This window comes from Coregonus clupeaformis, unplaced genomic scaffold (assembly GCF_020615455.1).
Source record: "Coregonus clupeaformis isolate EN_2021a unplaced genomic scaffold, ASM2061545v1 scaf0525, whole genome shotgun sequence".
In the NCBI taxonomy this organism is placed as follows: domain Eukaryota; kingdom Metazoa; phylum Chordata; class Actinopteri; order Salmoniformes; family Salmonidae; genus Coregonus; species Coregonus clupeaformis.
The window spans coordinates 4,868-293,225 of NW_025533980.1; the positions used below are offsets into that span (position 1 = coordinate 4,868).

At 43.5% G+C, this 288,358-nt stretch overlaps 2 protein-coding genes and 1 pseudogene across 2 annotated transcripts; 2 read left to right on the forward strand and 1 right to left on the reverse strand.

Annotated features, from left to right (window-relative positions):
- Nucleotides 1–19,169: 19,169 nt before the first annotated feature.
- Nucleotides 19,170–27,481, reverse strand: LOC123484988 (oxysterol-binding protein-related protein 11-like). Its single transcript, XM_045215813.1, is given in 12 exon segments — nucleotides 19,170–19,193; nucleotides 19,389–19,572; nucleotides 19,956–20,112; nucleotides 20,115–20,141; nucleotides 20,432–20,909; nucleotides 21,655–21,784; nucleotides 22,531–22,547; nucleotides 25,819–25,898; nucleotides 26,398–26,466; nucleotides 26,469–26,572; nucleotides 26,864–26,932; nucleotides 27,280–27,481. Coding segments are annotated over 12 exon segments (1,461 nt in total). The 5' UTR covers nucleotides 27,402–27,481.
- A 614-nt stretch (nucleotides 27,482–28,095) lies between these two features.
- LOC123484989 lies at nucleotides 28,096–32,161 on the forward strand (annotated as a pseudogene).
- A 44,967-nt stretch (nucleotides 32,162–77,128) lies between these two features.
- Nucleotides 77,129–222,144, forward strand: LOC121537649 (nck-associated protein 5-like). Its single transcript, XM_045215814.1, is given in 23 exon segments — nucleotides 77,129–77,201; nucleotides 78,421–78,698; nucleotides 114,520–114,585; nucleotides 153,096–153,229; nucleotides 175,403–175,493; nucleotides 179,008–179,184; nucleotides 185,476–185,544; nucleotides 187,946–187,984; nucleotides 188,249–188,368; nucleotides 197,264–197,368; nucleotides 198,457–198,645; nucleotides 199,338–200,116; nucleotides 200,596–201,027; nucleotides 201,267–201,960; nucleotides 201,962–203,004; nucleotides 204,308–204,413; nucleotides 206,506–206,593; nucleotides 212,707–212,828; nucleotides 212,931–213,048; nucleotides 214,852–214,976; nucleotides 215,827–215,950; nucleotides 216,173–216,354; nucleotides 221,752–222,144. Coding segments are annotated over 23 exon segments (5,547 nt in total).
- The last annotated feature ends 66,214 nt before the right edge of the window (nucleotides 222,145–288,358 follow it).

Below are 288,358 nucleotides of genomic sequence, written 5' to 3' on the forward strand. Positions count from 1 at the left end.
GTAATTGCTGCAAAAGGTGGCTCTACAAAGTATTGACTTTGGGGGGTGAATAGTTATGCACGCTCAAGTTTTCTGTTTTTTTGTCCTAGTTCTTGTTTGTTTCACCCAAAAATGTTTTTTGCATCTTCAATGTGGTGGGCATGTTGTGTAAATCAAATGATACAACGCCCCCGAAAATCCATTTTTTATTCCAGGTTGTAAGGCAACAAAATAGGAAAAATGCCAAGGGGGGTGAATACTTTCGCAAGCCACTGTATTTGTCACGTGTGTGTGCGTGTGTTTCTGTTCAACCCCAAAATAATTTCTGGTTTATCAAAGTTTATTGGTCGCATACACAGATTTGCAGATGTTATCGCAGGTTCAGTGAAATGCTTGTGTTTTTAGCTCCAACAGTGCAGTAATACCTGGCACACATAATCCCCCACCCAAAAAAAAGTAAATTAAGAAATATCAGAACGAGCAATGTCAGAGACTGGACAAAAAAAAATATATATATATATACTGTAATGATATAACACGTGTATATACAGTGGGGAAAAAAAGTATTTAGTCAGCCACCAATTGTGCAAGTTCTCCCACTTAAAAAGATGAGAGAGGCCTGTAATTTTCATCATAGGTACATGTCACCTACAAACAAGCAAGATTTCTTGCTCTCACAGACTTGTAACTTCTTCTTTAAGAGGCTCCTCTGTCCTCCACTCGTTACCTGTATTAATGGCACCTGTTTGAACTTGTTATCAGTATAAAAGACACCTGTCCACAACCTCAAACAGTCACACTCCAAACTCCACTATGGCCAAGACCAAAGAGCTGTCAAAGGACACCAGAAACAAAATTGTAGACCTGCACCAGGCTGGGAAGACTGAATCTGCAATAGGTAAGTAGCTTGGTTTGAATAAATCAACTGTGGGAGCAATTATTAGGAAATGGAAGACATACAAGACCACTGATAATCTCCCTCGATCTGGGGCTCCACGCAAGATCTCACCCCGTGGGGTCAAAATGATCACAAGAACGGTGAGCAAAAATCCCAGAACCACACGGGGGGACCTAGTGAATGACCTGCAGAGAGCTGGGACCAAAGTAACAAAGCCTACCATCAGTAACACACTACGCCGCCAGGGACTCAAATCCTGCAGTGCCAGACGTGTCCCCCCTGCTTAAGCCAGTACATGTCCAGGCCCGTCTGAAGTTTGCTAGAGTGCATTTGGATGATCCAGAAGAGGATTGGGAGAATGTCATATGGTCAGATGAAACCAAAATAGAACCTTTTGGTAAAAACTCAACTTGTCGTGTTTGGAGGACAAAGAATGCTGAGTTGCATCCAAAGAACACCATACCTACTGTGAAGCATGGGGGTGGAAACATCATACTTTGGGGCTGTTTTTCTGCAAAGGGACCAGGACGACTGATCCGTGTAAAGGAAAGAATGAATGGGGCCATGTATCGTGAGATTTTGAGTGAAAACCTCCTTCCATCAGCAAGGGCATTGAAGATGAAACGTGGCTGGGTCTTTCAGCATGACAATGATCCCAAACACACTGCCCGGGCAACGAAGGAGTGGCTTCGTAAGAAGCATTTCAAGGTCCTGGAGTGGCCTAGCCAGTCTCCAGATCTCAACCCCATAGAAAATCTTTGGAGGGAGTTGAAAGTCTGTGTTGCCCAGCGACAGCCCCAAAACATCACTGCTCTAGAGGAGATCTGCATGGAGGAATGGGCCAAAATACCAGCAACAGTGTTGAGACTTACAGAAAACGTTTGACCTGTGTCATTGCCAACAAAGGGTATACAGTGGGGAGAACAAGTATTTGATACACTGCGGTTTTGCAGGTTTTCCTACTTACAAAGCATGTAGAGGTCTGTAATTTTTATCATAGGTACACTTCAACTGTGAGAGACGGAATCTAAAACAAAAATCCAGAAAATCACATTGTATGATTTTTAAGTAATTAATTTGCATTTTATTGCATGACATAAGTATTTGATCACCTACCAACCAGTAAGAATTCCGTCTCTCACAGACCTGTTAGTTTTTCTTTAAGAAGCCCTCCTGTTATCCACTCATTACCTGTATTAACTGCACCTGTTTGAACTCGTTACCTGTATAAAATACATCTGTCCACACACTCAATCAAACAGACTCCAACCTCTCCACAATGGCCGAGACCAGAGAGCTGTGTAAGGACATAAGGGATACAATTGTAGACCTGCACAAGGCTGGGATGGGCTACAGGACAATAGGCAAGCAGCTTGGTGAGAAGGCAACAACTGTTGGCGCAATTATTAGAAAATGGAAGAAGTTCAAGATGACGGTCAATCACCCTCGGTCTGAGGCTCCATACAAGATCTCACCTTGTGGGGCATCAATGATCATGAGGAAGGTGAGGGATCAGCCCAGAACTACACGGCAGGACCTGGTCAATGACCTGAAGAGAGCTGGGACCACAGTCTCAAAGAAAACCATTAGTAACACACTATACCGTCATGGATTAAAATCCTGCAGCGCACGCAAGGTCCCCCTGCTCAAGCCAGCGCATGTCCAGGCCCGTCTGAAGTTTGCCAATGACCATCTGGATGATCCAGAGGAGGAATGGAAGAAGGTCATGTGGTCTGATGAGACAAAAATATAGTTTTTTGGTCTAAACTCCACTCGCCGTGTTTAGAGGAAGAAGAAGGATGAGTACAACCCCAAGAACACCATCCCAACCGCGAAGAATGGAGGTGGAAACATCATTCTTTGGAGATGCTTTTCTGCAAAGGGGACAGGACGACTGCACCGTATTGAGGGGAGGATGGATGGGGCCATGTATCGTGAGATCTTGGCCAACAACCTCCTTCCCTCAGTAAGAGCATTGAAGATGGGTCGTAGATGGGTCTTCCAGCATGACAACGACCCGAAACACACAGCCAGGGCAACTAAGGAGTGGCTCCGTAAGAAGCATCTCAAGGACCTGGAGTGGCCTAGCCAGTCTCCAGACCTGAACCCAATAGAAATTCTTTGGAGGGAGCTGAAAGTCCGTATTGACCAGCGACAGCCCCGAAACCTGAAGGATCTGGAGAAGGTCTGTATGGAGGAGTGGGCCAAAAACCCTGCTGCTGTGTGTGCAAACCTGGTCAAGACCTACAGGAAACGTATGATCTCTGTAATTGCAAACAAAGGTTTCTGTACCAAATATTATGTTCTGCTTTTCTGATGTATCAAATACTTATGTCATGCAATAAAATTGAAATTAATTATTAAAAACTCATACAATGTGATTTTCTGGATTTTTGTTTTAGATTCCGTCTCTCACAGTTGAAGTGTACCTATGATAAAAATTACAGACCTATACATGCTTTGTAAGTAGGAAAACCTGCTAAATCTGCAGTTTATCAAATACTTGTTCTCCCCACTGTATAACAAAGTATTGAGAAACTTTTGTTATTGACCAAATACTTATTTTCCATAATTTGCAAATAAATTAATTTAAAAATCCTACAATGTGATTTTCTGGATTTTTTTATCTCATTTTGTCTGTCATAGTTGACGTGTACCTATGATGAAAATTACAGGCCTCTCTCATCTTTTTAAGTGGGAGAACTTGCACAATTGGTGGCTGACTAAATACTTTTTTTCCCCACTGTACACGGAGTATTCAAAACATTAACACCTGCTCTTTCCATGACATACAGTGTCTTCAGAAAGTATCCATACCCCTTAACTCATTCCACATTTTGTGTTAGAGCCTGAATTCAACATTTATTAAATATATTTTTTGAAATCTCATCCATCTACACCCAATATCCCATAATGACAGTCAAAACATGTTTTTAGACATTTTTGCAAATCTATTGAAAATGAAACGCAGAAAGATCTCATTTACATAAGTATTCACACCCCTGAGTCAATACATGTTAGAATTAACTTTGGCAGCGATTATAGCTGTGAGTCTATCTGGTAAAATCTTTGCACACCTGGATTGTGGAACATTTGTCCATTATTCTTTAATAAATTCTTCCAAGCTCTGTCAAATTGGTTGTTGATCATTGCTAGACATCAATTTTCAGGTCTTGCCATAGATTTATTTAAGTCAAAACTGTAACTCGACCACTCAGGAACATTCACAGTCTTCCTGGTAAGCAACTCCAGTGTAGATTTGGCCTTTAGGTTATTGTCCTGCTGAAAGGTGAATCCATCTCCCAGTGTCTGGTGGAAAGCAGACTGAACCAGGATTTTGCCTGTGCTTAGATCCATTCTGTTTCTTGTTTTATCCTGAAAAACTCCCCAGTCCTTAACTATTACAAGCATACCCATAACATGATGCAGCCACCACTGTGCTCGAATAAATGGAGAGTGGTACTCGTAATGTGTTGTATTGTATTTTCCCCAAACATAACACTTTGTATTCAGGACAAAAAGTCAATTGCTTTGCCACATTTCTTGCAGTATTACTTCTTTTCACTCTGTCAATTAGTAGAAAACTCCACAATACTAACCTATCACAGCGATTGAACTCTGTAACTGTTTTAAAGTCACCATTGGCCTCTCCGGCAACTGAGTTAGGAAGGACGCCTGTATCTTTGTAGTGACTGGGTGTATTGATACACCATCCAAAGTGTAATTAATAACTTCACCATGCTCAAACGGATATTCAATGTTTTTTGTTGTTGTTTTTCCCCATATGCCCTTCTTTGCGAAGCATTGGAAAACCACCCTGGTCTTTGTGGTTGAATCTGATGTTTGAAATTCACTGCTCGACTGAGGGACCTTACAAATAGTTGTATGTGTGGGGTACAGAGATGAGGTAGTCATTCAAAAATCATGTTAAACAATGCAACTTATTTGACTTGTTAAGCAGATTTTTACTCCTGAACTTATTTAGGCTTGCCATAACAAAGGGGTTGAATACTTATTGACTACATTTCAGCTTTTCATGTTTAATTCATTTGTAAACATTTCTAAATACATAATTCCACTTTGACATTATGGGGTATTGTGTGTAGGCCAGTGACCAAAAATCTCAATTTAATCCATTTTAAATTCAGGCTGTAACACAACAAAATGTGGAAAAGAAGTCAAGGGGTGTGAATAATTTCTGAGGGCGCTGTAGACTGAACAGGTGAATCCAGGTGAAAGCTATTATCCCTTCAATCAGTTTAGATGAAGGGGAGGAGAAAGGTTAAAGAAGGATTTTTGAGACATGGATTGTGTATGTGTGCCATTCAGAGGGTGAATGGGGTATGGTAGCTGCATGGGGTATGGTAGTAGGTGCCAGGCATACCGGTTTGAGTTGGTCAAGAACTGCAACACTGCTGAGTTTTTCACGCTCAACAGTTTCCTGTGTGTATCAGGAATGGTTCAACATCCAAAGGACATCCAGCCAACTTGACACAACTGTGTTCCACAGGCCAGCATCCCCGTGGAACACTTTTGACACCTTGTAGAGTCCATGCCCCGATTAATTGAGGCTGTTCTGAGGAGGGGGGGTACAACTCAATATTAGGAAGGTGTTCCTAATGTTTGGTATACTCAATGTAAATATATATACATACAATGGTGTGTAAAGACAGTATATGAATAGAAAAGGTGTGTACAGCAGTAGTTATACAGAATGAGCCATGACTAGAATACAGTATATACATATAACGTGGGTAAAACAGTATTTAAACATTTATTAAAGTGACCAGTGTTCAATGACAGCAGTCTCTAAGGTGTAGGGTAGAGTACCGGGTGGTAGCCAGCTAGAACAGTGACTAAGGCTAGTGGTGACTGTTTAACAGTCTGATGACCTGGAGATATTTGCTGTTTCTCAGTCTCTCAGTCCCAGCTTTGATGCACCTGTACTGTCTGTTCCTTCTAGATGGTAACGGGGTGAACAGGCCGTGGCTCGGGTGGCTGAGGTCCTTGATGATCTTGTTGGCCTTCCTGTGACACTGGGTGCTGTAGATGTCCTGGAGGGAAGACAGTGTGCCCCCGGTGATGCATTGGGCTGACCGCACCACCTTCTGGTGAGCCCTGCGTGTTGCAGACAGTGCAATTGCCAAATGTCTTTAGCCTCCTGAGGTTGAGGGGGCGCTGTTGCTCCTTCTTCACCACACTGTCTGTGTGAAGGGACCATTTCAGGTTGTGAGGGATGTGCAAGCCGAGGAACTTGAAGCTTTTGACCCTCTCCACTGCAGCCCTGTCAGTCGTGGATGGGGCGTGCTCTCTCTGCTGTCTCCTGTAGTCCACGATCAGTTCCTTTGTTTTGTTGACATTGAGGGACATTATATTTTCCTGTCACCACTCCGCCATGGCTCTCACCTCATTGTTGTTGGTAATCAGGCCTACCACTGTTGTGTTGTCAGCAAACTTGATGATTGACTTGGACACGTACATGGCCACGCAGTCATGGGTGAAGAGGGAATACAGGAGGGGGCTGAGCATGCAACATTGTGGGGCCCCGTGTTTAGGATCAGCATGGGGGGAGGTGTTGTTGCCTACCTTCACAAGTTGGGGTCGGCCTGTCAGGAAGTCCAGGACCCAATTGCACAGGGAGGGGTTCAGACCCAGGGCCCTGAGCTTAATGATGAGCTTGGAGGGCACTATGGTGTTGAAGGCTGAGCAGTAGTTGATGAACAACATTCTTACATAGGTATTTCTCTTGTCCAGTGTCCAGGTGGGATAGGGCAGTGTGTGTCGTCCGTGGATCTGTTGGCATGATATGCAAATTGTAGTGGGTCTAGGGTGTCGGGTAAGGTGGAGGTGATATGATCCTTAACTAGCCTCTCAAAGCATTTCATGATGATAGAAGTGAGTACTACAGGGCGATAATCATTTAGTTCAGTTACATTCGCTTTCTTGGGTACAGGAACAATGGTGGACATCTTGAAGCAAGTGGGGACAACAGACAGGGATATGGAGAGATTTAATATGTCCATAAACACTCCAGCCAGCTGGTCTGCACATGCTCTGAGGACGTGGCTTGGGATGCCGTGTGGGCCGGCAGCCTTGCGAGGGTTAACACGCTTAAATGACTTACTTACGTCCACAGATGTTTGTTTGGATAAATTCTAATCGTCACAGTGCGAACAAAATCCTCTATGCACTTCCTGATGAACCCTGTCACCCCGTGTATACGTCGATACTATTCTGAGGCAACCCGGATTATTTCCCAATCCGCGTGATCAAAACAATCTTAAAGCATAGATTCCGATTGGTCAGACCAACGTTGAACAGTCCTTACCACAGGAGCTTCCTGTTGAAGTTTCTGCCTATAGGTGGGGTGGAGCAGAATGAAGGCGGGATCTAATTTGCCGAAGGGAGGGCTGGGGAGGGCCTTGTAGCCGTGATCAATGATCCATGGTCCTGTTGCATGTGTAGCACAGGAGATGTGTTAATATACATTTTGTGGAGCATTTACCCGCCAGATTCAGAAGCTCGAAAAACCCATTAAAAAAAAACCTTACCACCATTAGATTTTTGCCCAAAGTTTAGAAGAAAAAAACTAAAACTAAACAGAATTTATGATGGTTTTCATTTTATTTGAGTTCGTTTTGCAGTCAAAGATAATAGTTTCTTTATAGTTTTTGTTTTTCAAATTTTAAGTTTAAGTTTTTTTTTGTTTACTCAATAGTTTTTCCAATTTTTGTTTCAGTTTTCGTTTACTATAATACCATTGGATTGCTGTTTACCTGTCTTTTGAAGGTCCTACTACCCTTACATAAAAAGATTGCAGTTTTGAAACTACAGTAAAAGTGCAATAACTGCAGCTGACTGTGGTATTTTGGACACAGTAATTGCAGAATAACTGCAGTTATACTGCACTGTAACTGCAGTTACAGAGCAAAATTACTGTAGTAAAAAACTTATTTTGGACGCAGTATTTGCAGCATACTGCAGTTAGACTGCAGTTAAACTGCACTCTGACTGCAATCGTTTTTTTCATAGGGGTATCATTTGAATGGACATTGTACATGGCCAGCACACTAATTTCCCTACTGAGTAGATTAAAGGAGCAGTGCAGTCAAAAATGAGCAGCGAGCTCCTCGGGGTGTAAACTGCGGATTTGGAAAGTTGAATGTGCTTCTGGGTAGATTGGACCCACCCCCCTTTTAGCAATGTACAGGCATTTTTGTAAGGCGCAATAAATGATAGTACACACACACAAACCATTTAGGCTTAAAAATAAACAAATCACATATCTTATAGAAATACTTAATTATTCTTTGTATGATAATTAGTATAAAAAAACTTTGCATAATGTGTGAAATCACAATATTATTATTATTATTAGCTAAGAGAAAAAAAGAAACTGTCTAGATAAAGTTAACCACGTTCACATTACAGCTACAACTAAGCTAAACTTAGCTAGCTAGGCTAGTAACGACATAAGATGCATAACATTAGATAGCTAGCTACTAGCTACAACAACAGAGTAATGTTAGCTTGCTTAGTTAAAGGTAGATTCAGCAATATGACGTAGGTGCACAAAGTAAACAGCATAGTGAGTCAATTTCAGCTACAACTAAATATGACCAACTCTAGCTGAGTCCCACTGTACCATTACAGTAAAGACAACACATCCTAATGGAGGTGATTAATGTGGCAATCAGCAGTAGAAACAATAACAAAGTGGCCTCCCCACCCTTGGTTCTGTAAAAAACTGAGGGATGGAGCTGGAGAAATGTAACCTCAAATTCATAGACAGAGCTATGGATGCAAGGGCTGCTCAGCCATGATATTACAGTTTTAACCATGTTTGTTTACATTTAATTTGTTTACTAACGTTGGGAGTAAAACAAGCTTATATTTTGGGTTCTGATGGGGTACGACAGTTGAACTAAGCTCATGAGGCATTTATAAGTTATATACTTCAAGAATAAATGGGAACGAGGCGTCGGTCCCAAGTTGCGCAGCGCTCTAAGGCACTGCATCTCAGTGCTTGAGGCGTCACTACAGACCCCCTGGTTCGATTCCAGGCTGTATCACAACCGGCCATGATTGGGAGTCCCATAGGGCGGCGCACAATTGGCCCAGCATCGTCCGGGTTTGGCCGGTGTAGGCCGTCATTGTAAATAAGAATTTGTTCTTAACTGACTTGCCTAGATAAATAAAGGTCAAATAAAAATTTTAAAACATTTATCGGACCAAAAATGGACGTAGCAACTGCTGATTGCACCTTTAAGATCGAATTCTGAGAAGTAGCAGTACTTTCAGTAGCAGTACACACTCAGCCATAATACCAAAGTGGGCACTAATGATGTGATGGTATCATGTGGTAGATAGCCCTATTTGGTAAAATATCAAGTCCGTATTATGGTAAGAACAGCTCAAATAAGCAAAGAGAAACGACAGTCCATCAATACTAAAGACATGAAGGTCAGTTAATACGGAACATTTCAAGAACTTGGAAAGTTTCTTCAGGTGCAGTCGCAAAAACCATTAAGCGCTATGATGAAACTGGCTTTCATGAGGACTGCCACAGGGAATGGGAAGACCCCAGAGTTACCTCTGCTGCAGAGCATAAGTTCATTAGAGTTACCAGCCTCAGAAATTGCAGCCCAAATAAATGGTTCACAGAGTTCAAGTAACAGACACATCTCAACATCAACTGTTCAGAGGAGACTGTGTGAATCAGGCCATCATGGTCGAATTGCTGCAAAGAAACCACTTGCTTGGGCCAAGAAACACGAGCAATCGACATTAGACCGGTGGAAATGAGTCCAAATTTGAGATTTTTGGTTCCAACCACCGTGTCTTTGTGAGACGCGGTGTGGGTGAATGGATGCATGTGTATTTCCCACCGTAAAGCATGGAGGAGGAGGTGTTACGGTGTGGGGGTGCTTTGCTGGTAATACTGTCTATGATTTATTTAGAATTCAAGGCACACGTAACCAGCATAGCTACCACAGCATTCTGCAGTGATACACCATCCCATCTGGTTTGGGCTTAGTGGGACTATCATATGTTTTTCAACAGGTCAATGACCCAACACACCTCCAGGCTGTGTAAGGGCTATTTTACCAAGAATGAGAGTGATGAAGTGCTGCATCAGATGACCTGGCCTCCACAATCCCCCCGACCTCAACCAAATTGAGATGGTTTGGGATGAGTCGGATCGGTAGAGTGAAGGGAAAAGCAGCCAACAAGCGCTCAGCATATGTGGGAACTCATTCAAGACTGTTGGAAAAGCATTCCAGGTGAAGCTGGTTGAGATAATGCCAAGAGTGTGCAAAGCTGTCATCAAGGGTGGCTATTTGAAGAATCTCAAATATATAATACATTAGATTTGTTTAAAAAAAAATACTGCATGATTCCATGTGTTATTTCATAGTTTTGATGTCTTCACAATTATTCTACAATGTAGAAAATAGTTAAAATAAAATAAAAACTTGAATGAGTAGGTGTTCTACATTTTTTGACCGGTAGTGTAGTTATAGTTAGCTAGCTATATAATACAGATTGTACTTTGTTAGGGTAAGTTACATGTAGCACAAGTCTTTAGCTGGCTATTTGCTAAAATACATAATTCTTTCAGCACTTTGTTGATGGGAAGTCTTCAGTGCCCAAATCCAGCTGCTGCTGCAGGAGGAGATGCATTCATACAATGCAGGCCATCGCCCCAAAAAAGGTACTGTAATATGAGATTCAACTAAACCTAGCCTACATTACCAAATGTTGACTGACAGTAAGGAGCACATTTTAATACGTTTATCCTTTTATATGGATGCTTCATACATAACTGACATAACTCTTACATAAGTACACAACTTAGTGCAATCGCAAGTACAAGTGAATTTCATAAATACACTAACATCTGGGACTTTAGAGTGTTTGATTGTGGAAATGGTCATATCGGGTCCTCTACAAGCCGGACTATAGAATACAATTATATTTGAACTTATTGTACAGGTTATCTGCGTGGTTGGTCCTTCGTTGGGTGGAAATTTGAGAAGTAAATATCCACAGGAAAGTATAATTAAACCAACTTTTCAAAGTGCTGGTAGTGTGTTCAGAATTCAACATAGGCATGTGCACACAATGTAAATACATGCACGCGAGGCATGCATATTTACTGAGCTCGTAAACATGTTTACATGGTTTTGCGCATGCTTCAGGTGATAGATATCTGAATACACTACCAGCGCTTTGAGAAGTTGGTTTAATTATACTTTCCTGGGGATATTCTTTCTGAAATTTCAACCCAACGAAGGATCAACAACGCATGCAACCAGTAGAGTAAGTTCAAATGTAATTGTATTCTATATTCCGGCTTGTAGAGGACCTCAGAGGACCATTTCCAGAATCAAACACTGAAGTCCCAGAGGTTAGATGATTTACAGATAATTTGATTCAGGAGACCTCTAAAACAATGTAACCTTAACACTGAAAGAATAACTGAATGAATAACACACTACATGTACATTCAGTAGCCAGTTTATTAAGTACACCCATCTAGTACCGGGTCTGACACCCTTTGCCTCCAGAACAGCCTGAATTCTTTGGGGCATGGAAACGTTGCTCAATTGGTATCAAGGGAACTAACGTGTGCCAGGAATACATTCCCCACACCATTACACCACCAGCCTGTACCGTTGACACTAATGACACTAGGGCAAGATGGGGCCATGGACTCCCTGACTCTGACATCAGCATGACGCAACAAGAACTGGGATTTGTCAGACCAGGCAATTCTTTTCCACTCCTCAATTGTCCAGTGTTGGTGATCGCGTGCCCACTGGATCTGCTTCTTCCTGTTTTTAGCTGATAGGAGTGGATCCCGGTGTGGTCGTCTGCTCCAATAGCCCATCCATGACAAGGACCGACGAAGTTGTGTGTTCCGAGATGCCGTTTCTGCACACCACTGTGTACTGCGTCATTATTTGCCTGTTAGCTTGCAAGATTATTGCCATTCTCCTTTGACCTCTCACCAACAACCTGTTTTTCACCCACAGGACTGCCGCTGACTGGATGTTTTTTTGTTTGTCGCTACCGTTGTCAGTAAACCCTAGACAATGTTGTGCATGAAAATCCCGGGAGGCCGGCCGTTTCTGAGATACTGGAATTGACGATCATACCATGCTCAAAGTAGCTTAGGCCAATCGTTTTCCCCATTGTAATGTTCAATCAAACAGTAACTTGATGCCTGTCTGCCTGCTTTATAAAGCCACAGCCACGTAACTCAGTCTGTAGGAGCGAACAATTTTCGTGAATGGGGTGGTGTACCTAAAACTGACCACTGAGTGTATATCATCACATGTATCTACAGATTAAGATCTGATCTGCAAGATGCGGTTTCCACTAACACCACAGAGGAGACGGCCACCAAATCACCAGAGGATACCGAAGATGATACCTCAACCAAGGAAACCAGGATCATTGAAATAGGTATGTGCCTCATTTATTGCCACAGATCTTATCTGCACAGGGCCGGCAGGAAATGCAAAAAAAAAAAAAGCAGTCCATAATTTGGTAGCAGTAATCATGATTAGGTTTGAGAGCGTAGGTACCATAAGCTTTTTGACAGAGGTAATGACAACCTGTAAATATTTGTTGGTCTGGTCACTTCATCTTGGGCTCTCCAAAGGTCCAGGGTATGGATTAGCCCAGCCACATAAGAGCAGTAACCTGTGGAGCTAGCATAGAACGGTATGTTTGTTAAAGTCAGTTGGTTGTTAACGTTAGCATAACGGCTAGCTACAGCTGATGTTGTACACAATATAGTATGCACTTGCTTTTTAAATTATTGTGAGACATACCCTGCAGTGCAGGAACATTGTTGCTCCATTTCATTCCCTTCCCCTTTGCCTCGATTGTCAGCTGGTGGGTTTTTTCTCTATTTTACTGGGACCGGTAGGCTTTTGACTCTATCCTAGTCCTCATTTGATTTAATTCAGTCAAAGCCTTTTCATTATTAAAATATAACTGTGTAACCAGCGGTTATGGATGACGACCGTCATAAAAATGTGTGGAAGGAACAGCTGACTGAAGAAGGGACGGCCGGGCATTCGTGCGGTTGAGTCGGTTTCTTTGTTGCTCCTTGCTGAAGCAAGCAAGGTGTTGTAGCAAACAAGTCTTCGGTTGCCTAGGCAACGCCCCCCTCCCTGCAGCAGCAGCAGCAGCACACATAGAAATATAATTAATACAATGGGCTTGGAATCTAACGCTGTCAATTTGACTGGTAAACTCATGGGTACACTCACAATGGCTGACTGGTATTGTGATGCAATAATTTCCATGGTAATGTAGAACATTCATTCAAATGACTTTAACTGATGTGGCTCATGCAACATGTGCTGTCCTCACTAAAGCCTTGCTCCCATTGATCTATTTTTTTGCTATACAGCCAGCTTAAACTCTTCCACTAAATGATTCATAAACCAGGTTGGAGCTGTCTTAAGTCCATTTAAAGACATGCGCCGGCACTTTGGCGACTAGTAAGTATTTTTTAAACCTCCCACTTTTGGCTGGATGTGTAAATGTTTACTTCATACATGCATAATCTGATCAGAATTACTAGCCAATGAGCTTCAGACCCTCGCCATGTGAGTGACAGCTAGCAAGATGCACACACAGCAGAGTGAGAGAGAGCAATGGCGTGGTGCACATATCACTAATCAGATCAGCTCTGAAAAAGATCTGATGTGATTGGTCAAAAAAACTATTAGTGGAAAAAGTATCAGAATTGGCTGCCTGTGTAAACGCAACCATATTGGGGTTCTAAACTAGCATATGGAATTGTTTTAAGATGGTCATACCAAGGATAATTTAGCTATTTGATTTAGAATTTTAGGACCCCTTTAAAGATATATACTTTTTGGGGGGGATGAAACATTGAATTTGGCCTTACTGCCATTAGCCCATAGAAAGGCATTGAATTACAGATTCATACAGTCAAAAAATAAATCAAAAGGAAGTTTGTTTTGAAATGTCTGTCCTATATCTGAGAGATATAAGAAGTATCAGGATTTTATTTTTTTGAACATATTTAACCCCTTTTTTTAGGCACTAAACTACTTACATATATTCTTCCATAAATCTTTTCAAAGTGGTACCGGGCTACCTTCAGACGAGGCTTGTCGGCGTCCTAGAGTGATTGGTCATGCAAAATTCCATGACCGTCACAGCCCTATCGAATACTAATGTCCATTACTTACATATTCCGATATTATTTTTGTTTTGTTAGCTAGCGCTAGTCGGCTGTACCTGTACCAAAACTCTGGAGTTTTTCTCCATCTTCTTTTTAAATATTGAGCTAACATGTTTTCAGCACTTATTTCCATGACTGATCAAAACTCATTTTCATATGCTCTCTCGTCTACAGTATAGAGAGCAATATGTTTGGAACATCGAATCGCAATCAACATAGAATCGTTTGAATCACAGTACATATCGGCACCTAAGTATCATATCGTGAGGTACCTGACAATTCCCAGCCCTAATGCCTACCCAACTAGCAAGCTCCACTGGGCCATTAGCAACCCGCCTCTGCAGAATTCGTAGCCTGAACAGCCGTTAGTGGTCGCTGTTCACCTGTCTGAGAGTCCCACTATCATTTGGAAGGACATTGTACATTGGCCAGCACACTAATATCCCTTTCTCCTTCCCTTCAGATTTTCAGCAGTTCATTGTCTCTGAAGAGGAGTTTTCCCTTGAGCAGCAACACTGTAAGCAGGAGTGGAGCACCAGTCTGGGGCAAGATGACTGGAACATCATACAGATTAAAGAGGAACAGGAGGATTTCAGGATCATCCAGGAGGAGGAAGACTCTGTATTCACTCCTGCCTGGGTGAAAAAGTGACTATGATCAGTACCCAACTCAGTCCTCACAAACCCAAAGTGAAGAATACAAAGACAGAATGTCCTCTACTGAACAGATCAAAACAGAACCTAAGGAAGATGATTCCTCAGAGATCTCTCAGCCCCTGCGCAAATCAAAGAGGACGCAGACACAGAAAAAGCTTATTTATCACCAGGAAAAAATCACCAGTGCAAAGGAGGATTCACACAGAAGATAAATCATCACTGTCAGGATTGTGGCAATCTGAATTTGCACATGAGGATTCACACAAAGGAGAAACCATTTGCTGTAGTGAACGTTTCACTCATATGGGAAAACTGGTTTCTCATAGGCATGATACACTCGGGGACAGAACCGTATCACTGTGATGAATGTGGCAAATGTTTTCCTCAGTGGGTACATCTGGATTCTCATATAAGGACACACGGGGAGAAATCATATCACTGTCAGGATTGTGACAAAGTTTTGCTGGAGCATGGAATCTGAAGTGTCATAGGAAGACTCACACAGGAGAGAAACCGCATCACTGTGGTGAATGTGGCAAATGTTTTTCTGAAGTTGGGTATCTGAATTATCACAAGGATCCACACAGGGGAGAACATAATTGGCTGTAATGATTGTGGCAAATGTTTTCATTTTGGCGCGGGTCTGAAAATTCACACAGTGGAGAAATAATATTGCTGCCAGGTCTGTGGAAAATGTTTTGCTCATAGTGGTAATCCGAGTTCTCACATTAGGATTCACAAAAGGGGAGAAGCCTTATCGCTGTCATTATTGTGGCAAATATTTTCGGCATGGCCATAATCTGACTATGCATATGAGGATTCACACTAGGGAAATCATATTGTCGCTTTAGTAACAGATCTTTGAGCACTGGCGGTCACGAGAGTGCATATGAGGATAATCAAATGAGAGAGAAACAGTTTTGCTGTCAGGATTGTTGTAAATGTTTCACTAATTGTTCCAATCTGAAATTGGCATATGAGGAGACAGACAGGAGACACCACATTCTACCATGACTGTTGCACTTTTTTCACAATTGTCTGTTATTTGACATTGCATATGGAAATTCACAGGATAAATCTTACACGCGTCTTTAAAATGCTTTAGTGCCAGAAGTACATTGAATAGTCAGAATACACACTGAGAAAAAAAAACACATACATCAAATGATTGCAACAAAGCAAAGCCTAAGAGGACACGTGGAAAGAATGCACAGAAACATGACTGTGACCTGTGTGGGGGGAAGGGCATCAAACAAGATTGAGGCACATTTTGTAACTTCCACCTGTGAGTGGAGACGACAGTTCTTGGGTGATTAAGATATGACTGGCTGTTTGTAAGACTACCAATATTGTTTATAGTTGAACTTGATTACGTTATCTTGTATAACCTTCAATGTGAACACCGCCAGACTGGGCTCTTATCAAGTGGGCTCTTATCAAAGTTTCTTGAAATCTGTCCTGTATCAATAAACACATTCACATCTCTTCTCCCCACACTAGCTGTGGTTCATTCTACGATTTACAACAAAGGTATTTGAACGTGTGGTTCTTTTCATAAGGAATATTAAAGAGGGATTAGAACTCATGCCCAACCTAACCTAAACTGTTAGCCATGTTAGGCAAACATGCAAATGTAGAGAAAGAAAGTTAGCTTCTCTGTATTGGTTGTGTGGCTCACTACACACCCATTGTCGGCAAGGACTCCACTTTAGAATATTGAGCAGTTTCATGATGTAAGTAAAACACGGTCGATAAGGAAACTATTGGGTTACCAAATATTACTCTTGTATGACCAGTTATTTTTTGCAAAAAATAGTTGAAACACGATACACAATTGATAGGCAATTTATTTAATCATTCATTACCACACATCATCTTAGTCTACAAGGAGTCATGTTTCCTTCAACGTCAGTGCATTTCACAGGTCAGCAAGACAAATGAGTAATTCAACAACTAAGTCAACACGTGTAACACCATTCAGGGGTCTGTGTTACTAAGCTTAGTCTTTCTTCAAAACAGGAAAGAATGCAACAAATACCCCAAAACGATCAATATTTACATACACTTTCTGCTATTGCATCATTCATAGCAGTGACAGGGGAAACAAACAGGGCTGGATTACCGAACGGCACGCAGGGCATGTGCCCCGGGGTCCCTGACCTGAAGGGGTTGGGGGCCTCCCTTGGAGGTCGGGGGCCCCCAGATAGCATAATGTGTAGAATTGCCAGAAAATTAGCTTTAAAATGGCAAAATGTGTAGAATAGCAGTATGAAACTGCAAATTTTTCTCTGGACCATGGCAAAATGTGTTGAAATGCGGTAGTCCGGCCCTGGGAGGTATGCTATACTCTTGGAATGGAAGACCCACACAGGAAGAGATTGCTTAAGGCACCATGACATGGAGAATAGCTTATCAATACAGAGTTAGAATCACATCCCATGCTTCAAACAGGTCTTCTCTCCGCATTCTACCTATCAAAAGGGGAGTGGGGAACCTTTCCAGGCTGATATTGACTGCATTGGTGTGGATGAGACTCAACCTCTGCTGTGTATTTCACATACATTTGGGGGTGAATGAGAATTTGAGAACCGTAGCTTTTGAAAGGAAACATGAGCAAGTAATCTCATTCAAAATCAACAAATGAAGTGAAGGTTAAGTTATATTCTGCACTCAAAATCAGGACAGATTGAGATATCCAGGAGATTAACATTCTTAACCAGAAAAAATAAGTAAAACATTTGTTTGCATATGAAAACAAATTAATTTGGTTAAAAGCTTTAATAATAAAACATTAACAAATTGTGGAATTCAGACATAGTAAGAGTATAATAATACTTGCAGTAGATTAAAAAAAGACATTACTCATCATGCGTTCCATTTTCCAAAATTCCTCAAGCAAGCAAGGACTGTATCCCTTTGGGACTGCGAAAGGAATGATTGTTACTTTATCATACATCTCATATCAATAAATGCATTCACTTTGGGGGGGGGCTAATCATTAAAATACTATCTGTATCATGCCAAACTAGCCTTGTCAATCATTCTAAACGATGGAATCATCCAAATGGAGATGTCTGTGCAAATCCAAAAGGAGTAATGTCATTCATTTCCTACAGTATGAATTCAGGAACATTGTCCCCATTATAAACTTGTTCAATGTAGTGACAGGTTGTGTGTGTGTGTCTTATCCAAGCTGTGACATGATAATATGTGCAGGGTCATGTTCATTAAGCACCAAACGGGACTGTATGTACTTGTCCAATAACTCATTTTCCGTTGAAATGCGTTTTTAAAACATTCTGTCGCATGCCCTAATGAACATGACCCAGGCCTTGCCAATCATCTCCCAGAGTATGGCTATCCAGTTCACACCGTCGAACGCCAACGGTCGTGTACTTTGAACGATGCATTTAGATTCACAATCTCATGTGCGACGTCACTGTAAAACAAAACTCGCTCTGCTGAATCCTGATTCGTCAACACTTTAAACACAACCCAAAAGAGCGCGTACATCATACGATTGTTAAGGCGGCGTAAATAGAGTACCTTTTATCTGTACAAGAAATGTCCTCATTCAGAGTGGATTATACAAAAAGTGACCATCAGTACAAAAGCCTGTACCTACTACCTTGAGGTGTGAGCTGTACAGCGAGTGTGAGATGAAACTATATAGTCGTCACGTTATAGGGCTTCCCCAATACTTTTGAATCCGTATGCATGTAAGTGGAGGACGCGCTTTACCTCGACCGTTTAGGAAATAACCCCACACTGCGCACACACACACAAACCAAAAAGAGAGCGTCAGTCTCGTGGCTACACCAGTTCTCGATGGATTCTCACTGACCGGTAGGATTAAGATTTCAAAGCGGGTGTTTTCCACAGTGGTTTGTGATACATCCAGCCTTCGCCCTAGCATAGAGAGAAGACCATAGAAAACATTACCAAAAAAAATATGTACAATCTGTGAGATTAAAATGTCTGACAGAAGAGAATCCATTATTAATATTCATATCAAAATCCATTGATTCCTGAAGAATATAAACTGTAAATGCCTCATGAGATGCGTCCATTATCCTTGCATTTTTCCAGCAAAATTGGGTGTCAAAATGCCTGACCGCTAACGAAACACAATAATACTAGAACGTTTCCCAAAGAAAATGGGTGTGCTTGCTTCAGCTGTCCAAAAGCATGTCTGACCCAGGCTCCCAGGTCTTGCTGAAGCAAGCACACTAAATATGAAAAGGGTTTGTCAAGATTATGTTCTACGTACCTCGCTCTCAAAATATCTGGTCCTCCATGGGGTCTCTCTGTCTCAGTGCGGTGTCTCTCCTCAGTTCTCTGTCTCTCCTCCAGGATCCTCTTGTGCTCCGTGGCCTTCTCAATGTCCTTCTGACGCAGCGACTCAGTCACGTGCTGCCACAGGCGCCTAAAACACAGTTATCTAGTGTATCATGTCTATTACTGAGACAATGCACAATATAGTCAACAATACAGAGGTGTAACAGCACCAGAATTAACTAAACATTATTTTCATCTACCAGTCCTTATTTATGCCACAACCTCACCGGAAAGCATAGAAAATACATCGGAGCATATTCATATTTCAACTTTTTTGTCTAACTCGATTCGGTTGGTACTTGCTTGTCGTTGGGCGCGCACTCCGCTTCTTAGTGACGGGCAGCTTGGTGACGTCCACCATGCGCGTGTCGCCGTTCTGGTAGCTGAACTCGAGCACGCCGTTCCACTCGCCCTGCACGCGGCACACCACAACGTTGGTAGCGTTGTGCTTTACCTCCGCCGTCACTCTGCGTGAGGCGCCAGGAGAACAGGACACATGGTCAACGATATCAACCAATCACAGCCTCTCCACGCAAACTATGCAAAACAATTTGAGGTCACTTCAATCCAAAGAGTTGTGGCTTTTATAAATTATTCAAATACTTGTTTATTAACTACATTTCAATGAATCTTTCTTTAGCCAGGATAATCCACTCCTCAACAGCCCCGGTTTTCCAGGGAGTCATAGGATCCATAAAAATCATTTTTAAATCTAAAAACAACATGGAAATAACTATATGATGTAACCGCACAGGGACATAAACCTAACCAAAAGCCAATGCAACAATTTAATGACAGCATTAGAAATTCCTCTGCAGGTGTGTGTGTGCGCTCTGTGAGGGGCACTCACTTGTGCAGTTTGCCGCCGTAGAAGGGCTTGGTCTGGAAGGTGATGACCACGGAGTATCCCGACTTGGTGCAGTTCACATTGACCTTTTCCCCCAGCTCCACCCAGGGCACGGTAAGGATGGAGCGGGCGTAGGCACAGGGCAGCGTGAACGTGTACTCTCGTCATGCTCCAGCAGGTATAGACAGCCTACACACACAGATTACAATATGGTTTATACTTTATATTGTTAGCATTAGACAGATGCATCTTACAGACCACTTTTAGCAGGAGGTTTGAAGTCGAAAGACTCAACAATAAGTACTTCCTGTCAGTAACTAGTATGGAAGAAATGTCCACTCTCCCTTTGACATTGGTCTGAAGGAAGTAGGCCTAATCCCTAGCCGAGTCTCTCGATTTCAAACCGCTCTGGCGCTAGCATGCACCGTGTCACACAGATGGTGCAATAAATCGAGTACCCTGTCTCTGGCCGGCCTTACCTTCCCCGATCATGGACACCCCGATGGACATGCCCATGAACTTGCTCTTGGTCCACACGTGGGTATTGACGCACATCCGCCTCTCGGGGCACTCGGCGTAGAAGCCCGACACGGGCGGGTGGTGGGACACCTGCTCAGCCACGAAGCGCAACTCGTAACTGCCGTCCTCCTCCTCGGTCGTGGGGCTTCCCTGGGGAGGAGAGGGGGGTGAGGGGGCATCCTTAGCAGGTTCCCCTGACCTGGGCACCCTCCAGGAGCAGTGGAAGCTCTCGCCGATTATGGGGTTGTAGGGCTTCTTGGCGATGGCGCCCTTGCGGCCCTCGTGGAAGGAGGTGAGGTAGTACTCGACGAAGCGCACCATGCGCTCCTCGGGCCCTTGGCCGTCTGTGATGGACACGAACAGGTCCGGGTGGGACATGAAGTGGCGACATCTCTCTAGTAAGGAGCGCTTTTCCAGGATGAAGGTGGGTAGCACCACCTGAGGAGACAGAACTATTTATGATCTTTATTGAAGCAGGTGGGTTATTGAGAACCATTCAATAACCTAGTGTGTGGTCGATAATGACATGTAGCTATGAGGTAAACATCATTCAAAACAAAGCTTGAATTGCAATTTGAGGTTATTGAGAACACATTCTCTTTTCATGAATTGATTAACTGACCAACTACCATCCGACACCCATCTGGCTTTGAGCCTACACTTGCAGACTGCTGCTAACCATGGGAAACTGAAATTAGAGCTGGGACGACAATGGAAAATGATCGACACCGACCATACGATCACTTATTGCAGCCGTTTTGTAGCCTATACTAGAGAAATGTGAAGTTTGAAATGAAATAAGTTTGCTAATATGGGTGATTGTTAATGGGACAATTGATGGCTAAAACCATCAAACTAGTAGTATTAGTTTAAAGGATAATACATATAAAAGACTGGTGCACATTAACTTTAAAAGACGTATCGTTCTATTTATTGTTATCGCATCAATTAAGGCAATTTATCGCAATATGGATTTCAGTCCATATCACCCAGCTCTACTATGAAGTCAACAAGAAAAGCAAAACGATAGGCATTTCTTAACTCCAGTACGCAGTCCTTTACATTAGCCAATCAGAGGGAAGGAAAACAAGACACCACTATGGTCTGTCTATCTGGGCCTTGGTCCAGCCCGATGTATGTTTCAGGCTGTGTCCAGGCCACGGCCGGGGGGAACTCGACCTACCCGCGTGAGGTCCATGCCCAGCTTGAGCTGCGAGAGCAGGTGTAGGATGACACTGCGCTCCTCCTCCACCGCCCCCAGTTCCTCCTCCTTTTCCGTGAACGCGTCTCCACCTCGTCCTCTCTCGGTCAATCTCCTCCTGGCAGGAGATACAATATTTACTTTGAGAACAACAAAAGTTGTGGCTTGCATCTTGAAAAACTGTCAAACTGAAGCACCTACAACAAAAAGCCATGAAATAAAAAGGCCTTTATTTAGTTATATTTATTTGACCATCCTCCCCATCTGACCATGGACACATTGTTAGACAAATTGATCATTGGAAACGTTGCTATTTATTTAATCATTAAATTAAAAAAAGTACTGAAGTCAAATTGTCCTGTCCAAAGAGATACGATACATCTTTTCAAATACTTTATTTTACATGTCGCCCTTTCCAGCACAGCTCCAGTAACTATGCTGGATGCGTAACCAGGCCAGGGCCTTTATTCAGAAAGTCTTAGGAGTATGAGTAGTGATTTAGAATCTGTTTTGCCTTATAGTCCTATTCATTATGATCTAAATGGATTCTCCTAGATCTGCACTCTGCTCAGAGATTGATACAGTTTGGCTGTGAAAAGCCCTTTGGGACTATTAATGCTTCTGTGTCCTTACCCCAGAGAAACTGCAGGGGCTCCGTGGCACTCAGCTCCAGGAGGCTGCCCTCCAGCGGCCCTCCCTCTCCCCCGGTGCTGAAGCTGTCCAAGGGCCCGCCGTTCTTCAGGATGTCCGGCAGCTTGGGCTCCAGCCACTCAATGGTAGGTCCTGTAACACGCGACACAGCGGCAGCCACCGCGGTCTTTAGCTCAGAGGTACTCATGCTAGGCTACGCTACGAGACCCTTGAGGACTACCAGACTACCCAACCAAAACAATGAGGTTGTAGCCAGCAACCATTCAAAAAAAGACCCAGGCTGGCTGGATGGGGTGGCTGGCTGGCGTATTCCTGACAGTTCTCCAAGACCACAGGATGGAGACGTTAACCCGATCCCCGTTGAGTATCGAGATACGTTTTATGCCGCGCCAACAGGAAATGTCGCACCGCCTGATTGGTGGGTTAGCATTAGCGCCACATAGGGTATTTCTATGGGTGTTTGGGTGGGAGGCGAGGCCCATTCAAATTAGCACGGCCCACACAATCTTGACACCTTTTCCTGATTGGCTCATCCCCGGGTTCGTCTGTTTGTGGGCCTAATGAAATATGGATGCTAGGTAACAAGATCTCTTACGATCTCCTACGCAAACCGGTAACTTGTGACGGCTTTTCCCCATTTCCCTATTGCACAATGTCTGGTTGGCTCTGTCAAAAGAAATGGCTGAGATAGTAGCAGCCATACATTTTTGGTAAGGTCTCTTGGCTTGTCAGTATGGTGCTGTGTGATCAAAAAGGAAGAAAGGTGGTTAATTGGGGAGAGCTGTTATTACTCAGTTACCAATGAGAGATCTGGTTACCACCTCTAGAGCATGCCGATAAGAATAAGTACCGCTCCTCATCAATTATGGAAAATAATTCCACCGTCGGCTTTCGGAGTACATCTGGACTGGGCGGGTCTACATGTGCAGTTCCATGATTTGTGAGGGGTAGAATTGTGCAAGCACATGATGTGTGTCTAGTACATGTCGCAGACAACTAAACATGACTAAAGTCATTCTTGGAAACAAAACACTTTAATCCATGTAGACTTCCCATGGCTAACTTTGAGAAATGGGTCAAAGAGAAGGTAACTTAACAGTTTCTACCTTGCTCTCTTCAGTGTTAAATTAAACATCATCTAGAAGGCAAATCTGAGAAAGCCTGGCAATAGAGATCTACCCACTGAGAAAACGAACAGTGCATGCACACAGATCCCCTTCTTTTCATTGGAGTTCATAAATGAACACTCATTACTAGTACCAGTAAGGACCTACTCCCCTCCGACCCCAGCGGTCACCTCACCTCCCAGAGAGCTCCCCTGGCGGGCCACCTGCTGTAGCTGCAGGATGTGCAGGCAGTCGTTGAGGCAGTTCATGGTGGCCATGGAGGTGGCCTTGAGCATAAGCAGGTCCTGGTCCAGTGGGGAGAGGGGGCCCGTGGCCGGGGCAGGCCCCCGATGAGTATGGATCAGGTCTCGGTGCTGGCCCTGGGCCTGGGTCATCATCTGGGAGGAAGAAGAGCGGAAGGAACCGAGGAGTAAGTTGATACATTTACATTTTAGTCATTTAGCGGAGACGTCTCATCCAGGAGCGACTTACAGTTAAGTGAGTGCATACATTTTCATACTGGCCCTCCGTGGGAAACGAACCCATAACCCTGGCGTTGAAGGCGGCATGCTCTACCAACTGAGCTACAGGGGTCCCATGATACTGATGTAAAAATGTGCTTGCTATATCCGTCATTAAGATTAAAACAAAGAAGTCCCTGTAACCTAGTCCTAGATGGATGAAAGGTCTTCATAAAATGACACGAAACAAAAAAAGCTGGGTAAGAAGGGTAAAAGACTAAGAAGAGAATACCTCTAAGACAAAATACATTTCAAATAAGGCAGAAGATATATTATTCTCCTCTACCACCGGTCATTCCAGTCGAGACGCAAAAGTTATTACAAAAACACGTAAGATGAAAATAAATCAAAACACTGAGGAAAAGAAACAACACTAAGCTTTGCTAAACCCCACTCTATTTTGGTTCACGAGGAAATGGCTACCGTCCCCATCCCCAGCCTACCTCTCTGGCGTCGAGCAGATGGTCGGCAGCAGGGACCTCTTGGAGGAGTACAGCGAGGAGCCCTTGTGGAGCTGAGTCATGCTGAAGGAGGAGGCGCGTTCTGGTTCTGGAGCTGGCTGGGCCTTCGCTGGGACAGGGGCGAGCTGGCGCTCCTGAGACGCCATGGAGTAACTTTGCGAGACTTGGGCGGAGGGGTTACTCTGGACAAAGACAAGATGGTCAACAAATGTGTCATACAGTGTATCTCATCTGCGATGGTATCTTGGGAAAAATTTTCTTTTCATCATTGGAGCTTGTGGGATGTATGTAAAGTTGCCCCTAGACACTGATATTGGGTCAGTTTAACATTTCCTCTACTAATGGTTACAGCATAGAGATAGAGGACTCATCTTTGTATCTGTACCATTCTAGTGTCTGTGACAGCATGGGCAGCGACAATGAGGCTTAGTCCATTTCCTCCTTCTTCTTCATTGGCTGATTGCTCCCAACTTATAGGAATCCCCACCCAGTTGACTACTTTAAAATGGTGGAAGCCTAAATGGACATTTCCATGTTAAAACGAGTTATATCAATGATGAGTCTGCTATCTCTATGAGTTAGAGTTAGGATTGTGGGAGGGGAAGAGGATCCTTGATCTGTACCTAGGGGAATTTTAACCTATGGAGCCATCTTGTTTATGACTATTTGTGTGACCTTATGGTGTCATGTCAATGTGCTCTGTAAATGTTGATTGTCTTCAACTCAAGTGCTCAAGATGCAAGACGAATTAAGGCCAATGTGAACTGTACTGAATCGGAGTCATTATGGTTACGCCACAATTTATCCAAGAATAGTTTGCATCGTGCTTGTGGTTTGTCACATTCTGTCTTTCAGTATTTCAATAGAAAGTGTACATCTGTTAAGAAGGAAATCCCACCGAGTAATGCTGACTCACTGACTTCAGCCAGGAAAGGAAGGTCAAACTTTAGAAAAATAAGGAAGTGTCACATACCCCAGTTTGTCTGCTATGATGCAGGCAGGGGTGTCTTTCGTGTGTTACAATACTACACTCAAAGGCTGGCATCTAGGATGGTCTTGGCTCATAACTAAGCTAAATGAATAGTAGCTAGAGTTCCCATCAACGTGTTATCATTATCAAGCACAAACACTACTACATCTAATCTAAATACAAGACATCCCCCTCTGCACTTCTGTTATTAAGCTCATGTTACAGGCAACCATGGACACGATCAATGGGATTGCATAACAAAACGAGCTAGCAGAGTGTCTGGATCAAGGGAAAACATTGTGAGTGAGAGAGAGTTAGAGAAAGAGCGTGTGATGTCGAAAGTGCGTGTGCCTGTCTGCGTGTGCATGCAACTGTGTGTCTGCACGCAAGTGTCTGCGAAAGTGGGTGAGTGTCAGATGAAAAGCCCTTGCCCTTACCTTCCCCATGGCCTCAGTATGGTGCTGCGTGCAGATCTGCAGCCGGCTCACCCAGTGCTGTCGCTCTTTGGCGTCCGTGGCTGGGAGACACAACAGGGTCACATTCATTAGTGCATACTGTTGCAAAATGTTTTGCAACTGAAAATTCAAACGAGAATTTCCTATTGGGTATGTTCAGTTAGTGCATCCCTGTTTCAGTCAGTTTTCTTTCGTTTGGTGCCTGAACCGAGTGAGCTCATTACTGTGCAGCCGAGTGAATCTCTCTCTGCATGGATCAATAACGACAACATTATCCCTCTCCGACCGAGGATAATGAGAAAACCTCCCATTATCACGTATTGATTTGCATGTTTTACCAGCTTTCTCCCATTCTGAAGTCTTGGTACAACAGTCTGACAGTGACTATGTGTATCTTGCCTGTCCAACAACTGACTGATGCATTGAGGGATATAATAACATTGTGCTGAAATGCAAACCATACATGTCCAGACTACTCAAACAGCATGACACTCTTGTATGAGTTGTTGAAGCGGTTTTGATTGGTGAGGTGAGAGACACACAATAGTGTGTGTGTTTTACCTCTGAGCTTGTATTGTTCCCCACTGATGGCATTGACCGTGAAGGTGTGAGAGTCCTCGTCGCTGGGGATATGACCGCCCCTGCCAAGGGGAGCGTCCCGCGAGGTTTCTGGGGCCTGGACTGCTCATTGACAAAGTACTCCAACAACCCCGCCTCATTGTTGAGGACAAAGAACCTGCATGAAGGGCAGAACGTTCAATCAAAACATTGACATTTACATTTGAGGAGAAAAATAGGGTTAGGTGCCTTGCTCAAGGGCATAGACAGATTTTTCACCTAGTCGGCTCGGGGATTCGAACCAGTGACCTTTTGGTTACTGGCCCAACGCCCTTGACCTCAAGATGCTTGTTGACAAAGCATTGAATCAATTCAATAGTATGTTTAGTTGATTTGATCATACTGTAAATACTTTTGCTAAATGCACATAGCACCGTTCAATGTTATTCAACCAGGGCTGCCCACTCACCTATATTGCCATCCTGTTACCAAATTGGTGTATTTCATCAGGTAACCATCAATATTTTCCATGTGGTCACTGAATAGAGCAGAGATTGAGAAAATGATTGACAGTTAGCAAAAAAACTAGTTATGCTACAATAACAGCAGTGGGTTGGCAAAAATTCAACTCCAGATGAACCTCTGATTCCTCTGGTTAGCCTGTTAACTAACTAATAGCTAAGTCAGTAAGCTCAGCTAGAAAAGCTAGAAACCATAGCTGGCTAGCCAGCAAACATTTGACCAAAGGCTTGCTAGTTACCAACTGAAGATGTGTGGTGCACTGCCTACTAGCCAAACAAATCACTGCAGCAAACTTAGCTAACTAGGTTAGCCAAATATGGCTAAGCCACATAATTAGCCTAGCTAGCTAGACAGTCAGCATACCTGTACTGCCAGCCTTTCGAACTCCCTCTTCCAGAACTACCAGGCGTCCCTTTCTGGAGAAAGACATCCAGTTTCCCGTCACTGTCCGAGATTCGTATTGCCGTGGCGGTTTCCCCTTGCATAGTCACAGCCAACGTTATAGCTAGCTAACAAGCTACAAACCTTGCCAGAAACGTTAGCTAGCTAACTAGCTTGACAGCTAGCAAAAACAGCAATCTCTAGACCTGATTTGCTAACTTGGAAGGCCTTGCTCACAGACGGATTTCTTCTGTGCATGGCTTAACAAAACACATAGCTATCGTTCATGAAAATCTATCTAAACGACTGATGAAGTAATCCATCACAGTATATTATTATAAAAACAGTGGCGTGTTAGTTCGGTGTTTACATGATCCAAATCGCTTCTAACAGGCTTCACGATGACGCGACACGTTACTGGAATCATGTGATTCCACTCCATGAAAGGACTTCCGCATTGGCAAAAAAATAAATAAGGAAAATTGTAGGCTAAGCAAAGTTTATCGAAATATGTTGCCTTTGTAGCAATAGAACACATCTTCAAATATATCCTGGCACATACCCAATCGAGCTACCGCCGGTATATATTCCAGTCATTTTGCATGACAAACAGTGAGAATTGTGTGTCTCACCCGAGCTCTGCAAATCGAGAAAATTATAGGACTTTCTCCAAGCATAAATGTCTGTCCATACTTGTCATGACAGGTTCGTCGTGGTTGCACACCCAGAAGAACCCTAACCTGTACAAACTTCTCTCTTCTTTTATATACAGGTAAAAAGGGTGGAGTGCTAAAAAACAATGTGCTGCCCACACGACTAGGGCGTATAAGGAAGTTATGGACATGGATATAAACACGGCATTTTACTGATCTGTTAACACTTAAAGGAATCGTGCCTGCTACTCCACCTTAACAATGCCTGCTAAGAAAGTGTGCATCGTTGGATCTGGAAACTGGTATATTTATGGGCTTTCTCTATTTGCATGTGCCTGCATTCGACAACATTGTATCATCATGAATTCCACTGATTGATTCATAATGTAGCCAACTACAAAGTGCTGCTATTTGGCTAAATTGACAACTTGCATGTAGTTTCCACAGAATATCAAATATAGAAGTTTGATCTACATTCATTGAATGTAGGATCTACATTCATTGAATGTAGGCTGGTTATGGTATCCCCATAATTAGCATATTGTTCATTTTGCGAGTGTGATTTTGAAAATATGAATGGCGTTATTCCATTGCCCTCCTATCTAAATCGCTGTTTTCACAATTTCCTAGGGGCTCTGCGATAGCCAAATCGTCGGCCACAATGCAAAGGGATCCAACAGGTTTGACCCCATTGTCAACATGTGGGTGTTTGAAGAGATGATCGATGGCAAAAAGTTAACAGAAATCATCAACACAGAGCATGAGAACGTCAAATACCTACCGGGTCACAAGCTTCCCAAAAATGTGGTTAGTATTGTGTTTTGTTTAATATGGGATTCTTGCCTCAAAATTAAAAATCATTGAGTTGTGCAATAATTCTGGAGTTATCTCCGGACATGTTTTTATGATTGTAAAAGGATACACACAGATAAGATGAGTGAAGTTTGACCTATACAGAGCTAACAACGTGTCTGGTTTGTTCTCAAGAACCCAAAGCATTAACAAGGCATTCTGCCTTATCCCAAGGGTTCTCAGCTATAAGCACCGTTTACCGGTGGGCCCATGTGAACTACAATCCCATCGCTTTGTTTTAACATTTAGAAACGTCAATAATCATCGCTTGCAATGAGGTTTTTGAAACATGGAATTATCTTTCATATCACCGAGAAATAATCTTTCAAATAAAAAAGATACACTTACTGTATCATGTTTGCACAGATCCATATGGCTGTGTGCCTCCAGATGACAAACTACACTTCCTTCCCAGTTATGCTTAGACACAGGTGTTCGAGCAGGCTAGATAGCTAATTACACACAGGTGTTCAAGCATGCTAGATAGCTAATTAGCACAGGTGGTCTTCTCTGCCTTCCATCAGTCTTCCTTAATAAAGCGCTGTAACATGGAGATATGGCCATGTGGGAACACTAACCTTATAAAATAGTGCTGGGGTAAGAAATCTGTACAGTTACATATCAGGATATAATTTTTGACAATATATCATGTAGTTTATATATATTTTTACCCCCTTTTTTCTCCCAAATTTCTATCTTGTCTCATTGCTGCAACTCCCCAACGGGCTCGGGAGGCGAAGGTCAAGTCATGCGTCCTCCGAAACATGACCCCCGTCAAACCGCGCTTCTTAACACCCGCCCGCTTAACCCGGGAAGCCAGCCGCACCAATGTGTCGGAGGAAACACTGTTCAACTGATGATAGAGGTCAGCCTGCAGGCGCCCGGCCCGGCACAAGGAGTCGCTAGAGCGCGATCAGCCAAGTAAAGCCCCCGGCCAAACCCTCCCCAAACCCGGATGACGCTGGGCCAATTGTGCGCCGCCCTATCTGCTCAGCCATTATTATGAGCAGTCCTCCCTTCAGCAGCCTCCACTGCTTGTAATGTAGATTAATGATAAATGCTACTACACAGTAACATCCATCATGAATAGTACAATGTATCATGCTATCTTTTTCCGCTCCAATTTACCAGGTTGCTGTTCCAGAAATCACAGAAGCGGTGAAAGGGGCCAGCATACTGATCTTTGTCATTCCACATCAGTTCATTGGGAGGCTCTGTGATCAGATGAAACCTCATATTACACAGGGAACCATTGGAATATCCCTCATCAAAGTAATGTCATTTACCTATTTTTCACACCAGCTCTCTCTTCGAAAAATCATTGCTAAAATCTATACAATTTATGTCGGACTTTGCTCTGGCTTCATATCGGGCTTCTTATCACTCAGGGAAAGTCTCAGCTGTATGAACTTATCATCATGGCTATGATTTTACACTCATTATGTAACAGTAGCCTAGTCAAAAAAAATGTAGCCACCCAAATGCTGGTAACTAGGGTTATATGTTACAAAATGAGTGATTGAAGGCAGCCTAAGATCTCTTTTCTGCCCTGGTCCTTATTCAGGGCATCGATGAAGGCCCAGAGGGCTTGAAGCTCATCTCTGACATCATCCGCGAGAAACTGGAAATCGAGGTTAGCGTCCTGATGGGGGGCCAACATTGCCAACGAAGTGGCTGATGAGAAGTTCTGTGAGACCACAATTGGTAAGACATTTTTATATAATATCTAGAATATTGCTGTAATGTTTTCTGTCCTCACTTGGGTTGCAACTCCCACTGATGCAGTTATGTTTATCTTGACTTTCTATCACTACCTGGAACAGGAGCTAAGAACGAAGCAAACGGACACATCTTTAAAGAGCTGCTGCAGACTCCCAACTTCAGGATCACCGTGGTGCAGGAGAGTGACACAGTAGAACTCTGTGGGGCTCTCAAGGTACAATTTACAATTCAGTTCAAAGAGAACAACTTTTGCTACATATAGCTACAACGTGAATGTAACTTACACAGAAGGCCTATGTTTCGTTCCACTGTTTTATTTGCTCACATTGTAAATAAATATTTTTCTAAACCATTAATCATATTGCTAAAAAAAAAAAGAGTAGAAGACTGCACATACCACTGGTTCCTTTCCCACTCTCTCCTTCCCAGAACATTGTAGCGGTGGGCGCTGGGTTCTGTGACGGTCTGGGCTTTGGGGACAACACCAAGGCTGCGGTGATCCGGCTGGGGCTGATGGAGATGATTGCCTTCACCAAGCTGTTCTGTAAGGGCCAGGTGTCCTCCGTGACATTCCTGGAGAGCTGTGGGGTCGCCGACCTGATCACCACCTGCTACGGGGGACGCAACCGCAAGGTGGCTGAGGCCTTCGCCAAGACATCCAAGGTGAGATATCTAGACAACTACGACTCAGAGATGTGACTGTGCTGTGACCAGTACAACTTTCACCTGTTTTGTCAGATTGATAACAGTTAAGATATTAATATCCAACACTTCAAGAAACTCATGGTATGTTTGTGTGTGTGTGCGTATACATGCTTTAAGTAAAGTAAGTAACTATGTTGCATACCTTTCCAGTCTATTGAAGAGCTAGAGGCTGAGATGCTCAATGGCCAGAAGCTGCAAGGCCCACAAACCTCCGCTGAGGTGTTCAAAATTCTAAAGAAGAGAGACATGATTAGCAAGTGAGTACAACTCTTTCACCTTAAAGTGAGACTCTGCGATATTATTTTTTCTTGCTCTCACACAGTCACACAGAGGATCTGCGCATGTGCACGGGCCCGCTTCACGCTGCTACAACATGATGTAGTCCCCTGTAGCTCAGTTGGTAGAGCATGGCGCTTGCAACGCCAGGGTTGTGGGTTCGTTTCCCACGGGGCCAGTATGAAAATGTATGCACTCACTAACTGCAAGTTGCTCTGGATAAGAGCGTCTGCTAAATGACTAAAATGTAAATGTAATGATGGCTATGGGATCAAAAGAGTGAAGAAGTTTAGCCTCATGCTTCAACACTCTTGCGGAAATTGCCCCGATATTTCTGTTTACTTCGTGTAATGCTGAGCCTACCTTTTTAATGCATTTAATGACTTGCAAATGTTCCTCCAATGTTCGTTTACTCATTCACTACATTAATTTAAGCAAATTAGCTTCAAATATTAACTGAAGCTCTCCTCAACAAATGGTGATTGCTGCTAATGGAACCACGTCTTGCTGCATTGAGATTTAGTGCAATTTTTTTGTCTTGTAGGTTTCCGTTGTTTGCCTCTGTGTATCAGATCTGCTTTGAGGGCAAAGCTGTGCAGGAGTTTATCACATGTCTGCAGAACCACCTGAACACATGTGATCACTCTGTAACCTGAAGCCACGGAACCTGCAGCTCCTCCAATGGTGTAGAGTGAAGTCGCCCTAGATGCTGATCTTGGGTCAGTTTTCCAGTCCCCCACTTATAGTTAAAGTTGGGACTGGGGAGGGGAAGCTGATCGTAGATCTGTACCTATAGGGAAACTTCACCCCAGAGTCACTTCCAATAGCACCATCATACCATCAGAGGGCAGCAGTGCTGCATAAATATTCATTCATAATACTGTAACTACATAAAAATGTAACTGTAACCACTAAATATTCCTTATCATTTGATACTAAGTCTGAAGAACCACTACTTAACGTGCTTTGTCGCATATTCATATGTTTTGTGTTTTGATTGTGTACAAGCTTATCAACTAAAGCACTTGACAAATGTTTAGTAATTGTTGCTGAATAAAAAATGTTTTCTATTAATTTTGAATTTTTACAATTTGTGGAACAAATATTCTCAAAATAATACTTTTGATTGAAAAATAAATTTGTGTGTTTCTTTTGTTTCACTTCATTTTGGCACGCTTACTCTAGCTGCAAAGAAATTGAGTCATCTGATGTCACTTGCCGTTTTTAAAGTTGAAAGCCTTTCAGAGGATAACCGAGAACAATAGACTTGACATTGTTAAGATGAGAGAGCAATAACAAATATGTTTATTTGATTTGATTGTCTAATATTGTCCTGTTGTCCATGCAAGAAAATGAAATAACATATTTAATATATTTTAATGAGATGTTCCCCTGATGAAAGAAGGATTGCTTACGTTTAACTGTTTAATCAGCTTTACATAACAATTACATTGTATCTAAAGTTCTTGCCTTCACTTCAAAGATGGCGGCCTACTTATCCTAGAGAACACAGATGTAAATGTATTACAGATATTCCACAAACCCATTCCCTGGAGTCTTCTGTGACACAACCATATCAGACCCAGGATTAAAGAACAATTGTAGCCCTTGTCTCTCCATCTCTTCTGGCTATATCACAGTGAGAAGAACAGAGGCTTAGTGGGATAGCGCACAATCAGCTAGGCCTTTGAATGTCCCATCAGATCAGAGGGACCTTGATGCTTCCATCCATCCCTCCACACTGTAGCCACGACTGTGTCCAGCCACGGTTCACTCTTTCCTGGGTAACCCGACGAGGAGGAGGCCTCTCTTCAGGTTGACAGCTCCACAGACAGGCTGCCCCGGATCCCACACATCTCAGGACATCAAAGGGCACAACGGAAGGCAGGGGGGCCACCGGAGATGGCAGAGGCCCAGGTTGAGGCACCCTGTCCGCCCCAGTTTCCCGTGGGACATGGGGCCCCAGGAGAGGACCTGTGTCGGGGCTTCCCCGCAGGTTCCCCTCACCTCCCTTCACTTCCAGCTGAACTGTCATCAGTGTTTTGATGTGAGACAGTGTGAGCCTTGTGGAGGTTGGAGAGACCTTGATCCTCTGTCACAAAGTGAAGAGGTGCTTCTTCAGTCCTGGGCTTGAAAGAGCAGCTTAATCACCTTGGTAACTGCACGTAGGCCAACTAGTCCCTACACAACACTGTCCTGTTGTGATAGAGAGTCTTGGACTCAGGAGGAGAAAGTTAGCAAAAAGAGAGCAGAGTGTGAGGTCTCGGTCCAGATAGTTCATGGTTGAGATATCATGGAGTCTGCATGCTGCTGACACAAATACATCTACTTATCCAATTATAGCAGTACAAGTTGACCGTGTGACTGACTGGGGCTCAAACCCGGCTCTTGCTGGGTGACACGACTGTGTTAGCCGCTGAGCTAAGGCATTAGCTTGAGGAACTAACGCAAAGTTGTCAAGTCTCGGCAACGTTACTCATTTAACCAGGTTCTGAACCAACTCTCTTACAGCATCAACAAATCAAGGCTATCATTATAGTACATGAGGATTAATTCAACACTATGCAATATTGAGTTACAACAAATAGTGTTCTGCTGTGATTTACTGCATGTAATGAGGTGGTGAGTTATTCACAGTTGGTTGATCACACCTGTGTCTCACATGGATGGTTCTGTCAGTTCCTCCTCCAAACGTATCCCCCAGGCCCTGCAGGCTCTGTAGGGGCCAACCCAGGCCCCAACCACCTGGCTCTCACACCCTTAGATTTATGTGTGAAATCCCACACAGACTTTCGCAGAGGTCGATGGTTTTAAGTCCTCCCTGCTCTCAGTCAATAATTTAGAATATCTGTCTGGGTAAGCTATATAACCTGGGTTCAAATAGGATTCATTTTCTTTCAAATACTTGATTGAGTATTTCCCTTGTCCTTGATCGAACACAGTGCGATGGAAGCAAAGGACTAGTGCAAACCAGCACCCTATACGTAAAATCTATGCACGCATTACTACAAGTCACTTTGGATAAAAGCGTCTGCTAAATGGCATACACTTTATATTATTAGATTATTATCTTGCATTTCAGATAGGCTCAATCAAACGCTCAAAGTATTTGGAAGAAAATAAACACTAGTTGAATCCAGGTCTGCTATACCCAGTTTGTCTGTTTTTCAGAATATGATCAGTGATGCTGGATGTCAAAGGGAGGGGAGAGGGGGCGTAATGGTCCATCCTACATCCTCTCTGTACACACACAGCTAATTACAGTGCCTGCTCTCCTCAGCTGTCACTGACACACAGTCTCTTTACATGTCAATGCCAGCCAAATGGGCCCTCATCATCAGAGCTCCTCCCGTCCTAGGGCCCCAGCTGCCAGTCTCACAGGGCAAACATGGCACAATGGCGCAGGGCACTGAGGCTCAGTCGCAGGGCACACACACCCCCTCTCTCCACCCTGCCCTACCCTTCATCTGTACCCACCCTAGCGTACTCCATGCACATTCACAGGGGCATAACGTAGTCTTTCTGGGGCCCCTCCTTTGTGTTGGCCTAGCGCTCTGAGGAGATGATAAAGCACAAGGAGTGGGTGTGTATTTGTGGCGGGAAGTTGTCTGTTTTTTTTGTGTGCCATTTGCCATTTGTGGAAGGGGAGGTAGGGCCTTGGCTAGGAGCCTGGCTGTGGTGTGGTGGTGTTGGCTGCATATAAACATTGGCTGAACACAGGCACATTTGTTTAGGGCCTCCCTCCCCCCCCAGCTCAGGCAGCCTTGGGAGTAACAGTTGACAATGCCTAACCACACTAGAGCCTGGACTGGATACCCATCCACACACTGAGGATAGACAAGGCCAGTTGGGGACAGGAGGAAGAAAGGAAGGTACCTGAAGACTGGATGAAAGAGGCAATCTTTTTTTTAAAAAAGTAAGTTGACTTTTATTGTTGATTTGTTGACTTTGATGTAGTTTCAAAAACAAATGCATGACTTACCACTCCAAATGACAGTGAACTGTCTCTAAAAAAAGCAGGGGAGGGCAGAGTTGTGTAGCTTGGTAATGTTTTTATTCCACATTTTGTGCCTTGGTTCACCAGCATCTGTTCATCTCCTGAGAAGCAAGAATCAGTGAGCTTAACATTTCAAGATGTGGACAATTTATTTATCTATGGATTCCCTTTGTAGCCCACGAATGTTGATGACCATATAAAGTGCCTCTCTTTAAGCTGCTGATGTGAAATGGGACATTGCTTTATTCCCACTGGGACAGCAAATAACATGGCTTGGACATTCCAACATGTCATTGTAGCATGGGGTGATGCATGAATCCATTTAGTGTTCCTCTGAGTAAAAACATTTCAGTAGACACAGAAACTGTGTCCTAAATGGCAGCCTTTTCTCTGTATTGCAGTACTTTTGACCCAGAGGCTTATATATTTCTATATTTATTTATTTGTAGTTCTGTCCTTGAGCTGTTCTTGTCTGTTATTGTTCTGTATTATGTCATGTTTTATGTTTTGTGTGGACCCCAGGAAGAGTGGCTGCTGCTTTCGAGGATGATATCTGGTCAAAAGCAATGCACTATAAAGGGAACAGGGTGGCATTTGGGACACAACAAGAGACTGCCTTGACACTGAGCACGTAGACACAGACTGCCTCTACACCCCCAGTCATCTCGCTATACTGGGAGCTACACTATCTCAGATAGAACCATGCTTTTAGTTCCAGCTAGCATTTTTTGTTGGATTTGTATTGGATAGTAGATTTCCCTTCAATATTACATTCTCCTTTTATTATGTTTTATGATGTTATCAAACCCTTTACCTTTAAATGTATAGGACACACTATAGCATTGAGTTTGCCAAAACCCAAATTTTATCATCTTGTTTGAACATTTCTTCTAATAAGAAACAAAACACATAAGCTTTTACCATTAACCGGATGCCAGAATAATTGAAAGTCAAATCTATCTCAATGTTGGTATGGAAGCTGTAGGACTGACTGCTTTATGACCAAGCAGATTTAACTCCCAGATGCAGCTGGGAATTTCAAAGAGTAGCGTTCTGGTTAAATGGTATAGATGGAAAATGCATCTTAACTAGGGGAATTCTCCTAACAATAACTTTGGCGAGACTTGGCCAACTCTTTATCTTTTATGAATTCCAGACATTAGATTGAATATGATTGTATCAAGATATAGATGTGCCATTCCATTCTGCACTATCACCTAATACGTTATGGCAGAAAGGAGAATGGAAATATATTTCAAACATGAATCTGTCTGAAGGTATTTGAGAAGAGCTTTGGTTGTTTCAGTATGGTGCACTACAGTATGCATTTGCTGCAGAGTAAAATGTAGTAGCCTATAGCTCCCAATGACTAGCGCCAACCTTTAGCTATCCATCAGTGCAAAGAAAACAGGAAAGAATGTCTGGTGAAAGCTGGTCTCACTGAAAACAATTGAAGTGCATATTTCATCATTATGACAATGATGACGTGTAACAATGAGGGTAAGCTAAATGTATGGGTTTCTGACCATAGTAGTCCAACATTGTTCCTCTCCAGTGTCTCAAACTGGTTATAAAATACAATTGTATTTGTCACATGCTTCGTAAACAACAGGTGTAGACTAACAGTGAGATGCTTACTTACCGGCCCCTCCGAACAATGCAGAGAGAGAAATATAGAAAAATAATAACACAAGGAATAAATACACAATGAGTAACGATAACTTGGCTATACACGGGTACCAGTACCGAGTCAATGTCCAGGGGTATGAGGTAATTGAAGTAAATATGTACATATAGGTAGGGATAAAGTGAATAGGCAACAGGACAGATAACTAAGAGTAGAGTCCAAAAGAGTTAGTGCAAAAAGGGTCAATGCAGATAGTCCAGGTAGCTATTTGGTTAACTGTTTAGTAGTCTTGGAGGTAGAAGTTGTTCAGGGTGCTGTTGGTTCACAGATTTGGTGCGTCGGTACCGCTTGCCGTGCGGTAGCTGAGAGAACAGTCTATGACTTTAGATACTGTATGTGAGGTATTGCTCTCTTATTGGAAAGTGGAAAGTGCAGGTGAAAATCACTAGAGCTATTGGCCAGATATAAATGTTCTATCCATTTTTGTTGTATCCTTAGAGAGCAATTACAGCCAAAGTACTGCTAAGTACACTTCCAAAACAATGGGCAATAGCTCCACATTCAGTTGCTAATAACGATAAATCCATAAATAAGTAAAACTGAAATGGCACACTTAACGTTGAGTATTTGGCCCATCTTCTTTTGAGAGTCTCTCTGTACTAGAACCTGCATTCCACGTTCAACTAGGGTTTAGAATGTTCTGGATTTGAAACTGCTGACATTACTCTCACAATAGTCTCTGTAGTCTTTGCAATAGGCTTTTTATGGCTCACAGGACTCGACCTATCTTAGCCAATATGACTCACAGCAAAGACTAGATATGAAAGACCTTGTGAGAAACATTTTGTTTGGAACATTTTTCACCACATAACACTAGTGTATAATTATGTTGTGAGAGATATTATTATTTGTCAAGTGTTGTGTAGTTCCAAAATATGGTGAAGCAGTGGATTTACATTTTCATGGTAATTGATGATCTACCTATCTACCTAGCTTTAATCTGTTCTGATTGGTCAGATGTTGAGAACAGGAAGTACTTGAAGTGACAGTCGGAAGTTTACATACACTTAGGTTGGAGTCATTAAAACTCGTTTTTCAACCACTCCACAAATTTCTTGTTAACAAACTATAGTTTCGGCAAAATCTACTTTGTGCATGACACAAGTAATTTTTCCAACAATTGTTTACAGACAGATTATTTCACACTACTGTATCACAATTCCAGTGGGTCAGAAGTTTACATACACTAAGTTGACAGTGCCTTTAAACAGCTTGGACAATTCCAGAAAATTATGTCATGGCTTTAGCAGCTTCTGATAGGCTAATTGACATCATTTGAGTCAATTGGAGATGTACCTGTGGATGTATTTCAAGGCCTGACATCATGGGAAAATCAAAAGAAGTCAGCCAAGACCTCAGAAAAAAAATTGTAGACCTACACAAGTCTGGTTCATCCTTGGGAGCAATTTCCAAATGCCTGAAGGTATCACGTTCATCTGTACAAACAATAGTACGCAAGTATAAACACCATGGGACCACGCAGCCGTTATACCGCTCAGAAGGAGACGCGTTCTGTCTCCTAGAGGTGAATGTACTTTGGTGTGAAAAGTGCAAATCAATTCCAGAACAACAGCAAAGGACCTTGTGAAGATGCTGGAGGAAACGGGTACAAAGGTATCTATATCCACAGTAAAACGAGTCCTATATCGACATAACATGAAAGGCCGTCAGCAAGGAAGAAGTCACTGCTCCAAAACCGCTATAAAAAAACAGACGGTTTGCAACTGCATATGGGGACAAAGAGCGTACTTTTCGGAGAAATGTCCTCTGGTCTGATGAAACAAAAATAGAACTGTTTGGCCATAATGACCATCGTTGTGTTTGGAGGAAAAAGGGGTGCTTAAAGCCGAAGAACACCATCCCAACTGTGAAGACGGGGGTGGCAGCATAATGCTGTGGGGGTGCTTTTGCTGCAGGGAGAGATTGGTGCACTTCAGAAAATAGATGGCATCATGAGGAAGGAAAATTATGTGGATATATTGAAAGGCAACATCTCTAGACATTAGTCAGAAGTGAAAGCTTAGTCGCTAATGGGTCTTCCAAATGACAACTGACCCCCAAATACATTAGCAGATCGTCGGCATTTAGGCGATTACAAAGTACTTCCAAAGTTGTGCAAAATGGCTCAAGGACAACAAAGTCAAGGTATTGGAGTGGCCATCACAAAGCCCTGACCTCAATCCTATAGAACATTTGTGGGCAGAACTGAAAAAGTGTGCAAGCAAGGAGGCCTACAAACCTGATTCCAGAGTTACACCAGCTCTGTCAGGAGGAATGGGCCAATAAAAATTCACCCAACTTATTGTGGGAAGCTTACGGAAGGCTACCCAAACGTCTGACCCAAGTTAAACAATTTAAAGGGCAATGCTAGCAAATACTAATTGATTGTATGTAAAACTTCTGACCCACTGGGAATGTGATGAAAGAAATAAAGCTGAAATAAGTAATTCATCGCTACTATTATTCTGAGCATTTCACATTCTTAAAATAAAGTGGTGATCCTAACTGACCTAAGACAGGGAATTTTCACTAGGATTAAATGTCAGGAATTGTGAAAAACTGAGCTTAAATGTATTTGGCTAAGGTGTATGTAAACTTTCGAGCTTCAACTGTATTTCTGTGAATGTAGTCCGTTCATGAGTAAAAGAGAAATCAAGAAGTGTAATCTGTCTCCATCTAGTGTTGTCAACATAGAGAGTCATCAATCCACCTTCTAAAGAACCCTCCAAACTACATTAGTACAGCCAAAGAGCAGTAATGGTAAGTCTGGCAGTGGCAACCCATTGTTCAAGTAGTGCAGACATAACAAAAATAGAGTGACTTTGATATAATTTAAAGAAAACACAGGCTATTTGTCAAAAAATTGATCCTCTCGGCTCCTTCCCCTTCATCCGCACTGACTGGAAAAAGACTACACGGCCACGTTCAGCGAGGACACAATAAAAACGTATTATGTAGAACAAACATGCCTCTGGCATGTAGAATAAGGAATCATGAGAGCTCTATTCATGCTATTTCTATGTGCAATGTTCCACAACGCTTGTTTACTGAACATGGCCCAGGTAAAAACTATAGGTTGGAAGCTTGTCATTAGGCTGGTTTTCACCTGGGGCGTATTCATTATGACGTTTCTGTTGCACAAAACGTTCAGTTTTGCAACTGTTTGGACTAATAATTCCATCCCTGGTCAGTTCTTTTAGATCAGTGTATAAAAGGAGAAGAGGAAAGGAGAGGAATGCTTCCTCTTCAGTAGAGGTAGAGAATTCTTACATCCCCTCTACCCCTTCCTCTCCTCCTTGGCAATAATTTCCTCAGTCCCCCTCAAAGGGTCTGACCCTTAACCCCCAACAGTTTAAGGTCTTCCCTCCAATGGATGGGTTCGAGCCACGGGTCAATGCCATATTTTGTGGATGATTACCATGTCAGTAGCCTCTCAGGCCGTGCAGCCAGCCACAGTGAATGGTGTGTAGACATCACGAGGGGAGAGAGATACTCCTTCCACGTTGAAACTGAGAAATGTCAATGCGTTTGATTGCACAAAAATACTTATTTTTTATGAGAGCAGGCTACCACATGTATCCAATGAATTAGAGTAGATTGAATAGAATAGATTGAATTTGCATGTTCAAATGTCCAGTTCGAAGATAATGGAGTGCTCTGTCCCCATAGATAACTTGAAGTGCCTCTTCACAAATGGTTTGTGTACTAGCATTTGAGCCAATTGATTAATACTTCGGTTATTCTGATTAGATTCATCTAAGAAGGCTTATCATAGTCTACTAATGTTTTTGACATTATGTGGCATTTGGAGGCTTTCTAAATAAAAATCTCAAGGAGTAGACTACACCTCTTCTGACCAGCTGTAGACTACACTCTTATCTGACCGACAATGTAGTTGCCTTGAGCTATAAGACCCATTTTAAAGGGGCAATCTGCTGGGATTCAAACAACAACAAAGCGGTCACCATTACCATTTTTGGGGGTAAACAGCTGAGGGATAGGCCTGGAGACTCTCAATCATAGACAGGCATTTCTAAGTTATACTCTTCAAGAATCAATGGTTAGAAATCATTCATTTCCAAAGAGTCAATACCAACGTATGCTGCTTCAACCCAGTCGAACACAACCCAGCCTCGTTCCTTCTCGAGATTTTCTCTCTCTCTCTCTCTTGCCGAACAGCACAGCAATGCAATGAGCTACGAGAGGAGGAAATGCTGAAACAGTTGTGGAATCTTTTTCAAAAAACTATTGCATTTGTGGCCACAGGAATGCAACAGAGGCATTTAGAGAGGCTGAATCGGTGCATTTGTGCTCACCGACTGTGATAACAAACAGTGGGTGACGTGACCGGTCTGATGGTTTCTGTCAGTGTGCCTCTTGTCTACTTTATACTGGGTCTGTGGTGAGGAATGCTTAAAGTGTTAAGAAGGAGAGAAATTCTAGGGGAGCCCCAATGAATAGCAGACCGGGGTCCTTATTTGGAAATACCTATAGTCTTAAGAGTAGGAGTGCTGATCTAGGATCCTCCCCTGTCAAAATTGAAACAGATTAATTTGGATCCAAAAGGCAAAACTGATCATAGATCAGCACTCCTACTCTGAGACACTTAATGAATACGGCTCCAGGGCTTCTATCTAAAGAGTAGGAGTGCTGGATCCCCGGGATCTGTTTTGTCTTTTGGATCATATTGATTAGGTTATATGGACAGGGAGGATCCTGATCATAGATCAGCTCTCCTGACTCTTAGACACTATGATACAGCCTTTGGGGCCCATATTCCAGAAGAGATGTCCATAAATCAAGTAAATCATTACCTAAAAATGCTAGAAGCTAAAAGGCCAAGATCAAGCACTCCCTAAACTGATCCTAGATCAGCACAACTAAGAGTTCTCTTGACTTTGTGAATAATGGCCCAGACCAGTAGTTTCCAATCCCAGCATGGTAGTAGAGAAATCTGGTTGGCAGTAAAGCTGTGAGTCATCGTGTCCCCTTTTAAATGAGAGAGAGAAAAAGAGAGAAATGCTTTGAACCTCCTGAGAGACTGAGAGTCTGTAAGCCCAGATACTTAAGGGAATGCAGCTGGGCTCTATTCCCAGTAATGCTGCTTGCTTGTTTGGTTTTGCCACAGTTAAAGCCTGAGAGAAACTTGTAGTAACACTGGCTGGTCAGACAGACTCCAGTCAGCTAGCTAGCTAGCATAAACAAAAAAACTAACCAGCAGAGCTTTTTGAAGAGTATAGCATTTGCAAACATCAGCTAATGTGTTTGTTTTGTTTGTGTGTTTGCTAAATGCAAGTGTGTGTGTGTGTGTGTGTGTGTGTGTGTGTGTGTGTGTGAGTTGGTTATTCTATCTTTGTGGGGACCTAAAATCCCCCAAAGTCCCCACAAGGATAGTAAAGCCAGGAAAATTCTCCCTCGTGGGGACATTTCCCACGTTCCCCATGAGGACAAAGGCTATTTTTAAGCTTAAGGAGTTAGGTTTAGGTTGGAGTTACAATTAGGGTTAGAATTAGGGTTAGAGGTTAGTGGTTAGGAGTTAGGTTTAGGGTTTGGGTTAGGGTAAGGGTTAGGGTTAGGTTTATGGTTGGTTAGGGGAAAATAGGATTTTGAATGGAAGTTAATTGTAGGTCCCCCACGAGGATAGAAGAACATAAAATGGTTGTGTTATGAGTAGGGTAAATGTGGTTGTTTGTGATATGGGTTAGTCTGTGTGCATTGGTGGGCATTTCCTTCTTAAAAAGCCCCGTGGCACTAATGTGAAGTTCATAGGAGCACATCAAATTTAATTGTCAAGTGGCTTCTGAATCTATATAATTTTTTTATTAAGGCATAAATAAATTAGGCATGAAGGCTTTGCTTTCTGGTCAAAAAAGATGGAACAGGGTTTTTTTAGAAAACATCTAGCAGAAAAAGTCTTATAAGGTATTAGAACTACATCAAAACACAATCATGTTGAAGTAAAGGCCCCTGCCAACTAATATCAACATTTATGTTTGAATTTTGCAGAAATGATTTGCCTTCTGTTTAAGAAATATTGCCTAGTGTCTTGTCATTCTGTTATCAAAAACCCACATATCTTTTAGATATTTTCTAATTTCTCTCCCTCAATGAAAGCTCACATAATTAACAAATAAAGGTAGACCAACCATTAGTTATAGTGTTTTTACCAATAACAATTTGGTTTATGATTGTAATTGGGAATATTTAAGATGAACCAAGTTCATATTCCGTTAGGAGTAATTAACACAATGTTTGGCATATTTAAAATTTCCCTGTCTGCTTAATTTACATGATTTCCAATGTTGTATTTGTGACACTCATTTGTGTCATGGGTTGATGATCATAGACTCATTACAATATTTTACATATTAAACTCATATCTGTTGATAGTGATTGGCGTCAGACTGATACACTGAGCCGAGGGCACACTGACAATTTATCTGTGACATGGTGTGATTCTGTAGCCACTGATGTAGTCTTCCTCACAGCATCTCGGGCTGGTGTTTACAAGACATTTGGTACTGTCTGATTAACATATACAGTGAGGTCCAAAGTATTTGGGCAGTGACACAGTTTTTTGTTGTTTTGGCTCTGTACTTCAACACTTTGGCTCTCGCGTTTGTTTGCGGTGTGTGTGTGTGTGTAGCAGAGACATTTTCTCTGCTTGTGTGCTGAGAGGTGTCTCCCTGTTGCAACTTGTAATTAAACCAAAATGATTTATGATTGACTATATCTGTGACTGTTCTTCTCTTTTGTTCACCTGAAAATCCCACCCTACAATGATTTATTAAGTGATTATACAACGGATGGGTCCCATCCTGAATGTTGATTGGTTAAAAGCGCATTTCCAGCCGGTGTCTATTCCACAAGTTACCACCAGCTAAATCTATGACGTTTAAATGCCTATTTACTCTCTGTTCCATCTGGCACAGCAATCCACTGTCTCATCAACCCAGCCAGGCCAATTATAAACTTGATCTCCACTATAAAAGCATCTAGACATTATCTCACATTTCTTTTAGAATAGCATTTACTTTTCAACAGCGGAAGTTTGTATAAACCTTGCTCTGTCTCTCCGACATTTTTAACTTTGTTTCAATATTCAAATTCGTCTACAGCTGTCCAATAGTAATGAGCATTGTAGGGGTCGGGGAGTCGGGGCCGAGACAGACGAGGCAGGCAGCGTTTCTCAGCCGGTCAGTATGAATCAGCTGGCATCATTTTTATGGATATACAGTGGGGAAAAAGTATTTAGTCAGCCACCAATTGTGCAAGTTCTCCCACTTAAAAAGATGAGAGGCCTGTAATTTTCATCCCTTAGGTACCGTCGCTATGACAGACAGAAATGAGATTTTTTGCAGAATATCACATTGTAGGATTTTTAATGAATTTATTTACCCAAATTATGGTGGAAAATAAGTATTTGGTCAATAACAAAAGTTTCTCAATACTTTGTTATATACCCTTTGACAGCAATGACACAGGTCAGCGTTTTCTGTAAGTCTTCACAAGGTTTTTCACACTGTTGCTGGTATTTTTGGCCCATTCACTCCATGCAGATCTCCTCTAGAAACAGTGATGTTTTGGGGCTGTCGCTGGGCAACACGGACTTTCAACTCCCTCCAAGGTTTTCTATGGGGTTGAAATCTGGAGACTGTCTAGGCCCTCAGGACCTTGAAATGCTTCTTACGAAGCCACTCCTTCGTTGCCAGGCGGTGTTTGAGATCATTGTCATGCTGAAAAGGGCCCAGCCAGATTTCATCTTCAATGCCCTTGCTGATGGAAGGAGGTTTTCTCAAAATCTCACTGATGCATGGCTGATGGAAATTCGCTCCTTTACACTGATCAATCGTCCTGGTACCTTTGCAGAAAAAACAGCCCCAAAGCATGATGTTTCCACCCCATATGAGTAAATTGTGAATTATTTCTTTGGATGCAACTCAGCGTTCTTTGTCCTCCAAACACGACAAATTTGAGTTTTACCAAAAAGTTATATTTTGGTTTCATCTGACCATATGACATTCTCCCAATCCTCTTCTGGATCTCCAAATGCCTCTAGCAAACTTCAGACGGGCCTGGACATGTACTGGCTTAAGCAGAGGAACACATCTGGCACTGCAGGTTTGAGTCCCTGGCGGCGTAGTGTGTTACTGATGGTAGGCTTTGTTACTTTGGTCCCAGCTCTCTGCAGGTCATTCACTAGGTCCCCCACGTGTGGTTCTGGGATTTTGCTCACCGTTCTTGTGATCATTTTGACCCCACGGGGTGAGATCTTGCGTGGAGCCCCAGATCGAGGAGATTATCAGTGGTCTTGTATGTCTTCATTTCCACAATAATTGCTCCCACAGTTGATTTCTTCAAACCAAGCTGCTTACCTATTCAGATTCAGTCTTCCCTGACCTGGTGCAGGTCTACAATTTTGTTTCCTGGTGTCCTTTGACAGCTCTTTGGTCTTGGCCATAGTGGAGTTTGGAGTGTGACTGTTTGAGGTTGTGGACAGGTGTCTTTTATACTGATAACAAGTTCAAACAGGTGCCAAATATCTGGTAATTAGTGGAGGACAGAGGAACTTCTTAAAATTACAGGTCTGTGAGCCAGAAATCTTGCTTGTTTGTGAGTGACCAAATACTGCCCTTTTCCACCATAATTTACCCAAATAAATTCATTAAAATCCTACAGTGTGATTTTCTGGATTTCTTTTCCTCAATTTGTCTGTCATAGTTGACATGTACCTATGATAAAGAAAATTACAGGCCTCTACTCATCTTGCAATTGGTGGCTGACTAAATACTTTTTTCCCCCACTGACAAGAAATGTCCATTGAAAAAAGGTAAAATGAAACCCGAGTGCAGCTAGTTTGCAGTCTTTACAGCTTCAGTGTTTGAAGTGTTTGTGTTAGCTGTGTTGTTGGCTAGGTGCTCTGAATAACAGTGTCTGGGAGAGAGCAAATTTGCTATGCCAGGCCAAATCGCACCTCATTGGCTCATTGTTATGGATGTATTCAAATAAATGTCACTAGAAAACAGCTTAAACAAATGCAAGTTCAGCTACTGTTGTTATTATTTTTTGACGTTTGACGTGACTGTAGAAGTTAGCCGTAGTTGGCTAGCAAGCAAGGGATAAAGAGCGTTTGCCAGCCAGTATGGCAATGGAACATTTAAGAGATGAGCGACTGGGTCGGCTACATAGATACAGAACAAAGGGCTGAGCGACTGGGTGGTCTCTGGCAACTTGAACCAATAGAGCGAGCGACCAGTCGGCAGGTAGCAACCTAGATTTCTGTCGTGACTATATCTTGTGGAAGGATGAAATGGTATGAATAAATTAATCAAAATAAAGTTTGAATGAAAATATATCAATCATTATTTGGACATGTTGGTAACCCGTTGTATAAAAGTGACAATGCCGCGAAGTAGTATTTGGAGGGATATTGGCACGGTTGCCGGCCCTCGACTTTGTCTCGAGCCTAACAACACCCCGTGCCCAATGTATCCCCAAACGCCGGCTTATCGGGCATTATCACATAATTAAAATGCTTCGTTACCTGTTTGCAAATCGGTAACAAGACGGCCAACAAATCTGTAACAAAATGACTGCAACTGAATTGGCTACATTGGGAAATCATGGCAGTCACAAACCACAGATTGATCACCTGCTGCTGTCCTCCCTTCCACTGGCATACTGTTATATTCAGCTCATAGCAATTGTCTTTCTCATTCTGTTGCGTAGTGGTCCAAGTAAAGAAAAGTAGAGTAGAGTATAGGTCAGATAGTAAAGTCAGTACTGTAACCATACTATACAATAGAAAGCACACTAGAGTACAGTATAATTTTATTGTATTGTACTGTATGAACTATGCTCTACTGTGACTGCACTATACTAACTCAACTGTGCACACTGTACTGTGATGTCCAAACTTAGAACACAGTGGCTTGGAAAGTATTAAGCCCCCTTGGCATTTTTCCTATTTTGTTGCCTTACAACCTGGAATTAAAATAGATTTTTTCGGGGGGTTTGTATCATTTGGATTTAACAACATGCCTACCACTTTGAAGATAGTTATTCATATCTCAGAGCCATTTGCATTGATAGTTATAGGCCCCCTGGTTGGTTAGCTACTTGCAGATTCATGCAGGGTAGTAACGTTGTCACGAACAGAAGAGGACCCAAGAGCGCAAGTTAAATTCAGAGTTCTTTATTCAAGGTTACAGGCGGGAAGAGGAGTCCCAGGGGTGTTAGGGGTCTTTCAGGGTCCTCCTGTGGCAGTCGGGGTCACCAAAATGTCCTGGCAGTCCAAGTGCTTAGTGTGTGTGTTCCCCAGTGATGGAGCGGCGCACGGGGCTGAGGGGGTGGTGAAACGCCTGGGCACGCCATCTGGTGGTGGAGACCTGGGGGGAACACACACACAACAGCAATATGAATGGCAGGCAGAAGTACAGATCAGGGCTGGGCAAATATGTGGTGAGAGACACAGAATACAGAAACGAGTTACCGGAGGGGCTGGAAGACTGAGAGAAGTCGTAGGCCCAGGAGGCAGGTTGGGATAGACGGGGCAGTAGAACAAGGAGGCAGTCAAGAAAGGATTGGGTATCAAGCAAACAGGAGTCAGAGCGCAGACAGGCAGGTTACTGGTCCGGGTTTGAAGACGATCTGACAGGGCTGGCTGAAAACCAGGGCTTGATATACTGGGAGAGGTAGTGGGGAAATGCAGTTCAGCTGGCAGAGAGTAATTAGAACAGAGTGAGGCAAGGTGAGGATGGTGGGAGTGGGGAATGCAGTGGAGAAGCACAGGTAACAAGAGCAGAGCAGGCAGGTGGGAGCTTGCTAGGGAGGAGAGGGAGGTGAGCAGAGGGAAGATAATTGAAATGTAATTAATGTTGCTACCAGGGAGAGAGAGGCCTGGTGACAGGACCCTCCAAGGACGGCCCAGAAGTCCCAAGAACAACATCATGCCGGGAGGGTGGAGGGGAGCAGGCGGTGGTAGAATCACCCGAAGCGGTCCGAGTGACCTCCTACTCCCCGTAGAAGGAGCTGGAGGGTCACGGTCGGGAGACAGGACAGGCACTGAGACAGGAGCAGGGGCGGGCCGGACGGGCTAGGAACCTCTCTTGGACGGCTCAGATTGCAGGTGGCTGACCAGATGGGAAAGCCAGTGAGCATGGGTCAAACCACTATCCTCCTGGCCGGGATCCAGGCCTCCTGGACCACATATCCCTCCCAATCAACGAGGTATGAGACCCTACCCCTTCGCCTAGAGCTGAGCAGGCCGCCGGACGGTGAAGACAGGACCGCCATCTACGAGGCGCGGAGGAGGTGGCGCTGGAGCTGCAGGGACCAGGGACTTTCATGGACCGGCTTGACTGGAGACGTGGAAGGTGGGGGTGATCCCGCATGGAAGCGGACCAGGACGACCGATGACTACATTGCGAAAAGGACCAATGGAAGCCGAGGGCCAGTCAGTGGATAAACCCGCAGCTGCAGATCCCGAGCAGACAGCCAGACCTTCTGATTTAACCGGTAAGTAGGTGTGCTAGGTCCTCGTGGTTGGGCACCACGCGCAGCTGGTTCAGACTTCAGGAGCACAGTGCAAGCCTGGGCCCATGCGGCGGCAGCTATGTGGCTACGCAAAGAGCAGACGGACAGGTGGTATCCGGGCCTGGCTGGTAAACAGTGGAGGTTGATACCTCGTAGGATACACGAAAGGGGGAGAGCCGGTGGAGGAACTGGTGAGTGAATTATGGGAAGATTCACCCAGAGCAGGTGTTGAGCCCAGGGGATTTAAAAGCCACACACCTCAGTGCCTTTCTCCAGCTCCTGGTTCATGCCTAGCTCCAGTGTTTGACTGCGGGTGGAATCCAGACGATAGGCTGCTGTGGCCTCAAGGAGATGACAGAACCCCTTCAAAGGTTGCTGAGAAAAACAGGGCCCCGGTCTGACACTATATCCTGGGGTAGGCATGGATACGAAACACATGTTCCAGAATTAGCCTGGGAGGTCTCTTTAGCAGAGTGGTAGTTTGGGAAGGGGCACGGTGGGTATATTATAAAGCGGTAAACAGCTTCTCTGTGGTAAGGTGATGATCAGGTGTCGTCAGGAGGGCGGAAGGCCTGTAACAAAGTCCAGTGAAACGTGGGACCAGGGCCTCTTGGGTGATGAGGAAAACAGAAACCCAGCAGGAGGCTGGTTGGGAGGCCCAGAGTCAAGCTACAAGTGGGACAAGCCTGATGAATTCCTCGGACATCCCTGGTTTCATTCCCCGCCACCAGAACTGGGCTGGCGGACCAGATGAAGGGTGCGAGTGATGCCGGGATGACAGGCCAGACGTGATTCGTGTCCCCACTCGAATCACAGGTGACCTGAGATTTACAATAAACAGACGTTGGGGGCGCTGGTGCGTGGACCTGCTCATCCCGAAGAGCCTGCATGAACTGCTTCTGATCTTCCAGTGAGGGCCACACGTACCAAGTGGCTGGAAGAATGGAGCTGTCATGGCGGTGGTCTCGCCTCTTCTGAAACATCCGGGAAAGAGCATCAGGGTTTGATGTTGCGAGATCCTGGCAAGAGAGGAAATTGAAGGCCGTAAAGAACAGAGACCACCGCTGTTGACGGATTAGCCTCCTGGCTGTTTGGATATACTCCAGGTTCTTGTGGGCTGTCCACACTACGAATGGTTCCTTGACCCCCTAACCAGTGGGGCATTCTTCAAGGGCGAGCTTGACAGCCAACAGCTCAGCGTTCCAATGTCGGAGTTGCATTCGAGGGGTTAGCCGACGGGAGTAGAAGGCACAGGGTGGCCTTGCCATCCTCAGCTGCTCTTGAGAAAGCACTGCACCCACTCCCATAACCAAGCATCTACCTCCACCACAAACTGCCTTGCTGCATTGGCATCTGAGTGGATGGGAGCAGAAGTGAAACATGTCTTGAGGATAATAAGCTGCCTTATCAGCAGCTGATGTCATTGGTGTACGGTTGTTTAGTGCTGGTTGCGCCATGAGGGGTGCAGCCACTGAAGTATAGTTTCCTGATGAATTCTATAAAAGTTGGCAAAGCCCAGGAACTGTTGCAACTTCTCTTCCTGAGACTCAGGAACTGGCCAAAAGGGACAGCCGACACCTTCGTGAGATCCATCTGGAATGCTGCCCTGGTCACCACATACCCCAGGAATGAAACGTGTTTGGCATGGAACTCGTACTCTCTCTGCCTTCACGAAAGAGAGTTTCAGCAGGCGGGACAACCGGACAGGCGCAGAATGGACAGAGCTTCGAGAATATTAAAACATCGCTGGGCACACAACACGAATAACGATGGCAGTCCCCGAGGATATCATTCACTAGGCTTGAAAAACTGCTGGGGCATTGGTGAGGCCAAGGGCATGACGCAGGCGGTGGGCCGGTTGGTGTGTTGAACGTTCTATCTGCCTCCCTCCCTCATCCGCACCAGATGGTAGGCATTGCGGCTGGCCCAGCTTAGTGACACAGTGGCTCCTGCAGTTCAAGAGATAGAAGGGTAAAAACCGGGATAATGCCCAGACCCCGGCAACTATGATGAGAAGAGAACCGCCCTCGTACAAAGAAGAATCCTGGCCTCTGCGGGGAAGACGCACGGCCCACTATCCCGGGAGGCAAGAGAGCTGGCATTAATGTAGTCTTCATGGCCTTTCTTTTCCGCTGACAGTGAATACAGACGACCTTTGGGAGGTGCTGTGCCAGGCAGGGAGATTAACGCGCAGTCACAGGGTCTGGGTGTGGGGTAGAGATGTCGCCTTGGATTTGTTGAACACTCCTTTCAGGCTGTGGTAACAGGCCGGAACATTGGATATGTCGGAGATTTCCCGGTGAACGGGCAGGGTGGCCCCCCTTAAACAGGTTGGTGAAACTCCCTCCCCACTCACGTACTGTTCCTGTTCCCCAAAGCCCATGTGGGGTTGTGCTGACGGAGCCACGTATCAAGAATGAGGCTGGCCAGGTGAGTGTAGGAGGTGAAACTGGATGGACTCCTGGTGGTTTCTGACAGCAGGAATCACAGGGGCGATATGAGTGACAGTGCCAAGATGATGCCCATCCAAGTCAGGCAGGAATGGGTTGTGTCAGTTGATGATGGTTCACGCCCAGTTGCTGTGCAAGCTTCAGGGTCATGATGTTTGATTTGCCCAATCCACAAGCGTACAATGCATGAGTCTTGTCAGAAAAAGCTGAAGTGAGATGAAGCAGGGTTTTGATGGAGGGCACTGAAGGTTTGTTGAGCTCACCCGATCTTCCCTACACCTGGTGAGCTGCGGCTTTTGCCGGACAAAGTGGTGGTGATTCTCGCCACCACAGTAGAGGCAAAGGTTGGAGCTAGGACGCGCCGACGCTCCGGGAGTCAGGAGAGGCACGGGCACCCCATGGGCTCAGGCTGATTGAGTTGGCTATGGGATCACAGGCAGGGGCTGGACAGAAGTTGCATTTCCACTCCAAGACTGATGCAGGTTGACTGAGACGCCCTCCTCCGGGTTGGGCTGGGCGGTCAATGCGAACGCAAGTAATGGCGATCAAGCGTGAGGGGCGGGTATGGGAAACAAGATCAGTCTCTGATATAGTCCGCCAGGCTGGTGGAGGAAGGCTTGCACCAGTGCCTCTGGGTCAAACGAGCTGACTGGCCAGGGTACGAAAGTCAATGGAGAAGTCTGCCACTGTCCGATTGCCCTGACGGATGGTGGGGTGAGCTTGTGACGCTTCGGTTGTTAGCGGAGTTTGTGTTAAAGACCTTTAACATCTCCTCTCAAAGGCACTAAAGAGGCAATAGTCATTTGCCGGACCCCCGCTCCCCACAACCGAAGCCCGACCAGTGAGATGTGTGATGACATAACCCACCTTGGCTCCCTCTTCAAGCTGAGAAAGTCTGGGCTGTAGTGCAAAGATTCGCAGCTGCTCAAGAATGGTTTTACTTGCTGTGGTTGCCATCAAAACGTCTGCCCTGTCGGTTCAGGAGCGTGGGGATTCTGTGTGGTTGCACTGTTGGCCTGTAGCATTGGGACCTCCAGCGAGGGATGAAGGAGTATCGCAGGCCAGGAACAAAAAAGGACTAGGGGGGTATGGGAGTAGCCGGGCTTGAGAGTAGTTGCAGGGCTTGGGCTAGCTGTTGTTGCTGCAGTTGGAACCGTTGTGGTGCTGGCTGAATAGCTGGAGAAGGGAAGCGATGTCGCCAGCCATCCGATTTATGTCTCTCAGAGCTGCCCAGTCACAAGGCAGTGGTTCCTCCATCGCAGTCAGGAGTGGCTTGGGTCATGATGGTAGGATGCTCTGTCACGAACAACAGAAGAGGACCCAAGAGCGCAGTTAAATTAGAGTTTTTATTCAAGGTTACAGGCGGGAAGAGGAGTCCCAGGGGTGTAGGGGTGTTCAGGGTCTCCTGTGGGTACTGTGCTCCGGGGTCACCAAATGTGGGGTGTCAGTCCAGGCAGCAGGGCAGGTTCAGTGATGGAGCGGGCGAGGGCGAGGGTGGTGTAGCTGGGCACGCTTTCATCTGGTGGTCGGAGACCTGGGGGGAACACACACACACAACAGCAATATGAATGGCAGGCAGAAGTACAGATCAGGGCTGGGCAAATATCGTGGTGAGAGACAGAAGGCAGAAATGAAAGTTAATGGAGGGGTTGGAAGATCGAGAGTAGTTTGAGGTCCAGAAGGCAGGTTGGGATAGACGGGGCAGAACAAGGAGGCAGTCACAGGGGGGACACAAACAGGGAGTCAGGAGCGCAGACAGGCAGGTTACTTGGTCCGGGTTTGGAAGACGATCTGACAGGGCTTGGCTGAAAACCAGGGGCTTGATATACTGAGAGGTAGGGGGGAAATGCAGTTCAGCTGGGCAGAGTAATTAGAAATTGAGAGGAGGCAAGGTGAGATGGTGTGAGTGGAAATGCAGTGCAGCTGGCCAGGTAAGTCAAGAGCAGAGCAGGGCAGGTGGAGCTTGGGTTAGGCTGAGTAGAGAGAGGGAGGTGAGCAGAGTGGAAGATAATTGAATGCAATTAATGTTGCTACCAGGAGAGAGAGTGCTCATGACAAACGTTATGAGTTGAATTATGGTTATTGTTTGGTTAGCTAGCTACATGTTTTTTGTGTGTGAAACAAACAGAAATAAGACAAAAAAACAGAAAACTTGAGAGTGCATAACTATTCACCACCCAAAGTCACACTGAGCTAAATCTTTTGCAGCAATTACAGCTGCAAGTCTTTGGGGTATGTCTCTATAAGCTTGGCACATCTAGCCACATTCTTCAAGGCAGAACTGCTCCAGCTCCTTCAAGTTGATGGGTTCCTAGCTCGTGCACACTATATTTAAGTATACACAGAATCTGAGGTTGAGCTTGATAGGCATTTCAAGACATTTAAATGTTTCCCTTAAACCACCGCGAGTGTTGCTTAGCAGTATGCTGAAGGTGAACTCCCAGTCTCAAATTCCTGAAGACTGAAACAGGTTTCTCAAAAATTTCCTATGTATTTAGCGCCATCCATCATTCCGTCAATTTTGACCAGTTTCCCAGTACCTGCCGAAGGGAAAAACATCCCCACACCATGATGCTGCCACCACCATGCGTCACTGTGGGGATGGCGTTCGGGGTGATGGGAGGTGTTAGTTTGCGCCAGACATAGCGTTTTCCTTGATGGCCGAAAAGCCAATAGTTCATCTGGACCAGAGTGCCTTTTCATATGTTTGGGGGAGTTCTACATGCTTTGGCGAACACCAAAACGTGTTGCATTTTTTTTTTAAGCAATAGCTTTTTGGCACTTTTCGTACTCTCTGTGGAGTGTAGTTTGGGGTGATCCTATGGACAGATACTAATCTTCGTTCAAGGGAGCTTTGAGCTCCTTCAGGGTTATCTTTGGTGTTCTTTGTTGCCTCTCTGATTAATGCCCCTTGCCTGGTCCATGAGTTTTGGTGTGCGGCTCCTCTTGGCAGGTTTGTGTGGTGCATTATCTTTCCATTTTTGTAATAAGGATTTAATGGTGTTGTGGGATGTCAAAGTTGATATTTTTTTATAACCAACCCGATCTGTACTTTAAATTCCCTGCCTTTGAGAACAGTGATAAACTGAGATCATGTGACAGATCATGTGACACTTAGATTGCACACATGTGGACTTTATTTAACTAATTATGTGATTTCTGGAAGGTAATTGGTTGCACCCAGATCTTTATTTAGGGTTTTCGTAGCAAAGGGGGTGAATACACATGTACGCATCCACTTTTCCGCCATATTTATTTTGTAGAATTATTTTGAAACAAGTTATTTTTTTTTATTTCACTTCACTAATTTGGATATTTGTGTATGTCATTAATGAAAATCAAAATAAAAATCATTTAAATTACAGGTTGTAATGCAAACAAAATAGGAAAAACGCAAGGTGGATGAATACTTTTGCAAGGCACTGTAGACATTATGATTGGTACAGATTAATTGGTCTTTTTGGGGGAAGGAGTCATTAGAATAATAGCCTGTGTGTAGAATAATACCAAACATGCAAAGGAGGATATTATGGTTCTACAGGATACATCACCATGGAGAGAATGACATTCATAATTATGCATTTTGTATAGTACAGATCAGGGACCCATGATGTATTCTCTAACATCATTCTATTACTGGGTGTTAATCCATTTCACTTACTGTCTAATAACCTAAATAGAATTTTTTCAAACTCATGGTGTAGTATCGAAGTAGTGACATGCCCATTCTTTTCTTAATTCAGAGTAGATATTTAAAAAAATTGGGAGATCTTTACAGTACCCTTTTACCAAACTTTACATACATTTTCGGGGAATTGTTAAAAATAATCCTTGTGCATAGAGTTAAGTAAGCATTTCACTGTTAGTCTACCCCTGTTGTTTAAAAAAATGTGACATAAAATTTGATTTGATTTGAGTTGTATGGTTTTTTTAACTTTGCAATCAATGTTTTTTTTGGCATACTTTTAAAGTGATAAATAAAGCACTCACGTGTAATTACGCTGTCAGTTTTATGTTTGATGTGGGTGTGGAGAGTGTGTCTGTCAGAAGGGTTGGGGTTACATTATGTGATAAGAATGTGTATGTATGTGTGTTGGGGCCTCCACCCACATGCATAATGTGTTGCTGTTGTGGCATGTTTTGTGTTCACATGGGATGTGTATTTGGCGCCACAGGAAGTTGGTGGCACCTTAATGGGGAGAACGGGCTTGTGGTAATGGCAGTAGGAGAATATTTCAAACCCATGGTTTCCAGGTGTTTGATGCCATTCCATTTGCTCAGTTCTGTCACGCCTGGCTTGGGACTCTTATATGTTGAGCAGGGTGTGTAGATTCTATGTGTTTGTGTTTTATGTTAGGATAGTAGTGCTGTCAGGTAGAGTGCTCCAGCACCGGAGCCTAAGCAATCCGCTCCACATGTCAGTCAGCTCCAGACAGCGGGGCAGACCAGACCAGGACGGGGGTTATTAGAGTGGGCGGGGGTACGCCCGGAGGCCGGGATCCGCCTCCGAGGAGGAATGCCCACCCGGCGCCCCCCCTGTTCGGGTTTGTGTTTGGCATGCGGTCGCAGTCCGCGCCTGGGGTACTGTCACGCCCTGGCCCCTGGGACTCTTATATGCTGAGTCAGGTGTGTAGATTATGTGTTTGTGTTATGTTAGGATGAGTTATGGGTATCTATGTTGGTCGGGTGGAGTCTCAATCAGAGGCAACGAGAATCAGCTGTTGCTGTTGTCTCTGGATTGGGAACCATACTTGTGAAGCCTCTGTTTGGACAGTGATGGTGGGATTTGTGTGGTTTGTGTTGTAAGAATATTGTTGTTTTTGGGTGGTGAATATATAATAAAGTATGTGTGATTTCCACGCTGCGCATGGTAATCTTGAAGATGGAAGAAGATTCCACCAATACTGGACCAAGCAGGTGTTTCGGAGCTAACGCCGGGTAAGGAGAGATGGAGAAGGGGCGATGGCCCAGGTGGGCTAATGGTGGTCCTGGGAGGACATGTTCGAGGGCAGAGGACCATGGGCAAAGGTTAAAGCCTTGGGAGAGAGGAGGCATAGGTAACATGGGGCGGACAGAGGGAGAGGGTCCCCACAAATGCTTAGGGGGGCAATGGCATGGATCATGGGCTGCTGGAGGCAGATAAGGGCGAGTTTGTGGATGTATGAGAGAAGAGCACGGGGTTGACGGGAGCTCATTGGTGATTAGAGGGAGGGAAAGTGTAGAGGCATGGCGAGAGGTACTGAAGTGTGTTGCCAGGTCCGGTCCGGCCCAGCTCCTGATCCCCGTATAAGGCCAGTGGTGTGTGTTCCCAGTGCGGTCGGCCTGGTTCCTGTCCCTCGCACCAAGCCTGTGATGCGGGCCACAGCCCGGTCGAACCAGCCTCTGCCCCCCGCACCAAGCCTATGGTGGAAGCGCCAGGCCTCGACCCGCGCTCTGTTCCTGCCCCCCCCGCATTCAAGCCAATGGTGCGCGCCGCCAGCTCCCGCCCGGGCCTGTTCCTGGCCCTCGCACCAAGCCAATGGTGCGCGGTCACAGCCGCCCGGCCTCGCTCCTGCTCCCCGCACCAAGCCAGGGGTGCGGCCGCCAGCCCCGGTGGCCCATTCCTGCTCCCCGCACCAAGTGTGTGGAAGATTCAGCCCGGTCGGCCGCTGCTACGCATCAAGCCTGGGGTGCGTGTGTCGCCAGTCCGGCACAGCCGGTGCTCAGTTCACCGGTGCCTGGTCAGGTACCGGTAGCTGCGACACCGAGTAAGCAACCTCCACCGAGTCCACGTCAGCCCAGATACGGGGCCAGATCAGACCAGGCGGCACTCACGGGGAGGGGGGGGAGCGGGAGCGGATCGCCCGAGGAGGAATGCCACCCGGCCCTCCCCTGCTGGGTTTATGTTTGGCGCGGCGCAGTCGCGCCTTTGGGGGTAGGTCACGCCCTGGCTTGGGAAATGTTGAGCAGGGTGTGTAGATTTATGTGTTTGTGTTTTATGTTAGACGATCTAGTTCATGTGTATCTATGTTGGCTCGGGTGGTTCAATCAGAGGCAAACGAGAATCAGCTGTTGCTTGTTGTCTCTGATTGGGAACCATACTTTAGGCAGCCTGTTGGTACAGTGAGTGGGATTGTTGTGTTGGTTTGTGTTTGTTAAAGGACTTATATGGTGGTGGTGAATATAAATAAAGATGGATTAATGAAAATGTGACAGTTCAGCCATTATTAGGAGCCGTCCTCCTCAGCAGTGCCTCCGGGGTGCGCCGTTTTGTCTCAAGGTGCGCGTGTGTGGTGTGTGTGTGTGTGTGGCAAGCCGGGGTGTGAATCCCGCAGCAACAGATCCCATGGCTCTTGACAGTTAGTTAATAAACGACCGGCCTGTCAACAGCTGCACATGATTGGTAAGTGGAACTTCTTCTCACCCACACCCCCCCCCCCCCCCCCCCCCCCGTAAAAGGGTTTGAGAGCACCAGTGAAGTGAGTGTGTGTAAGTAGTGCTACCCTGCTACCACTACTACTACTACTACTACTCACTGGGAATTTACAATGTGGAGCATGTTTTCAGCCCCCTAAAGGAATTCATGTTAAATGTGGAAGTAGAATTATGAGAGGCAGCTGCCAACCTGTTGAGTGAAGCAGAGGATTTGCCAGGCAAGACGTAAGTTATAGATTTCGTGCTCGTTTTCTGACACACATTGACACAGACACACAGGGCAGGGGTAACTGAGTTGGGTGCAGTTAAACTCTGTTTTTAGAGAGTTGTTGGGGGATAAGGTGCATTTGCTTAGAAGTGAGATTCAGTAAGAATATGGACAGTTCTTTGCATTAAAAACACAAGGCTGTTTCTCTGACTGTCAAATGTGTATCTGTGTGCTCACCTTTCGATATTTAGAGAGAGAGATGCAAACTGGTAGGATCAAACTGCTTACACACATTCCAAATGTGGCCACATACCCAGCAGACATAACTTATGTATTTATTTAGACAAGGCTTGGAAATTCCTGTGCTCTCTCAGCTTGGTGAGATACATGCAGTGTGACTTTAGTGTTTTTCTGTCTCTTTTCCAAACCAGCTGCCATGATGAGAGAGATGCAGAGTGCAGCCCAGTCATGATCCTGCCAGCATGGCAGCTGGGCCAGACTACATATGCTGGACATGTGATTGAATGTCAAGTAGACCGGGTTCAAATCCTAATAAAATATTTGAACACTTGGAGTATTTGAGCTTTTAGCTGCCTGGAGCAGGTAGTGGGTGGGACTTTTCTGCTGCTTCCATTGCATCAGGAAATCTCATCAAGCAATTCCAGCTAAAGTATTTTGAAATGATTCCGAACACTATTTAAACCCAGTGCGGTCTAAGGCAGGAAACCCATCTGATTAGTTTCAGGATGCAATAAGGTCTTCCTAAGGGCCTGTGTTTGGGGTGGGATGAGGAGGGAAGGTGTTGCAGCATTAGAATCCCTGATGAGCTAGATGATGACATTATGCTCATTGTTTTGATAAAAAAGTTTAGAAACCCAAGCAAACCTAATGAACTTGTGTGATGGACAGGACATAACAGTTTTTTCCACAGACAAGCAATGAGGACCATCGTAAGTTTGAAGTCTTGTGTTATGTGAGAAATGAAGGATATTATTAGAATTAATGTAGTTTTAACAGTGTAGTTACAGTACATTGTGTCCTATGTCATGTGGGATACAGTATTGAGTTAATTTATTATTGCACGTGACATGAGCGCAGAGCAAATATGTAATTATTTTGCCAGATGCTCTAGGCTTATTTTCCACAGAGCAAGTATTATTCCATTTTAAATGTGTCACATATGGATGTCTCTGGCTGAGACACTCTAAGCACGAAATCCCCCATATTCAACCTGTTGAAAGGAAACACAACAGGAACAATTCTTCCCCCATACAAATAGGGTTAGACTAGAAGATGTAAATTGAGCCGATATATAGTGTTAAAAAGGATCGGGTGAAGATTGTAATAAAAACAATGATAGAATGGGATCGGGAATGTAAAAATGTCTGTCGTTATCTTTAGGAGTGAGCTAACACATAGCACATCATTTGCCAAATGCCTCACACCCATCTCTGGATCTCACACAGCTGTGTGTGTGTTTGTGTTGGTAATGTGTGTGTGTGAGGTGTGTATGTAGCATATGTATTTAATGGGGGTATGTATAAATCAACACTGTGGAAGCACCTTAATCACATGACAAGTTGTTTGATGACACTTTGTCTTCTCCAGTTAATTTCCCCGCCTACTATCTGTTAATGAAGGTAGCTGCTGTATACATCCTGTTGTTCTCACTAGCCCCTGCGTCGTCTCCTCAGCAGTCTCATTGGCCTGGCTTAGCTCGTTGCTTTTTCCATCTCCAAGCCCTGGCCTTTGTGGACACACACACACACACACACAATACCAAAAACACACACACACACACACACACACACACACACACACACACACACACACAACACAAGAAACAGTATGAAAATGTATGACTACAATGTAAGTGTTAGATAAGAGCGTTGCTAAAATAAAATGTAGAAATAAAAAAGGTGCTGACATAATCCTTTGCCATTTTCATTTAACATCAGCCAGTAGACAATTTCAAAAAAAAAAAAAAAAAGTACTTTTGTAACTTTGATTTAAATTAATTTATTCTTACACCCTACTGAGAAAGACCGTAGCATAACAGTTAAAGCTCAACTCCCCACAACAGCACATCTAACAGTGCAGTGAGACAGAAAGGTAGAAGCAGGGCGTAACACACATTTTATGTCCCAAACTGACACCATTCCATATACAGTATAGTGCACTACTTTGTCCAGGGCCCTTAGGGAAGCAGTGGTTGGCATATTTTGTAGAGCGCAATGACAATGTATTAATAAGTGTTTAATCTTGGAGTTCGCGAACCTTTGTACTATTTTTAATACATGATGGTGTGGGTTGCTCCGTCTGCCTGCCGCATCTGTCGTCGTCCGGTTACCCGTCTGTCTGTCCGCCGTCTGCTCTGTCGGCCCCGTCCGTCTGTCCGTCTGCTCCGTCTGGTCGTCTGCTGTCTGTTGTCTGTGTCCGGTAGTGGGTAAAAGTGCACAAAGCTTAAATGGCATCTATTAGTGTATTACTTTTGACTGGAAAGCCGAGAGGGCCCTGGTCAGTAGTAGTGCACTACCCTGAATAGAGACAGGAGGCTGAGGACTGATATCATACGCCATCTGTGCTGCTAGCCTGCCACACAGATGGACCTCCCTCTCCCCTGCCTCTCTCTCTCTCTCTCTCTCTCTCTATATAATTCACATCATGCTTAAAAGAAAATAATGTTTTGGGAAATAGGGAGCCTAGACATGCTCTCAAATCTCCAAGTATAATTATCCTCCCCATTCATTCTTGCACACTGCCTGAGCAATTGGATGAATCATTCAAAAAACTAGGGCCGGGCTGGGGGGTGGTTCGGTAGCCTGACCCCCTTTCCTTTTTACCCCCATTCAAACACACAGACAATATAAAAGGGTACCTGGGCAATGGGCCAGTGACAATCAATAACTAATCATCCAGGCCTGACCGAACCTCCTGGCATGTATGGTTATTTTTTTGGGAGGTATTGATCAGGCTGTGTCCCAAATGGCACCATATTCCCATATAGTGCATTTGGGACACACAACACACCTAATAGGGTTTTTGTTTAGATTGAGAGCCATTTTCCTCTTGTTTTCACTGGATTAGGTGATAGAAAAGAGTCATTGAAAACTCAAGGGCAACAGAACGCATGTCTGGAATCATTCTCTCTGAGAATTTGCGGATGAGACCAGAGGGTAGTAGTGTAAGAAAATGATGATTATGAACAAAATGTTTAATGGCAACACACAACACAAAATATAGAATTCGTATTAGTTAGAGGGAATGAAATGTAATCATTTGTTTCAAAAGGTTGTGTTAATAGAAATAGCTTGGGAGTAAAAGCAAGCCACAACAACCAATTGATATCCGTGAACATTCCCATAAAGAGTAAACTTTGCTTAGTGGAGAAATGGAATAGGGGAATGTTGAACGATGTAAAAGGGCAGAGTAAATGGAGGAAGGCAGTCCCTGACTCACACTGTAGAGTCATCAGATAGATTATAGGTGAGGACAGTGTAGAGAGTTTATGAGAAGTGTGAATTTCAACTCTGTGATAAAAAATCATTCATAATATGAGTGAGATTCAGTATTGATCCAGAATAATTGAATGACAAAAAGAATCAAAAATAATTTAGTCTTGGATGTATGTGAATTAATTTGAGCAGGTTGATGCAGGTAAAAAATACGTGGTAGTATAAATATTATGTAGATGAAAAATGGCATTATTTGTAGGGGTTGGATACATTCTTCATTAGTGCAAATCAATTCTGACATATTTAAAGTGGAAATAACAAACTTTAGAAGCTCTTTTAAAACTTTGAATAATTTCCTGCTGTGAAAGAAAATGATGCAACATAATAGTGATTAAATTAAGATTAATCTGTAGATTGATCAGTATGTTACAGAAAAAATAATATGTAATATTGCAATTGTATATAATATCAACATTTTAATAAGTGATATAATGGTATTTCCCTTTTCTCATTATCCCACCCAGCCCCCCCCTCCCACCTCTCTAATCCACCCCCTGTGCAACCCCAAATGCGCCCCCAGTCTCCCCCCAGCAGATGTTAAAAGAGAGGTTTCTCCTCCCTCCCTAACCTCTGGCTGCCTCTCACCCCCACCCTGGCAGATCTAATTAGGGGTGTAAGCAAAGACTCCCAGATGTAGGATTGTCATGGACCTTTGATTGTGTCCATTCCACCCAGCTGACTGGCTGGTGGTGGCTGGCTGACTTACTGTTTTATGGTGGGACAGGGTAATATGGCTATAGACGGGTGTGTTTTGTTGTTCTGTGCGTCCCCAACAGAAGACTGGTTTTTACATAGTGGTAATTGGGTTTGGGTGTAAATCATTTGGAGAAAGGAGGGGGTGTGTGTGTGAGGAGATAGTGTGATGAGGATAGGGAGGTCCCTGTGGGATTGTATTTATGATGATAGCGTGGGCCAGAGATCATCACAGACGTACACCCGTTCTATATTCTAGTGGCCTATTTTATGCTGCTGAGTTCCTTGACCAATAAACAGACTAGTGAGACTCTGTCAGCTTTACAGCAAGTGGGATAGATGAGTATCAAACCCAGGTCTCAAAACTGTGTTAGCCCTCTGATAAAGCCTATAACTAAGTTCAGGACATCACAATGTGAATAGGAAAAGGACTATACACAAGGTAGAGAAACTAATAGAATAATATAAAATAATGCCTTTTAGCAGACACTTTATCAAAGCAACTTACAGTCGTAGTGATACATTTTACATATGGGTGGCTACAGATGGAATCGAACAACCCCTTGGCGTTGTAAACTAAATTTATTTAACAGGGAAAGATGGGGACACTTCAACCATCTGGTCTTTTCATGAGTTACGACGGACATTTGAATCTTAAGTCTTTGTAAAATAACAATCATGCATTTACATGTATTAGTATTAGTGGGATGATATAAGACATCACAAACATAGGTCTGGGCTCCTCGTGCATTTGCTCTCCTTTGCTTTTAGCCAGTTGCACATATTTCTTTGCTGTTTATCTAAGATCGAGAGTCATTTGCTTTGTTAACCATTAGTTTGTCATTGTACGTTATCATGTTTTATTTCCCATAATGATAAATGTTGTAAGATAATTATCGACCACCGTTTCTATACAGCCTCTACAGACCTGCTACACTACATTTACATTTTAGTCATTTAGCAGATATCAGAGCGACTTACAGTTAGTGAGTGCATATATATGGTCCCCCGTGGGAAACGAAACAACCGCGTGAAAATGTAAACTGAGCTAATGGGAGTAGAAGGGAACTGCAGAGCGGAAAGCCGATTAATTTAAATGAATACTGGCATAAGAGCAGGGCTCATTAGAGGCTCACTGCTAGCAAAATTTCTGGATTTTCAGACTCCCGTTAGACTTACCCTATTTAAGCAAAGGGATTGCATTTGACTGGTAATTATGAATTTGATATAGGGCAGCAAGTTGGAAACGTTAATCCATTTTAATCATTTGCCTCGATTACCACAATCCAGTGGCCCAGGAAGCGGGCTGCTTTACATCCAATCTAATCTCTAGAGAGAAGCTACACTAACTGAAATGCAATCTAAACATGAATGAGAATTACAGCTGACGTAATGTCCTGGCACACATAGGCATCAGACCTGGGTAAATATATTTGAAATAATTCAGATAATTGGGTAGTTGCTTTAGCCTGCCAGAAGGGGCAGGTTTGTATTTGAAATGATTTAAATAGTATTTAAACCAGGTTTGAGTGACATAAAACATGAATGTAGTATCATTAGGGAGGAAATAACAAGAACAGGAACCAACTGTGGTGGTGGCATAACCAGAGTAAGCCTCTGCATGACCGTTGTGCTGATCAAGCCCCCTTCCCTCAACGCTTAGATGTAAAACACAAAAATGGGCTGATTAACCCGGAAAACTGGTTGAAATGTATATAATGACGTATTTGAACATTGGGTGTAATGATGTAATCAACAGTCATGTGGGGAAGAGAAGAAATGAGAAAGGGTAGATGAACAATTTTTTGTGTGGGTTTGGAATGTATTGGATATTACCAGTATATTGACTGTAAGATGGATATGAGAGATCGACAGTGGATGTAGTATATATTTGATGCTGAGTAGCATACTGACTGCCAAGTGTAGTCAGAGAGCATTGAAGTCTCAGACAGGGTGGAACAGACAAGCCAGAGACAGAGGGCCTTAGGAACAGGGGGGATGTGGTTAGAAGACATTGAGGCAAGTAAAATGGAATATTTAGCCAAAAGAGATGAATTGTAGTAGGAACCAAAGCTATTTACACAGACTCAAGTGTAAGTTGTTATTGAATCAAAAAGAGAAATTGTTCTTAAGGTTTAGAATACGTAACATAACGCAATACACACCCACACACACACACACACTGCCACTATAGATGACATAATACAGCGGTATGACAGAAGGTCTTAATGGGGTACTAAGGCGACCTTTGACGGGGCCTCACTGACGAGGAAGTGTGTTTATGTGGCAGGGCCGAGCGGGAGGACAGAGCCGCTCTTTGTAAAGGAGTAGTATGGTGAAGTGAAGTGTATTTTCCCTTAGCTCATTGGCCAGGTCGTGGTCAGCTCTGTTTGGAGAAGCCTATGAAAACAGTGGAGAAAGGGGGAGGGAGGGGGGAGAGAAACAAAAAGGATGATCATGAGAGAGGCTCTCCCTCTCCTCTCCCCAACACCCGGGCTATCAGGTTAGTAGAGCGAGCAGGCGGGCAGCACAAAACAACAGAGAGAGAGAAGGGGAAGGGAAAAGAGAGAGAGGGAGGAAGCCAGAAAGAGGAGAGATAGAAAGGGAGTAGAGAGAGTGAAGAGAGAGAGAGAGGGAGCGAGGCGGTAACGCCTCTCAGTTCCAAGAGAAAATATAAATGGACTGAGCTTTAATCACTAAGTGATTGCTCTACTAACTTACTACAGCCTCACTATGATGTACTGAGCCACCAACCCGGAGGACAAGATAGTGTTCTCCTGTACAAAGATAGTGATAAGGCTTCTCCCCCTCTCCCCCCTCTCCCCTCTCCCTCCACAGTGGCTCCCAGGGCTGTGGCGGGGGAAAGCTGCAGCGGGAGAGGAGGGACCATGAACATAATCTGGAGAGGAGGGAGCAGCAGAAGAGACTGCGGGACAGCAGCCAGGTGGAAATCAAAGTGCAGAGCTCGTCTGTCTTCTCTGTGGGGGTCCTGTGCCTGTCTCTCTCTGTGTGTCTCTGTCTCTCTCTGTGTCCGGGCCCCCTGTGTGTCTTTTTCTCTCTCTGTGTCTCTGTCCCTCTCTGTGTGTCTCTCTCTGTGTGTCTGTCTCTCTCTGTGTCTCGTCCCTCTGTGGCCTCTCGTGTTTTTCACTGTGTTGCCTCTCTGTGTGTCTCTGTCTCTCTCGTGTCTCTGTCTCTCTGTGTGTGTCCCTCTCGCGTGCCTCTCTGTGTCTCTCCCACTGTGCCTCCGTTTCTCTGGCTCTCTCTGTGTCTCTGCCTTCTTCTGTGTCTCTGTCTATTTTTGCCTCTCGTCTCCGCTCTCTGTGTCCCCGCGGTCCTCTGGCCTCCTCCTGTCTCTCTCTGTGTCTCTGTCTCTCTCTGTGTCCCTTTCTCTTTGTCTCTCTCAGTGGGGTCTCTCGTCTCTTGTGCGCCAATTTAGTGTCTCGCTCTCTCTGTGTTCGCCTCTCTCTGCTCCCTCTCAGTGTCTCTGCCCTTTCTCTCTGTGTCTCCACTCCCCCTGTCTCTCTCTCTCAGTGTCTCCGTTCTCTCTGTCTCTCTCTGTGAGTCATCCTCAGTGGCCTCTCCGCCCCGTCCTCTCCTCCGTCTCCCTCTTCTCTCTCAGTGTCTCTGTCTTTCTTTCTCTGTGGCTCCACTCTCTCTGTGCCCAGTCTCTCTTGTCTCTCTCTGTGCTCTGTCCTCTCAGTGACTCCGCTCTTCGGTGTCTCCATCGTCTCTGTTCTTGTGTCTCTCCCTCGCTCTGTGTCTGTCTTGCGCTCCCTCTGTGTGTCTCTGTCCCTCTGTGTTCTCCGTCTCTCGTTGTGTCTCTCTCTGTCTCTCTCTGTGTCTCTATGTGTCTCTGTTCTCTCTGTGTCTCTATGTGTCCCGCTCTCGTGTCTCTGTCTCCCTCTGTGTCTCTGTCTCTCTCCCCCTCTCTCGGTTCCTGTCTCCGCCTCTCTCTGTGATTCATAGTGAGTTCTGTGCTCTCTCTTTCTCGTATCCTGTCCCTCTGTCTCTTGCTCTCCATCTCTCTCTGTGCCTCTCTCTGTCTCTCTGTGTCACCGTCTCTCTCAGTGTCTCGTCTCTCTCTGTCTCTCTCTGTGTCTCCATCTCTCTCTGTGTCAATGTTTCTCTCTGTGTCTCGTCTCCTGGCCCCACTCCCCTCCCCGTCTTGTATCTGCCTCTTTTCCTCCTTCACTACAACTCACACAGGTTAGAGAAAAGACAAACCAGACCTGGGTAAAGATTGGTTGTTTTCAATTTCAAATACTTTGAGTGAGATGGGAGGATTTGCAGTTGCACTTTGGGGACTACCATTGGTCATTGAGGTAACTAATCAAGTGAGCTAAAGTATTTAAAACAAAACAGCTACTATTTGGTTTGAACCCAGGTCTGATACACTAAACATACGCAGACGGTTTGAGGAAAAGCAGGCTCTGGTGTGTTTGGGTGATTGATAGGCTTATATCCCTCGAGAGGTCTAGAGGAAAAGATGGAGAGTGGAAACTTCAGGAACTCAAGTGAAACCAGTAATAAGTGCTTGAAGGTCAGGTACAAGCAGCGTCTGGGTGGTAGCTCGATATGGGGGATTTTTTAATGTTTTCAGCATGGTTCAGCAACTATGGTGGATGTGTAACCAGGCCAGCACAGTACAACCTGGCTTAGCTTGGCTTGGTTTAGCCCCTAGTGTAGGGGTGTCACCCACTCTGCCCAGAGTGGGTGAAAAAACGCGCATGGTGATGAAATTTGGGTGGGGTCTTCTTTAACATATGTATCATAAACATAATCCAAAAGTGGATTTATAACCGAATACAGTGCTATGAAAAAGTATGTTTTATTTTTGATTATTTGTGATATGAATGTAGCAGATTTCAACCAAAACCTAATATTAGATAAAGGGAAATACATTTTTTGTTGAACTGTTGTTTGAAGTCCTGGCACAACATCTCAAATGGGATTAGGTTGGATTTGATAGGCATTCCAAAACTTCCAATTTGTTGCTTTTTAGCAACTTTTCATGTAGACTTGATTGTAGGTTTTGGATCATTGTTTGCTGCATGAGCAGTGCGCCTCAGCTTCAGCTCACAGACGGATGGTTGAATGTAGAATTCTCTGATACAGAGCAGAATTCATGGTTCTTCTATTAAGGCAAGTTGTCCAGGTCCGAGGGCAGCAAAAGCATCCCCAAACCATCACACCACCACCAACATGCTTGACCTTTGGTATGATGTTTTATGTGGAATGAGTGTTTGGTTTTCAAAAAATGCATTATTTATTGACACCCAACCTAGAGGAATCAGGTTTAGTGTATCAGAAATAGTGAAAAATGATTGGTTTTAATATTTTTCATAAGAGAATCAAATCGAAAAAGTCTCTAATTCACGCCTAAGATGTTGATTAAATGGTGGTAATTAAATTATACTGAAAAGTGTTTATCATTCACATGATATGTATCATATCCTCAAAGCGCTTCAGAGAGACATCATGTGCCTGATTATTGCACCCGCTTATGACACCCTATGTAATAACAGGGGTGAAATTAAGTGAAGATTGTGATATGGGTTTATTGCTTTAATTGGAAACGTGTTGGCCTGGTTCACTGTCCAGGCTGATACTGGGCCATATTAATCATAGCCATAACATTCAACAATATTTGTCCGTTATTTAGTCATGAATGCATTGTCCCCTCCCCCTCCCTCTCTCTCTCCCCCGCCCCCCCTCTCTCTCTCTCTCTCTTAAGGGAAGTTGAACTAGATGTGGCAATTTTATAGTGTGGAGAATATAATTATGATAAGAGTAGACTTAAGGACAACAAGCAAAATAATAATAGTTCTAGACATTTCATAACGTTATATAGCCATGGGTGCAACTTTCACTGGGGGAGGGGGAGGGAGGGGGGGACGGAGGACGAAAGAAATGTTTTCAAAGAAAAGCAAATTTTTTTGTCATTAAAATAACATCAAATTGTTAAGAAATACAGTGGAGACATTGTAATGTTGTAAATGGCATTGTAGATGGAAACGGTGATTTTTAATGGAATATTAATAGGCACAGAGGCCCATTATCAGAACCATAGTCGTTCAATGGCACGTTGTGTTTGCTAATCCAAGTTAATTCATTTTAAAAGGCTAATTGATCATTAGAAAACCCCTTTGTAATTAGTGTTAGCACAGCTGAAAAGTCTTCTTGAGATTAGTTGAGTATGTGGAGCATCAGCAATTGTGGGTTTGATTACAGGATAAAATGGCAGGGTAAAAGGGATCTGGGAAGAAGGAAGGCTATCACTCCATTTTGCAACGCCATGCCATACCCCTGTGGACAGCACTTGATTGGAGCCAATTTCCTCCTACAAGAGGACAATGACCCAAAGCACAGCTCCAAACTATGCAATAACTATTTAGGGAAGAAATTAGCTGGTATTCTGCTCTAGTAATGGAGTGGTAGCACAGGGTCACCAGATCTCAACCCTATTGAGCTGTTGTGGGAGCGGTTGAGGTATGGTACGAAGAAGTGCCACTCAACCAATCCAAAGTGCTTGAGGAAGCATGGGGTGAAATCTCTTCAGATGAACCTCAACAAATTGACAACTAGAATGCCAAAGGTCTGCAAGGCTGTAATTGCTGCAAATGGAGCATCTCTTTGACGTAAAGCAAAGTTTGAAGGACAAAATTATATTTCTATTAAAAATCATTATTAATGTCAATGACTAATTTCAATGCATTTTGCTATATTTTCCTATTCAAACTCATTTCATGTATGTTTTCATGGAAAACAATTACATTTCTAAGTGACCAAACTTGAAGTACTGTATATAGGGACAGAATGAGCATTTTTGCTCCTAGTAGAGAGGCAGATGGAGCCCTGTAGATTGGTAGAGGGTTAGTGTGGCGCTTAGTGGCAGAATGGGAACAGCGGGCTGAGTAAAGGATGGGGGAATGGTGGGATATGTGAAATTATATGAAAAGATATTACATGATATGATCATATCCTCAAAGCACTTCAGACGGACATCTTGTGCCTGATTATTGCCGCCTCTTTTATGACACCCTATGTAATAACAGGAAGTGTGCAATTACCGCTTGAAGATTTGTGATATGGTTTTATTGTTAATTGGATACGTGTTGGTGGTTATGTCAGGCTGATACTGGGCCATATTAATCACACGTATTAATTAAAATATTTGTCTGTTATTTAGTCATGAATGCATTGTTTTCTCTCTCAAGGACAGCTTGAACTAGATGTGGCTGTTTATAGTGACAATGGAGAATGATTATATTATGACCACTAGCCATAGGACAATATAGAACAAAAAAAATAGATATTCCGTAACACTTAATATCCATGGGTGCAACTGGGGAATGGAATGTAATAAAAAGAGGAACGTGTGCTTTAGGAACATGCGGAACGAGGTGGTAAGTGTTTGGAGTATTTATCCCCCAAAAAATATATATATGCCCCACTTAAAAATATTGGGTGCATTATGACTGCATTATAACTCATTGTGAGGGTTTGTAATGGATTATAGATATCGGTGACATAGAAAGTGTTAACAACATTTAATACCAGTGGAGTATATAGGGGAGAATGATGTTATTGCTAGGAGAGGAGCAGAAGGAGCCCTGTAGCATTGGTAGAGGGTTAGGTGGAGCTAGTGGCAGAATGGGGCCAGCGGGCTGGAGTCGTTACGCAGGGACGGGGGCACCTATGGTGGGATATGTCTGGCTCTGGCCTGCCCTGGTGAGGAGGGAATGGATAATAGCCAGGTCCAGAGGCTCGGCTGGCAGAGAAACTCACTAAAGCTTGTAAAACCCTCTGAGAGGATATGAGCCTCCCGATACATTTATTTTAGGCATCTGCGAAAAACAAGAAAACATTGTTGACAGGCTCAGCATTCATGTTCAGTTTCAGCTCGAATCAGAATGTAGTATCTGGTCACTGGTTAGTTAGACAATGGGATATCTATAACTCGGGCCCTAAAGGTTTCAGTGGTGAAATTATAGTTAGTTACAAGTTCATTGAAGCACTTGTTTTTTCACTGTGTTGATTGAGATATGAATAAGATGTAGGCCTTAGCAGCATTATCTTGGGGTTTGCACAAGATACACACATCTGCTGAGGGAGTATAAACTCTAAACCCAGACAAGCACATTTCAAAACCTTCCAGAGTCAAACACAAGTGTAGTTACAGAGTGAGCTGCAGTAAATATTTACATTATTACTGATGGATTACATGACCCCGGCTCACAAAAGAGGATCATCTCTGTTTTGGGTGATTTAGTAGGATATATAGAGAGATGGTAGTGACTGAATATGTTCCTCCACAATGAAGCCTGTGTTTGGGGGAAAAGACAACAGATAATGGGCAATCTCAAAGCGTTTGAAAGGTATAGACTGAATCTTTTACAGTATTAAAATGACATATGTGACATATATGGAGATAAAAAATGGATAGTGTGGGATGTGACTCCGTTGGTAGGAAGATGCACCTACTGTCAAGTGGAATAGTGCCTACTGTGCATAAGGAAAGAAGATATCCAGCTTTTATTGATCAATTAACAATAGACTTTATACAGGACGTATTGGGTTTAACATTTAATAACCCAGCAGGGTTATTCTGTAAAGGAAGGGAGGACTGAGCATAATAGGGACCTTGCATAAAATAAGAGATGTGTTGTGGGGTGGACTCGTGTATATGTATTTTTATCGTTTTAAAGTCTGCCTGCTGCAGATGAGACTGGAGTATGCAATTATGCAGGGATGGAGTATATTGTATAAGATGGGTCGCTGCCTCGCCTGCCCACAGCCCAGCAATTAGCCCAATATATCAGGATCAGCCCCATCAGAGTCACTCTTCTGCTCCCCTCATGCCCTGTTACTTCCTCATTGTACATGTTAGCCATGCATGCACCAGTGGATGGGGCCAGACCTAAAATTATTAAAGGGGAATATTGTAATATTTTTGGACTTAAATATAGATATATAATTGATATAATGTATAAGCATGTTTTGATGAGGTTAGGGGGTGATCAATTGTTGTTGTTTGAACTGAGACTGGCCCTTAAAGCTATGGTGTGGGTTCATTTGTGAAATTATATAGGTTTTTGTCTATTTGAGTTGCAGTAACTTTTTCAAAATTCCCAGACTCTCCCAGAAAACCCTAGTTGGGATGCAAACTGGAAATTTGGGGAAACGTATCAACATTTTGCAACCCTACTGTCGTCTTTCCATCCGAATAGGAAGCGATCAAGATGATCAAGAGAGGAACGGGTGTGTATGAATAGACATGAAAAACAATCATAAGGTAAAGCATCAACACATAACTAGTAGAGTAAGCAGTCAGAAATAGTTTGCAACCCCTATTTTTTGCCAATATTGTATTTTATCGTGAGCGGATCATGGTTAGAGATAATTGACAAAAAAAAGCAAAAGAAATAGAACATTTATAATACAATAATAATAAGTTCCACGTTAATGATTAAACGCTACTGGTTGGTTGTGAATTGAGTTGCTGAATAAACATGCAGCATGTGGGAGTGTTTTGTGTGAACTCTGGCCTATGGAGTTTATATTGGAGGGGTTGTTATTTTCATGTGTTTGGGGTATTTATTTGGTGGTGTTGGGGATGGGTGAGTATTTTTGTTGTGTCAGGTGGTGATTATCGAGACTCTAACGAGGTAACGGAAAGTCAGCTGTCGGCTCGCGAATCTCTGATTGGGAGCCATATATATTCTGTGTGTTTTCTCCTTTGTGTTGTGGGTTATTGTTTCTTTGTTGCTGTTAGGTAGTATTCAGTATAGAACTTCACGGATGCATTTGTTGTTTTTTCGTGGTTGCTTTTTATAAAGTTATCATGTTCATCTCGAACGCTGCGTGCATTGGTCCCCTCAGACGGGGGAAGAATAATAAAAAAGGAGTCCAGGAGCAAGGGTGGAACAGAGTAAAGATTTGGACATGGGAGGAGATTAGGCTGGAAAGGGTCTTGGGCACAACCGGGAGGAACATCATCGCCCCGTGAAGAGCTGGAGGCAGCTGCAGCCGAGAGGAGTGTGGTTGAGGAGGAATATCACCGCCCTGAAGAGAGGAGTGCAGCCGAGAGGAGGTGGTAAGGAAGGAGGGGGAGTGAGGCTGGGAAGCCAGGTTATCAAAAATTTGGGATATGGGGGCGCCCTGGGAGCAGGAGGCTGCCACAGGGAGAAAAGGGAGAGAGGGCTATCGGATTATTATGGAGAGAGGGAGGGAGTGGGACGGCATGAGAATAGGTGAGGTGGTGTGATAGTAAGGCAGTGGTGGGTGTTCTGCACGGTCGGCCTGTTCCTACTCCACGCACCAGGTCACGAGTGCGCCGCCAGCCGGCCTGAACTGCCCGCCTGCCCAACGCCGGCTGAACTGCCCGCCTGCCCAACGCTCGCCTGAACTGCTCCGCTGCCCAATCTGGCGCCTGGAACTGCCCGCTGCCCCACCGCCCGGAACTGCCCGCGTCTGCCTAACGCCGCCGAACTGGCCTGCTAACGGGCGAACCGTCGCCTGCCCACACGCTCGGCCGGAACTGCCCGGCCTGTACTGAGTCTATAAAGCCGCCTCTGCCTGCCATGAGCCTTTCAGGAGCTGTGCTAGACCGAGCCGGGCAGAGTTTCCTCCGCCAGACAGGGATTAGCCAGAGCCTTCCGCTCAGACAGGATCAGCTAGGAGCCTCTTCCGCCAGACAGGATCAGCCAGAGCCTTCCGCCAGACAGGGATCAGCCAGAGCCCTTCCGCCAGACAGGGAGCAGTGCCAGAGCCTTCCGTTGAGACAGGAGCAGCTAGAGCTTTTGGCCAGAGGGATCAGCCAGAGCCTGGGTCATGGTGGTGATCGTAGCTGGGGGGGCCATGAGCAGCCAGATCAACATGGAGCAGCTAGGATCGGTCAGCCAGCCATGAGTAGCCAGGATCGGCGAGCTCGCCGGGATCCGCCAGATCTCATAGCCAGCAGGGATCCGCCAGAGCTGTAGCCAGGATCCGGGCCAGAAAGCCGCAGCAGGATGCAGAGCCGCCCCGCCAGGATCCGCTTCAGAGCCGTCCGGGCCAGGATCAGCCAGGAGCCGCCCGGCCAGGATCGCCAGAGCCAGCCAGCCAGGATCCGCCATCTAGTCAGGTACTGCCCTAGCCCGCTGGTCCCCTTAGTCGGGTGTGGCCCCTGAGTCGGTGTGCCTGAGTCCGGTGCTGCCCCCTGAGCCCGGTGCTGCCCCCTGAGTCCGGTGCTTGCCCCGGAGTCCGGGGGCCCTTAGTCTGCATTGCCCCTTAGTCGGTATTGCCCCGCGAAGTCGGTGCTGCCCCCGTGAGTCCGGGTGCTGTCCCTTAGCCCGTGCTGCCCTTATCCCGGAGGTGCCCCTTAGGCCGATGCTGCCCCTTAGTCCGGGGCTGCCCCTTAGTCAGGTGGGGGTTAGTGGAGGGTGGTTATTGGGAGGCTAACAACAGGATGATGTGGTGGGGTGGGGGATCAGCGACTCAACAGAGCCGCCACCATGGACAGACGCCCACCCAGACCCTCCCCTAGTCTCTGATGTTGGTGCGCCCGAGTTCGCACCTTTAGGGGGTACTGTGTGACACGTTATGAGTTATATTGAGCCAGGGTGTTATTTTCATGTGTTTGGGGGATTTATTGGTGGTGTTGGGATGGGTGAGTTTATTTTGTTTGTGAGGAGGTGATTGAAGTCGTATGATCTAAGGAGGTAACGAGTGTGGTTTGGATATTGATGGGAAAAATGGTTTTTTGTGTTGTGGGTTATTGTTTTTTTGTTGCTGTTAGTAGTATTAGTATAGAACTTCATGGATCGGCTATTTTGTTGTTTTTTCGTGATTGCTTTAAGTTAATAAAGTAATATGTTCACTCGTAACGCTGCGCATTGGTTTCCTCCTTCAGACGGGACATCCGTTGTCTCTGTGTTGTGTTTCAGGGCAGAGCGTGGGTTCACATACATGTATGAGCACCCCCCCTTGGTAGCAACATTAATTGCATTCACCATTACCTCCACCTGCTCACCCCCCTCTCTCTACTCAGCCTAACTAGCTCCACCTGCCCTGCTCTGCTCTTTTTGTTACCTGGGCCAGCTGCACTGCATTTCCCACTCACCATCCTCACCTTGTCACTGTTCTAATTACTCTGCCAGCTGAACTGCATTTCCCCACTACCCCTCCCAGTATATCAAGCCCCGTTTTTCAGCCAAGGCCTGTAGACTGTTCAAACCCGGACAGTAACCTGCCTGTCTGCGCTCTGACTCCCGTTTGTGATACGATCCTTTCTGACTGCCTCCGTTCTATGCCCCGTATCCCAACCTGCCTTTGACCGACCACCTCCGATCCACCCCCCGTAACTTTCTGCCTTCTGTCTCTCACCACGACATTTGCCCAGGCCCCGATCTGTAACTTCTGCCTGCCATTCATATTGCTGTTGTGTGTGTGTGTTACCCCATCTCGACACCAGATGAGGGTGCGAGACGTTTCACCACCCTCAGCCCGAATACGCGCTCCATCACTGGGGAACACACACACTAAGATTGACTGGACACCCCCCGGACATTTGGAGACCCCCGAGCACAGGTACCACAGGAGGACCCTGAAAGACCCCCTGACACCCCTGGGACCCCTTCCCCGCCTGTAACCTTGAAAAAGAACTCTGAATTTGAACATGGGAACCCGTGACAGAAGATCTGAATCATGGAGCCCAGGCACTCCCCGAAGAGGAGGAAGAGCAGAGAGGACTGCCCTACAGGAGGAACGCTCTGAGGGAGACATAAACGGATGGCTGGCGAACATCGCTTCCTCTCCAGCTATTCAACCAGCAGCAACAACAGTTCAACTGCAGCAACAACAGCTAGCCCAAGCCCTGCAACTACTCTCAAGCCCGGCTACTCCACCTGCACCCCCCTGGTCCTTGTTCCTGTACCACCGATATCTTCATCCCCTCCGCTGGAGGTCTAATGCTGCAGGCCCGGCAGTGCCGCCACCAGATCCCCACGCTCCTGAACCAAGGATTGGGAACCCGAACGCGGATGGAACCAGAAGCAAGTAAGACCATTCGAGCAGTGCGAATCCAGTTTGCACTTACAGCCCAGGACTTTCTCAACAGAGGGAGCCAAGGTGGGGATGTATAAATCTCACCGGTCGAGCGTGGGGAAGGAAGAGGCAAACCAGCTGTGCCCCCTTCAGTGCCTTTGAGGAGGAGATGTTAGAGGTTTGACTAGGTGCCAACAGGAAGGCACAAGCCTGCTCACCACGTCAGGGCAATCGGACAGTGGCAGACTTCTCCACTTGACTTTATTCTGGCCAGCTCAAAGCTCGCCCTTAACCCAGAGGCACTGGTGCAAGCCCCTCCATAGCCTGGGGAAACAAGGAGAGCTTGTTTCCCATGACCCGCCTCAACGCTTGATGCCGCCATTGACCTTGCCGCTCGGATTGACCGCCGAACAGACCCGGGAGGAGGGAGAAGGGCCGCCTCAGTCAACCCGCCATCCGTACTCCGATACCGCCTCTGTCCAGCCCCTGCCTGTCAAGTCTAGTAGCCAACTCAATCAGCCTGAGCCCATGGAGATTGGCCGTGCCTCTCTGACTCCCGAGGAGAGCCGGCGCCTGGGCCTAAGCTCCAACCTTTGCCTCTACTGTGGTGGGAGAATCACCGAGTCGCTTATTGTCCGGGAAAGCCGCAGCTCACCAGGTGTAGGGGAGATCGTGAGCTCAACAAGCCTCAGTCTCCCTCCATCCGAAAGACCCTGCTTCATCTCCGCCTTCAGCTTTCTGACAAGACTCATACATTGGCCGGGGGATGGAGCCGAAGCAAACATATGGACCCTGAGCTTGCACAGCAACTGGGCGTGAACCATCATCAACTGACACAACCCATTCCTGCACGAGCCCTGGATGGGCATCATCTTGGAACTGTCACTCATACTCCGCCCTGTGACAATCCGTCAGGAAACCACCAGGATATCCAGTTTCACCCTCCTACACTCACCTGGCCAACCACTCATTTGGATACGCGGGTCCGCTAGCACAACCTCCACATCGAGGGAGACAGGAACAGTGGGAGTGGGGAAGGAGTTGTCACCAGACTGTTTAAGGGGGACCTGCCCGCTCACCGGGAAGATAGCAAACAAAATCGGCCTGTTACACAGCCGAAAGAGGTGTTAATAAATCCAAGGCGACATCTCTACCCCCACACAGACCCTATGACTGCGCGATTGATCTCCTGCCTGGCACAGCACCCCAAGGGTGTCTGTATTCACTGTCAGCCCCGGAAAGAAAGGCATGGAGGACTACATTAATGACTCTTTGCCTCCGGGATAACAGACGTTGCCTTCCGCAGGAGATTCTCTTTGTCGGCAAGAAGGACGGTTTTTCGGCCATGCATAGATTACCGGGTTGAACGAGCATCACGGTTAAGAATCGTACCACTGCCCTTACTTTCCCTGCCTTCGAACTGCTGCAGGGAGCCACTGTATTCACTAAGCTGGACCCTCGCAATGCCTACCATCTGGTGCGGATGAGGGAGGGAGACGAATGGAAGACAGCGCCGCTCAACACACCAACCGGCACTATGAATATGACATGCCCTTCGGCCTCACTCAATGCCCCAGCAGTTTTTAAGCCTAGTGAATGATATCCTCAGGGAATGCAAAATACCGATTTGTGTACCTTGAGATATTTTAATATTCTCAAAGACTGTCAGAACACACCGCACCCACGTCCGGTTGGTCCTGAGCCGCCTGCTGGAGAACTCCTTTTCGTGAAGGCAGAGAAGTGCGAGTTCATGCCAAGACGTTTATCCTGGGGTATGTGGTGACGAGGGAGCATTAGATGGATCTCACGAAGGTGTGGGCTGTCACTTCCTGGCCAGTTCTGAAGTCTGGAAGAAGTTGGAACAGTTCCTGGGCTTTGCCAACTTTTATAGGAGATTATCAGAAACTATAGCACAGTGGCTGCACCCCTCACGGGCTAACCAGCACTAAACAAATAATGGACATCAGCTGCTGATAAGGCCTTCAATATCCTCAAGACATGTTCACTTTGTCCCATCCTCAGATGCCAGATGCAGCAAGGCAGTTTGTGGTGGAGGTAGATGCTGGAGGAGTGGGTGCAGTGCTTTAAAGAAGTGAGGATGGAAGATGACCCGTGTTACCCGTGGAACCCCGCCGAATGCAACTACGACATGGGAACCCGCGAGCCGTTGGGTAAGTGGCTTGAAGAATGGGGCACTGAGTTAGAGGGTAAAGGAACATTGTAGTGTGGACAGACCACAAGAACCTGGAGTAGATCCAAACAGCCAGGAGGCTGAACTCCCGACAACAGCGGTGGTTTGTTCCTTACGGTCAATTTCACGCTCCTACCGCCCCGGGATCTCGCAACATCAAACTGATGCTTTTCCCGGATGTTTCAGAAGGACAGACACCGCCATGAATCATTCTTCAGCCACTTGGTGTAGCGGCCTCACCTGGGAGATCGAGAAGCAGGTCATGGAGGCTCTTGGGACCAGCCAGGTCCAAGCACCAGCGAACCGTTGTAGCAAATCTCAGTCACCTGTGATTCAGTGGGGGCACAATCCGCTTGGCCTGTCATCCGGCATCACTCGCAACCTTCATCTGGTCCGCCAGCGGTTCTGGTGGGGGGGACGAGAATGTCGAGAATTCATCCGAGGCTTGTCCCACTTGTAACCGAAACAAGACTCCCAACCAGCCCCCGCTGGGGTTGTGCAACCCCTATCATACCCAAGAGGCCCGGTCCACGCTTCACTGGACTTTGTTACGGGCCTTCCGCCCCTGACGGACACACAGTCATCCTTACATTGTTGACCGCTTAGTAAGATGACCCACTTCGTGCCCCCCTCCCAAACTACCCCTGCTAAAGAGACCTCCCAGGTGGTCTGGAACATGTGTGTCGGATTCATGGCCTACCCCAGGATATAGTGTCAGACCGCGAACTCAGCAACCTTTTGGAAGGATTTGTATCTCCTTGGGGACGCCAGCCATCGATTCACCCGCAGTAAAAGACTGGAACGCATGAACCAGGAGCTGGAGAAGGCACTGAGGCGTGTGGCTTCCAAAATCCCCGGGCCTGGGCTCAACACCTGCTCTGGGTGGAATATGCCCATAATTCACTCACCAGTTCCTCCACCGGGCTCTCCTTTAGTGTGTTAGGGTATAACCTCCACTGTTTGCCAGCCAGGAGGCGGATGCCACCGTCGCTGCTCTGGGGAGTGTGGCCCGGCCGCTGCCGCCGCACTCTGGGCCCAGGCTCGCACCGTGCTCCTGAAGTCTGGAACGAGCTACGCCGGGGTGTAACGACGGAGGGACCCCCAGCACCTACTTACCGTGGTCAGAAGGTCCGGCCGTCTGCCCGGGATCTGCCGCGTGATAGAAAGGGCCCCCGCCTCATTGGTCCTTTTCTGTGCAGAAAGTATAGTCAACGGGTCGATTCAGCGCCATGGGTCACCCCACCCTTCCAGCCTCCAAGGTAAGGTCATGAAAGTCCCCTGGTCCCTGCAGCCCCGGCGCCACTCCCGCGCCCGTGAGATGGGGTCTGTCTTACACCGTCCGGCGGCTGCTCCGCCTAGGAAGGGGGTAGGGGTTCCAGTACCCTCGGATTGGGAGGGATGGAGAGGAGAGGACGGATCCCAGGAGGATAGGGAGAATATGACTTCCACCGACTACATCCTGATCAGCCTGCAATCCGTAGGGGAAAGAGGGGTTCCTGGCCGCCTCTGCTCCCGTCTCAGTGCCTGTCCTGTCTCCCCGACCGTGACCCCAGCTCCTTCTGAGGATGAGGAGACTCACCGACGCCCGGGAGGAGTTTGACCCGCCGCCCGCCCCCCCACCCTCCCGGCATGATGTTGTTTTGGGACTTTGGGGGCGAGGGGGTCTGTCAAGAGCACTCTCTCTCCCTGGTAGCAACATTAATTGCATCTCAATTATCTTCCACTTGCTCACCTACCTCTCTCACTACCTAACTAGCTCACCTGCCCTGCTCTGCTCTTGTTACCTGGCCAGCTGCACTGCATTTCCCACCTCACCATCCCTCACCTTGCCTCACTCCGTTTAATTACTCTGCCAGCTGAACTGCATTTCCCCACTACCTCTCCCAGTATATCAAGCCCTGTTTTTCAGCCAAGCCCCGTCAGATCGTCTTTCAAACCCGGACCAGTAACCTGCCTGTCTGGCGCTCTGACTCGTTAGTGATACGATCCTTTCTGACTGCTCCTGTTTATGCCCGTTATCAACCTGCCCCTGGACCCGACTACCGATCTTCAGCCCCCGTAACTTTTTGCCTTCTGTCCCTCACAATATTTGCCCAGCCCTGATGTATTCTGCTGCCATTCATATTGTTTGTGTATCTAAAGATGAGGTAGACGCACACAGCCGATACGCGCTCATACTGGGGAACACACACACAAGCACTTGGACGACACCCCCCGGATATTCGGTGACCCCCCAGCACAGGTACCCACAGGAGGACCCGAAAACCGACACCCCCGGACTCCCCTCCCCGCCCTGTAACCTTGAATAAAGAACTCTGAATTTGAACTTGCGCTCTGGTTTCTGTTCGGGACAACTATTTGTTTTCTGTGAAACGCTTGATTGAGCCTTTTGGAGTGCCTATTTGGGCAGGGTTTGCACTTTTGCAATTTTGGTATATTCCATTGGTTCATGTGCACCAGGCAAGCTCAGTAACGAGATTAAGTATTTGAAAGAAAACAAATACCAACTGAAACCACCTGGTTTATGGGTAGTGTCAGGCTCCTGGTTCTGGGTAGCCTTTCCTCAAATAATATATTTTATGTGCTAGAGTTCATTGTTATCCAGTTGAGGCTACAGGGAGTTGTTTCATAGACCTACTCCGCATTGGCTGGAGACAGAGCAATAAAACAAGCCAGAAATGGGAACATATCTCCAAAAGAGACAAATTAGTTTGGTTTATGGAAATTAAGTGCAAATTAATTGGAAGATAAGCCAGTTGGTTGGTAGAGCTTTTTTTTTTTTACATAGCCATATTACATAGGCACCACTGTGCCAAGTAGAGACAAATAAATAAAACATGGAGCTGGGTAGCAACTATGGTATGGGGTTGACATGCTTTAAGGGGATAGGTTTACATTGCCATGCAGTCAATGGGGAGTTTGATATACATCTATGCTCAAACGACGTGTGTAACTGAGAGTTATAACAGTGTAGAAATGCAACTGACCGACCCGCTCTGGTCGGAGGAATTAGCCAGAGTATAACAGCATGATAACTAAAGATGTCACAGTCCACACACTGTTTGAAGTGGTAGAAAAGAGATAAATAATATGATGGAGAGAAGTGATCAGGGTTTAACCTATGACCCATTCCTTTTAGCACCTGGGTGGAGCTTAGGGCCTCAACAGTGATAGGGAGCATGAGATAGTTTTACATAATGGGGATTTGGAGTCCCCACTTCAAGCCCCCATGTGTTTTTAAATGAACTCTCGACAGGGGGCCAACCTCCCAGCCTCTTTCTCATCTCCCACCATGACAGCCTCTGTGGCAGGGACATACGCTCATAGGCGAGACCCACAGGGGTAACTGTGTGGTGTAGGGAACCAGGCAGAATGCGGGGCCACTCTGGCTCTTACTCTGTCTGAGACCTAGTAAGGCGTTTTGAAAGAAGTTTACCACCCCCCCTAGTCTCATGGGAATCTACTTTGGAGGAGTTGGCTCTGTGGTAGAGAGAAATTATTACAACCTTGGATGTGGATCAGATAGGAGTCAACCCCGTGGTATCCCCCCATATTCACCTTTGTCCTGTGGGTAAGGTTAGTGGGGGCCCGGCTTTGCTCATAAAACGGAATCCTACCAAGGTATTTGATGGTGATACTGGCATGCTAGTTTTCCGACCAATGAGATTTGTTAGCCTTAATGAAACTTTCCTCTGTTATTTATGCAATTAGAACTCATATGGATTGTTAGATCACATTCTGTATAATATGTATTAGGTATTTAATACACATATTATATTATATTATATTTGAATGCACCAATTGTAAGTGCTCGACAAGAGCGCCCTGCTAAATGAAAAAATGTAAATGTGTAAAATATTTTACTCACAACATGGTAAACATGGTATAATTAAATTGTTCAAGGGAACGGCACCCTGTAGATTTCAATTTGATTAGCCACGCATAGAGGACATGTGGATACAGTTACTTTAGAGAAAGAATGAGTGGATGCTTTCACTAAAGCATTCCACTTTAACTAATTTGTTAGAGCAACATGTGCCTGTATACTGTAGGTGTGTGGAGAACCCTGGCCTGCTATTTGTTGCTTGCGTCGGTAAATGAACCAAATAAATAGTTAGCAATCATGTGAGTAAAATGGTTTTTGGATTTGCTGTGATAGGATGATGAGGAAAACATTTCAGTTGACCTGTTTATGTTCTGCTAAGCAGGAGAACCCCCTCCCCCTTCTCTGCTGCTTGTCTGATGTGTTTTGATGTTTTTGAAGTCTCCGACCGGGTGTTGTAAGTTATCTGTGTTGGCACATGCCTTAGTAATGATCTGAAAACCAATTATCCGCTTAAATGTAGAGTTCTGTCACTGTGAAACCCTCTTATTTAACATCATGAGGCTATGGTATATGTAGCGAAATCAAAGACAAGACGCATTCAAAGGGACAAAACAGGCCTCTCCGTGTAGGTAACCACTAGAGTTGGGTGGAATTTGGGCCGGTGGAGAAGAGAAGAGTTCATTTTTGTAAAGAGGACACTGAGGTCGGATTGGGGGCTGCAGCATGTGTAATTGGAATAGTTTTTCCGCCCAATAAGATGGCCCCTTGTTGCCCTGTTGAGTCAAGAGGGCCTACAATTAGGGGAAGTTCTTCTTTACCCATCATGCCCTAGATTCAAAGTGGTTGCTGTGGTTGCCGTGGGCTGCATGCATCTTCAACAGACAGACACACACACCCTATTCTCGTGTCCCCCTTCCTGAAAGAGCCAAGAGCCCAGGGGACAGGATAGCAATTAACAGCTATTTGTGTTAAAGGCCGGAGGGACTCAACTATCTTTAGGCTTTAACCACATGAAAGAAACTCTCTATATGATCAATGACAGATTCAGGGCCCATTGTTTGCCCAAGGGACAGTGAAGATGATGACACGGAAAATAACTAAAATAGTAATAGAATGACTAGTAATTATATTTTATGGGTATTTTTCAGAATCTTAGTGCATCACATCAACGTAAAAAAGAATATAACTAACGGTAGAAACAGAAGTTAAGAAACTTGGGAATCCTTCCTGGATTCCCTGTGGTAAAACCCAAACAGGTAGCTGATCATTATCCCACTGGGAAGTGGTCATCCTGTCAGCTTCGACATCGCTGCATGTGTTTTTTATCAGTAGCTGTTAACCACGCCTCACATGGAACTGCGGCAGAGTTGTGTTTTGGGGGTTTATTATTATGATGTGTGGAATTGGATCACTGGATCCAAGATCAGGGCCTATTGGCAGAGTCTGGTAGGGGTCTGGGAGTGAATGAGGCAGAGATTGGCAGAGGGGCAGTAACAGGATTTAACGTGGCGGAATAGAGCCTGGGCCTTGGGGGAGGGTGTAGGGGTGGGAGGAGCACACTGCATCTGTAGGAGGGGGATGCCACCCCTTCACCATGCAGCTGATACTAGCAGGGATCAAGGCGCGAGACTGCCCTGCCCAGGAACACTGGAACTAGGGAAGGGGGAAGAGAGGTAGACTGGCTGGGTGGGTGTGAGGGGGAATGGGTGTGGTGGAGAAAGCCGCATCCATCCTGTCTCCTGTACACACATGGGGCTAGACACACTGCACTGTGATCACATCCTCACTCAGGCTCCAAGCCGAAGTCATGATCTGTAGTCTGTGGTCTGTGAACTCTCTCAGTCCCCAATGTTTGGGATTTATTCACCACACCTTCATCTGGAGATTTGGAGATGGTATTGGTGGATATATGATTGATTTATTGATCGTAGAAGATTTAAAGGTAAGTAGGGAATGAATATATGCACAGAAACACAAATATGTCAAGACTGCCACTTATTGGCCTCCATCCAATATGGGTATGGCCAAGGGAGTGTTCAAATTGGCAGATATAAATGTAGTGTTGATTTTGCATGCAGGAAGTTGCCTGCTGAGCATGCGATGATGTAACTTTTAAATCTATTAAAAATGGATATGTTTCTGAAGCAATTCCCCTTTTGAGGTAATTCCCTTTCCTTCTACAAATCCTAGAGGGTTTAATTTAGAAAGACTACTGTTTAAAGACACCCTGGCTTGGAGCATAGTGCGAAGTTGGAATGATGTATTTTCCCTAAATAATTTCTCAGTCAGGAAATATTTAATTTTCCGACATTAGCGACCACTGAGTAAATAAATGCAAAAGCCACTTGAAAAAACTGAAGAAACCAGTTTTGTGGTTAGTTTGACAGATATGTTTATATATATTGTTAGATAAATTAGGTTTAACTGATGTGGTAGACAGGGGAGAAGAATTTGAGGGGTCATTGTTTGAGTACAGGATATTGTGAAAGCCATTAGGGTGTGAATGGGGAAACAGTGTATATGCCTCCAGCTCTTAGCTAGCTTCTGTCAACATACCTTACTGGTTTGGCTGTAGTGTGAGATGCTTCAGTGTTGCACAGAAGATGAGTAGAACTTCCATGCACCTGGGACCCTTGTCAAGAAAATAAAAAAAAGATAGGTTGGTCATTAAACAATATAGGAATATTTAAAAAAAAAGTATAATTGGTTATTGAGCAATAGGAGTTTTTTTTTTGCATGTATTTTGGGATATTTAAATTTTATTGTACATTTGAATGTACAGTGATATGTTGTCTCATCCTGGTGAGGTACTACCAAGATTACTTTCAAATATTGAAGTATTGTTAGAAACTGAATTGTCAAAGTAAGTAATTATGCAATTGATTGCTTATTTAAAAGGTGACTAAAGCTATGATGCAATCCAACACTGATGAGAAAATGATTAGTCATCTAGATTGGACCATTTACTGATATGACAGGCCCTTTGATTTACAATTACAACAGAGCGCACCCTAACCTGCTCAACAACAGAAGGGACATAAATGCTTCTAAGAGGCTTGGCTCCAGCGGAAGTTTCCTAAGTACAGAGTAGTAAGATCAGTTGCCCTTCCCCGATCCTAACCTTAACCATTTGTGGGGGAAATGCAAAACGGACTCAAGATCAGCATCTAGGGGTAACTTCACTCTATCCAAGTGCTTGCCCAGGTGCCTGATGAGTTCAGTAATCTTTAGTGTGAGCTGTAATGTATTTCCACCTCACTAAATATAGAGGATGGGACCTGGAGGGTAACTCAACTCCCTTGACCTCTGGAAGAAAACGAAAAAAGGTAGTGTTACTAAACATCTTGGTTGCTTTGTTATTTGAAATAGGGTGAAAAATTAAATGTGAATTTTAGAACCGGTTGGGGGGGATTCCCGATCTCCCATGGCATTCCTCCCTAAATACAGAAATCTTCCAACTGGGATTTCTGGAAAATCTGTGAAATTACCTGCATTTTGAAACCAAGAAATCAATGTGGTATGTGAATATGTAAATTATGATGTTGGATATTTAGATGTTAAGATAATGATATATACATTTAAAGAATAGATGTTACTGTGGTGACACTTGAATAACATCACCACAATGCATTATAAGTAGGGCTGGGAGACACAGTATTGTGATACTGTTAGTATCGTGGCAAGGAAACAAAACACAAGGATATAACCTCTTTAAGAAAAACAGCCCTAATGTTGAAAACAAAATATAATAGAGTAATTTATTTTCTAGCTATAGTACACAATATTTTACATACAGCAGGTTTTTAAAGGACCAAAGATTTTGGTGTGCTTCGTGTTTTCATTTATGGCATGGAAAAATATTGCCATACTGGTATCATCTCCGGCCCTAATTATAAGTGTATTTATATGCTTATGAGGATTCATAATGGATGCACATATTCATAGAAAGTTCTACTGTAAATGTCTGTGACTACTGGAATTATCATTGATCGACGAGACTTCCCCTCTACTCTCCCCCAGCGTGCAGTGAGTGTCAGTAGGTTTTCATTTGTACCTTTCCATTTGCACTGCTTAACTGTGAGACTGACGTGGTTCTGACTGACTGGGAGAATATTCCGGAGATCGAACGTAGTGAGCCCTTCATTGGTCGCGGCTCTCTTGCTCTGCCAGTCAGCTCTCCTCACAATGCTAATTTCAACCTCCTGCTGCTGTAAACACACACGAAGCACCCGAGTGGCGCGAGCGGCCAAGGCACTGCATTCAGTGCAGAGGGTCACTATAGACCCCGTTGATCCAGGCTGTATCACAATCCGGCGGGATTGGGAGTCAAAGGGGGGTAAATTGGCAAACAGTCGGTGTAGTTTAATTGCCTAGTTAAATAAATAAATAAAAATACATGCACAAGCAAACACACAAGCTCATGCACAGCTCTGCCCTGCTTGACATTTGCCTACACTGAGGAGCAGAATAAGCCACTGCTCAGTAGACAGATGGAGCGGCTGAGAGATAGGAGGGGACTGGAGAAGGAGGAAAGGGTTTGGGGATTTCAGGATGGCACATGTTGACATGTTTGATGTCCGCGCCACCCTCTCACACACACACCCTAACAAGCATATATGAACGTCTCAGTACCTTTTCAAACGTCCGAAATGATGGCTCTTTTTGTGACCAGCATGAACAAGACACAAGGAAGCAAGCAAGCACACTCACACACACCCGCACACAATGCCATGCTCCCAGGGTGGCGAAAGAAAAAGGGGATCTGAACAGGTGATTTAATCAACCTGACAAACTAGTTAAATATGACAAGCAGCAGAAGAGGATGTGGCTGTGCCTAGGAGAAGGAGAGGAGAGGAGAGGAGAGCTGTGAGCCGAAAAGAAGGACAGAGGGAATAAGGGCTTCCTGAATCTGCATCATCATTTCGGATTCCGCAACATTCGCCACAGGTGTGGCAAGCGGAAGGGAGGACGTAAGAAGACGAAGAGAGAGAGGGACGGAGAGAGAGAAACAGTACAGGGTACACCGAAGGAACAGTATGAGTACTAGGGACATGCGTGTAATGGGGAGATATGCAACATCCCTCTGCTTAGGGGTGGTGAGTTTTGGTAGGGGTTTGAGCAGTAGTAGCATGATGTTATAGTGGAAGTAGACTACCCTCCGGAGCCATGGTGAGAGACTGGGAGACAGGAACTGCCCTGGGCAGATATTACAGTACATGGAGGGGGGAACATATATGTGGTTCACAAAAAAGATGAATGGCCTTCAGAATAGGGTGAATTTAAAAAATATATAATTTAGGGGGTAGATCAGCTTTAATATTGCAGATATATTGTGGCTTCGATCAAGTAATTGTCTGCAAATTTCCAATACCCATTATTGGTTTTTATGTGAATATAGACAGTGCATTCGGAAAGTATTTAGACCCCCCTTGACTTCCCATTTTGTTAGTTAAGTTTTCTCATCAATCTACACACAATACCCTATAATGACGAAGCAAAAACAGGTTTTTAGGAATTTTAGCAAATGTATTAAAAATACAAAACTGAAATATCAGACCCTTTACTCAGTCCTTTGTTGAAGAATGGAGGGATAAGCCTTGAGTCTTCTTGGGTATGACGAGCTTGGCACACCTGTATTTGGAGAGTTTTTCATTTTTCTGCACATCCCTCAAGCTCTGTCAGGTTGGATGGGAGGCGCTGCACAGCATTTTCAGGTCTTCCAGAGATGTTCGATTGATTCAAGTCCGGCTGGCTGGGCCACTCAAGGACATTCAGAGACTTGTCCCAAAGTCACTCCTGCATTGTCTGGGTGTGTTAGGGTAATTGTCCAGTCTAAGGTCGAGCGCTGGAGCAGGTTTATCAAGGATCTCTCTGACTTTGCTCCGCTCATCTTCCGCGTGACCCTGACTAATCTCCCAGTCCCTGCCGCTGAAAAACATCCCCACAGCATGATGCTGCCACCACCATGCTTACCGAAGGGATGGTGCATGGTTTCTCCAGATGTAACGCTTGGCATTATATTTTCTACATTGTAGAATAATAGTGAACACATCAAAACTATTAAATAACACATAAGGAATCAGTATTATCCCAAAAATGAAAATAAAATATATGTTATATTGAGATTCTTCAAAGTAGCACCCTTTGCCTGATGACAGCTTGCACACTCTGGGTATTCTCTCAACCAGCTCATGAGGTAGTACCTGGAATGATTAATTAACAGGTGTGCCTTTAAAAGTTAATTTGTGGAATTTCTTTCCTTCTAACCGCGTTTGAGGCAAATCAGTTGTGTGGACAAGGTAGGGGGTTATACAAAAGATAGCCCTATTTGGTAAAATACCAAGTCATATTATTGCATGAACAGCTCAAATAAGCAAAGAGAAACGACAGTCCATATTACTTTAAGACATGAAAGTAGTAATGGAAAATTCAAAAACGGAATGGAAGACTCCAGAGTTACCTCTGTTGCAGAGGATAAGTTCATTAGAGATACTCAGCCTCAGAAATTGCAGCCCAAATAAATGCTTAAGAGTCAAGTCACAGACACATAACATATGCAGAGGGGACGTGAATCAGGCCTCATGGACGAATGCTGCAAAGAAACCACTACTAAAGGACACCAATAAGAAGAAGAGACCTGCTTGGGCCAAGAAACACGAGCAATGGACATTAGACCGGTGGAAATGTGTACTTTGGTCTGGAGTAAATTGGAGATTTTTGCTTCCAACGCCGTGGCATTGTGAGACGGTGTGGGTGAACGGATGATCTCACATGTGTATTTCCCACTGTAAAGCATGGAAGAGTAGGTGATGGTGGGGGGTGTTTTGCTGTTGACACGTGGATATTTAGAATGTAAGGCACACTTAACCAGCATGGTAGAGCATTCGAGGATACGCCAGCCATCTGGTTTGGGCTTAGTGGGACTGTATTTGTTTTTCAACAGGACAAGACTCAACACACCTCCAGGCTGTGTAAGGGCTATTGTACCAAGAAGGAGAGTGATGGAGTGCTGTATCAGATGACCTGGCCTCAGATGATCGGGACAAGTCTCCCCTGACCCCAACCCAATTGAGATGGTTTGGGATGAGTCAGACGGCAAAGTGAAAGAAAAGCAGCCAACAAGTGCTCAGCATATGTGGGAACTCCTTCAAGACTGTTGGAAAAGCATTCCAGGTGAAGCTGGTTGAGAGTGCCAAGAGGTGCAAAGCTGTCGCCAAGGCAAAGGGTGGCTATTTGAAGAATCTAAATATAAAATATATTTTGATTTGTTTAACCATCCTTTGGTTACTACAATTCCATATGTGTTATTTATAGTTTTGATTATTATTATTTATAATAAAAATAAAGGAAAACCCTTGAATGAGTAGGGGTGTTATTGGAAAAATAATATTATTTTAAATATATATATATATATATATTTGTATATTAATTGTTTTCCCCTAACCCTACCATCCTTCCCCTAATTGGAGTAAACAATGGAAACAACACTTAGGCTTCTACGCTTATAGATAATCTACATTTTACAGACACATTATATTTTACAGTAGTTATTTTTTGTTTGTTTTTTGTCCCATCCTTCAGCTTCCCTCAATAATGTGATTTTTAGTGTTATGTGTTGTAGTATGTAAGTGGTGCGATAGTATTCACCCTTTGGCATTTTTCATATTTGTGCTTACAACCGAATTTAAATGGATTTTGGGGGTTGTATCAATTGATTTTACACAACATAGCTACCACTTTGAAGATGCAAAATATTTTTTTATTGTGAAACAAACAAGAAATAAGACAAAAAAACTGAAAACTTGAGCGGCAAACTATTACCCCCCCAAAGTCAATAATTTGTAGAGCCACCTTTTGCAGCAATTACAACTACAAGTTGGGCTATGTCTTATAACTTGGCACATCTAGCACTGGGATTTTTGCCCATTCTTTAAGGCAAAACGCTCCAGCGCCCTCAAGTGGGGTGGGTTGGCTGGTGTACAGCAATCTTGAAGTCATACCACAGATTCTGAATTGGATTGAGGTTGGTTTTGATAGGCCATCTCCAAGACATTTAAATGTTTCCCCTTAAACCACTCGACTGTAGCTTTAGCAGTATGCTTAGGGTATTGTCCTGCTGGAAGGTGAACCCCAGTCCCAGTCTCAAATCTCTGGAAGACTGAAACAGGTTTGTCAAAATTTCCCCTGTATTTAGCACCATCCATCATTCCTTCAATTCTGACCAGTTTCCCAGTCCCTGCCGATGAAAAAATCCCCACAGCATGATGCTGCCACCACCATGCTTCACTGTGGGGATGGTGTTTGGGGTGATGAGAGGTGTTGGGTTTGCGCCAGACATAGTGTTTTACTTGATGGACAAAAAGCTAATTTTTAGTTCATTGACCAGAGTAGCTTCTTCCATATGTTTGGGGAGAGTCTTCCACATGCCTTTTGGCGAACACCAAAGTGTTTGTTATTTTTTTTTTTTAAGCAATGGTTTTTTCTGGCCACTCTTCCGTAAAGCCCAGCTCTATGGAGTATAGGTTAAGGGAGGAGAGAATAACGCCGAGGAGCTTGCAGCTCTTCAGGGTTATTTTGATCTCTTTGTTGCCTCTCTGATGAATGCCCTCCTTGCCGGTCGCGAGTTTTGGTGGACGGCCGCAGGTTTGTTGTGTTGCATATTTTCAATTTTTTAATAATGGATTTAATGGTGTGGGGATGTTAAATTTCTGATGTTTTTTTATAACAAAGATCTGTAATTCTCCACAACTTTTGTCCCTGACCTGTTTGGAGAGCCCTAGTCCTCATGGTGCCACTTGCTTGGTGGTGCCCCTTGCTTAGTGGTGTTGCAGACTCTGGGGCCTTTCAGAACAGGTGTTTATATATACTGAGGTCGGGTGACACTTAGATTGCACACAGGTGAACTTATTTAACTAATTATGTGACTTCTGAAGGTAATTGGTTGCACCAGATCTTATTTAGGGGCTTCATAGCAAAGGGTGTAAATACATATGCACGCACCACTTTCCGTTATTTATTTTGTAGAATTTTTGAAACAAGTTATTTTTTTCATTTCACTTCATAACTTGGACTATTTTGTGTATGTCATTAATGAAATCAAATCCATTTAAATTACAGGTTGTAATGCAACAAAATAGGAAAAAGCCAAGGGTGAATACTTCTGCAAGGCACTGTAGGTCGCTGACCTGCCAACTGCTGCTAACTGCCAACAACCACTAATTGCCAAGGGGATCGAGCATGCTTGTATGTTATGTTCAGACAATTTGGATTGAGGGATATGTTGCCACATGCACCTCTGTAAGGAAGTGATTCACTTTGGGACGACATGGTGCCACATATCGCAATTTATTCACGCCCCTTTTGTGTTTATGGTTTCCTTGTGTGTATTGTTATGTGTAAGTGGATTTTTCGACGGTGGAGTGGCAAATCTAAAAAAGTTTAAGGAATAGCATGGAGGGAATGGGATTCATATGTGACAGGTCTCTATAGTGAGAAGATTTGGGGATCTCCCCCGGATGGACAGCAGACAGGGATAGAGACTAGATTTGTGTTTCTGTGGAAAACATACACAGCTCTGAGAGTTATAATGGGGGGAGAGAGAGAGAGAGAGAGAGAGAGAGAGAGAGAGAGAGAGAGAGAGAGAGAGAGAGAGAGAGAGAGAGAGAGAGAGAGAGAGAGAGAGAGAGAGAGAGAGAGAGAGAGAGAGAGAGAGAGAGAGAGAGAGGAGAGAAGAGAGAGAGAGAGAGAGAGAGAGAGAGAGAGAGAGAGAGAGAGAGAGAGAGAGAGAGAGAGAGAGAGAGACCTCCATTCTTCAGGGGAGGATTCCTCTTTTCTCTCCCCCCCCCTCTTCTCCTCTGTGGCTTTGTGTTGGGGCCAAGCTCCCAGACACAGCACTCCAACTGAATTATTTACCCAAAAGTGTGCTTATATGGAGCCAAGGGTCTGTGACTGTGACAGGACCCTATTAACCAGACAAATCACTCCATATATCTTTGTCTAATACATTACAGAAGCTGTTTATGATGAATCACCCATAAAGGAGGGAAAAACACTATGAGGTGCTAGAGAGTGTTTTGATGCATGGTTGCACGCCTCCCATCCTATTTCACATGATGTGTGTGTGTGTGTGTGTGTGTGTCGTGCCATTATTGTGCCTTTTGTGGAGGAAAATGCCTTCTGTGTTGATGGAAATACTGTATGTCTCTTGACTCAAAGATAATAACTAACGTTGTTAACTGGTTAAAGGTTTTGAATTAGGTGAGGGATGCTTTGGTTATTGTGTATGTATTTTGTTGGGTTATGGATTTGCTTTTGGTTATGCAGTAGGGGCCAGATTCAGACTTTATTTTTGATTCAGACTTTGATTCAGAATTTAAGCCTTTACTACACCTCCTAACTCTCAGTAGTTGGTATTAGACTTACCTTATACAAGTGATAAGTTTGGAGGGTGGTTCGTGAATATATTTATTCAACCAATGAAAACCTCCCACTTGCTGGCCAACAGATTTTCTTGTGGAGTTATTCAATTGTGTTTTAGTAGATTTATCTAAAGGCATCCCTTTAAAGTTGGTGTACCTTTTAATTTGATTTTTTTTCTTCACTCACTAGAATCACGGAGAGAACGTTAAAAAAATATTAGGGATAATGAAAGAAAGCAATGTAAATATATGCAAATTCTTTAGCACAACGGAATTAAAAATACTTGATATTTAGGAGGAAAGTACCAGACCTTCATTTCTTTGATCTCCACCCCAAACGAATAGGGGGTGAATAGATGCATGCTGATGCTGAAGTTTAAGGTAGAATATGGTAAAGAGAAAAGTGCATAAAAAGGGAATTTCGTCTATTTACACGCGCTTAACTTGGGTGAATTCCTAGCAGAGTTGAGGTGGTTTACAATGTGGTAGATTGTTATGTAGGTTCAGTTATAGGTAATTGAAGATAGCTGGTGGCCGGCTATCCGCGGCTGACATTTTCACGAACCCTACAGTATGTTAAGAGTGGGTTCTATGATTGGCTGCCCTTTGAAATATACTCTCACGCTCTAGTTGGCCCTCCAAGACAAAGTGAAATTGATTTTGTTCATTTCATTTCACAGTGACCAGGTGTGAGCAGGTATCTACATTTCATGTGTTTCCTGGATTCCACTCATTCTCTTTTGTTGTAGGTCATAAAAAAAAATCTGATGTCAGTCACAGTGATGAATAGTGAGAAGGTTATCACCTACATTCCCTTTCATCACATATTTTGTTATCCCACAAATTCTGTCTGGGTTTTTTTGGTATTGAAAAAAAGCAATGTCATTCGTTTTTCTGCTTCCTGTCTCCGCGGAGGAAGTTGCATGCGGAAACTAGCCGTCTGCTTTAAATATACATATGCTAATATCAACCCCGGCTCCAGCTGCAACCTGGAGCAGCCTGCCTCACCCCCAGGACAGCCACGAGGGGAGAGCCATGAAAAGGAAGCAGAGATGATTAATTAACTCTGCCCTCGTTTGATGCTGCCTGCCTTATTGACTTTCAACAGGAGCAGAGTTGTGAGGTTTGCTTTTGCATCCCAAAAAAGAATTAAGGTCAGATTATTATGCAGTGGTGGAAAAGCAAAAGGTTGGAGTGGAAACTGAAAACGGTGTGTGTGGTTAGGATACTGAGGTGTTTTTATAGGTATTTGATGGCTATGTGTAGGGTTGACATTACTCATATAAAGAGTAAGCGGTTGACTGTGTGAGTTGTTGTTTATCTCTCTAGCTTGAAGAAGTTACTGTTTATACAATTTATACTGTATTTCATTCTAAATATGTACTGTTATAGATGGTTGAGAACCAATAGCATTGCAGGCTGGATATTGAATATTAATATCTGATGTTTCACACTCCATTCCACCCCCTAATGATCTACAGTCTGTGCTATCATAGTCCAAGGAAGGATAAAGTATGTACTGTATAGGCCGTTGATAAGCTTACTCATACATAACAAAGTAATGTATTCAAACCCATGCGATTAACCAAACAGCATAGATTAGAGAGGCAAACAGCAGAGTGAATAGTGAAGGTGATCAGTGGGTCCCTGCTCATGTATGTTTTTACATTTATGGCCACATCTGAGAAGAGCTTCAGCCTATAACGAGGCCCTCGCTGCAGAACAACACAATGCAACACTGCTCCTGGGGGAGAGCTCACAGCCTGGGGCTCAGCCCCTCTCCCCCGCCCCCCTCCCGTCTGTTGTCTGTCTGTCTGTCTGTCGGTCTGTCTGTCTGTCTGTCTGTCTGTCTGTCTGTCTGTCTGTCGGTCTGTCTGTCTGTCTGGCTGTCTGTCTGTCTGTCTGTTGTATATCCCTCTCGTCTTTCTCTCCGGCACACAAAGATCACTCTGCCTCCACGCTCTCAGTCCGCGCCAGGACTCGAGGGGGCGTCCCACAGGCCATTGTGAATGTCCCCAAACGCATGTTTCACAGCTCCCATTAGCTGCTATAATGATCCTCTCCGGGGCCATTCACCCACCATGATGTTAGATTAGCCTTCAGTTAATTATTATTATTTTTCACCAAAGCTGGTACTCTCAGTGTGTGTCTGCCTGACTACATCTACTTCATAACAGTCCTGGTGGGGCACTGTTCTGTTTTTAGTCTGGGCTGGGAATGTGTGTGTGCGTGTGTGGGGGGGGGGTGGGGGGTGTTGTTGTCAGTGTGTGTGGGTGGCACGTTATTGTGTATCTATGCGTGTTTGTGTGTATTATGCTGACAAGGTTGTTTGCAATAGCATTTACAATTTCAAAAACAGAAAACCAAAGCAGTGCTGAATCTCTTCTAAAATGGGTATGATTCAACCTGACATTTTATCAACAAATAGTATAGATTTTTTTCTTACAAACAAGGTAATTCAGCTGGATATCTCACCCAAACCATCAGCAGTTGGAATTCTATTTTACCGTATTCATTTCAAAATAAAGTATCGCCACGGATAACAACCCAGGGATCAACCCAGTACCGCGCCGGACTGAACCATCATATTATATTACGGTATTTTCTTTCTGACATAGCTAATGTGGTCTGTCAGAAGCAGTTGCAGCTGAGGAAGCCTTGTTTTCTGCCATTGAATTCTGGGTGAAGAGAAGTGTGGCCACCCTGTGGCCCGCTGACGCTTTACATCAGAGTTTAACCAATGAGGATGCAATGACCCCTATGCCCCACCCACTATTTTGAAGAGTTTGAAGAGTGACACTGGCAGTAGTGGTTGGGTGGGTTGAGTTCATTGAGTCATTTCCTCAAGCCTTAAGACAGTGTCATAGGGAGCAACAGTTTTTCTCCCATAGAACTGGGTGTTGTTTTTCCATAACTCTTGTTTCCTCTCTAATCAAATACTTTTTTTCTTCTTCTGTGTTTGGGAAGTCAAGTGGAGTGCCTGTTCCCATTCAGTAGCAGGAGATAATGCCCATTTTATATTCTCATGGTATAAACAACGTATTTAAACACTGTCATAGTCATATAGTATTCCAAAATAGCATAACAATATAAATGTATTATGAAGTTGAGCATAGAGAAAGCTATCATAATTTTTTTATTAATAGGACTCATCGGAATATGATGATGGAAGAGCAGTATAAGTAGGAAGGATTCACAGTATGATCATATTGCTGACATTGATCAATGATGTTGTATGCAAACCAATTCCCACATAAACCATTTAGGTATTTACTTAATGATCTGACCATACAGAGTATAGGAACAGTACTCACACTACCCTCAGGTTAGGAGATTTGTTTGATAAGCAATCATTGGTGGACCACCACCATCATTCAGCCATTGAGTTTAGTCACTTTCTAAAGAGGCAATATTATTATTATATTATGTGTCCAGTAACTCATGTTTATGGTAATGGTTAGTGGCATCAAGATTTCTCAACCTCCTCATGATGGTGGACATAAATGTAATGGGGGACATTTTTATGAGGGACACCACCACTAAAAGGATCCGCCCTTCAGGTGAATGAGCGCTGTTCGCCGGACCCCCCTTTTGACCCCCAGGGCCGATTTGTCCACAGTGTCAACCGACAATGACTGACCTTTGTGTGTGTGGTCGGCGGCTGCAACAGCAGTGGTCAACAGGGCCTAGGGGCATTGTACAGGGAGATAGATAGATAGATAGATAGGGGTCAGTGGGCTATCAAGCTGTGCTCTAACCCCCATCTGGTGCCAGCAGCTGGTAGAAGAGGTGGTGGTTGTTGGTTGGATGTTGGTTGTAGGAGAACAGAGTATGTAGTAAGCACTAACATAGATACCCGGTAGAATCATGTTGTTGTGGCAGTCAATTAGCTTTGATTCTTATAATCATGCCCGCAGTGTATTTGAAAAAGATTGAAAAGACAATTGTCTTACCGACACTTTATAGCCTACACACAGGGAGGAGGCCTATTCAATTTGAACCTGCATGTAGTGCGTCCTCCAGGCCTTCTGAGGTAGAGCGATTAGTGAGTAATGCAGTGAGTAGGGAGACTCTTGGCTGAGTTGAGTCAGCTGAATAGGCCTCCTGAGACAGCACAGATTAGTGGGAGTCAGGCTGCGTCCCAAATGATACCATCCATATATATATTTGATAGAACCCGATGAGCCTTTGTCAAAAGTAATCACCAAATAGGGATTAGTGTGCCATTTGGAATGCAGCCTCAGAAACAGGGAGACTCTTGGCTGAGTTGAGCCAGCTGAATTAGTGCATTATTATTGATAGTTCCTGTTGTAGACTCCAGACAGAATAAGAGGAGTTGGGAAGCATTAATCAAGTTAGGATAATTTTAAATGAGCCTTTATGTGTGAACGCTCAGGCTAAATCTACTCTGAAATGGCTTTGACAGGTGAACGCTCAGGGCTAAATCTACTCGAAATGGCTTTGACAGTGAAAGTTTGTTATGTGAATGAGTGGGGGATGTCGATGCAGAGGATGAAGAAGTATATGCATCAACTGTATAAGTGCAGAAAAGCAGTTGTGGTTTCCTGAATGTGTTTTCACTGTTCATTAAGCATCTCTATGTGTTCAATCTTAAAAACTATCGATGAAATATCATGCTAACAATAAGTTGAATGCATTTATGAGCGGTCAGGTGTGCACAGTACAGTATTATGTGTTTATAATGGATAAATATGAAAATCTTTAGTTGGTTTAATGTGGTAATAATTTTCCGAATCATTCATAGAAGTAATAATATTCATGTTCAAAGTATGACATGTGATGGATGCCCTACTCAGTTCTATGCAATGAATAGCAAAAGTCAATGCAAAGAAATTGCTGGTCATTGGACTTGTGACTCTGTAAGGGGACAATGAGAATGCTTTGTGCTCTCTGCATTATGTGATGGTGAGTGAATGAATAGCTTTGTAAGGTAATGCTTTCAGTGTAGAGGGCACACCATTGTATACCTTGGAGAGTGAGCGATTTAACCTGAATCACTAGTCGGTCTAAAGAATGGCCCTATGGTAAAGGTTTTCCCTGGGGGGCAACCTAGATAAAGAGGATTATAAGTAAACAAATAATAACGACAGAACTGTGTTTGTTATCGTAGGAGAAAATAGCTGGCCTAGCCGAAGAAGTTCAACCTGCCGCTTGACATTTTCCCACAGTAGCCGAAGATCACCGCTAATCCCGGAGAGCAGAGGCCGAAAGAATGGAAGAACATCTCGAAAAAGAGAAAATAACACAAATAAACTAAATGTGCGATTTAAAGTTGGGTGACAGCTGACAAGATACAGTTACATCACTATGCCAAATGATACATGCTTGTTTTATATCCGATTGACCATTGACTTACTCCTTATTTGAGTGGGATGTTTTAGGGGTTAGCACCCTGGCTTAGCGTAACGCTACCAGGCATTGTGGAATCCTCAAGACGAGAGTTTTCATGTGTGATGATGTACCCCAGTTGAGTCTCAATGAGAACCAGAAGTGATGTCGAATTCTCGGAGTCTGTTCCATCTGGAAGCAATGAAACAAAGATGGCGGGTAAAAATAGAGGCCCACGAGATGATGAAAAACAGAATTATGGCTTACGGTGTAATAAGATACAGTACATCTTCAAATTCCATACCTGACTGTAAAAAGTGAAGGCCTCTTAAAAATAATGGTCAAAATTCGCTTAACCTGGCAGCCCGTTACACTCACTCGGATATGGGTTGAAAATGACAGATTTGGACACTGATAAATGCCTAAATTGGAACACAGTGGCGAGAAACATGCTATACATGACGCCAGACCTCTGGCTCTGCGCTTCACAGCTCTGTATGGGTTTTGATGACAGCCATTCTGAACTTGAGTACCTCGCTACGACAAGAAGTTGCCCCCATCCCCCCCGGAATTGGGGAACGTTGCACATTTTTGGTAGTCTGAGGGAGGGAAATGCTGTAAATTATGAGGATCAATGTACTGAAAGGTGAGCGTGAGGATTATACTGTAACCTCTCACCAGGCTCGAATTTGACTCTCACAAATATATTTAGAATATCTGAACAGCATGGGATTTTAGGTGAGAAGGACATCTCCAATAAGAACTCCCTATTGTAAACTTGCTAGGGTGAAGACAAAAGGGATTAACTTCAGATAGAATGATTATAGACTTGGTTATTATTATAAGGATATGCTTTCCCATGCATTAAATGAAACTGAAACAGTAAATGACTCCACCAATACAACAGACATAAGGTTAATATCTATATTAATCACATTTTCAATGTATCACATCAAAAGAAATAAAAATAATAAACCCCAATGATTTTTCCACAACCCATGTCCAAATTATTTGCAAGCTTGCTTAAACGGCGCGCGTTGGAGCTCAAATAAGGAAGTAAAATAATAAAAATGACGACATACATAAAGTCCCGAAGTCACCCCACATTTGTAGTTACTCACTACTTGTAGATACCCCAGCAAAATATAGTAGTTCGCGCAGGTGTCCTCACAAGATCCACAGCGAACACAGCTATAATGCAGCCAGTACTCCGGAGCAGCAACAGACATCGATGGAAACCCGAACGTGATCACAAGAATTTTCCAAGTTGCACGATGCAAGGCTAACTCCAGGATGTTGAATGTCTCCACAATGCGACGGCAGCTTCAGTTCTACTAGGTCTTTCTTAACGAAATAATAAACACCCTTATAGAAATAAAATCAGGATTTCTTTTAAAAAACTCTGTAGCGATGGTTTTGTTTTCTCTTTATTTGGTCGCTTTTTCCTTCACCAACCCCACTAACCCCCCCCTTCTTTCAACCTTTCCCTCTCTTTTCTTTCCCAGCAACCAGTCCACTCTCCCATTGGCCACAACTAACAAGTTACCTCATTGGTCAAAACTTTAACGAGATACGGGGGAAACTTAAACTTAAAAGTAAACCAACCTATTCAATTGCTTCAAAAGAAAATGCATTAATGACATTACAAATCAGGAGCTATTGATAACCTTAAATTTAATACAATGAATTATAACAAATAAACTATACTTGGTTTTAGCAAGGTATTACAATACTAAATACACTTTGATACAACAGTCATACAACAAGTAAAACCCGTGAATCCAATGTGCTCTCACATTTCCATATCATAAAAACTCATGTAATATACAGTGTAATGTTTATGATCACTATGTTTGATGTACAGTTACAAGGAGACATGGCATTATACCCTGGGTTGTTTGAACAGAATGAGCCTTTTTCTGTATTGTGAAGACAATTTGCCGCGGATAATCTGAATGCACTCATGACTCCTTTCTAAGGCACCAAAATAGATCGCTTCCCCAAAGCCTTACAGTAAGTGTATTTTAAATTTAGCTATATTTGGAATAGAACAAGGATTTAGCCCACCTGACCCAGATTGCGATTAAATGGAATTTTTTGGATTGGCAATAACAACAGTAATTGTGTAAAGGCAGGATGCAGGGCCGGTTCCAAACGAAACAACTACAAGTGTGTTGTTTACTTCCTCAAGACACAGCTAGGAGAGCCAAAAACCTTCATACCACTGGTTTACTTATAGTTGAAGACTCATCTTTGAGTATAAAAGTGCATTGAAATTATTAGGAACTGTGCACACTTTGAGAGGGGTGGACACTTGGAAACACCAGTAAGACCCTCACTCAAACCCTGTATTTTTTTTGTCTTATATTCCACCCACAAATCCAATAAATTCTATCAATGCTTATGAATGTATCAGAGTATTTTTGTGTCAGGTGAACAGTTTTGTCCTCACCTTTAGTTAATCATTTTCCGATAAACTCCAAACTGTTATACATGGGTGTGATATGCTTTATATTTTTCTGTAAGAATTCAATTTAGCCATCGGAAGAATCCCACAAGTGTAAAGGGGGTATTTATGGAGGTTGACTCATTTTGAATACGCTTTGGACTGTATGCTATTATCGGAATAATCATATTTGATTTACCCAAACCTCACTCGCACTTATAACAATTTCCAAATCCTCCACAGAAAAGAAAGAAAATAGGACAATTAATAAAAAACATACTTTATAGTAAGGATAATTAGTGGGATAGGGCCATGCGATAGCTTTTCAGCATTTCGTGAGTCAGAATAGGCTTTTATTAACCTTAATCCCACCAAATCACTTGACTGTCACGTGGCTCAGCAGACACACTTAGTAGTGTGTGCCAAGAAACCTACTAGAAACACATGACATGGATCCCATTAAAGTGGTCGGAGAGAGAGAGTGAGAAAGGCAACCGCCCTTGAGAAGGCCTTGTTGACTGACACATCATTAGGGTTTGGGCTCATTTTGATACATATGGGATGGTTCAAAAAAGACATATAACAAATATCAGACTTTCAAGAACTTCCATGGACGCTGCACATACATTCCAGTAAAAGTTTTGGACTCATATCATTCAAGGGTTTTTAATTTGTACTATTTTCTACATTGTAGAATAATAGTGAAGACATCAAAACTATGAAATAAACACATAGGAATATGAGGTAAGCAAAAAAGGTAAACAAATCAAAATATATTTTTATTTGAGATTCTTCAAATAGCCACCCCTTGCCTGATGACAGCTTTGCACACTATTGGCATTCTCTCAACCAGCTAATTTTACATTTTAGTCATTTAGCAGACGCTCTTATCCAGAGCGACTTACAGTTAGTGAGTGATAGATTATTTTTTTTATAGGTCCCCTGTGGGAAACGAACCACAACCCTGGCATTGCAAACGACATGTCTACCAACTGAGCTACACGGTACTATAGCTTCATGAGGAATGCTTATACATATGCTGAACTTGTTGGTGTTTTCCTTCACTCTCGTCCAACTCATTCCAAACCATTTCAATTGGGTTGAGGTCGGGTGATTGTGGAGGCGGGTATTGATGCAGACTCCATCACCTCCGGTCAAAAGCCCTTACACAGCCGAGGTGTGTTTTGGGTATTGTCTGTGAAAAAAAATGATAGTCACTAAGTGCAAACAGATGGGATGGCGATCGCCGCAGAATGCTGTGGTAAGCATGCTGGGAGTTGCCGAATTCAATGAAATCACAGACAGTGTCACCAGCAAAGTACCCCCCACACCATCACACCTCCTCCCGTGCTTAATGGTGGGATTCACACATGCGGAGATCATCTGTTACATATACCACAAAGACACAGCGGTGGAACCAAAAAATCCAAATTTGGACTCATCAGACCAAAGGACGATTTCACAAGTACATTGCCGTGTTTCTTGGCCCAAGCAAGCCTTTTGGTGTCTTTAGTAGTGGTTTTTTGCAGCAATTCACATGAAGGCCGATTTACGCAGTCCCCTGAACAGTGATGTTGAGATGTGTTGTTATTGAACTCTGTGAAGCATTTATTTGGTGCAATCTGAGGTGAAGTTAACTCTAATGAACGGATCCTCGCAACAAAACCTGGGTTTCATTCCTGTGGCAGTCTCATGAGAGGCCAGTTTCATCATAGCACTTGATGGTTTTTGCGACTGCACTTGAAGAAACGCTCAAAGTTTTGAAATGTTCCGGATGAGATCTTATGTCTTAAAGTAGTGATGGACTGTTGTTTCTCTGCTTATTTGAGGTTTTGCGATAATATTGGACTTGGTTTTTAAAATAGGGATCTTCTGTATACCACTCCTACCTTGTCACAACACAACTGATTGGCTAAACATAAGAAGGAAAGAAATTCCACAAATTAACTTTTTAAGAAGGCACACCTGTTATTTGAAATGCATTCAGGTGACTACCTCATGAATGGTTGAGAGAATGCCAAGAGTGGCAAAGCTGTATCAAGGCAAAGGGTGGCTACTTTGAAGAATCTCAAAGAGAAAATAATTTTGATTTGTTTAACACGATTTTGGCCACTACATGATTCCATATGTGTTATTTCATAGTTTTGATGTTTCACTATTATTCTACAATGTAGAAAATAGTGAAAAATAAAGAAAAACCCTGAAGAGAGGGTGTCAAACATTTGACTGGTATTTATTTTAACGGAGATTGTTTTACTTATCCTCATACAGTGTGTATCTATATCACAAGATTAACAGTAACACAGTATGTTAACGCCGGGTTTGTGTATTTCGCTAATAATATCAATTTGATGTTCGGTTTGGCTGTGTAATGTTGGACATTGCAGTTGAAGGCTGAAGGCTATATGCGTAGGCATAACACTATGTTCAGATACACCATTGCCTCCCTACTGAAAAACAGGAAATCACCCCTTTGCACGTATCTGCATGAAAGCAATTTAAGACCAGAGAGAGGTCAAAAGTTACAACAACCAATCATTGCTCAATTTCTCATTCCTGTTTCGAAAGACCTTTATAAAGGAGATGGCACACACACACACACACACAAAAACACACAAACACACACAACACACACACACACACACACACACACACACACACACACACACACAAACACACACACACACACACACACACATCCCCAATCCCCCTCCAAAATAGGAAACCCATCCTATTCCATCTGTTGTCTGTCACTGTCACTTAAAATGGAAATATGTGTGATAAGCATGAGAGGCGTCAGGTTGAATGACAGGGGTGCAAACAAACAGGGTTCCCGCTGTCACATTACCATTCGTCAGGCTTCACATCCTGCCCTCGGCAACAGGGAATTCCCTGGCGTTCAGGACATTCGGAGGGAGAAGAGATTTGGAAATAGGCAGAAAGATCCCAACCCTTAGCAGCTTCGAGAATTTGCCTGCCTGCCTCGACATCTGCCTAACACATGGGTCAACCCAGAGGCAGCAAGGGTCCCAAATGGCACCCTATTCCCTATAGAGTGCACTACTTTTGACAGATCCCTATGGCACCTATTGCACTACTTTTGACCAGGACCCGTAAAAGGTTGAAAGGGAATAGGGTGCCATTTGAGACGCACCAGAATAAAAATCACCCAGCAGATTAAACAGAGAAAGAATATTGTAATAAAACCTGAAGCTGTGGAGCCTAATACATAATAAAACAAGACAGGTAAATGGTGGAGAAATATATATTTATATGTATGGAGAAAAATATATTAAAAACATACGGTCGGGAGTTTGCATTGACGAGACAAAGCTATATTTCACTGTGCTCATTTGTTATACCGTGAATGTGTTCTCAAGTCTGGCATTCCCATTGTTGCCATAACTTCAGCAGGAAGACTATAATCGCTTGGATTTCCTACCGTTTTATGGTGTAGGGTAGGTGAGGCGGTAAGAAAACATGTATAACCTCATGTGACTGGGGAGGAATTTGAGTTTTTGGGTGGGAAAAAAAATCTCACAAGCGACACGGATAACAAGCCTAGCTGGCTTAGACATTTCTAACACTTTCAGCACCATTCACTGGCCAAAACAGTGAGCTGGAACCACAAACCCCCATGAAAGTGTGAATTTAGCCGATACAAAAAAAGACACAAAGCATATACAGTATGTGCAGCTTAATAAGTGAGAGGTAATATAGAGTGAATGGCTGCTGTTTGAGCAAAGGGAACACTGACTGAAAGTGAGTGTGTTACTGAATGTGCTAATGTGTTAATTTCCCATGAAGCTAAGGGGTAGCTATGCCACTGGATGGGCCGCAATATGTTGGCAGAGCCAACTGAGAATGGCCAGGCAGGTGTGGTGCCTGCCTGTCAAAGCCTGCACAAACAGAAGCTGAGATTTCTCCGGGGATCAACATGGTCTCTCTCCCTCTCACCCTGTACTCACAAACCCCCTATCCTTACTGTGTGCTTTCTTTCTCTCTCTCTCTCCTCTCTCTCTCTCTCTCTCTCCCCTCTCCTCCCCCTCCCGCTCCCCTCCTCTCTGTTCCCTCGGCTGTCCCTCTCCCGTGTCTGTTCTGTATCTGTCTCTCTTTCTCTGTCTCTCTCTCAATTAACAATTTCAATATAATTCAATTTAAGAGGTTATTGGATGGGAAACGATGGTAACATTGCCAAAGCAAGGATAGATAGTAAACAAGAAATAAAAATAAACATAAACAGTAAACATTACATTCAGAAGTTACAAAAAATAAAGACATTTCAAATGTCATATTATGTCTATATACAGTGTTGTAACAATGTGCAAATAGTTAAAGAACAAATGGGAAAATAAATAAACATAAATATGGGTTGTATTTACAATGGTATTGTTTTCACTGGTTGCCCTTTTTTGTGGCAACAGGTCACAAATCTTGCTGCTGTGATGGCACACTGGGTATCACCCAGTAGATAAGGGAGTTATCAAAATTGGGTTTGTCTTCGAATTCTTTTGTGGATATGTGTAATCTGAGGGAAGTATGTGTATCTAATGTGGTCATACATTTGGCAGGAGGTTAGGAAGTGAGCTCAGTTTACCTCATTTTGTGGGCAGTGTGCACATAGCCTGTTTTTTGAGAGGAATGTATGGCAGCATTCTCAACAGCAAGCTAGCTCACTGAGTCTGTACATAGTCAAAGCTTCCTTAAGTGGGTCAATCACAGTGGTAGTATTCTGCCACTGTGTACCTCGTAGGGCCAAATGCCCCCCCTCCTCTCTCCTCTCTGCCCGTCTCTGTCTGGCCTCTCTCTCGCTCGCCTGTCTCTCTCACCTCACACCTCTACCCACTCTCTTACCTCGTCCCCCCGTCTCCCTCCCTCTCTCTCTGGGAGCTGAGAGGGATTATTCTATGCCAAATTGGTGCATTTCATTTCCAAACCACCCCTCCTGTTCTAAACACACCTGGATGGATATTATCTCAGAGGGGAATAACTGTAAAGTGGTACAGATCTGTCACTGACTCCTTTAAATGAATGGCATGGTTTAAACATAATATTGATGAATACAGTGTGTATTTTCATTTTCACTACTGCTTATGAATTGAATTGAAAAAGTATATATAAAAAATTGTATTTTAATAGACACATTCCTTGGGTGCTCTACCTCCACACATGCTTTGAGATACTGTCAAACAGAGGCTCTGGTTGAGTTCCAAATGATACAGTAGTTGCATATGCTTAATCCTACAGAATGGGGGATGGAGGGGCATGTCAGTGGATATTCTATTTTTCAATTTTCTGAGTAAGGACAGTTGGAGTTCCGCCAATATGCACAGGGATGAATGACCCAATTTGACTAGCAACTGAGCGCTGGGAGGAGGAGACAGGGGCTATTTAAGTGTTGAATGTATTTAATGTTTGGAAAGATAATTGACAGATTCGGATTCTGAGGCCGGGAGGTGTTGATGTGGCTGGGGTGTGTGTGTATGGGACGGGCAAGGTGCGTAATAGGACATCAGATAAGGAAAACCACCAGGATGAACAGGTTCTTTGTATAATCAGGTAATATATTCCCAAATCTGGCTCCGCTTGGATGTGGTATGCAAGTGATGAATTTAGCACTGAGGCTTTGGAGTATGTTATCTGGATGAGCTTGTTCAATCTTTTTACACTGATGGTGCTGAAACCACTATGTTTTTTTTTTTTACATATATTATGGAGGTGAATTGTTTGTTGCTGTTTTTTGCTTTTTATTAAATCTTTTTTAAAGGTTGCTCTCAGTGTAAAGAGCTTTGTGATTTACGTCTGGAAATGAAAAGCGCTCTACAAATATCATTCATTATTATTATTGCTCTAGCTCCCTCTGCTGCACTCTGAAGAAAGCATTTCACTTCATACTGAAGATATTGGTTTCTGACGACAAGGCCTACAAACCAGATTACTCAGCTCCATGGCTCTCATTGTAACGATCCCGCAGTCTGAGTCGGGTCCTGTCTGTGGACTAGTTTTTTTCTGCTCGGGATTCCAGTTTCCCGAGGGTTTGGAACGCTCCGGGGAGCTCTCTTGATTTGGACCTGCATCCCATCAGCAATCTGCACACCTGGTCCTGATCATCACCCCTTCTTAGGCTCTGGCCTAACATCCATTCCTGCCGGATCGATAGCCATGAACAGCAGGTTTACAGAGTATAGCGGAGAGCTTTGAGCGTTAGTTTTGTTGTTTTGCACCTTGCTTGGTTTGTTGTTTACTTACCTCCGTTGTCCGATCTGCAGTACGAACCTTCATCCAACCTCTGCCCGGTAGTCGGGGCTGCCGAGCCATGATTGGATCAACCACTGCACCCCCCAACAACAATCAAGCCCGCTGTCCTGGATTATTAGCATCACTCTTGAATTTGTAAATAAACACTCACCTTCGCCTCAACTTATTGTCTGGTCTGGTTTGGGTCCTGGCTCTGTAACTCGTGACAGAAACGATCCGGCCAGTAATGAACCCAGGGACCTGGACTCTGTCTCGCCATGCCATTACCATAGGAGAAGATGGTGGGACATCATAGCACGGAGCTACAGGAGATCGCGACATTGAAACTACCTAGAGGTCCAGAACCAGGAAGTGGGAATCAACCGGCCTCAATCTCGCCTGCCGCGCCTGAAGGGTGTTTCCGTGAGCCAATTGACGGGATAAATATGAGGGGGAGCTGGGAAGATGCGTCCTTATGCAGGTGGGTTAGTGTTCGATCTACAGCCCATTTATGCCACAGACAAGAGATAGTTTGTGATTGAGTTGTGCGTGGTCGAGCGCTGGAGTGGGCTTAGCCGTTGGGGACATACAAGACCCTGCATGGCTTCATACAGGGACGAGATGAGGAAGCTCTGAATCCGAGGGAGGGAAAAGGGCCTCACCAAGGAACCAGGAGATGTAAGACGGGGGGAGAGGGGGGAATGAGGGGGGCTAAGGCGGGAGAGCTCAAGGATGAGGATCTCATCCGAGCCTAGTGAGGAAGTTGGCAGCCTGGTCTATTCGGTGGATAATCGAGTCCGAGGAGAAGGAGGGAGAAGAATGGGGGTCCGGTCCAGTCGATCAGTTTCAGTTCAGTCGGGTGGGGGTGGACAGAACACGCGATCATTCTCCACCACAAAGGATTAGTGGAGAGGTCTTTCCCGATTGAACCCAGTGCAAGTGGGGGGCACGGAACCAAGGAGGAGCGGGTCAACATAGACGTAAGACCAACTGCTGCCTCTACTGTGGTAGCTCGGGACATTACATCTCCACTTGTTCCCGGCGTGTCAAGAACTGCCCGGCTCAAGAAAGGGGAGGATTTAGGAGACAGTTTCAACCTCTCAGTACCCGTAGACCTCCGGCTACGTGAACAGGAATCAGAGAGAAAGACGATTCAGGTGCGACGGAAGCTTTCTTGATGCCGAGTTGATGGAACAGCTGGGGCTTTCCAAGGAGCAATTGCCGGAAGCCATTGAAGACCACTCTGAACGGCAGTAGTCTGGCACGTATGAGATGAGGACTGAACCGGTTAAGATGCTGTTGTCGGGGAATCATTCGGAGATGATTTATTTCATTCTGCCGCCTTCCCATGTCTCGGTCCTTGGATACCCCTGTGAAGGAACACAATCATGATTGGGTGACGGAAAAAGAGCGATGTATGCTAAGTCAAGACTGCGTATTCGGGTCCAGTCAGGTGATTGAGGTAAACCCCCCAGATTTGTCCCTGGTTCCGAGACATATCACGATTTGGGGGAAGTGTTCAGTAAGCAGAAGGCTCTGTCACCTCCCCACCGACCATATGATTGTGCCATCAACCTGTTCCCTGGAGCCGTCTACCCCAAGGGAAGGTTATACAGTATCTCCCGCCCTGAACGGAGGCTTGGGAGACCTAATCAAGGAGTCCCACGGTCGCGCTCGCCATCACCCCCTGGGGGGCAGGATTCTTCTGTGTGGGTAAGAAGGATGGCCTCTTCGAATTGATTATCGGGGTTGAATGAGATCACGGCTCAAGAACAAGTATCCCCTGCCCTTGATGAGTTCTGCGTCGACCCTTACAGGGTGCTACGGGTGTTCACTAAGCTAGACCTACCAATGATCACATGGGGATCAGAGAGGGAGAATGAGGTAATAACCGATGGAAGATCAGGTGATGCCGGAGACCAATGCTCCAGCGGTATTCCAGAGATGGTGAACGACGCCCTGAGAGATATGATCGTCCCTTTGTGTTTGTTTACCTGGATGACATTCTGATCTTTCAAGGAACCTTCCGACCACGTCCCAGCATGTCCGGCAGGTTTGCAGCGATTGTTGGAGAATCGCCGCGGAAGGAGAAGTGGAGTTAGCCCACACACATCGGGTAATATTCAGGGAGAGATTAGGATGGACCAGGAGAAGGTTAGAGGTCTGGAATGGGCCCAGCCCGGACGAGATTGCAGCTCCAGAGATTTTTGGGGTTTGCGAATTTCTACGCAGATTATGGGATTAAGCCGGGTGGCCGCTTCGCCGCTAACTGCCTTGACTTAATAGGAACTCAAGTGGAATCGGAGGCGGATGAGGATGGGATTTGAAGAGGCGATTCACCAACGCACCGATTTCTCTCAACCGAACGGCCCGTCAGTTCGCCGCCGAAGTGGACGGTCTGATGTGGGAGTTGGCGCCATCCTGTCGCAGCGATGCTCCACGGACAGTAAACTCCATCCCTGCGCCTAACCGTGCGCGCGGAGAGGAATTACGATGTGGGAACCGGGAGGGGTGAAACTTGCCTTGGAGGAGTGGGGCCACTGGTTGGAGGGGGGGACAACCGCCATTGTCTGGACTGACCACAAGAATTTGCTTACTGCAATGGAGACGCCTCAACTCCCAGGCAGGGGTGTGTTTTTGGAGATCAATTTTTCCCTGAGCCCGACCGGATCTAAGAACGAGCGGACGCCGGAGTTCAAGAGGAGGAGGGTGGGTCAAGACGAGACAACCTCCCCCGGAACTGGTCGGGGGAGCTGTTAGGTGGAAGATTGAGGAGGAGGTGATGGCGGTGGACGAGCGTCCCGGTAAGGCACCCGGCCGGTTGTTTGTGCTGAGGGCGCTGCGGTCCTCAAATGGTCCACGCCAGAAGAGTACCTGGCGTGGCTCGGACGAGGGTCTTCGCAGACGTTTTGGTGGCTCGCCATGGCCGAGGATACTCGGGTTATTTGTGGTAGTGTGTGCGCAGAATAAGGGTACCAATGCCCAGCTGGAAACCCCCCCTCCTATTCCCGGCGACATGGGATCTGGCCTGGACTTTGTCACTGGGTTGCCCGCTTCTGAGGGGAACACGTCTTGACTAGTGGACAGATTCAGCAAGTTCGCCCACTTTGTGCCACATCGCCAAGCTTCCCCCGCCCGAGACGCGAGATCCTGGTTAGGGAGGTTTTAGGGTCCACGGGTTGCCAGGATCTCGCTCCGACCGTGGCCCTCAGTTTACCTCTGCGGTCTGGAAGTCCTTCTGTTTGGCCATTAGTAAGTATAATTGGTTCACCCCAATCTAATGGTAGGCGGAGAGAGCCAAACAGAAGATGGAATCCACGCTACGCTGCCTGGCCTCTTCCAACCCCACCTCCTGGGTCTCCAGTTGCCTGGGGCTGAGCATGCCCACAAATCTCCCAATCTGCCACTGGGATGTCTCCTCAGTGCCTGTATGGCTACCAACTCCCTTGTTCCTTCTCAGGAGAAGGAGCTCCGGTGCTCGTTAGGCCATATGCCGCGCACCGGACCTGGCATCGGGCAGAAGGGCACTCCAGAGTTTCGGAGTATAGCTCAGGCGAACGCGAGATCCCCGCTCCCACCACACCATCGGAGATAGGGCTGATGGCCACACGGGATCTCCTTTAGGACTGAGCAGGAAGTGTTACAAGTATTGGTGCTTGTGGTGGAGAAGGTGATAACCCGGTGGAGTTGACTCAAACTCCCAGGAGCCAGAGTCATCCCACCTCTCATGTCTCCTGCCTCAAGCCGCTTCTCATGTGCCTCCTCCGCCCCCCCCCCCCCTCCTCGGATGATCGGAGGTGGTTGCCTACACGGTGCGACGCATATGGATTCAGACGGGGGGCGTCAGTATTGTGGACTGGGAGGGGTATGGTCCCGAAGAGAGGAGTTGGATCACGGCGACAGATCCTAGATGCTGACCTCATCTGAGACTTCTAGCCATGGCGCTCCGGACCGCCCGGTGGCGCCTGGGGAGGGGGGGCACTGCAACGATCCCGGCAGTCTGAGTGGGTCCTGTCTGTGGACTAGTTTTTTTGCTCGGGATCTCCAGTTTCCCGAGGGTTTGGAACGCTCCGGGAGCTCTCTGATTTCCGCACCTGCATCCCATCAGCAATCTGCACACCTGGTCCTGATCATCACCCTTCTTAGGCTCTGGCCTAACATCCACTCCCTGACGGATCGATAGCCATGAACAGTAGGTTTACAGAGTATCAGTCTAGAGCTTCTAGCGTTAGTTTTGTTGTTTTGCACTTGTTGGTTTGTTGTTTACTTACCTCCCTTTGTTCCATCTGCAGTCACTGGTCCGGAACCCATCCAACCCTCTGCCTGTGGTCGGCGTAGCCACGATTGGATAACCACTGCACCCCCAACAACAATCAACGTCGCCCGCTCTGCTCCCTGGATTATTCAGCATCACTCTTGAATTTGTAAATAAACACTCACCTTGTTCAACTTACCTCTGGTCGCTTCTGGGTTCTGGCTTTGTAACTCGTGACACTCATGACAAATCGCATGTAGTACCATAGTAACCCCTTGATAAATAGATCATGCCTTCATCAGGCTGTTTATCTAATTATCGCAGTCTTGGGAGATGGGAGGTTGATGTGCTGGATTGATATGGTGACATGAAGCCATTGACCGAATAATGACTCTGAGGGAAAGATCATCAGTGCTGTGCACAGATAAGCCACACTGATAAAATTAATTGATTCAAGCCAGGGCTAAGGACGGATACAACAAGCAGTTTCAATAGCTGTGTAACCACCCGTCCAACTTTGCCTGAGACCAAAGATTGCATGCCCCCCGGGTCAATGCTAGGTTTTAGCTCAGAGGGTACAGTCATGGCAGCAGGTAGTCTTCTCAGTTAGCCATATGAGCTCAATGTTTCGACACCCAGGAAAGTTTGTAATATCATTCATTCCAACTAGCCAAAAGATTCCAGAAAGAAGTCTTACGTCTATAGGCATAACCTTGACTGCCATAAGCCAGTCGGGAATTCCACCTTCCATCTCCCTCGAACGCCCACATAGTTCAGATTTCCAGTTGGCTAAAGTGGGGTCCCTAGGCCACTCTGCCATGTCATCAGGTCTCAGCCTGCCTTACAGCAGAGAGGTGGGGAGGAGGGGGCGGCAGTTGGGGTTGAGATAGGTTGACCTTGGCTTTGACTGGTTTGACAGGTCTCACTTCCAGAGGCCACTGGGCAGCTTCAGGATTTCTTATCTCTCATTCGCCTGCTGCCTGGGTCTCAGATCTACAGCCCTGCCAAGGTGGGGTTGGGAGGAAATCACATTATAGATAGCTAGGACTTTAAAGGAAGACTGGAACACATACTGACCCCATAATGCAACTGGGTCAGGGCTGTATCTGGGTTTGGGTTTTTCTTAGCCAAGTCGTAAAGGAACTCATATGTTGACAGGGATATGATCCCATCCTTTACTGCCTTTCAGTACGTGTGGATCTGTCAGAGAGCGAGAGAGAGAGAGAGAGAGAGAGAGAGAGAGAGAGAGCGGGAGAGCGAGACGCTCACATGGATGAATAATGAATCTAATGCTTTATTACTGAAATTCTTGGACCATTTATTTTAAACACATTGCGTGTGGGTGCACGTGAGCCTGTGTGTCTGGGGTAAAGCAAAGATTTTTTGGCTGAGTTTTCGAGTGCCGCAGCAGTGGGGGACAAAGCTCATTTTAAAATGTTAAAGATTAGGAGGCACATGATCGGTGGAGGCCTGCAGGATAAGGGCCTCACAGCATGCACACTGGGGGAAGCCCTCTCCTCAACAGCTTAGCCTCCTTATCAACCCCTCTCACATACAGAGTAAACAGGAACTGAGGGTCGGCTGCCATAGGCTGCCATAGACCAAAAACATGAACAAACACACAAAGGAAACTACAGTGTGTCAGTGTATGTCTACGCCAGCCAACTCCAGCTCAACAAATCCCAGTGCTCTGTTTCTCCCCTTGACTCCTACATTGAAGTTGAAATTAGATGCAGAATGTGGATGCTGGTTATTTTCATCTTGTGTCATCCTACAAAGAGAAACAGAGGAAAGGATGTATATGGGGAAATAAGCAACATTTGCAGATAATTGCATTGGATAAGACAGGTCACGATCGCTCGATCATCGTTAACATACTTCAAGACATTTTATACCTGTTAGTGAGTCTTATGACTTTTAGTCCTTCTAAACAACTTCATTTGGTTTCTGCCATGTAGGATTTGGTATCATGGGATCCGCAGACACTTGAGCCTCACAAGATTGTTGATTACAGGGTTATGTAGATAGAGAAGGTATAGTTTGGCGCTGTGGGAGGAGTTTGAGGAGTTTGCATGCGCACCGGGCACTTAAACCTCCTCAACTTTTCTGTACAGGTGATATCCGTCCTCATGAGCTTTAGTGCTATTTAGACACTTTAACTACCTCCAGAAATGATTTGTTCTGCATCGCACTCAAGTGTATTTCGCGAAATATGCGTTCGATAAAGTTGAGTAAACCTCCATAATTTTCTCTCTCCCAACTAGGCGGGGCCCGTGGGAACCCTGCAGCTTTTGCACATACAGTAAAAAGCAGGCATAAGCCCCCACCAAAGACGAATGTAATACACGGCAGCGTCCAATAAATCCATCTTTGGTTTAAATACCCTCCATTTGAGATTACGACAGGCCATTGCACATTCTTTGCATGCCTTCATGTAGGGAGGATTACGCCAGTACCCTATCATTAGTAGAGGTTTCGCGATGACAACAGAGACTTAGCTAGCTGCGCTTAACGTTTGATGTGGGGTGGAAATCTTTTTGTGACATGGCACTCTGGTGACGGGTTGATCTCTCGGAGAAACTGTGCAAATCATTATCGGGCTGGATCCTAACTTGAGATCTGCTTAACGTGGACTTTTGCTTAAATCATACAGGGATCTCAAGTTAGGATTTGGATCTATGAGACTATGTGGGTAACTATGTGGCTAACAACATATATTTTTTCCTGACAATTCATCTGTATGACAATTTCTTTCTGTTCTAAGTTGATAGAGCTAGATGCACTATAGTTGATGTTTAGTAACTTTTATTAACTAAACTTACGCTAGCACGTAAAGCTCATGAGGATTTGGATGTACTCAAATCATACCCCCAGTTCACATCCTATCACTGATATTGTAAGCAACCCTGAGTTGCTCCACCAATTAACTCAAGAACAAAGACCTGGCTTGGCATATTTGTGGTGATGAAGTTAATGGTGAATTGAGGTTTGGCAACTTCATTTGGTCCTAATGACACTCAGTGGGTTTAGTGTGACTGGCATCTCTGCTGGGTGTAGTGGCACCCTATGACTTCCAGATGGCCTTGTGGACACCACTGGTAAACAACACCAAGTCAACACCTTGAATTATTGTCAGATAAGAGGACAAGTATGTGCATTTAACCATTTTTCTTAAAGGTCACAAGCAAATGATGAAGAAAGTGAAAATAAAAATATTCATCAGGTTATTTTGATTTCCTTTCTTATGAATGACAAAATAACACATCATCACCTCGCCATCACCATGTTCTTCTGGCCTCTGTCGTGCCCTGGTGATTATTGGTCACCTAGTATGCCCTTGATGGCAACTCGGCCGAAGTCTGGGCTTGTGCCATCTTCAGTTGGCATGGGGGCATATGGAGAGGTGGGTACCTGCAGTGCTAGTCAGGTCTGTCCTGAAGTGTGATAAGCCGGTGCAGCCATAGGTTGCCCTCTGAGAAGAAAGATTTAAGAGCTATGTGAACACATCCCAGCTCCAATGTTGACAATAAGGGTTTCTCTCAATTTTCAGCTTGAGAAAGAAACATGACAGTGTTCCTCAATGTAGGCTATACCATACTGTATACGTTGTACCATGTCTGTACCACACATAGTATTTTTACACTGTTAAGTTGTCTAGCACAAAAAAATATGTCATGGGACGAGTCTAAATAATGCTCAGCTGGGTCATTTCTCAAAGGAATTCCCCATGATTCAATATAGTGAACAGCACATGATGGAAATAAAAAAATCAATGGAGGGCATCTGTGGCCGCGAGATAAGTACCCCAGAGAGCGTTAACAATACCAAAGCTAGCATCTAATTAATTAAAGCTAGCCACAACCACTACCGAAGGCTAAATAAGCCACTACTGGTTGTTCATATTTAGACAACCACTGCTACTGTCACTGTCTGCTTCTCCAAAGAACAGCGGGTGGAATATTATGGTAGGTGGCCTATTTCTTCTAAACCAATGTTTATACTCACTATACAGGCATGGGATAGACGAGCGCATTATTAGGGCAAAGTCAAATAAGCTGAACATCTGTTTTTATACTGTTCCCCGGGTCCCTGCTCATTTGGGCCATGATGTAATCAATAGCACACTTTGGGAGTGTGTGTGTGTGTGGAGTGTGTGTGTGTGAAGGTATTCCCTCTGAACTACACAGCTGGCCGCCTGCACTCAGGGCCAGCCAGGCGAAGTTACCTAGCGAGCTTCTGGAGTTACACTCTTCCGTAACTCCCTGAAACGAACACCCAAAAAAGTATTGACCCTATGAATGAATCACACCTTTTTTTTAAAACACAGTCAGTTTGCCTCAGTGTTCCTACACCTGGAAGAGCAGTGTGTGGAAACAAGGCAACGACTGGACAAATACACAATACACAATGCACAATAGAAAAATACACAATACACAATAGACAATACACAAGACAAAATACACAATAGGCAATAGGCAATACATAATAACAATACACAATATACAATACACAACATGGTTTTGGTCTGGTTTTTTCATACTCCAAGTAGGCTTATGTATTGTTAGTTCTTTTGTTGTGGTATACCACTGCTGCTGATAAACACAAGAGAATCTCCATTAAAATAGATTTTTTAAACTTCAGACTAGGTTAATCTGGGAAGCCGACCCTGAACTTCATAAAAAGAGACAGGTTTGATATTACTGATATTTTTCATCCATGTTTGCACATGGAATATCTTTGACACTCATCTCCATCTGTTGTTTACAGGAGTACATGGACGCCAACAAGTGCATCGAGGAGCTACTCAAACAGCTGGAAGAAGAGCGGAGGAATGTCAGAAGGGAGGATCCTCGATCATGCGTTTGACAGCGCTGCTAATTGCCAATAAATATCAACAGCTGAACGCAATCAATTCCAATGAGAACCTGCCGAACAATGTTGTTAAGTTTGGGAAGCTGAACAATGCTTTGTGTGCAGTCTTGGTGAGAAAATGCTATTGTGAAGTGATGGTGAGGACAAGGGTGCTAAAAGTGGGGAAAGACAAAGACGTACATTCAGTATTTCAGTTTTGGAGTTGGCTGGGGACATTTTATGGAGACAATGGGGATTTGGAGAGGCCAAACTCATGACCCTGGCCTCAAACCATCCTTAGACCCTTGAGTGTCACACCGCCCACAGAAAAGAGAGACAATTTTTCAAACTTCACCCCCATTATCCTATAACTCTCCATGTAATAGAGTTGGTTTCCATCCAGGACCAATTTCCCCCTGAGCGAGCAGGGAGGCCCGGGAGAGGGGCCTCTGAGTGGACCCAGGGTGGATGGTGGGGGTTAGAGGTTGACCGCTGACCAGGGTCTTTGCTATGGCAGGCGGCTTCAATAGAAGGGTAAGGAAGTGGTGTGTAAAGGAATGATTGTTTGTCCCCCAGTCTAACTCACACCACTTTAGAAGAGGAGACCCTTCCTCTTTTGACCAGCAAAGTGACCTAATAACAGGTTAGAGGGGCCGGTTGTTATTGTGTGGACTGGCCCATGGGAGCGGTTGGGGTCTTCTCACTAGGGGCTGTTTGGAAGCCATGAACTTGCTTAGACCTGGAGGGACAGTGGGGAAGGGGGGAAATAGTTAGGGTGGCTGACCCAAGGTTTTAGTGATAATTGTTTCGCTTTTGCTCAGGATTTTTAATTGTGTGTTTGCGTACATTTTCTGTACGAAAAAAATGATATTTAAGTCATAATGATTATTTTATCTATTAACATTTTTTCTTCCAGTAGCTCATATAGATAATCACTTACCTACAAATACTTAAAACCGATCATGCCTAATTAAATATTAAATTATGGTAATAAACCTCCTTGGAATAGACAGCTACGTGACAGACCTGACAGACCAGATCCTAGGGATTGTGTGCTTTTCCTCGGATGTTGCTGATAGTGTTAGTGACAGTGATAAATGACTCCACACATTTTTTGTTGGGTGAAGCAGAAACTCAGGAGATAAAAGACAGGCACGCCTCCTTCCCCTTATTAGGCTGTGTTTACGGCTACATATGAGAGGACTTACATTGTATTCCTCCTTTTTCCTGGGAAATGGAGGAATCAATCCATCAAGAAGATGGAGAGAGAAACGAATTGGATTCCAAATTCAGGGCTTGTTATTTTGTGTATGACCCAATGCAAGCATATATTTATACAGTTATCACATTATAGGGTAGTATTACACAGACGTAGGATATTGTACCTGGTTTCAATATTATGTCTAAGGCGCCATGCCATACTTTATTGTAAATGACCTTTTGTTTGATATTTTTACTGCATTGTTAGGAGCTAGTAACACAAGCATTTCGTGCAGCTCTATAACATCTGCTAAACTGTGTACGCGACCAATAAACTTTGATTTGATGCTTATTTCACTTATCCCTCCACTTATACTGTGTTTTCTAAATACCCGTCCATATACCCCTCAAAATACCCATGAAGAGAGGCATCAAGTCATGTCAAACTGTGTAGAAATTGCAGGAAATGCGTTTTAAAATGGGACTGATAAAAAGTAGAGACTCAGAGCTAGAAAAATGTATATCATACACTACAGTTGAGGAACAATGGGAAAGTAATCTGCTTTGAAAGTTGATAAACCCATCCTTTAAGGATTCACATGTGAGGCTATGTACTAAACAACCAGAGATTTCAAGACTAAAGGCTGGTTTATACAACGGGGTGTCAGGAAATGTAATCTGGAGTGCCAGAGTGAGTGGGCCAGAACTCAGAGCGTTGTCAGATTGGCTGTTCAGGGAAATTCGAGGCTTCGCTCTCAGAGCGCACACTGGACGTTGGCTAGCTTGCTTGCTACAGGGTGCCTTGCAAAAGTATCATCCCTTGGGTTTTCCTATTTTGTTGCATTACAACCTGTAATAAATTGAATTTTTATTTGGATTTCATGTAATGGACGCACACAAAATAGTCCAAATTTGTGAATTGAATTGAAAAAAATAAGTGTTTCAAAAAAATTAAAAAAAATAATAACGGAAAAGTGGTGGTGCATATGTATTACACCCTTTGCATGATGAAATAAATCTGGTGCAACCAATCACTTAAGAATAAAATAGTAAAAATGTACCTGTGGACAATCAAGTGTCACATGATCTGTACAGATCTCAGTATATATAACCTGTTCTGAAAGGCCCCAGAGTCTGCAACACCACTAAGCAAGGGGCACCAACAAGCAAGGGCACATGAAGATCAAGGAGCTTCCAAACAGGTCAGGGACAAAGTTGTGGAGAAGTACAGATCAGGGTTGGGTTATGAGCAAAAATATCAGAAACTTTGAACATCCCACGAGCACCATAAATCCATTATTAAAAAATTGAAAGAATATGGCACCACAACAAACGCAAGAGAGGCCACCAAAACTCATGGACAGGCAAGGAGGGCATTAATCAGAGAGGCAAAAAGAGACCAAAGATAACCCTGAAGGAGCTGCAAAGCACCACAGCGGAGAGTGGAGTATTCCATAGGACCACTTTAAGCCGCACACCCCGAGATGGGGGTTTTACGGAAGAGGGGCCAGAAAAAAAGCCATTGCTTAAAGAAAAAAATAAGCAAACACGTTTGGTGTTCGCTAAAAGGCATGTGGGAGACTCCCCAAACATATGGAAGAAAGACCGGTCAGATGAGACTAAAATTGAGCTTTTGGCCATCAAGGAAAACGTATGTTGGCGCAAACCCAACACCTCTATCACCCCCGAGTACACTATCCCCACAATGAAGCATGGTGGTGGAATATGCTGTGGGGACGTTTCATCATCAGGTACTGGGAAACTGGTCAGAATTGAAGGAATGATGGATGGCGTAAATACAGGGGAAATTCTTGAGGGACACCTGTTTCAGTTCAGAGATTTGAGACTGGGACGGAGGTCACCTTCCAGCAGGACAATGACCCTAAGCATACTGCTAAAACAACACTCGAGTGGTTTAAGGGGAAACATTTAAATGTCTTGGAATGGCTAGTCAAAGCCCAGACCTCAATCCAATTGAGAATCTGTGGTATGACTTAAAGATTGCTGTACACCAGCGGAACCCATCCAACTTGAAGGAGCTGGAGCAGTTTTGCCTTGAAGAATTGGCAAAAATCCCAGTGGCTAGATGTGCCAAGCTTATAGAGACATACCCCAAGAGACTTGCAGCTGTAATTGTGCAAAAGGTGGCTGTACAAAGTATTGACTTTGGGGGGGGTGAAGAGTTATGCACGCTCAAGTTCTGTTTTTTTGTTTATTTTTGTTTATTTTGATTTAAAGTGGTAGGATGTTGTGTAAATCAAATGATACAAACCCCCCAAAAATCCATTTTAATTCAGGTTGTAAGGCAACAAAATAGGAAGTTGACGCAGTGAAATCATAAACACTCTATTGAAATAGTTACTTGTATAGTGGAGTGTTTTGTTTAGACATGTAGCTAGCGTAGCTAAACAATGAACCATAATCCCAACTCATAACTTTACTACCTGCATGAATCTGCAGGTAGCTAACCAACCAGGTTCAATCTTAGTTAGCTAACATTAGGCTATAACTAGAATGCAAATGGCTATGAGATATGAATAATATTACTACACAGATCATACACGTAACGTAGCTAGCTAGCTAGCCAGCTAACGTTAGCTAGCTAGCTAACAGTACACTTTAACTGAAATGAAAACAACTTCTGATTAAATTAGAAATGTGTAATATCTGAAAATGTAGCTAGCTAGACTCTCTTACTCATATACCAGCTCATATTATAGACAGAAGCATGCTACATGCAGACCAACGGACTCATCTCTAGGCATGTCAGCCACTCATTATTCAGCCAATCAGGCTAGGGGAAGGTTGGTTTTATGGCTAAACCAACTAGTCGTAATTTAAAATTGTATTAGCATTTACAGATGGCATACAAGTTTTTTTTATTAAGGCACATGAAAGTTCACATGTTCAGAAGGCATTTATGCCCCAAAACGCATTTTGATTAAAAAAAGTTACGTAAATGGGTTGTGAAGAGTGAGGCGAATACGCAGTTGTCACGCCTGACTCAGGGGACTTGTATTTGTTGAGTAGGGTGTGGATTTTCTGTGTTGGGTTTGGCTATGTTGATTGTCCATGTTAGATTCTAGTATGGGTAGATCTATGTTGGCTGTGTGGTTCCCAATCAGAGACAGCGTTGCTCATTGTCTCTGATTGGGGACCAGGATGGACTTGGGAGGAGATGAGAGAGAGTCTGGAAGAGGGATGGAGGAGATCAGGGGAGAGACAAGCCCAAAACATTTTTAGGGGGGCTCACGCCGTGGAGACGAGGAGCAGGAGGCGGGAGAGCGGTTCAGCGGTTTAGCAGAGGAGGGCCAGATTAAGGGGGTCATTGGTTCAGAGGGAGCAGAAGGAAAGTGTAGAGGCACGGAGAGGAGCTGGTTAGGCAGCAGAAGGAGCGGGGGTTAATGGAAGAACCCAGTCCCGGGCCCGCACCCAACCAAGTGGTGGGTCGCCAGCCCGGTCCGGCCGTTGTCCCGCACCCACCAGTGGTGCGCGACGCCAGCCGGTCCGGCCTGTTCCTGTTCCCCGCATCAAGCCCGTGGGCGCGCCGCCAGTCCGGTACGGCCCGCCCGCTCCCCGCACTAGGCCAGTGGTGCACGCCGCCAGCCCAGCCGCCCGCCTCCTGCTCCCCGCACCAAGCCAGGGGTGCGCGTCATCGCCCAGTCCGGCCCGCGCTGCCCCCCGCACCAAGCCAGTGGTGCGGGGTCAGTCCGGCACGGCCCGCGCGTTCCACCGGGGAGAGGCTCACGGAGCAGAGCAATCCCTCCACCGGGGTAGTTAGCTCCGGTCAGCGGCACTCCAGGTCTCGGGGTCTCCCACACCAGGTCCAGACAGGGGCTTGGTACTTCGGGGAGGAAGGAGAGAGGAAGAGGGCCAAGGTCAGACCAGACCAGGGGTGCAACGGGAGGTGGAGAGAAGGGTGGTCACACCCGAGCGGATCCGCCGAGGCGGAATGCCCACCCGGCCCCTACCCTGTTAGGTTTATGTGGCGCGGTCGGAGTCCGCATGGGGGATGTCACGCCCTGACTCAGGGGACTTGTATTTGTTGAGTCAGGGTGTGGATTTTTGTGTTGGGTTTGGCTATGTTGATTGTCTATGTTAGATTCTAGTATGGGTAGATCTATGTTGGCTCAGGTGGTTCCCAATCAGAGGCAGCTGTTGCTCGCTGTCTCGATTGGGGACCATACTTAGGCAGCGTGGCACATAGTTGGGGGATTTGTTCGCGGAGGATGTTATTTGTCTACCTTGGACGTCACGTCGTTGTTGTTTTGGTTGTGCGTATTTCGGGAAATAAATATGAATGATATCACGCCGCGCCTTGGTCCTTCTCGCTCATGAACGATCGAGACACTAGTTTCCGGAAGCGAGTCACAAATGTAAAGAAATTCGGAGGAGGAGCCCCGGACCCCTTCTACTGTTCAACCCCCCCAAAATATCTATGCCACAATTTCGCCTTTGCTATGTATTGTAATTGCAGGCTAAAAACAGATCACAAATCAAACTCTTTTTTAAAATATAGAAAATGTCTGCCAACGAATACAAGAAAGCTCACTCCAAAAACACAGCTTTTGCCAGCGTTCATCATATGTCAAACCCATCTTATAATATAGTCCTCCTTGTATCCACTCCTCTCCATAACACTCTACATCACACACACACACACACAGACACACACACAGCAACACTGGCCAAGGGAGCACAACAAAACCACAGTGGGGTACTGTCGCGGCATCGCTCATTATTTCATTAACTCTGGTCACGTCCATGACAAACACAAACATAGGCTCCACAGCCCTGTGTCAACATCAGATGGACAACCTCCAAACAAGACGAGGCATGTCATGATGCATCATGTAAGTTTCTTATGGTTGTCTCTGATCTATCAAATCTAGATTGATTGTATGTGGAAATGAATGGCCAAAAGATGGGCAACAATCTCACCAAACAAAATATTATGTCTGTGCCATGTACATTATCCTACATGTGAATAGAGAGAGAAAGTAGTGAACGCGAAGTGAGTGACAGCTCTTTCTCTGTTTAGACAGTGAGCTATTGAATGGGGGCAGGCAGATTTGGACTGGGGACATATGGATGCTTTTAGGACACTAAAAAGCATGACTGGCCGGGTGGAAGGTCACGTGCCCTTTCTGAAAAGTTGCAGTGCTCGAGGGAACAAAAATACATAATATTCCTTCGCTTTGTTCCTTCTGCCAATTCCTCAATTTTGCCTTCATTCCTTCCTTCTTGCACTGGCCCACGCGTCTGCGTGTCGGTTGGGATTGCATGTGGTTTATCTTATGTAATGAAAGTGGTTTTTTCATTGCATACTAAATCTCCATTGACCTTCCTTTTGGGTATCGTGCCAACACTTTATGTAGAACACTGGCCGTTGATCAGCCAAATGGCCAAAGCTGGTCTCACCTGGCTTACCCTTAGCAGATGGTGTGCGTCTTTGTTTTGTCTGTGACCCCTCCACACCTTGGAGGACTCAGGGAGGGCAGGCAGGCAGGGGGCCTGCTCAGGGTAGCAGGGAGGTGGGGTGAGGAGCAGGGGAGAATGGGGACGCTGCTGGAGATCTATGGAGGATAGTCTCTTAGGCTAAGAGGACCGGCAAGGATCTGCAGCCCCTCCTGAATGGACATTAGCAAGGACATCTGCTAATCAATACACTATTTGTCATCTTTAGAGAGGGAATTATCCCTCCACATTTGAGTGAAGGGGGAGGTTGGGCAGTAGGGTTTGTAGATTATGGTATTTTGAAATATCTTTGTTTGGATGATTTGGGTGTAAAAGTAGGGAAAGTAACTCTTTATCCTTCTCTAATGTTCAGCTACTTTCAATAAATGTATACTGTATTCCCATAGCTGCCTCATTTGTCTATGTGTGTCCTTGCCTGACCAGGACATTACCACTACTCACTAGTACTGTATTATGCTTAGATGGTGAATTATAGCCACCAGAGCAGTGTGTTTATTTACCAGTTTAGTTTGCAAATGGGATTTCATCCATTGTAAATTGAATTATTTTCCTTTTGATTTCCCTATAATTTATTTGGGCAATAATCCCTCCCTTATGAAATTGCAGAACCTCAGTGAAGACCCTAAGGCAGCACTATGATCATCAAAAGCAGTTAATAGTTTAGTATATTATTAAATAAACCCTCTTTATCGAAGTACCATTTTGGGCGAGACTGAGGGACACTTTAATTGAAAGAGAGCCTGTGTGTGTGTGTGGCACGGTGTTCATGTTTATGTTCGGGTGTGTCCATCCACTATGATGATGATAGCACGCTAACAGAGGAGGCTTTTCCTCCACTGATGTTAACGGCTTGTGATGTGCTGTGGGCTCACTGATGTTACCACAAGGCATGTCTTGGCCTCAAAGACGTTGTTTTACAACGGGTCGGTAGATGAAAGGCCATGTAATCCTCTGTGGAAGTATGGGCCGCTCTCCCTCGCCCCCTCTCCAGATGATGAGGATAGGGCTGAGCCTTCCCTTGGTATGCCCCGCAATGCAACGGCGCGCCCAAGGCTCTGTTCTGCAGCCGTTGCACTTGGGTGAAGGCCATGCATTTGACAACAGTAATTGGATAAGTTGACCAGTATAATGTTTAATTTGATAACGCTTAAGCCCCCACAGAGACCTAATAGGTAAGGTATTTATGTGCCCTCTGTGAGCGAGAGACTTAGCAATCATGATTAGAGGTCAGTTCACCCACGAAAGTTGGAGATGAATTAATCCATTGGTTTTCGATAGAAATGTTTGCAGAGAGATTTTTTTCCCCCCTTTTTCCCTCAGAAAACCTATCAAATGAATTGTTGTATTTGATGGGATCGGTTAAATATGTTTATTTTAGTAATCAGTGGTTATGTTATTTCAAGCTTTACATGTGTGTCTGATGAAAATAGCGTATTTTTAAGCTACTCAAGAGTTAATTCTAAACAGAGAACTGAACAATGCTTGAGGAAATATGCAGCATGTGCTTTTAGCCTGTATGTTATCTGTTATTAGCATGAAGCTAACTTTATCTTAGTCTAAGCTTAGTTTAGCTTAGCTGCTTAGCTTAGTATTTAATCAGAGTACCGTGGAGAGCTCTGCTCACTGTTGTGCATCTGTTGGTAATACTGCACTGTACTATCATCAATTGAAGACAAACTAATAAATAGACCCGATGATGAAAACATCACCAGTTAGTTAAAGCCTGACACTGTTGTTGACCCATAACACAAGTCAGCCATGACTGCCACAGTACATTATTTGATTCCAACCACTAACATCAACCCATGTCCAGTGCTGTTTATGTTGTGGCTATTTAAGATAGCCTGGTTAAACAAAATGGAATGCTGATTTACCATTGATCACAATGAACACGATTAGTGGTTTAATCAGGTTAACTGTAAGAGCCCTATGGGTCTCCCGAGATTTATCAGTATGGCCAGGCCTGGCTAAAAAACATGCACTCAGTTTTATGGCGCTTATGAGAGGAAGAGGTTAATCGAATGGTTAATGAAGGTTTATTGATACGTCCAGGTAGGCTTCTAACCGCCGCAATATCCCTGTGCTCTGGACAGTGAAGAAGGAAAGCACTTTGGCTAGTGACTGAAATGTTACGCGGTCCTTTTCCCACCATCACCCCACATTCAGTCCACATAGTACCACAGAGTTTGGGCAAGTTTTAGATATACAAGGTCAATCATAAGCCAAGGGCCATCTACAGTAGCGGCCATTTAGAATTTGAAAGCATCCTGTTACTTAAGATGAGTGTTTGTGTGCTTGTGTTCAATTCTTACATGACCGAGGTCAATGGTAGGCTATACAAAGAAGGGCTCTGGAAAATAGTTCTAACCTCAGGGGTTTTCCTGGTTAAATAGGTTGAATAAATAAACAATATTATACAACATTATAATAGAAGGACTTTTGTTGTGCAGTTACAGTACTGTAGGTCATTGAGTGGAGGTATTAGGACTGTTTTGTGGAAAATCAGATCCGGTGAAGAAGAGTGATCACTGTGGCCTTGTGTAATTATAATGAACACTGGTATTTACCAACCAACCCAATGGCTTCCACACCATTAATCTCATGAAGCCTGCCATGCTAAATAAAGCACCATAATTCACACATCACAGAGCTTGAGCCACTATGTTGTCCTATTTTGAGCAAAATGGGTGGCATCTGCAGTTGTGATGTTTTGAGTCTTTAGATGTACAGTATGTTAGGTGATTGATTCTTTCCTGGGATGTTTTGAGTCTGGAGTTCCTTGGTTTATTTCAAGACAATAGTAGTTAAAGGGTGTTTTTGTTTTGTATTATTCACCAAAGCATGCAGTTGTTTTGATGACACGGTCAAGCCACCGTTTGGAGAAACATCCTTGTATTGAGATGTGTGGAGAGATGGAGGAGGGGCAGGTTTGCGAATGTTTGGAAGTACAGTGGTGCATCGTGCTATTACCTCCAGCGAAGTACCAGACTGACTTAGTCAACATGTGTTGAGTTTGGGTGTTATTAATTAATCAAACCATCTGTATCACATCAGTATTGCTTTATATGTATTACTTTATAACATTTTATATGTGTAGGTTTTGTGGTTTTTTAGCAGTTGGTAGAGCATGGTGGAGACAGGGTAGTGGGTTCGACCTCCCGGGACCACCCATATAAAATGTATGCACGATGACGTAAGTCGCTTTGGAGAAAAGTGTAAAAGAATATATTATTAAATGTATTATATATATTATTTTGTCAGCATAGTAATCATTGGCTAGCCTAGGTACATATAGTTGTGCTGTCTGGTCAGTTGGCATGCAATGACCATAGGAATCGGGCTATACAGGAAACTGATCTGGGACCAGACCATCGTCCTCTTTAGAGTAGAAAGAATAGGGATGGTGTAATCCAAACCACATCCCTAGCATAGCTCCGATCATGACTCTCAGCTCCATGACATTACACATGAGTTATTGGATGAAGGAGTTTAGTGTAAGGGGGGAGTTTTGTTAAAAAGCCACGGCGCGGTCTGAACATTAACAAGCATCTAGTACGGTTTTGGAAACATAAGAACCTTATTTTCATATCGACAATAAATAATTTTCAAAAAACAAAAAGGTTAAATTGATACACAGCTTTATAGGGTTAGTATTCCCACACGGCCATATGTTACAGTTGTGTTTAGGAAACCAGACGGAAGACCGAGGGAGCGCTTTAGCCATCTACATCTAGCGTGCGTTGAACACCTGGGAACGGAAGAAGGAGCAGAAATGGGTTGTCACTGAAAAATACTCGCTGCAACTGTGATACAACCGGTTAAAACAGTGTACAGTAAGTGTAGATTTTGTATTTGTGATTTAAAAAAAATGTGATATGAAAGTAAAGGGTTTATGTTTCTAGAACCGGTTGGATTTGAGAATCGATTCACGCCTTGATGGAGTATTTGGATGCCTTCGCTACCTGAGCCAGTCTACCTCTGAAAAAGAACATATAAGGTTTGGAACTTAATGAGTAATGGTAGGCTCCTTAAGAGTACATTTGGGCTAGCTAACCCCATTCCCTTGAGTAGCACAGTCAGGGCTAGGAATGGTGTCACAGACAAACATGCACCCCCCAACATATCACGCCAACCCATTCCCTTGCTTAATGGAACATGACAGAGGCACAATACAGATCCCACTCATCATGTTACACATTCAATCTGGCCCCAAACAAAATGTTAAATGGCTGTCCAGTTTGCGTTCCAAAGTGGACGATCACAGCTAACATGATTTGTATAGTTGACTGTGTCTAGAGCAGTGGTTGAGAGCAGTGTAGCCCGAGCGGGGTAACCTGTGTGTGTGTTGGGTAAATAAACGTCCCTATTACACTATGGCATTACACCGCTCGTCTCAACATGCAAACAGCCCAAGGGGGTAGTCTGTTGACAACTAAGTATGAAAGGTGAAAAATATGCTATAAACAATTTGATGTAGTTTAAAAGGGTATTCAGACATTAGCGTACCTCATTTAGCGCTCAGACATTCAGACATATGAAATGCATGGAAGTTGTGTATGTTGAGCCAATAAGATGTGGTAAATAGTGTTGAGGCCCGAAGATTAGGGGATTTACAAGACACACACACACACACACACACACACAACACACACACACACAACACACACACACACACCATTGCATTTTATCCCATGATTATCTCCCCTGATTAGCGAGTGTTGGGGAAGGAGAACACAGACCTCAAAGAGGGGCAGAAACTGGTCACGCAACGCGCCAACTAAGGACAGTATCAACCTCCCCGTCCCCCCCCCGTCCACATGTCTTAATAAGCCCTCCCGGATTAATGTAATTAATGTCTGATGGATGGGGGATTGTGGTAACTTTTTAACAAGGAGGAGAAGAGGAGAGCCCCTCAACCCGATTCCCACTCCACCACCACCCCCATATATCGACGTCTCCCCCCCTTCCTCTCCCAGCAGCAAATCCACCCCCACCCCCCACCTTTCAGTGGAATGCTAGCCCGATGGTGATGGTGAGGGGGGATGGTGGTAGTGGTAGTGGTGGTTGAAGTGGAGCAGTCAGGTTGTGTGTGGGGTATGTTGGCACCCATGTGTTTCCAGACATTGGAATCTGTCACTGACACCATTGGTAGTGGAGTAAGCAGGGTCAATGAATGAAGATCACTCACCACACACACACACACACACGTACACACAGAGAAAACAACACACACACACACACACACTCCAACTCACCTGGACATGTATTAGTCTCCTAATAAATGTCATGTGGGAAGTCAAAACAAACAAAGCTTCCTTTTGGGGATGACTCGCTAGGAATGATAGGCTTGGTTGATGGTTTATTTTACTACAGACAAGCTGTTGTAATGCCTGTGTTTTGGGTGTCATTTTGGATCCTGTCATGGCCATCGCTAAGTATGCAGTATTGAATTAAAGTGGGGGAAAAGATTATGATCGTTCTGTTGACTTCTGAGTCATTTATCTTTTTATAAAAAGGACAATGGGACCAAATTGGTGACACCTGCTCTAAAAATCAAATTAGGCCCTCACCACATACCCCAAAAATGGGTGTGTGTGTGTGTGTGTGTGTGTGTGCGTGCATGAGAGTAGTGTATGAACATCTGCAACTTAAGGACGATGACACTCGGTCACATCAATATAATTACAGAATTCCCTGATATGATAAAATTTACTGTAATTTTCTGGGACATGAGATCCAGTAATGAACATATGTAGGCTTGACACACCAAGACTTTTAGATCACTACACAAACTTTCAGCGATAGTGTTAAGGAAATGTTGGCTTTCAGATCCCGCATGTTCTAGAATTTGCACATTTCTAGTTTTACCCCATCTAACTCCTAACTTTCTCTGACCCAAAATGCGGTTGTATGTGCATGTTCAGTTTTACCCCAACTCCAACTTTCCCTTTCATAAATTAGCTAGGAAGCATCCGTCCCCCTTGGTCATGGTGCAATAATTACCATGTGTTTAGAATGTATTTAGTGAATTAGTGACTAGTGAATTTGGGCAGAGGGACTGGATTGGTAGGCTGGGAGTAGCTTTTCCCCCTCCTCTTCAGCCAGGACCCTTTCAACTCCCCTTCACCTCTCAGGTCTGCCCCTTTTCACAGTGGAGGGGGAAGACAATGGAGAGCCCCCCCCCCTTCCTCTCCACTTCCCCCTATTCCTCCCCCCTGCCCTCGGAGGCGCCCCTGATCGAGAGGCTCGGGGCTTTGGGTTGTCAGCAGCCATTCAGCTGAGACTGATTGGATTGCGGCAGATGGGGAGTTTTCCAGGCAGCCAGGCCCTCCTCTCTGCTCTCCCCCTCGCTCTGAAAAGAGCTAGTTAGAAACATCTCAAGCCGAGCCCCGCTTCCCACTCACGTCCCTGGTCCCCCCCCCCCCTCACTGCTGTACCCATCCCCTCCCCATCTCTCCTAACCCCCCATCCCCCTGAGGAAAGTGCCACCTTCAGAGCAGCAGCCATCTCACCCCCTCCTACACCCCCCAACACGTTAAACGTCCGAGTTGAGCAGGAGAAAACCCTGAGGCACAGAAGGAGGAGGGAACCGAGAGGAGAAGAGAGAGAGAGAGAGAGAAAATACACGGTGTGAGAGCGACAGACTAGGTAACGCGAGGGTGAGGAGAGAGGGATAGAGAGAGAGGAGAAAGAGGGAGAAACAGCGTTGAGAGGCAGCAAGGTGAAATGTTGTAGAGGAGAGAGAGAGAGAGAGAGAGAGAGAGAGAGAGACAGTGTGTGAGAGTGAGGACAGGCAGAGATTGGGTGGAGAGCAAGTCAGAGAGAGAGAAAGAGGGAGTGCAATAGAAAGAGAGCTGAGTAGAGAGAGAGAGAGAGGATGTGTCTGCGCAGTTGTCAGCACCGAGCAGAGGGGCGTTGTGGATGTAAACTTTATCGTGGGTGGGATCATGGCTTGCAGCAGCTGCGTGTGCAGTGCAGCGTGCAGCAGCAGGATTACCATGTGTGTAACCGAAGACAGAACACCAGGATGCAGCACCCAGGCAGGGTAAGGAGAACTCGCAGACGCATAACACCACCACTCTTCCCCTTTAAGACAGGAGATGTTAAGAGTGGAGATGTCTTTTAAGAGTGGAGATGTCCCTTTTAAAACAGGAGATGTCCTTTAAGACAAGAGATGTCCCTTTAAGAGTGGAGATGTCCCTTTAAAACAGGAGATGTCTTTAAGACAGGAGATGACTTTAAGAGTGCAGATGTCCCTTAAGAAGGGAATTCAGCAGTATTTTTTCTCAGATGGTGGGCTGGGGCATAGGTTTTAAAAAAATAGTAGGATTATGTTGGGCAAAGGTGTTGTGGTTTTTATTGTCACTTCATGTTGCCGTGAATTCAGCCAGATGTGTCTTTAAGCTGCAAGAAGCGCAGTTAAATACAGTGTAATGCTCCTTGCTGTGTACGTGTCGCTGATTGTAGCGTGTCACATTTGGCCGGTGTGTTCTTAAATAGGTCAGCTGTGTTTATCCAACTGGTTCCGATGAGCGCGTAGCCTAAGTTAGCTTATTTTTATTTAGGGAATTAGGCTACTTGCATGTGCAGGAGATGATCCGATTTGCAGGATCCCTATTAGCAAGAGCAGGGAAAAGAAAGAATGTGTTGTAGTGGCAACGGCAGGAGGCCAGCCCTGTAAGGGTAATTGTGATTGATAACAGGGAAATATGTGCCAATTTCAAGGAGAGGTACAACAAGCTAGTGGGAGGTGTGTGTGTGTGGGTGCTGGAATGTATTTGGTCTCCTCTTAGCCATATTAAAGATTGGTATGTTTCCCCCAGCAGTGACTGTACTCCTGCCATAGAAACAGCAATGGTGGGGTATGGATTGTGCTCCCTTGCTGGGACTGTGTGTGTGTTCACATCAAGTACACAGCAAGCCTGGGTGCCCGGCCTCCACCTGTGTGTGTGGTTGGGGATGGATGGATGGATGGATGTGGCCAGCTCCATTGTACTGCTGTGGGGTCCCCTAGATCCCTACCCCCTATTCCTCCATGACAGGTGAGGAAAGAGCTAGCTATCTACCCTCCATACTGTATGTCAGCCCCACAGCAGTCACTGTATAGGGGGTGACAGTACTGCATACACACCCTTATCAACAGAACTCCTTAGTGTACTAAACACCACTGATTTGAATGACGGTATTTCTGTCTTGTTGATTATCTGCGTAAAACAACGAGGGAAGAAACACATAAAATGACAACACAGGAATGGGAATGACAACACAGGACCATAGGAATGAAACACAGGACATGGGACATGACAACACAGGACCATAGGACATGACAACACAGGACCATGGGACATGACAACACAGGAATGGGACATGACAACACAGGACCATAGGACATGAAACACAGGACCATGGGAAATGAAACAAGGACATAGGACATGACAACACAGGACCATGGGACATGAAACAAGAATAGGAATGACAACAGGACATGGGAATGACAACACAGGACATAGGACATGACAACACAGGACCATAGGACATGACAACACAGGACCATGGGACATGACAACACAGGACCATGGGACATGACAACAAGGACCATAGGAATGGCAAACACGACCATGGAACATGACAACACAGGACATAGGACATGACAACACAGGACCATGGGAATGACAACACAGGACCATAGGACATGACAACACATGACCATGGAACATGACAACACAGGACCATGGGACATGACAACACAGGACCAAGGACATGGAACACATGACCATGGAACATGACAACACAGGACCATAGGACATGACAACATGTTGTGGTTATTTTTCCGTCAAACTGTGTATTCTGACTCAAACAAACACACTTGCATGCAGTTAGACTATGTAATAGCATTGCAGTTTACTCGTTATTTTTAACAACCTAATTTTTGAATCACCAGGGAGGCTATGATTGTCTATAATTATTACTGTAATGTTATATGATTCAGGTAAGTTGCCCCCAAGGCAGTGCTATAGTTAAGGTCAGGCTGAGATGCCCCCAAGGCATGATACTTTACAGCCTGGGCCAACCTCTGCCCAGTGAAAGTGTTCACACTGGGCAGATGTGTTGCTGGTGCTGCCCAGTTTGAGGCCAGCGGCCTCTGGAAAACATACCTGGGGATTAGTTTAAGAGGATTGCGAAGTGGAGAGATTTGATTTTATGGAATTAAAAGCGCCATGATGCATGTGTCCCCGCGAGAATGAAAACATTTTCGAGTGGCATGATCTTTTTTTCCCCTCATTCCATCCCCCGGACAGAGTTTGATGTTAATGTATACATTTATTTCAATGTATTAGCTGTACCATGTGACCTATATGGAAGCAGTTTAAAGTGTTGTTTGTGTAAAAAATGTATTGGGATTACTGGATTGGATGTGTAAATGATCGTATGATCCCACTAAGAGTATACTTTCAGATGAAACAATATGAATGTTGAAAGTTTATCTTTTAGTGGAAGTACTGTAAATGTTGTCATGCCAGTCCAACCAGTGGTATGGGGGCACAACATATTATCCACTCACAATGTCCTGCCAACCACTTTGTATGTAATCCAAATGTCTAATAGAAGTCAATTTGTTGACAGACAAGCCGCTGGCAGTAAGCACAGGGACCCACAACCAGTTACTGCCATCCCCCCATCAAATATTATGCTTAGCTTCCTCGCTCCCGCCCCCCCCCCCCTCCTCCCCTCTGCTCTCTCTGTCTCTGTCCGTCCCCCCCCTCTTCCCTCCCCCCCCCCCCCTCCTCCTTCCCCTCTTCCATTCATGACCCAGCTAGCATATTGGGTTCAGGTAAAATGAATTATGAGGAATGTTCTCCTGTTAATGGACAGCCCCAGTGGCCCAGCATGGGAGCATTTCCACCTCATTTGCAGCCAGACTCGCTTCATTTGGGAAAAGGACACCCAGAGGCCAGTCTATCTCCCTCTCTGCATTGTCAGCACTGGGGTTGGACACCCTCACACACATACAAACACACACACTTAAATTGGCATGCACACACACGACACGCACACACACACACACACACAGTTGGGAGACCCAGAGGCGCCCATAAAGCAGTAATGATGTGAACGGAGAGGCCGAGTTACTCCCCCTCTCTAACCCCTGGCCCTGTTTAGACAGTCTGTATGCTGCTGACGACCACTCACATAATTAAGAGCAGCAGTGAATGCATTCCTCCCATAGCCCCGCCACAATTATTTGCTAAGAACAGCAGCGGGAAAGTCTAAAAACAGAGAGGTCCTGGAGGGCCCCGACATGGGACAAGCCAGTATGAGGTTTGGCCTAAGTCGTCTAAGCTGCCCTGTGAAAATGGGGAAAGGCAAATGCCTTGTCTCTGATGGATAGCTAGGCTTTTGAGATTAGGAAGATTTCAGCTTGGCAGCTATGTAGGTATATGAATGTATTTGTTTACAGCTGCAACGACTCTGCTTGTTTTCGATTGCCAACATAGTTTAAAATGTGAAAGACATATTTCAAAATGTGAAAGACTGTTATATCCTTGTCATGTTTTGGTGACTGCCTTCTGAATCTAGTGTCCCACTCAAAAGCAACATTAAAAGTTAATACCCCCAACACCATTTATTGGCAATAAAAGGGTTTTATGTGGTAACGTAATGGATGGTGTTGGGGGAATTGATTACCCTTTGCCTTTAGAGACAAAGACAGTATTACCCTGTTAAATTATGTCATTAAAACGCCTACATTCTTGTGGTTTAAAACGTGGGTTTGCTCCATGGGCGCCCCTCAAGGTGAAAATGTTAGCAGGACATTTTTCCAGTGCGAACTGCTAAATTGTAGGTTTGCTAATCAGGTTTGGCCCACAAAATAAAGCCATGGATTATATTTCTCATCAGAGCTCTTTGTGCAATGACAGATTCTTGGAACACAGGCTTGTTGTGCCTCTTTAAATATAACCAATCTTTAATTGTGTTGGCAATTATCTTTTGATACAGTCACTAAGGATTAATTTAAGAGATAAAACCGTGGACATAAATTATTTGGAAACAACCCACATGGATTTAGTTTTAAGACTTTAAGACTAGTTTTAAGCAGTAGGCTTTCAGCAGTAAGGTTATATAACTTTCACATGCAAACTCTTTATGAGAAGATTGATGTGTCGCCGTCATTTGAGAGTTGTTTGGCATCGAAGTCTCTTACTTTAAAAAGTTGATCTACAAAATTGTGATGAGAAAAGCTACAACATGAACGGTATACTCTTGCAGCCTCACAGTCCAACCAAGGTGCATGGTTCAAGAAAAGGACAGGATAGTGTGACAGGCATCTATTTAGAAGAAAATACTTTATTGTTAAAACCTAGAAACATAAGCTTCCATCATGATTTAACCAAGGACAGTCCTAAACCATTCTAGTAACATTCTTGATTTATCTTTTCACACGCCTTTAAAGATACCCTTTTCAGGAAACAAAACCATTTATGACGCTTGTTGGGAATTAACTGGAGCGTATGTATCAAGCCCCTCCCAGTTGGAGTGCTGATGTAGGATCAGGGTCCCAGTCCAGGGTAATCTTATTCATGTGATATAAAAAGGAAACGATCTAAATCAGCACTTTGAGTAATACAGCCATGGTTCAGATTGAGGAACCAGCTGGGAATAAAAAAGCCCCCCCATCCCAATCGTAAATCACAGGATAACTGTGGGAGAAACAAGCAGACCTCATCCACTTGCTGTTTCTTTTCTTTTTATTTGGCTCAGTGTGGTCAAAACTGGTTTGGCTGTTGGTACCTGGTGCTCTCTTACATAGAGACATAGATGTAGGTGTGTGTGTGTGTGTGTGTGTCACATCTGTAAGTGTGTGTAGGTGTGACATAGAACACGTAATGGCCCTCCAGGGAGACCTGGGACCCTTGAGAGAATGAGAGCAGTGTACGCACCTTGTGTCTATTGTAGAGGAATGACTTGTGTCTGCTGCTGTAAAAGTGGAAAGTGTTTGGTTGTCTGAAACGATGGTAGATGGTTGCCATCACAATGAGTGAAAAGGGACCAGGGGTGGCCTTTAAAACTAGCCTGGATGAGTAGCAGTAAAACAGCCAAATGGGAGGAGGTGGGTGTGTGTGTGTGTGTAGGGGGTGTGTGTGTGTGTGTGTGTGTGTGTGTGTGTGTGTGTGTGTGTGTGTGTGGTGTGTGTGGTGTGTGTGTGTGTGTGTGTGTGTGTGTGTGTGTGTGTGTGTGTGTGTGCGGTGTGTGTCTGGGAGGGCTTAAGAGTGAGTCCCCAATTCAGAGGCAGTCAGTGCATTTGAAAGGCTGCTGCAGAGCGAATGAAAAGTTTGTGATGGTTGTTGACGGTTGGACAGTGTGACATAACACTGGCTCATGGGGGAAAGGAATGGAAGATAAAGACAATTATAGGAGTGATACACACATGATGAAATGTCGGAGCGTGAGTGTCTGCCCGACTGACTGTGGTTTGATAAAGATGGGTGTGTGTGTGTTTGTGTGCATGCATGCATACGTGTGTGTACATACAGTTCCGAGGATCATGCACGCTGTGTTGGTTCAACATTGAACACCTGCAGTGGTTTGTGACTGATGATTCACAATCTCCATTCATCGTGCCCGAGCGACTGTCTGTATTCGTCTGTGAGCGGTGAGATGGTGGGATGGAGGCATTTCAGAGCACACCTGTTCTGTCGGAGTGTTGCGCCGCCTGAGGTGGAATGCGCTGACGTGGCTGATGTGGTTTGAAACAACGAGGTCAGCCGTGACATGCCCAATGAGAAAACTTTTAGAGAGATGAGGGGAGGTGTGGGGGGGGATCTTGCTCACTAGGAACATCCTAAACCCGTCAGAACAAGTGGAGTTAAAATTGCATAGCTGTATTGGACAGAGAATTAGGGGTTTGTGTGACTGTTACTGATCGTGATGGGTAATATGAGGTAAACATCCTTGGTTTTCTTATTGTGTGGAAATGAATGTGTTGTAATTTCAGAAGACAAGCCAATTGGCAAAGCAATAATATGTGAACAACATTCATTAGATATTTTTCTACTGTATTTTGTAAAATATGTTTCTGCCTCTGAAAAGATTCATGCTTCGCTCACTGGATATTCTCTATCAAGGCTGTTCATAATTTATAAAGTGTTAAAATGTCTTGAAAGATGGAGCATTCTTTATTAAAAGATGTTTTGTGTCAGTCTGTATAGCCTCACAATGATAGATACGGAGGTGTTTTTGTGTGATTCTAAAGAAACCTCGTCATGTTTCATGTTTCCATTATTGATGCATGGGGTGTGGTAACACTCACGGCCTCGACCCCCCGCTTCATGGGTGTGTGAGGTGATAACATATGGTCAGTCTCCCGCTGTTCCCGGGTAGCCAGGTCTGGAGAGGGTACCAGAGGTCAGACCCCAGATGTGGGTGGTGTGCATAGTACCCTCTCTCTGCCTGTCAGTGCAAGGGGGAATGTTTTCTAGGGACATGGCTGGATCAGCAAACATAGATGGAGATGCACGTGCACACACACACAAGAACGCAAGACGCACGCACGAAGAAAAAAAAACACAACACACACACAACAAAAACACACACACACAAACACACACACACACACACACACACACACACACACACACACACACACACACACACACACACACACAGGGGGACAGTAGCCATCATTGCTTTTAATGGATGCTATAATTTAACAAATGCCTGAACAAATCATTGGCCTGACGTCATGGAGGGAAATTTGGCATTGGAATCACAGAGAGGGTTGCATAACGTGGGGTTAAGGGAATGACGTGCTCAGGAACTGGCCAAAAAGAGCGCCAACCGGCAAGGTCTCTCCAAACACACACAGACACATGTTTAGTCACACACGCGCACAACACCAGATTAGTGCATTTGAATGAAACTCAGCGTGGAGTAGCAGGGCTAATGGTAAATGAATGGGGACCATCATCCTCCAAATATTTATGCTTCCCATCCACTTCACTCTGTGTAAGGGCTCAGATGAGATAAATGGTTTAGATGTTCCGTTTGCTTATGTAACTCCTTGTATTAACACTATCGGAGGGTATTTTATTCAGGCATCCTTTTCCCAGAGTGGGGTGTTTAGAGTGTAGTCTGTGAGAGCTGGCATTGCAGGAGAAGACTACATCATTATGTAGGGATGGTGACGTTGATTTGTTAGCAAATCCTTCACAGGCATGACTATTGTAGCGCAAAATGGTGATGGTTGTAGTGATGGTTGCAGTGAAATGTGTTGTTTTACAGAGTCAGCTATAGGAGTACAGCACCCCTGGAGCAAATTAGTGTTAAGTGCCTTGCTCAAGGGCACATCAACAGATTTTTCACCTTGTGCTTGGGTATTAAAACAGCGACCCCGGTTACTGGCCCAGTGCTCTAAACGCTGGCTACCGCCGCCCAATATAGCAGTATGTATTTTCTCATTGTTACAGATGCAGTAGTGTTGTGGTAATGGTTTTTATAGGACAGAGAGGTAGGGTTGGCTTGCCAGTATATGATTGTGTAGTTTGGAATACAGAGTAAACCTAAGCATTATGAGTAAGGAAAACTTTTCCTTGTATATTCCTTCTTTCCTCATCAGGCAAACTTAGACTTGATAAAATAAACCAGACAACATCACACAAGGGACAATGGTTGACAATGGAACAATCATAAGGATAAAAGAAAAAACACAAAAAAGCCTCCAAATGAGTTAAAGGTGTTTGGGGGGCGAACGGCCAGCTCAGGCTGGCAAATAACACTCCCGAGAATGATTGATCCTCCCTCCTGCCAGATCAGTTTTGCATCGCTGGGACGCGAGGAACGCAGCCGCGCATGTCCACGTAACGACGAAAACAATCTAGAGATGGTGAAGATTGGTTAGCCTGGAGAATGTGGGAGAATGTTTGGGGAAACAGGGTTGATTTGATCTGTATTCATACACACACCTTTCCTCGACTTGGATTATTCTAGGCTTTCAAATGAAACCTAAAGGAAGGTGATGTTGTTGTGTTTGTATATGACTAACAAATCCCAATGAGGAAAATACAATAAAGTATTGTGTTGTGTGGGTGGGTGGACAACTGACAGGATTAGATCAGAACTAGATGTGACAGATCTAGTTCAGAAACATATGGAGCCTGATTGATAAGGTTCAATATAGTTTGGTCCATACCTGCAGTAACCAATCAAATGTTGTTTTTTGGCATAACGAATACTGTCAGTACATAGCGAGACCCCAGCCCTATAGGGGAGAGATGGGATGGATGGGGATATGGGATGGTTGGGGGGTCCTCCCGCCACTGCCCTGCCGTGGTGTAGCCTGGGGGCAGAGCCGGCCCTCCTGTTTTTGGCTCCATTGCCCTTCGCTGGAGCAGCTTGAGCGAGGCGTGGGAACAGGGGGGGGAGGGGGTGTAGGTGGTTGGGCCTGCTTCACTGAAGCGGGAGAGTCAGGCTGGCCCCCGCTCTCCACTGGCCCAACTGCGATGTTGTGGGCAGACTGGGGGCACGGACTGAGCACTGGTGCGGGCAGTGCCAGGTGATTCCAGGTCACTGGGAACTGCTAGAGGCCAGGAGGTGCCAACCCCGATCTGTTGCCCACTGCTGCCATTGGAATGCACTCGCTTCCCCAAGCTCCCTGACTGTTAAAAAAGAGCAGGGAAAAGCAGGATGAAGGGATGGAGGGAGGAGGGTTTGGATGCAGCTGGGGTAATTAATATTGAGATGAAAACGCTCACAAAGACATGGTCAACTGTGGACAGTAGCAGTTGAGGCACACAGTATGCTTTTTCCGCCGTGGATCAAACAGGGATCAGAGCATTGGATGACATTTGGCATGTTCAATCTCCATACTACTATACCATTTAATTAGAACAAATGGCCAATACATTTTAGTAAGTGGTATGCTAGTGTGGCATATGGGACCAGAGCCTTATATTTATAACCACCATCACAACTCAAGGAGGATGAGTTCTGATATCTGGAATGTTTGTCCTTAAAGCTTTTAGGATGACTCTCATTCTGCATCTTTTTGATATGTAGGTTTAACATGGTATGGACAGGGTAGCCTAGCCGTTCACAGAGAAACAGATCAGCAGAATGGGCTAACTTGGACTCAGGATCAAATACGCTAAATGGGTGTATACTCAGGCCGTCTATTCACCCCTACTACTTGAATACTATTAAATACATCCCTCCACATTCTCAGGGCTGAAATTGGAGTCAAATGTTGCCATGTTGAGATATTGTTTTGACTGCCTGTTAAGAATGTACCAATTATGTAATTATGTTTTACACAGAATGTAAATGGCTCTATTTTTTGGCAATGATTTTCTCAAAGGGCGCAGTTAGCTCAAGTTTCCTGCGCCCTGTAACATGTCTGTGAAGAAGTGGCCTGAAACTTAATCCCTTACATGTCTAGCTCGCAGACATAACAAAGACTGCATTTTTTTTTAAAGTTCAAAATCAAATACATTTTTAATTCTCACGTGCTCATAAACAGGTGATTAACAGTGAAATGCTTACGGGCCCTCCCTACAATGCAGAGAGATTATTTTTTGTGGAAAGTTAACAACACGAGGAATAAATACACAGTGAGTAATGATAACTTGGTATATACACGGGGTACCAGTACCAAGTCAATGTGAGGGTATGAGGTAATTGAGGTAGATATGCACATATGGGTAGGGGGTAAGGTTACAGGCAACAGGATAGATAATAAACAGTAGCAGCAGGGTATGTGATGAGTTGCCAGTTAGGAAAACAGTGTAGATGTGGTGATGAGTTACAGAGTTTCTCACAAGGTGACACAGTCCACACTCACACACACACAGTAACTGGAATGGTTAATAACAGGATTGCGCAACTGGAGCGTGAGTATGCTGCCGTGTGTTTCAGGTGCAGCGTGTAGGATCACATGGGCACAGATTGCTCACGGCTCAGGCACGTAAGTGTGTGTGCAGTTTGTGTTTGGTGTGTGGTTTTAATAGGGCAGCTCAACCCCTGCTGGATTACTGCATCAACTTCCTGTGATTCACCGCATATGTTTTAATCAGTCAGCAGTTGGATTACAAACAAATCAGAACTTTCTTAGCTAGGTAGCAAGTAGGTACAAACAGCTAATTCAGTGGGGACTTCATCATATTCATCTAATAGCTACTACCCTGAGTGTTTTACACAGGACCTTCCCCAGGTAAGTCAAAGAAAAAACTAATTTCTCTCCCTCATGAGGAGGGAGGATAATGAAAGTTCACAGAATAACACGTAAGTAGACCTATCAATTAGTTTGTGTTTTTATGATATCAATTTTGATGAATTATTAAGTGAGTAAAACCGAATTCCTACAAATCAGAACAAATTCCTAAATATTGATAATGGAATTTCTGCAATTGAATTGGACAATGGGAAATCCTAGTAGTAAAACCACAGTTGGTTACAAGTTTGGACATACAGTACAGTAGAGTAGAGTTAGTACAGTGAAGAAAAATAGAGTATAGTACAGTACAGACAGTACAAATAGTAGATTTCAGTAAGTAACAGTAGAGCACATAGAGTTGAATACACAAGTAAGTACTGAACTATACCACTTACTGTACTCTCTGTACTCGCTTTACTTCTGTACGTATTAGTATGTACTTTGATGTCAAACATTGTGAAACATAGACGCCTGTGATTGAGCTCAGATTTGGTCCGATCCGGACCTACCAAATTTGGTTTTGTTTGGGGGCAGAGCTCATTAAATAACCAGGTGTAGAATAATAACCAAATATGCAAAGAAAGATATTGCATATTTATGCATTTGTGTAGGCTACATTTAGGATACATTACCATGAATAGAATGACATTCTATTATGCATTTTGTGTATAAGATTAGGGACCCATGATGAAATTCATACGATCCTGCACGGGTGTAAATCCACTTCACTTACTGTAGTTCAAGAACCAAAATAGACTTTTTAAAGTCAATGTGTGGCCTATTGACACCCATTTGCAGACGGTGAATTTAACTGGATAGATATGTAACAGCTTTTTTGGAAAACGGGATACATAGAAAACTGAGGGAGATTTTACCTAAATTATTTTAAAACTTTGCATTGCACAGTTCTTCCAGTAAATGTGGTTTTGTAAAATGTTCAGTGGAAATTCTTAAAAGTAGTCCTTGTGCATAACGCTTTATGGTTTGTAAACTTTGAAATTCATGCTTTTTGTTTGGCATAATTAAATGAAAAATGAGTTCAGCGCAACGTTGCTGTGAAATTGCCCTATTACTAATACTGAGAATTATTTTGTGGGCAACAATGGTGGCTGGTGGGCAATGAAACCACAGCATTACAGTACCTCTTCTGTATCTTGCCTCAGATATGGAATATGGAAGTATGTGGCTAGAGGAGTTGTTTGTGTTGCTTCCAGACAGGTAGCTACAGTAATATGGAATGCAAAGGCGTATTTTGTGGTTAACAATGTGATGTTGGCTGGCTGGCATTGAAACCACAGCATTACAATTCCTCTTGTCTGTAGCTTTCAAACATGTTACAGTATGTTGCTAATATGGAAGTTAGAGAAACTATTGATCAGTAGGCAGTGATACCTTGGGAAAAGCTCTAAAGGTATCGTTATCAGTGCCAGTACATGAGCTACACTGCTTCCCTCATTAGCAAAATGAGAGTGGGGGGGTGTCTGTTGAACAGTTTTCACAGAAGTAGAACACTAGGCTGTTTTCTATGACTGAGAGGATGTTTATGGTTGTAATGGGGAATGCTTTTATGTTTTTTTTGTGTGCTATTTTATCAAGGAGGCTAGTGTGTTCGGTTTAGGTGTGTAGTGTCTAGTTGCTGACCTCTATATTTTCTGTTTGTTGACGTTTGGTAAACCACAGTGCTGTTTGGCAGAAAACAGTGCATGGAGCACAGACTGTGTCACAATGAAAAGTGATCAGCTATTCACTTGTCTCTTGTTCTTGTTCCCGCTCTCTCCCCTTCCCCCCCCTCTCCCTCCCCTTCTCCCCCCCCCCCTCTCTCGCCCCCCCCCCCCCCCTCCCCCCCCCCCGCCTCCTCTTTCTTTGTTCAGGGAGAAGCTGGCGGGGCTCGCCTGCAGAGGGAAGTCGCACGAAGCAAAACAAGGAAAATGGACGTTGATGTGCTTACACACACACACACACACACACACATACACACACACATACAGACACATTATTATTCTCAAACCCACAGCTCACAGCTGCCAGTCCTGCTCGGTCATCGACCAAGGTCACTGCACTGCTAACTTTCCTCAACCAAAAACATATATTTACATTGGGTCTTGCAGCACTTTTCTGGGTGGCAATTCTAGGTCTTGCTCCCATCGCCATGGTATTATCAACACACATTAGTGCAGCAGATTTCAGGGTTGATGTCAAATGTAGCACACACACACACACACACACACACACAGTGGTTGTATAACAAGGGGAAAGCGGTCCAGGGGGCCAGTCGTGAGGACAGAGAGGGCGTGAGGTAGGGTTCGGAGAGAGGGGACCGACATTGTGACAGAACAGATACCAGCTGACCACGGTCTCTAGAGCGACAGCCAGGCCTTGGACTCAGCTGTTTAGAACTTTAGAACTACAGTAAATTCATTACAGCCCCAAATAGCCTATAAAAGAGGCATGGCAGCAAGCCTAAAGCAGACTGAGATTTAATACTCTAGGATAGCCATATCTACAATGTACTCGTAGTGGTAGTGGTTCGAGTTCAGCGTTCTAGAAGTCCTCCTGAGAATACACATTAAAGTGGCTGGAACACTACAATACAGATATGGATATGAACAACACACTACATACTGAATAGAGTGGGTAGTATACATCATTACAATGACAGCATACTGTACATAGTCGTTTTGTATAGATGGTCCTGTGTGGCTCAGTTGGTAGAGCATGGTGCTTGCAACGCCAGGGTTGTGGGCCTCGCGTCCACGGGGACAGTATGAAAATGTATGCACTTACTGCTGTAAATTGCTTGGATAAAAACATCCGCTAAATGACGGATAGCTATAGATTGTAAGAGTATGTTCTGGAAGCACCACAACGAGACAGTGATGTTTACATGGAGTCTTTGGAAAACACTTGGATGTTTGTTTGTGACTGTGGAGAACGACCTACAAGGTATATGATTTCCGCATTCGGTTCCTGAGGTATGCTGTAGCATCTACAAGGTAATGCGCGACCATCAGATCAGAGTACATTCGTTTTAACACAGTGCAGGTCTCACGGTTGAGGCTCACTGTAGAAAGTTCCATACAGTCACAGCACAAGAGAAGGACGCTCCCACATAGCTCTTATCTCAGGCTCATTGGGAAACCGTGTGTAGCACCTAGTAGTCAGACTAAGAGACTGATCAGCCTCTGATTAGTGAAGAGCTAGGGGGAAATATCTACTGCCTGGCTGTGAGGTTTTTGAGTACTGCTTCTCAGAGTCATGAGAGTGGATGCAATGCTAATTACAACTCAGGGTGTGTATGTATGTGAGGAAAGGGGGGGTGAAGGAGGGATGAGTTATCTGTGCCAGACAGGAGGAAGGGGAAGGGAGTGGTAAAAGAAGAATGTGGGGTGTGTGTGTGTCTCCGAGCTCCATTTGAAATTGGGATTATCCCTCCTGAGTCCCCCCTCTCACACACATGCCTGGAATATGCCCTCTCCTCTGGGAGCTCAGGCATGGTTTTAGGGTTTTAATAGAAATCAAAAGAGAATCTGCATCAGGGAGATAATTGTTAACGTGATGGGAGGTGAACTAGAGGCACTCTGCCCCCAAGGAGTCCCCTCCTCACACACAAGACACCGCCTCCAGAAGAACAGAATGCTGTGGATTTGAAGTGTGATCTCTTACCCTCCAGAGGTGCCCTCTTCACTAGTTATGCTCCCCTTACTGCCTCCAGCATGCTTGTGCGTGTGTCGTGGAGAGAGAGAGAGAGAGAGAGAGAGAGAGAGAGAGAGAGAGAGAGAGAGAGAGAGAGAGAGAGAGAGAGAGAGAGAGAGAGAGAGAGAGAGAGAGAGAGAGAGAGAGAGAGAGAGAGAGAGAGAGAGAGAGAGAGAGAGAGAGACAAATGGACCCTGTGCTGACTACCTCCTCTGGGAAACGTTATGTTACAGAGTTATGACTGTATTGTGTAGGGAAAGAAAGCAACATGGGATTTTGAATGTAATTGTATACTCCTGGTCTATGTGCCTTAACACAACTGAGTAACAAGTTAATTAAAGGGTTATAAATTGGGGGGTAAAGTTGCGCAATACATGGTAACTGCCAATGGTAGAGGCCAAGACTTCGGTATCATTCTTCATTGGGCATTTAACGCTTGCTATCAGAATTATGCTACAGGAGTTAAAAGTGATGTAAAAAGCAAAAGTAGTATAATGTCTCAGAGTATGATTAGGATCAGTTCCTCCTGTCCATGTAATCGTATTCATTATGATCTAAAAGGCTAAACTGATCCTAGAACAGACTCTCCTACTCTGAGACACTTGATAGACACAGCCCGATCTTCTAAATGAGAATTGAGGTTAAGATACTGAAGAGAATGACAACTTCAGAGTTGTCAGAATCCTCAATTATAGACAGACTATAGGAATTGGTTTATTGGTTATAAGGAGATGTTGGTATAGCCATACCTGCCAGGCCTTGAACGTGCTGTTTATGCTTAAACATTATCTTAAGCCCTGCAGGGTGTTTAATCAGCCAGCCCCACCCAGCCACCTTCCGCCAAATTCTGTCAGGAGGGAAAACACTGGATCCCCCTCAAGGTACGGTATTTGATGATGAGCTCTGGTAACTGGTAGTGTTGATGCTCGGAGAAGGCAGAACACAGGCCCAGTCACTCCAACAAGTGTGGCCTGTTTTCTTTAGTCAAACCTTCTCATTCAGTACCAGTTACTGCGTGGGTTTCCCTGGAATTCAGAATTCTGGAATTTTCACATCCAAGCCAGCCCAGAGAGAGAAGAGTGTTTGGGCTTGGCTGGCTTAATGAGTCTGGGAGTGTGGGGGGAGTGTGTGTGTGTGTGTGTGTGGGCATGCATGGTGGGTGAGTGTTTCTTCTCCTCTCTCCTTTCTCTCTCTCCTCACCCCTCCTCATCAAGCTAGTCTAGGCAGGATGCTGTGTTTTGTCAGAGTGAGAGAGTGGGAGGGAAAAAGTAAAATGTGGGTTGAGAGGTCGAGGGTGCGCTGGCGGCTGTGCTGGCTGTCCATTAAAGGCCCATTTAAAACGCTGGCTGAGATTATGACCACTGGAAAGGTGTTAAACAACGTGGGAAAATAAACGCTGGCCGGTGTGAAACACACTTTATTTTTTTGGCTTCTGAGGCACACCAGGTATAAGTTAATAGAGCATAATGAAGTGTAGATGCACACACACACCCACACACACACACACACACACACACACAGGCACACACACACACACACACACACACACACAAATACGCGCAAGTGTACAAAACACACACACTCATACACACCACTTTCCTGATTACCGCGGATGATTCGCTCACTTGAATGAAACTAAATGAAAGGGATTGAAACATTTTCTCATCAGCCTCACATTCTAGGCTATTCAACAGTCCATTCTCCAAAGGATAAATGCACCAGTGGTAATTCAAGGGAAAATGCACTGAAGATAAATGGGGTATGTTACAGATCTGAGTCTTAAAAGAGATCAGAAGAAACACAGTAAGTAGGCCAAAATGGATAATAAACCAAAAAAGCATGCATGCATTCTAGCTATAAGCTCTCCAATAGGGGGAAAAGAGAGTAAGGATTGCTAGTGAGTTGAAGTCCTATAAATAACATTACTTATATTTAGAATGGTGCTAGTATAATAGCCACTTCCATTCTATATATTTCATTGTATTTCTATGGTTGAAGTCTGTGTGGTGGACTGAGGTCGTGTGGAGACAGCATGGAGATGGCTTTGACAGCTGTTTGGAGGATTTTGACACTGGTGAGGGATGGGGACCGACGGGCCGCTGGGGACTCAGGTATGTCTCTACAGATTGGGGCTATCAGCATGTAAGGGAGAGAGGGATCAGTGATGGCTATCACCGCTAGTATTCATCTCAATGTGAGAAACCACTATGGGGACATCACTGGGATCCCTCTCTCCCATAGTGGTTTCACACATTGAGATGGGAGACGAGAGGTGACAGCCAGGCCTAAATCGCATGTCCACAGAGCCAGTCTCTGGACGGACACAGTGGGGTGGGGGGGGGGGTGTGTATGGCTTAGCTTTGTGTGTTTGTGTGTGTGCCTCCCCCCCTCTCCCTCTAATATATATATAAAAAAATCTCATTTTCTCTTTCTGTGTGTGGATGGACAGGGTGTGGGTCCTTGGCAATGATAAATGGGCACTCAAACGGTTTACATATCCCGGGGTGTGTGTATGATGAACAGCCGCAGTGAGAGCAATAGCCAGGCTAATGTAATGGTTGGCCCTGCATGATAATTGAATTTATAGACTCCCATCTGTAGGGCAGTGATTTCTAGGGAATAGCATGTGGTTCGGTTTAACCATCCTCTGTATTTCAAAGATAAGTATTATTTTACCAAATGGCCATGTTCAAGAATCTAATCATATTTTATATTGCAATTTAAATATGGATATTATGGTAATTGTTCTCTTTAATGTACAAGGGCAGAGCTACTACTAAGAACCTGACTGAATTAAATTGTTATTTAGATAATTAATTATTTCAATGCAATTAGGCTAAGAGAGTAAAGGCACTTCAGGCAAACATGCTACATGACATGCTACTAAAATTTTGTTGTTGTTCATAATAGCAGGTGAGTACCTGTATTCTGCATTGTAGTGAACACACATTGTTTAGCCTACAGTTTGCCAGTAGACAAATCCTGTTACAATTCTCCAGCAGAATCCAGGCTGGTCAATAACTACCAGCCGGCAGGCAGACAGTAAACAGCATGTATTATTAATGAAGGAGGAGGAACTTGGATGTTGCTTTGTGTCCCGATGTTTGTGTTGCAGTACTGGGCCAAGGAGATATCCTCCAGGCCTTTGATTCAGCGGGGAGCCTCCCAGCCTCCTACTGAGGTGCACTGTGTAATGAAGAGATTATTGAGGAGAGAGGGGAACACACACACATGCACAAACACACACACACACACACACCCTTTCTCCTCACCCCGCAGCCCTCCACACACACACACACACACACACACACACACACACACACACACACACACACACACACACACACACACACACACACACACACACACACACAAACAAACCTCCCCACCCTCAGCCCTCACACACACACACACACACACACACACACACACACACACACACACACACACACACACACACACACACACAACACACAAACCCCCAGCCCTACACACACACACACACACACACACACACACACACACACACACACACACACACACACACACACACACACACACACACACACACACACACACACACACACACACACACACAACACACACACACACACACACATTCACTGATAAATTGACAGATTGGCTTCCTTCATCCCTTTGTAACGTCCCGCAGCATTACAGGCAACAACATGGCCTGAGAGACGCGGTAGTCTCTAATTAATTTAAAATCTCCCCCGGATCATGGAGGGCATAGGGGTTAAAGGTCTAGTAGTAATTCACTATGAGAACCCTGTCTTGTTCTTATGAATAAATGACAACACAATGCTGTCGAACTACACAGCCATGCTAGGACTGTGTCTAGTGAACAGGTACTATAGCATGGAGCAATGGAGCAGTACATGTGGTAAATGACAGAGACATGATTTAAAGTATACCATACCATATGTATAAAATTGATCGTGTACATTTTGATAATGATGGATCGTATACATACACCCAGCTCCACATCAATGTATTGTTTCAAAGGAGTTGGGTTAAATGGGAAGACAATTTTGAATGCATTAGGTGTGCAACTGACTAGGTAGTCAATGGTTCACTCTTCACTGAACAATGCTGGAGTAATATTAGCTTGCTCATCCCCCACCTTGACCTTCCCAGGTAATAGCATGAAATCCAATGAGTTAAGGTTAATTGAATACACAGCTACAATCCCTAGGCAGAGCCACTTCTAAACCTTGGAGTCAGCAGAACTATGAAGCATCTCATCTGACAGATGATATGGCTGATAAGAGTAAAGGAGAAGACATTAGATGTGACAAAGGTACCCGATACAGTATTATAAATCTTGGGGCGTTTAGAATCAGTTTTTCCTTTTATATCATAGTGAATAAGATTATATGGACAAGGAGGACTTGATCATAGACCAGCACTCCTACTCTGAGACACTTGGTTAAAATGGGCCTTGACAGACAGGTTTTCTTAGGAAGAGATGGCCATCTACAGGACAGAGAGGGAAGAACATCAGTGCAGACAGTCAACTACATGCAAGCTAATCATAATCAGAGGAACTTTTTTTTGTATGTGAGACATCAAAGTAAATGGTGTTTAGAAAGAATGCTTATGTAGGTTTTTCTACTGATTGCCTGAACAGTTTTTTCTCACATCGAGTAATTTCCTTTTGAAAATATTGAATGTAGTTATCAGCTGCAGCTAAATGTTAGTGGTTGGTTTTAGCACGTTAGAGTATGCTTTAATTATCAGGCTTGCTATCACTGGGCAAGGCCAATTTTCCATATGCATATAAAGTCTGTGGACAGTAAATATTCAGCTGTGAAATAGTGTATGTGATAGGATTTTTGGCAATGTAAAGATATTAAATGGATTTAACGTGGGCCCAGTTAAATGGAGAAAATAAATTGAACAAAAGCAGAAGACTGTGTATAAGGGTGTTATTTAAGATTGGCAAGGTTAGTATGCAGACGTAGGGTTCCAAATGGCACCCTATTCCTATGTAGTGAACTACTTTGACAGGGCCTTAGGGAGATTACGAGGAATATGTAGGGAATAGGGTGCATTTGGGGTGCAGACATTGTTATTGACAGGTGTGGTGGGTGTTAAGGAGATGTGGTTAAAAAAAGCCAGGGACAATGGACAATTGTAGGAACACAGGACAAATTACTGAACAAGTATTTGCAGTTATGTTTGAGGCAAATTGGATTCAAGAGGTGATATTCACATACAGTAATCATCTTGAGGCAATTAGTGTGGGTATTTGAACAATGGAGACCATTTTTGAATAAAGTATTTAAGTTGCAATAAGTCAGTATAATATGTTTTGTAAATTGTTTAGTTCTTGAATACCTTAAATATGAAATCAAAATACCGCAATTTACCTTTGATTTTCTGATGAGATGTTATTGTTTTTACACTGTGACTGTGTTTAAACCTGCTTTATGTTCGAGTAGCATTTTATGACAGAAAACCCATCCTCTTCTGAAAGAGAAACAGTTAGTTTAAAAAAAGGTCACTAAAGTTTCTAAAACATTATTAAACTCATCAGTTGTTAACTCCGGTCAACTAGCGGAAAGGAACTTGTTTGGGTTTGGTCCAGGTTGTAGCTAGGTGAGTAATTGGCACCAGTGTGACAGTGGGTTAGTTTGTCGGGTGTGTTATTTAGGATCATTACGTGTGATGGAGAGGCTTGAGCGTAAAAGCAAATAGTAGAACGGATTTACGGTGTTGAAGAGCTTGGCCTGGTTTTAGTGCTGAATAGGGTTTAATGTGGTCTGCTCAACTGCTTCAGCCAATGAAAACCTCAGTTGGGAAGAATTTGGGCCAAATCACAGAGTTAGAGTGAAACATGGTTGTTATTGGAGGCTTCAACTCTAAACACTGGGCTCACAACTAAAGGAGCCAAGAGGTTTCCCCTTTGGGAAAAAAAGTTGTTTTTGTATTTCATTTATTATAATTTTTGAAACGCGATGTGGTGTTGAGGTAGTGTGGGGTAATTCATTAGTTTGACTTTTGGGGGAGGGGGAGGAGGTGGTGAAGAGGGGTGGGGGATTATTTAAGATACTCTTTGAAGAAGTAGGGTTTGAGATATAGTGTTACAGTAGGGTAATGGTGTAGGGTAGGGTATAGGGGTTTATTTGGTATTAACAACATAGTAGTGTTAGGGTAAGTGATTTGGGACACACAGTTTAGTAGCAGTAGTAGGGGTAGGGTAGTAGTGTTATTGGTAGGGTATAGGGGTTGATTTGATATAAGTTATATAGGTAGGTTGATTTGAGATTATACAGAGTGAGATTAAGGCCCCATAAATATGGAGGTGAAATGTGTAATCCATGTGGTAAGTGGGGGAAGTAGTTTGAGTCCTCTCCTGCAATCTAGTGCTCTTTCATTATTTTTTACTTAACCTTTTTTCTTCTTAAAACGATGGGTAAGGGCTTGTAAGTAAGCATTTCACTGTAAGGTTATACTGTTGTATTCGGGATGTGGCAAATACAATTTGATTTGATTTGATTCGCTTGAACAAGTGTTGTCTACTGCCACTAGATGGAGGAAGTGTTTTCTGTGAAATTGTCTGCTTTGAATTCCCTCTTGCTACCATGCAATGGACAACCAAATGAACAAGATTTGTAGTGTTGCATATTTCAGAAATAACATAATAATGATTGTTCATTATTACTTTTTCAATTGAACTCATGCTTTATATTAATAGCCATGAAGGTAAATATTTTATATATATATTTTTTAACAGAGGGGTGAAGGAAATGCCAACTTTGCTCTAAGGTGTAGCATGGAGTATTGAACTAGTTGATTTTTGGACAAGGTTATTACTCAATTACAGTGACTCAGCACTTTATATGTAATGGCCTACCAATGCGTGGGGAAGGATGGAATATTAAGCACCTTTTAGTGTTTTATTCAGATGTTTCTCTAACTGACCTTGGAGGTCAATAGCACAGAGAACGGAAGAGAGCAGTATATAGTAAGAATATATAGTAAGACATCCATATAGTAAGACATCCATATACATTGGCAAGAAAAAAATATGTGAACCCTTGGAATTAATTTCATAAATTGGTATAAAATTTGAACTGATCTCATCTAAGTCACAAGAATAGACAAACCCAGTCTGCTTAAACTAATAACACACAAACAATCATACTTTTTATGTTTTATTGAAACACCGTAAACATTCACAGGGCATGGTGGGAAAAGTATGTGAACCCTTGGATTTAATAACTGGTTGACCCTCTGGCAGCGGATAACCTCAACCAAAGCCTCATTGAGATAGACTGCAAACGGGAGAATTTTGGAATCCTCTTTAAAAACTGAATTCAGCAATATTCTGGGATGCTGGTGTGAACCGCGCCCTGAGGATGCCACAGCATCTCAATCGGGTGGAGGTCAGGACCCAACTTCTGTTGAGCTTCAATTGGGGACAGATAGCCTTACATTCTCCTGCAAAATGTCTTGATAAACTTGGGAATTTATTTTTCCATCGATGATAGCAAGCTGTCCAGGCTCCCTCCACCATACTTTACAGTTGGGATGAGGTTATGATGTTGGTGTGCAGTCCCTTTTTTCCACACACATAGTGTTGTGTGTTCCTTCCAAACAACTCAACTTTAGTATATTTTGACAGTAGCGCTGTGGAACATCTAGGTGCGCTTTGCGAACTTCAGACGTGCAGCAATGTTTTTTTTGGACAGCAGTGGTTTCTTCTGTGGTGTCCTCCCATGAACACCATTCTTGTTTAGTGTTTTACGTATCGTAGACTCGTCAACAGAGATGTTAGCATGTTCCAGAGATTTCTGTAAGTCTTTAACTGACACTGATTCTTCTTAACCTCATTGAGCATTCTACGTTGTGCTCTTGCAGTCATCTTTGCAGAACGCACTCCTAGGGAGAGTAGCAACAGTGCTGAACTTTCTCCATTTATAGACAATTTGTCTTACCGTGGACTGATGAACATCAAGGCTTTTAGAGATTATTTTGTAACCATTTCCAACTTTCTGAAAGTATACAATTCTTAATCTTTGGTCTCTGAGATCTCTTTTGTTCGAGGCATGGTTCACATCAGGCAATGCTTTTTGTGAATAGCAAACTCACATTTTGTGAGTGTTTTTATAGGGCAGGGCAGCTCTAACCAACATCTCCAATCTCGTCTCATTGAATGGACTCCAGGTTAGCTGACTCTGGACTCCAATTAGCTTCTGGAGAAGTCATTAGCCTAGGGGGTTCACATACTTTTTCCAACCTTACACTGTGAATGTTTAAATGATGTATTCAATATAGACAAGAAAAATACAATAATTTGTGTGTTATTAGTTAATTGTTGTGACTTAGATGAAGATCAGATCAAATTTCATGACCAATTTATGCAGATATCCATGTAATTCCACATACTTTTTTCTTGCCACTGTAGTAAGACATCCATATAATAAGACATCCATATAGTAAGACATATAGTAAGATATATTAAGACATCCATATATATAGTCAACTTCCCATGGCCTTGTAGTCTATGTTGAAGCATCCATTACAATGTTCACTGTGAATGACACCTATGATGAAATGTGCATTACACCCTCTATAGTAAGACAGCCATGGTCAGCTACCCATGGCCTTGGTGGCTATATACTGTGTAGGAGGCAGGTAGCCTAGCGGTTGGGCCAGTAAACCAAAAAGTTGCTGGTTTGAATCCCCGAGCCATCAAGGTGGAAAAAAATCTGCCATTCTGCCCTTGAGCAAGGCAGTTAACCCCCAAGAACGACTGCTCCCGGGCGCCGATGACGTCCGATTAAGGCAGCCCCCGCGACCCTCTGAGTCAGAGGGGTTGGGTTAAATGCGGAAGACACATTTTGGTTGAATGCATTCAGTTGTGCAACTGACTTGGTATCCCCTTTCCTTCCTTCCTTTCTTTCGAGGCATCCCCTATAACTATAGCCATCACTGTGAATGAGACATATCAAGGAATGTCCATTAAACATACTGTAAAGAACGGATATCAGTATCTGCATTATTCGAGGCACGATTTTCCTTTGCAATGATCACAGACCCTAGTATTGTACTGTATGTTATTGTGTTCAAGTGAAGAGGAAATTCAGCCACTCTTGTCGGACATGAGGAGGATATGTCCAATTTCCTCTTCACTTCCGTTTGCTCCTCAATTCATGCACATTAGTTGGAGAGTGAGGTAGTGGCAGTGTTCCTTTCACTTTGTACCATTATTGTGTTCAACACAGTGTCAAGGCCTCTCTTTTTCTAACCATAAGTAAACAACCTTATCTTTTGGCAATAAGCTTGTTACACTATAGACAGAGGGAGATGGTTTAGTGGTTTAATCTACTGTACGGCTAAGAGGCTTACCCAGCATGCAGTGATCAATAGTTACATCCAGGGGTGCAACTTTCACTGGGAACGGTTGGGGACATGTCCCCCCCACATTCTGAAATTGCATTTTTGCCCCCCAGTTTTATCATTGGAATGTGATACAAAAACGAGGCAACGTTGTGCTTTAGGACCATGTGGACGCCTCCGAGCGGTCGGTTAGGCTGTTTGGATTGTTTATCCGACTGAAAAAATCTTTAAAAATAATAATAATTATATCCCCCCACTTCCAAAATCAAAGTTGCGCCCCTGGTTACATCTGTCACTTACTGTAACTTGGTGGATTTCGCCATATGGAGACAGATTATAGGAGAGTTAGTGCACTAACTTTCTCCATATCACGTCTTCAGTTTTACAGTATCTTCAAGTGAAATCCCCAAACTCAACCAGCTTGTGGAAGTTTAGATGTAAAGCACGCAGTGTTTGGCCCCTCGAAACTTTACCACAGAACCCCAACATTATCTTTGACTTTAAACTTCTTCCTTGAGATGGTCAGACAGGAAGGCAGGCCGCATAGCCTTTGAAGTGTAGAATCTGAACCGAGGACATTTTTTGATTTGGAGTAACTTCTGAGGCTTCAGGACACAGTGCATGCTCCAATTAGGGTCATAGAAAAAAATTGGATGTTCAGAAGCTTTTCTGCTTTTAGAGTCTCTATAGCTAAAGTTCATCATCTTTCAGCAGTGAGCCTGCAGTGGAGTCTTTTAAAACCATGTTTAGTGAAGACAAATCCAGCATTAGTGCAGTTGTTTTCCACTGTGATTCTGGCAGCATGGTTTAAGCTTTAACTTACACTGAGTGTACAAAACATTAAGGACACCTGCTCTTTCCATGACATAGACTGACCAGGAGAATCCAGGTGAAACTATGATCCCTTATTGATGTCACTTGTTAAATCCACTTCAATAGGTGTAGATGAAGGGAAGGAGACAGGTTAAAGAAGGATTTTTAGGCCTTGATACAATTGAGACAAGGATAGTGTATCAGGGTTAGGTCAGCAGGGTTCAATATGTAACTTATTACCACAGCTGCAATATGATTGTGAGTTTGCTCAACTTCATTTTATTTGAAAGCAAACTCACAATCCTATTGCAGCTGGTTGCCTTACAATTGTACATTTGAATCAACATCCTTTTTTTATTACAGTGCAGGGTGCTGCATTACACTGGGTATCAATTTTGTGCCATGGCAACTGGGATGGCTTTAGGAGCTCTAGTTAGAAACATGGTATGGTTCTCCTGAACTGTAAAATTACAAATGCACTGCTGAAATAGATGTTATGAAATAGATATTATGACATAGATATTATGAAATAGATATTATGACATAGATATTATGAAATAGATATTATGAAATAGATATTTGTGACATGGAGATAGTCACAGACTGTGCTTTGGCCTATGTTGCTGGTGGCTTTTCTCTCTCTCTACCTGTGTTGGCTGGTAACAACACATTTTACCTTTAGCTGTTTTGTTGACATTCAGCAGCTAACCTGACTCTGTCCTTTTTCCCACAGCGACAAAAGCTGATTCACGTACTAGAGGAAGAGCGACGCTTGCGATTGGACAGCGAGAAGCGGCTTCGGGAGGTGACGGACGAGTCGGAGCTGGGCCGAGTGCAGATGGTTTCGCTACAGCAGCACTTCTCCAGGTAACACACACACACACACACACACACACACACAGACACACACACATACATTGACACTGACACTGACATGCACACACATCGCAGTGCTAGCTGTGCCACTAGAGATCCTGGTTCGAGTCCAGGTTCTGTTGCAGCCGGCCGCGACCGGGAGACCCATGGGGCGGCGCGCAATTGGCCCAGCGCCGTCCATGGTAGGGGAGGATTTGGCCGGCAGGGATGTTCTTGTCCCATCGCGCACTAGCGACTCATGTGGCGGGCCGGGCGCAGTGCACGCTGACTCGGTCGCCAGGTGTACGGCGTTTCCTCCGGCACATTGATGCGGCTGGCTTCCTGGTTAAGCGGGCACTGTGTCAAGAAGCAGTGCGGTTCCTTTGGGTTGTGTTTCGGAGGATGCACGACTCTCGACCTTCGCCTCTCCAGTGTCCGTACGGGAGTTGCAGCAATGGGACGAGACTGTAACTATCAATTGGATACCACAAAATTGGGGAGAAAAAGGGGGGTTAAACACCCCCCCCAAAAAAGAATACAAAATAAAAAAGACATGCACACACACACCGCCTGTCCCACGCACCATGGCAACGTTTCCATGACAACAGACCAGTAGGCTCCACCAGCTTACTCCACCACTGTAACGAAAGGAGACACAACCTATATAGGCCTAGATACATTCTGTGTATCCCCACAGGGGGTATGAAAAAAAATAATAATAATGTAAGTCGCTCTGGATAAGAGCGTCTGCTAAATGACGTAAATGTAAATGTGTATGCTACCATCAGAGTGCACTGCCGTACCCAATGAAGTAATGCCAAAGACTTTGATCCAACAGACTTTGCCACAGGTTTCAAGCTAGGGGCCAATTTTCTTTTACACCCCAAAAAATTACTCTGTTTTTGGTTCATTAGCCATCTCTGTTTTAAATCTTTTGTGTTGAGAAATCTTTATCGCATCTCTCTTACCTTTCTCCACTTAATTGGAGAATATAGACCCGTCTCTTGGTGCATCACTTCATCAGTCAACCTTGACTGTATTGAAAGACACATTTTTATCTCTCCAACATTTAAAATGAAGGAAGGATGAAGTCTTTGTCAGTTCTCTGACCGCGAAGAATGACTACCGCTTTGAGAGTCCATTTTCCCCTTACTATAAGGTCATTTTCCCCTTACTAAAAGGTAATTTTCATCTTACTACAGGCTCATTGAGGTGTGACAGTAAGTAAAATAATTCACCACTCAGCACCACTCAGCTCGGAACTTATGTCATAATTAGGAGATAGTCATTCAATGCACCGCCTTACGAGAATAACCCGTGGAGTTTTATAATGAGCGCTTATCTTCCCATTTTAAATTTGGTGAGAAAATCTGTCATATTAAAATAGTCTGACATTGTACTGCAGTTAGTTGTCTGGAGTTAGTTGGGCAGAATGACCTCTAAATGTGGTGGGTCATCATACTCATTGTTGTCATCTAGTGTTTAACTATGGGGTTAGTCCAACTATGGTATAAATCCAACTATGGTATTAGTCCAACAATGGTATTAGTGTTTCTTCTCTAAGTTTTGTATTAGTATTGTAAGAAATCTGACGTTCTTAAGACTGTAAACTGCTGTCCCAAGTGGGCTTGTTGGGCCAGTGGTTGCGGTCACTGCCCTTGGTCAAGGCGACCGGAGTTCAAGCACCCCCCGAATCGCAACAATGGTGTCAGAAGTGGGATTCGCACCCATGGCTCCAAGGAATGTCAGATTTGTTACAGTGTAGTGGCTATTATGGTAACTCACCAGCTTCACTCAACCGCATTCACAACAGCTTTGATGGCTAACTCTGCACACTGCAATGCACATCAATGAAATGTTCATTAACTTATAACCCAATGGTTACACGGCATGATTCTACAGTGAGGGAAAAAAGTATTTGATCCCCTGCTGATTTTGTACGTTTGCCCACTGACAAAGAAATGATCAGTCTATCATTTTAATGGTAGGTTTATTTGAACAGTGAGAGACAGAATAACAACAAAAAAATCCAGAAAACGCATGTCAAAAATGTTATAAATTGATTTGCATTTTAATGAGGGAAACAAGTATTTGACCCCTCTCAATTAGAAAGATTTCTGGCTCCCAGGTGTCTTTTATACAGATAACGAGCTGAGATTAGGAGCACACTCTTAAAGGGAGTGCTCCTAATCTCAGTTTGTTACCTGTATAAAAGACACCTGTCCACAGAAGCAATCAATCAGTCAACCTTAATGGACTAGTAACAATCTGTAGGACTGGTTAAACAATCAGCATGCCTCCATTGTCATTCCAGCCCACAAGTCAATATACCCATTTTCTCTTGCCCCACAACTCTAAATGTTCAGCCTTCGGCTGTGGCATCCTGTCACCGTATATCTATATGTGTATCCATCAACATATTCATTCTGTAGCAGAATTCATTTATCCATGTGGGCGTACAGTTTGGATTAGATTTTGCAGTCAGCACAGACAACACAGTCAGCTCGACGTGCTATTGTGTATCTGTATAGTAGCTAGCTGTTCCCCCATATGGAATAATGCCTGAGGAATCAGGGACAGATCATTCAACACAGAAATCGAATATAAGTCAGTGAGCGGGGGGAGACATCGTATTATGTTTACATAAGTGCCTGTCTCCGTCTCTGTCCCTATTCATATCACCCTTCCCTGACTGCCTCTGTGACTGCCTCTGTTATGTCTGCCATCAGTCTGATCCCCAATCAGAGTCTGACTCAACCAGCCATAGCCTTATTATGTCTTTTGTCACATCATCCAGACTCCAGACTGATCTCAGATCTGTTTATATTCTGGGCTATCACCGGCGTGGACCGATGAATCAGCTGATAGCGCTAGCATAACGACGCCCGACGTCCCGTAGCCGAATAAGTGAGGCGGGCGAGATTGGGTGTGCATGTGTGTGTGTAGGGGGAAAATATATTAGGCTTATCTGTGATTGGGTCCTGCTCTAGTCCCTTTGTGACAGATGCTTCCGTCGCCGGGCGGTTGCCTGTCTCCAGACAGATTGTTCTTATTGGCTGTGACTCCTGTGGATGACTGCATGCCTACTCGGCCCCTAGATTGTGTAAGAACAATGTAGACAAAGATTCCATTATGTCCTTAAAGTGCTCAGCAATAAGAGACCTTCCCACCACACTGAATGCTATAGGAGATAAAGTGCTTGGAATTGATCAACTGGTGTAATTCCCCTGTATTGCTCATTGTCAGTGGTGGTGGATGGTCGTTATTTCAACAGGCATTGGTAGAAATGTGTTTCTCTATCTTTGTATTGCTCTTGTTTCTGTACCTTTCAGAGCCTATTAAATGAAGGTTCCCTGCAGTGACATACATAGAGGAGCTAACCGGGTTTAGAGAGACTTAATTCATAATGTTTGTTTTTGTATGTTGGAGTGTCTGGCTGTGTGCATGGGTTTGGGTGTGTGTGTGTGTGTGCTTGTGTGTTTATTGAGTCCATGTGTGTGCATATATGCATGATTGCAAGTGTGTGCATGTGTCCCTGCGCGTCTATGTGTGTGATTTGCGTGTATCCCTGCATGTGTGTGTGTTTGTGTACCTGGCCTCTCATTGGATTATCATGTTTAGATGGGAGCCAGTAATGTGTGATGGTGGTCCCAGTGGCAGATGGGACATCTGTGTGGTCACTTTAATTAAGAGCTCACCAGCCAGAAAACCAGTCAGTCAGCAGGCTGCCCACACTGTCTTCAGCCTGAACCTTTGACCCACTTGATAATGCCAGCTCTGCACTCTTAAATCACTGATACACACACACACACACACTGTGTGTAGTGCTTAGTTCAGGATGAGTGAGCATATTGTGCCTTCCAAAAGTGGCATTATTTCATTATTATATTGTTACCTGCATTATTACTTGCAATCCCACTCAAATCTGATTCTCCAGTGAAATAACCATCCATTGTACCTGTTTCTTTGGTTGTCAAGGATAGAACATATGTGCCCTGCAGATATCTAGGCAACATATCATCTACGTCCCAAATGGCACCCTATTCCCTACATAGTGTATTACTTTTGACTAGAGCCCTATAGGCTCTGGTCAAAAGTAGTGCACTATATAGGGAATACGGTGCCATTTGGGACATAGCCATAGCCTACCATTCATTTCGCATCAGAAGAGAATAGCCTCATTCCAGAAAGTGTCCTCATAGATAATATCCAGGAATTATGGAGGTTGACATCCAATCTCTTAGGGTGTTTTCACACTTGGTCCCTTTGAGACAATTTTTATGAACTCAGTGCGGTTTGCAGAATTTTTATGTGCAGTGTGAACACTCCAAAGGAACTCAGACCCCTCAAAAGTGCCCCTGAAGCGAAGGAGGTGGTCTGAGTTCGGTTTGCTTGAATTCCGCTGGCCGGTTACCTTTTTTAGGGCAGTGTGAACACAAAGCTCCCCAGGTTCACTTCTCATTATTCCGGTACCACACACTAGACTACTGCAAAACCGTTTCCTCTGACATAACCCCTCACATTGGTGCCACGAAAGAGAGATGATGATGACGTGCAGGTTCGCAGATAAAACGTGCTGTTTTTGAATATTGATTAGCGATGCTCGGACATAAGAAAATGTGTGTGGAGTTTCGTACTGACACGATGTTCAGATTATTTGTTTGCAATATGTAATCTATAGGCTAAGCACCTCGTAAACTGTTTATTCGATTGTGGGGCTTGAATAGTGTAGGAAGACAACAACATATCTGGTGAATCAATGCTAGCTCTTAAAGGGGCATTGGATGTACAATTTTCAATTACAGCATTATTTAATCTGCAGTTATTCTTCTGCTATTTACCAATAATATATTCATGTAATATTATCTTCTGATCATTATTATTATGTCTCATCTTTTAAATAAATGCAGTCTATTAGCTTCCAAAATGTGAGTAGGTATATCTAGCTGTCTGATAACACGTTCGGATGGAATCGCTTGTCCTGCACTTTGTAAAAACCCAGAGAACCTTGAGTGAATGTTGGGAAAAAATATTAGTTCCTTTCTAAACATAGCAATGTGAATGCAAAGAGGACTCAGGCCACAAAATATGTGATGTGAATTGGCAAAAGAGTTGAGTCCTCATTCAAAGGCAAGGGCATTTTTTTGACCCCAGAGTTCACTTTAAAGTGGACCAAGATCGGTTATTTTAAAGAGGACTATACAGTATCTGAAACACCCTTAAATAGACTGGAATCTACTTGAACAATGGCATCAATTAATTTGAGTATCGTTAATGAAGTCACATTGAATGATGATAGTGCATTGAAATAAAGTTAGAGTAGGACCTCTAACTTTCAGTCATGAAACATATTATTAATGACCACTCCAAATAGGATAAAGATAAAATACCACAAACACATATCAACATTTTGGTAACACTTTTATAGCCTGCAGGAATAATTAGCCTTTATGGGCCTGTCTTATAGGGCTTATAATATGTTATGTGTGTCTATATGTAACAAAACCATATTTTTTCAGTAGAACTTCCTTAACAGGACACCATATTTTGTGAAGTTATTAGAATGTCTGTTTTAATTTTGTCTTTCCACAGCCTGGTCTCATAGACTAGATGTAACATAGTAAATGTAAAACTGGTACACTCAAATTAGTATGAAATGTTACGTTTGGTATGGTTACTTAAGACAAAAATAAAAGTGGTGGTTGGTCGGGGTGGATAGATAGACGTATAATGCGAACATCTAGCAACACAAATGCGAACTTCTATCAACCCAAAGGTTGCGAGTTTGAATATCCTCACGGACAACTAGCATTTTGTCTAATTACCAACTTTTCAACTACTTAGCATGTTAGCTAACCCTTCCCCTAACTTTAACCCTAAACCTAACTTCTAAACTTAACCCTAACCTTAACCCTAACCCCTAACCCAAACCCCTAGCCTAGCTAACGTTAGCCATCTAGTTAGAATTCGTAACATATCATAGGTTTAGCAAATTCGTAACATATTGTACGTTTTGCAAATTCATAATATATAATATGAATTGTAATTCGTGACATATCATACGAAATGAGTGATGGACATCCACAAATTAATACATACCATACGAAACGTAACATATCATTCTAACTGGAGTGTCTCATATTTACGTACAGATTTATACGAAATGCTCTGAAACCAGGTTGCTTTCCAATCTCCAGTTTTGGAAGACCAAGGTGTTCTGTGATGATATGAGAGAGTTATGTTAATGAGCTCCTTGTTAGATCCATAGCATCTCGCTGTCTCCCTCCTTCCTTCTCTCTGATCAGGGAATAGAGAAAACACACACATCAGAGAATGCCTAAGAGTGGAGCCAGACGAACCCCAGGGAAGCACAGCTTCTTACTAGCCCCAGCGGGCATATGTGTGTGCTTCCTGATGTGCCTTGGTGCTTTCTTTTCTGGAGGTGAATGTAAGGGCAAGAACCTGATCGAAACAATCATTCAGTAGTGGGTCGTCTGGCTTTCTTCTCCATTTTGTACACAAAAAGACATCATAGTCTCGGTTCCCAGTTTTGTGTTTTCCTTTGTATTCATGTCTGTCCTCAGATCAGCAGGTCTGCATTCCTTAAGGGACTGGTCACTCACACACTCGACCCCCCCCCCAACACACACACACACACACACACACACACACCCTCCCCCATCCCTTATCCAGCTGAGCATTAAAGGGGAGGAGACCCCAGCAGGAAGGTCACATGGTCGGCCCCTGACTTGGGTCAGCCCTCAGGGAGCTAGCTCCAGCTTGCTCGTCATTAAAACTCAAGGATTAGTAGAAGCCCACACAGCCCACCCTGTAGGTTATTTACACACACAGGGGCCAGACACTGCAGAGAGAGGACAGAGGGCAACGGGAAACCAACTAACAGGAGCCCTCTCAACTTCTCGAGGGCTGAAGTTTGTCTAGTTAGGAGCAGAGTGACATAGACAAGTAGCGAGAAGATGGAGGTGGAAGAAGGTGGCGTGTGGACTTTAGGAGAAGTTGACCGGACTGGATTGTAAGGAGAGCCAAGCCTGAGCCACATCACCCCCAGCAGTCTAGCCCTCCCTCCTCCTTACAGTCGACAGCATGTCCTGTGGACAGGCAGGGACCAGGGGGACCCGGGGGCCACTGGGGCCCCCATCAAAGGCTTCCACTTAGGGTTTAGCCTGAAGATGAGGGAAGCAGTTTTCAGGTAATGAAAGATCCAGGCTCTCTTTGCTTCTCACTGTCTCTATTTGTCTTCAACACTTGTCTGCCTTTATGGAGACAGAAGTTTGAAAACTCTGGAGAACTCGGTAGCATGCTGGAGAACTGTTAAACCTGCATACTAAAGCCTATATTTTGTGTATAAGGTCATGGCCACCTGCAATAATATGCTGGCTAATCAATGGGCTAACTCCAAGACACTTACCTACGCTCTCCTTCTTGACTTTGAATCAGCTTTGTCTCCACAAGTTTTTTCCTTGTCAGGATATGGGAGACGTATGGACTACAGGCTTGTGAGTACTAATAACAACAGCAGATGATTACTCTAGGTCTAGATTTACAACTCTGTGGAGTATTCTGTCTGCACGGGGGGGCAGGAATGAGTGGTTGGACGTTCAAGTCCAGACATGTTGTTTGGAGAGTCATGCTTGGTTTCATGCCTGGCCCCCACTATTACCACAGTCTGAGAGAGGGGAAGGGAGGAGGGGAGAGGAGAGAACATAGGGTCAGGCTATAAAAACACTACAGACCATGGTCATGTGCTTACCTCGTTAGCGTGTTAGCGTGTTCCGGCCCACAGCTGTACCAGCGAGTTATCACCCGGCCCACCGCCACAGCTAGCTTGCTAAAACACACATTCCCCTGGTTCCCAATGAGCTCGGTGATTGCACTCATGTTCAGAGATCAATGCCCTTTTAGGCTAATCTAACACCCATACCAGCCCCAAAGTGTTTCATTTCAAACAGGGCCCCACGGTCAGAGCAGCTGCGGAGTTGATTTGGATGAATCGGGGCGCTGTTTCACATCCTGCACATCTGGTGGCATCTTGAGGAAAGAAATTATCATTTGCTATTCTTTGAAGCTACTTTGCTGTTCCACACACAGCCATCAGACTGCTGTTCCACTCACAGCATCAGACTGCTGTTCCACTCACAGCCATCAGACTCTGCTGTTCCAATCACAGCATCAGACTGCTGTTCCACTCACATTTTAGTCATTTAGCAGACGCTCTTATCCAGAGCGACTTACAGTTAGTGAGTGCATACATTTTCATACTGGCCCCCCGTGGGAAACGAACCCACAACCCTGGCGTTGCAAGCGCCATGCTCTACCAACTGAGCTACAGGGGACTACAGACTGCTGTTCCACTCACAGCCATCAGACTTTGCTGTTCCACTCACAGCCATCAGACTATGCTGTTCCACTCACAGCCATCAGACTGCTGTTCCACTCACAGCCATCAGACTGCTGTTCCACTCACAGCCATCAGACTGCTGTTCCACTCACAGCCATCAGACTGCTGTTCCACTCACAGCCATCAGACTGCTGTTCCACTCACAGCCATCAGACTGCTGTTCCACTCACAGCCATCAGACTGCTGTTCCACTCACAGCATCAGACTGCTGTTCCACTCACAGCATCAGACACATTAGCGAGGGATGGGAGACGGTTAGCCTGATAATAAGTGTCAGTTCTATATTTAAACAACCCACTTTACTAGAGGGTTTGTTTGTTGATGATTTTACATTTCTCCCCTCCCTCCCTTGTGCCGCAATTAACCGAGTTAGAGGAGTTCCAATGTAGTCAGGGAATTGGAATGATTGAGTTTATTTAGGGGGGATTAGGGGGAAGTTTTGAAATGTAATTTAATTTCAGAGGCTGATCAACTTGGAGAGGTTATTCAGATGTAACAGTCTGTCTGGCATTACTGTATAGTGGTGACAGTGTAGTTAGTTTGAGGGGAGATCACTCACACGCACTCACATTCTCACACACACACACACTAATTCACTTCCGCTATGGATTAAACATGCTGGTTATGATGATCTTTTACAGGCGTACTAAATGAGATCAGATTACAAGCCTGTGTGAAAGTAGGGCATCCGTTGGTTCACACATGATCAAGGCTTTCCTGTCTTGCCACTGGTAGGCTGCAGACCAGCAGACTGCCTGTGGCACAGTGACATGGAATATGCAGTGAACTTATGGAAGCTGTATGGATCTGGTGGCGGTGGCACCGTCTGAGGCAGTTACATACACAGGCAGGCAGGCAGCCAACACACAGCAACTGTCTATGGCGTAATATGAACACCTATCCACACATGATCAGGCACATATACTGACATTTATGGTCAACGCATAGAGACACTTATGCCTGAATAGCCACTACCAAAGTCATTTATTTAAAGAGTTGGGCCAATGAGGTTTCTGTCTGAATGTTCCGAGGGCGCCACTTTGTCCTCTATAGCCGTCGCTAAAGTGATAATTGACGCTTCTGCTTCGTGCTGTTGATTTCGGATAGTTTTCAAAACCTATCAAGATGTCCACAGTACCGACTTGGATACACATTATCCCGAATGCTGATAAATAAAAACGTCTGTTCAATTCGCTGATCTGTTCTGCTTGTTTACAGCGGGTCATTTCATAGGGAATTTTCAGAGGCGCTCTCCTATCGTTACCTCATCAAAATGTCGAGAATAAAGGCGCTAACATGGCGTCCGCTCTGAAACCTGTCCGACATCTCTTAATATATGTCTCTGGGTACCACTGTACACATGTATGAACATACAGTACCAGTCAAAAGTTTGGACACACCTACTCATTCAAGGGTTTTTCTTTATTTTTTACTATTTTCTATATTGTAGAATAATAGTGAATACCTCAAACTATGAAATAACACATATGGAATCATGTAGTAACCAAAAAAGTGTTAAACAAATCAAAATATATTTTATATTTGAGATTCTTCAAAGTAGCCACCCTTTGCCTTGATGACAGCTTTGCACGCTTTTGGCATTCTCTCAACCAGCTTCACCTGGAATGCTTTTCCAACAGTCTTGAAGGAGTTCCCACATATGCTGTGCACTTGTTGGCTGCTTTTCCTTCACTCTGCTGTCCAACTCATCCCAAACCATCTCAATTGGGTTGAGGTCGGGTGATTGTGGAGACCAGGTCATCTGATGCAGCACTCCATCACTCTTCTTCTTGGTAAAATAGCCCTTACACAGCCTGGAGGTGTGTTGGGTCAATGTCCTGTTGAAAAACAAATGATAGTCCCACTAAGTCCAAACCAGATGGGATGGCGTATCGCTGCAGAATGCTGTGGTAGCCATGCTGGTTAAATTCTAAATAAATCACAAACAGAGTCACCAGCAAAACACCCCCACACCATAACACCTCCTCCTCCATGCTTTACGGTGGGAAATACACATGCAGAGATAATCCGTTCACCCAACCCGCGTCTCACAAAGACACGGCGGTTGGAATCACAAATCTCCAATTTGGTCTCCACACCAAAGGATACGTTTCCACCAGTCGAATGTCCATTGCTTGTGTTTCTTGGCCCAAGCAAGTCTCTTCTTCTTATTGGTGTCCTTTAGTAGTGGTTTATTTGCAGCAATTCAACCATGAAGGCCTGATTCACACAGTCTCTTCTGAACAGTTGATGTTGAGATGTGTCTGTTAGTTGAACTCTGTGAAGCACTTATTTGGGCTGCAATTTCTGAGGCTGGTAACTAATGAACTTATCCTCTGCAACAGAGATGGACTGTCGTTTCTCTTTGTTTATTTAAACTGTTCTTGCAATAATATGGACTTGGTCTTTTACCAAATAGGGCTATCTTCTGTATACCACCCCTACCTTGTCACAACACAACTGATTGGCTCAAACACATTAAGAAGGATATAAATTCCACAAATTCCACAAATTAACTTTTAACAATGCACACCTGTTAATTGAAATGCATTCCAGGTGACTACCTCATGAAGCTGGTTGAGAGAATGGCAAGAGTGTGCAAAGCTGTCATCAAGGCAAAGGGTGGCTTCTTTGAAGAATCTCAAATATAAAATATATTTTGTTTTGTTTAACACTTTTTTGGTTACTACGTGATTCCATATGTGTTATTTCATAGTTTTGATGTCTTCCCTATTATTCTACAATGTAGAAAATAGTAACAATTAAGAAAAACCCTGGAATGAGTAGATGTGTTCAAACCTTTGACTGGTACTGTATTTGAACTCAACATGGGAGCCAGATCTAATTTTAAATGACCCTGTAGTTCTTTACATAGCAGCAATGCCAAGCACAGTAGATCCTTATGAGATGGAATGTCCATTCAGGCTGATACAAGAGCCTGTACAAGGACTTCAGCTGGGATAGGTTGTGTGTAGAGGGGAGAGAACCTGACCACAGCCCACCTTCTCCTCTCCATGCCCCAAGAGGAGCATCCAGGCCGGGGGAGGTTGGGGGGAGGTGAAGTAGTTGCGGGACAGCTGTGCTCCTGTCTGTGCTGTGGAGTAATGGGATTCATCCTGTCATCCTCCCTAAGTATCTCCTCTGGGGCCATCAGTGATGTTCTGTGGTGCATGTGGGCCACACATGCTAACATTCACGCACACGCACACACACACACACACAACCCTACCACAGATCCTCCGGGAGCCTCTGAGGGCTAGAGGCCTCTGCTCATATGGGTCCCCTTGGCTCCCAGCTCACTGCTAACTGCTTCCTATGGCCAGAGATGTACATGTGGAAAAAACATAATGGATTTGCTCGAAATCCAACCTCAACTAAAAGAGGGAAAAGAGGAGTGAGAGAAAGAGGATTGTGTCTTAAAGAGGAATTAACTCAAGCCTTCCCTTATCCATATGTGTATGCAGTGACTTTTTGGTCACAAAACGTAGCATGTTTGTGAGAATTGTACCCTATGTGACACGTTACTTCCCTCAAATGAAATAAAGATGGTGGAAGCATCCAGGAGGTAGTCGTTATCTCTCTCAGAAGAATAGGAGGCTGTAAAAAAGTGACATGACTGCCTTGGCCTGCCTGGCCTCTGACTGTCTCACTCGTCCCTTTGGCGTCCCCCTGCCTCCCTGTCATGCGTGTCTCATTGTCAGGGGTCAAAGTTGACTTGAAAGAGCCAGTGGTCCTAAGGTTTAAGGACTTTGTAATGCTACCCCCATGCTAACTGGGATGAAGGGCCCTTGTGGCTTTTACAGCGTTTTCCGCTTTAAACAAAACTGGATGTGTATCGCCTGGTCAGAGAACGAGTGCAGAGACCCCAACAGCATTTGCCCTGAGGGCTTTATTAGGGGTTCAGGTCGCTCTCTAGGGTAGGACAGGGTAGAGTCCCAATTACAATTACCCATTCTGGTCGAAAAACACAAAACAAAAATTTGAAAGAGGATAAAGAAGTAGCTTAGCTTAATCTATCGGCCTGCCGGGCAATTACATGCGTTTACAGAGGTGGAAGAGATTTAGTGGGAATGCGAAAAAGAGTCGTTAACCGGAAAAATTGAACTTTGCAATGCTGAGTCAGATAGTTTGGGTGAGTTTTCCAGGAACTGCTGCCGGGTGAAGATTAGGCGATAATAATATTTATCCATCAAGTCATGGTGACCCCTCGTGCTTAAGACTTTTCAAATTGTGCCTTTGTCAAACCTGGTTAATGGGGTTTGGGAGAGCTCAGCTCCTAATACCGTGTTGATGGAGTGAGAGTTTGGAGCAGGGCTTTTCCCCAGTGAGCCCAGAGGCTGCAGAAGCCAGGTAGATCAATCCAACCCATGAGCTCACGGTCTCACTCTTTCTCTAGCATGGTGATATGTGTCCTAAGAAATACATATGTTTGTCTTTCAGTCTGTCTGCCTGTCTGTGTACAGTATTGACACGACGACACAGCAGTGACTTACATAGCAATAGAAAGTGTTGGTTTCAACTCAGCCTAAAGCATCTCTAATCCCTGGCAGCTAGTAAAGCTCCACATGTCTGCTGTCCATCCATCCACCCATTCATCCCTCACACTTATCCCAGGCTGGGTGATCCCTATCCTGGCCTCCCCCCTGTGGCCACAGACCTGATCCCTGGTCGTAGCCTAGCCACAGCCTAGCGTCGACACAGCAGGGGCTGTCCTCCTCTGGCTCAGGCTTAACATGAGACATATGGGAAAGGGTTTCCCTCCCTCCCCCTTTCCTCCCCCTCTCCCTCCCTCCCCCTTTACGTCTCCCTCCCTTTGGACCGCAGACTTCCCTTACCAGACCATGGTCCTGACTGGGACAGCATTGGGATTGGATAATAACCCACCACAAGGCAGACACAGGGCCACCTCATAGAAAGCAAGACTGGTTTAGACTGGCCGGCGGGTTGTGTGTGCTTCATGATTCCAAACCAGAGACCAGCTAACGGACGACCAACCAAACATGCTGGCTGTGTCTGTTCGATGGGAAAAGCACTCAGGCTTGTATGATTCTTGACTGGCCTATTTTAGCGGACCTACATTTTGATCTGTGTCTGGGTCAGCCGGTGACACTCTGAGAGCTGAGGGCTGAGAGCAGGCTGGCTGGTTGGTCCGTCTGCTTGTCCCCATGGAGCTTAGGGGAGTGTGCACAGTGTTTGTGGCGTTGTTTAGGAGAAAGGATGTTTGTAAGAACCGCAAAGGACCCAAATTCAGCAACATGGGGTAAGTCGGACTCTGAGGCAATCTGATCAGTGTGAGCGTTTAAAGATCTGTGTGTGTGTGTGTGTGTGTGTGTGTTGTTCTTTTGCTAAATCCTTGGTTGTGCGTGAAGCGTTGTTAGAGGTACCGCTGAGAACTAGTTTAATTTTACTAGTATCCGTTCTACAACTGGAATAGCGCTTGCTAGTTTACATTGACAGGTGATAAAAATGGCGTCCCATTTGAAGTCTGGACGGCGTTGAAAGTTTTCATGGCTTTAATGGCAGGAAGCTGCAAATCTGTGTGTCAATGTTCGGGCCATCTGAAAGCGGCTGAGACATGAGTAATGTGAGACACAGGACGCAGGGGAGACCGCCACACAGGGTGTTCTACCTCTAAAAGGCCGTTTTGGTCCATCAATGGTCCGGATGTTCTGATGGCTTGTCAAACACACCTCATTCAGCTCATTCAGACATCTGGCTTCCTTCCCCCATTGGCTTTACTTGAAGTGATGTGGGGTGTGTGCGGTGTGTGTGTGTGTGTTACTTATACCTGGGGCTGGAGATTGATTGGAGACTTAATTGTACTTCCTGGCTGTTGCCGACGTGTTTGAAATTCAGCTGGTGCAGTCTGGGGGTCAAAGCGAGTCAGGCTTTGCTTTCCTCCATCCATCCATAGCTCCATCTTTCCCTTCCTCCTTCCTTTTCTCCAGCGAGGTCCTCAATAGAAGGTCATTTACAACCACTGAGATTGTAACCACATTAAGTAAGAGCTGTTCGGACACAGATGTATGTTTTTTTTGTGTAGAATCAAAGTTATCTTTCACAACTTTTTGTCACGAAGATTGTTATCAGCTCTCATGGTTTGAGTTGACATCAAGTAGAGTTGCTATCGTAAAGATTGAAGTGTTTCACAAAAAACAGGAAATTGCCAACAGATTTTAAATGCCAATGTTATTACATTTAGTATCATAGACAAAGTTAATGGTTCAAGTTGTTAGGGAGAAAAAATCATAGACTGTGACCTATGTAAATTGGATCGAAGTGACATCATATTCACACTTAATATACAGCATATGTGCTACTTGAGGAGTTTTGAAATTCTTGATGGATTACAGTTATGATCTTAATTCATGTTTATTATTAGAGATAAATGAAATAAACTCTCATAACCTTTTAAACCATTCTCACTCTATTCGATTAAATATAAAACCATTTTTTTTTTTAAACTTAAAAAGCATTATGCACTCAAAACAACCTCTCGGATCTCCCTCCCAAGTCCTCATTAATTATACTGCTAAATAGCTTCAGAAAACAATATAATTCCTAATCAGTACACCATCAAAATGTGATTATCAGGGGTAATTGTCCAAGACAGTCCTATTTGTGATGCTCCCCCAGATGAATCGGAGGGAGAAATGTGGTTAGAATTAATGGGAGCTAAACTTGAACCCGCCTTTCAAGACGACAATATAACTAAATGTTATGTTCAGGTCACTGTGTGTGTAGATGATCTACCTTGGTCATGTATGGTGCTGAGGATCTTAATGTATGGTGCTGAGGATCTTAATGTTTTTCCACAAAATCCTGGACTATCGGACCACCATTTTATTACATTTGCAATCGCAACAAATAATCTGCTCAGACCCCAACCAAGGAGCATCAAAAGTCGTGCTATAAATTCTCAAACAACACAAAAATTAATTGATGCCCTTCCAGACTCCTTCTGCCTACCCAAGGACGTCAGAGGACAAAAATCAGTTAACCACTTAACTGAGGAACTCAATTTAACCTTGCGCAATACCCTAGATGCAGTTGCACCCCTAAAAACGAAAAACATTTGTCATAAGAAACTAGCTCCCTGGTATACAGAAAATACCCGAGCTTTGAAGCAAGCTTCAGGAAATTGGAACGGAAATGGCGCCACACCAAACTGGAAGTCTTCCGACTAGCTTGGAAAGACAGTACCGTGCAGTACCGAAGAGCCCTCACTGCTGCTCGATCATCCTACTTTTCCAACTTAATTGAGGAAAATAAGAACAATCCAAAATTTCTTTTTGATACTGTTGCAAAGCTAACTAAAAAGCAGCATTCCCCAAGAGAGGATGGCTTTCACTTCAGCAGTGATAAATTCATGAACTTCTTTGAGGAAAAGATCATGACCATTAGAAAGCAAATTACGGACTCCTCTTTGAATCTGCGTATTCCTCCAGGGCTTAGCTGTCCTGGATCTGCACAGCTCTGCGAGGGCCTGGGATCGGGAGAGACACTTAAGTGTTTTAGTACTATATCTCTTGACACAATGATGAAAATAATCATGGCCTCTAAACCTTCAAGCTGCATACTGGATCCTATTCCTACTAAACTGCTGAAGGAGCTGCTTCCTGTGCTTGGCCCTCCTATGTTGAACATAATAAACAGCTCTCTATCCACCGGATGTGTACCAAACTCACTAAAAGTGGCAGTGATAAAGCCTCTCTTGAAAAAGCCAAACCTTGACCCGGAAAATATAAAAAACTATCGGCCTATATCGAATCTTCCATTCCTCTCAAAAATTTTAGAAAAAGCTGTTGCGCAGCAACTTCACTGCCTTTCTGAAGACAAACAATGTATACGAAATGCTTCAGTCTGGTTTTAGACCCCATCATAGCACTGAGACTGCACTTGTGAAGGTGGTAAATGACCTTTTAATGGCGTCAGACCGAGGCTCTGCATCTGTCCTCGTGCTACTAGACCTTAGTGCTGCCTTTGACACCATCGATCACCACATTCTTTTGGAGAGACTGGAAACCCAAATTGGTCTCACGGACAAGTTCTGGCCTGGTTTAGATCCTACCTGTCGGAAAGATATCAGTTTGTCTCTGTGAATGGTCTGTCCTCCGACAAATCAACTGTACATTTCGGTGTTCCTCAAGGTTCCGTTTTAGGACCACTATTGTTTTCACTATATATTTTACCTCTTGGGGATGTTATTCGAAAACATAATGTTAACTTTCACTGCTATGCGGATGACACACAGCTGTACATTTCAATGAAACATGGTGAAGCCCCAAAATTGCCCTCGCTAGAAGCCTGTGTTTCAGACATAAGGAAGTGGATGGCTGAAAACTTTTTACTTTTAAACTCGGACAAAACAGAGATGCTTGTTCTAGGTCCCAAGAAACAAAGAGATCTTCTGTTAAATCTGACAATTCATCTAGATGGTTGTAAAGTCGTCTCAAATAAAACTGTGAAGGACCTCTGTGTTACTCTTGACCCTGATCTCTCTTTTGACGAACATATCAAGACTGTTTCAAGGACAGCTTTTTTCCATCTACGTAACATTGCAAAAATCAGAAATGTTCTGTCCAAAAATGATGCAGAAAAATTAATCCATGCATTTGTTACTTCTAGGTTAGACTACTGCAATGCTCTATTTTCCGGCTACCGGATAAAGCACTAAATAAACTTCAGTTAGTGCTAAATACGGCTGCTAGAATCCTGACTAGAACCAAGAAATTTGATCATATTACTCCAGTGCTAGCTTCCCTACACTGGCTTCCTGTTAAGGCAAGGGCTGATTTCAAGGTTTTACTGTTAACCTATAAAGCGTTACATGGGCTTGCTCCTACCTATCTTTCCGAGTTGGTCCTGCCGTACATACCAATACGTACGCTACGGTCACAAGACGCAGGCCTCCTAATTGTCCCTAGAATTTCTAAGCAAACAGCGGGAGGCAGGGCTTTCTCCTATAGATCTCCATTTTTTATGGAACAGTCTGCCTACCCATGTGAGAGACGCAGACTCGGTCTCAACCTTTAAGTCTTTACTGAAGACTTATCTCTTCAGTAGGTCATATGATTGAGTGTAGTCTGGCCCAGGAGTGTGAAGGTGAACGGAAAGGCTGGAGCAACGAACAGCCCTTGCTGTCTCTGCCGGGCCGGTTCCCCTCTCCACTGGGGTTCTCTGCCTCTAACCCTGTTGCAGGGGCTGAGTCACTGGCTTGCTGGTGCTCTTTCATGCCGTCCCTGGGAGGGGTGCGTCACTTGAGTGGGTTGAGTTACTGACGTGATCTTCCTGTCTGGGTTGGCGCCCCCCCTTGGTTTGTGCTGTGGTGGAGACCTCTGTGGGCTATACTCGGCCTTGTCTCAGGATTGTAAGTTGGTGGTTGGGGATATCCCTCTAGTGGTGCGGGGGCTGTGCTTTGGCGGAGTGGGTGGGGTTATATCCTTCCTGTTTGGCCCTGTCCGGGGTTTCTTCGGATGGGGCCACAGTGTCTCCGGACCGCTCCTGTCTCAGCCTCCAGTATTTATGCTGCAGTAGTTTATGTGTCGGGGGCTGGGGTTAGTTGGTTATACCTGGAGTACTTCTCCTGTCTTATCCAGTGTCCTGTGTGAATTTAAGTATGCTCTCTCTAATTCTCTCGTTTCTCTCTTTCTCTCTGAGAACCTGAGCCCTAGGACCATACGTCAGGACTACCGGGCATGATGACACCTTGCTGTCCCCAGTCCGCCTGGCCTTGCTGCTATTCCAGTTTCAACTGTTCTGCCTGCGGCTCACGAAACCCCTACCTGTCCCAGACCTGCTGTTTTCAACTCTTTAATGATCGGCTATGAAAAGCCAACTGAGAGACCTGAGCCCCTAGGACCATACGTCGGGACTACCGTCCGTGGTGACTCCTTGCTGTCCCCAGTCCGCCTGGCCTTGCTGCTATTCCAGTTTCAACTGTTCTGCCTGCGGTTATGGAACCCCTACCTGTCCCAGACCTGCTGTTTTCAACTCTTAATGATCGGCATGAAAAGCCAACTGAGATTTATTCCTGATTATTATTTGACCATGCTTGTCACTTATGAACATTTTTGAACATCTTGGCATGGTTCTGTTATAATCTCCACCCGGCACAGCCAGAAGAGGACTGGCCACCCCTCATAGCCTGGTTCCTCTCTAGGTTTCTTCCTAGGCTTTCGCCTTTCTAGGGAGTTTTCCTAGCCACCGTGCTTCTACACCTGCATTACTAGCTGTTTGGGGTTTTAGGCTGGGTTTCTGTACAGCACTTCGAGATATTAGCTGATGTAAGAAGGGCTATATAAAATAAAATTGATTGATTGATTGATTGAGATGTGTCATATGTAAAGTGTAGGCTAGCAGACACCTGAGAAAGATTTGTTTGGCTTTCCTCTCATATGTAGCTTTTGAATGCCAATGTTGCAGCATTACGCCTTGTCATAGCATTACGACTTGTCATAGCATTACGACTTGTCATAGCTTTACGCCTTGTCATAGATTTATGAATTGTCATAGCATTACGACATGTCATAGCATTAAATCAAATCAAATTGTATTTGTCACAATGCTTCATTAACAACAGGTGTAGACTAACAGTGAAATGCTTACTTACGGGCCCGTCCCAACAATGCAGAGAGGAAAAAGAAAAAGAATATAATGAGGAATAAATCCACAATGAGTAATGATAACATGACTATATACACGGGGTACCAGTACCAAGTGGATGTGCAGGGGTACGAGGTAATTGAGGTAGATATGTACATATAACTAGGAATAAAGGGACAGATAGTAAACAGCAGCAGCAGCGTATGTGATGAGTCAAAAGATACAGTATGCAGATATTCCATGTAGCTATTGGTTAACTATTTAATTAACTATTTAGCGGTCTTATAGCTTGGGGGTAGAAGCTATTCAGCATAGCATTACAACTAGTCCTGGACATTCCTGATTCATAGAAAAGCATTTTGACAGTCACAGAACGTTGTCAGGCACTTTGTAGCTCAGCATGTATTATGAAGTCAGACTTTGGCACCATGCTGCAGTGGCTTCCATCCATATCCATGGTCCCTTTATCCTCCTCTGCTCTCTCTCTCTCTGCTTATATGGTGCACATACAGGACCCTGTGACTTCAAACAGTCTGGGGAATCCAATGCATGTTGAAGTCATTCCCCTCAATCGGCACTGGAAGCCGTGTGTAGTTGTGTGTGTGCTGCAGGATAATTTATCTGGCCATCTCTCCTGGCCAGGCTGTAGATTCAGAACGGGCCTGGGTTTGTCCAGCAGTGCTTGTGGGGACTTTGAGGCACAACGTGTGCTCTCAGGGTCTACCCTGAATCAGCCCCTATTAAAAACATACAAAGAGACCCTTTCAGGTGCTGGCTAGCCGCAGCCGTCAGACCGCCAGCCTACAGCCCCCTAGTCCTCAGCCACAACACAGGCCAGCCAGAGGAGAGGAACATCAAAGGCCCCCATCATCCTGTCACTTAGCCATGTGGAGGTCACTGGGGTCAGACCACTACCTCTCCACCTCTCTACACAGTGACGTTCTGTCTGTCTGGTAATGTGGCGGAGAATGTGGAGAATTTGATTTGAATGTGTTTTTGAGGGAAGGAAAGATCTTGAGAGAATGAAATTGTGAAATAAAGTTGTTTGATAAAGCAGGTTAAAACAAAATACCTTTGTAATGCAATATCAATGTAAATATTGGGTAAATAATGCCTTTGCTCTCCTATTCATCTAGTGGATCAAAGTAAGGGTCAGGAGGTTTACCTTACGACATCATCTGACCAGTAAAAAACTCCTGACCCTGGTCATGCTGTAGACACAGGTACTTTTGTGATGAGGATGACTGAATCCCACTGTATTTCAGCTCTGCCATATTTGTTACCCAACTAATGTAAAGTCAATAAACTCTGAATGAGTCAGTTACCCCATGTTGGTTCAGTCACAAAGTCCTTGACCTGGCCTGACTACAATGTCCTAGTCCCACACCCCATATCCCTGACCATAACGATTAAGGACAGTGTACTAAGCGGCAGGCTACAGCAATCTGCCATAGACCTGACCACTCACTCAGCCTGTCAATCAATCAATAGCTCAGTCAGTCAGTCAGTCAGTCAGTCAGCTAGCTAGGCCTGATTATAGCCAGCTTTTCTCTGGCTTCCAACTCAGCCTGCCAGATGGTGTGGCTACTACAATGGCAGAGCACAGCCCTGCCTACGCTAAAGCCGTGGCTTAGCCGGTCGTGCAACAGTTCAGCTATGAAAACCGCAGTGGGAAAACAGGCAAAATGTCACTGAGCTCAGCTGTAAGAACAAACAACAAACGTGGCTGATTTGTCTTCTCCAGAGTGTGTTAAGCCTAAACAGTTAATAGTGTTGAGATGGGGACTGTCACTGTTGAAAGGATGATCAGAAGTGTCACCACTTAAAGGTGACTGACACTGACAGGGAATTCAGTTAGACACAAGTAGGTTTCTTAATGCTGTTTACTGCAACATCAAGTTATCTGGTGTTGCGTCATTTTGCTCTCTTTACTCTTAGGAACGGCATTTTAAAATGCAAATGACACACCCATCTGTCCATCCATGGCTAGGTCCTTGTCTATGTCCCTGTCTATGTCCCTGGCTATGTCCTTGGCTTTGTCCCTGGCTCGGTCCCTGTCTATGTCCCTGGCTAGGTCCCTGGCTATGTCCCTGGCTATGTCCCTGTCTATGTCCCTGGCTATGTCCCTGTCTATGTCCCTATCTATTTCCCTGGCTATGTCCCTGACTAGGTCCCTGGCTATGTCCATGGCTTTGTCCCTGGCTAGGTCCCTGGCTGTGACCCTGGCTTTGTCCATTGCTATGTCCCTGGGTATGTCCCTGGCTATGTCCCTGGCTATGTCCCTTGCTATGTCCCTGGCTATGTCCCTGGCTAGGTCCCTGGCTAGGTCACTGGGTAGGTCCCTGGCTATGTCCCTGGCTATGTCCATGGCTTTGTCCCTGGCTTTGTCCCTGGCTTTGTCCCTGGCTTTGTCCCTGGCTATGTCCATGGCTTTGTCCCTGGCTTTGTCCCTGGCTTTGTCCCTGGCTATGTCCATGGCTTTGTCCCTGGCTTTGTCCCTAGCTATATCCCTGTCTATGTCCCTGGCTTTGTCCCCGGCTATGTCCATGTGATGATTTGGAATTCGCCTTCGTTTATCAAAGTCTGGGCTTCTCTCCCCTGCTCCACAATGGTATTCCTCTCCTGAAATGTCACAGTGGTTTCCATCGCTCCATCTCTTTGTACTCTGACGTGTAGGCCTATTTTCCGCTGGGTCAATGGAGGGAGCCCTATCCTACACAATCTCCCTAAAGGTCCAACTCTCAGTGGATGTGCTTTTTACCCGGAATAGGCCAGGGAGGTAATGCCATTGTAGTGATTCATTTGGAAATCAGGATTGAGTAGTAGCATATTGATGTAGGCTATGGGGTAAAAGTCTCTGGTTTACATTGAGAGAAATCCTTATTTGGGACAAAAATCGAGGCACAACCGTATCACAAGTCCCATAGAGACATTGAAGCAGAGGCAGTCAGTCAATACTCTGCCTCAGTGGATGCACTTCTGAACCTCCCCAGCGCCATATGTACCCATTCAGTACCACAGTGTGTGGTGTACCACATGCTGTAGTGGGAAGGGACTGGGGTATGATCCAAAACCCACTGCGTCTCCTCTTGTGTCGCTGGCTCTAAACCAACCCCCCTTCTTCTTCCCCCCTCTATTTGTGTGTGTGCGTGCGTGTGCAGGATGGAAGAGACGGTGCGGACGCTGCTGCAGAACCAGGGGGTGCTGGAGCAGACAGCCGTGGACACTGTGGACATCATGAAGGCCTACAAGGTAACACCGCACTGCCCAGCACTCCTCCAACATGGGCTCTCCTTCCTGCTCTTTATAAAGCCAAAACGTAGAGGCTTGTGTAGGAGAAATGCTTTGTTTAGTAACACATAGGCCATGCATTAGGATAAGTTGTTGTTATTGACCATCAATTAGGATCGGCCTTATTATTATTATATATACAGTATATATATATATATATATATATATATATATATATATATATATATATATATATATATATATATATTTTTTTTAGGGGCTAGATCAGTTTTAATATTGCAGCTATATTGTAGCTTCCATCAATGTAATTGTCTGCATAATTTCCAATCCCCCATATACATATATTTTTTAAAATATATATAAAATATATATTTTTTTATATATATTTTCCTTTATTATTTTCCCCTAACCCTACCAACCCTCCCCTAATTGGAGTAAACTAATGGACAACAACACTTACGCTTCTACTTCCAGCTTATACATACTATATATATTTTATGGATACAGTATATTTTACAATAGTTATATTTTGTTTGTTTTTAGTCCCATCCTTCAGCTCCACTTATTACTTAGGTTCTGTTCTTGGCAACCAAACTGGTTGCTATAATTAGACTTCTTAGCGATAGGCCTATAGTAGCCTGAAACTTTGTGTGTTTGTGTGTTATGTGTACAGCTACTGTATATTCTTGTGTGGATTTTTGTTTGTGCTGTTCCTTAGATACTCAAGGTATCTCACATAACTCTTATTGACACAGAGTGTCCTTTAATTGTCCATGTGTAATTAAATTCATTTAATTATGCCAAAGTGACCTTTCAAACAACATCGTAGGAAAAAAGTGGAACTGTGTGGGCTAGAAGTAGTCAGGTTGTGTTACTGTTAGGTAAGGTTGATAAAGGTCATGTAATTACAGTTCATGGAGATCATGTCTTATACTCATATGATTCATACCACATTTAAAAAGTCATTTATCTTAAACTTTTTCATTTCCAAATGTGTTAACAATAAGTAAGTGAATTCACCGAAGTGCATTGCACATATCTCTCAAATGCAAAACTTTATACTGACTTCTTGACATCAGTGATGAATATGCTACATCATTATAAAAGATAAAGCCACTCATTAGCATGGTGGGCATGCTATGCCTTTATAAACCAATCATAAATGGTCATGTGTAACAAATAGGCAGGAAGAGTAAAATATGTGCGTCATAACAGGAAATGGAGGTATGGCGGTATGCATTCCAATGAGCCTAATACATGCATTAGCTACACTTATTCGGGGTAACCGTAGGGAGTATAACTCTATGTCTGAATCCCAAATGGCACCCTATTCCTTATATAGAGCACTACTTTTAACCAAGGCCCATAGAGTATATAGCACTAGGCATAACATTAATAGGGTTCCTTTTGCAGTGCAGCCTCCCTCTCAGTTGTGGGCCATATTTCCACATAGCCACATACCCTGTGATTATTCAAATGATGGGTATTTTACAGAATAACAGCAGCCCCAGAATTAATCAACCTGAGTGGATTATTAAACATGGAATTAGAATCTGTCGACGTGTGCCAGTGGAGGGGATCAATGTTGCTCTAACTTGTGTGAACGGATGCAGCAAACATTCACGTATGGAGAGAGACACATGTTAGGTTACTGAGATGACTGTACCTACTGTAACCAGATGTTCAGCAAGCAACCAGACATAACAGGACTTTGGTAATAAGAACAAGCTCTCAATGAATGGTACCATTACTGGGGAGAGATATTGATCATATTCATTATGCACCAAACGGAAGAAAACTGACTCAAATAGGGAGGGACGACCTGGACTTGTGAAACAAGAAATGCTTAAAACTCTTTACTACAGTGTGCCCAAATGAATACGACCCTGGTATCAATGCGCCTGCAAAACAAAAGAATCAAACAAAGTAAGATTGGGAAACCACCGGTATGTTTTAGCCAAGACTGGAATAGTCCTTTAAAGTTCAAAACAAAACGTAATGCTAGTTGTTGCCAAGGACACCATTTCCAATTTATGTTCAGGAGGGAGGGACGACTTGTTTTGGATGCATTTGGATATGGCGGCGCTAGCGAAAACTCAACCTCATCTATCAATGTCTCCAGCCATGGCTGCCTCGCCACCGCGCTACCCTGAAAGCCTATCATCAGACTTGACAATCAACTATCAAGGGGGGAGAGAAGGATTGAATGAAAAATGTAACAAAGGTGCACAGCCATTCATCCGGCGATAACGACTGAAGGCTTTGGGGAGATTTTAAGGAAAAAATTGAGGGGGAAAGTCCATTTACTTGCATTGCAAAGCTCATTGGCTGGCTATAGGCTTGTGTTGAGGTTTGCACGACATCTAACTCCCAGCTCAGTTGTAGTTTCATCCCCCTCTGGTCCTTGATCAGATTTGGAATAGGATGGAGATAAGAGTGTTTGTGAAATGGATGTTGCAAATTAAAGGGTGGTGACCTCCTCGATCGGACTAAAGCCATGCATGCCGAGTATTTAAAGGTGTCTCAATCTCTCCTATTGAAATGTACCTACATTTAGGATTCATGGCAACTACCGTATATCACCCCAGGAGCAGCGTTGGTTTTTAAAGCACATTCAATGCATAAAGATAAATGCCCAGTTTAGTCCAGTGAGGATTAAGCGTTTCATATTATCGGAATATCGCTTTGTTTTGGATGCAGGAAATACATCATAAATCCCCATTGGTAGGGTTTTTGTATTAAATTGTAAGGAAAATGGTGTTTGGTGTAAATACAGTATATTAGCTTTAACAACATTAGCAGCCTATGCTATGATTCTCATATGTCTCAATATCACATACAAAACAACATGGTGTACTAATTTAAGACCAATAATAATTTATTTGAATAGTAACATCCGAGTGAACAAAAATTCCCTCCTTGACTTCTAGGATAGTGTGAAAATACTTAGAATAACTGACAGACGACACATGACATATCCTCCTTTACCAGTACTCTGTATCCTGTGTTGAATGTACAGTACCTAATTAGCTAGTCAATGTCAGGATGCTGTCTCGTCTGTGAATCTCCTGGTGAGCCATGCCCAGCGGGCCTGGGGATATCAGGGACCCCATCATTTTATTGTGTTCGCTTTTAATTTCCGCCTCTGTATATTAGTGTCACAGCTAGAGACTGAGGCAGGGGGAGAAAAGGGGATGTGGGGTCCCCTATCGGCAGACAAGATGGAGAGGTCTCAAGGTCACTGCCACTCTTTGGAAATACAAGTGAAATGCGATTAGGGATTAGGGGATGTTTTGGAGTCGTGTTGTTGAATCGTTTTATTTTTCTCTTCCCCTCTCTCGCTCCTCTCTGTTCTCTCGGTCTTTCTGTTTATTTTTCTCTCTCTCTCTTCTTCTTCTCCCACCTTTGTCTTTCTCTCTTTCTTTCTCTCTTTCTCCTTCTCACACTCTCTCTCTCTCCCTTTCTCTCGCTCTCTATCGCTCTCTCTCCCTCTTTCCTCTCATCTGTCTATCAGGATAAACTCTCGGAGGAGGTGCAGAAGACGCGTGACAGCCTGGAGCAGAACGGCGGCGGTAGCGGCCCACTGCCGTCTTCTGGAGACCCTTCGCTGGCCGACATCGGCAGCATCAGCGGAGCGGAGGAGTTTCAGGACCAAACAAAGCTCCTTCTGGAGCGTCTGCGCACCCTAGAGGTACGGTTCAAAAAATGGCTCCGCCTCTGTTCTCTTCTCCTCCCTCCTCTTCTTCTCCCTCTGCGACCAGGCTCTCCGTTCTGCTGGTTGCAGTCTGGAGCATAATGGTCTTATCAAAGTCTCGTGTGCTCTGCTGTTTGAAGAGCAAAGCACTCCACGAGGGCCCAGGTTTTGGGTCTTTGTTAGTTTCCACATCGCTCCACCATTGTTCCAGTGTGTGTTCTGTTCTCAGCATTAGCAACAGTTGAGTCAGAAATCCATTTTGAGTAATCCTTCTGATTCTGATTGTTTCCGACCATACAGTACACCCACTAGACTGACACACCAGGCTTTCAGATCTCCTCAGCAATTAAAGGGGCTAAGACTATTAAGACTTAATCGAATTACGCTCGGAGACCCACCTAATCATTTATGAAGTGGCCCTGGCTGATGCCGCGAGGGTCTGTGGCTAATGTTAAAATACTTTGAGCGTTTGATCGAGCCCCCCCCCGGAGTGCCCAATCGGAAGGGTTTGGTTTTGCACTTTTAGGACTACTCCATTGGCCCATTGCGGCCAGCCAAGCTCAACCAAGCTCAATCAAGTGCAGAGAAAGTATTTGAAAAAAAAATAAAAATACTACTTGAACCCAGGTCTTCTCCTCAGCCACTATGGACAGCTCAGACATGAGAAAACCTGCCAGAGACACAAAGACCCAAGAAACTGGCACGTTCTACAGACATTATTAACGGTGACACTAACTCCACACTGACAGAAATTGCAGTTAAGGCTAATTACAACAAAATGCAGTGTAATTGCTTGTTGCTTTATGGCTCCTCTATCACTGTACAAGTTATCTTCCCTGCAGTCAAAGAAAATAATGGCTGGCCTGTCTCGCGATTTGTCGCATTACCGCAAAAAGCTACATTCTAAATGAGTTTATCGAAAGTTATCTGCCATTTTCTTCCATCCACCCGCATCTGTGATGGATGCTCCTCCAGAAGAGAACCGGCTAAAACAACGGCGAGGCAATACATCACTGGCCTTTATTATGTGTAAACGGTGGTGACACTAAGTAAGGGCGCCCATTTCTATTCCCCCCCCACCAGCCAAGCCCAACTGATATCATTAATTATCATGGTGGGCATGTTACGCCTTTATAAATGGTGCTTATTTTAAGCTTAGATTGAATCCTTTTGAAAAAATCCATCTTGGAGAAAAAAATGGGTATTCTTTTCACAGATGCTTGAAAGATCGGTTAAAGGTTGTTGAGTGAGTAGACATTCGGTCAAAGGACAAAATGAGTTGGGATTCATCTCGAGTGGACATAGGATGGAATACAAGTTACCGCTACAAATTATATACCTATAACGAACTCATCCATTCCAGCTCAACTCTCAATGCTTCTAGCTTTCCACACAAGCAAGTGTTGTAGAGACTCCATGGTAAGACAGAGCACCAGAGCAAGCAAGTGACTGGGTCTTGGGTAACTGTCTGCAGTTTGAGCAAGTGTGCATGCCCATTGCCCAGCCTTGTGCTCATGCAGCTTGGTTGGCACAGTTGGCACCCGGGTGCCAGGGAAAGTAGGCCTGGTGTACAGGCGTCACAGAAGGACAGCTGGCACTCTGGTCTCAGTGCAGGGTTGGCTCTAACTCCTGTTCAATTACAGACAGAGTGAGAACTGACTGAGGTGCAGCCAGCTCTACCCCTTTCCATACATCCCCTCCTCACCCCAATTCAAACCTACTGTGAGCCAGAAGCAAAAACTCCTGTTGTCTATAACTCTGTTCTCTAGCTAGTTACCTTCCATTGAAGTTTTAAAGTAAAATGCATTTATGATTCTAGTCGCTAATCATGGGGACTCTGCAGGAAAAAACTACCTGGATCATCAAGCATGTATTCTATTCTATAAAAAGCAACTTATAATGGCATGCATCATTTATATGTTTCAAAATCTATGGCAATAGCAGTTGTAGTTGCTATACTGTAATTGTAGCAGCTGCAGGAGCAATACATTGACAGGATGTGCTAATATAAATACATGTTTATTATGTGATTTAGTTGCTATTTTCCTCCCCAATCAAAATGTTTTTTCTGACATGGGATATTTATTTAGTTTAGCATTTGTTGATAATGTATCGCAGCCGAGCACTGCATTCATTCACACTAATATTGATTATGCCTACCTATTTTTCTGCCAGGTTCAAATAATATTTGTATTGTTAGATTATGTCTGCAATGTCAAACTTTCTCCATGATGTTTTGCAATACAGGATGGTAAAATAACACTATAATGAAAGTATTTCAAATGCTTTTAGTGCAAGCAGAAAACGTTCAGCATTCATCATGCATGCTTTTTGATGTGTGTTTATCAGGTACTGATAGGTTCAGTTTGATGGAACTAGACATATTTTTCACATACTACCCAAATCAACAATGTTGTCAATATAGCACGACACTTCCCCTTTCACCAACCCCTTGTTCCATAGAGAAAGATGATTCAACCTGTTACTACCCACACAAAGAATATGATAAAAACATCAGAAAACATGTTTATATGCAACCTTTGGGTAATTATGTGCCTTCACTAAAAACTTTTACTTTACTAATATTAATACTTACTAATAATACTTTTTATTTGTAAAGGGCTTTTCATGTACATCTCAAAGTTGCTCTTTTGTTATAGCTCTGTGCCATTTCGATTAAGGCAGTGGAATATGTTAGGTGCAATTATTTGGCCTGGGTTTTAATCAAAGGCTGGCTGTTTGTACTAAAGGGGCATGTGGCGAGAGAGGCGAGCTAGCCGGAGCGATGTTGACAGCTTCTAATATGGCCTGCCTGGCCCGCCTGCATTTGACAAACTAGAAAAAGAGGAGATCAATAGCCCCTCTCCCTTAAAAGGTGAAGCAATATTCACGCCCCCCCCAAAACAAGAACATATTCACATTAGCCCATTCTAGCCCATTCTACGTAACTTCTTACTTGTACCTTTAAAGTTCAAGATCATAACTTCAATCCCCTTGACCTTTCATTGTGAGATACTTCTGCAGGTTTTTATTAGTTGGCCCCGGTCTTATGGTTGACACCTGACCTTTTCCACCTCGGCGAATCCTCTCTTGTTGTTATCTTGTTCTGTGGCAGCGTAGTCTTGCGGTACAACACACAGATACAGTGGGGGAAAAAAGTATTTAGTCAGCCACCAATTGTGCAAGTTCTCCCACTTAAAAGATGAGAGAGGCCTGTAATTGTCATCATAGGTACACGTCAACTATGACAGACAAAATGAGATTTTTTTTCTCCAGAAAATCACATTGTAGGATTTTTTATGAATGTATTTGCAAATTATGGTGGAAAATAAGTATTTGGTCAATAACAAAGTTTCTCAATACTTTGTTATATACCCTTTGTTGGCAATGACACAGGTCAAACGTTTTCTGTAAGTCTTCACAAGGTTTTCACACACTGTTGCTGGTATTTTGGCCCATTCCTCCATGCAGACCTCCTCTAGAGCAGTGATGTTTTGGGGCTGTCGCTGGGCAACACAGACTTTCAACTCCCTCCAAAGATTTTCTATGGGGTTGAGATCTGGGGACTGGCTAGGCCACTCCAGGACCTTGAAATGCTTCTTACGAAGCCACTCCTTCGTTGCCCGGGCGGTGTGTTTGGGATCATTGTCATGCTGAAAGACCCAGCCACGTTTCATCTTCAATGCCCTTGCTGATGGAAGGAGGTTTTCACTCAAAATCTCACGATACATGGCCCCATTCATTCTTTCCTTTACACGGATCAGTCGTCCTGGTCCCTTTGCAGAAAAAACAGCCCCCAAAGCATGATGTTTCCACCCCCATGCTTCACAGTAGGTATGGTGTTCTTTGGATGCAACTCAGCATTCTTTGTCCTCCAAACACGACGAGTTGAGTTTTTACCAAAAAGTTATATTTTGGTTTCATCTGACCATATGACATTCTCCCAATCCTCTTCTGGATCATCCAAATGCACTCTAGCAAACTTCAGACGGGCCTGGACATGTACTGGCTTAAGCAGAGGGACACGTCTGGCACTGCAGGATTTGAGTCCCTGTCGGCGTAGTGTGTTACTGATGGTAGGCTTTGTTACTTTGGTCCCAGCTCTCTGCAGGTCATTCACTAGGTCCCCCCGTGTGGTTATGGGAGTTTTGCTCACCGTTCTTGTGATCATTTTGACCCCACGGGGTGAGATCTTGCGTGGAGCCCCAGATCGAGGGAGATTATCAGTGGTCTTGTATGTCTTCCATTTCCTAATAATTGCTCCCACAGTTGATTTCTTCAAACCAAGCTGCTTACCTATTGCAGATTCAGTCTTCCCAGCCTGGTGCAGGTCTACAATTTTGTTTCTGGTGTCCTTTGACAGCTCTTTGGTCTTGGCCATAGTGGAGTTTGGAGTGTGACTGTTTGAGGTTGTGGACAGGTGTCTTTTATACTGATAACAAGTTCAAACAGGTGCCATTAATACAGGTAACGAGTGGAGGACAGAGGAGCCTCTTAAAGAAGTTACAGGTCTGTGAGAGCCAGAAATCTTGCTTGTTTGTAGGTGACCAAATACTTATTTTCCACCATAATTTGCAAATAAATTCATTAAAAATCCTACAATGTGATTTTCTGGATTTTTTTTCTCTCAATTTGTCTGTCATAGTTGACGTTTACCTATGATGGAAATTACAGGCCTCTCTCATCTTTTTAAGTGGGAAAACTTGCACAATTGGTGGCTGACTAAATACTTTTTTTCCCCACTGTATGATTTGTTGCATCAATAATCTTTCATATGAAAACAAAGATTGGAGAGACTACAAATACCTTTGGAATTATTTTCATTGGCCACATATGCAGTATCATTTCACATCTACACTGAACAAAAATATAAACGCAACATGTAAAGGGTTGGTCCCATGTTTCATGAGCTGAAATAAAAGATCCCAGAAATGTTCAATACGCACAAAAAGCTTATTTCTCTAAAATGTTGTGCACAAATTAGTTTACATCCCTGTTGGTGAGCATTTCTCCTTTTACCAAGATAATCCATCCACCTGACAGGTTTGGCATATTTAGAAGCTGATTAAACAGCATGATCATTACACAGGTGCACCTTGGACAATAAAAGGCCACTCTAAAATGTGCAGTTTTGTCACACAACACAATGCCACAGATGTCTCAAGTTTTGAGGGAGAGTGTAATTGGCATGCTGACCGTAGGAATGGCCACCAGAGTTGTTGACAGAGAAATTGATGTTAATTTCTCTACCATAAACCACCTCCAACGTCGTTTTAGAGAATTTGGCTGTATGTCCATCCGGCCTCACAACTGCAGACCACGTGTATGGCGTTGTGTGGGCGAGCGATTTGCTGATGTCAACGTTGTGAACAGAGTGCCCCATGGTGACGGTGGGGGTTATGGTATGGTCAGGCATAAGCTACGGACAATGAACACAATTGCATTTTATCGTTGGCAATTTGAATGCACAGAGATACCGTGACGAGATCCTGAGGCCCATTGTCGTGCCATTCATCCGCCGCCATCACCTCATGTTTCAGGATGATAATGCATGGCCCCATGTTGTAAGGATCTGTACACAATTCCTGGAAACTGAAAATGTCCCAGTTCTTCCATGGCCTGCATACTCAACAGACATGTCACCCATTGAGCATGTTTGGGATGCTCTGGATCGACGTGTATGACAGCGTGTTCCAGTTCCCGCCAATATCCAGCAACTTCGCACAGCCATTGAAGAGGAGTGGGACAACATTCCACAGGCCACAATCAACAGCCTGATCAACTCTATGCAAAGGAGATGTGTCGCGCTGCATGAGGCAAATGGTGGTCACACCAGATACAGTACTGACTGGTTTTCTGATCCATGCCCCTACCTTTTCTTTATCTGTGACCAACAGATGCATATCTGTATTCCCAGTCACGTGAAATCCATAGATTACGGCCTAATGAATTCATTTCAATTTACTGATTTCCTCATATGAACTGTAACTCAGTAAAATCGTTGAAATTGTTGCATGTTGCATTTATATTTTTGTTTAGTGTATGTCAATCAACGTAGATAATTATATGTTGATTGTTCTATAACCGAAAAAATTTATGCACTCACTAACTGTAAGTCGCTCTGGATATGAGCGTCTGCTAAATGACTAAAATGTAAAAATGTAAAATTACTGTTTGGTAAGTTACTCATAAACAAGTCTGATGCATACAAACTGTCTGAATTGCTTTTAATGACAAGCTCTCAATGGATTTCAGTTGTCACTAAGTGTGTTTTATTTTGCTGTACAGGAGGAAAACTCAGCCTTGGCCATGGAGAATGAGAGCCAGAGGGAGCAGTATGAGCATTGTCTGGATGAGGTGAGTAGTCCAACCCTCACTCTATTCACCCAGCCCTGAACCTCAGTGAGGGAATCCTATTTTTCACCACACTAATGATAGCCTACATTTGACATTTTAGTCATTTAGCAGACGCTCTTATCCAGAGCGACTTACAATTAGTGAGTGCATACATTTTTCATACTCGCCCCCCATATGAAAAACTATTGTTATATTCTGTTCTTTCCTATTCGGTGACTTATTATGAGTTGTATTCTTTTCCAGCTACCTTTAGCGACTATCTCTAAGATCTCACTCACGGTATTGATCAAACAGGTTACAAACACTGCACTATTTTCCAGTATCCTTCTCTACCTTTATTGACTTTCTTTGAGATCTTTCTCAATGCACAAATGTCCTGCTGTCAAATTCTATCAATGCAATTCCAAAGTAATTCCTCTCCAAAGGAAATGTGATTATGGAGAAAAAGGTACTTGGCGTCCGAAAGGTGAACTGTGTTGTGGGAGAAGCTGGGTAAATGGTGGCTTGAGGGATCCGAATGACAGCAATTAATGAGCTTGTTGGCTCGGCCCGCACGCTGAGTCACCCTGAGGGAAGGCTGGAGGCCCACGGGTGCCAGAAGGGACAGACTGGTTTAATACACTGTGGTGCCAGCTACTGGAGCTTATATGACCTGAGATCTGGGCTCTGGTGCCAGAGGGGGTGGGGAGGGGGAGACGTAGATGGATGGTGGGACAGAGAAAGACCGAGAGAATGAAAGAAAGAAAAGGAGAAAGAAAGAGAGAGAAAGGGATAGAGAGATGAAAGGAGAGTTAGCAATACTTTAGCTCTGTTGTTAACAGTCCAACCGTGGTAGGCAATTGCTTTGCAATGCTCCAAGCATACTGTATGAAACTCTACACCGTGCTGTAGCTTTGGAGGTTAACGCCTGGGGTGGGCCCAGACCAAATCCCTTTTCCACTTGTGTGCCCTCAAAAAGCCAGAGCTGTTCTGTTGTCTGGTCTGGTGTTGTGTTGCCCTCTGTGGGCTCTTCTGACGGGAGCTAGCTCACTAATGAGCATGTTGTGATGTGGGAGTCTCCACAGCTCTAACAACTCTGCCGATGGGCTCAGGGCCATTGGAAACTGTAGAGAACGCAGGGCTTGTTTCGTAATGATACAAAAATAAAATAAAAACATTGTGGAAAATTATCTCTATATAAGAAGAGTGGTGGTTGTTTGGTATGCTATTTGGGCTGGCCACTCACGTTAGGATATCTTTTAGGGTTCCACTTGGTAAACATGGGCAAATGTCATGCTATTGAAAGGCTGGTAAAGGAGTCATGCCACATGTGGCAATGCATCAGATGTAATGGACTGTTATGCCATGACTTGAACTATGAATGCTCTATAAAGCCTTTATAAGTTGTTGTTTCATTTATCAGTTGTTGTAATTTTGATTCTAACTTGAAGATCATTAAATATTCTTGGAATTAGTGCCCTTCAGTTTTACAGGAGCAGCTCTGTATCACTCCCCACAGGGCTCAATCACTTCATCATATCTCCCGTTATTCAATAGAGGGAGAGAGGACACCTCTGAGAAAAAGCAAATGAATGCGTACAGTGAATTAACGAGCAATCAATGGGCTGTAATCAGAGTAGAAGTCGATGGGGCATTGCGGTCTAAACTCAGAGAGTGGTAGGGGTGTGAGACACTCTGCGGCCAAAGCCCAGGCACAACAGTGCTTTAGCCCGTCACTTCTTCTCTTAGACTGCCCGCTGTGTCACAAATGACACCCTATTCCCTATATAGTGCACTACTTTGACCAGGGCCCATAGGGTCATGTAGTGCAGTATATAAGGGATAGGGTGTCATTCAGGACACAGTCCCCTACCCTCCAAGCCACTACATCAGCCATGACACTGCTGTCAATACTGGATCAACAGAAGACAATTAAACATCATGAAGACATGCAGCGCGTCAGGCTCCAAACTGTTCTGCTTCACCGGGCCGCTACTGGCCTTCTCTGCCACCCTGCGTCAGATGTATGATGATTGGGCCCATTAGGAATCAACACACTCCTCCAAGGGAAGGCAGACGGGGGGACAATGCTGTAATGTATTGGGACATCGTGTTCACTAAAGCCTGTAATAATTTTGTAAGCGGTCGGAGTGAGATAGTGCAGCGTCGGCATGCACAGGGCAGGGGCAGTTTAGAGTTGAGGGCGTGGGTCAATTGGGACCATTTTCTTTCTTTCTTTCTTTCTTTCTTTCTTTCTTTCTTTCTTTCTTTCTTTCTTTCTTTCTTTCTTTCTTTCTTTCTTTCTTTCTTTCTTTCTCACTCGTCTGGGTGCCATAACAGCCACCATATTATAGTCAGTCACTAAACAGCTTGCATAAAACGTTTGGATAATTCTTGTTTATTTTTTTTCACTCTGTTTTAGGTTGCCAATCAAGTTGTGCAGGCACTGCTCACACAAAAGGTAGGAGTCTGGTTTCCATAGCAACTGTGGGATAAAAATGTCTCAGAATGAGACTATTATTAGATCCAATTATGTTGTTAGACATGTATGCAATACAGTAGCTCAAAACTTAATCTTAACATTCACTTTTTGTGAGACACTTCTCACTATCTCCTGTTAACTAATCAACTTTTATGGTGTCCATATTAGGACAGTCACACATGACTGGAAGTTCACACCTCTGTTTGTAATAACTCTCTCTCTCTGTTGTTCTTCCCCTTGCAGGATCTGAGGGAGGAGTGTCTGAAGTTGCGGACCAGAGTGTTTGACCTGGAGCAACAAAACCGGACCATGAGTGTCCTCTTCCAGCAGCGAGTCCGACCCGCATCAGACCTGCTCCTGCAGGTAGGGACCTGTCCACTCATCTAGTCCCAGAACCACTATAGAACCTCCTTGTCCCAGAACCACTACAGAACCTCATTGCCCAGAACCACTATAGAACCTCATTGTCCCAGAACCACGATAGAACCCTACAGAGCAACTATTGACCATGACTCAGAGGTGCCCGACTGATGGAGTTAAAATAGCATTTCACTGTTATTAGTTTCAGTATTAGAACTATGTTGTTTCTTGTATTCAATATCGTTGAAGGCAACAGTGTGGGTGTAAGGACAATTTGCTCACTTCAAACTTCTGAAGAGCAGCGATATTAGATCATCCATCTTTTTGTGATGGCGATGTGATCCTGAGTCCGGGGTCTGTGATGTCATCATCACTAAAAAACTATGTGCTCATGAACCATCCAGCCTCCACGGGGCTGCGGGGCTCAGACAAGATCATTTGAGAAAGTACCCAGACTCGCGTCATCCATCCTGGGCTCTCTCGGGGGACGGTAAACCTCTCAACCAAATTACCTCTAGCGCACCAGACCTTGTGGCACGTTACACAGATATAGATGCTAGAGAGAGGAGGGGGGGTGGGTGTGTGCCCGTGTGTGTGTGTAGTCTGCCGTGAGTAGGAATGCACACTTACTGTAACTCTCAGAAATAATTTACTCCAGTCACTGCAGAGAGAGACAGAGAGAGAAATATTGACAACAATGTCTGCTATAAAATGGCCTCATGGATTTTCCTTAATCTCATTTCCCGCAATGGCTGTCCAGCTCTCGTTACCTTAACTCCTTTCAGAGTGGTGGGTGGAGGCTCTCAGACTGCCACAGTGTAAGGGAGGGAGATGTGGGGTGTGAGAGTGAGCACAGGGGGATGGGGTACATGGGACCAGGGCACAGACAGATAATGAAACTCAGACTGGTCTTAATGAGAACATGTGGCACAGAAAGGATGGATGAGAGGAGCTCAGGGGAGAGCTGAGTGCAGGTACTATACAAGTCAACACATCCAGGTACAGAAACAAAGAAAGTTATAGTTGAAGAATAACTTTTTTATTGTTGACAAAATCTGAAAAACAAAAGCCTCCAGCACATTGGTATTCTTGAATAGTCCACAGACCATTTTAATGGATCTCATTTAAGCAATGTTTCGATCAATAGACCTTCATCCCAGTTTGTTCAGTTGTTGACAAAATATATAAATGAGAATGGCAAAGAGCGCGCTGACGACAATCCTTTATCTACTTCAAGTTCAGGAGAGAGTATGCCCTCTGTCAGTCGCCCTCCGCTAGCAACTGATGTGGACATATGGATAATTGAAAGTCACAGTCCACATTGTCCAGTGAAGGGTGCAATTTTGTGGCGGAAGGGAGGCATTTTCATCGTCCCAACAGATTGAGCAAAGCTGTGGATGCACTATTTTTGTCCCAACTAAACCAGGGCATGGATAAAGTGAAATGTGTAATTGTTTATTAACTATTTGTAACTATTTAATAATATTTCGATTTAATAAACCAATATGTATGTTCTGGTTATAAGAGTAAATGTTAGCGTATTCAGTCTTTTCAGTAGAGCATTTGTTTTCAATATAGAATGTGATCAACAGGACTTTGAAGAGAGCAATATACCGTACATCTATTTGCTTGTGTAGCAGGAGCCTCGGTCTATGTCCCAAATGGCATCCTATTCCCTGTATAGTGCACTACTTTTGACCAGAGCCCATAGCGCTCTGGTCAAAAGAAGTGCACTATGTAGAAAATAGGGTACCATTTGGGATACAGCCTCTGGCTTTTCACAAGGGAGTATGCCAGGAATGAGGATTTGTAGCAAGACACTTTTTCAGCGGTGAGGAAGTGAGATTTTATTGTGTAGGAGGCGGAGAGATTTGAAAGATTGATTTCCAACTTTATGTCCAACTGATGTCTGCCAGCATATTAAACAACAAGAAAATAATTGACAGTTGTGTAAGCGATAGCTAAATCATACGTTATAGGATGCTCTTTTGTATTTTTACATTGATTCCTCGAACAGTCATTCATTTTATTGAAAAGCTCATGATTCTTTCACGGTTGTGGTTTTGTCAATATGTTTCAGGTTGTAAACCTTGTTTCTGTTTCTGAAATTAATTTCTCTATAAAGGTGGCTGTGACAAAGGTGACTAGTAATACAAGTGCTGAAAGAGTATATGATTGATTGAGTCAATTAAAACATGGGTTTGAAATCAGTATGCTCAACCCTTTCCCCTGCTACTTATTGTGGATAATTTCTCTTGAAGTAGCCTAATATTTTGCCCTCTAAAATGGCTGCGGGTAACCTTCTGGTTTGCATGAATTACCTTTATACCATAACCTACCATCAAATAATCATTAGCGACAGTAGAGCTACACTTATTAATATTTCCTTTCAGTCAGAGAGTGTCAGGTGTTTGGCTGTTTTTATCACCCGCATTGGTATTTAATTTCTACTGTTCTGGGAGTCGGTAATTAAATGTGTTATTGGCCCCTGGGGCCATCTTGAATTTCCCTGATAACAAATCACTGCTCTCTATTGAGATTGTGATTAGGAATACTGGGAATATGCTTGACCTACTGTCGCTTCATGTAATGTGGCATTTCATACGCTTCAAGGCTCTGTTTGCTGCAGTTCGGCCAGGTGTTTAGTAAGGTGTGTAAGTAGTGAATAATAATTCCCTCCTTCCACTTATGCAGCCTTATCAAAAGTGACAGGCGAGTGGTAATTGAGTTGTCAATTATCCGTAAAAGTAGGTTCTGGTTACCGTGGAAACTTCCCAGGCCCCTCCGGCAGGACATAGTAGCTACGCAGTACCATTCAGTCATTTTTGCCGTCTGAATTTTGATGGACTTTTGCACTATGGTTCCCCTCAGTGTTGCCTTTGCTGGGGTTTTGTTAACTGCATTGTCTGTACAGTATTCCTATTCTGGTTAATTTCTCAGTGTAGTACAAGACACATGTTTTGTCATAGCTTAGCCAATTCACTGTTATACGTTACCTGTATCCTCTGACTAAGGGAAGACCAAGCCTTGAGTGCAGCATCAAACGTAGATCAGGTAATAGGCAGTAACAGAGAAGGTGAACTCCCTCAGTGCGCCTCCGTCCTTGGCTAGATCACACTTCCACACGGTCAGGTACAGTGAGGCTAGGCTAGCCCGGAGAGACACAGAGATGGGGGAGCTGTCCGCCCCCATGTCCCCCTCCCTCTCCACACCCCTCCCCATCAGGGGCCTTGTGACACTATTGACTGAATCATTGATGACTGTGCTGAGGAGGTGTAATCCTGCACCCCTACGATAACATCAGCCCCCCCTTCTCTTCTCCTGACACTCAACCACTCCCATCCCCCTGTGTGGACAGCCTATACCCTGGAGAGGAGCGATATGGCTTCAGAGAGAAATACATTTATATTATGGGCTTTATGGTGAGAGAGACGCCATCTGGCATGTAAAGTCCACTGTAAAGGACAACCTGGACTGAGTCAGCTACAGGGGAAGAATTCTCATCTACATATAAACTGTAGGTCATAATGGCAAGTTAAGCGGTATTCAAGAAAATACTTGGTTTAGAACAACCTGTAGTAGGTATATTTTGCTCCATTAATTCACAGTAATGTACATGATATGAATATGATATGCATATTCAACTACAAATAAGCAGAACATGTGATTTAAACCTTTTCATTTAATTGCTGTCACTTACCTTTAATTCTCAATTTTAAGTCTTTGCATAAATGTGTAAGCAATAAACAATAATATATTTTATATAAAAATGTGATTATACCTAACAAACAAATTTAAAACTATTTAGCATCAAATGTGCATCAACTGTGCAAAAAAGTATTAAATAAAATCGATTAGTCTCAACATGCTGTTTATATACTGTACTACGTTCCCATTTAATCCAGTTTAAACAGCTCTATCATTATTTCTATATTTCATAAATTAACTCACGATGGAGAACAAGAGAGCACATTGAGTCTAATCCTTTTCCACATCCCCATCGATCGCGACCGCTCTTGACCAAATCGACTTGGACCAAGTTATAAAATATGGAGCATTCCACCGAGATGACCTCAAAGGTTCAGAATTTCCCAAAAATAGTCCAACTAGACTATCTGCTGTGAAAGAGAGTATTGATGCCATATCCCTCCAGGTCCCTGCTAGCACACAATATGCTGTACAATACGACAGAACCAGACAAGATGTAATGAGAACATTACATGGTCACCATTTATGAAAATAAAATAAAATATATACTGTCGAAATTGAGTGTATTATTTGAAACAATTTAAAAAAAAAATGTTTTTCTCCAGTTGCTGCAGATATACAGCACTGCACGATGGGTTGAGAAATTTCAACTCAATTGAAATTGCACATACTCACACACACAGACACACACACACATTTTGTTCTTCTATCCTCATGGGGATGTAAAATTGATTTCCTTTTATAATCCTATTTTCCCTTAACCCTTACCCTTACCCTAACCCTAATTGTAAACCTAACCCTAAACTAAACCCCTAAACTTAAAATAGTCTTTGTCCTCATGGGGGAGAATATTCCTCATTTTACTATCCTTGAGGGGACTTAATGGGATGTTAGGTCCCCACAAGGTTAGAAGAACCAACCCACACACACACACACACACACACACACATCAAAATACTAACCAATTACTTGTACAAAAAGCCATTGGAAATCAATATCATTTAATTCATTGGAATATTGCCATTATAGCCTATCATTGTTTAGCTGGTCTGTAGGATAGAGTCACAGTGTCCCCTTAAGCTCAGTCTAAATGGGGCTGAGATTACGGAAAGAGAAACAAGAGGGAGGATTCATTTGGGACTCTAGGGAGATAAAGTGATCATCTAAATGTGATTTATTTCACATCTCCAGTTTACATCCATGTTCCCTTAAACTAGTTCCAATTTGCACTAATTTGCACATATACAGTGCCTTCAGAAAGTATTAAGACGCCTTGACTTTTTTCACATTTTGTTACGGTACAGCCTTATTCTAAAATGTATTAAATTGTGTTTTTTTTCTACACACAATACCCCATAATGACAAAGCAAAAATGAGTTTTTAGACATTTTTGCTAATTTATTACAAATGAAAAACGGAAATATCCAATTTACATAAGTATTCAGACCCTTTACTCAGTACTTTGTTAAAGCACCTTTAGCAGCGATTACAGCATTGAGTCTTCTTGGGTATGACGCTACAAGCTTCGCATACCTGTATTTGGGGAGTTTCTCCCATTCTTCCCTGCAGATCCTCTCAAGCTCTGTCAGGTTGGATGGGGAGCGATGCTGCACAGCTATTTTCAGGTCTCTCCAGAGATGTTCGATCGGGTTCAAGTCCGGGCTCTGTCTGGACCACTCAAGGACATTCAGAGACTTGTCCCGAAGCCACTCCTGCGTTGTCTTGGCTGTGTGCTTAGGGTTGTTGTCCTGTTGGAATGTGACCCTTCGCCCCAGTCTGAGTTCCTGAGCACTCTGGAGCAGGTTTTCATCAAGGATCTCTCTGTACTTTGCTCCGTTCATCTTTCCCTCGATCCTGACTAGTCTCCCAGTCCCTGCCGCTGAAAAACATCCCCACAGCATGATGCTGCCACCACCATGCTTCACCGTAGCGATGGTGCCAGGTTTCCTCCAGACGTGACGCTTGGCATTTAGGTCAAAGAGTTCAATTTTGGTTTCATCAGACCAGAGCATCCTGTTTCTCATGGTCTGAGAGTCTTTAGGTGCCTTTGGCAAACTCCAAGCGGGCTGTCATGTGCCTTTTACTGAGGAGTGGCTTCCATATGGCTCTTTACTATAAGGAATTGATTGGTGGAGTGCTGTAGAGATGGTTGTCCTTCTGGAAGGTTCTCCCATCTCCACAGAGGAACTCTAGAGCTCTGTCAGAGTGACCATCAGGTTCTTGGTCACCTCCCTGACCATGGCCCTTCTCCCCCGATTGCTCAGTTTGTCCAGGCGGCCAGCTCTAGGAAGAGTCTTGGTGGTTCCAAACTTCTTCCATTTAAGAATGATGGAGGCCACTGTGTTCTTGGGGACCTTCAATGCTGCAGACATGTTTTGGTACCCTTCCCCAGATCTATGCCTCGACACAATCCTGTCTCGGAGCTCTACGGACAATTGCTTCGTCCTCATGGCTTGGTTTTTGCTCTGACATGCACTGTCAACTGTGGGACCTTATATAGACAGGTGTGTGCCTTTCCAAATCATGTCCAATCAATTGAATGTACCACAGATGGACTCCAATCAATTTATAGAAACATCTTGAGGATGATCAATGGAAACAGGATGCACCTGAGCTCAATTTCAAGTCATAGGAAATGGGCTGAATACTTATGTAAATAAGGTATTTCTGTTTAATAAATGTGCAAACATTTCGCTTCGTCTTTATGGGGTATTGTGTGTAGATTGCTGAGGATTCTTTTTTATTTAATCAATTTTAGAATAAGGCTGTAACGTAACAAAAAAAAGTAAAGGGGTCTGAATACCTTCCAAAGGCACTGTAAATGCATTTACAATTAGCAGCACCACTTGGAACTATTTCTATTCATTCTCTGTGTTTCGCAGAGGGTGGCTCACACACAAGCAAGCCTTTGCAGCTTTTCAAACTTTTTTTTGATCGATTTAAATTCAATGCATTGAGATTCGATGTCAAGTCAACCAAAATGAATGTGCTTTTATGTCCTTGGAAGTGTTTCTTTAGCCTAAGGAACACCATATGGTGAACATACATGTATTAGCTAGTGTTCTTTCAGCCTACTAAAGCCTCACTTCACATTGCATGATTTGTATTACACTAGTGCAGCAGTCATCACAAATGTTATATAACATATTGAGCCTTATAAGGAAGGAGACCTGTAGATACCTGGTAGGTCTATAGGTATCTTTCAGGTGGCCTTGGTTAGTTTCCTGCTTTCAGTGAGATTGTGACTATTGATCCTTTGACACTAGTCCATGGATGTTCTGAACACAATGTTCAAGTGGCCATTGTCATTGCCCAAGGCTGGGATTATGAAACCAAGGACTAGGATTGTTATCCATCTTATCATGAATACATTTTTTCTTGGAGATTCAAAAGAAAACTGGTTACAAGGGGCTGTCATCCCAAGTAAAAGGAATATGGCTTCCTGAAATACGGTTTCCACCGTAGATGTAAATACAATGCAATAGTGTATCTACATGTATCTCTATGGCTTTCACACTGCGTTTGCAGGAAGGCTTGTTAGCTCGAAGCCTCTGGGACCCCAGGGCTCGGCCGGTGTGTTGATCACTAGCACAGAGACTGATTTCAAGCTTTTCAACTTATTGTCTGGCTCTCTGTTTCTTTGTTGGATAAGTGGACTCATGTAGTGAGCCAGTGTCTTCATGCTAAAGGCTATTTTCACCTCGTTACTGTAGCTCTGTCCCTGTTACTCAGTGTAATGGTAGATAGCACAAAATCTCGCATCGGAGTCTCACACTTAAACAGGTGGTAACATGGATGTTTGTATGAAATAATGGATCATGTGATACTATGGTTTGGCCTTGGGCAAGGAGTTTGAGATCAGTGCTTCCTGAATGACACAGCTGTGCGGCGGAGTGTTTACGAGGTGTGAAACTGTTGTTTAATAAACATGTTCTGAGTGTCGTCTGTGATTTAGTAGAGGAGTAGCTTTATACTCAAGCCATCTGGGTAGTCTGAGTAGTCGAACAGAGATGACGTGAGGTAGAAATTGCATTTCTATTGTTGTACTGAGTAAGAAATGGAGTAACCATATATTACGTTAGGCCTGTATTGTATACCCTCTCCTTTTATTTTTTAATCAGATATACTTTTTTTATGTTAAAGGAACATTGTGGGATGTCGCATGCATCTCCAACTAATGATGTAATGAGATTATGCAAGCAAATAATCATTTTCATAATTTAAAAATGATTGGGATTAATTGTGTAAAACACTGAAGGAAGACTATAGATGGACTAAAGCTCATATACCTCACACTAAAAGTTCCACAAGGTGACTCTCACAGCGGCGTGAAATCCTTCTGACGGTTATGTTCATCTACAGTGGGCGTACAGAGCACGGGAAGGAAAGTAAGTGCAGTGTACAGCAATCTGGCAATTGTATTGCATTATCGAGATGGAGAAATTAAAAATAGATATGAGCGCAGCAGAAAATATCCTCCCTAAACGAGCATTAAAGTTGCCCTTGGAGGGGAATGTGGCATAAATGGAGTGTTTTGTTACAGCACGTTTGCCGTTAAGTAGATCCGAGCACGGGGAACCGGGTGGTAATTAGATTGGAGGATTAATATGTGAAAATGTAGTTGGTTTTGTATCCTTCCCCTATGAACGGAAACCAAAGAAAAGAATGGATCGCAAAATAATGTTTGAATATGAATAAAAAAATCAAAGGAATCCCTCGCTCCCCAATGCAATTAATTCCCATTCACATGAATTATTCTTAACAGATGACATTAATGACATTGAGTCTAAGACTATTGAAGAGTGCCCTGCTTAGGATCTCAGTGGAGGCAGAAAGAGGGTTACTTTCAAACCCTGGGAAAGTGCGGCTGAACCAAAGCGTTTTGAGACCCGCTCAAATGTGAATTTTCTTGTTTTCGTTGTGAGATTTTTTTCTAGGATCTTTGTATGAAAATGATTTATGTTTGATGGTAGACTTTCTATTGTATATTCATTAATCTACTACTGGAAAGGTGTGATTGATACAGAACACCAATATTAAAGGCAAAACAGCATGCAATATAATATAGTTGTTTGATTGCCACATTCTTCTGTTCAGTTGAATGTGTTAAATGCCTTCTCTATGTAGTTGATATATTTCTGTATGTAGTGGAGACGTTCATTAAGACCTTGGCCTTCCTTATCCTTTCAGAAACTCCACTCTCGGATCATGGATTTGTCTGCCGCTGATCTCCTCCTGGAGCCTGAGAGAAGCAAAAGCTTCCTGCTATCCAGGAACACTGACTCTCCACCTCATGTAAGACTGATTGAAAACAAACCAATGGCATATTCTTTTCGCCCCAGCCTCACCCATATGTATTGTCCAGGCATCATAACTGACGTATAGCCCAGAGAAATCATTCGAGAGGATTAAAATACCAGCCCTAACTATTTGGGGATTTGATCCGCTGTTCTCGGCAAGCCGAGTTGGCAGTATCACTTTGCTCTAAAAGGTATAAATACTTGTCATATTACCAAAGGACCATCGATTGAGGCTCGTATTCAGTAAAAATGAGTCCGCGGGACAGTGTTGTACATTAGTCATCTTATATATTATGTATTAAGGTCTTAAAATGAATTCACTCTGGTCTCATGTCCTTTTACTCATTGAGGACACAACCTGATAAACCTTCATTTATAGTATAGAAATGTGGCAGAAAAGAAGGAAGTGAATAAGTGATGGTGTAATAATGTTGAAATCTGATAATGTATTCATGTCTTTGCGACAAGATAATGAGTTTGGGAAAAGAAGACGCACAAATGTGATATACTTGCAGTGCAGATCGGGACAGATTTCCTGGGCCAATTAGTTTGCTTCCTATTATCTCTCTGACTGAACAGTTGATTAGAATTCTGAATCGACATTTGTTTGGACAGAATTGTGGAATAGGACTGATGCAGAAAACATCTGTTGGGGAGATTGCTTCTGAAAGTATGATGGATCATTTGTATCTCACTGGCTAATTATAGAGTCGAAGCAGTAGCTATCGCAACACTTTACAGGAATACTGAGAACCCCAAAAAGTGAAAGTACACACATAAAATATCAGCCACCGGTAAAGCAGTCAACAGACATGCAAAAGACCCCGTTTTTTATGAGAGATGCAAAAAAGCGGTGTGTTTTTGGACAGCCTTGTAAAATGCACCAGTGATTCGACATTGCATAGTCATAGATTCCCTGATTAACAAGCTGAAATATGGTTTGTTAATCAGAGTTTTTGTAGCGTTATCCTGCATCGCTCATCATTTTCTCTACCTTCTCAACCTTAATCCCCTTTATCCAGACTCATGAATGTATGTGGCACTAAATCATGACTAATGGTGTCTTTGGAATCCGTCCTGCAGGATGTCCAACTGAACGGAAAGGCGGGACTTCCTGTGGCCAAGTGTTTGAGCCAGCTGAGTCTGACGGTGCAAGCGCCTGTCTACCCACGCAGCAGCTGTAGCAGCAGCGAGCTGTCCCTGTCTAGTGCCTGCAGTGAATACTCCAGTGGCTCCTACACCTGGAACGATGGACGCTCCTGTGGGAAAATAGTATGATGACCAGACCAACCTCTCCTCACTCTGTCTCTCTCTATTTTTATTTGTCTCTGTCTCTCTCATTTATAGACTTTATCAATGTGGGGTTTCAATCAGCTTTAAAAATAAATAAAAAATTGACGTAACACATAGCTGAACTAAAATGTCTCTTATGAAGAAATCTGTCTCACCAGATTACACGTTTCACAAACCGAGACCGTGGAAATGTGATATGCAATATTTTAACATTAGCTAAACCTCAATTCACTGGCAGAAACCAATAAAATGAAATTATATAGAATCCTGATAGGCTGCAATAGGAAAAAATTATAATTAATCAAAGCATTAAATATTTAGCTTGAGCCATACCCCAAAGTGCTTAGTATCTCCATTAGAACATTTGAAAGGGAGTCAAACAAATTGCAGACTGAGTAACAGCTTGACAAAGTAATCATCTGACTCCACAATCAACTCTGTTGTAGAGAATGAGAGTGGGCCACAATCACCAATCCTCTGAGAAGTACTACATGTGCTTGAATGCCCTTATATTCATCCTGGGATTGCTGTTGCACAGCTCAATTTAGCTGACTTTTTGAATGACGTGTCTATGTATTTTCGAATGATGTGTCTGTGTGTCTGTCTCTCAATCACCTACTGTCCTCTCTGAGTTTTCTAATAACTTCTGTCTCTCTGTATTTCTCCTGCAGTCATCTCTGACGTGGGAGAAGAGGTTGAGCCTGGGTTCCTCAGCCCCCGGAAACGTCTGCGCCCCCCTGGAGGAGCAGCTCCCAACAAGGAGGAAGGAGAGCCACATCCTAGAAGGCGCCTGGAAGCTCCAGAGGAGAAAACCCAAAGGCTCCTCATCCTCCGGGGTCTCCAAGTCGGGCGACAAGGACTGCATGAACTCTAATGAGGGTATCTACTCTCTGGGGATTAAGAGTGGGAGCAAGGGAATCTCCAAGCCCACTTATGTGGGAAGGACCACTGTCTCAGGGGTGGGGTGCAAAAGGTTTGTGTACGACTCTGACGATGCGGATGACGAGTCACTACATTCGGCGTACTGCAGACGAGACAGCGTCCCCAGTAAGGACGGAGGCTGGATGTACTTCAGGAAGCTGTCGCACAGCGTCTCGGACAGTCTGTGTAGCTGGGACGGGCTGCAGGACAGTGGCGTAGTAGAGGATATTAACTGCAGCATGGGTACGAAGCACCCGTCCGGCTATAACTCCAAGGAGCGGCCGGAAAAACTCAAGAGCTTCATCAACAGTTTCCTCTCTGGGGGACGGACCTCAGCTGTTCTAAACCCCTCCCTGTTGCACTTTGATGTCAGCCCCACAGAGGCTGAATGCCCCCTCCACCTCTCAGACACCGATCCTGAGGATCTGCACTCTGAGGTCAGTGACCACCGGCTGCCTGTTAGCCGGACAGCTGAGCAACTACAGAAGGACATCAAGAGGCTCTCGAGGGATGCTGACAAGCTGCTTCCGTACATTGCTTGAGGAGGGAACCTGGCCGAACCCAGTCTGCTGACGGAAGACCCAGGCCCTTCTGCCTAATCAAGGAACACAAGGGGGCCAAAACCCAGTCTGAGGAGAGTATCATGTCTATATTCGATGCAGACGGACAGCCCATTGAACTCAGTGCTCAGCAGTCCTCCGTTGGTGCTGGGGCTCGGAAAGAGATTCCTGGGAGGAAGGGGAATGGGGTTGCTGAGTATGCAGCACTGTCGCCTCATGATAGGCCCATTCGTCATAAAGTAGGCAACAATGGAAGGAACTACACTGTACTAGAATCTCCTGAAAAGTGTCATAGTAAGGCTAGCAGCAGAGAAAGCAGCAATAGCAGGGAGGGAAGCCCAGAGAGGCTACAAACGCACGTCATTCCACTGCGGAAATTGATAAAGCCGTCTTCCAATCGATCCAACAAAGGCCAGTCTGTCCCTCCCATGAACAATGCTTCCCCCAGCCTCAAGGCCATCAGCTCAAAGATCCCCAGCAGCCAGGGGAAAGGATCTCCAATTAAGGTTTCTAAGGGCTCCACCACGGAAACCAGCAACAGTGGACCAACCTCAGGTTTCACAGCTCAGGAGTCAAAGTCCCCTTCTTCTCCTCCGGTCAAGATGTCCAGGTTCATCAAAGCTCCAGGCTGCACTACAAGCCCCAAGGCAGTGAGCAACAAGCTTCCAGGCAGGAATGACTGGACAAAGGGCTCCTCATCTAGTGTTCCAACCGGCTCCCCACACTTTCCAAGAAGGCATTTGGACCACATGGACTACAGGGAACAGCCTACCAGAGACAGACACTGTGAAGCCAGCAGCAAAACTGAACTCAGGTCCCCGTCTCCTCCCCTGCCCCCTGGCCGCACCACCTCCTTACTTATCAGACCAAACTACGATGGGTCACCTCAAGCACTTAAACCAGGGGCACAACCATCCACGCCTACAACTGTGAGGGGGCCACCCCCGAGTTACCACCCCCCGCCTGTACCAAATATGCAACATTCATTACCACCACCACCCTACAAGGGCCAAGATACCATAGACCTGGACGCAGGCTACGGTACCGCAATCGCACCTCAGAAACTGTTGGACAAATCGAGCCAGCAGCACCCTGCTTCAAATGAGACCCCCTCTAAAGGCACTTCGAAACGGGTCCCCACAAAACTCTACCTCCCTCCTCAGCCTCAGGGCATGTGCCTGATCACCCTGTAAATGCACCTAAAAGCTCAAAGAATGTCCCTCCTCCCTCATACAACTCTCAACGTGGCTCTTCGCTTCAAAGCACATTTACTAGTAAGAAAGGTACCAATGACAATAGGCATCCTATGTTGTATAAGACCTCTAGTAGTTTTCCTGTAACTCTGCAGGGCCACCCTCAGTCTCCAACAGAACCTCACGGTAGTATGACTCCTCAAGCTGTAGCGAACCCACCTGTCTCTGGAACTAGCACTCAAAATTCCACTGAAAAAGCGTCAAAGACACGCATTTCTATGGGCTTCAAAGCTTTTGTGAAATCACCCCCCTCACTGCAGAAAGGCTCCACCACAATACCAGGAAAGCAAGAGAAGGAACACATCAACTCGGTCTCCAAAGAGACTGTGACTTCAAATGCTTTCGCCCCATGTGACAGTTTTCAGGCAGTGTATGTTGATTCGTTAGCCATGACTTCCATCATGGAGACTAAGGGTGAGGTCCAGTGCATCCTTCAGGAAGAGGAGGCACACACCTCTGAGTTGGCAGAGCAAGGGGAGGTTGGTGACAAGTCGGACTGCGACAGTAGACTGTTCAAGAGGTCCATATCTGTCACGACCAAACCTCACCTAAAGCCCGCCCCCTGGGGATGAACGGGCGAAAGCGCGCAGCCAGAGTTTCAGCACCCACTACATGGAAAAACCCAACATCAACGTGTTGGACGGACATGTGAAGATTCGAACCCAGATCATCACCAACTCTGGAGAGAGGGGGAACTCATTAACAAGGCAGAGCTCATTTGTTGAGGGCCTACAGATGAAACCCAGTAGCGGATCTGGGGAAAGTCCGGTCCGTTGCCCTAGCCACAGGTTGAGCCACTACGGAGGTATGACAGGCTCTAACAGCCACCAGGGCCTTCCGGAGAGAGCCTCCAAATCGGGCTCCACCGGTGATGGGCCACGGAACACTGCAAAGGGGGAGAGCATCACAGCTCCACCTCAGAAAGAAGTGCGTAGCTTACCCCTTGCCGACCGGATCGGCTTGAAGAACTCCCGAAATCCCAAGAAGGTCGCATCTCATCCTCAGTTTGAGTCACCGGCCTCTCCTGTCTATAGCCCAGAGGCCACAACAAAGGGTGGGAAAGTGCTCAGCCCCGGCAAACTAGACCTCCCGAAGAGCGTCAAAGTCCAGGCAGGCTGTTCTCAAGGGGCGCTTGATGAGGAAGAGCAACCAGTGAGCCCCACAGTCTGCACCATCGAGGAGAAGGTCATGATGGGGATCGAGGAGAATATCCAGAAAGGTCAGGGTCAAGAGAAGGTAACAGCATCGGAGACCAAGCAGAAGACCGGCCCTTCTCTGGCCAACTGGTTCGGCCTACGTAAAAGCAAGCTGCCAGCCTTGAATGGGAAGAAATCAGACGCCACCTCCCGAAAGAGAAAGATGAGAAAAAAAGATCTGAAGATCGGATCCGTGCTGGGAGGCAAACAGATGAAATCGGACAAAAAGAAGGACAAGAAGAAAAATGACAGCCAGTTCGAAAAGAGTCCAGAGCTGACGTTGTCGGAGAACAAGCTGAGCTCGATCATGGATCATTGCAATATTCAGATGGGACAAATAGCCAATCAGATCCAGTGTTCTACAACCTACACCGGGAAAGACCAGTTCATGAAAGAGCTTCTTGGCAGGTTGGTATTAACGGAGCAACATTCGTAAACCTGATTTGTCAAATACTTCAAGAACATTTGCATAATTAGTCATAGGTAAAAACCTAAAAAAAGTTACAGTGAATTGATCAGGAAAAAGAACACTCATTAGATAACTTGTCTCCTGCTGATATGATTGCAGATTGTAGTTTTAACATTTCTCCCAGTGTTCATGCTGCAGTAAAACACAAGTCTTGCTACATTATGCATGCATGTAAAGAGACAAAAGCACACACAGCTAAACAACAGCAACGCCAGCTGTCTCTTTGAGTTATGTTCTACTTGAGTGAACATAAGCACTTCCTAACCTGGAATCTAGAGACACTGTCAGCCCTGAACTATCTCAGCTGGAAGAGTACAGCATTCATTACCCCTCCTCCCATAAATTGATATAATACCTAAAATCTCAGCTGACAGATTTTATCAAGAGTAGTTACAAACATTTATCACTCAATAAGACTTGAGTCGGGAAGAGCAGTTAAAAATAGGTTATTTCAGATCCTATGGTAGGGGGATAGCTATACTGCACAAAAATATAAACGCAACATGCAACAATTTCAACGATTTTACTGAGTTACATAAGGAAATCAGTCAATTTAAATAAATGAATTAGGCCCTAATCTATGGATTTCACGACTGGGCAGGGGCGCAGCCATGGGTGAGCCTGGGAGGGCATAGGCCCACCCACTTGGGAGCCAGGCCCATCCACTGGGGAGCCAGGCCCAGCCAATCAGAATCAGTTTATCTAAAACGACGTTGGAGGCGGCTAATGGTAGAGAAATGAACATTCAATTCTCTGGCAACAGCTCTGGTGGACATTCCTGCAGTCAGCATGTCAATTGCATGCTCCCTCAAAACTTGAGACATCTGTGGCATTGTGCTGTGTGACAAAACTACACATTTTAGAGTGTCTTTTTATTGTCCCCAGCACAAGGTGCACCTGTGTAATGATCATGCTGTTTAATCAGCTTCTTGATATGCCACACCTGTCAGGTGGATGGATTATCTTTGTAAAGGAGAAATGCTCACTAACAGGGATGTCAACAAATTTGTGCACAATATTTTTGTGCATATGGAAAATGTCTGGGATTTTTTATTTCAGCTCATGAAACTTGGGACCAACACTTTACATGTTGCGTTTATATTTTTGTTCAGCGTATATGGAGGTCGTATTGTGGGAGAACAATGGAATTTATCAGCCGGGATCTCTTTCCACCTGCACAGTTCATATGAAATCGGTTAAGCAGACAGACAGAAAATGAATCAAATCATGTTTCCTATACAGGAGTGTAAGGAAGGGCGACTCCATCGCTGAATCTCTCCCTGGCATCTCCATCCCCAAGAGAAACAGCGATATGAGGGGAGATATGGAGATCTGCTCCGATACAGCTGTGAGTGAGCAAGGGGTCCTGTAATGAAACGTTGCTAGGCTTCTAGGATATAGCATGTGTCTCTCACTCTACTGCGCCCTCTCTCTCTCTCTCTTTCTCTCTCTATTATCTGTCCATCTTTCCTCATAATCTCACCATTTTATCACTATTTCCTCTAACCTCAGTATCCATTTCCTCCATACCATCATGCTAGTCAATTGCTTATTGGATTGTATGTATACTCAATATAATTTTCTGTTGCAATAACATTTTCCATGTCGTGTGTCTAGTTTGTGTACAAACCTGCAAATTCCGCCAACCTTCACACAGACACACACATACAGACAGACTCAAAATACAGACAGACACACATATGAGAGCACACTAAAGCACTTCATCTTGGGAGATACAGTATGCTACCAATGTTGAACCACATACTAAGCGTTGGATAGAAAAAAAATGTTTCTTTAAGACTTAGAATGCCACGGAATTCTGACCTTGTAGAAGGTATTCCTTGTTCTTTGTCAGGGACAGAAAGAGAGCAAGGAAGGGAGGGGGAGAGAAAGAAAAGAGAGAGAGAAAGAGAGAGAGTCCACATGCAATATGCAGGAAATTCAATCCAGCTGATGGGGAATTTTGATAGTGAAGAGGAGGCTCTTATCGCAGACACTCAATTCAAAAAAGGCCTGTTTAATACTATCCGTGCAGCTTCATCTCTATCTCCCCCTCTACAGAAACACAACTATAGAAAATAAGTGTTTATGACCTGCAAATCCCCTTTATACCTTCGGATAACACTTTTTTGACATCACACTCTGTTAGCCCACCTGCATATTAGATCAATTACCTTGTTTTATCCCCTGACAGAACTACCTGTTATGAAAGAGGCTCTGAAAATGTAATGGTAATTTCTGTAAATCCAAGGTGTTTGTCGATTCTGTTTTGAGTCATCTCTTGACTAATTGATGAATCGCCTTCCACTCTTGTTTTGTTTGAGCGCTAAAGGGATAAATGGGTATGCAGCGTGTGATGGAAATCTTGACAAATACAGAATATATATAAATCATGTTCTATCTGTATTATGCCAGCGATTGCATCTGTCTTAGCTGTGTTTGTCATTTTGGATGTCTGGCTTCGTAGAAGTATATAAGGTATTATCACGTTGTAGAAAAGTGTACTTTGCTTGTTTGGAGTTTATGACTCATACCAGACGTATCCTTGAACTTTGTTCTGTTCTTATCTGTGCAGATGATATTCAAGGAATGTTAAGGCCACAATACAACAGATTGAATTCACACACAAGCAGCAAAGCAATGATGAATTCAATACTATGCACATTACAAAGATGTAGGGGAAACAATGGGTCTGTTGTAACAGCTTAATAACTCAAATTAGAAACCACTTAGAAAGCTGGTATGCAATGTCCTAATGCTTGGTTAGTCAATCAATAATTGTTTTTTTTTATTGAGATAATTTTTTGTTTTGATGCCCTAAAGTAAATATACTTGCCGCCTCTCTTTTTTTTTATTTATTGACCTGTGGAACATTCTCCATGAATCTAAACATATAGTATTTTCATCAGTAAGATGGGGTCTTTTGATTGGTGTAGTTGATGACAATAATTATTGTTGTATTTTCTCACAAGATTCAGATTAGTATAGGCTCCTATGTGGGGGGGTTAGTTGTAACGCAGTACCTTATAAGGTATTTACATATTCACATAATTATATAAAATGTCACTTCTTTACATCAAGTTTAGCAGTACAACTAAGATAATACAAACAAATACAATTGTAACATTTCACTCCTGCCACTTTTGGTTGAATTGTAAACGACTGGTATGTTCTAGAAACGTAGTTACAGTGTTTAATGGTAGCTGAGATATGTATGTTTGTATAACAATATTATTTTCGTAGTAAACATTTTTCACACAAATGATGTACCATCTGTTGATGATATTGTGAGGCACATTTGATAACACTTTATTTCAATGTTCTGTCATTATGCCTAAACACAGTTGTCATAAACATGATTTAGAACTTGATATTATATGTTGGGTGAACTCAAGTTTAGTTAAATGCGTACCGACTTAATCCTTCATTTTTTCCACCAGACCATCATTGTGACACAGAAGATCAGCCTGCAAGGAGAGAATGAGGAGGACCCCACCCCCGAGACATCATGTCAGGATCATATGATAGGTAAGGGTGTTTACTGTAGCAGTGAGCCTACTGTACTTTGAGCTATTGTCTGAAAACAATTAGTGCTAATAAGCAACATTAAAATACATTTTTCAACATAGGCATTTTCAGTAGTCACCAGCAATACATCTCCAACTTTTGCTCTCTGTGTAAAGTATTTCTGTAATAGATTATACAAACGGTCTCTTGTTTTAGGTTTCTGTAGCGTACAGAAATAACTGTTGCCATCCATCACCTAATGGCAAATGCATGTGGGACTTGCATATGGAACACTTTCTCATACCAGTGAAAAACTGTAAGCTTATAGCCTATATAATATTTCCTGCATCTTTGCAGGACTGATTCGTCTTGTCACTGGAGAGTGAGTCTTTATTATCACGCCACTCTCCCACTACATATTGAGGTCATCAACAAAATGGTTACTGTCTCCAGCGTTCAAAAATCATTTTAGCGTTGCTAGCGCACATTGTTATTTACGTGGCTAAGACATGGAGGGTTGTCACGGCAGCTGCTGTTCTGAGAGCATACAATGTGTGATAGGAAAATTATATGCAACAACACCCACTTACTATTTCAATGACAAGGCGATCTTTACTCGCTGGGCAGTTTGTCATTCATTGGCAGGTGGAAGGCATTCTTAGGGAGCGGGACAAGGACAGGGTAATCAATGTTTATTAGAGCTGTATAACGCTAGGTGCCTATCAGTCTGTTGGAATGTTTTAGGCAGTTAATGTGCCACTCAATAGTCTATCTTTGTGATGATGACTGTTGTCCTTTCATAAATGGGGTCTTCTCTCACTTAGTCTGATGTTGCTTTGGCATTACAGGAGAGCAGTAAAACAGTCATTTACAACATGTGCAAAAGGTGTTTGTGATGCCTTGACTTGAACTATAGTGGTCTTTTATTTATATTTGAAGTGTGTCCTTATTTTCGCATAAGATTATGACCTCCATTGCTTGATTTTGATTGACTGATTTATTTCCATGCACATAATATGTCTATGCAGATAATATGGCTGCTGGTACGCAGTATTTCAGTAACTCATTTAAGTTGACTATCATAATGACTATCTAAATCAAGGATAGCCTATCTATCAAAAGGATAGACATTATGGACCTAGATTTTCAGGTTATTTTGGACATCATTTACATCCAACATGGAAACCATAGGCCTACATACCGTTACTTATAAAAGCTGCTCTCTTTGGCGTTAAGTCATTTTTATATGCTAGCCTCTGTATTGATGGGGTCTACCACACAAATATTGTGAGAAATTGTTTTGACATGGGCAAATTTCCAGGATGTATGAACATTTTCTTGATTCAACTAAGCCCCCTATTGTGGAACAGAGCCCAAAATAAGATTATTAATCGTTTCTGTATTCTAATTAACTGAATGGCATATTTAATTCTACCAGCTAAGCACATCTATCCAACCTCCCCTCAGTATGAATTAAAGGTCTCATAAAGATTTAAGCAGAGTCCACTTATAGCTCCTGAAGTCCTGTCTAGCATATCATTTTACACTGGGCTTTTATGGGTAAAATATATAAGTCACAAGTTTGACTGAATACAATTACTTATTTTCTCTGAACACAAGAAACTAGAAACAAAATTGTATTTTATTTTGACATAATGTGATATAGTAGCAGGGATTAAAACTAGAAACTAGAAAAGGATGCAGATGGACTCATGAGTCTATGAGGTGTGGCTTTGTCTTGGTTCAAATCAAATCAAATTGTATTTGTCACATGCGCCGAATACAACAGGGGTAGACCTTATTGTGAAATGCTTACTTACCGTTATCAACAACGCAGTTTTAAGAATTAAGAAATAATATTTATTTAATAAACTAAAGTAAAAAAAATACAAGAGCAACAATAAAATAACAACAACGAGGCTATATACAGGGGGTACAGGTACCGATTCTATGTGCGGGGGTACAGGTTAATCGAGGTAATTGAGGTAATATCTACATGTAGGAAGGGGTAAAGTGACTATGCATAGATAATAGATAATAAACAGCTCATGTTTTGACCTTGGACTTGCTGAATTTAACGGTTTGAGGTCTTGGTCATGTGACGATAGCCATGGTCTCTGGTTGTAATTCCCATGCAGTTATGATGGTGGTTAATGTCTGGGTTTTACATGAGTCCTCATCATAACATGTCATTACGTCTGCAGAGCTTGCTCTCTATCACCTGGTGTTTAATTAATATAGAAGTGATTGGGATCACAGGAAACACAATTTCAGCCCCTCTCTGATACTTTTTCCTTTGCTTTTAGATAGTATTACCCTAGGTTATTAAAAAACGTACCCTACGAGGTCCGGAGTACTGCTGGTTTTCTGTTCTACCTGATAATTAATATGCACCCACCTGGTGTACCAGGTCTAAACCAGTCCCTGAATAGAAGGGAATAATGAGGAAAAAAAAGCAGTGGAACTGGCTTCTGGTACATATTTCAATTTGGTGGCCTTAGACCTTGTTATTGTGTGAGTGTAACGGGCATATTGAAAACAACTGCCAAATCAACTCCTTTGATTATTAAGCTTTGTGCGGTATGGATGTCTCCCTCTTTTATTTCGCTTTCTCTCTTTTATTTCTCTTTCTCTATTTCTCTTCTTCTTTATCTTCTCTCTCTCTTCTTCCTTGTCAATATGAACATGAATGTGAGACGTTCTGAACAGGTCGACATTTGATGCATCATGCAGAACTCTGTAGTAATTGATCAGCTGCTTGCCACAACCGCCCCGTGATGACTCATTGCAGATTAATCTGAGCAACATAACAGGCCATCTGTCCATCGAGGTGGTTTATGACCACCTCAGCTACAACTCATTCTCACACATTACTGCAGAGTAGGAGGTGCAAGGGAGGCAGAAGAGGACATGTATGCCTACAATATGACTAACTGTGTACTAATACCATTATTAAGTTGGCTGTATTTACTCCCAGTCATCCAGTGGGACGTTTCTGATGCATAATTGAATTAATTATTGTTTTGATGCACTGTTGATTTAATGGAATGTCTGTGGTTGCAAATTTAGAGGGGACTGTAAATATTGCTTTATTAGGTTAATAATGTATTTTACAACGGCAGTGCATTGCCTCTGATAAAGAGCTTTGGTTTTAATTATGAGGGTTTGATGCAGCAAGTAAGAGATGATGTTGAGTGAGCACTATGTTTATATGGGCATTTGTACCAAAGCATATCCATGGACGTTATGAGGGCTACAGTGCCTTGCAAAAGTATTCACCCGCCTTGGCGTTTTTCCTATTTTGTTGCATTACAACCTGTCATTTAAATTGATTTTTATTTGGATTTCATGTAATGGACATACACAAAATAGTCCAACTTGGTGAAGTGAAATGAAAAAAATAACTTGTTTCAAAAAATTCTAAACAATAAATAATGGAAAAGTGGTGCGTGCATATGTATTCACCCCCTTTGCTATGAAGCCCCTAAATAAGATCTGGTGCAACCAATTAGTTAAATGAAGTCCACCTGTGTGCAATGTAAGTGTCACATGATTTGTCACATGATCTCAGTATATATACACCTGTTCTGAAAGGCCCCAGAGTCTGCAACACCACTAAGCAAGGGGCATCACCAAGCAAGCGGCACCATGAAGACCAAGGAGCTCTCCAAACAGGTCAGCGACTAAGTTGTGGAGAAGTACAGATCAGGGTTGGGTTATAAAAAAATATCCGAAACTTTGAACATCGCACGGAGCACCATTAAATCCATTATTTTAAAAATGTTAAGAATATGGCACCACAACAAACCTGCCAAGAGAGGGCCGCCCACCAAAACTCATGGACCAGGCAAGGAGGACATAAATCAGAGAGGCAACAAAGAGACCAACGATAACCCTGAAGGAGCTGCAAAGCTCCACAGCGGAGATTGGAGTATCTGTCCATAGGACCACTTTAAGCCATACAGTCCACAGAGCTGGGCTTTACGGAAGAGTGGCCTAAAAAAAGCCATTGCTTAAAGAAAGAAATAAGCAAACACGTTTGGTGTTCGCCAAAAGGCATGTGGGAGACTCCCCAAACATATGGAAGAAGGTACTTTGGTCAGATGAGACTAAAATTGAGCTTTTTGGCCATCAAGGAAAACGCTATGTCTGGCGCAAACCCAACACCTCTCATCACCCCGAGAACACCACCCCCACAGTGAAGCATGGTGGTGGCAGCATCATGCTGTGGGGATGTTTTTCATCGGCAGGGACTGGAAACTGGTCAGAATTAAAGGAATGATGGATGGATGTTTCAGTCTTCCAGAGATTGGAGATGGAGGTTCACCTTCCAGCAGGACAATGACCCTAAGCATACTGCTAAAGCAACACTTCAGTGGTTTAAGGGTAAACATTTAAATGTCTTGGAATGTTTCCCCTCAATACAATTGAGAATCTGTGGTTTGACTTAAAGATTGCTGTACACCAGCGGAACCCATCCAACTTGAAGGACTGGAGCAGTTTTGCCTTGAAGAATGGGCAAAAATCCCAGTGGCTAGATGTGCCAAGCTTATAGAGACATACCCCAAGAGACTTGTAGCTTTAATTGCTGCAAAAGGTGGCTCTATAAAGTATTGACTTTGGGGGGGTGAATAGTTATGCATGCTCAAGTTCTGTTTTATTCTTATTTCTTGTTTGTTTCACAATAAAAAAATATTTTGCATCTTCAAAGTGGTAGGCATGTTGTGTAAATCAAATGATACAACCCCCCCCCCCCCAAATCAATTTTAATTCCAGGTTGTAAGGCAACAAATTAGGAAAAATGCCAAGGGGGGTGAATACTTTTGCAAGCCAAGAACTCCTTCAGGGGAAATAGTTAATTCATTCATTCATCCATACATCTGTTTATTCATTCAGTTCTAGTAGTTTGGGCTGAACGTCCAGAGACTGTATGAAAACAATGGAGGGATGTGTTAGGGCATATAGAAGAAGTGGATGTTTATGGTCTGGGCGTTACAAGACAAAGCTCCAAGGATGAAGGGCATAGCTAGCAGAAATCGACACAACTCTAAAAAATAGGTCCTGTGCTTGACCATGAAAGGCAAGAACAAAATCAGAACTTACCGATTGTTCTATGGGGAAAGTTATCTTCCAAAACAACTGCCTACTCAAAGGATAAATAATTTCCAAGGTTTTTCCATCCTCAACTAGTCTATAATGTTTATAACGCTAGATTTATATTTTCTACTTTTGCGGTACAGCAACAAACTGTGGAACCTAGAATGAGAACAGAACAATGTCAAAGTTAGTCATATCAGTCATATGACCTTTCCCCCTCTTTTGTCTTTAAACTTAATCAATGTTAGAACTAGTTCAACATTCTCTTTATTTTTTTTACCCAAATTGTTGCAATTAAGTAATGAGCACAGAATGATTAGCCAACATCATTCACAGTTACATGGAATTGGATCATGCCAAACAGCCATCCATCTGTCTCGCTCTGAGACGTAGGCTTTGCAAAACGGGGTATTTTAAACGCTGTCCATCTGTTGCGACAATGTTCTTAGATCACTGCGCAGTGTGGAACATATCAAGTTCGGCGAATGTGTGTAAATCAACATAATGCTGATATAGGAGTTAGGGAGAAAAATCACGCTGGGCTCCAAATGGGTGAAATTAGATTGGGAACGCAGAGAGACTTAGGAGTTACATGCGGCCGTTCATTTTAGATCCTTTTCAAGATTAGTCAAATACCTTTATTAATATTATGAAGAAGTGCTAAAGATTTGATCATAGAGGGCTGATAACCACTTATAGGAATAAACCTGATGAATTACACACACAACAGATCGTATCACACATATTACTGGACAAAGTAATACGAAAAGGCCAGACCTTTCTCCTGTATTACATTTCTACAGTTTCTCATAAGGATTTGACTTTGGATTGTACCCAGGTCACCGTATGTGAAGTAATGCTCCTGTTTCTCTTGTTTTTGCCTCCATTCGTTCTCCTATCTTATTGAACCTACCCAAGATGCCCTTTTTACCCATAACCCCTTCCGTTGCTTGTGAATCCAATCCAGTGGCTCCTCCTGCTTTTCCATTGCTCCCCCACCCCGCCATCACACGCTGCTTCTCCTGTCCCTCCCCCAGGCTCCAGCTGCCAGATGAGAACCCTGGACAGCGGGATTGGCACCTTCCCCCTCCCCGACTCCATCACCCGGGTCAACGGGCGCCACATTCCCAGATCCGAGTCCAGCCCAGACCAGATGATGGCGAAGCATTCCCAGTCCCACTGATCCTGACCAGGATCCTGACCTGCTCTCGGCCTCTGCTGCTCATTCCCATTCCATGTGAAAGTGCCTTCCCTGTCTGAGACCCACCCGCATGCACCACCCACCAGTGCCCTGGGCCACTCCCGTCTGACCCTACAGTTACTGGACCGAGGTTGTGGACAGGACGCCCTGAGCCGCCTCCCCAGACCATCCACCTCAGGTAAGACTGGGGGTTCACCTCATATCAACATCCGCGTTACGTCCCCATTCTATACCCTTTACCCATAGTGTGCACTTCCACACTCTGCTTCATGGATTAAGAAGCATTGGACTGCCATAAGCATTGGCTGGACAATGTCCACACCATTGTTCTAATACCAGTCCCATCATGTGAGGTGGTGTGTTCAAGTGCACACTTCAGGGAGAAAGGTCGATGATAGGGACACAACCACTGTTACAGGCTCTGTGTTGTCTCTGTCTCATGCCAGTGGTTTTATGTTAGGTAAACCAATGATCCACAGCTGCATATAAAAGCTAGAATAGCTGGGCTGGCTCAGAGGATATTTGGCCACTATCATGAAACCCAATTTGGTGTTAACCCATCTATAAACTGTGTATAAAATGAGAGAGGATAAAATTCAGATCTTCGCTGGCTCAATTTGATTGTGAAATGAGGGTGGCAGTGTTTTACTTCAATACACATCATTATGATCATTGTTGAACCTTAAATTGCTCTCAAGAATTCAATACATGTTCCACCCTCTCAATCTCAACAGAGGATCCATTCTCCACTTGAAGGTATTCAGTGAAAGGAAAACCTTGTACCTTTGTTAATCAGTCTCCTATGCATTTTGAATGCTGTACTAGATGGACAAGCCTATCAGGCTTGATTGGTATTCTGAGTGATATTCTGTAGCTCTGCTTAACAAAGGACCCTGCGTCCCCCACCCACCTTCACAAAACCCTCCAGATAATACGGCCCACAGACCATGTCCCAAGGATAAGTCGCTAATACAATTAGACATGAAAACTCACTAGCGACAATTAGCGACATAGATCATAAACCACCTTCTGCCTGTTTGTTTACCGCAGCAACACAACAGCATGGCGGTGGGTGGAAGGGAGGGAAGGATGGAGAGAGGGATCATATGGGCTGAGGGAAGTATCACTAACAATGTACTCGTATAGGGATGAGTGATCCCAGAGATCACGCCTAGGGATTTATGCAATCAGGGAATTAGTGTCTATCTGTGTGACCTCGGTACTGCAGTGGCACTGCAGAGAAGGTAGGTATGACCAGCAACTGTCATTATAACGAATAGAGAAGGAGCCTAATCACCACCACAGATTCCCTCACAGGTAATCAAGAAGATGAAAGGACTATTTTGTCCTCGGTGCGGTACAAATTATTCCGCTGATGTTCCCGCGGCGCCTCCCGGTTAATTATATTGTCAGGAGAAGGTAGAAAGTTGTAGAGGGAAAAATAAGAAAAAAGAGAGGAGGAAGGGGTAGGTAGTCATTACAATTCAAACTGACTCAGCTGTGACTATCATTGGGTGCTTTGTCATTGGGGGCGACAGTTTGAAGCTGGTATTTCGGAGCTGCTTCAAGTGAGAGATGCAGCAGTGTAGTCACCGTAGGGAGGATGCCAATGACTATTAATAGATGAAATGCCAAACTATCCTCACACTTAAAGAAATTGTAGCATCATGCTCTTGTTGTACAGCGTGTGCTTTCACAGGTTAACAACTATATTGGCATAGCTTTAGCTATGGAATGCGTCCCAAATGGCAACCTGTGGCCCTGGTCAAACGTAGTGCACTATAAAGGGAATAGGGTGCCATTTGGGACGCAACTATGAGTCTTGCTGTAGCTCCAGGACCTACATGTAAAAGCTTTGACATTTTATTTCTAATTCCGTCCTCTATGTACGTAATGCGTAGGCTCTCTTCCTGGTGTGAGTGTATGGGTTGGGTTGTTGTCTGTGTCTCATGATTTGTTTCTCTTTACTTTTGAATGATAGATGTGATCAGAAGGAAGCGACTGAGTCAGATACAGTTGCGCAGCACCAGCCACACAGTCACTACAGAGGCCCACGAGGAAAAAGTGGAGAAGAAGAGGAACACCAAGGACCTAAACTCACCCAGTGTAAGGAACTTCCCCTACACTATTAGACCTATGTCAAAGGGGTGGTGTTTTGAGAGCAAAATAGACTGCAATAGCATAGTAGCATAAACTCATTTTTTTTGCATGAAATACAGTAAATGTTGCTAGTAGTAGAGGGATGTGGTTCAGTTATTCTCTGACTGAACCAGTCATGAACCTTTCCATGCAATTAAAACAAAATAAGAGAAGAGAAATCTGCTAAACTGACAAATCTACTTAAAATGCCTAATGGTTGTGTTTTTGTGTACCATACAAGATTCATTATCATCTGTAATTGTGGCTTCCGTACTTACAATCCCTATACAATTGCACATCTCCAGGAAGCATTATCATTATGAAAGAGTATCTCCGTAATCTGTTGCGGAAAGAGTGATATTAAAGGGATGTTATCTACTTCCCCAGAGTCAGATGAACTTGTGGAAACCATTTTTATGTATCTGCGTCCAGTATCAATGAAGTTAGAGGTAGTTTCGCGAGCCAATACTAACTAGCATTAGCACAATGACTGGAAGTCTATGTGTATCTGCTAGCATGTTAGTAGATCTAGGGCCTCATTGCCAAAATCCAAAAGTATCCCTTTAAGAAAGCAATTACTAACTAGCGTTAGCACAATGACTGGACATCTATGGTAACAGCCAGTGTCCTATAGACGTCCAGTCATTGTGCTAACACTAATTAGCATTGGCTCGCGAAACGACTAACTTCCTTCATACTGGACGCTGAGACATAAAAATGGTATCCACAAGTTAATCTGACTCCGGGAAGTAGTCTTTAAAGGGATACTTGATCTATCTTCTCATTCTGTTCTGATGTCCCTCTCTTTCCTGAACAGGACAGAGTCCTGAGAGTGTGCACATACTCTGGCAGCAGCAGTGACACAGAGACAGAGTCTGAAGGGAACACGCTAGGCTCCACCCAAAGCACTCTTACCAACAGAGCAAAGACAAGCAACCAAGGTCAGAATCACATCTGCATCCCACATCCACAGACACAATAATGATGTTATTTAGATGTAGGCCTACAGCATTTGATTTGAGCCAGTTTATCTTAGGTCTATTTTACACATGATTTGTTTGAAACAACAGTACATCTCCTTGCATTTTGTTATTGCAGTTCCAAAATAATTGAAGTTGATTGAGTGATAGATATATTGGTTGATTGAAACTTGCTCTCCACAGTTGTCTACGAAGAGGAGACGATGAAGAGGAGCAGTGTGGGAAAGTTCCCGTCAATCATGGACTACTATCAACATGACATGTTCTCTCACATAGAGAAGGACGACCACAGGAGGAGTTTCTCCCAATACAACTTGTTGCACAACCAATCATCGCTAGAGGGAAAAGCACGAGACAGACTAAGCGTAAGTACTTCTTGTTGACCTATGACAAACACTGAAAAAAATATCAACGCAACATGCAACAATTGCAAAGATTTTACTGAGTTACAGTTCATATAAGGAAATCAGTCAATTGAAATAAATGCATTAGGCCCTAATCCATGGATTTCACATGAATGGGCAAGGGTGAAGCCATAGGTGGGCCTGGGAGGGCATAGGCCCACAGACAGAAATACTCCTCAACTCCTTTCTGGGATTTTCTATTTCAGCTCATGAAACATGGGACCAACAGTTTACATGTTGTGTTTATATTTTGGTTCAGTATATTACCTTTGACATATCCTTTTGTAGCTCGGTTGTTTTCACATATACTCAACTAGATGATCATGATCTTTTGATGTTGCTTCAGGAGGATCTATTGCACGGACCACTTTACCTCGACCTCGGAAAAGTATTATGCTTACAATACAGTGTTTGACACTAAGGATGTAGTCAAACTTTCCCTCTAAATTTTATGTGAGATCATGCATTAGCTCAAGGCAAACTGTTTCCATGGTAACTTGCAGTCCAACTCATGTGAAAACAAATCAATGTTTTAAGGCAAATTGGTCCTTCTCCAGCTTCTCCAGCTTTCTCAAAGTGCGTACAAAGTCCACAAAGCTTGATGTCTTTCACCCTCCTATAAAGCGCTGTGGTTGGATTGTTCTGACATTTTCATAAAATAAAAAAACTGAAAGTCGCCTAATTGCTTTCGATCGGCTTGCCCTCTCGTGTCACGGGGTATTTGCCTAACGGTATTTAACTTCACTGAATGACAAATGAGGAGCAGTGACCATGAAATGGCCCTCGCCCCACTCCCCTCAGCCCCCACTTCCCATTGGATCAGTGCAGTAGAATAACCTAACACACACACACACACACACACACACACACACACACACAGAGACCTGACAGAAAAATCCATAATCTGCAAAAGGATCTGACTCAACACAAGTTCAGAGAGAGAGAGAGAGAGAGAGAGAGAGAGAGAGAGAGAGAGAGAGAGAGAGAGAGAGAGAGAGAGAGAGAGAGAGAGAGAGAGAGAGAGAGAGAGAGAGAGGAAAAATACATTAATTTGTTTTATGTTGTTGACCTATGGTTCTTACTGTTGGCCTATAGAGGCATTGTACTATGAAAGAGGAGCAGTATTGAAACTTGCAGCTACTCTGCTAAAGCGAAATACAACTTTGCAGGGCTCAGGGTGCTTTGTATGCCTTTTTATTAAACTTACAATATCAACCTTGCCAGTCGCTTTTTGTGCTCAAATATTTCTAAGATTCAATAAGTAAAGATCTATTCCATTCTGCATTGACTGAACAATTGACTGCTCAAATTGAATGTGGAAAATGAATGTCCTTGGCGTATGCTTTGACCCTGACGAAGGCACTGCATACAGAAACATTGGTTCATCTATTCATTGAATAACTGGGAGTAAAATAGAGTTTGCAGCTTTTTGTCTTCTCGGCTGTTAGTCTACACTAAATGAAACAATTTTGGATGAGTCTTCCGCTCCCACTCTACAAAGACGTTTTTGTGCTAAAATGGCCAGGATTTGACCATTTTAATGTCTGTGTGAAATAAAGTGAAGTGTGGTTGCTGGTTGCGGAGGTGGGGTTGTAACTGAGGTTTTTCTAACAAGGTTTATGTGTGGTTGGCTGCTGCGGTGGTGAGCCGGGGGTTTGAAAGCATGGCTCGGATTGTGATGAGACTCCCTACAGAAATGCAGTGTGTCCGACAGAGACCATGTGCATCCAACCTGCACAGAGATCACCCAAACAACGATAACAAATACACCAAAGACAGAGCAACACTATGGATTTAATCCTACCATCTATTGCTGTCCAGTAATTGGTCTTGGAAAGACCTCACAAGAAAATATCTTTATAAATAAAATAAAACTAAGGAACTTTGAAAATACATCTAACCAACACAATTAAGACCTATGAGGACTATTGGCATTGTTTTGTCGCATAGCCCTAGGCTATTCGAAATTCATCCGTTAATAATTACATTTTCAAGGTAAAGGTATACAGATATTTTGGCATGAGCCAAAAATAAATATGGTGGTGGGACCCCACTGTATATGTGACCATTCCCTTTAAGTCAGTCAGGTAAGTTCATGGTATCTTTATGGAAGATTCGTTTGGGAAGTGGGAAGTGTGTGGAAGGTGCGGGTGCGGGTGCAGTGTGAGATTGGGTGATTTAAGTGCCTTTAATAACCTTTCACAAACACTCAGGAGAGTGATGTAAAGCTCGGCAGCTCCCATCAGAGACCTCATGGCCCAGCCTGGCCCCCATTCATCATCCTGACACTGCCTGACAGCAACGCTGCCTGCCTGCCCCTCTGCCTGCCTTGCTACACCCCCTCTTCCCTCTGCCTCCTTCAACCCCCCACACCCCTTTCTTTCTCTATCTTTTGCTCTCTCAGTTTAGCTCTCATCCTCTCTTTCTTTCCCTCTCTTTCTTTCTTATTTCCTTCTCTCCCTCATTTTCTCTCTCTCTCTCTCTCTCTCTCTCTCTCTCTCTCTCTCTCTCTCTCTCTCTCTCTCTCTCTCTCTCTCTCTCTCTCTCCTGATGGGTAATATAGATTTCTGCAGGCCTTTCCGACAGGGGGAAAACAGCATAAGATGCTGTGCTGGGGCTGGGCAGGGCCTAAGGAGCCTGACCAGAGAGGGCCAGGTTACACAGCCATATGCCTCATAACTATATAATATCTGTGGTCACACGTTCTCCCCAGCTGCTTGTAACAGCTTGTTACCTGGAGCACTAATGTAATGGGGAGAGAGAGGGATGTTTTTGGTCTTGGACATGCAATTGGAAATAGAAGTACAGACATGTAAGAAGTGCTTCAGATGACAGACTTTTGAATCAAATATTGGGGCAGAATGTTTCCAACGTATATATCCTTTCAGAATCCCAATTACCCAAGGCATTCCCATTGAAATGAAATATCTTAGCAGTTGACAAGCTCTTTTTCTACCTGAAGTGCCCCTGAGGCGATGTTTTCCTGTGTGTTCGGTTGTAAAGGATACACTTCAACTGGCTCCTTAGGTGCCAGCAGATGGTCAAGGTCTGCACGGAGGTTGGTTTCGACCCACAGACAAGAGTGGTAATTGTGTTTCACCAAATCAAATTCAATCACAGATAAGAATCCCTCCTACCGAGATAGAGAGCTCAGTGCTGTTAGGAGAAGAGCAGGACCATGATTGCTGTTCCTCACTGTCAAAGGCACTGAACGAAAGGCCACCCCAATTCCAATCACTGATCACAATCAAGTCATACACCCTCTGCTCTGTTCTCATGATCTTCCACATCCATGCACCTGTAGACTACACTGCACTGGAACATACTATAGGGTTGGTTTCCCGGACCCAGATTGAGCCTAGTCCTGGACTAAAAATAATTTTCGATGTAGCACTTTTGGATTCTCCAGTAACTTTGCTAGAATGGAGATATGCGTCATTGTGCAGATTTGAATCCCATTTGTTTTTATCACCAACCCTTGAATTACCGTTGTACCTCAAAAGTTATATTTTTCAGAACTCTAGGGTATTTCTGATTTTCTTAGTGCTGATTTAGTACATGAAGAATATCTAACCCGCTGTGCCTGTGTGTTGAATGCATTAGTGTAAACCACCAGATTGTTAGCGGAGTGGTTCTGGGTTGGAGTTCCTGGGAGGAAAGCCATTTCTAAGGGCCACCTGTCAGTGAACACTTAATGATGAGGAGTTGGTGAAACCCTGAGGGCGGTCTATACCCCTGGTAATACAGTAACAACTCTGTGTACGCTCCACCCGGGAAGTGTGTGGATGTCTTGGCCCCTTCGGTAGATTGGCTAGAGGTAAATCCAGTTACCCAGAGAATTGTGTTTACCTTTACCACAGATAAAATGTAGCCAGAGAGGCCAGGCTCCTTCTAATGATTCCTCAAATTATTTCAAGATTCCTCAGTGCATGTTGCATAAATAGTTCTGTTAAGATATTCTAATAGCTATTGACCAAGGTTGAATTACACAACAGATTTTTTTTCTATTGAAGATGTGTTTTGTACTCACTGTGGTTAGATTTATGACTGTATGTGGGAAAAATGCATTATGCATGATTTCTGTGATTATGCTAGATTGAGATGCAGAGGTTGATATATATATATATATATATATATATATATATATATATATATATATATATATATATATATATCTCACTGGGGACCTTTCCTATTGTTGTGTTGCCAATTTACTCAAGGGTGGTGGAATGGCTTGGAGGCGTTTTCCATGGAAGAAGGCAATGAGTTCAGCGACCACACACGATAAAAGTGTAGATACCAAAGATATTTCTCAAAAGTACATAAACAGGGCCTAGAGGGCTCTAGTGATTCATCATGAAACTGCAACATTAAAGCTGCAATCTGGGATTGATTTCTTAGCAAAATGGCAGCCCCAAACCTGTTGTGGTATATTCTTCAAGAATCAATGGATTGAAATCTCCATTGAACAGATACCCAGATCCCACATTATACCTTTAAGTGAGATTCTCTGTGCATACCAAAACACCTATCAATATGCAAAATGATATTCAATAGATGTTTGCTCTACAGTATATTTAAGGTTAAGCCATTTGCGTTACTTTATAGCGAGAAGAAGCCGGCCGCCTTTGACTCGTTTCTTTTTTAACAACATGGGCTGCTGACAAAAAAATAATACATTGTGTCAAAACAGCTACGAAGGAGAATCTCTCCCTCTCCCTCTCCCTCTCCCTCTCCCTCCTCTCCCTCTCCTCTCCTCTCCCTCTCCCTCTCCCTCTCCCTCCCTGTGGAAAGGTTGATATCTCACGGCAGATTCCCCCAGACAGACTTATTGGGCCTTAAGCATGGGAGGAGAATGAACAAAGCTCTCAATAAATCAATGCGATACTCAGGAATGACAGTAGTCAAAGTGCTTTGTAGTGTTGCGTTACGCTGAAGTAGATATACACTGAGTGTACAAAACATTTCCATCACATAGACTGACCTCATGAGTCAACATGGGCCAGCATCCCTGTGGAACACTTTCGACACCTTGTAGAGTCCATGCCTCGACGAATTGAGGCTGTTCTGAGGGCAAAAGGTGTTCCTAATGTTTCGTACACTCAGTGTAAATTCAGCATGACAGCCTTGTTTTTCTTGTTTCTGGATATTCTTTGTTGAGAGACCGAGTGACAGATTACTTATATGAAATTATATGTAGAAAGGGGCAATCTGGGACTGCTTTATTGTTGTTTGAATACCAGATTGACACTTTAAAGTATGATAATAATGTGCTGCAGTGTGGACTCATTGTGGGCAGATGACAAAACACCCCTCATCTCATTTTCTCCTCTCTTGTTTGTCTTGTTTTTGCTGTAGAAAGGGAATCAAGTGGACATGACGACAGGCGGCTGCGGCGGAGTGGTCCAGGCCGGCTCTAGAGACGTGTCCTTGGAGTCCCTGAACAAGCTGAACAGCAGTGGGCTGGGGCTGTACCCGGAGACAGAGCAAAGGCCAAGTAGCGGTGACTGCTCCTGTTCCGCAGGGGAGAGAGAGGAGGACTGCTGCAGCAGGGCTGACAACGAGCCCTCGTCGTCCAGCTACGGCTCCAACAAGCCCGGGGCGGAGCGTGTGGGTTCTCTCAGTGATTCGCTTACGACAGCTTCTCCTCGTGCACCAGTCAAGGCTCCAACAATGTGTAGAGTAAGAAAGTGGAGGCCGGGGACGATTCTGTGGAGTCCTCTGCTACTCCCCACCAACCGAAGCACTTAGGTCATAAGGAAGGAAGTGATGTCATAGGTGATGTCATAAGATAAGGACGTGAACCCAGACTGTACAGTATGCATGACCTCTGACCTGGACAATTAAACTATAGGCTACAACAGTACCACCGTTCAAGGTGTGGAAAGCAATATTAGAAATAGTCTTCTTGCATTATATATTTTTTCCCAAAGGGGGAATGTTTTTTATCATTGCACTGTAACAAATACTGTACAAAGTTTTTAAGGAATTTAAAAAGTGAAATTCAACTTGAAGACAAAACTAGAGTAAATACCACCAAAACAAACCAATCAGAAATATCATCAGGAGCAACTGATGATGCCTAGTAGTGTGAAGCAATACCTTAGGAATCATCAAATGTGAAAAAAAACTATTACGGTTGTTGGATGTGGATGTGGATAGATGGTTTTCTCACTGATCATTATTTCTCAAGTTTGAATTGGAGCAATGTTTTACTGCCACAGTGTTGTATGCCATAATGGCAGGTCTACACACCACAACTCCCATCATGCAATACACTGCAACCCATACCATACAATCACAGCCCCTAAAGCCATTGGCTCAAACGTGTACGATTTCCAGACTGCTGTGGTATCTTGAAAGTTGCATGGTGAACGAAAATGTGACACACACACATTAGAACAAATACAAGAACAAATATTGTATTTTATTTTTAAAGTGGTGTGATTTATACTTTATATTAAGTGACCTAAATACATGCATGTGCACATTTAATTGAACCACCAGTACTGTGGAATCTTAAAGAATAATATCCTGCATATTGAATGTACTGGAGTCAGTATTGACTTTGAATTGTATTATAAATTAGGAATACATGATCAATCATTTCTACCAGCAAGTCAAAACTGTCAAGCTGAACTTCAACTGATGTGTAGTAGCTTAAAGGGATAGTTCGGGATTTTGGCAACAAAGCCCTTTATCATTTTCCCGAGTCAGATGGACTCATGAATGCCATTATTATGTCTCTGCATCCAGTATGAAGGAAGTTAGAGTTAGTTTTGCGAGCCAATGCTAACTAGCGTTAGCAGCTAATGACTGGAAGTGTATGGTATCTACTAGCATGCTAGCAGTTACCATAGACTTCCAGTCATTATGCTAACACTATTTAGCAACTTCCTTCAAACTGCACGCAGACACATAAAAATGGTATCCACGAATTCAAGTTTAATAAATCCTGAAGTATCCCTTTAAGCAATTACTGTGCCATCACCATTGTCTTTGGGTCACTCAGTATTTGATGTAAACATAGAACTGAATTAGTGTCTGAATGGTACTTATGAATCAGACACTTCTGCTGGCTTCAATAACACATTTGCGGAGCAAGGTCTATGCTAGTAGCTCAGGGAAAATGCAACGCTTATACCTAGTTACCTTGAATATAAGGTTACAACTCATGGAAAATACTGTCATTTAAAAAAAGTAAAAGCTTCATGAACTGCAGGATAACATAACTGTTGAAATTGGGTCTCTTGTAGCATCATAAAACACTCTTTTTTTTTGTATATGTTGTCTCTGTGTTAAAAACTGCTATTAAGTTAATATCAGAATGAGCATTGCTGACTGGTATATGCAATTTTAAATGTAAATCATTTTGTTGTGTTTGCCAATCATTCAAGCTTGTCTATAAGTCTACTGATTGAAAACAGCTCAACTTTTCTCGAAAATGTCCTCGTTTTGTGACTTCCTGTAGGTTTTGTCGATACAAAATGTTTTCTTTTGTCGAATAAAAGCTACTACTGCTACCTTTTATCACTTTATCCAAAACACATTTGAAACGTAGTAGGAATAAATCATCATGCCAAACGTGTGTAATTTGATTCTGGTGCTAATCAAAAACAGACTGTAAGTTTCATTGTTTGAATTTTTTTCCATGAAACTGTTAATAATATGTAAGGAGTCTTGCTAAGACCATAATCTGTATTTTTCTAGCTGACAAGTATTTATATCCCACTTTTTGTACATGGAACTGTATAGTAGTGTTTAATTGTCCTACTTCACATCTTCTCTCCTTGATTGTTCCTTTGTAAGAGAACCTGTTACCAGCAGTGTTACTTTGGTAATTACGTGTGCAATTTTGGCTGTTACATTAGACTTGTAATGCTATATTTTATGTAATAATTTCCTATACAAATAAAAAGAAATTATTTCCTATTTCAAATTTGGTGCCGCTTCCGTAACTGTTTGAGGTTGACGTGTGCGTGCGTGTGTGTGTGTGTGCGTGTGCGTGCGTGAAGTCATACACGTGTGCGTTCAGTATCATATACTACTGTAGTCAAATGTAAGGTACCATAGTCATAAGGAACAGTGAGATCTTCACTGATCTTTGCCATTGCGCTCATAAATGTGTACCTGAAATATCTGTAAGTAGTCTACCGCAGGGAATTGTTAATAATGGCAAGGGAAGGTTTGAGCCAAGGCCTGTCTTCAAATGCTTGCCATAAAGCTCATGTCATATCCTTCAACTACAATACGTGTTAAACCTATAGCCTGTGTCCACTGAGCTTTACTCTCCGAGACAGTGCTTATAAAGCAGGGGGATTTATAACAATTAGAGTCTCTTGATGGGTAATTATGTGACTATAAATAAAAGTAATTAATTCAGCCACCCAAGAGTGATTTCCAAACATTCTCTCTCGCTCTCTCTAAAATTATTATTATTATTTTTTTAATTATCCCCCTAACTTAAACATACACTATCCATACAGACACACTTGAACCATAAAATGATCTCAACAAATGTATTTAATGAATAGTAGCCTTTCTAAATCTGGTTAAATTTGCATGCCTGCCAACGGTGCACTCCATACCAAATAGCCTATCCAAAAGTGACCATTTCATATTTGGACGCAATTAACAGTCACGGATCTGCGTGTGTAGGATATGAGTGACTGATGAATTGCTTCCATATGGCGAGCTTTCATCACGTGGTACGTTTTATGATTTATCCTAATCCAATTTCACTGGAATTCCTCAACGTAGTCTCTCGAACCGCAGAGCTCGCCCTCGTCCTGTGCTGAGCATTACATTCCTCGCAGCATAATGTGCTCTCACACATTGATGCCACGGTTCCATCTAAGGGTTTTGCTTTCGTTTTAAGTTCACCTGGTCTGATGTGTTCCTCTAAAGTGTCATTTGGGAGAGGATGTTGCTTCTAATTTATGCAACTTTGCTTGGAATTTTCCTCAAAACAGGTATGCAAACTTTGGGGACTGTGTAATCTTACATGTGTTGGCTAGCTGCGTTGTATTCTGTTGCTGAGAGTGGTGTCAACGTTTCCAGGTATTCCAATCTAATTCAAGTTTGGATTATGGTTAAATGATTTGGGGAGCTGTTTTTTGTCGGATGAAAACAATTAAATCGTTTTCATAAATCCAGGAGAGGTCTTAATGCTAACAGTGAGGCGCGCAGGAGGTTACCGGTGCGGATCAAATAATCTTGTTAAATGCATGTATAACTGTCTTGGAATAAGAAATTGTGAAACAGATTCTTGGATTTTACATTTTTAATGACACACCTGCGCTCCAGCTACTGAAAATATATCACCTTAGGTCATAATTGCATCTGTAAAACCATTGCGCATGTCACCTCTGCAAAGGCATATCTTTTCAAAATGTGATTTAGGCTATTATTTTCCATATCTTTGCTTCAATTTAATAATATTGTTTAAAAATGTAAATGCTAAATAATAGATCGTCACATTCTGAAACATTGAACATTATTCCATATTTGGAGCATCTTTCTGCTCTTACAATTTCCCTACATGGCATGCTAATTAGGCTATTAAGTATTCAGATTAATTGCTATTAAACATGACTAGACACCATTACAGGTGAAGAATGTATTCACTCATTTTATAAAGCAGAGGGAAATGTATAGGCCACTCATTATCAATAGCTAATTAATAGCTCTATAATTGACAACACAAATGCAATTCAACATTTTATTTTACAGGTGTAGGCATTCCATCAAGCTCAAATGATAAGGAACATGATTGATCAACAGTTGTCAGCTCAGGTGACTGTAATAAACTAAAAAAAAACATTTTTTTAGTGGGTGTTAAATGAGCTGATCTATCACTCCATGCACACCTGTGATGAATATTAATATCAATAAATATGCAGAGAATAACAACCCTGTCTCTCTTCAGATGACGGTGGAAGGGGAAATATACAATTTAAGATAGATGAAGGCAAATAAACTGAATTCTCAATCTACATGGGTCACCTTATAGCAATGATATGGTTATAATGTATACAAACCGTGGTAAATGTAGTTGTTAAAAAAGGGATCAGGTAAAATGACAATGATAATCTATGTCAATGGAGCAGTCCACATTCTCATTCCAACATACATCCACTGATCATATCATCAGAATGATATAACAATCAGAAGCTGAGAGCTTTTCCAGTCCATATTTCCAGTAGAACCCCTTGCACATGAATATATGGGTAGATGAACAGTGGCGTGTAAGAACTTGATCTCACCAAAAATGCCTCTGTGGTAAATAACATACAAATGTTCTGTCTGTTCTGCGTTGGATGTGCTGGATTTGGTTCACGTACCCACTCCTTAAACATCATGTTCATTGTTAGCAGAAATTACATCTAAATAATTTGATGATGTTTTTACCTCAGTGAAAAGGGTATAGAGGAACAATATGAACCGTATAGACAATATGTACATAACTATATGCTTGGCTAAATGTTATGTACATATGTGGTTTATAGAGGACAGATACAGTACAGTCTATGATGTGTTTAGGCACTTTATGAGACTCTATTGCTCGGTTGATGGATGGAGTTTTGAAGCATTTATCTTTATAAATTAATTACACTCAGATCTTTGTTTTGGATCCTTTTCAATTGAATTTGTGCTTGATGGCGCTGTCAGACTGGGAGATGAATGACTGTCGCCATTTCAATAATTAGAACACAGTAATATCTGTCACGGAGAACAAATGACCTGAAACTGTGGCGCCTGAGAACATTTTGAATTGTTGTTTAACATAGCACAGTCATGCATGTTTCTGCAAAACTCCATACCCTGAATCAGATTTTGCTATCCATCCGGTATCCTCGATTAAATTATTACGATTTTTCCTCCCTGTGAAACAATTTTGGATGAATAGCCAACCATCTGTCATTCTTTGTTAATTTCCATTTAATTCCAATCAGTCAAGTGACAATGGAATTGTGGCGAGTGGTCTAAGGCACTGCATCGCAGTGCTAGCTGTGCTACTAGAGAGCCTGGTTCAAATCCAGGCTCTGTCGTTGCGGCCGCGACCGGGAGACCCATGGGGCGGCGCACAATTGGTCCAGGGTAGGAGAGAGGGAATGGCCGGCAGGGATGTAGCTCAGTTGGTAGAGCATGTGGGTTTGATTCCCACGGGGCCAGTATGAAAAAATAAATAAATAATGTATGCACTCACTAACTGTAAGTCGCTCTGGATAAGAGCATCTGCTAAATAAATTAATCTAATTTTAAGTCAGTGCTGGAGCAACAGCTTCATTGAGTGTGTGGATAAAGCACTTTGTTTGCAACACTCTAGCTTAATTGTTTTCAACTATAAAAGTCAGAATGGCAATTATTATTTTAGTGGGTAAGTTGAATGGCCTTTTTCCCTGCACAGATATGCCCAGCTTCCACACACAATTGTGTCTGAGGGCACTGTATTAAGTTTAGTTGGCAAATAAGTGAGGTATGGATTTATATTGTTGAAACATATTTGTTCATTATTGTCGGTCAAAATCCCTTTATCCTGACTCCAGATCTGTTTGTGCATTAAACAACTCCTCTCTGCTGTGTTTCTTCGTTGTCACGACAAATGTGTATGTAGTCAGAGGAAGTATGTGTTTTGTGTGACTCATCAGTGCTTTCTGTGGTGTGGTACAGAAATGTTATTATATTAGCTCAAATTTATATTGTCTGATATTTGTAACATGTCCACATATGTGATAGCATCAACATCGTCTCTCCCACATGAAATGCTCTTTGAGATAATCTTCATGTTTGTTATTCTTCGAGGAGATCCAGTCTTTTTTTCAGTCCACCCCTTGTCCTCTGATCATTGCAAATATGGACCAAGTTGACTTTCAAAATGCCAACAAAGAGACTTTTTCATTTCAAAGATGAATTTGTCTCTCCTCAGTACAGTTCCTGGTCTGTGGTAATGGCAATAGATCACCGAAAACACTTATTGTTGATTAGCTGGGAGGAATATGGGGGCTGAAAGGCCCCAGATGAACAAAGGATAATACTAATGACTGAACTGCAGACCTGGGTGCACAAAATACAATTTTAAAATCTTTCAAATAAGATTTTAGGCCTAATCTTTTAAATACTTTCTGAATTTTGATCGAGCCTGCCTGCAGTGCCAGTTGGGCAGAGTTGCTTTGCACTTTTCTGACTACTCCATTGGTTCCATTGTGCCAGGCAAGCTCAATCAAGCACAGCTAAACACATTTGAAAGAATTTGCCTGTAGTCTCTCTTGAACATCATTCATAGACTAATGAGATGACTATATGCCAGATACTAGTGAACTGTTCTTGTGGGCTTTTTTTTTAACCCTTGTGGTTCTTCCTGTCTCTCTTGTACAGGTTATGCTCTCCAGATCCAGTGTTACCAGTGTGAGGAGGTGAAAAACGATGAATGCTCCACGGCAGAGTTCATCGTCAACTGCACTGTCAACGTGCAGGACATGTGTCAGAAGGAGGTACTGGTGAAGGAGGATGGTAAGAAAACAGCGTCTCCTGGGCAGTTCCATTCCTTTCATACTTTGTTCTTTATAGGATAGAGATAGTGGAGAGTAGTCCTTCTCACAGCCACTGTATCTCCGCCACAGCAGAGTGTGAGCTTGAGTCTGACCAGAGAGACTAGTAAGGGAGACAGGGAAGGTTGTGGGCCGGTTCGAACCCACGCCGACACAATATAAATGTGTTCTGCAGCTAGACCACCCCAGGCCACCCCAGGCCACTCTGCCTTCTCTGACACCTACTATGCCATGTAAACCAAGCCACACCGGACTGTGCCACTTTTAACATGACCTAAATAAGGTATATTTTCCTCTTTCATGTACTTCCTCTCTACCTCTGAATTCAGTGGAACTGATCTATAGGGTCTCCAACAAATGAGATCATAAACTAGGCCTATACGTATGCCCACTACATCAATTGGGACCTATCAAAAAGAATCTCCATAGATCAAGAGGCCATTACCATAGTTAATTCATGGATTATGGCTCATATTCTTTTAATGGGATTATCCCAAAGGGTGGTTACCTTGGTTGCTGGCTGCTGTGCTCCAGTTGAACCATGCATTATTTATTTATTATAAACCGGGTGGTTCGAACCCTGAATGCTGATTGGCTAACAGCTGTGGTATATCAGACCGTGTACCACGGGTATGTCAAAACATTTATTTTACTGCTCTAATTACGTTGTTAACCAGTTTATAATAGCAATAAGGCACCTCGGGTGTTTGTGGTATATGGCCAATATACCATGGCTAAGGGGCTGTATCCAGGCACTCCCGTTGCGTCGTGCCAAAAACAGCCCTTAGCAGTGGTATATTGGCCTATATCACACTACTTCATGCCTTATTGCTTAATGAGAGAACACCCTTCAAATACACTAGGCCTGTTGATCCTACCACATCCAATGTTATTACATGTACAGTTGTCACTTGTGATCAAATGTATACTTCCAATTACCAGAGTATTCCAAAAATTTACCAAGAACTCCATAGCTAGATTGTCTTTAGCGAGTGCTTTATGCCCAAACTATGTTTCTGAACATGATGGTTGACAAGCTTCATCACTCAAAGGCAATGCTCTATGGCAATAATGTCATTAACAAATGTACACTATATGTAATGTTGTGTAATGGTTTGAATAACCTTGAGATAAGGATTCACTTTTGTGTGAAATGCACATGCTTACAGTATATTCACAAATCTTTGCCAGTCTCTGCACTCTCCAGAAAGGTTTTCTGAGTCATTTGATTCAAATGCGATGTTGGCAAAGGATTCTTATGTGCTCCTGTAAGCAGATAAACTGAAAAACTTGTATTCTATCATAAAACCTTCTAGCAATGTTGGGTAATGAATGTGTTCCTTAATTATATCATTTCAGATAATGTCAGCCTGAGACCAGGATCCTAACTAATTATCTTTATATGCAGCAACCACAATTTATCACAAATAATGAATTTGCGAATTACCCCAACATTATCGGTGGAAGGAAACACTTGCATAATGTGTTTATGATATATGAAGACATCTGTAACATAATCCTCAGGGAAAGTTGGCTTTTGCACGTGATTTGTTCTCTACCCATTCCTCCCCCCAACAAAGGTTTGGGGACTTGGTTTGATAGACTGTCAGTTCTAAATGTGCCTAGTGATGTAGTATGGAACAAAGAAGAGAGGGTTGATTAAGCTAAAGTTGTATTGTTAGTTCTGTCAAACTTTATAGCAGTAATCAGGGGCTGATGCAGACTGCAATTGTCTACTTTTGTCTTGAAGGCTTGTCTGACGTCTTTGAGACAAAACAAGAATATTGTATTGCATTTACAAATTGCCACTCTGTCTAACAGCTCATCTGTCATTATTTCAAGAGAAAGACAAGTAAAGTAGAGCAGTAAAGTTTGATTGAACTTTTAACGTGACTCTTCCTCCCTTTCATCAACCTCTTTCATCTATTTCCTCTCTACGCCTTAATTAGAACTTTTGGTAACACTTTACTTAACGTCGACAGGTATAACGCATTATGCCACAGTTATAATGCAATGTAAGACTTGTCGTAGGCACTTATGAACCTCTTCTCATCATAATAACAGTTCTTTGCAGTCTGTTGACAAATTTCAGCAGAGAACACATAAACCTTGTATTAAGACATGATAAGCATCCATATATGCTTATAACAAGTACTAATGCTTATAGATTCAGTGGAGCTTGAGTCACATCTCCAGGGTCACCTTGGATTTGTTTGTATCCAAAAGCCCAGTGTCTATTTCCTAGGAAGGGGTAGGGAGAAGTGGGAGTTGAGTCCCTGCAAGGTGGTCATTTATCAGGCAGTGAGACGCGGCTTTCTTACCACCGCCTGTGGTAAGACTAATGGCACAACAATATTTCCATGAAATCAAAACACTCTTATTGTGGTCCTCTGTAGCTCAATTGGTAGAGCATGGCGCTTGTAACGCCAGGGTAGTGGGTTCGATCCCTGGGACCACCCATAAGTAAAAATGCATGCACACATGACTGTAAGTCAGCTTTGGATAAAAGCGTCTGCTAAATGGCTTATTATTATTCATGTGCATTCTCTCATCACCATATAAATCAAAGCATAGTTTTGTTGCAATTGTTCCATAGTTTGAGAGCATTATATTCTTTGTCGGTGACATTCTCAATGTTTTATTTGTTATAATGGCTCTATATAGGTTCTAGGCACTTAGAGGACCACCTCCCAGTAATATGAACCACTCCAGTATTGATCAGGATAAAGTCCTGTTAACCTCTTAAGGATCGGACCCTTTTTTTCAATTTTCTCCTAAAATGACATACCCAAATCTAACTGCCTGTAGCTCAGCACCTGAAGCAAGGATATGCATATTCTTGATACCATTTCAAAGGAAACACTTTGAAGTTTGTTGAAATGTGAAATTAATGTAGGATAATATAACACAATAGATCTGGTAAAAGATAATACAAACAAAAAAACATGTGTTTTTTTGGGGGTTTTTGTTCCATCATCTTTGAAATGCAAGATAAAGGCCACAATATAATATTGCAGTTTAGGCACAATTTAGATTTTGGCCACTAGATGGGAGCAGTGTGTGCAAAGTTTCAGATTGATCCAGTGAAGCATTGCAATACTCGACTACTTTATATCAAGTCTGCCCAAATGTGCCAAAACATTTTCAAGTACATAACTATAGAGAACATACAAAAATGATATGGTAATACAAAATGTAAGTTTACACACTCCAGGAATGTCATATATGATGGATCATTAGCTTATACACTAACTTTCACACATCTAGATGGCCGGGTGGGGTGGGTGTGGAGCCAGAGACAGCAGGGGTTCAAACTGTAGAACCCAGTTCCTACATTTGAATATAAAAATGGATTTTATCAAACAAAACTATGCTACATTCTCTGGGACCCTCAGGATGACAAATCAGAGCAAGATTACTGAATGTAAGTACATTATTTACCTTCAGAGGTGAATGTATCAAACCAGTTGCCGTGATAAGTTGTTGTGCACTCTCCTTAAACAATAGCATGGCATTTTTTCACTGTAATAGCTACTGTAAATTGGACAGGGCAGTTAGATTAACAAGAATGTAAGCTTTCTGCCCATGTAAGACATGTCTATGTCCTGTAAAGTTTGCTGTTACTTACAACAGTCATGCTAATCACATTAGTGCACATTAGCTCAACCGTCCCGTATCACGGGACACCGTACCTTCCCCAGATCTGTGCCTCGACACAATACTGTCTCGGAGCTCTACAGACAATTCCTTTGACCTCATGGCTTGGTTTTTTGCTCTGACATGCACTGTCAACTGTGGGACCTTGTATAGACAGGTGTGTGCCTTTCCAAATCATGTCCAATCAATTGAATTTAGCACAGGTGGACTCCAATCAAGTTGTAGAAACATCTCAAGGATGATCAATGGAAACAGGATGCACCTGAGCTGAATTTTGAGTCTCATAGCAAAGTGTCTGAATACTTATGTAAACAAGGCATTTCTGTTTATTTTTAATACATTTGCCAAAATTCCTAAAAACCTGTTTTCACTTTGTCATTATGGGGTATTGTGTGTAGATTGATGAGGATTTTAAAAAAATAATCAATTTTAGAATAAGGCTGTAACATAACAAAATGTGGAAAAGTCAAGGGGTCTGAATACTTTCTGAAGGCACTGTAACGTCAAACATTCATGAAAAACTAAACAAAAACGAAAGCTTAAGGACTTTTACCCCTCCCTTCCCCAGTGTTTGTGCTACCTCAGTTTGCTATGAGACTTGGCTCAGTTTCACCAAGGGTCTCAATATCACATATAGCTTGACCTGGACTTCCTGTATAGCTTTGCACTATCCCTGACCGCTTCTCTCTCTCCCTCTTCAGGCATATTTTACCGCAAGTCCTGCGCCTCGTCCGGGGCATGCCTCATATCCTCGTCAGGCTACCAGCAGTTCTGCACTGGAAGGATCAACTCTGTGTGCATCTCCTGCTGTAACACACCGCTCTGCAATGGGCCACGGAAGAAGAACCGGTCCGGTTCCGTCGGCCGCCACCTCTTCATTTTCCTCCCTTCTTTTTCTGCTGGTCTCCCTCACGCTGGTCTCCCTCTCTCTGACATAGACCTAGAGGCGTCCACTTGTCCCGTCCTCTACCTGAAGATAACACTAGAGTATTATGAGGCTACAAATAGGCTACAGTATACATTACACTACGTAGTCTATAGGCTACATCAGACTCTAGTGTCGTCTTTGGAGAGGAATCCTATACATAAGAGACTATCACAGGAGGTTGGTAGAATGAGTGCAATGGTATCAAATACATCAAACACATGGTTTCCAGGTGTTTGATGGCATTCCATTTGTTCCGTTCCAGCCATTATTATGCACCGTTCTCCCCTCAGCAGCCTCCTGTGGACTCTACAGCGTCATCTTTAGATTGGATACTCAAGAGCTTAAGACTCTTTGGAAGGATCCCCTTTTATAATCCTGGTGTTTAGAGTTTTTGGAGAGAACTGAATGCTTGCCATTTCCTCCTTCTTCTTCGTCCTTCCCTTGCCCTCAATCACCGCCACTCGTAAGGTCCCTATTGAGGGCAGTGGGCACTGACCTCATCAACGTCGACATTCTCCTGTTTATAGGAAGATCGAACGCTTCAGATCAATACTCCCAATGATTAGGAGTCAGACGTGACCATAGTCAGTGAGTACTCAGCAACCGTTTAGCTATGAGAATTGTGTTAACTCATCATGGATCTTAGTGTAGAGATGGCACTGACAGCTGAGGACATTGAGCAGTGAGTTGTAGGGATTTGGAGATATACTGAGATGTCTGCATCATTTACTACTGGTACAAGTTCTTGTTACAGTAAGTACTAAATGCTGGAGCTCATGTCTTATATCATTTGTAAGTACAGATGTGTGATCTTGATTTGACCAGTTTCTCACAGCAGGAAAATAATCCTACAGAAATGTGAATTATTGTGTTTATTATAATTAATGGACATTTTTGTAAGGTTGATACATCTTTAGTTAGGCCAAACCAAGTCCGACATTTTAAAGTGGAAATTACAAACTTTAGAAGCCTTTAAAAACCTTGACTACACTACAAGTTTGCTTTTCCTGCCATGCAGGAAATTCCTTGCAACAACAGGGTGATCAAATTAAGATCCTACATCTGTATATACCCAATTACTTTCTTAAACTTCAAATATTGCTGAAAGGGAAATTTGTTTTTTTAAACTTATCAATTTAGACATTATATAAATCAACATATTCAATAACCTGTTATTAGCTGTAGTCATTTACAGTATGATAATAATCTGTATCAACATCCAGTTCCAACTTCAAAAACCTTTTGGGGGTGTCATTCTTCAAGTATATTTTAAGTCATTCAACAGTCCTTATAGTATATTTCAGCTTTTTAGTTGTAGCGCTTATAAGTTCACAATAAGGACATTTCAATGCAGGGATGCATATTATACCATTTTCTGTACAGACATGAGATATGTGGCTGTCATTGCGGCAAGGTCGGATATAAGTATTGGTTATTGTAGCTACCTGCTAAAACTGCTTAGAGGAGTTTTATAGTGTCGCTGCTCATCTGGCATTATTTATGACGTTAGTATAATGCTCATTCAGCAGCATATGTCCTTTGCAACACATTGACTCACGGAAGTGGAAACAACTGCAAAACGATCAGCGATCTGGAATACTCACCACGTGCAGCGTGTTGTGGAATGGATCACTTAGCTATAGGTGGATGGGCATAGTTGACGGATACATTTACTCAACAATGCATCATGTACAAATACTGCTCATACATTTATGTCTTACTGAAATCATATTCTCTCTTTTTCTATTGATGTTTCCTATCTGATTGATTGCCACTTGAATGTACCAGAGAGAGCATAAACACAACTATTTTGAATTGTCTAAAATGATCAACATAAAACATTGTAGTGACTGGGCAAAATGTTTCTGTTGACCCCTAAAACTGACGTCCCTCACTGAGTTTATATGACTACTGAATGTTGAAGTGACAATGTGGAGTTAATTTGGGAGGGAATTGTACAGACAAAGAGTAAAGGACAACAGTACAGTAGGACATTTTATTTATTTACGTTGGCTAGTGTTTCTTTCTTGGTTCTTGTGCCATGGGGTTTTGCCAGTTATGCTCAGTATTAGCTTAACAGTCACCTACTTTGTCTTTCTTATCAGCTGGGTCTATTGTCAATTGATTATTTATTTATTCTTCTGAAAAGGCAGCACAGAGACTGAAGGGAAGACCATTCTTTTTAAAATACAGCATTTATGAAATGTCAATAGATTTCAGAAACATATCTAATAACTTACTCTCATTATCCATTGGCCATTATAATTATTGAAAGGCTTTGTAAAGAGGATAATGTAAGAATTATATCATAATTCATCTTTCAAATTAAAGATAATGATAAATTAAATTAAACGATAGTGATAATGATATAGCTTTTTTTTCTCCTTCTGATTTGATGTTTATCTTGAACATGTAAGGCATTAAACGAACAGGTAGACAAATTCAACAGAATTTGGGGATTATAGGTAAAAAAAATGATGGTCTACCTTTATTGGTCTTCTGTGAAGAGTGATTGTATATTCTGCCCATGTGAAATTCAAATAAAGAGTTGTGACAAAAAACAGTGCATCTGAAACAGCTGAATCACCATTCTGTTTTCAATTGACCTAAATATGTAATAGACAAATAAAATATTTATAATAAGATTTTTTATTTTATTTTTCTCAAAAGCAGTTTAATGACCTCAGGAGTCTTAAAATGGCAACCCTTTTTGTTGGGGAGTTGAGGCTTGTCTGTAAGTGAGACATGGGTCTAGTTAGGTCAGCCCCACACTGGGAGCTGAGAGATGGAGGAAGGGAGTGAGGCAGAGAGGGATGCCCGACACAGCCGTGCCTCACGTTTAAATGACAGACCCAGGGTGCCGGAGGCTATGAAATATCCTGTCTCGGAGCCTAGCTTGAAATTTCAGTGACCTCCAGTGGCTAGGGTTTATCTTATTATTCACCACCAGGTACTTACTATGTGGACCTTGCTCAACTTATTCCACCATCTGGAAAATGGAAATCACAGGAGATGTCCCTGCATTTCATATTTCTATAACTTCCACACAGCTAGATGTAGGCTAAGGCAGAAAGGAAAATATTGAAGGGGTTTCATCGATAAATGTTGACATCTAAGTGGACAAAGCACCCACCCACGCACCTGTTTTGTTATAATTCTGCCACTCTCAATTTCCAATGACCACCAACTGTTGTAATTTCATTATTACAAAATATACTAATGCAAAAGTTTGCGTTATCAGGTTTCTCTAATGACAACTATAATTGCGTTGGAATATGACAACCCATTCGTGACCACTATTAACCATGTCTCCAGAACACTCTCACTGTTTCGCTGTCTAGCCTTGTACAAACTAGTATGACCATTATAATGTCTGTTCATTTAATAATAATAATTCATTTAAATTTCACACCCAAGATGCTACATTTCCAACCACAGTAGGTGAGGGACTAAATTAATTGTACCGTATATTGCTACTTTCTGCCCACCACTTTGCATACCACACTACCATACACTTCACATTGTCACCACCTTCAATTATCATGCTATGAAAGGCAATAAGGAGTTAGGTGCAGAGACCAATGATAACCAAGCTGCTTCTTGCCATTCATTCAAGCATACACGTAAAAGTACACGTTTCAGTGCAGTCAGTGATGAACAAGCAGGTGCTAACAAGCACAATGATAATTTGCTTCAGGCAGGAAAGAAGGTGGAGGATGGTGCAGTATGTGGGTTTCTCCATGGTATAAGAAACTACTGATTAAACCTTTGACGGTGATACTGCTCACATCCGTGTACTAGAGAGGTCAGCTGTGTCAGGGTCGTCCCCTGCCTTTTTGGTGTGTTCAGTGACAAACAACCCAGTGCTGTTGTAATGTAGGCAGTGGGCAAGTCTTACACAATAGTCTTTCCTTTACATAGCACTGTTTTTGCCATTTAGAGGCAACACAGACGGATGTGGCTCTAAGCAATGGAGTGACATGCTATCAGACGTCTTCAAATATACCTTAATGGAGCATTTCAACACATTGCATGTGCAACATACAGTGCCTTCGGAAAGTATTCAGACCCCTTTACTTTTTCCACATTTTGTTAGGTTACAGCCTTATTTTAAAATTGATTAATTTGTTTATTTCCCCCTCATCAATCTACACACAATACCCCATAATGACAAAGCAAAAACTGGTTATACAAAAAAACGGAAATATCACATTTACATAAGTATTCAGACCCTTTACTCAGTACTTTGTTGAAGCACCTTTGGCAGCGATTACAGCCTCGAGTCTTCTTGGGTATGACGGTACAAGCTTGGCACACCTGTATTTGGGGAGTTTCTCCCATTCTTCTCTGCAGATCCTCTCAAGCTCTGCCAGGTTGGATGGGGAGCGTTGGTGCACAGCTATTTTCAGGTCTCTCCAGAGATGTTCGATCACGTTCAAATCCAGGCTCTGGCTGGGCCACTCAAGGACATTTAGAGACTTGTCCCGAAGCCACTCCTGCGTTGTCTTGGCTGTGTGCTTAGGGTCATTGTCCTGTTGGAAGGTGAACCTTCGCCCCCAGTCTAAGGTCCTGAGCGCTCTGGAGCACGTTTTCATCAAGGAACTTTCTGTACTTTGCTCCGTTCATCTTTGCCTCGATCCTGACTAGTCTCCCAGTCCCTGCCGCTGAAAAACATCCCCACAGCATGATGCTGCCACCACTGTGTTTCACTGTAGGGATGGTGGCAGGTTTCCTCCAGATGTGATGCTTGGCATTCAGGCTAAAGAGTTAAATCTTGGTTACATCAGACCAGAGAATCTGGTTTCTCATGTTCTGAAGGTTTTTAGGTGCCTTTTGGCAAACTCCAAGCAGGCTGTCATGTGCCTTTTACTGAGCAATGGCTTCCGTCTGGCCACTCTAGCATAAAGGCCTGATTGGTGGAGTGCTGCAGAGATGGTTGTCCTTCTGGAAGGTTCTCCCATATCCACAGAGGGACCATCAGGTTCTTGGTTACCTCCCTTACCAAGGCCCTTCTCCCCCGATTGCTCAGTTTGGCTGGGCGGCCAGCTCTAGGAAGAGTCTTAGTGGTTCCAAACTTCTTCTATTTAAGAATGATGGAGGCCACTGTGTTCTTGGGGACATTGAATGCTGCAGAAATTTTTTGGTACCCTTCCCCAGATCTGTGCCTCGACACAATCCTGTCTCGGAGCTCTACGGACAATTCCTTCAACCTCATGGCTTGGTTTTTGCACTGTCAACTGTGGGACCTTATATAGACAGGTGTGTGCCTTTCCAAATCATTTACCACAGGTGGACTCCAATCAAGTTGTAGAAACATTTCAAGGATGATCAATGGGAACAGGATGCACCTGAGCTCAATTTCGAATCTCATAGCAAAGGGTCTGAATACTTACGAAAATGATTTATGTTTTTTCATTTTTAATACATTTGCAAAAAATTCTAAAAACCTGTTTTCACTTTGTCATTATGGGGTATTGTGTGTAGATTGCTGAGAGAATTGTTTTATTTAATCCATTATAGAATAAGGCTGTAACGTAACAACATTTGGAAAAAGGCAAGGGGTCTGAATACTTTCAAGGCACTGTATGTTTAAAATGGAGCCTTTAGCTTTCTCCCACTATGCATCTGTCTGGGGAGAGAGGACCAGCCTGGCTCTCACATAAAAGAGGAGAATGAAGTATAGATGACATAAATGTTATAACAAGGCTGGTGGAAAATGTCAGCGAAATAAGTATCTTTGGTCAACAGTCAGCAGAAAGTCTGATATGTCCTCTGCAAGCATGATTTGGCTTCTCCTGGAGTTAGCAATATCTCTGTGTGTGTGCTTCTAATATCATATACAAAAGCACAGACTGCCCACTTTAGAGATTGTCACCGCTGGTTTTCATTGTGACCTGATATAGCCTGGCAAAGAAAATAAGAGATTATACATTTAAAGCCCATTAATAAAAATACCCAGAGAGCAGTATGAATACAAAGCGGCCATGATTGAAAACCTCCTCTTAAATGTTACTCTACACTGTTTCTCACAATGAGTCTTGCTGCTTATTTCAAGCGTCTTGGAGGGGAATGCAATTACACTAAAACACATTGAAGATGTGATTGTTATGGCTTCTCAATAAATAAACGTTTAGGCAAATAGTTTTTTGTGTTAAACAAGGCAACATGCACTTCAGAAGGGGCTGCTACAGGCGTAAGTGATTTAGAATCCAAGGCTGCGTTTAGATTTATTTTTTTGTGTAATTGGTCTTTTGTCCAATCAGATCAGCTCTGAAAAAGAAAAGGCCAATCAGTGGAGAAAAGATCAGAATTGGGCTGCCTGTGTAAATGCAGCCAAAATGACATTGTCTGTCAGTCTCTCATTGAATGCTGATTCACCAGGCCTAAAAGCCCCTTCAGTGAGACATAAAGCCCCATGGTTTCATTACAAGTTCTGGCAAGGACAATGGTGCCCCATGTTCCTATCAACGTATAAAGCCATTCCCACAGAGATATCAAATCAATGCATGGAAGGCTCCAGGTTTATCAGCAAACACCTGGCACGAGTTCCCAACAAAAACCTAACAACATATAGTCATAGCTTCCTGTGAGGTGTACTGGGCCTTGAGGTCTGCTTCTGCCCGGTGTGTTCGAGTAGCATTAATGCCTCATCAAACTCATTAGCTTTTAGATGATGTGCTTGAGGGGGTTGATGAGGAGTTGACTTTCACCTCCACCATTCTTTGTTGTTGTTGTCTACTCTCCTTTAGGAATACTATGGTAAGTGAAAGTGTCCAGTGAAAGTGTCCACTTTCATTCACATCAACTGTCATCCATGTCTTAAGTAAGGCTTACATGCTTCCCATTTGATTGTGCAATGAAGGACCAACAGTACATTTACAGTGTTAATAAGTCCCAGTAGTAATATTTCTAGTAAACACACACAATATCATAGGAGGAGGCACATGTGAGCCAGAAGCAAGTATGTACTCTTCGTACAGTAAGTGAAGAAGATTACGCCTCGGCCAATGGGATAAAAGTATGCAGTTGCAGACGCACAAGATCACAGAGAGACAGTGTTGAACACAAGCAAAGCGGACGCTCCTGTACCTTCACAAACAGGATCATTAACGCAGCGGCAAGTGCACCCTGCAGCAGAAAAAGTGTTGGCGACAGACAGAGCTATTAAGCAGAGAGACTGTGAGGAAAAGGAGAGAGACAAATGATTGAGATAGTAGGATAAGAGGGGGAACTAACTGCAGACTGCAGACCTCCTGGGTTTAAGAAACAGCAAAAAGAGAGAGATTATTAAAAATAATAGGGCTACCTCTGCTTCAGCCCTAATGATGTTTGTGCAAACATAGTCATATTAGGGGGTTCTGGTTGAAACACTCTAGTTGATGAGGGACTTCAACTCATGTTTGTTTTGTTTACTTTGTGTGTTAGCGATGATGGCAAAAGTATTCATATTTTGGGAAGGATTGAGTACAAGGTAGTTATTATGTTTTTGGGATGGGGTAGAGGAGGTGGGTCCAAAACCCTACGGACATTGTAATCCCCCTACTTCTAATACTGACTTGATAGGATTATTTTGGAGCCAGAGTTTCAATGTGATTGATCTGATTCATAATTTCACGTGTGTTAGTTTAAATCATTCATACAGTACCAGCCTTCAGCAGCAGACGTAAAAAAATAAAATGGCACTGTCAGGGCAGCGCACAGACCTTTTGGGGGGCAGGTGATCAAACAAAAAAAAGGGCACCTAAAAAGAAAAATCCATAACCGTGGTCACAGACTTGTTGAGCAATTATGGCTTTGATTATTTAGTTACGTAAAAGAAAAATATGGCCACATCTTAATGGCTAATTAAATGACACATATTTAACGAAAATGTAACGACGGCTTGCGGGCAGTGTGTTTAGAACCACAACGCCTAAACTGTATACATTTATAAATTTTTTACCCAAAACAAAAGGACACTTTAGAGACTGGAAGGGCAAAGAAAAGGAGCATGTGCTCTACGCAGGTAGAGACCTATAGGTGCATGTGCCTGCATGTGGTGTATATTTACCAGGGAAACACGGGCGTGCATTATACCCTATAGTGTCTTTACCTTGGTTGATTTTGTGCTCTCAGACATCCTGAGTTATGTCTAAACGTTCCAAATGATGAGGATCAACTATACAGCCAGCCTAATCAATACCAGCTAATTGATTAAAGTAAATGTTTGTTTCACTCCCACTCTAAAGTGATCTGAAGGAAATTAAAAAAGTGTCTCAACTTTGCTTTTTCTCAAGGGAGCTAATAAAGAAAACAAAACTTAATAACAAATCTGTTTTGATTGATTCAACTGTGTTATTGGGGATGGGGAGCAAGAGAGAATCTATATCATTAGGCAATGGGAAAACATTAACAAGCTTTGGGGCCTACACTAAATACATCAAGCCACCAGAAGAAGCCAGAAGATAAAAGAGACTGTATTAATCACAATAATGTCGGTCGGGGGAACCCTTGGTGCTATGTCCTGTCGTTTTAAACTGATTAAAATAGAAGCCAGCACTGGGAATCCAATAATAATGCTTTATCGATGGAGACATGCAGTGATGGAAATGGATGTCTTGTAAAAGTTCATCTTGTGTTCGTCCCCAAAGGGCACTCTATTACCTATATAGTGCACTACTTTTTGACCAGGGCCCATAGGGAATAGGGTGTAATTTGTGGCTCGCTTTAATCTAGTCCAGTCATTTAAAACCTAAAGTAAGATGCCATGGCTCAAAAGCTTTTTACAACTTTGGGATAATTAGAAATAAACAGATTCCCACTTTTTCAGAGTAAAACATTTAACCATCCCAGGATTGAGAATTGATAGACCCCTGACTATAGACCGAAATAAACATTTGAATTAGATAACAATACAAAAAATCATACATTTTACTGATGTAATTTCTGGTTTTTATTAGTATAACATGTATGTATTGTATTTGTGATGCTGTGGATATAATACAACAAATGTAATATCACAAATATTCCATGTGGTATGGTGAGTATATTCCCAGAATATTCCATTGTATAGTTATAACAACCTGTAATATAACCTCTCTTTGAGGGGAAAACCTCCCACTAAATGTAGTTTCAGGTTTATGACATCCATCAGCATGTTGAGCCTCTGTTGACCCACTGGAAGGTGATTCATCTTGACCAGGGGAGCTTCGCTCCATCACTAGTAAGTGTTTTCATGAGAGCCTCCAGATTGACTGTAACAGGTTAGTTTGTCACCCACAAATAATGGATGCTGTTGCACTTGAGGCAGACTAAACCAACCACCTACACTACCGGACAAAAGTTTTAGAACACCTACTCATTGAAGGGTTTTCTTTATTTTTTACTATTTTCTACATTGTAGAATAATAGTGAAGACATCAAAACTAAGAAATAACACAGTTGAAGTCGGAAGTTTACATACACTTAGGTTGGAGGCATTAAGACTCGATTTTCAACCACTCCACAAATTTCTTGTTAACAAACTATAGTTTTGGCAAGTCGGTTAGGACATCTACTTTGTGCATGACACAAGTAATTTTTCCAACAATTGTCTACAGACAGATTATTTCACTTATAATTCACTGTATCACAATTCCAGTGGGTCAGAAGTTTACATACACTAAGTTGACTGTAACTTTAAACAGCCTGGAAAAGTCCTGAAACTGATGTCATCGCTTTAGAAGCATCTGATAGGCTAATTGACATCATTTGAGTCCAATTGGAGGTGTACCTGTGGATGTATTTCAAGGCCTACCTTCAAACTCAGTGCCTCTTTGCTTGACATCATGGGAAAATCAAAGAAATCAGCCAAGACCTCAGAAAAGAAATTGTAGACCTCTACAAGTTTGGTTCATCCTTGGGAGCAATTTCCAAATGCCTGAAGGTACAACGTTCATCTGTACAAACAATAGTATACAAGTATAAACACCATGGGACTACGCAGCTGTCATACCGCTCAGGAAGGAGACGCGTTCTGTCTCCTAGAGATGAACATACTTTAGTTTGAAAAGTGCAAATCAATCCCAGAACAATCCTTGTGAAGATGCTGGAGGACAAAGGTACAAAAGTATCTATATCCACAGTAAAACTAGTCCTATATCGACATAACCTGGAAGATGGAAGATGCTACTGCTCCAAAACTGCCATAAAAAAGACAGACTACAGTTTGCAACTGCACATGGGGACAAAGATCGTACTTTTTGGAGAAATGTCCTCTTGTCTGATGAAACAAAAATAGAACTGTTTGGCCATAATGACCATTGTTATGTTTGGAGGAAAAAGGGGGTAGCTTGCAAGCCGAAGAACACCATCCCAACCGTGACGCACGGGGGTGGCAGCATCATGCTGTGGGGGTGCTTTGCTGCAGGAGGGACTGGTGCACTTCACAAAATAGATGGCATCATGAGGAAGGAAAACGATGTGGATATATTGAAGCAACATCTCAAGACATCAGTCAGAAGCTTGGTCACAAATGGGTCTTGGACAAATGGACAATGACCCCAAGCATACTTCCAAAGTTGTGGCAAAATGGCTTAAGGACAACAAAGTCAAGGTATTGGAGTGGCCATCACAAAGCCCTGACCTCAATCCTATAGAACATTTGTGGGCAGAACTGAAAAAGCGTGTGAGAGCAAGGAGGCCTACAAACCTGACTCAATTACACCAGCTCTGTCAGGAGGAATGGGCCAAGATTCACCCAACTTATTGTGGGAAGCTTGTGGAAGGCTACCCGAAACATTTGACCCAAGTTAAACAATTTAAAGGCAATGCTACCAAATACTAATTGAGTGTATGTAAACTTCTGACCCACTGGGAATGTGATGAAATAAATAAAATCTGAAAGAAATTATTCTCTACTATTATTCTGACATTTCACATTCTTAAAATAAAGTGGTGATCCTAACTGACCTAAGACAGAGAATTTTTACTAGGATTAAATGTCAGGAATTGTGAAAATCTGAGTTTAAATGTATTTGGCTAAGGTGCATGTAAACTTCCGACTTCAACTGTATATGGAATTATCTAGTAACCAAAATCAAATACATTTTATATTTGAGATTCTTCAAATAGCCACCCTTTGCCTTGATGACAGCTTTGCACACTCTTGGCATTCTCTCAACCAGCTTCACCTGGAATGCTTTTCCAACAGTCTTGAAGGAGTTCCCACATATGCTGAGCACTTGTTGGCTGCTTTTCCTTCACTCTGGGTCCGACTCATCCCAAACCATCTAAATTTGGTTGAGGTCGGGGGATTGTGGAGGGCAGGTCATCTGATCTAGCACTCCATCACTCTCCTTCTTGGTAAAGTAGCCCTTACACAGCCTGGAGGTGTGTTGGGTCATTGTCCTGTTGAAAAATAAATGATAGTCCCACTAAGCCCAAACCAGATGGGATGGCGTATCGCTGCAGAATGCTGTGGTAGCCATACTGGTCAAGACAGTGTCACCAGCAAAGCACCCCCACACCATAACACCTCGACCTCCATGCTTTACGGTGGGAAATACACATGCAGAGATCATCCGTTCACCTACACCGCGTCTCAAAAAGACACGGCGGTTGGAACCAAAAATCTCCAATTTGGACTCCAGACCAAATGACACATTTCCACTGGTCTAATGTCCATTGCTTGTGTTTCTTGGCCCAAGCAAGTCTCTTCTTATTATTGGTGTCCTTTAGTAGTGGTTTCTTTGCAGCAATTCGACCATGAAGGCCTGATTCACAGTCTCCTCTGAACAGTTGATGTTGAGATGTGTCTGTTACTTGAACTCTCTGAAGCATTTATTTGGGCTGCAATTTCTGAGGCTGGTAACTAATGAACTTATCCTCTGCAGCAGAGGTAATTCTGGGTCTTCCATTCCTGTGGCGGTCATCATGAGAGCCAGTTTCATCATAGAGTTTGATGGTTTTTGCGACTGCACTTGAAGAAAGTATTGATGATGGACTGTTGTTTCTCTTTGCTTATTTGAGCTGTTCTTGCCATAATATGAACTTGGTCTTTTACCAAATAGGGCTATCTTCTGTATACCACCCCTACCTTATCACATCACAACTGATTGTTGTGAAATAAATTCCACAAATTAACTTTTAAGAAGGCACACCTGTTAATTGAAATGCATTCCAGGTGACTACCTCATGAAGCTGGTTGAGAGAATGTCAAGAGTGTGCAAAGCTGTCATCAAGGAAAAGGGTGGCTATTTGAAGAATCTCAAATATAAAATATATTTTGATTTGTTTAACACTTTTTTGGTTACTACATGATTCCATATGTGTTATTTCATAGTTTTGATGTCAATGTAGAAAATAGTAAAAACCCTTGAATGAGTAGGTGTTCTAAAACTTTTGACCTTTAGGTGTAGGTATTGGGGTGGTATTGCTATTGTCTTATGTGAATGTTGCGGTTAGGTTTACTTTAGGTATCTCATCCAACTTGCCACACCTGAAGTGCCCTTTGGGTAAATTTTAATGTGAATAGATAACTTTGTTGCATCAGATTCATAACCATCACTTCATAATGCATTATGTCATCATCATGGAGTTGTCCATAGTCCCAAATCCTCAAATAAACATAAATATTGTAAATCAGGAAAAGATGCCTACAGCATTTTGATCTTGTTTTCCTGACGGACCACATATATTAACATTATTCATATTCATGTGTTTGTCCTTTGGCCTTGATATCTTTAAAACAAAAGTGAAACAAACGTTTGACATCTGTTTGGCAAAAGAGCTTGAATCCATCACCTCAAGGGAGTAAAACTGAATAAATAGTTGCATTTCTTTTCTCATGCACAGATTTAGACTATAAGTCAACACCAACTAAACAAACGTGTCTATTAATTAAGTCCATTAAATCTAGAATCATTAGTTACTTCATCCTTTTTTGGAATTACAGTATAAATTCATCATATATATATTGAATAATATAACTTATACAGTGCCTTCAGAAAGTATTAATACCCCCTTGATTTATTCCACATTTTGTTATGTTACAGCTTGAATTCAAAATGGATTAAATATTTTTTAAACAATCACACATCTACACACAATATCCATAATGACAAAGTGAAAACATGTTTTTAGAAATGTATTGAAAATGAAATACAGCAATATCTCATTTACATAAGTATTTACACCCCTGAGTCAATACTTTGTAGCAGCACCTTTGGATACTTTTGGGTAAGTCTCTAAGAGCTTTGAACACCTGGATTGTACAATAATTGCCCATTATTCTTTTGAAAATTCTTCAAGCTCTGTCAATTAGATTGTTGATCATTTTTAAAGTCTTCCCATACATTTTCAAGCCAATTTAAGCCAAAACTGTAACTAGGCCACTCAGGAACATTCAATGTCGTCTTGGTAAGCAACTCCAGTGTAGATTTGGCCTTGTGTTTTAGGTTATTGTCCTGCTGAAAGGTGAATTTGTCTCCCAGTGTCTGTTGGAAAGCTCATACAGTATCACAACCATTAAACCCTGTAACTGTTTTAAAATCACCATTGGCCTCATAGTGAAATCCCTGAGCAGTTTCCTTCCTCTCCGGCAACTGAGTTAGGAAGGACACCTGTATCTTTGTAGAGAATGGGTGTATTGATACACTATCCAAAGTGTAATTAATAACTTCACCATGCTCAGAGGGATATTCAGCGTCTGCTTTTTTTATTTTTACACATCTACCAAATCGGTGCCCTTGTTTGCGAGGCATTGAAAAATCTCCCTGGTCTTTATGGTTGAATCTGTGCTTGAAATTCACTACTCGATTGAGGGAGCTTACAGATCATTGTATGTGGGGTACAGAGATGAGGTAGTCATTCAAAAATCCTGTTAACCGCTTTTATTTAACACGGAATGAGTCCATGCAACTTATTATGCGATTTGTTAAGAACATTAACTCCTGAACTTATTTAGGCTTGCCTTAGCACAGGGGTAGACTACTTATTGACTCGAGACATTTCAGCTATTACTTTTTTATTAATGTAAAAAAAATGCCACTAATACAATTTTAACATTATGGAGTATTTTGTGCAGATCAGTGACACAAAATCTCAATTTAATCAATTTTAAATTCAGGCTGTAACAACAAAATGTGGAAAAAGTAAAGGGGTGTGAATACTTTTTGAAGCTTAGTTCAACTGTTGTACCACATTAGAAACTCAAATATAAGCTTGTTTTACTCCAACGTTTGTAAACAATGTAAATGTAAACTTGCACTGTATAGCCTCAAAACATGGTTAAAACTATAGTTTTAATATCATATATGGTCAGTCCTTGCATCCATAGCTCTGTCTATGAGTTTGAGAGTGGTTACATTTCTCTAGGCCCATCACTAAGCTTTTTACCAAAACAGAGGTGGGGTGTCCGCTTTGTTATTGTTTCAACTGCAGATTCTAGCTTTAAGAGCAGCGAGCTGTGACCTGACATTCTTTTCATTGATATATACAGTGCCTTGCAAAGGTATTCATCCCCCCTGCGCGTTTTTCCTATTTTGGTGCATTCCAACCTGTAATTTAAATGGATTTTTATTTGGATTTCATGTGATGGACACACAAAAAATAGCCCAAATTGGTGAAGCAAAATGAAAATAAGAAATAAATAACGGAAAAGTGATGCATACATACAGTTGAAGTCGGAAGTTTACATACACCTTAGCCAAATACATTTAAACTCAGATTTTCAAAATTCCTGACATTTAATCCTAGAAAAAATTCCCTGTTTTAGGTCAGTTAGGATCATCACTTTATTTTAAGAATGTGAAATGTCAGAATAATAGTAGAGAGAATGATTTATTTCAGCTTTTTCCCAGTGGGTCAGAAGTTTACATACACTCAATTAGTATTTGGTAGCATTGCCTTTAAATTGTTTAACTTGGGTCAAATGTTTCGGTAGCCTTCCACAAGCTTCCCACAATAAGTTGGGTACATTTTGGCCCATTCCTCCTGACAGAGCTTGTCAGTAACTAAGTCAGAACCCAGAAGCAGACCAGGAATACGTGAGACAAAGGTGAGTGTTTATTAATAGAGTCCGAGAGAAGCGGAATAATCCAGGGAACAGAGCGGGTGGCGGGATGGGTTGTTGAGGGTGCAGTGGTGGTCGGCACTGGCTCGGCAGCCGCCGACCATCAGGAGAGGTTGGGTGAAGGTTCGGAGAGAGACTGCAGACAGAACAAAACGGAGGTCAGTACACAGCAAGTAAAAAGGTGAAAACAACAAAACCCCAATACTACTGGGCTCAGAGACTGATACTGCTGACAACATACTGTTCATGGTAAGATCCGGCAGGAACTGGATGTTGGGCCAGAGCCTAAGAAGGGTGATGATAGGACCAGGTGCAGTAGATTGCTGATGGGATGCAGGTGCGGAGAAAAGAGCGAGTCCCGAACCCTCGGGAAACGGAGAATACGAGCAGGAACACTAGTAACAGACAGGAATAGACAGCCGGGATAAGCCACAGTACCCCTCCGATCGAACGCCGACCGGAGTGATTGGAGCGCTTAGGATGGAGGCGGTAGAAGTTACTGATGAGGTTGCATTAGATGTGCCGCGGAATCCAACTCCTCTCTTCAGGGCCATACCCCCCAGTCCACGAGATACTGGGAAACCCCGGCCCCGGGCCCGCCTGGAATCATGATGCGACGCACCAGGCGGACCACCTCGATCATCCGAGGAGAGGAGGAGGGAGGAGGCGGAGGAGGCAACAGAGGACTGAGGAAGACAGTGAGGAGGAGACATGAAAGGGGGATGGATCGAGATGACTGTTGAGTGAACTGCTACTGGATTGATCACCTTTCACCAAAACGGACCAATGAACTTCGGTAACAACTTCCTAGACTCAGTCCGTAACGGAAGATCCGGGTGGCCAACTAAACCCCATCTCCGAATGGTATAGGTGGGAGCGGAATCTGGCCACGATTCGCTTGGAGCTGATAAGTCGAAATCAAGAGTGTCTGGGCCCGATGCCAGGTCCGGTGGCAACGCTCGAACATGGGCCTGAACAGAAGGCACTGGAGAGCTCCTTCCCCTGGAGAAGGAAACAGGGAGGTTGGTGTGAGCATACAGGCACTGGAAGGGAGACATCCCAGTGGCAGAGATGTAGGAAGAGTATTGTGGGCATATCAACCCAAGGCAACTGGAGAGACCCAGGAGGTGGGGTTGGGAAGAGACCAGACAGGAAGGGATTATTTGGTTGGTCTTCCGCCTGACCATTGGATTGGGGGTGAAAACCAGAGTGAGACTGAGTAGAAGGCTAAACAGAAGGACTTCCAGAGTAGAGAGAGGTAAACCGAGGGCCACGGTGGAAACGAGATCACTGGGCAAACTGGGTGGACCCTGAAAAAAACCTCCCCTATCCACAGGATCTGGACGTTCCGAGGCAGAGGGAAGCTTGGCAATTGGCAAAAGTGGGGTAACTTGCTGAATCTGTCATGATAGTCAGGAACGAGACTAATGTGTTCCCCTCAGAAGGCAACGTGACGTCAGGGGTTGATGCGACATGGTCGCCGGGGAATAGGAAGGGGGTGAAGTAGTCCAGAGCTGGGCCGATTGGTACCTTATTCTGCGCACACACTGGACAGGCAGGCAACAAAACCCCAGGTATCCTCGGCCATGGCAGGCCATCAAAAACGTCTGCGAAGAAAACCATAGTCCGAGCCACGCCAGGGTGAACATCTTGGTGGCGTGGGACCATTTGAGGACAGCAGGACGAACGAAGGAAAACAAAGGGAATATAGGGCTGAGTTTGAAGGGGCAGCACCCCCCCTCAATCTTTCCACATAACTGCTCCCACGACGCAGTTCCGGAGGATTTCTCGGTTTGGACCCACCTCCTCCGTCTTGGAGAACATCCGGGACAAGCAAGGCCGACGTGCCGCTTTAGATCCAGGTCGGAACGTCAGGGCAAACTTGAACCGGCCCGAAAAAACGTCACCTGGCCGGAGGGAGTTGAGAGAGCGAAATTGCACGTAAGCAAGATTTTGTGGTCGGCCCAGACAAAAAACTTGTGCCGCCTCAACAGTGTGCGCAACCTCCAAGGCAAGTTACCCGCGAAGCTCCCACCACATCGAATCCTCTCCGCAGGCGAAAGGCGATCAGAGAGTAGTAGGGAGGGATGGAGTTTTATGTGTGGAGATCGTATAGATGGATGGGAACTCCCACATCAGAGGCCACTTCAACGCACGAACTGACGGGGGGGGAGAGAGAATCGGGGTGGTGAATCGATTTCAAATCCAGAAACATGCCCCGGATTCCACTTGAAGGTCTGATGTGGAAGTAAGGCATAAGAGCGGCACACGGCGTAATCCCGGATGAATCGGCGTAGAAATTGCAAACCCCCAAAAATCTCTGGAGCTGCAATCTCGCACCGTGGGCCCATTCAGAACCGCTCTAACCCCCCCCCTGGTCCATCCTAACCCCTATGATGTACCCGAGAAAGGATGTGGGTGGGCGGTGAAACACTCGGCTTCACAAAAGGCGATTTCAACAAAGAACCTGGCCGGACATGCGGAGGGGTGGGAAGGTGAGAAGATCAGAATGTATCAGGTAAACAAACACAAAGAGACGATAATTCTCAGGACGCTGCTTCACCATACTCTGGAATACCGTGGAGATTGGTAGTCAAACGGCATCACCTGATACTGCGACCCATGGTGTATTGAAACTCAGACAACCACTCGCCCCCCCCCCTGATCCGGAAGGAGAGATTGCGAGTAGCGGTTGAACAAGACCCTGTAAGAGTGAAGGAGAACATCAAGGGCAGGGGATATTGTTTTGACCCGGATGATTAACCCCCGATAATCAATACACGGTGGGAAGAGAGCCATCCTTCTTACCCACAAAGAAGAATCCTGACTTCCCAGGGTGATGACGAGGGATCGAACGAGACCAGCAGCTAGGGACTGATGTATGGTTCCAACGCCTGACGCGCAGGTCGGGAGATACTGTATAACCTTCCCTTTGGGGTAGTACAGAGGGACCAGGTTGATGGCACAATCATATGGTGGGTGGGGGGGAGTGAAGAGCCTTCTGCTTATGAAAACTCCCCCAAATCGCGGATATAGTTCGGGAACCAGGGACAAATCTGGGGGTTTAGCCTCAATCACCTGACTGGGAACCGAATGGGGGCAGGCAGTAACTTGAGAATAAGAAATAAGGCTCCAACTCGTTACCTTGCCCGTACCAATCGAAGGGGATTGTGTTTAGCCAGGGTATTCAAGACCAGAGGAACATGGGAAGAGGCAGAATGAAGAATGAAATCATTCAGAATGATTCGAAAATTAAGTTCAGTCCTCATCGTGATAGCGGACAGACTACTGCCGCTCAGAGTGGTAGCTTCAATGGCTTGCAATTCCTTGGAAAGCCCCAGCTGTCTCCACCAACTCGGCATCTAGAAAGCTTCATGGCACCCGAATCGAGAAAGCGAGTAAGCTCTGATTCTGTTTATAAGGGTAGCCGGGAAACGGGGTTGACAGAGGATTGAGTAGTAGCGTAAACTGGCTCGCTAAAAGTTCAACTTAGCGACGGCAGTGAGACGACTGGATCGAGAAGGATTTGGAGGAAAGTCCCTCCGGACCGAATCCACCCGAATAGACATAAAGCTACCAAGTGTCAGGTAATAGGCCCGGATAGAGAGATAACTCATCCTTGAGCTGCTCGACAGACCCTGGTAAAGGCGAGAGAGACTCCCCAGCCCACAGCCAACCCGAACGATCACGAAGTCCCCTCGAGTTCCTTGGCGAGTAAAACAGGCGCCTAGCCGCGTCCCCCCCCCGGGACGGAATGGTGAAGAGCCTCTCGGCCGGGAACCCCTGGTAGAAGCACTTGCAGGGATCCTGTGCTCAAACGGCTGAACCCACTCAGGCGACACGAAACAATCCACAAAGGATCTACCTTGTCTGTGGTATAAGAGTAGGGTGTAGATGAACACTAGTCCACACTGCATAAGGAAGGAACGGATTTCCCAGCTCTCCCTCATATTATCGGCGCGGAACCTTGGTACGGATGGACACACAGCTTCAGAAGGGCAGGCGAGAAGGTGAAACCGGAGGATCTCACCGGACACGCGTGTTGGATAGAGAAAGGTTCGAACTGACAACGCGATCTCGTAGTACCGTGTATGATGGCCCAACATCTTCTCCTGGGTAATAGATGGCGAACAGAGTCAGGTCGCTGGGATTAGGCGGATCGCTCTGTAGGTTAAGCAAGCCAGAACCCAGAAGCAGACCAGGACACGGTACGTGAGACAAAGGTGAGTGTTATTAATAGAGTCGAGAGGAAGTGAATAATTCAGGGAACAGAGCGGGTGGCGGGATGGGTTGTTGAGAGGGTGCAGTGGTTGGTCCGGTATTGGCTCGGGCAGCCGCCGACCATCAGGCAGAGGCTGGGTGAAGGTTCCGGGTGAGAGACTGCAGACAGAACAAAACGGAGGTCAGACACAGCAAGTAAAAAGGTGCAAAACAACAAAACTAACACTACTGGCTCAGAGACTGATGACGTGACAAACATATGTTAATCCGGCAGGAACTGGATGTTGGGCAGAGCCTAAGAAGGGATGATAGGAAGGTGTGCAGATTGCTGATGGGATGCAGGTGCGAAAACCAGAGCGTCCCCGAGGTGCCCGAACCCTCGGGAAACTGGAGAATAGAGCAGGAACACTAGTCACCAGACAGGACCCGACTCCAGACAGCCGGGATCGTCACAGAGCTGGTGGAACTGAGTCAGGTTTGTAGGCCCTCATTGCTCGCACACGCTTTTTCAGGTCTGCGCACAGATGTTCTATAGGATTGAGGTAGGGCTTTGTGATGGCCACTCCAATACCTTGACTTTGTTGTCCTTAAGCTATTTTTGCCACAACTTTGGAAGTATGCTTGGGGTCAGTCATTTGGAAGACCCATTTGCGACAAGCTTTAACTTCCTGAGATGTCTTGAGATGTTGTTAATATATCAATAATTTCCCTACTCATGATGCCATCTATTTTGTGAAATGCACCAACTCCCTCCTGCAGCAAAGCACCCTCACAGCATGATGCTGCCAACCCAGTGCTTCACGGTTGGGATGGTGTTCTTCCGCTTGCAAGAACCCCCCCGCTTTTCAAACATAACGATGGTCATTATGGCCAAACAGTTATTTCTGTTTATCAGACCAGAGGACATTTCTCCAAAAAGTACAATCTTTGTCCACGTGCAGTTGCAAAACCATAGTTGCTTTTTTATGGCGGTTTTGGAGCAGTGGCTTTTCTTGCTGAGCGGCTAGTATGTCAAAATAGGACTTGTTTTATGTGGATAAGATAATTTTGTATGCTTCCTCCAGCATCTTCACAAGGTCCTTTACTGTTGTTCTGGGATTGATTTGCACTTTTCGCACCAAAGTACGCTATCTCTGGAGACAGAACGCGCTCCTTCCTGAGCGGTATGACGGTGCGTGGTCATGGTGTTTAGTATAATATGTTTGTACAGATTAACGACCTTCAGGCGTTTGGAAATTGTCTAAGGATGAACCAGACTTTTTCTGAAGTCTTGGCTGATTTATTTTGATTTTCATGATGTCAAGTAAAGAGGCACTGAGTTTGAGGTAGGCCTTGAAATACATCCACAGGTACACCTCCACTGACAAATGATGTAATTAGCCTATCAGAAGCTTCTAAAGCCATGACATCATTTTCTGGAATTTCCAAGCTGTTTAAAGGCACAGTCAACTTAGTGTATGTAAATTCTGACCCACTGGAATGGTACAGTGAATATAGAAATAATTGTCTGTAAACAATTGTTTGAAAAATTATTCTGTATGTACATAGCAGATGTCAATCGACCTCCCAAAACTATAGTTTGTTAACAAGACATTTTTGCAGTGGTTGAAGTGTATATGTAAACTTCTGACTTCAACTGTATGTATTCACTCCCTTTGCTATGAAGTCATAAATAAGATCTGGTGCGACAATTACCTTCAGAAGTACATAATTAGTTAAATAAAGTCACCTGTGTGAAATCTAAGTGTACATGATCTGTCACATGATCTCAGTATATATACACCTGTTCTGAAAGGCCCCAGATTCTGCAACACCTGTTACAGGAGGGGGTTGAGTTGAGAGTGAAAAATGATCCTCCGACAACCTTAAGCACCTCCTAACTCACATTGGACTAATCAGTATCATTTACATTTTAGTCATTTAGCAGACGTTTATCAGAGCGACTTACAGTTAGTGAGTGATAATTATTTTATTATGGAATCAAACCCACAACCCTGGCGTTGCAAACGCCATGCTCTCCCAACTGAGCTAATCCCTGCCGGCATTCCTCCCCTACCTGGAGAGGGCAACTGTGCGCAGGGTTCCCGTGGGGAGAAGAGCTGGATCGAACAGGATCTCTAGTGGCACAGCAGCACTGCGATGCAGTGCCTTAGACGCTGGCCACTCAGGAGGCTGTCCTATTGGTGTCACCTGTGTCTACCTGTTCACCTGTGTATTATGTTACTTCCCTGTGTCCCCTTGCTCAGTTTTTCTGTTAGTTTTTTATGTCAGCAGTACTATCAGTGTTGATCAGGGACGATGTACAGGTATGAGAGCGTGGTTATTTGTTTCAGTCGAGGTAGTATTTATATTTGGCTGTAGCTTTTTGGAGACTTATTTTCTCCCTTTATGTGATAAGTTGTTATTTTGTATTTGGCTTCGGGACCACCAGTAAAGATAATTTTTTTCACATCTACCTACTGTATATGCTGCACCGCACCTGGGTACACCTCACACCAACCCTTACAAACACCACTAAGAGGGGTACCAATAAGAAAGCGCACCAGAAGACCAAGGAGCTTCAAACATAGGGACTAAGGGAGAAGTAAGATAGGGTTGGGTTATAAAAAATATAGAAACTTTGAACATCCACGGAGTACATTAAATCATTATTAAAAAATGGAAAGAATATGGCACCACAACAAACCTGCCAAGAGAGGGCCGCCCACCAAAACACGGACCAGGCAAGGAGGGCATTAATCAGAGAGGCAACAAAGAGACCAAAGATAACCCTGAAGGAGCTGCAAAGCTCCACAGTGGAGAATGGAGTATTTTGTCATAGGACTATTTAAGCGTACATCCACAGAGCTGGGGTTTACAGAAGAGTGGCAGAAAAAAGCCATTGCTTAAAGAAAAAAATAAGCAAAACACGTTGGTGTTCGCCAAAAGGAATGTGGGAGACTCCCCAAACATATGGAAGAAGGTACTCTGGTCAGATGAGACTCAAATTCTAGCTTTTTGGCCATCAAGGAAAACGCTATGTCTGGCGCAAAACCCAACACCCTCATCACCCAGAGAACACCATCCCCACAGTGAAGCATGGTGGTGTCAGCATCATGCTGTGGGGATGTTTTTATCGGCAGAGACCGGGAAACTGGTCAGAATTGAAGGAATGATGGATGGATGTTTAGTTTCCAGAGATTTGAGACTGGGACGGAGGTTCACCTTCCAGCAGGACAATGACCCTAAGCATACTGCTAAAGCAACACTGGAGGGTTTAAGGGGAAACATTTAAATGTTTGGAATGGCCTAGTCAAAGCCCAGACCCAATCCAATTGAGAATCTGTGGTATGACTTAAAGATTGCGGAACCCATCCAACTTGAAGGAGCTGGAGCAGTTTTGCCTTGAAGAATGAGCAAAAATCCAAGTGGCTAGATGTGCCAAGTTTATAGAGACATACTAAAGAGACTTGCAGCTGTAATTGCTGTAAAAGGTGGCTCTACAAAGTATTGACTTTGGGGGGTGAATAGTTATGCACGCCTGTTTTGTTATTTTTGTTGTTTCACACCCAAATTTTTTTTTCATTTTAAAGTGGTAGGGATGTTGGTAAATCAAAGATACAAACTCCCCAAAACCAGGTTTTAAGGCAACAAAATAGGTAAAAATGCCAAGTGGGGGTGAATACTTTCGCAAGCCACTGTACACTCACACCGTTCACAAATGGATTTCCCTACAGTCAGTGAGTAAGGGATGGTAGCTATATAAAGCAGGCAGACAGGCATTGGGATTAGTTACTGTTCGATTGAACGTTGGGCAAAACAAGTGACAACGATGAGCAGGAGAATGGTGCAGGCACGCAGATCAGATCTCAGAAACGCCCCCGTTTTTTTCATGTACAACAGTGTTAGGGTTTCCCGAGAATGGTGTGACAAACAATAAAATAGTGGAGTGTGGGCGAAAAACAGCTTGGATGTGTGAGGTTGAAGGAGAATGGCAAGAATCATGAAAGCAACAGGCAAGCCACAAACAGACCAATAACGGCAAGCAATACAACAGTGGTGTGCAGAACGGCATCTGGAACTGACAACTTGTTGATCCATGTCACAGATGGCGCATTATAGCAGACACCACACGTTTAATCTATCAGCTAAAAACAAGAAAAAGCCTCCAGTGGGGCACGCGGTCACCAACACTGGACAATTGAGGAGAGGAAAACATTGCCGGTCAAGGAATCCGGTTATGTTGCGCCATGCTGATGGCAGAGTCAAGATTTGGCATAAGCAGAATGAGTCCATGGATCCATCCTGCCTGGTGTGATTGGTACAGGCAGGTGACTGTGGTGTAGCCATCCAAACCGCAGCAACTGTGTGATGCCATGCATCAGCATGGACCAATATCCCTGTGGAACGCTTGATTTAGAATCCATCCCCACAAACTATTCAGACTGTTGGAGGCAAAGGGGGTGACGGTACTAGATGGGTGTACCTAAGACCCGTTTGGTGACACACATATACATAGTGATGAATAAAACTATGAAATAACACATGGGAATACGAAGTAACCAAAAAAGTGTTAAACAAATAAAAAATTTTATATGAGATTAAATAGAATTGCCTGATGACAGCTTTAGGCACCTCAACCAGCTTCATGAGGTAGTAGGAATGCATTTCAATTAACAGGTGTGCCTTGTTAAATGTCATTTGTGGAATTTATTTATTTAATGCATTTGAGCAATAGTTGTGTTGAGACAAGAGTGGTATACAGAAGATAGGCCCTATTTGGTAAAAGACAAGTCATATTATGGCAAGAACAGCTCCAATAAGAAAGAGAAATGACATACCATTACTTTAAGACAAAGGTAGTATTGTAAATTTCAAGAACTTGAAAGTTTAAGTGGGTCGCAAAACCACAAGAAGATGAAACCGAGGACGCACAGGAAAGGAAGACCCAGAGTTACTCTGCTGTAGAGGATAAGTATTAGAGTTACCAGCCTCAGAAATTGCAGCCCAAATAAATGACAGAGAAGTAACAGACACATTCAACATCAACTGTTCAGAGGAGATGCGTGAATCAGGTTATGGTCGAATTGCTGCAAAGAAACCACACTAAGAGGAACCAATAATAAGAAGAGACTGGCTTGGGCCAAGAAACAGACTCAATGGACATTAGACAGGGGAAATGTTTTGTGATGAGTCCAAATCTGAGATTTCTGGTTCCAACCCCGTGTTTGTGAGATGCAGAGTAGATGAAGGATGATCTCCGGATGTGTAGTTCCCACCGTGAAGCATGGAAGGGGGTGTGATGGTGTTTGCTGGTGACATGTCAGTGATTTATTTAGAATTCAAGGCACACTTAAACAGCATGGCTACCAAAGCATTCTGCAGGATACGCCATCCCATCTGGTTTGGCGCTACTGGGATATCATTTGGTTTTTCAACAGGACACGACCCAACACACCTCCAGGCGTGTGTAAGGGCTATTTGACAAAGAAGGAGAGTGATGAAGTGCGAATCAGAGACCTGGCCTTAAATCACCCGATGTGTCCTTTAGTAGTGGTTTCTTTGCACAACCGACCATGAAGACCTGATTCACGCAGTCTCCTCTGAACAGTTGATGTTGAGATGTGTCTGTTACTTGAACTCTGTGAAGAGCATTTATTTGGGTGCAATCTGAGGTTAGCTATTGTAATTAATTTATCTCTGCAGCAGAGGTAACTCTGGGTCTTCCTTTCCCGTGGAGGTTCATGAGAGCTAGTTTCATCATGGCGCTTGATGGTTTTTGCAACTGCACTTGAAGAAACTTTAAAAGTTCTGAAATGTTGATTGACTGACCTTCATGTTTAAAGATGGATATTTCCCTTTGCTTATTGGAGCTGTTCTTGCCATAATATGGACTTGGTCTTTTACAAATAGGGCTATCTTCTGTATACCACCCCTACCTTGCCACAACACAAAGATTGGTAAACGCGTAAGAAGGAAAATAAATTCCACAAATTAACCTTTTTAAGAAGGCACACCTGTTAATGAAATGCATTCCAGGTGACTAACTCATGAAATGGTGGAGAGAATGTCAAGAGTGTGCAAAGTGTCATCAAGGCAAAGGGTGGCTACTTTGAAGAATCTCAAATATAAAATATACTTTGTTTAGTTTAAAACTTTTTTGGTTATACATGATTCCATGTGTACTTATAGTTTTGATGTCTTCAAAAAAGAAAAAAGTAAAAATAAAGAAAAGTAGGGAGAAGCAGAGGAATGTGAAGAAAAAAGACAAGATAGGGGAGGGAAGGGGAGGATGAGGGTGATAGAGAGAAGGAGGAGTATAAAAAAATATATATGTATTCAAATGTAAGATAAGAGCAAATGACTAAAATGTAAAAACCCCAATTAGTAGGTGGTCGAACTTTGGACTGGTATGTAAATGATAAAATATAGGTATATGTACATACTGAACAAAAAATATAAACGCAACATGTAAAGTGTGTCCTGTTTCTTGAGGAAATAAAAGATCCACAAATGTTCCATTTGTACAAACAGTTATTTCTCTCAAAGTTTGTGCACAAATGTATTTACATTTATGTTAGAGATTTCTCCTTTGCCAAGATAATTATCCACCTGACAGGGTGTTGTCAGCGCCCCGGCTGTGGGGACTCTTAAATGTTGAGCCAGGGTGTGGATTTTCTATGTTTAGTGTTTATGTTTTCATTTAGATCGCGGTAGATTATGTTGGTTAGGTGGTTCCCAATCAGAGGCAGCTGTAGCTCGTTGTCTTGATTGGGAACATACTTAGGCAGCCTGTTTTCACTAGTCATTGTGGGATCTTGTTCCGTAAGGTTTGTTTTGGTGTTAACTAGGACTTCACGTATGTGGTTTGTGTTGTTGGGTGTGTATTCAATAAAAGATGTACGTTATCACGCTGCGCCTTGGTCCGCCCCATCCTGGAACGACGTGACAGGTGTGGATATCAAGAAGCTGATTAAAGAGCATGATATACACAGGTGACCTTGTGTGGGGACAAAAAAGGCACAAAATGTGATTTGTCACAAAACACAATTACCACAGATATCAAGTTGAGGGAGCATGCAATTGACATGCTGATGCAGGAATGTCCACAGAGCTGTTGCAGAGATTTTTATGTTCATTTCTCTACCATAAGCTACCTCCAACGCCGCTTTAGAGAATTTGGCAGTACCTCAACCGGCCTCACAACCGCAGACCACGTGTAACCACGCCAGCCTAGGACCTCCACATCTGGCCTCTTCACCGGATCATCTGAGACCAGCCACCCGGACAGCTGATGAAACTGAGGAGTATTTGTCATGTGAAATCATAGATTAGGCCCTAATTTATTTGTTTCAATTGATTGATTTCTTATATGAACAGTAACTCAGGAAAATGCTGCAATTGTTGTGTTTATATTCTTGTTCAATATACAGTGAGGGGAAAAAGTATGATCCCCTGCTGATTTTGTACGCTTGCCCACGGACAAAGAAATGATCAGTTATAATTTTAATGGTAGGTTATTTGAACAGTGAGAGACAGAATAACAACAACAAAATCCAGAATAACGCATGTTCAAAAATATAAATGATTTGCATTTTAATGAGGGAAATAAGTATTTGACCCCCTCCAATCAGAAAATTTCTGGTTTCCCAGGTGTCTTATAAAGGTAACGAGCTGAGATTAGGAGCACACTTAAAGGGAGGCTCCTAATCTAGCTTGTAGATAAAAGACACCGTCACAGAAGCAATCAATCAATCAGATTCAAACTCTACATGGCCAAGACCAAAGAGCTCTCCAAGGATGTCAGGGACAAGATTGTAGACCTACACAAGGCGGGAATGGGCTACAAGACCATCGCCAAGCAGCTTGGTGAGAAGGTGACAACAGTTGGTGCGATTATTCGCAAAATGGAAGAAACACAAAAGAACGTAATCCCTCGGCCTGGGGCTCCATGCAAGATCTCACCCGTGGAGTTGAATGATCATGAGAACGGTGAGGAATCAGCCCAGAACGACACGGGAGGATCTTGTAATGATCTCAAGGCAGTGGGACCATAGTCACCAAGAAAACAATTGGTAACACACTACGCCGTGAAGGACTGAAATCCTGCAGCGCCCGCAAGGTCCCCCCCTGCTCAAGAAAGCACATATACAGGCCCGTCTGAAGTTTGACAATGAACATCTGAATGATTAGAGGAGAACTGGGTGAAAGTGTGTGGTAGATGAGACCAAAATCGAAGCTCTTTGGCATCAACTCGCGTGTTTGGAGGAGGAAGAATGCTCCTATGACCCAAAGAAACCATCCCCACCCTCAAACATGGAGGTGGGAAACATTATGCTTTGGGGGTTTTTCTGCTAAGGGGACAGGACAACTCACCGCATCAAAGGGACGAGGATGGGGCATGTAATAAATCTTGGGTGAGAACCACCCCTCAGCCAGGGGATTGAAAATGGGTGTGGATGGATATTCAGCATGACAATGACCCAAAACACACGGCCAAGGCAACAAAGGAGTGGCTCAAGAAGAAGGACATTAAGGTCCTGGAGAGGCCTAGCCAGTCTCAGACCTTAATCCCATAGAAATCTGTGGAGGGAGCTGAAGGTTGAGGAAACGTAGCCTCGAAACCCTAATGACTTGGAGAAGATCTGCAAAGAGAAGTGGGACAATATCCCCCCTGAGATGTGTGCAAACCTGGTGCCAACTACAGGAGAAATGTCTGACCTCTGTGATTGCCAACAAGGGTTTTGCCACCAAGTACTAAGTAATGTTTTGCAGAGGGTCAAATACTTATTTCCCTCATAAAATGAAAATCAATTTATAAATTTTTGACATGTTTTACTGGATTTTTTGTCTCTCACTGTTCAAATAAACCACCATTAAAATAAGACTGATCATGTCTTTGTCAGTGGGAAACGTAAAAATCAGCAGCAGGGGATCAAATACTTTTACCCTCACTGATATATATATATATATATATATATATATATATATATATACATACATACACACTACCGGTCAAATGTTTTAGAACACCTATCATTCAAGTGTTTTTTAATTGTAGAATAATAGTGAAGACATCAAAACTAAGAAATAACACATTGGAATCATGTAGTAACCAAAAAAGTGTTAAACAAATGAAAAATATATTATATTTGAGATTCTTAAAATAGCCACCCTTTGCCTTGATGACAGCTTTGCATATATTACATATATACACATAATATATATTACATGACCAAATGTATGTGGACACCTGCTCGTCGAACATCTCATTCAAAAATCATGGGCATTAATATGGTTCCCCCTTAGAGTATAAACCTCCACTCTTCTGGGAAGGCTTTCACTAGATGTTGGAACATTGCTGCGGGACATCATTCAGCCACAAGAGATTAGTGAGGTGGGCACTTATGTTGGGCGATTAGGTATGGCTCGCAGTCAGGGCCAATTCATCAAAGGTGTTCGATGGAGTTGAGGTAGGGCTATGTGCAGGCGAGTCAAGTTTCCACACCGATCTCGACAAACCATTTCTGTATGGACCTCGCTTTGAGAACGGGCATTGTCATGCTGAAACAGGAAAGGGGCTTCCCAAACTGTTGCACAAATTGGAAGCACAGAATGTATAGAATGTATTGTAAGTGAGCAGTTAAGATTTGCCTGCACTGGAACTAAGGGGCCGAGCCGAACCATGAAAAAACAGCCCCAGACCATTATTCTTCTCCAGTGAACTTTACAGTTGGACTATGCATTGGGGCAGGTAAGCGCACTCCTGGATTCGCCAAACCCAGATTCATGCTGACTGCCAGATGGTGAAGCGTGATTATCACTACAGAGAACGCGCTTTCCACTGCTCCAGAGTCAATGGCGGCAAGGTTTACACCACTCCAGCCGACGCTTGACATTGCGCATGGTAATCTTTTGGCCTTGTGCGGCTGCCTCGGCCATGGAATGCATTTCATAAAGCTCCCGCCGAACAGTTATTTTGTGAGGTTGTTCAGAGGAGTAGAACTCGGTAGTGAGTGTTGAGTCGAGGACAGACGATTTTTACGCGCCACACGTCAGCACTCGGTGGTCCCGCTCTGTGAGCTTGTGTGGCCTACACTGGGCGAGCGTGTTGTCCTAGAGCTTTCCACTTCACAATAACAGAATAAGATTGACCGGGGAACTATAGCAGGGCAGATGAATGATAATTGCAAGGGAAGATTTTAACATTTTAAAAATAATACATATGGTAGATAGTTGTTAATTTTTTTAATTTTTTATTTTTTTATTTAACTTTATTTAACCAGGTAAACCAGTTGAGAACAAGTTTAAAAGGACTGGCCAAGATAAAGCAAAGAAGTGATAAAAACAACAACACAGAGTTAATGTGGGGTAAAACAAAACAAAGTCAAAAAATAAACAGAAATAATATATATAAGTGTGTGCAAATTTAGAAGTTATGGAGGTAAGGCAATAAAATAGGTATAGTGCAAAATAATTAAATTAGTATTAACACTGGAATGATAGATATGCAAGAGATGATGTGAAATAGAGATATGGGGTACAAATGAGCAAAATAAATAACAATATAGGGATGAGGTAGTTGGGGAATTAGATGGGTGTGTACAGGTGCAGTGGTGGGTAAGGTGCTTGCCAACTGATGCTTAAAGTTAGTGAGGGAGATAGGTGTTCAGCTTCAGAGAATTTTTGCAATTTGTTCAGTCATTGGCAGCAGAGAACTGGAAGGAATTGCGGACAAAGGAGGTGTTGGCTTTGGGGATGACCAGTGAGATATACTCCGCTGGAGCGAGACTATGGGTGGGTGTTGTATGGTGACAATGAGCTAAGATAAGGGGGATTTGCCTAGAGTGATTATAGATGGCGGAGCAGTGGGTTTGGCGACGAATATGTAGTGAGGACCAGCCAACAAGAGCGTACAGGTCACAGTGGTGGGTAGTGTATGGGGTTTGGAGAAAAACGGATGGACTGGATAGACTACATCCAATTTGCTGAGTAGAGTGTTGGAGGATTTGTAAATGAATGACGAAGTAAGGATGGTAGGATAGTCAGTTTTAGGGCATATGGAGCATGAGTGAAGGAGGCTGTGCGAAATAGGAAACCGATTCAGATTTAACTTTGGATTGGAGATTCTTAATGTGAGTCTGGAAGGAGAGTTTACAGCTCTAACCAGACACCTAGATATTTGTAGTTGTCCACATACTTCTAGGTCAGACCCCCGAGAGTAGTGATTTAGGGGTGGGCGGGTGCAAGCAGCGCTCGTTGAAGAGCATGATTTAGTTTACTAGTGTTTAAGAGCAGTTGGAGGTATGAAGGAGGTGATGGAATTGAAGCTCGTTTGGAGGTTTGTTAACACAGTGTCAATGAAGGGCCAGATGTATACAGAAAATGGTGTGTTGCAGAGGTGGATCTGAGAGTCACCAGCAGCAAGAGGAATTGATATACACAGAGAAAAGAGTCGGCCCAAGAATTGAACCCTGTGGCACCCCCATAGAGACTGCCATAGGTCCAGAACAACAGGCCCTCCGATTTGACACATTGAACTCTATCTGAGAAGTAGTTGGTGAACCAGCGAGGCAGTAATTTGAGAAACCAAGGCTATTTAGTTGCCAATAAGAATCGCGGGGGTTGATAGAGTCGAAAGCCTTGGCCAGGGTAAGGAAAACGGCTGCACAGTACTGTCTATTATCGATCGCGGTTATAATATGAGGACCTTGAGCGTGGCTGAAGTGCACCCATGACAGCTGAAACCGGATTGCATAGGGAGAAGGAGGGGATTGAAATGGTGGGTGATCTGTTTGTTGACTTGGCTTTCAAAAACTTTGAAAGGCAGGGCAGGATGGATATGGGTCGTGTAACAGTTTGGATTAGAGTGTCACCCCCTTTGAAGAGGGGGGATGACCGCGGCAGCTTTAATTGGGGATCTGAGACGTTACGAAAGAGAGGTTGAACAGGCTAGTAATAGGGGTTGCGACAATTTCGAGCGGCTAGTTTAGAAAGAAAGGGTCAGATTGTTAGCCCAGATGATTTGTAGGGGTCAGATTTTGCAGTTTTAGAAATCAGCTGTTGGATTTGTGTGAAGGAGAAGATGGAAGTTAGTAGCGGAGGGTGCAGAGCTGGTGGCCGGGGTAGTGGTAGCCAGGTGGAAAGCATGGCAGCGTAGGCAAAATGTGGAAATCGATTATTGTAGATTATGGTGGTGATAGTGTTTCCTAGCCTCAGTGCAGTGGGCAGCTGGGAGGAAGTGCTCTTATTTTCCATGGACTTTACAGTGTCGAAAACTTTTGGGAGTTAGGTGCTACAGGATGCAAATTTCTGTTTGAAAAGGTAGTTGTTTCCTAACTGCTTGTGTATATTGGTTCCTAACTTCCTGAAAAGTGGCATATCAGGGGCTATTTGATGCTAATGCAGTACGCCACAGGATGTTTTTGTGCTGGTCAAGGGCAGTTAAGTCTGAGGAGAACCAGGGCTGATATCGTTTTAGTTCTGTATTTTTTGAATGGGGCATGTCTATTTAAGATTGAGAGGAAATTATTTTAAAGAACAACCAGGCATCAGAGGAATGAGATTATATATAGGATATGGGCAGGTCAATTAGGAAGGCCTGCTCGGGAAGTGTTTTTGGGAGCGTGACAGTGATGAGGGGTGGTGGTTGACCTTCCCACATTATAATTGGAAGAGGAAGTGTAAACTCTAACATAGCCATTAGCTTGAAAGGTAACTCTAAACACATTTTCGACAAAAAGAGCAGCTGTTTAGCTGATTAAACAAAGGTTAGGCATGTGTTGGCAAAAAATGTATGTCAAGTCAATAAAGTTTACCAGCAGCCAGCAGAACTTCTGCTGCACTGGTAGCCTATTCACGGGTGGGTTTTTCAAAGCCTATGTCAGATACTCCAGTGAGTGTAATTGGCTCAATGAGTGTAATTTGCTCAATATTAGAGTTGAGAAATAAAGTGAATATTAGAAAGAAGATATTCTCCTATTTTCTACTGTAGGAATGTAATTCAAATTTGTTTATTCTGTTGTTGCTAGCTATATTATAAAAACATTGAACTAATACAAAATGTTTCTATTTTTTTTGGACCCCCTGCTACCTGCAGTCCCCCCATTTGAATCCCCGTTCTATAGGCATCATCAAGTGTTATCATCCACTCCTTTAACGTTTTGTGACTAAAGTGGTCCTGTGTGACTCAGTGGGCGTAGAGCTTGGCGCAATGTAACCCAAGGGTTGTGGGCTCGATTCCTGCTGGGGCCACCCATACGCATACAATGAATACATAATTAAGTGATTAGGATACAATAATCTGCTAATTGGCATAGATAAAAACTCAATAATTGAATGACAGGCACAGAAAACACGATTACACATAATAAGAATGCTATCTGAAACAGTTGATTACACACACTTTGTCACCATCCTGACAGTGCCTAAAGAAAGTCTACACCCCCTTGGATTTCGACATACATTTTATTGTGGGATTAAAATGGATTTAATTGTAAAAAAAATTGTCAATGATCTACACAAAAATTGTAATGTCAAAGTGGAATATTTCTACTATATATTTAAAGATTCATGAAAAATAAAAATCGTATTTTATTTATTATGGATCCATTAACTGCTGTCAAGGCTGCAGCTATCCTCCTGGGGTCCGGAAAATTAAGGAGTATAAATTAAAAAATTAATACATTATAACAGATTTCACAACACACTATGTGTGTGAACTCAGGCCCCATCACTATCACATGTCTAAACACAAACTCCATGTGTGTATAGTGCTTATGTTATCATGTGTGTGTATGCATGTGTCTGTGCCTATGTTTGTGTTGCTTCACAGTCCCCACTGTTCCATAAGGTGTCTTTTTATGTTTTTTAAATCTGATTCTACTGCTTGCATCAGTTACCTGATGTGGGGAATAGAGTTCCATGTAGTCATGGCTCTATGTAGTACTGTGCGCCTCCCATAGTCTATTTTGGGGACTGTGAAGAGACCTCTGGTGGCATGTTTGTGGGGTATGCATGGGTGTTGAGCTGTGTGGTAGTCGCTTAAACAGACAGCTCGTGATTTAACATGTAATACAAAATAAAGAGTGATGAAGTAACCTCTCCTCCACTTTGAGCCAGGAGAGATTGACAGGATATTATATGTAGTCTCTGTGTACATCAAATGCCAGCCGTGAGTTGTTGAGCCAATTGCAACAGAGTCAGGTGCGAAAAACTAGAGGCCTGTAGGACCTGCCTTGTTGATGGTGCTGTTAAGAAGTAGAGAGGCCTTAGTATTGACAGACTTCTCCCCCATCTTAGCTACTGTTGTATCAATATGTTTTGACATGAAGTTTAAATCCAGGGTTACTCCAAGATAGTACCTCAACTTGCTCAATTTCCACATTATTCATTAAGATGTAGTTGAGGTTTAGGGTTTAGTGAATTATTTGTCCCAAATAAAACTAACCCTTATTTGAAGTGTTGCAGTCATTTCAGTTGCTGTAGTAGTGACGTGGTATAGTGTGGAGTATCGCATACATAGACACATTGGCTTTACTAAAGCCAGTGGATGTGCTAGTAAAGATTGAAAAAAGAAGGGGCCTATACAGTAACCGGGAAATCTGACTCTAACTGGATTATGTTGAGAGACTTCCATTAAAGAATACCCTCTGTGTTCTGTTAGACAAGTAACTTTATCCACATTATAAACTCACAAAAAAAGAAACTCCTCTACTGTAATGCGTTAATTTTCAGCAAACTTAACATGTATAAATATGTGTATGTACATAACAAGATTCAACAACAGACATACACTGAACAAGTTCACAGAAGTGACTAACAGAAATGGAATAATGGGTCCCTGAACCAAGGGGGGTAACAGTATCTGGTGTAACAGTAACAGTATTTGGTGTGGCCACCAGCTGCATTAAGTACTGCAGTGCATCTCCCTCCTCATGGACTGCACCAGATTTGCCAGTTTTGCTGTGAGATGTTATCCCACTCCTTCCGCCAAGGCACCTGCAAGTTCAGGACATTTCTGGGGGGAATGGCCCTGTTCCTCACCCTCCGATCCAACAGGTGAGACGTGTCCAGGCTCTTCACTGGCCATGGGAGAACACTGACATTCCTGTCTTGCAGGAAATCACGCACAGAACGAGCAGTGTGGCTGGTGGCATTGTCATGCTGGAGGGTAATGTAGGATGAGCCTGCAGGAAGGGTACACATGAGGGAGGAGGACGCCCCTCCCTGTAACGCACAGCGTTAGAGATTGCCTGCAATGACAACAAGCTCAGACCGATGATGCTGTGACACACCGCCCCCAGACCATGACGGACCCTCCACCTCAAATCAATCCCGCCTCCAGAGTACAGGCCTCGGTGTAACGCCATACCTGAGATAAAGCGAATCCGACATCACCCCCTGGGGAGTCAAAGACAGTGAAGAGCACTTCAGTCTGTTGGATCAGCGAGGTTTGTGCCCATAGGGCGACATTGTTGCGGAGAGTCTGGTAAGGACTCCTGCCTAACAGGCCTACAAGCCCTCAGTCAAGCCTTCATATTGAGAAGTTGAGCACTGATGGAGGGATTGTGCGTCTCCTGTGTAATTGGGCAGTTGTATTGCCATCCTGTATGTGCAGGGTGTGCTGTTGGATGTAGATCTGTGCAGGTGTGTTAAGTTGTTCCACTGGAGGACATAGGTGCCTGTCTCCCTGTAGCACCGCTTAGGCATCTAACATAGGACATTGCAATTATTGTGGACACATTTGCAGTCCTCATGCCTCCTTGCAGCATGCTAAGGCACGTTCACGCAGATGAGCAGGGACACTGGGCATCTTTCTTGTGGTGTTTTTCAGAGTAGTAAAAAGACCTCTTTAGTGACTAATTTTCTTAATTAGATAATTGCCTGCACCGCCTGTAAGCTGTTAGGTGTCTTAACGACCGCTCCACAGGTCCATTAATTGTTTATGGTTCATTGAACAAGCATGGGAAACAGTGTTTAAAACCCTTTACAATGAAGATCTGTGAAGGTATTTGGAATTTTTACGAATTATTTTGAAAAAGACAGGGTCCCGAAAAAGGGAGTTTTTTTTGCTGAGTTTAGCAGGGGGTGTAAAGCCATAACACAAGCTTTTCAGCAGCAGACTATGATCGATAATGTAAAAGCTGCACTGAAGTTAACAAGACAGCCCCCACAATCATTTATATCAATTTCTTCAGCCATCATCAGTCATTTGTGTAAGTGCTGTGCTTGTTGAGTGTGCTCCCTATAAGCGTGCTGGAAAGTCTGTTTACTGTGAAATAGCATTGTATGGGTAAACACAATTTTTTTCAGAAGTTTAATAAGGGTTGGTAACTGGCTGATTGGTAGCTATTTGAGCAGTAAAGGGGGGTTTAATTTGGGAGCGGAATGACTAGCTCAGGCCTAAAAATTTAGTAGTTAAATTGAAGATGTGGAAATAGTGTGGAATATGTCGTATTATCCTCAGTAATGTTCCATCCAGACTGCTCAGACCCTGGTGGCTTGGCATTGTTGATAGACAACAATACTTTTTTCACCTCTTCCACACTGACTTTACGGAGTTCCCAAAAGTAAAGTTTCATAATTGCAGATATATTGGATGTAAGTTGTGTAGCATTTGCTGTTTGCATGTCATACCTAAGTTTGTTTATCTTCCCAACTAAAAAGTGTTAAAGTAGTTGGTATATAGTGGGTTTTGAGATGAATGAGCATGATTCATTGAATGATGGAGAGTTTCCCCAAAATGTAATTTAAGGTGCTCAAAGTTAATATTATTTATATTTTATAGTATAGTTATTTTTAGTTTTATTAAGTTTAGTACATGATTTCTTAATTTGTAGTATGTTTGCAAATCAGTTGGGCTGCAGACTTATTTGCCAACTTTGCCTATCCCTCTCAACCATACAATTTCTAAATTCCTCATCAACTCCAAGGGGCTTTAACATTTTTTACAGTATTTTTTAATGCGTAAGTGTTATTAGTAACTGGAGTGAGCAATTTCATAAATGTGTCAAGTGCAGCGTCTGTGTCTCATTACACACCACAGACCAGCAAATATTTTTACATATAACATAAGAATACTACAAAACTTATGTATGACCTCTTATAGACTATAGTTAGGCCCAGCCTTTGGAATCCTTTGGTTTTCTAGATATAGTTACTCCATAGTGATCACTACATCCTATGGATTTGGATACTGCTTTTAATGCAAATGTATGACATTAGTAAATATGTGATAATACATGTTGATGATTTATTCCTGTGCTGTTTGTAAATACCCTGGTAGGTTGACTGACAACGGTTGCAGGCACTGGTTACAGTTTGAAGTTTTTTTGAGTGGACAGCTTGATGAAAGCCAGTAATATTTAAATCACCCAGAAAATATATTTCTTGATATCACATACAATATCAAACACTTTCACACATATATCAGATATGACTGTTAGCACTTGGTGGTCTATAGCAGCTTCCCACAAGAATGGCCTTAAGGTGAGGCAGATGAACCTGTAGAATATTCAACAGTATTTAACATGAGATGTTGAGATGTGGGTTGCAACACGTTGGATTTCTATATTTTCGGTAGATGTATAACATGTATTGCTACCACTGTATCATCAAAGATTATTAAGTGAGTAGAGATAGAGAAATGAATGAATCTGTTACAAGCAAGTTATTGACTTCATGGACCTTGTTTCTCAGACTGCATAGTTAATATGGGATATCTTTAGCACCTTTAGGGTTGCTTGATTGTTTTCAATGTTTTACTGGGAAGCTTATCGAAGTAGACTTGTTCATGTTATTTATATTGAGCTGATAGTAGCTCAGTTGGTAGAGCATGGCGCTTGCAACGCCAGGGTTGTGGGTTGAGCAGTATGAAAATATATGCACTCACTAACTGTAAGTGTTGGAAAAGAGCGTCTCAAATGACTAAAAATGTAAAAATGTAATAGTGATGGTGAGCTGCACACAGTGGACTTCCTACTAGGCACACCGCTCCGCACTAACAGTGTAACTCTGGCTCATAATTATTGTAGACAATAGCTGTAGGATCAACAGAGGTATTCAGGGCAATTAGGGGGATATAAATTAAGTTACTTACATTGTGTCTGCCAACGCCCTAGGATAATGTATATTTGATGCAGCATTATGACGACTCATTGTCACAATGGAAGGGATTAACTGAGCTGGTCTTGGGTCATTGATAAGTCATTGTTTCAACGCAGCCTTGAAATGCGTGGACAGAGTCCAGGAGCCAAGATGATTTGGATGGACTCCATCCTTCCTGTAGAGTATCTTCTGTTTCAGAAGGTGTCAGTTATCTATAAAAAAGTGGGATTCCAGCAGAGCTACAGTACTCTTTAAGCCAGATGTGTAACGCCAGTAGCCTGCTGAATCTTTCACACCCGCAGCCCAACGATGGTACTGGACCAGAAATGTTTGGCCGTTTTTTGAGTCTTTTAATGCTAAAATCAGTTCCTTAAAATCCATTTTCAGATTTTCCGAGCTAGCCTCCTGATGTCGCTTTGAACCCACATGAGCAGCGCCAGCTCCCGGCATCTGTCGTGAGAAATGTCGGAAGCAGCCTTGTGAGTTTCTGTACTCGTGCTCCTGGGTAGCACAGGGTTTTTGCATTGGGGATCGAGATGTTTCTCACATTAATATACCTTGATAAGATAATTATTCACCCCCTGAGTGTACATGTTAGAAAGCACCTTTGGCAGCGATGACAGCTGAGTCTTCTTGGGTAAGTCTCATAAGAGCTTTGCACACCTGTACTGCGCAATATTTGCACATTATTATTTTCAAAATTATTCAAGCTCTGTCAAAGTGATGGGGATAAAGGCTAGACAGACATTTTCAAGTCTTGCCATAGATTTTCAAGTAGATTTAAGTCAAAACTGTAACTGGCCACTCAGGAACATTCACTGTCTTCTTGGTAAGCAACCAGTGTAGATTTGGCTTTGTGTTGTAGGTTATTGTCCTAATCAAAGGTGAATTGCTTTCCCAGTGTCTGGTGTAAAGCAGACTGAAGCTGGTTTTCCTCTAGGATTTTGCCTGTGCTTAGCTCCATCCCGTTTATTTTCATTATGAAAAACACCCAGTATTTGCCGATGTCAAGCATACCCATACCAATGATGCAGCCACCACAATGCTTGAAAATAAGGAGGCAGTTACTCAGTGATGTGTTGTGTTGGATTTGCCCCAATCAAAAGGCTTTGCATTTAGTATAAAAAAGTGTATTTTACCATATTTTTACCATATTTTTTTGCAGTATTACTTTAGTGCCTTGTTGCACACATATGCATGTTTTGGAATATTTTGATTCTGTATATTTGTATTCTTCTTTTCACTCTGTCATTTAGGTCATTATTGTGGAGTCACTACAATGTTGTTGATTCATCTTCTCCCATCACAGCCATTGAACTCTGTAGCTGTTTTAAAATCACTAATGGCCTCATGGTGACATCCCTAAGCAGTTTCCTTATTATCCTGCAGCTCAGTTCAGAAGGACGGGTGGTTTAATACATCATCCACACCGTAATTATTAACCTGACCATGCTTAAAGATATATTCAATGTCTTCTTTTATGAGGCTTTGTAGTTGAATCGTGGTTGAATTTCAATACTTGACTGAGGGACCTTACAGATGTTGTATGTATTGAGGACAGAGGAAGGTGTAGTCATTCAGAAATCATGCCAACCCTATTATTTCACAAAGAGTGAGTCCATATAACGTATTATGTGATTTGTTAAGCCACATTTTACTTCTGAACTAATGTAGGATTGCCTAAACAAATGGGGCAAATTATTATGTAACGACTATATTTAGTTATTTAATTGTTCTTAAATTGTAAAAAAAAAAAAAATAGAAAAAGAAAGATAATAATCTTTTAAAAAAAAAAAAAATATATATATATATATATATATATATACACAGTATATTATTCAGTACCAGTCAAAAGTTTGGACACACCTACTCATTCAAGGGTTTTTCTTTATTTTTACTATTTTCTACATTGTAGAACAATAGTGAAGACGTCAAAACTATGAAATAACACATATTGAATCATGTAGTAACCATAAAAGTGTTAAACAAATACAAATAACTTTAAATAATATTTGATGACAGCTTTGCACACTCTTGACATTCTCTCAACAAGCTTCATGAGGTAGTCATCTGGAATGCATTTCAATTAACAGGTGTGACTTCTTAAAAGTTAATTTGTGGAATTTATTTCCCTCTTACTGCGTTTGAGGCAATCAGTTGTGTTGTGACAAGGTAGGGGGTTATACAAAAGATAGCCCTATTTGGTAAAAGACCAAGTCCATATTATGGCAAGAACAGCTCAAATAAGCAAAGAGAAACGATTCCAACCGCCGTGTCTTTGTGAGACGCGGTGTGGGTGAACGGATGATCTCCGCATGTGTATTTCCCAGCGTAAAGCATGGAGGAGGAGGTGTTATGTTGTGTGGGGTGCTTTGCTGGTGACACTGTCTGTGATGTATTTAGAATTCTAGGCACACTTAACCAGCATGGCTACCACAGCATTCTGCAGCTATACGCCATCCCATCTGGTTTGGGCTTAGTGGGACTATCATTTGTTTTTCAACAGGACTTGATGTCTCCTGAGTGGCGCAGTGGTCTAAGGCCCTGCATCGCAGTGCTAGCTGTGCCACTAGGAGATCCTGGTTCGAATTAAGGCTCTGTCATAGCCGGCCGTGACTGGAGAACCCATGGGGCGGCGCACAATTGGCCCAGTGTCGTCCAGGGTAGGGGAGGGAATGGCCGGCAGGGATGTAGCTCAGTTGGTAGAGCATGAGCGTTGTGCAACGCCAAGGTTGTGGGTTCAATTCCATGGGGGGCCAGTATGAAAAATAAAAATGTATGCACTCAGTAACTGTAAGTCACTCTGGATAAGAGCGTCTGCTAAATGACAAAATGTAAAGTAAAATGTAGGACAATGACCCAACACACCTCCAGGCTGTGTAAGGGCTATTTTACCAAGAATGAGAGTGATGGAGTGCTGCATCAGATGACCTGGCCTCCACAATCCCCCGACCTCAACCCACTTGAGATGGTTTGGGATGAGTTGGACCTCAGAGTAAAGGAAAAGCAGCCAACAAAAAATAAAGAAAAATCCTGTAATGAGAAGGTGTGTCCAAACTTTTGACCAGTACTGTATATATATATATATATATAGTGAAAAGGGTGCAGAATTTTAGATTCTTGAAAGTAGCCACACTTTGCCTTGATGACAGCTTTGCACACTCTTGGCATTCTCGTGGCATTGGTGAAGTTGATGTTGAGATGTGTCTGTTACTTGAACTCTGTGAAGCATTTATTTGGGCTGCAATTTCTGAGGCTGGTAACTCTAATGAACTTACAGTTGAAGTCAGAAGTTTACATACACCTAAGCCAAATACATTTAAACTCAGTTTTTCACAATTCCTGACATTTAATCCTAGTAAAAATTCCCTGTTTTAGGTCAGTTAGGATCATCACTTTATTTTAAGAATGTGAAATGTCAGAATAAAAGTAGAGAGAATTATTTATTTCAGCTTTTATTTATTTAATCACATTCCCAGTAGGTCAGAAGTTTACATACACTCAATTAGTATTTGGTAGCATTGCCTTTAAATTGTTTAACCTGGGTCAAACGTTTCGGATAGCCTTCAACAAGCTTCCCAAAATAATTTGGGTGTATTTTTGGCCCATTCCTCCTGACAGAGCTGGTGTAACTGAGTCAGGTTGATAGGCCTCCTTGCTCACACACGCTTTTTCAGTTCTGCCCACACATTTTCTATAGGATTGAGGTCAGGGCTTTGTGATGGCCACTTTGTTGTCCTTAAGCCATTTTTCCACAACTTTGGAAGTATCCTTGGGGTCATTGTACATTTGGAAGACCCATTTGCGACCAAGCTTTAACTTCCTGACTGATGTCTTGAGATGTTGCTTCAATATATCCATGTAATTTTCCTTCCTCATGATGCCATCTATTTTGTGATGTCCACCAGTCCCCTCCTGCAGCAAATCAGCCCCACAGCATGATGCTGCGACCCCCGTGCTTCACGGTTGGGATGGTGTTCTTCGGCTTGCAAGCCACCCCCTTTTTCTTCCAAACATAACGATGGTCAATATGGCCAAACAGTTCTATTTTTGTTTCATCAGACCAGAGGACATGTCTCCAAAAAGTACGATCTTTGTCCCCATGTGCAGTTGCAAACCGTAGTCTGGTTTTTTTATGGCAGTTTTGGAGCAGTGGCTTCTTCCTTGCTGAGTGGCCTTTCAGGTTATGTCGATATAGGACTTGTTTTACTATGGATATAGGTACGTTTGTACCTGTTTCCTCTTGCATCTTCACAAGGTCCTTTGCTGTTGTTCTGGGATTGATTTGCACTTTTCGCACCAAAGTATCGTTCAATCTTTAGGAGACAGAACAGCGTCTCCTTCCTGAGTGGTATGACGGCTGCATGGTCCCATGGTGTTTATACTCTTGTACTATTGTTTGTACAGATGAACGTGGTACCTTCAGGCGTTTGGAAATTGCTCCCAAGGATGAACCAAATTTGTGGAGGTGTACAATTTTTTTTCTGAGGTCTTGGCTGATTTCTTTAGATTTTCCCATGATATCAAGCAAAGAGGCACTGAGTTTGAAGGTAGGCCTTGAAATACATCCACAGGTACACCTCCAGTTGACTCAGATGCTTCTAAAGCCATGACATCATTTTCTGGAATTTTCCAAGCTGTTTAAAGGCACAGTCAACTTAGTTTATGTAAACTTCTGACCCACTGGAATTGTGATACAGTGAATTATATGTGAAATAATCTGTCTGTAAACAATTATTGGAAGAATTACTTGTGTCATGCACAAAGTAGATGTCCTAACCGACTTGACAAAACTATAGTTTGTTAAAAATAAATTTGTGGAGTGGTTGAAAAACTAGTTTTAATGACTCCAACCTAAGTGTATGTAAACTTCCGACTTCAACTGTATATAGAGAGATATTTTATGTATCATTAAGGCAAATGTAGGGAGATGCCAAAGGTAAAATATAATAAACATGTTTGATATTTTATAATCCAGATGCATGCTTAAATAAGGAATATAGCCAATGCAGTATGTAACTGTGTTTTAATGAATGTATGTATATTATTTTTTTAAGAAAGGGCCTGAGCCACGCAACCAATAGAATGAGAGGCTTCATATAGAAAAGTATGACCTTTGGAGTGGACCATGTGTGACAGCTGGACGTTGAAAGAGAAGGGTGGTGCAGAACTAAAATAAGTTAGGAATTTGCCATAAGGGGAGTAACTGTATATGCTATGTAAGCATGTTTGTGTATTTGTGTGTGTATAAAAGGGATCTCTAAGCCAAAGAGAGACAGTTGTTCCATGGAACTGCTAGGCTTTTGTTATTAGATAACAAAGTAACATTTTTGGATTCACAAGCTCCAGTTTCTTGAGAGATATTTTTGAGTTGACTACTTTTCAGTCAAATATTTCTACCACATAAATGGTGAGCGTTGCCAGGAGTTGAAAACAGGGACCAGAGATGGTGAACATCTGCGGTTGTGAAACGGCTTGGACGGACCATACAAACAAAAGCGGACGCTTAAAAAAAAAAAAAGTAAGCCAAGTTCTTACTTATATAGTATAACGTTTGTGTGGTTCGATCCGGGGCCCGGCCTCAGCTGCAGAATACCAAGTAGGTCTCTCCAAATTTAAGAACCAGAAAATTAGAGACTGGGAGCTTTTGGATTTAAAATGCATGTTAAATGATGAAAAGCCTCGAGGGTTACAATAAGTAGAAAATAGTTTAAATCTGCTCAGTCCAAGTAGGTGGATGGTCTGCTTGGGTTGGTGTGGTTCAGTCATTGTGGTTGAGTGGGGTGGGTTATCTGTCTCATTTGAGTTGATCATTTGGTCAGTATGATTGCATCTGTTTGACTAAACCCACTGTTTTGTCTGACGCGTCTTGTACTCGTCGATGTCACTCGGTTGTTCGTCTGAACCGCTTGTTCAAATCATTTGATTCATTTGTTCGTCCTGCTGGTCATTCTGTTTGATCCATTGTGATTTGATTGGTTGTGGTCAAGTTGGATGATTCATCTGTCTCATTCAGGTTGCTCATCTGGACAGTCTGATCGATCTGTATGATTCGATTGCTCAATGCGTGCATTCAATCACCGGGGTCACTCGCTGCTCATCTGATGCATCTGTTCGATTCGGGTCGATTCATTTGATTCATCTTGCTGATCACTTTGTCTGGGTCATTTCGGCATGGGCGGCTGTCCATCTGGTTGAACGATCACAAAATAACATGGTAGAAAGCCCTACAGATACCGCTCTAAACGTGACGGAAGTGAATCGTTTGAGGACTGCTTAGGTAGGCGAAATCCTGTATAAATATCGCTTTTTCTCTGTGTCGAGGAAGTGAATCAGAGAAGCAGGGCAGAATTTATAGGTCGCATAGGAAAGCGTAGGATAGGTAGAAGTCCAGGTGTGTCGAGGAAGTGTATCACCTAGGGGGCTATATAAATAGAAATCCTGTATAAAACTGTTTTTCTTGTGTCGAGGAAGTGTATCAAGAAGGGTTTAAGTTTACAGGTAACTTAGACAAGTGCGTGAAAGAGTGAGAGTGCAAGTGAGTGTGAAAGTCTCTGTCCTTGGTGGGGAAAGGTTGACGCACCTTTCCTGGACCGTTGCTTAAGTGTAACCTGGTAGGAAGGACCCACCTGGTCTCACACCAGGAGAGAAAGAGTGAATGGTGTGTGGATGCTCATAGGGGTAGAAACACACATATAGCTGAGTGGTTTAAAGTTAAAACACAAGCAATGGAAAGATTCATGAGGTGTTCCACACAAAAGAAAAGTGGACATCAGGATATATTATATTATTATTACATAAAGAATATAGCTGAGTGATTTAAAGTTAAGAAAAAACACTAGCAAGGGAAAGATTCATGAGGTGTTCCACACAAAAGAAAAGTGGACATCAGGAGACATTATATTAGTATTACATAAATAATATAGCTGAGTGATTTAAAGCTAAAACACTAGCAGGGGAAAGATTCATTAGATGTTCCACACAAAAGAAAAGTGGACATCAGGAGATATTATTATTACATAAAGAGACTGTCGAATGCCCATTAATAATAAATCAGTTCTGACCAAACAATAATCAAAGAAGCACAAATAGTTTAACAATAAAAGCGAATACTAATATAAAAATTATTAAGAAGGAGAAATAAATAAATAAATAGGACGAATACTAAAATAGATTAAAAAGGTCATAAATATGAATAAAACGGCGGTAGAAATACTGAGTACTAGGTATCCCTTAGGCAAGGGAGAAATAGCGAAAACATCTGAAAAATGGGAGAAACGCACCAGGAAAATGGGCACCAAATGGCCAGAAGGAGGAACATTTGATGCCGCGGTGTGTGAGGAAATGGAAACACTGATAAAGAACCATAAAGCAAAAGACACAGGAAAGAAGAGAAGCGCCAAAAAAGAAAGAGAAAAATAAGTACTCAACATGTTCAAAATGGAAGGAGAAGGATTGCTAAAGAACATGCGAGAAGCCAGAAACATGTTGAGAAAAGATGATGAGAAAACAAACAAAAAGAAAGCAGATTGGTCTGTGGGACCTCCACCATATATTGGTGGACAATATCCCCAGGTGTCCGGAGTAGTATCAATAAATGGAGAATATTGAGAGAAAAGGAAGAAATACAGAGGGAGCAGAGTGAGATAAGACAGCGGACAGGCAGAGAGCTAGAGGAGGAAGAAGGAGCAGCAGCTGAAATATGGGGAGATTGCAATCAAGGCGTAAGGGAAGAAAGATTGCGGAATAGGAGAACATTGAGAAGACCTGAAAAATACAAGGGACAATATCCAATTCTAATAATAGGTACCCATGCTCACTATGTTCCGTGGGGATCACAGGACCTGGAAGGATTGGTTGCCCGTCTGCCAGATTTGCATGATGGGGCAGGAAAATGGATAAGGATTTTTGAGGAACAAACCATGGGGAAACTGCTGGCTGTGGGGGATCTGAAGGCACTGTTGGCAAGGGTGGTTGGAAAGGCAACAATGGAGGATATACTGGGGAACAGTGACCTGAGTAGAGAAGTGAGTGACCCACAAGGAGATGGGATAAACTTTGATTCACACCGCCCTGAAGTCTGGCAAGCACTAAGACTGGAATACCCGGTGAGAATTGACCCCAAGTCACTGAAAGGGGGACACTGGGAGAAACTGAGAATCCAGCTGCCTATCTACATGAACAGATGAAACGATGGAGACTGGAAACAGAACGAGATCCAGAAGGGGACCCACTGATGACAACTCTATTCCAAAACTCAACAATAACACAGAAAACACAGAAAGGATGAACAGAGACTTATGGAGCATTCAGAGGAAACTGGAACATTCAGAGGAAACTGACTCAACTCCAATTGGAAGAACTGACAAACAGAGGGAAGAAGAAAATCTAGGCCCCAGTAACAGCACCTGCGAATGAAACAGGAATGATGGCTGCAGTCACTCCAGGAGGGCCATATCTGCCTCCCGCGCCACAGGCCCAAATACAACCCACAGCACCAGTAGTGAATGTGTATGCACAACAACCCCGGCAATGGAATAATAACAATAAACAGCAAACATTTCAGCAAAATAATCAGAAAGGAGGAAATCGGGGCCCACAAGGGCCACCTGGAATTTGCTGGGGATGCCAGCAGCCAGGGCATACCAGATGAAACTGCCCCACAAACCCCTGGTAACAACAGGGGAACAAAAACAAAATAATTGGAAGCAAGCAGACGGCTGGCAACCAAAGCAACCTGACGGCTGGCAACAAAATCAGCAAATCCAAGGTCCTGTGAATCCATGGGCAGGGCCCACTCAGGGGTACTAGGGGTGCCCAGAGAATCCTACCGGGGAGGGTCAGTTTCAGTACTAACTACACGAGCTGATCGAGAACCTATGCTGCAGGTTCAAATAGAGAACAGAGGCACACCCATGATGGTTGACACTGGAGCCACTTACACCTGTGTAAGTCCAAATTATGCCTCTCACCTCCCCATGTCTAGCAAATATGCCAAAACGTTCCAGTTCGCCTGACAAATGCATGACAAATCCGCAACCCTCCCTATACTTGTATCAGAACACACCTCTGTCAATCTATTGGGAAGAGATGCCTTATGCAAAATGGGTATACAAATTCGATGTTCCTCTGAAGGGGTAATCATAGACATGGCAGGGGTTAAACTTACAAATGGTAATGAAACAGGATACAGCAAATGTCTATTGGTTAGGGATATTGAGACAGAAGTAGATGGGGTAGTCAAGAAATGGGGTAGGTTTATTCAGGCTCAAATACCAGAAGCAGAAAGAGGAAAGTCAGAATATCACTGCACCATGCAATATGATCCCTATCGTGATGATCTTTTAGAGCAACTGTGGTTGTTAAATGCAAATGGAAAATCAGTACCTAATAATTATAGGAAAACAAGGAGCAGCAATGGAGGTGACGGACATGGATGGCTCAGACTTTGTGGCAAAATGGTACAATGTTTCTGAAGCTGCCCCCACACATTACCTTGCTGGTGAACAAGGGAATGGAGGCCAAGGATTTGGGCACCATGATGAAGCGAGCAAAAACTATTTAATGGAACAAGACAGAAAATCCACTGATTTATCACTCAAAAGATAAAGCCTTAATCAAGATACACCATACTACAATAATGACTGGAGACCCAAGGGAAGTGGAAGTTACATCCCAACAGCTAACACAGCTAGGGGAAGCAACAGAATTTTAGGACCAGCAAAAACAGGAAATGGAGAAAAACATGAGGTATGGTCACAACATGATACAGATGTTGGATTGGTAAAATCAGCAAGTCCTGTGTTTGTCAAAACAAAGCCAGATGATATAATAAGGATGCAGGAAAGAGAAGGACCTTATGAACAAATTATGTGGCACCAAAGAGGGCCACCAAAGATGTGAAGGGATTATGGAGATCTCATGAAGGAACCATAGTAGCACCCTAGTGTGTTGCTCAACCTACTGATAACTGATGCGCATGGTTTTGACCATTGCGCAAGGGTGGAGATAATAAGGAAAAATTAAAAAACAAGGATACTGGTCTCCATACCTACAGGCAACAATAGATGAGGCATTAGCAAGATGTAAGGTGTGTGCACAAAACAATGTAAGGAAAGGAATAACAATGCCTATAGGGCATATACCAATTCCTGAAGGACTATTTCGACACTTAGTCATGGACTATGTAGATATTATCAAAAAAGGTGGAATGGCAAAGGTACATGCTAGTGATGATAGATAGATTCAGTAGATGGGTAGAAGCGGTACCCTCAGAAGATCTAGGATCAGGAGCAGTACCCTGAAGGCTAAACTGAATAAAATCTGTGCCAGTGTAAAGCTCAATTGGGTGGATGCACTACCACTAGCGTTGATGAGTTATCACATTCAAACTAACAGAAATTCGCATCTAACCCCGCATGAAATGCTTACGGGTCGACCCATGCCAGTGCCAGTTCTAAGAGGGCCCTACAAAGGACCCTCATTGGAACAATTAGAGATGGAACTTAAAGCATATGTAAGACAACTAACTACTATACATAAAGTGATCTATCTCCAGGAAAAAGGGCGGAACCAGAACCTGGACCAGAGGAGCCAGGGCCGGTGATTCCAGGAGATCGAGATCCGAGTGTTTCGCAGGAAGTGGAACGAGCCCAGGAGAGAAGGACCATACACGGTGATCCTAGCGACGCCCACAGCAGTACAGGTGGAAGGAAGCACGACGTGGTACCATCTGAACCACTGCACCAGGGTCCCGAAGAGAACCGGTCTGCCGTCGGTGAGCCATGGGGAAGCGGAGGAGGTCGAGGGCACCAGATGGAGTCCAAGAAGAAGAAGCAAGCACGAGTCCAAGTGCCAACGTCGAAGCGACAACAGGCACTCCCTCCTGAAGATCCGGAGAGTCGGGAGGTGGGGCCTGATGATGTGGGGAATACTGCTGATAGGATACCTGCCATGGCAGATGCCCCAAACACAAGCAGAGACCCAGGGAATGGAGGGACAACAGGAGAAGGAGGAGGAAGCGATCTTTCTACCATTGAGGGAGGTGACTTCTCCACCATTGAAGGAAGAGACTCCTCTGCTGTTGAGGAAGGGGACTTTCCCACAATTGACTTCTCTGCCCTCACATGTTCCCCCGACAATTTAAGAACTGTGGAATTGCTCTAACGGTAATAGCAGTTAACCTAGGAGAGATGGTGGTGAGTCTGCCTACAACTATACAATATTCTAGAGATAGTCTTACTGAGCCAGGAATAATTGTTGTTGTGAATAAAGAACAAGTATTGTACACAGGATGGCCTAGATTGGGGAAATGTCAGATTGAAGGATATGCAATGTTTAAAATAAAATGCCTAAAAAATAATTGTGTAGAAGTTGAGCTAAAAGGAATGGACATGAAAAAATAATGGATTTAAAACAAGCCAAACATCTCATGATTTCGTCAGTACTTAAGAAATTGGTTCCTGAAGCTAAAATAAGAAATATAATTAAAAAAGCATGCACCTTTGGAAATAGCTCGAACCAGTATTTCTATTCCAGCCCAAGTACTGACAGCTACGGAAACTCAAAAATCCTTTTCAATACGAAGGATAAAACCTCTGCCAGAAAAATCACTTTGTGGGTGGGCTAATCATCAAACAAGAGGAGAAGCAATCTGGGATGAATATGGCTGCCAAATAGAAGTTAACAAAGGAGACACTAGTTGGGAAATTACCTTAAAGGAATTGACTCAAGAAAAGAATGCAAAGTACATATTGGAAATAGTTAGCACTAAAGTGTCAGAAGGGAATAGTATAACAACAATGGACATTGATCCTATTTCCAAACACCAATCTAGACAGGAAGAAGAACCTGAAATAGTTAATGTAACTATGACCACTACCCAAGGACCACTAATTACTATAGCAGTTGAACCAACAAAGACAGGATTAGAAAAAATAGGAACAACTGGGTTTTTTCAAAATGTATGGGATTCTTTAACTAATTGGGGAAATCAGGAAAATAGACAATCTACCTCAGCCCCAACAGTAATACCGAAAGTAATGAAAGCACCAACAAAATTAGAAAGGCTATGGGAGGGAGCCATGCAAAATGATTGGTACAAATGGGCACAATATTCAGCTAAAACAATTAATAGAAAAACTAATTGTTTAGTATGTGCTCCTTCTCCATTAAAATAATTGACAGTAATACCAAATCCACACAGTTACAAGGACTGTGCTAACTTTAAACGAAGCTACTGTCATCTTAAAAGAGGAGAAAGGCCCTACTGTCCTGCAGAATGTTTATCATTTTTGGGAAATCCCTATCATTACAGATTCTATAATCAAGTACGATGGGGAGAGTGGTGTAAAAAATTAGACATCAGAATAGAGCCCAGAAAAATGGAAGCACCGGAAAAATACCGTATAGACTATAATCAAAATTATGAATGCTACAATAAAATGGATGGGGAGCACAATTTGGGTAAATGTAAGGGAAAGTGTGAGACCACATGGCACCTACAGTGGGGGAAAAAAGTATTTAGTCAGCCACCAATTGTGCAAGTTCTCCCAATTAAAAAGATGAGAGAGGCCTGTAATTTTAATCATAGGTACACGTCAACTATGACAGACAAATTGCGGAAAAAAATTCCAGAAAATCACATTGTAGGATTTTTTATGAATTTATTTGCAAATTATGGTGGAAAATAAGTATTTGGTCACCTACAAACAAGCAAGATTTCTGGCTCTCACAGACCTGTAACTTCTTCTTTAAGAGGCTCCTCTGTCCTCCACTCGTTACCTGTATTAATGGCACCTGTTTGAACTTGTTATCAGTATAAAAGACACCTGTCCACAACCTCAAACAGTCACACTCCAAACTCCACTATGGCCAAGACCAAAGAGCTGTCAAAGGACACCAGAAACAAAATTGTAGACCTGCACCAGGCTGGGAAGACTGAATCTGCAATAGGTAAGCAGCTTGGTTTGAAGAAATCAAACTGTGGGAGCAATTATTAGGAAATGGAAGACATACAAGACCACTGATAATCTCCCTCGATCTGGGGCTCCACGCAAGATCTCACCCGTGGGGTCAAAATGATCACAAGAACGGTGAGCAAAAATCCCAGAACCACACGGGGGGACCTAGAGAATGACCTGCAGAGAGCTGGGACCAAAGTAACAAAGCCTACCATCAGTAACACACTACGCCGCCAGGGACTCAAATCCTGCAGTGCCAGACGTGTCCCCCTGCTTAAGCCAGTACATGTCCAGGCCCGTCTGAAGTTTGCTAGAGTGCATTTGGATGATCCAGAAGAGGATTGGGAGAATGTCATATGGTCAGATGAAACCAAAATATAACTTTTTGGTAAAAACTCAACTCGTCGTGTTTGGAGGACAAAAGAATGCTGAGTTGCATCCAAAGAACACCATACCTACTGTGAAGCATGGGGGTGGAAACATCATGCTTTGGGGCTGTTTTTCTGCAAAGGGACCAGGACGACTGATCCGTGTAAAGGAAAGAATGAATGGGGCCATGTATCGTGAGATTTTGAGTGAAAACCTCCTTCCATCAGCAAGGGCATTGAAGATGAAACGTGGCTGGGTTTTTTCAGCATGACAATGATCCCAAACACACCGCCCGGGCAACGAAGGAGTGGCTTCGTAAGAAGCATTTCAAGGTCCTGGAGTGGCTTAGCCAGTCTCCAGATCTCAACCCCATAGAAAATCTTTGGAGGGAGTTGAAAGTCCGTGTTGCCCAGCGACAGCCCCAAAACATCACTGCTCTAGAGGAGATCTGCATGGAGGAATGGGCCAAAATACCAGCAACAGTGTGTGAAAACCTTGTGAAGACTTACAAAAAACGTTTGACCTGTGTCATTGCCAACAAAGGGTATATAACAAAGTATTGAGAAACTTTTGTTATTGACCAAATACTTATTTTCCACCATAATTTGCAAATAAATTCATTAAAAATCCTACAATGTGATTTTCTGGAGAAAAAAAATCTCATTTTGTCTGTCATAGTTGACGTGTACCTATGATGAAAATCACAGGCCTCTCTCATCTTTTTAAGTGGGAGAACTTGCACAATTGGTGGCTGACTAAATACTTTTTTCCCCCACTGTATTTGCCCCAACATCATCAACACAGACCCAATAGTTATTTGCTATGTCATCTTGCATAATTGACTTTACCGTTATCACCAGTTCCGTTTTACATTTATCATGGGTTTGTTTAATTCACCATCGGTGTCTGCGTCCATTCCATTCTCATAGTATGTTCCCCAGGTATGTTTAAACACCCTTGCCCAAGGACATGAGCGTTCCCCAGTGCAAATGTATTTACCATACCTTCTAGGACCTAACTTTCTTGTACACGCCCCCTTCTTACCAAAGCCCCCAAAACCTCATATCTCTTCATGGGAGAAGTCGAATGGTATCTTGAATCCCCCATCTTGTCCTAAACTGACTTTAACTATAAAATAATCATTCCCCCAATAGTCTTTCTTGGTTTCAGTATTTCTACGAGATCGAATCAGTACCTTGGTAATATTTTGTTCATCATTTCCCTGTTTAGGTTGACCTGGATTAATCCATAATATGGTTAACACGATGATGCAGCTTAGAGTCCCCCAAAACCCCACATCCTGTCCCTGACCCACCTGCCTGGTACTTCCCCATACCCACACCTCTAGGAACACCCCACAGTGATGAAAGGTCGGGGTAGGGTTTCTTTGTTAACAGAGTTTACCCCCAAACCCTAGTGGTTCAGTTATTCTCTTTAACTCTGTGTGTTCAGCGGTGCTGGTATGTGGGCCTACCTTTTTGCAGTGGATAACGTGGACCCAAGTGGCTCTCTCAGCTATTCTTTTAGCGAAGGCAGTTACCAATAGGACTTGGTATGGTCCCTCCCAGTGTGGCTGCTTTCAATCCTTTTTCCTCAACGATTGGATCCACACCCAGTCTCCAGGTTGTACACCTTCTCCTTTAATTCTCCTGTAGGACACAAATTCTTAGACATACGGGTATGGTTAATGAACAATTTTCTCATGTGTTCTGCTAGTGTATTCTCTAGTTCTATGTCTGTCTGTTCTGGTTCTCCAATCAGGCGGATCGCTGTTGCTTAAAGATTTCTCTACAAAGTTGGGGACAAACTTAACGTAATATTCCCAGTGTTTGTAGGATCTTGTTCGTGTTAGTTTATGTGTGTTAACCAGGGAAACTTGCGTTACTCGTTTATTTGACTTTATTCGTGTTATCTCTAATTAATAAATATGTTACGTAATGCTTAGCGTTAAGTGCCTCCCTCGCCAGCGATGCGTGACCGTCCATAACAGGACCAAGCAGCGTGTCCAGAGAGCAGACAGCCTGGGGCATTGGGAGCAGATGTGGGCAGGGCAGGTCACTGGACCTGGGAGAAATCCAGGCCGAGATGGATCGCCATCCGTGGGAGGGAGGCAGTGGAGGCGCGCCGGAGGAGGGAGGAGCAGCAGGCGTCAGCAGTGTCGTATTCGGATGGGCCAAAGAAGGCAACCCCAAAAACATTTTTGGGGCACCACGGCATGGGCGGCAGAGGCAGCGAAGGCAGCCACAGGGCGTATTGGGAGGTTAGGAAGGAGGCCACCAGGTTAAAGGGGGCTATTGGTGAAGAGAGCAGGAGTTAGTGGGTCAGAGGAGAGGCTGGATGCCACAGAAGGGAGAAGGAGAGAGTAGAGGCAAGGCGAGAGGGGACGGGTAGGCAGCTGAGGCGGAGGGGTTATGAAAAACTGATCCGCTCTCCTGCTCAAGTGTGTGTGTCACCCAATCCCGATTGACCGTTCCTGCTCCCTTGCCAGTTAGTAGTGCGTGTTTAGTCCCGGCCAGCCCGTTCTGCTCCCGCTAGGGTTGGTGATAAATGTTCAGGCCCGACCGACGGTTCCCTACTCCCGCACTAGGGTGTGGTACACATTCATATGTTGGCTGTTCCTGCTCCCCGCCCACTAGATTGGCGTCGTATTTTGTCGGCCCGGCCATTCCTGCTCACCGGGTGTAAATGCGTGTTTAATCCGGCCTTGTTCCTGTCCCACTTTACTAGGGTGTGTGCGGTTTAACCGACGGCCTGTTCCTGTCACGCACCAAGCCAATGGTGCGCGTTGCCAATGACCGGTACTGTTCCTGCTCGCACTAAATTGGTAGTCGTGTTGCTCGGCCAGCCTGTTCCTGCCCTACGCACAAACCTGGTGCGCATATGCTAACCAACATATATATCACTTTAAGCTCAAGGTGTGCCAACCAGCTGACTATTCTGTCTGCACCATCCCCAATATTAAACCATGCTCCAGCCCGCTGCCACCATACCTTCCATTAATGTATTGTATCCAACCTGGCAGCTGTTCTCTCCTTTTTAAGCCAATGAGTGCGCGTCGTCAGCCCGGTCGTGAATTCCCTGCTCCCGCACCAGGCCCATGGTATGCGTCGCCAGCCGGTCCGGGCGTTCTCCCGCGCCATGTAAAGTGCGTCGTCAACCGGTCAGCCCGTTCTATCCGCCAAATACAATTATCGTCGCCGGTCGGCGTTCTGCTCCCGCGCCAAGACAATGAGTAACGCGTTGTCAACCAGTTAAGGCCGTTCCTGCTCCCGCTGCCAGCCAGGGGTGCGGCGTGGTCAGCCTGGTCCGATGCATTCATATCGCACCAAGCCTGGTCAGTGGCAGGTCGCTGATCTCGCCGCACAAACCACTGTGGTGGTGTCGTCAATCGGCTGGCCAGGCCTGATGCTGGTGCTGCCTGGTCAGTGCCGGTCAGCTGCTCCACATCCAGGAGCCTGGCAGTCACTCCACCGTGTCGTCCCAGCCAGCCAGCGGAGCCAGACCAAGACCAGGGGCTCAGGAGTTGTTGGAGGTGGTGGTCATTGCGGGCAGGTGCCTCAGAGGCCCACCCCCAGCCCTCCTGTTTTTTTGAACATGTTAAAAATGTGTTGCAATCTTTCATATTTGAGGAAGTACTGTCACCTGGCTCAGAGATTCTATATGGCAAGCCAGGAGTGTGTGAAATCTATGTTTCTTCCATATTCTCATTCTAATATTGTTTTTTTATGTTTGGCAGGTGTGGTTCTCTACATTTCAGAAACAATGAATCAACTGTTGTATGTGTGACCAAACATATAAACAGCCAGTTTTCCCCACAGTGTTTGTAGGATCTTGTTCCGTGTTGGTTTCTGCCAGCTCATTAACAGGACTTCGATACCAATTGCTTATTTGTTGATATTTATCTCTAATTGCATAAAATATGTTGTATAACGCTGCTGGCGTTGGTCTCCTCTTTCAGCGATTGTGGTGGCAATGGTTTAAATTCTTAGGGATATCTGGTATGGTTAATGAACAATTTTCTCATGTGTTCTGCTAAGAGTATATTTCTCTAATAGTTCTATGTCTCTGCCTGTTCTGGTCCTGCCAACTATGGCATTTGTAAGGTCTTTCAAGCACTTTCTCAAAAGAGGATATTTAATTTATCTGATTGTTAACCTAA